Below are 228753 nucleotides of genomic sequence, written 5' to 3' on the forward strand. Positions count from 1 at the left end.
GTGCTACACGCATATAGTGTTGGGGCTCTTGCTGCCTTTGCTGCGTCACATGAGCGCCAGGCACTGCTTCTTCGGCAGCTAAAAGGCGCTTTATTTGCGGTTCTCAAGAAAGATTAGCTTTGTTCATTCCTTACTTCCCCTAGGTTATGAAAGGTATAGCCCTCTGCGTTACGCCCCTTGCAATGCAATTCCTCATCGGCAGCAAACGGGCGCTTCGATGACGTTTCGACAGCCCAGAACAGTCATATATGTGGTCTTCTAAGGAGCGATGTCACCACAAGTGGGTTTCATCCTCTCACACAGAGAAGGCATTAGCAGCGCATCGAAGTATTTGAGCCTCGCCCATAAGAAGCGCTGTCGTGGTCTTGCCGTTGGTCGCTGTTTTGCCATTTTGCTAGCCAAATGTGTGGCGTTTTCAGAGCGAGTTTTCTTTCTTAAACCATGCGCTAGAGTGCGAGGCTCCTCACTCTCAAACACCAGCTGGAAGGGAACCTAAGCAAGCGACAGATATTTGTATTTAACCATCCAGGTAGCATACGCATCAGGTGTGGCATTATAGGTAGGTTATTGCATACGCCCAAAGCTTTACTTGCGGCGTGTTGCTTATTTAAGATAAATGTAAAATCTGAAAAGAATCTGTGATTGACTTTTTCAGTCATACTGTTTAGCATCGTCCGACCTAGGAAGCTTTCTCACATGGGCCAGTCAGGTCAGAACGCATAAGCATTTAACGCTTTACTGGTTCAGACAGAGATCATGGGCTACTTCAAATACAAAAAGCATGATATTCTGCACTTAGTTTGTATCGTGTTCGCGCTCCTATAGGAAGCCTTTAAAGTGGAAAAGCAGACCTGTGATGGCGAACAGCGAATGCGCGGTTCAACATGGACGCCGTAAAACTAATGTGCGTTAAAATCCTGTACGTTTCAAGAAAACCAAGGTTCTCACGATTAAAAGGGCACTTTTGGAGAGACCATTTGATAACGTTGTTAATTCGCCAAGCGGCGCATCGATGATCAGATAACGAGTACGTGAAACGCTCGGAAAGAACACGGACCATGAAAGCAGAAGTGCCGTTAGTGCCCTTTTTCTTGGGATGGGGGGGGGGGGGGGGGGGCTAAGCACTGCCTTGTTATTTGACACATCAGTGGAATAACCTAGACGTGGACATCCCGTAGTTCACGTTAAAGCCATCTCTGCTTATTACAGGTTTCAACATTTGGAATCTTAACCTTTGCTTTGTATTTAGCGCGGCATTAGCCGTTTGAGTATGTCATGTAGTTGAGTTCATGCTTGACATATGAAATAGAGAAAACAAGCGACCGTTTGCCAAAAGGTTGAAGCGTGTCTGGCGGTGGAGGTGAGTAAACTGTCCTTATCCAAGAGCTGGGTAGTTTAATACGAGAAATTAGTTATGTGCATCATTAGCTATAGACTTAAAGCCAACATACTTCATTGAAGTATTGACAATAGCATCTTTTGGCATCTCTAATAGGTGCTAAGCGCTATCATATTCCAGAGGTACGGAGACCTAGGAATGCGACTGGAAACGCAGCGCGCGACTTGACACCATCTTCTGTCACCTGCCGCTAGGGCGCTAAACTTGGTAGATATGGCGAACCAAAATCTTCACTTTCATCTTTCTTTAGCAGCAGCACAAGTTAGTTCGAAATCTATCACAAAAGCAATAAACAACGCTTCAAGTAATGCGGCACTCTTTAGAAGCTGTACAACAAGAGTATATCTAGTCCATCTAATCACAGGAGACTCGGACGATGAGAAAAAAAATTCCGGACGAATGAATTTGGGCGGATGCGGATATAGCAAGTACTCCAATGTCACGACCGCAGCTCAGCGATACAGTTTTTTTAAAAAAAGTGCACAGAAGTTCTCTCACTATGAAGGTCGACGTTAATGCAATTATCATTGACGCAATGTATCGAAACACGGTACCGCCTACGAAGAGACGCAACATGTTTGAGGCGTGTGTGCAGCTGAGCACCTCTCACACGCTGAATTCCCTCTGGACACCCTGCGCCATACAGCGGCGCCGCTGCGAAGAGCGCGTGCATGCCTCTGGTAGGAATATATATATATATATATATATATATATATATATATATATATATATAGATAGATAGATAGATAGGCAACTGGCCAATAAACCTTCATATGCTGCCTGAAGACATCAAAGCTGCCGGAGACGAGATTATCCTATGTAATGAACGAGAAGTAATGGAACCAAGGGTTTCTCTGCTTACAACCGCCATGTGGGCCGCTTTGGGCACCGAGACTCAAGTTACTTTATCCAGTAGCCTGAACACAAGCAAAGCCGCATAGCCTGGATAGCTTCAGCGAGTCGCCACAAATGGAACACCAGAGAGTTTCTAAATGACATAATCCAGCGGCGTCGATGGATGTCACGTGGATATTACGTAACCTCGTTCTTTCTGGCGCGGGTGTAGTAGCGGCATCTTCGGTAGCAATCTACGCACCAACGTGATATACCAGCACACTGAAAACGGTGATAGCCTTCTAGAAGAAGATTATCTTGACCTAGCTCGACCTAATATTTTTGGCAGGTCACTTTAAGCCCTATAGATATGTAGCTTGATTGCCAGAGGTATCTGCAAGGCAATGCAAATCCCCTCCATTGTCCGCTAGCACCACTATGTCGTCCGCATACGTCAGTCCAGGGACCCTCCGTGTCAACCTCTGCAAACGAAGTAAAAAAATCAAAACCTAATTCATTGTTCTCCAGTCGTCTTTCTATTCCCTTAACTTAAAGTGTTAACAAAAATGGAGACAAAGGCGTCGTTGCTTTAGTCTAACTCCTGAAGAGCACCAGTTTCAGTTAAAGATGCAAGAGCTTGAAAAAAAACACTGAAAATTCCGAGAAAAGACAGATTTCCTTCTCGTTAATTTTTTTACGAGGATAAAATTAAAAGCAAGCAGAGCTTGCTGGTAGTATTCTTCTGTGGCAATGCGATTCCTTTCGACTTATCTAAAAGCTTGGTCAAAAGAAGGAGTTTTGGAGTCTGCGAAGCACATGGATCCATACACGCGGTTGCCGGGACTTGAGCCCCCTCGCCTGTCGCGTACTGCAGATTCCCCCTTCTTCTGCGGCATGTGAAGGAAACTGGTCCGAGTTTGAACATGTGCACACCAAGCTACGAAACAGGCTCGCGGAGGATCGCGTGCAAAAACTTGTGCGCGGGCAATCGAACCTCAATGTCCGTAAGGCTTCGTGCGCTGCACAGCGAAGCGTTGACCAATCAAGCGGGAATGAATCGGACACAGATTGATACAAACGACGGTGCTGACGCTTTGATGTGAAATCAATACCTTATTTGACATGAAATCATGCCTAGATTTTGAACCCTGAAGCTTTGTTGCGACTTTGGGATGCAATGCCGTAACAATTATATTCTTTTCAGTGTTAGAGAAATAAATGTGTCGAGTTTTTCATAGTTATGTACAATCTTTCTATTTTTCAATTTTTCTTGTTTTTCTGAAAAAGAAATACATGAAAGAAACAAGATTTTTTCACGTCCTTCAAAATTTCATGAAATCTCACATCTCTATTTTCACTCGATAAATTATACCTATTGTGGCATAGTGGGTACTCTGAAACGCGACCGCTCCAGTTTGCATCGGCAAACTAACTGCCGAGTTATGCCTTTGTGAACGCCGAGCGAGTGGCTAAATTGAGCTTCGATTGCGTCATGCGTAATGCAACAACAGCGCCATCCATGCACGCGACATGAGTTTGATCATGGCTGCTATCATCTATGCAACGATACCAAGGTTAAGCCAATATGGGTAGTTACCAAGCCACCCCTGGGCCGAACGGAAAGACGTTTCACGTCAAAAATGTAGCGTAGTTCTCTATTCGAATGAGATTTAAGCAAGATAACTTTTATTTTATAATAATTTTTCCTAATATTTCCCTTCCTAATAACAATTGGTAGGGACCCTTTAACAACTTTGTTGGGTTCCAAAAGTGTGTACATTGTAAGTGTATACGTTATGTTAAATATACTTGCAAACTTTCAATTTATCGCTACGTTCCAAACCAAATTTATGTCTCCGACACGCGTTCCGTTGCATTTACGTTTAGTACTCACCACGCCGTTACACGCCACCGCAGAAAACCTGGAGTAGAACTCTCTTTCAAAGCTTCGATGTGAAAAAATTGGCCCGGTCTCACCTATGAGCGAAGCAATAATGATGATGCATAAACTTCAATAAACAAAAGAAAAGAACGCCAGCCGTAGTCATGGTCTCCTCTCATCCGGCTTGCTCCAGCAGGAGAGGTCCTCATTCCAGGACCCTTACGGACTTAGCTGCCTGTCGGGGCCGCCCCACCATTTGTTTCTCGTCACGCGGTTTCGAACTGGACTGACCGATATCAAGGTATAGTGTTGCGCTCGGACTTCTTAGATGCTTTTCTAAGCGTATGTGCGTGCGATATGTTGACGCGACGCAGTAAACAAGGTAACTCCTGCTGCGCAGAGGGAACAGCACCCCCCGGAAGCTACCAGGCGTCTCACAATGCTGACACGATGAGCAGCGCAGCCAGGGGCGCTGGTGGCGTCGCACCTCGACATTGCCTGAGATGAGACCAATGAGCAACAATCGGTGCTAGTCAGCGCTCAGTAAAATATTACGTAACGTTAGCCTGACGTGTATTACCCGTTTCACACACAGCAGTGCATGCGTACAGCAGATCAACGGGAACGTTAGTGTGCGCATAGTGCGCATGCGCGCCACGGCAATACGGCAGCAGAAGACAGAACGCCGCCCTGATTCCGCCACCGAGGCAATTGAGCGTGGCAGTTGAGGGGGCGTCGACTACGGTTCGTCGTATTTTGCAGCCAAACACACTCTGCGCCTCTCGAGGCCCTCTAACCCGCCGAGCGCGAGCTGCGCATCCGCGGTAAGGCTAGACGGCAGGAGAACGGTGGCGCCAAAGGTCTTCATTTCACCTCGAGCGTCCATATACATGATTGCTGTGGCAATAAAACTCGTAACCAGTTGTCACATAACATTACAAAACGCACGGTTTTCAATGAACATTTAATTTATAGGTAATTTTAAATCAACGAAGTTTTAGTTTTAAATGATGCTTGGAGAACTGGCAGTACGCTCGCGGAAAATGCGCGTGATGTATGGTAGTTCTCTATTCTGTCTTCATCGCGCCTCGAGAGTCCGTATATATGATAGCTATGGCAATAAAACTCGTAATTAGGGGTCATGTTACATTAAAAACATACGGTTTTTAAGGCACATTTAATTTTTAAGTTATCTTAAATTAACGAAGTTTTAGTTTTAAATTATGCTTGAAGAACTGGCAGTACGCTCGCGGAAAATGCGCGTGATGTTTGGTAGTTCTCTATTCTCACAATATTGTAGGTTCATCAATACCCCTCATCGAATGCCTCGCAGGTTTCTTCTCGTGAGTTCACTGGAAGGGCCGCAACAAATGCAAGATTGCGAGTGCAATAAAAGCTATTCTTAATTACATGGATCACCCTAGTTACATACAAATGCATTATTACAAATATGGCCCGTATTTATTCTTTACTTTCAACTCACACATTACGTCACTGGGCATCACATATATGTACTGCAGTGGTGGTAAAGTGACGAAAGGCAGGCACCCGCGAACTCAAGAAGAAACTCTACGGTCAGCTTGCGGTCACTACAAAGGTATAACTCGTAATTGATGATGGTGATGATTGCGTTTTATTGGCGCAAATGCATCTAAGGCCAAGCAGCGCCAGGACATGTTCCTTGATTATCAAAATTATGAGTTTAGGACTATGATTTAAAATAGAGGCTGTATAGAGTTCTACGCGTAAGATAGATCTATTCATATTAGTACATCAATTCTAAAATTATTACTAAAATAAATAGGAGGCCTTAAACGCATTGGCTACAGGAACACATGTTAAATTATTGTGGATAGTCCGTTTCACTTGCTGTACAATTCTTGCTTACGCAAGCAGTGCGAGAGCTCCGACCTACTTTTGTGCATTAGATTGTACCTCACCTGTGAGGCACAATCTGATAGTTAGGATGGAATGAGATGATTTATAGAAAGTTAACTTGTGCAAGATCATTAGGCACTCTTTTAAAGTTAAAAATGCATCCTCTGATAAGAACATCGAAGGATGAGGGGTATATGGTGTGAATAGAGTTGCCTAAAATTAGCCACTCGCTCTAGGTGAAACTCAGGGCATCGAATGAGCACATCTAGGGCGGTTAGGTTCTCACAGCAGCGTGTGCACGTCGGTGGGTCAGTTGCAGTCAAGAAATATTTGTGTGTGCCATAAGTGTGTCCTATTCTCAGTCGTACCATGGTGACTTCGGTCAGTCTATCAAGCTTCGGTGGGAAAGATTTCGTTAACTGCAGTTTAAACAGTTGCAGCTTATTTTCAACTTCCTTGTCCCATTCAGCTTTCCAATGATGACGGAGCGCCTTTCGTACCGCACGTTTCATGTCTACACCAGGTACCCAGAGTAACATTCGCCGTGCTGGTCGCATTCAAAGTTGTATTCTGCAGATAAGATTGCCCCGCTTGCCGCGATATTTTCCTTTCTTTTGCCACTCCCTGATGTGCTACTTAGCGCTCAAAAAGCGCGTCGCCGAACAAATAAACGTCATTGTTTTCCTGGCGCTGCGTGGGTCGTCTGTTCCTTGGGCCAGTCGTCCTGCCACCCTAGGCGTCTAGCCGTCGAATACGTACCCGTACAAAAAAATATTGAGAAGGCATTGAATTATCATTGGTCTATGTTGAGTTTTTCATTGAGGAATTGTGAAAATTTTGTTGGAGAATTGTTGGGCTGACTGTTGAGTGGTTTTGAATATTGGCCACTGAAATTTAATTGAAACACCATTGGGTATCTCAATGTTGAATAATTTTAAAGTTACCATTGAAATTCCATTGCGCTTAGACGGCTCGTTGTGTTCATTTTCTTGAATGGTTGTTGGGTTACCATTGATGCTGCATTGAAGTGACGTTGTGGTAGTTCTGCTGACCTGTTGTTGAGTTATTGTTGTCACAGCACTGAAAAGTACATTGTGGCCCAATTGAGATGGCATTGAGATTTCAGAAGTCGCCATTGAAATATGATTGACATTTCGTTGGGCAAGTGGATTTTATTCATATATTGAAATTGCTTTGCTATTCACACTTTCTGCCCCGGTGCCTACTCATAATTTTCACAAACACAAACAAAAGCAAAGGAGAGACTGATCAATTTGAAGTATCTTTATTTACACTAAAGATACGTGCCCATGAAACATTATTACAGTACATAAGGCACCAATACATCGAACCTGGAGACATAGGCTAGTACCTACAGCACTCTTAACAGTGTAAATATATCTGAAAAAAACTTATACATATGAATTCAATCAAAACGATCATTTTGGTCTTCACTTGCGACTTAAGTTTATGAGTAGAAGGCAAGGCGACTCAAAAGGCAGAGCTTAAGCATACCCTTTTAACAACCAACTTTGAACACATGAACACTTGAAACTGCTTGCGTGTGAATGCACATGACATCTGAATACGTTAGATTAAAATGTTTCGTACACTAACCCATCACAGGAACAGTTACGGCTGACTGTGAGAAGGCAAAATAACAGACTTGAAACAAATGACTTCACGTAAATATATACAAGCTTTAGCCCACGTCTTTCACCGCGATTAAAATTTAATGAAGTACCAAAGTAGACTTGTCTGAGCTTTTTGTCTTTCGAGATGTATATATTTTCATGCTGCCCAGTTATTTTATAAAATACCATCACTCAACTTAGTTATTAATTGATAAGACATCATTTAGAAAGTTTTCGGGCATGGTGAACACCTGAATGATGTTTCTGACGAGCCAGGTTTGCAAGAACAGTACACCATTTGATTATGTTAAATTGAGGTACAGAAGAGTTTGTTGGTGGTATTTCCTCAATTTAGTGAGCTCATTTTCAGTTAATCTTTCTGGACTTGCACAAAGCTAATTAGAGCACTTTTGGGCGCCTTTTCCCCTATACACAGCAACTAAGTGGTACCTCAGCCATGAAGAGATAAGGCAAGGCTAATACCTTGAACGATGAGAGAAAAAATAATTATTTAGCACAGAAGATTGGTAGTAACACCCGAATAACACAATTCCAAAGAGCCAAATAGATGGTCACCTGCACTTGCAGTATCAAGTACCCCAGAAATAGTCATAAAGGATGGCAAAAGGTTTCAATGACTGGACAGCCAGATTGGTGAGACAGTGAAAAACGCAAATAAATGCGTATACGAAAAACCAATGACCTCAATTGCACAAGTAAAATGTTATTAAAATGCTACCAGAATTTTACTGTATAAAATACATAAAAGTTGCATAAAAATTCGGACAAAGCAGTAACAAAGACGGAGGGAGATACAGCACCCGTGTTGAAAAAAAATTACAAGTGATATAGATGCATATTTAAGCTCAAGACAATTTTTCTGTAATTTATACAAAAAGAAAACATGCACAGACGGCATAAAAGTTTCCTGCGCCTGGAGAATGCAGCACAGTACAAAGCAGGTATGTTTAAAACGTACGAATACTTGCATACCTACAGGCATGTTATGCCTTGAATGGATGAAATTTATAAATCTTACACAAATGAAGTTACCATCACTCTTATTGGCTTTCTCAGGGGACTCCGTGAAGTTGAACTAGAAAAATGTACATCAGTGTTAAAAACAGAGAAGATAAGACCCTATAGCGTTCTTCCTGAAATAAACAGCGCAAATACTTCATGTATCAATTCTATGGACCCTTCGCCAATTCGGTGTACATTTATATTTGACAACCACCCAAACAGAGACGAGAAGGATGAATTAAGGTAGGAACCCACATGAACGCTGACTCAACTAGAAATTTATTCGTGAAGACAAAGATTTTAAACACATTGGCCAACTTCACAAAGAAAAAGCCATGGATGTGCAGCAGAAACAGCCCGGCACAACAAACAAGGACCGAAAGACATGTCCTGTAGAACAAACATGTGCGTCAAAAACAAAAAAAAAACACATGAGAACTAAAAGGTTTGTCCTGTAAGTGATATTAACGAGAAATACTGCTGCACCTCTTTCCCACTAAGGGTCACAGAAATCTTTCTTATGAATTTTTCTTCGTGATCAATAAATAATTCTTCCATAAGCCCTCTTGTGTTCTGGTCTTTGTGATGAAACAACCGTTCTTTCTGCTCTATACCTCAACATCAGACGAGTTCCAGAAGCAATATTTATTGATCACAAACGAAACAAACGCATAACCAAGTTATCTGTTGCCCTTAGTGGGAAAAACTTGCAGTTCTCAAGAGTATTTCTCGTTGGATAGTATCACTCATCGGACAAATATTTCGCTTTTTCGAAAGATTTGTCCGATAGTTCTCGTTTTTCACGCACGTTTATTCTACATAACATAGCTTTTTTATATTCTTTTTCTTGTCGCTCGTGGCTGTTTCTGCCACGCATGCACGGCTCTTTACCTTTGTCAAGTTGACCAGCGTCTTTAATAACTGTCTTCAAAAATAAATTTAGTTGAACTTACGCTCGTGTGTGCTCCTACCTATTTCGTCGTCCGTCGTCCGCCTCTGTTCGCGTTGATGTTTCCAGTACGCATGTATCACTTGGTGACGCTGGTAAACATTTTCGCAAGAAAAAGGAAATACTTCCCCGCCAAAGGTAGCCCATCCTTCACTACCAAAAGCCAGAGCAAATCGAAAGAAAGCCTTCACAGCGCCCATGCGGCAGCTAGTACACCACAGAGCAGCACAAAAAATAGTTAAAAATCCCACTTGATGGAGAGTGGCAACGCAGATGCGAGCTTGCTAGTGAATCAGCCTCATATCAACGGGTGTCTCTTGCATGACGCCAAGCTGCTCTTGATGCAGAACACTTTAGCATCTGGGCATTTGCTGCATGCGTAACCTGCGAGAAGGGAATGCGGACAGAAAATTATATTGCGCGGATTCAGAATCTGCCACACACTGCACATAACTACGCACAAAATAGAAGTACACACTATACTGGCAAGTAAAAATTTGCGACTCTTTACGAGTGCTGTCTAGAAAAGGAAGAAATGGGTTGCTACGGTAAATGTCAGCTAAGACACGCACAGCGATGTTTCACAGCGGGGATAAATATTCCCGGCTCTCTCGCAGAACCAAAGACCACGCGACAGTGCATAGCCGATACCGAGCAGATATCGAATCTTTGGGTAGAAGTGCAGCAGCAGGAATGACCTAAAGATACGCCGAGAGCGATGCGAGCGTGAGCGTGCCTGTACGAGTGAGAACATGCACCGCTTCTTTGAAGCTAGCCGCTCCGGCGTGTCTCCGATCATCCCACGCGATTTGTGTGCAGAATGTCGCGTACACGCCCTTGCGCGTTTTGCGCGGTAGCGTCTGCGCAGTGAGTACGCCTTCAACGGAAACGCGCCGCGCTAGATAAAGATGCTTACTGCGGTAGTTTTGGCGGTGATAGGCGATAAGGCGAGCCTGTCGGCGGCTGTGTTCTTTGCCGACGTCGTCACCACACCTCTGTTCATTTGCATCGCGTATCCGTGTACAGTCACCGCGCGGAAGCTGCGACTTAACGGTTGGCCGTTCTCCGCAAATCCCAAAGAGGCGAAATATATTTTGCGGTGCGCCCCATCATTAGGCGCAACCTAAATAGAGGCGCGCTTAACCGCTACGGCACAAAAGGTGATCACACTAACCGTATGGTATACGATGAACCACAACGGATTTTTAAAAAATAATTATGATGCCCTACGTGCGAAACCAACGATCTGATTATGAGGCAGGTGGTAGTTGGGGACTCCGTATTAATTTTGACTTCCTGGAAATATTCACGTGCATACAATGCACAATGCACGACCATTTTTGCATTCCGCTCCTTTGGAATGAGGCCGCTGCAGGGATCGTATCCACAACCTCGAGCCCCAAATTGCCAAGGCGGCTGCCATAGTTACGAAATGCGTAAGCGTGACTAGCAACACCGCCTTCCGGTACGAGTGTGGTACAAGCGTAGCACAGCTGCACAATTATTTGTCGCGGTTCTCCTAAGCTCGTAGTGCTGCCTAAATACCTTGAAAGGCCTCTCACGTATCGGAACGCGATAACAAGCGCTTAGACGGCCCACGTGAGCCCCTATGAAAGATGGCGTGGCCAATGTACAAAATTATTACCGCTCAGAGAAGCTGATCCTTATGTTCCAATTGTGTTCTCTCATACAAATTAAGGAAACGTCATTAGACAGGAACAAATGAAGCAATACAATTTCACGCACGTGGGGCGCCGCTGCCTCTTCGCCTACTATTGTTTCAAACGAAGTGACGGCGGCAGCGAGCGTTAGTATCGCGCGCTTTCGCTCCGGGGCATACGGTTTGCTTGAAGAAAGTGAACGGTGTGCTTAACATATCACGCTTGTCAATGTCAAAATAGAAAAAGGCTACGTTCCCAAGAAAACGAGATTACTTACCTATCTGCAGAAGTTCGGCTGCGACTGTTTCGGGGTGCCTTCTCTCCAACAGGCATCATGACCTCTGCCGCGCAACTCATCAAAGCAGCCAGGCTCGCATATCAGTCGAAGACTAGTAGCTGGGTCAGCCAACGACTTCAATGGATAAACGTCCCACTTATTGTCGTTAAAGCATTTCACTAAAATGTGCGTCGTAATGTCTGAAAAGAAAAAAATACTCACGTCAAACTTGGGCTGTCCAGAGAGCCCACGATGCGGCGGTTAGGCTCGGCCTACCAGTCCCCACGTGGAAGCGGCCCGCAGCTATGCCCTAGGTCAAAGCTTCTCAGGACCTTGTCATTAAAGTTCTTTGTCTGTCTGTCTGTTTCATCAAAAAGCACGAAGCGTGAACCACCATACAGCGGCAACCAACTGAGTCCGAAAGCCGTTCACAGCTTCACTATCGTATGGAGTTATAAAAACCTTTCAAACACAAAACAGCCGCACGGAAAAACCACTAATTAATTAGTAATAATTTTTCATCCACTAACCTTCAGAAAGTTTTGAGAACAACCTAATTTGTAGCGTAAACAATAAATACTACAACCAAAATATGCGACTACGAAACTAGCGGTAACGATGTGTACTGTTGCAAAAGTGTGCTCAAAACGAAGCTACAACGGTTGGAACCGCGCGCGCACACACACACACACACCCGAACGCTACCTTGACGTTGGTAGCGCTACCTAGAAATAAAAATTACTACTAATTTTATTATTTTAACAAAAGTAACGCTACTAGAATAGTTTATAGCACCTTTCCAGATGACGAGGTGACAAGTAAGGTATGATTAGAGTCCGTTACCTGTATTTCTTTCATTTCCCTTTGGTGTTCTTCTATTTAACTGAACATACGGGACTTGTCCTGCAGGCTGTCGAGGCGAGAGGACGTCAGTTCGGCGAGGCTCGCAAATAAATCGCATGCTTCTTGCAAGGCGAGAGTCGGGAACAGCCGCAGATACAGCGATTAGCTGCGATACTGTTGCGGCTGTTTCTGAATCAGAAGCTCTTTGAAGTCAATGGTTATAGCGGCTGCGCGCTGCGATCTCAAAGCGTGTTCGTTGTTTGATCTCTAGTACCACGGCCGTTGGATAAAAGAAAGCTATATTTACTTTCCAGACAGAGGGTGCGCCGCAGGAAATTCGAAGATCTCTCACGTGTATGTTTGCAGCGTGTGCGCCGCTTGCATCCTATGGTAACCACAGCGCGTCGGATGCTCGAAGGTAGCGTGGTCGCGTGACGGCGCCTGTCTTATCGCCGGCCGCGCTGCCGCCGTGTCTACTTTTGGGGAACTCCACATGCGCGTAGTCACCGTGCTTGCGAGTGAACTTCGCGTTCTTCTGCTCCCCGAAACGTGCTCATTTTGGATCGTACCAATTGCTATGTCATCTAGTGTATGTTAAAACGACGATGGCATTTGTACACCGGCGAAGAAATAAATCGTTATGAACTTGGGCGGTCATGAAGCTAGTCTAACGCTGCAGTTTTTACAGAGCGAAAACGGCTACGAAAGTGGGGCGGTCCCGGAGATAGGCGCTTGAAAGCGCCAGCTGTAGCGACAGCACGAGGAAGTGGCACGCTGCGCACGCGCCAAGCATTTCAGAATTTACTGTCGTTCGAACGAAGAGCAGGCGCTCGTTCGTGGCCTAATGGTTAGAACACCGGGCTCGACGGCCGACGTTCAATGCCACCCCGTCGGTCACACATTATTTTCTTTTTATGAAAACGAGGCGGAAGAAGAAACTACCTGCCGCGAAGTGACAGGAAGAGGTTGGAACGCTTCGCATGAAATTTTTGGAATGTCTTCATATGAGAGTCCTAATTATTGTATGGTCGGCTCAACTGCTCCACAACAAAAAAACTACAAAAATCAACACAAATTACCCAATAAATTGTTTATTGAGAACACTCAGCGGTAATATTGTTGTGCAAGAGTTAAGCGAACTCAATTGCTTTTGAAAATTTGTTGAAGTCCGTTGTTTCAACAATTCCCCAACAATATATCAATGGTTAATCAACAGTCATTTTTGTACGGGCGGATACCTAAGTGATAGACAGGATCGAGTAGCTTAAGCGTTGTCTTTGAAGCTTACTAGTAAACAATACACCATAGCCTATGCGTGACAGCACAAAGCGCTTAAAAAGAGATAGCAGACAATACCTATCTGTTCCCCACTACTGGTGAGATAACATCTTTAAAAGGTTCATAGTTTTAAGACATTCCAGCTTCAACTGTTTTATATGCTGCATGAAGGTTAGCTTAGTATCGAAGATTACACCCAGAAATTTTTGTTCTTTTCTATTTACCAGGCTTCTCCAATTCATAGTTATGCTAGGGTCAGGACATACCCCTCTTCGTCTGGAAAACAGCGCACAGGTAGTTTTTTTTCTGCACTGAATGTGAACCGGTTTTCGTCTGCCCATTTGGCAAGCCGATTAACACTAAGCTGTATCTGGCGTTCACATATCGACCGGTTCCAAGATTTAAAGCTGATTTGGATGTCGTCCACATGGACAGAATAGGAAACCATGGATGGTATGACAGAGCGGAGACAGTTCATTTTTAATTATAGAAAGTGTGTAACTTAACACTCCTCCCTGTGGTACACCGTTTTCTTGACCAAAAGCGCGTGACAGTACATTGCCAATTCTTACGCGGAACTTACTTTCAGATAAATGATATTGCAAAATGTTCAGCATACCACCACAAATTTCACAGGAAGACAGGTCTTGCAGAATACCGTATCGCCAGGCAGTATCATATGCCTTCTCAAGATCAAAAAATACAGATGGACAGTATTGGCTGTGTACAAATGCATCACATATATACGCCTGAAGGAGAACAAGATTATCGGTTGTAGACCTCGCTCTTCCGAAGCCAGATTGGTGAGGGTCCCATATATCATTATATTCCAAAATAAACAAGGCAACGGTTAAACATTTCTTCAAATACCTTAAGTAAACAGCTAGTGAGTGCAATTGAGCTGTAACTGTTAACTAAGGAAGCGTCTTTGCCGTGTTTCAGTATTGGCAAGACTATTGCCTCCTTCCAACATGAGGGTATGTGACCAGTTGCAAAAATCTTGTTGTAAAGACCTAAGATACAGTTTGGGGTCTCATCAGCCAGATTGTTGTTTATTTCATGTGTTATTGTGTCAGAACCTGGAGCCGAGCTGCCACACCAGCCTAGGGCTAGCTTGAGTTCATGGAATGTTAGTGGTTTGTTGTATCCTTCTGATGACAACTTGTTTGGACTCAGAGGAATATTTTCAGCTATTCTTTTATGGTGTAAGAACTTTTCGGAATAATTTTCCGAGCTTGATACCCTCTCAAAGGGCTCACCAAGAGTGTTTGCTTGATATTCTATTGTATCACCAGAGCCAGTGACGAGAGGAAAATAATTTGTACGTTGTCCTTTTAGTTTTCGTACTCAATTATATTGACACCTGAACTCGTTTATCTTTTACGGGTGAGCGCTTTTACTGTCTGAGAAATGTTATCGCTCAGCGCAGGACGCGTCTACATGTATCGGAAGTTTCTTGAATGTTATCGATGCTTCTATCCGCTGTCTGTTGTCGCCGAACCTAGTATATGCTGATTGCATGCATGCGCGACGAGAATGGCGTAGAACTTTGCGGAAGGCACGCGGGTGCCAGCGATTACTCTGCAACATTCGACGACTGATCTATAAAAGCCGACGCGCTTGACTCGCTGATCAGATTTTCGACGATCGCCGAGTGTGTTCGCCGTTTCCGTTGAGCATTGAGTGTAGCCTGTTTTTCCGGGCACAGGTTCGCCCAATAAAGTTTGCTTCGCTATTCACAGTTTTCCTGCTGTGTCCTCAACCGACACTACCACGCGATCTCTGGTGGAGGTGCTTTGCGTTCATGCACCGGACTCCCCCACACAGCCATAACCCAAGCCCGAACGCGGAAGACAACACCAACGTCGTCAAGAACCAGCGAGGTAGCCGCAGGCTGTAAGGACTGCCCCCGCAGCACGGACATTTGCCTGAGACGACCAGAAAGATCGTCGCCCAGTCAACCCCAATGGCATCCCCAGCGTCCCCCATCTTGCTGCAGCAGCCCAGGGAGCCTCCGACGTTCCGCGGTTCAACATTTGAGGATCCGGAAACCTCGCTTGAGACGTATGAGAGGGTCGCTGCATTCAACAGCTGGAATAGCGACAACAAATTTCGACATGTCTTTTTCGCATTGGAAGACGCCACCAGGACGTCGTTCGAGAACCGAGAAGCCGCCTTAACGACGTGGGACCTGTTCCGAAGCGACTTCCTACAGACATTCACAAGCGTCGTACGCTGGGAACGAGCACAAGCACTACTAGAAACCTGAGTGCAGCTGCCTAATGAGACCATCGCGATTTTTACAGAAGAAATAAGCCGTCTATTCCGCCACGCCGACCCGGAAATATCCGAGGAGAAGGAAGTCCGCCTACTGATACGTGGTGTAAAGGAGGAACTTTTCGCCGGCAAGGTACGGAGCCCACCGTAGACCGTCGACGAGTTTCTTCGCGAGGTCACCACCATCGAGAAGACACTAGAAATGCGGAACCGGCAATTCAACCCCCGCACGAACTCGACAAACTACGCCGGAGTTCAGTCACTTGCCACCGACGATCTGCGCGAGACTATCCGAGCGGTCGAGGGGGAGAGGTAAGCTGTTCCCTTCATCACAGCCTCAAGTCACTTCCATTGCCGACGCCGGGCATGAGGAGCTCCAACAACTCGGAGTAGCCCCTGAATCGCCGCAGCTTCAGCCACAAGCGATGACATACGCCGCTGCAGCCCGCCGTCACGTTCCCCCTCCGCGCCCACGGCAGGGCCCAGTGACGACACAGTTCTGTCGTCCGCCACCACCCCCGCCACCAGCACGCCAGGCCGTCATCCCACGCAGCATTCCAAGGAAGACTGACGTCTGGCGCGCCCCCGACCAACGTCCGCTTTGCTATCACTGCCGAGAACCTGGGCACATCTACCGTCGAAGCCCATACCGGGAGATGGAACTCCGAGGATTCGCCGTTAACGTGCCGGGACAACAGCTTGGAGAACGACCTCGCGATATCGCCGACTACCCTCGCCGTCACTCAGTGGAGCCCTCGACGACCGTCCCGTTCGCCATCACCTGTCGCCGAAGCGCCGACCATACTCTGGCCCAGCCCGGGGCCGCTCTGCGAGCCCATATCTGGAAAACAAAGCAGCAACCGATGGCGGTCCGGTTTTTGTTCGTCGAACTGACGAAGATCCTCCGCCGCCGACGAAGACGCCGAAGAGACTACCTCGACGAAATAACAACGACACGTCGCCGTCCCGACGAAGTCCGGAACTGAAGAATACACTAACGAAATGAAACCTGACGACGCCACGTACCAGCCACAGATCAACGCGGTGCAGCCGTGATCCGACGCCAAGACTTAACTAATGCAAGACAAAGAACCACCGACCTCGACGTACTCCGTCATGACTGGACCCACCGCCGCCCAGTTGAAGAAAGTTAAGACTGCATGGGAAGGACCTCAAATTCGGACCACTGGAGGACACCTAATCACGCCGACTGGAATCCGCACGGCAAGAATTACCGTTCATGACCGGACTTACCCTGCCACCTTCGTTATCCTCCAACAATGTTCACGCGACGTCATTCTCCGCATGGACTTCCTAAACCAACACGGCGCAGTCATCGACTTGAAGTCGAAGTCGATAAACCTGTCGGAAGATCAAGCGATACCGCGGGAGAGCTCTCGTAGCCACCGTGCCTAGAGCGTGCTCGAAAGTCAAGTCAGCATCTCGCCCCGCCCCAGCATTGTCATGTCCGTCGGCACCAAAACACCTGCCGACGTAGGAGGCATCATCGAGGGTGACCAACGCCTACTGTTAGACTGTGAAATTTGCGTCGCAAGAGAGATCGCTCGACTGCACCGAGGAAAAACGAAAGTGTTGCTGACAAACTTCAGCCAGGAGTTCACGTACATCAACAAGGGCACGACGATCGCGCACATCGAGGAACTTCTGGAAACCAGCAATGCGTTTGTCCTCTCGGATTCTGCCGCATCTACCCAGACGACCATAGTTGCCGAACCAGACTTCGTCGTCAATCCAGGTCTCACCATGAGTAAGCAGCAACAGCTCAGAAGTCTTCTCCGACGATACAAAGACTGCTTTTTGACGTCATCGAGGATTCGACAAACACCAGTTGCAAAGCATCGCATAATAACCGAAGAGTGCGCTCGACCACTCCGCCAGAGCCCTTACCGAGTTTCGACACGAGAACGTGAAGCTATTAGGCATCAAGTCGACGAAATGCTGCGCGACGACGTCATCTAGCTGTCGAAAAGTCCGTGTGCATCTCCTGTAGTCCTGGTGAAGAGAAAGGAGGGAACCCAACGTTTCTGCGTCGATTATCGTCGACTGAACAAGATCGCGAAGGACGCATACGCCATTCCACGCATAGAAGACGCATTGGATTGGCTCTGCAATGCTAAATACTTCTTGTCGATGTACCTCAAGTGTGGCTACTGGCAAATAGAAGTCGACGAGAGAGATCGTGAAAAGACGGCCTTCATCACGCCAGACGGCCTCTACGAGTTCAAGGTCATGCCATTCAGACTATGCTCGGCGCCTGCAACGTTTCAGCGCGGCATGAACATGGTGTTAGCAGGATTGAAGTGGCAGACGTGTCTTGTTTACTTAGAGGCCATCAAGTCATCAGGGCTCACTCTGAAGCCGGAAAAGTGCCGCTTCGCTTACGATGAGCTTCTGTTTCTAGGCCACGTCATCAGACAATCTGGAGTACGCCCCGACCCACAGAAGACAGCTGCCATCGCAAGGTTCCCACCGCCCACCGACAAGAAAGCAGTGCGTAGATTCCTTGGCATGTGCGCCTGCTACAGGCGCTTTGTCAAGGACTTTTCCCGCATCGCTGAGCCGCTAACACACCTAATCAAATGTGATGTCGAGTTCAAGTGGGAAACACCACAGGCCGACGCATTTCAAGAACTCAAACGACGCATGCAGTCCCTGCCGGTACTTGCATACTTCGAGGAAGACGCCGATACCGAAATCCACACTGGCGCAGTAGCCTAGGCCTCGGTGCCGTCCTAGTCCAGAGGAAAGACTGACTTGAACGGGTGATTCTTATGCTAGCCGGTCCCTGTCAAAAGCGGAAGGCAATAATTCTACGACTGAAAAGGAATGCGTCGCCATCATTTGGGCTACAGCAAAATTCCGCCCTTACCTATATGGCAGGCCATTCAAAGTCGTCAGCGATAATCACGGTTTGTTTTGGCTAGCTAACTTGAAAGACCCTTCAGGACGGCTGGCGCAGTGGAGCCTCAGACTGCAAGAATATGACGTCACGGTAATCTACAAGTCCTGACTAAAACACTCTGACGCCGACTGCCTATCACGAGCCCCCATCAATCCCCCGCCGCAAGACGACGAGGACGACGACGCCTTTCTCGGGATAATAAGCGCGGAAGCCTTAACTAAACAGCAACGAGCAGACCCGTAGCTAAAAGGCCTCGTGGAGTATTTGGAAGGGAGCACCAACGTTTTCCCTAGGGCATTTAAGCGCGGATTGTCTTCGTTCACGCTACAACCTGCTCGTGAAGAAAAAATCCTCGCAAGACCGCGCCAGCTATCTTCTTGTTCCGTCAGCGCTGCGTCCAGAAGTACTCCACGCCCTACATGGCGATCCAAACACTGGGCACCTGGATTCGCCCGGGCGCTGTCGAGGATACATGAAAGGTATTACTGGCCGCGTCTGACCGCCGACGTCGCCCGTTACGTCAAGACATGCCGAGACTGTCAGCGACGCATGAAACACCCGACAAGGCCAGCAGGATTACTACAGCCGATCGAACCTTGTTGCCGACCATTTCAGCAGATCGGGATGGATTTGTTGGGATCGTTACCGACGTCAACATCCCGAAATAATTGGATCGTCGTGGCGATCTCACCTGCTTCGCTGAAACTAAAGCTAAAGGCAGCGCAGCCGAAGTGGCGAAATTTTTCGTCGAGAACACCCTGCTGTAGCATGGTGCCCCAGAAGTTCTCATCACCGACAGAGGAACGGCCTTTACAGCAGAGCTCACCCAAGCCATTCTGCAATACAGCCAGACAAGCCACAGGAGGACAACTGTCTACGACCCGCGGACGAATGGTCTCACGGAGCGCCTGAACAAGACCCTCGCCGGCATGCTAGCAATGTACGTCGACACCGAACATATAACCTTGGATGCCGTCCTGCCGTACGTAACCTTCGCTTACAACACGGCGGTGCAAGAAACAACACAGATCACGCCGTTCAAATTGGTTTACGGCAGGAATCCAACGACTACTCTCGACACCACGCTGCCACACGTCTGCGACGAAGAGAGTCTTGACGTCGCCACCTATCTCCAGCGTGCCGAAGAAGCCCGACAGCGTGCCCACCTGCGGATCAAGAACCAGCAGAGGACCGGCAGCCGACAATACAACCTTCGACGACGCTACGACGAGTACCAACCCGGCGACCGTGTTTGGGTTTCGACCCCTATAAGCCGACGAGGACTGAGCGAGAAGCTTTTACGCCGCTATTTCCGAGCATACAAGATAATCCGACGCATTGGCGCACTCGACTATGAGGTCGTGCTAGACGGCATTTTGCAATCACAGCGGCGCCGCTCACGACCTGAAGTAGTTCATGTTGTGCGACTTTAGCCGTTCCACCAGCGCTAATGAACTTTGGGGACGTCGCATAGCTGAACTTCAGACTTTTCTTTTTTGACTGTGTCACCTTAAACTTTGTTTCTTTGTTGTTTTGTTACTTTGTTTAACAAGTGTCATTCTTTGTTTCACCTCCCGTTATGTTTGTAGCATGGGGACGATGCCTTTTGAGAGGGGGAATTGACACGTGAACTCGTTTATCTTTTACGGGTGAGCGCTTTTACTGTTTAAGACATGCTATCGCTCCGCGCAGGACGCGTCTACATGTATCGGAAGTTTCTAGAACGTTGTCGATGCTTCTATCCGCTGTCTGTTGTCGCCGAAACTTGTGTAATCTGATTGCATGCATGCGCGACGCGAATGGCCTAGAACTTTGTGGAAGGCACGCGGGTGCCAGCGATTACTCTGGAACATTCAACGACTGATCTATAAAAGCCGACGCACTTGACTTGCTGGTTCAATTTTCGACTATCGCCGACTCTTTTCGCCGTTTCAAAAAAAATTATGGGGTTTTACGTGCCAAAACCACTTTCTGATTATGAGGCACGCCGTAGTGGAGGACTCCGGAAATTTCTACAACCTGGGGTTCCTTAACGTGCACCTAAATATAAGTACACGGGTGTTTTCGCATTTCGCCCCCATCGAAATGCGGCCGCCGTGGCCGGGATTCAATCCCGCGACCTCGTGCTCAGCAGTCCAACACCACTGAGCCACTGAGCAACCACGGCGGGTATTGTTCGCCGTTTTCGTTGAGCATTGAGTGTAGCCTGTTTTTCTGGGCACAGGTTCGCCCAATAAAGTTTGTTTCGCCATTTACAGTTTTCTTGCTGTGTCCTCAAACCGTCACTATCACGTGACAATATACTTTGCTAACATCCGTGTATGAGTTTCTTGAGGATACGTAGTGTCTCCAACTTTCTTTTTTGGATATTCGGCGGTTACGGCAGCCATCCGCCTTTCACCGCTTAAAATTTATTAGATTCTCTGTTGTTGCGTAGCATGAGAATCTGCTCCATGCTTTGTTCTGACGTTTCTTTTCAATTTCACAGTCTTTGTTCCAATGTGGTATTGAATTAGTTTATCTGTGCAGGACTGAGGTATGCAGTTTTGAGCAGAACAGAGGATATGTTCAGTGATGTAGCTGGTCAGTTCCTCTACACCAGGTGGTCCACATCTTCCAGGCACCGTTTACATAGATTTCTAAATTTCGAGCAGTCTGCACTATGGAGTCTCAAATTTTTGTCGTAAACTGGTCCATCGTGCCGCTTTGTTCTTCCTAGAATTGTTGGGAAGTGATCGTTCCCACATGAACTATGAATAACCCTTCATTCCAGATATTGAAGAAGTGATGCTAACCCTATGGCTAAATCCATACATGAATACGTGTTGTGTGTAGAACTGTAAAAAGTTGGCTCTGTCTTGTTGAATAGTCAAGCTCCAGATAAAAGAAGGAACTTTTCTATTGCCCGTCCTCTCGCATCACATCTTGAATCACGCCAGAATGTGCTGTGAGCATTAAAATCTCCAACTACTATATAGGGCTAAGGAAGCTGGTCAATGGTCAATCAGCTTTTCGAATTCCGCAGTGTCAAAACGTTCATCAGAATATTATATATATATATATATATATATATATATATATATATATATATATATATATATATATATATATATATATATACATATATATCGAGCAAATAGTTATCAGGTCATTGAACAATATAGCCCGAACAACCCCTGCTTCAAATGAACTTTGGTGTGATACATGCTGGCAAACATGGTGGCAAGTGATACATGCTGGCAAACCTTTTGGGCTATGATTGCCACACCACCTGAAGAAGAATTACGATTATTTCGATCTGTACGGAAAACTATGTACTGTCTTAAGAAGTTCTTGTGTGTCGACTTTAAATGTGTTTCTTGAACACAGAACAGTCGTGGCTGATATTCCTTTAGTAGATCTTTGACATCATATAGATTGTGAAATAGGCCCCTGGAATACCGCTGAATTATTTGTGTAGCCATATCGAGGAAGATTTTTGTTGTCTGTGTTTAAGAGTACGAGGTAAAGATAGATTGTACACAATGACGGTAACCATTTAAGTTGTCGGTCCCTTTCTCAGAGGAGCTACAGGCATTTTATCCCTCCTAGCACGCTGCTGAGAGCGCTGATCTTTCGGCGTCGACGACGCCTAGATTCTTTTATTGACCTCCATAACCTCTGAGGCACTAGAGGATCGTGAACTAGGCGCTGAAACTTGCGTCCCAGGCCGTGGAGTTCGGCTTAGCTTTAGAACCTGCCGAACCGAGGTCTGCTGGCCCACTTTCAATGATGATGGAGCAGCACTTGCTGCTGCCACCAGGGGGCAGGCGGAGTGATTACCGGACCACAATCAGTGACCGCGGTAGACGCCCGAGGCATTTGTGACACTGCGCCCCGTCGCGCCACCTCGGAAAAGCTTGTGTGATCTAAGTACGAAAGACGTTTCCTTGCTTCGTGAAATGTTATATTTTCTTTGACCTTTAGTGCAATGACTTCTTTTTATTTCTTCCATTTAGGGAGCGTCTTGCAGAAGGCAGGATGGCTTCCATCACAGTTAAACCAATGTGGAGATGAGTCACAAGTGTCTGATGGATGATCATTGGAGCTGCATTTCACGCAAGTCTGCCTTCCTCGGCATGTCTGAGATCCCCGCCCATACCGCTGGCACTTCAAACACCGTCGAGAATTTGGGATGTACGGCCTCACGCGTACTTTCATGTAGCCTGCATCCAGTAAACTAGGCGCCACGCTGGTACTAAAGATTAGTACAATGTGCTTTGTTCGAAGCAGTTCATTATTCCTGCAGATTAGGATTCTCTCTACCTTGAAGACATATTGATCCTGATAACCTTCAAGCAGCTCTTCGTTACCAAGGTCCAAGAAGTCGTCTTCCGCGATTACTCCATGGCTCGTGTCCATGGTTCGATGTGCCGACACAGTGACTGCTACATCGCCAAGGCATTTCAAGTCATTCATTTTGTCATATAGAGTTTTATCATTCAATTCAAAGAGAAGGTCTCCATTGGTCATCTTCGTCGTTTTGTAGACAGGTCCTATCGTGTTTGCGAAGCATTTCGCCACCAAGAACGGGGAGAATTTACGCACGCTCGTGTTGCCTTCCCTGTGGATTACATGATACTTAGGGAAGTGTTTTTCATTGGTTTTCAAAAAGAATTTAAGGCTTGCATCGGTGCGCACTCTTTTTAGAGGACGATCAAGGTAAAGCGGTTTACTGGAAGCCATAATATAGGAACCTTGAGTTCGGCAGCAGCGCCAGCCGCCCACCACCACGCCCAACATGGGGACGGCGCAAATCTTACGGGTAAGACAAGCCCTCGCCAAATGTACGGTGCTATATAACCCAATCTGGAGAGCCCAAGGTTGCTCACCCACACAAGGTAAACACTCGCTTCCAGGAAAGTCGGAAGTAAATAGAAGAGAGGAGAAGAGAGGAAAGATTGAAAGGGGGAGAGAAATACGCAGATTGGAGAGGGGAGCCGGAAAAGGCAACTACCGATTTCCCCCGGGTGGGACAGTCTGTGGGTGCCGTCTACGTGAAGCCGATGCCAAATAGGTGTGTTGCCTCCGCCGAGGGGCCGTAAAGGTCCTAACACCCGGCATCGACTCAACTTCCAGGCTCCCCTTTTTTCCAGACACGGCTAAGCCGCGTTAGGTTCGACGCGTAGGATCCAACCCTCGTGTGCTCGGGTACGTGGTGTCGCAGCACACCAAACGCCTGCTGACGCAGACGCCCCTGCGGGGGTATAACTCGTAACTAACGATGCGGTAAGCACAACAAGCGGTTGGCAAGACCATCAAAGAGGCTTACAATCGGCCACAATTAAAGCATCACTTATAGTTCTAGATGAGTGTATACTACCCATGGACGATCGACCCGTCTTTCTCAGCTTTCAGAGATAATCTGAGGTATCATCTTTATGCGACAGCGAAACGTTATGGAGATGCCCTGACGAAAATAAAAAAGACGAAACTTACCAAACCAACCAACACAGACGTAGGAGCACGTCGAATGCCTATTGCGACGGCTGCTCCTTGGAAATGAGCGAACGCCACAATTTGTCGTTCTGTTCACAGTAATGCATTAGAGCCTACTAGAACCGCTTTCGCTGTCGCCCTGACTTCGCTTGCATACAATATTTGGATGGCAAACTCACCACTAATAAACCACTGTCTGTTGTATACTGCGTGTGCTACACGCATACAGTCTCGTTGCTCTTGCTGCCTTTGCTGCATCGCATGATACGGCAGGCACTGCTTCTTCGGCTGCTAAAAGGCTCTTTATTTGCGGTTCTCAAGAAAGATTACCTTTGTTCATTCCTTACTTCCCCTGGAATATCAAACGTGTAGCCCTCTGCATTACGCCCCTTCCGATGCAATTGCTCATCGGCAGCAAACGGGCGCTTTGACGGCGTTTACACAGCCCAGAACCGTCATATATGCTGTCTCCTAAGGAGCGATGTCACCACAAGTGGGTTTCATCCTCTCAAACAGACAAAGCACGTGTACCGCATCGAAGTGTTTGGGCCTAGCCCATAGGAAGCGAATGTTGTGGTCTCGCGATTGGACGCAGTATTGCCATTTTGCTAGACAAATGTGCGGCGAAAAATGTAAAATCTCGAAAGAATCTGCGATTGACTTTTTCACCCCTACTGGTTAGCATCGTCTGACACAGGAAGCTTTCTCACATGGGCCAGTCAGGGCAGAACGCACAAGCGCCCTTGCATTTACCGCTTTGTTGGTTCAGATAGAGTTCGTGGGCTACTTCAGATGCAAAAAGCATGATGTACTGCACTTCGTTTGTATAGCATTCGTGGTCCTATGTGAAGCCTTTCAAGTGGAAAAGCAGACCTGTGATGGCGAACAGCGAATGCGCTGTTCAACATGGACGCCGTAAAACTAATGTGCGTTAAGATCCTGTACGTTTCAAGAAAACCAAGGCTCTCTCGATTAAATGGGCACTTTTGGGAAGAACATTTGACAGCGTTGTTAACTCGCCTAGTGGCGCATCGATGAGCAGACAACGAGATCGCAAAAGGTCGGCAAGAATACGGACCGTGACGGCAGAAATGCCGCTAGTGCACTTTTTTTGGGGGGGGAGGGGAGAGGGGGCTAGGCACTGCCTTATTATTCGACACATCAGTGGAATAACCTAGACGTGAACAACCGTAGATCACGTTAAAGACATCTCTGCTTATTACAGGTGTCAACACTTCGGAGTTAACCTTTATTTTGCATAGCGTATGGCATTAGCCGTTTCAGTATGTCATGTAGTTGATTTCATGCTTGACCTATCAAATAGACAAAACAAGCGACCGTCTGCAAGAAGTGCAAGCGCTCCTGGCGGTATAGGTGTGTGAACAGCCCTTATCCAAAAGCTGAGAGCTGGGTAGTCTTTCAAAGCGAGAAATTAGTTATGTGCATCATCAGCTATGTACAACGTCAGCTTAGTGCCCACAGATTTCTGGGAAGTATTGAAAATAGCAGTTTTTGACATATCTAATTGATCGTAAACGCTATCATATTCCAGAGGTACGCAGACCTAGGAATGCGACTGGAAACGCAGCATGCGACTTGACACCACCTTTTGTCACGTGCCGCTCGGGCGCTAAACTTCGCAGATTTGGTGAACTAAAACCTTCCCTTTTATATTTTTTCAGCAACGACACATGCTAGTTCGAAATCTATCGTGAAAGCAATAAACAATGGCTCAAGTAATGCGTCAATTTTTAGCAGCAGTATAAGAAGAGTATATCTAGTTCAAATAATCACAGGGGACTCGGACGAGGAGAAAAAGAATTCCGGACGAATTAATTTGGGCCGATGTGGAATATCGCAGGTACTCCAAAGTCACGACCGCAGCTTAGTGATACAGTTTAAAAAAAATTTGCGCAGAGCTCATCTCACTATGAAGGTCGACTTAAATGCGATTATCATTGAAGCAATGTACCGAAACACCGTATAGCCCCGCAGAGACGCATCATGTTTGCGGCGTGTGTGTAGCCGGGCACCTCTCACACGCTGAATTCCCTCTGGACAAGCTGCCCCATACAGTGGCGGCGCCGCGAAATGTGAGTGTGAACATGAAGAAAGGGAACTGAGGGGCCCATTTTTGGTAACTCCCAATTATATGACAACGACCCCAAGTAAGGCAAAGCAGCGGATTCCCTGTTTTCTCTTTTGTTATTTGAAATCTAGAAATGAACACCAAAGAGAATTGAACGAAAGAACAACTGGCCGCAGGTGAAATACGAACTCACGCCTTCGCATTACGCGTACGATGCCCTCCTGAACTGAACTTCTGCAGCACCGTTTTCCCGTCCACATTCCTAGGTACCTGTGTCTGTGTACTAGATTTAACCCTGAGAGTTTTAGCCAGCGCCACCACTCATAGCCTTCGCGGCGGATGTTGGACATTCTTTCTGCCGCGAAGCGTTAGGTGATACGTGAATTCGGAATGAGGCAACTGGCCGGCAAACCTTCATATGCTGCCTGAAGACGTCAAAGCTGTCGAAGACGAGACCCTCGCTATGTAATGAGAGAGAAGTAAGGGAACCAACGGTTTCTCTGCTGACAACCGCCATGTGGACCGCTTTGGGCGCCGAGACTCAAGTTACGGCATTTCGTGGCTACTTCTGCCACCGCAGCACGAAGAATTGCTAGGCCTAGGCGTGTTCCGCGGAAGCTAAGCCTAACACCGTCGCACCGGCCGCCGCCTGCCGTACTCCTCCGCAGCGGCCGCTCGTCGACTCCGAGATGGAGGCGTCTGCTCGGACAACAATGATCGTGGACAGTCAAATGAGCGTTCAAGTTCAAGGAAAAGAGATATTACCCGAGGAATACCACAACAACGCCGCATGGACGCTCGGAACGTATGTCGAGGCTGCCCCAGTGGACCCCCGCCAGGCCGACGGGCCGGCCAGACGGGCCGGCCAGAGTCAAACAAGCCCGAAATTGAAATTCGACAAGAACGTCAGAGCCTCGGTCATCAAGGCAGCACGCATGCCAGCCATGCCACTGTAAGAAAGCAAGATAGCCGTCAGACCCAGAGCGGGACTGGACATCGTCAAGACCGGCACCACAACCGTCGCTGCGGCCATACTCGCCACGGCCAAGATCACGAGCGAGGAAAGCACCGCGGACACGATTTGCACCAACACGCAACAGAAGATCATGGTTCATGAGATCATGGATCGATAGGAAATCTCTATTCAAAGCAGACGCTACGAGGCCAGCGCATATCGCACAGCACCTCAGGACACCATAAAGGGTGCCATCAGAAGCAACCCCATCGACGCGAGCGCCGACGAGCTAGATAGGAACATCGTCAACGAGAGGAACCCACTAGCAGTGGGCGCCAAGAGGATTAGCAGCATGATCACCGCCATCGTGGTGTTCTAGGGGCCTAAGGTACCGAACTTCGTCCGATACGGAGTCGCCCTGATACCGTGCCGCCTCTACAGGAAACAGATCGGTGTTTGCCAGCAGTGCGGCTGAGTGAGACACCGCAAGGACGTGTGCTCGACCCCACAATCAAGACGTGCCTGGCCTGAGGACTCGCGAACCCTGAAGGACACCATCGCTGTACCCCGAAATGTAATTTGTGCGGAGACGAACACCCGACCGGAAACCGAACCTGCAAGGCGAAATACAAGATCCCCTACGTAGCGCGCAAGCGACAATGGGAGCGCCGAGGGGCCGAACGCCAGCTGCTGTCGGAGAGCGATTTCCCGCCACTCGAGAAGCCGCCAGCTGCGCGAAAGTTAACGACACCATCGGAGAACCGCGCGCCTAAATCCAGAGACAGCAGCTGCTGTAGAGAAGCCTCAGCAGGAAAAGGTCACCATCACGTGAGCGACTGAGCTGGGTCGACACAGCGAAAGGGAACAATTTAAGGAACGCGCAGAAAATCACTGAAGCCACGAACAAAGATGATATGAACAAAGTGTGAGAAGCCAATGAGACCCTAAGACAAGAGAACGCGGCGTTGCGAACCAACAACAACAACCTCACGAGAGAGATCGCTGAAATCCGCCAGTTGATGCTATGCAACAACGAGTCTCTACAGAGACCCACGCCAAGCACAAGCACAAGCAAGACCGAGGAAACAACCACGAACACCCAGGAGACAGCCGCAGAGGGACCGGCACCGAAGAAGCGAACCGTCGAGGTCTCGCGCAAGCAGACAGAAAACATCGACAACTTCGAAGGCAAATTCGAAGCGAGATTCACCAAACTCGAACCGCTAAAGACGGCGAACATCGCATCAGTGACAGCAATGAAACAAACAATGGAGACCTACCAAGCCGAGAAGATGAACAGATTCGCCTACATAGAAAGGACCCTACAGCCGATAGTGAGCCGCCCGACGTTTGCACCCCCTTTTCGCTCAACATCCACCCAACCAGGTAACCCCGTACATGCCAATGCAATCATGGCCGCCAACGCAACACCAGCAGCAGCAGGTGCAACAGCGGCGCAGTGGAACTGTCGCGGCCTCGGAAGGAAGAAGGCAGTAATCCAACAGCACATCGCACATGCCGTGCGCAAGCCGGATGTTGTACTATTACAAGAAGCACTAACGAGGCACTGTCCCACCCCGGCTACAGTGTGCACAAGGGCCCGCCCAACGGGAGAGGCCTGTGCACCATGGTTAGGAAGGGACTCACGTTCATCGAACACGAGCTTCAAAGCTATATAAAGATCGAGCACACACTCACCAAAATCATCTCTGGCAAGAAGAGAAAAGAAAGCACATTTCTGCTCAACCTCTACAGCAACCCATCGCAGAGGAAACAAACATTCAAGACACTACTGCGCGTGCGGCAACTTCAACGCCATGAACCCTGCCTGAGGCTACAAGTACACAGCAAAGGGCCGCGACCTGTACCAAGACGCCATAGAACTCGACTTCACCCTCATCACGGACCCGGCGCATCCGACGAGAATCGTAACTCCCTGTCCTGGGACACCACACCGGACCTCACGTTCGTCAAGAACGACGTCGGGGGCGCGATAACCTGGAGAAACACGGGGACCGACCTCGGCAGCGACCACACCATCATAGAAATCGGCATACTGGAACACAACGACACCAGCATCAAAACACACCGATGGATAGACTGGGATGCTTTCCAAGACGCCAGAAGCCAGAAGAGAGACAGTGACGACGAGAGCGAAGACATCGACTTGTGGACGGCCGAAATCACCAAGAGCGTATGCGACGCGACCAAAGAAATTGAAACGGACGCGGAGATCGACAACGTAGACAGCCGGCTAGCGCATCTCTTCGATCGCTGACTCAATCGCTGGAAGAAAAAACGGCTCAACCGCAGACTCAGAACGAAGGTGGCGGAGCTCAACCGACCCATCGAGGAGCACTGCCGCGCGCTCTGCACGTAACAGTGGAACGAGAACTGCAACGCGGCAGACGGGCAGATGCACAGTGGGAAGACGTGGAACCTGCTGCGGCACCTGCTCGACAAAACCAAGACCAAGTCGCACCAAAGGGACAGACTCGCCAAGTTCATACATCAGGTGGTCTCAGTACACTGCCGATGAAGTCACCAGGTGCATTAACGATAAGCAGCTGCCGACTACGCCCACCAAACAACACTCGCCGTACGGCGGCCTACTAAACGCGAAGATCGATTGTGACATCGACGTCGAGGAGGTCCGCTCGGCCCTGCCAGACCTCAACAGCCGGTCGGCAGCCGGCCCGGACCTCGTCACGAACAAGGCGTTCAAGAACCTCGACGATGGCTCGATTGAGAACCTCGCAAAATACTTCCACAAGTGCTGAAGAGCGGGCGCCCTGCCAAACCAGTGGAAAACAGCCCAAGACCATTCTGATCCCTACGCCGGGGAAGCCGCCGGTCACACACAATCTCCGGCCCCTCTCGCTCACGTCCTGCGTGGGCAAGGGGCTGGAGCTCGTCCTGCTCAACAGGTGGCAAGACTACCTGGAACGAGAAGGGCTGTACCCGGCCACGGTGATCGGCTTCAGACAGCACCTAAGCACGCAGGACGCGATGCTGCAGCTCAAATACCAAATTATCGACGATGGCGGCAGCGCCCGCGACAAGGAAATCCTGGGGCTGGTCCTGCAGAGCTCCTTCGATAAGGTGAAACACTCGGCAATTATGTACCAAGTCTCCAAGCTCAACATGGGCGAAAGATCCCACAACTACATCGTTCTCCTCATGGACAGGACCACCGAGCTACGAGCAGGCGACCTACAGACGCAAGAAGATCGGGAGCACCAGCACACCGCAGGGATCGGTCATTTTGCCGATTCTGTTCTACCTGGTAATGATCGGAGTAGCCGAGGAGCTCGCGGACATCGAAGACATGAGGCTCAACATCTGCGCGGACGATATCACGCTGTGGGTAACCGGCGGCAGCGACGCCCACATCGAGGGCGCGCTGCAAGCCGCCCTCGATGCGATAGAAGACCAGCTGGAAAGCACCGGGTTGAGATGTTCACCAAGGAAGTCTTAGCGTCTCATTCCCACCTACCAACCACAGCAGATGCAAGACCAGACAACACGAATGCGGCAACGTGATCCCCGAGGTCGGCAAAATCAGGATCCCAGGCATGGTCATCGGAAAGCACGGAAGAAACGGCGAAACCAACGCCCGTCTCACGGCAAAGCGGCCAACGCGATTCGACTCCTCAAACGAGTCACTTCCCCGAAGGCTGGCATGACAGAGGACAGCCTAATTAGGCTCGTCCAATCCTTCATCATCAGCCACGTCGTGTACGTTGCAGCCAACCAGAGACGGCTGCAACGCGAACGCAGCAAAATCAACGTAATCATTAGAAGAGCGTATAAGACGGCGCTGGGCCTGTTCGAGTCCACGAGCGCGACCCGCTTCTTAGAACTCGAGGTACAAAACACGCTTGAAGAAACAGCCGAAATGTAACGGACCTCTCAACGGGAGCGGCTGTCCACGACCAAAGCGGGCCGGAAGATACTGGGCGACCTGGAAATAGGACTCTCAAACGAGGCGGAGATGAAGCTCCCCGTCCCCGAAGAGGTCCGACGCCAGACCAGAATTGACGCCATACCCAAGAACATGAATCCAGAGTTCAACAAGGGAAGAAGACCGGCGAGGGCCAAGACTCTCATCGATCTGCATGCCAACTGCTAGCACGCGCGGTACGTGAACGCGGCCGAACACCAACGGAACGCCTTCGCAGCGGTCGTCATAGAGGCGTCATTCGGTGCCACGAGGACGGCAGCGAGCATGAGATGCGCTGGAGAGGAACAAGCGGAGGAGGTGGCCATCGCCCGGGCAATCGCCGCGATGCGACATGGTGCTGAGTGTCTCGAAACAGGTGGTGCGAAACTTCGCCAAAGGCCAAATCTGCAGGGAGGCCGAGCACGTACTGCGAGCAGCCAAACTGCAAGGCAGAAAAGTAAGAATCGAGTGGTTTCCGGCGCACGGGGGCGACGCGTAGGAACGCATTGAGTAACACAATGAGACAGCACACGCAGTGGCGCGAGCACAAACCAACCACGCCCCGACGACAGACCGTCCGACGTGGTTCGGAGCCAAAGACCGCATGACGGACTACAACGATATCACAAAGGCCTACCGCCTGGCTCTCAGGACTCTCCCACCCCAGCACCCAGGCTGAGTCGAACGGAGGCGGTACTACTGAGACAGCTCCAGACCGGATCGCTACCGAGCCCGGCACTGATGCAGCGCATGTACCCCGGGACATACCGGACCGATAAGTGCAGGGTCTGCCGGAGGGAGACAGCATATTACACGCACATCTTGTGGGACTGTATCAAACATCCAGAGGAAGCACGATCAAGAACGATCCCGCCGCGGCTCGAGGCAGCTGCGAAGAGCTACGACCAAGACCAACAGCTCTGGGCAGTCCAGCAGGTCATCGGGGCGCTCGAAAGGCAAGAACCCAGCGAGCCGGCAACGGCGAGCAGAGACCCGCGCCGAGAAACGCCAACATCGTAGCTAACGTAGGCCCTCGCCGAGGCGCGCGAGCACCCAACTGCAGGCACAAATAAAGTTTGCTGCAATCCAATCCAATCACCTGCCCCACCGGGCCACCTCGGTTCGGATTTGATCCAGTGCCGGTTTGTACCGCCCGGTATTTGACAATCGTACAAGCCCCTTCGGATATAAATCCACATGTATATCGGCGGAGATACCGACCGACCCAGCAGCAAGCAGACACGCCAAACCTGGGAGGAGAGGCAAAGAAAACGTCGCTCTACGTTCTCCTAAAGCGCACAAGCAAATACGACATTTCCAGTGGGCACATATCTTGTCGAGATCTGTGTTTAGAAAATATTCATCTCAACAAAAGACGACACGAGCACTGAGCCACAATGACGGCAAAATTTCACTAAGGCGATAACACATAGGAAGGGCGAAGCATTGTATACACAGCACGTTTTCAAAGAAGTGTCCGAGTCTACACTAAAATATAACCACATAGACCCACGTAAACGCACTTTTACACATAACCTGATTGTCACATTATACAAAATGATGTTAAATATGGATTAATTAACCACAAATCTTTAAGCTGCTACACGTGTTTATGCCACGGTATATATCTTGCGTGTTTTTCACAATACACAAGTGTTGCTAGTCTGCGCTCCTCCGTGTTTTCGATTAGTCCCTGTTCCTTTGTGTCATTTTTCCTTCAGTATGAATATATACAGTGTACACAATGGTTATGTAGAATGATGATTTGACAGGAGCGCTTTACATAATGTTTAGTGATGCTATGAGATCTGTATATACAAAAATGAGCATATATACGAGAGCACGTATACACAGCACTCACGGGCCCCTACATCTTATGTATACATTCAATGCATGCCTTTGATGGACTGGCTATAAGAATCAGGCTGGTCGAAAATTAAGCCATACGCGTCCATCAGCCACCGACAGGAAACGGCATGACCACTGTCGAAGGAACTCTTCTTCCCCGAGCATATACAACTTCACTGAAGGAAACAATCGTAGCTCACATAGAGATTCTCCAGAAGAGGAAACAAAGCTCGGCTGCTATGTCCCGCACCAACTGCCTCGCACCGGTTACTCCATAGACAAGCGACCCCACAGCAATTAAACGTCTCGTTAAGTGGTCACGTGAGCAGCGACGAGATGTACTACAACGCTTAACTCCAAGGCCAAGGAAACCAGGATGCGCGACCCTCCAAAATAGCTTAGCAACGATTGATTGCAACAGCACATGCTTGTTGGATTTTTGAAGGAGGCAATTAGGACACAGCGAAGATGGGACTATGCCCCACCGCTCTAGTCATTCACGCGTTGGGAGCACTTGCCCCTCTAGACGCCACAGGAAGTCGCGTAGGTGGCCAGGCAGAAATGACGCCGTTATCGCATCCCACGACGCATCATTGGAACGTGCGCGGAGCACTGGGCGAACTAGAGGAAGCAGTGAGGCTGGAATAGTATATACAACACGGTTTTCGGGAACGTCTACATCAGGGCATGCCTTTCGTATGTGGCAATAAAATGTCACGGCCATAGAGTAAAATGCAGCTGCGTTTAACACTTGTGGTCCGCGATCTAAGTACAGGCCTGGTAGCATGTAACGAATGTTTGTGCCACGGAAACAGCAGGTGAGTTCACGCGCTGGACACTGATTACGCTGTAACAAGCCGGGCGAAAATCGCAGAACCAGCAGCCGGGAGCGGACAAACACGGATGGGAACGCGAACCCAGCGCGAGAGCGTGGTTTCCCAAGCACCGCACCCCGCAGGGGCGTCTGCGTAAGCAGGCGTTTGGTCTGTTGCGACACCACGTACCCGAGCACACGAGGGTTGGACCCTCCCGCGTGTAGCCGTGCGCGGCTTAGCCGTGTCTGGGGAAAAGGGGATCCTGGGGGTTGAGCCGATGCTGGGTGTTTGGACCTTTAAGGCCCCCCGGCGGAGGCAACACACCTCTTCGGCCTCGGCTTCACATAGACGGCACCTCCAGACTGACCCACCTGGAGGACATCGGCAGTCGCCTTTTCCTGTCTCTCCCTCCTCGAATCTTCGTCTCTATCTCTCACTTTTTGACCTTTCTTGTCTCCTTCTCTCTTCTTTTTTACTTCCTTTCTCCTGGCGGCAAGGGTTAACCCTGTGTGGCTATCTAACCTTGGGTACACCATATTCGGTTATAGTGACGGCGTACTACTGGCGTCGTGCAGACTTGTAAGCAAGCTCTGCCGCGTCCACTCGTTGGGCTCCGTGGTGGGCGGTCGGCGCTGTTGCCGAATGTATACATTTTTCATGGAAACTTCTTTCCCCTCCCTTGCAGATCGCCCTCAGAAACGAGGGCGCACCGAAGATGTCTTGAAGTTTTTTGGACGCCAAACACAGAATTTCCCCCGCTTCCACGTTATTCATTCCGAGAAGCCAAACAAAGCAGTGCGAAACATTTCACCATTCCTTGTTTCAAAGTCCCTGACTGATGTTTTTGGTCCAGGATACAAGGTGTCGAGGATGGCAAGCGGCGACCTCCTCTTGGAGCTCCGCGATGTAAAACAATATGAAAAACTACCGCAACTAGTGTCATTTGAAGAGACCCCCATAACAGTGACCCCGCACCGTACAATGAACACCACCCGTGGTGTTGTGTCAGATGATGATCTGCTTGAGCTGACTGAAGCGGAACTCCTGGAGGGCTTCAGTGAGCAAAATGTTATCAATGTTCGAAGAATAAAGATTATACGAGATGGTAAAGAGATTGAGACGAAGCAGCTAATAATTACTTTTGGATCAAGTATCCTGCCCGAGTCAATCGAGGCCGGGTACATCAAGCTCCGTGTGAGGCCGTACGTGCCCAACCCACTCCGTTGTTTCAAATGCCAGCGCTTTGGCCACAGCTCGCAGAGCTGCCGAGGCCGCCAAACTTGTGCTAAATGTAGTGCCCACGAACACACATCTGAAGCTTGTGAGAATGCTCTCCACTGTGTAAACTGTGATGGGGAGCACGCCGCGTACTCGCGGTCGTGCCCATCCTGGAAAAAAGAAAAGGAAATTGTAACAATTAAAGTAAAGGAAAATATAAGTTTCAAGGAGGCACGGAGGCGGGTATCATACCTGCCCAAGAAAACCTTTGCCGATGTGGCGCGTCAGGGGGCAGCGTCACGACGGCCTCCGACGGCTGTCCGACCCACAAACAGTGACTCGGCAGCTACGCCATCTGCCCCCGCGGCGGTTGCAGCTAGCGCTGCTCCGCCAACCCAGCAGACGGGGCCATCGACCCCGAAGGTGGGCGCAGCCGAGGCTGCCCCAACCTCCGAGGCCCCTTTCAGGGCTGCAACGGCCGGCGCAGCCAAATCCCCCAAGGAACCCCATCGACCTCCGGGCTGGTGGGCTCAGGGGTCTTGCCATCCAAGGCGGGACCTTCGCTGGTAACTTCCCGCTCGCAAGAGCACGTGTCCGGCGCCTCACAAGAGGCAATGGACACTTCACCCATCCTCAAGGCGCACCAAGCGACTAAGGAGCGTCGACACTCGCTCGAACGCTCCAGAAAGAGCAAAACCCCGATTACAGGGCCTCGAAAGGGCTCTGTAGTCTAAGGCACAACTTCCGTTTCTGTACACACAGCACTAATCCACTTTAAATATGGATACACAAATTACTCAATGGAACGTTAAGGGTCTTCTTAGAAACCTTGATGATGTGCAGGAACTCATCCAAAAACACAATCCAAAAGTGCTGTGTCTACAGGAAACTCACTTAAAACCACAACACACAAACTTCCTCCGACCGTATGTTAAGGTCCGTAAAGATCGCGATGATGCTGTCGTATCATCAGGTGGTGTTGCCATTTTTATTCATAAAAGTATTTCCTGTCAGCGTTTACAGCTACAAACGCCCCTTGAAGCAGTGGCGATTCGAGCTGTTCTTCTAAATAAACTCGTCACCATTTGCTCGCTTTACGTACCCCCACACTACAAATTAAACAAACATGAATTTCAGTCCTTTATAGATGAATTGCCTGAACCTTACCTTGTTCTTGGCGACTTCAATGTGCACAGTTACCTATGGGGCGACTCTCGTATAGATGCGCGAGGTCGCCTTGTTCAACAGTTCCTCTTCTCTTCTGGTGCGTGCCTTCTGAATAAGAAGGAAGCCACATATTACTGTCTTGCAAACAAAACCTTCTCTTCAATTGATCTCAGCATAGTTTCCCCGTCCATTCTGCCCGAACTCGAATGGACAGTTACAAACAATCCTTACGGGAGCGACTACTTCCCGATACTAATAAAAAGATCTAAAGAAAACGAATATCCTCCACAAGCTCCTAGGTGGAACATAGACACAGCTGACTGGGAGAAATTTCGAACTCTCACCAGCATCTCATGGGCTGACATATCTTGTTTAGAAATTGATGCTGCGGTGGAGTATCTTACAACATTTATAATAGATGCCGCGTCAAAATGCATATCCGAAGTAAGTGGTTTGGCATGCAAACCACGTGTACCGTGGTGGAACAGCGAATGTAGGATCGCTCGTAAGAATCAGAACAAGGCGTGGGGGTTGCTACGTGCTTCTCCCACTGCAGAAAATCTTATCAACTTTAAAAAAAGTAAAGTCCCAAAGCAGGCCAAAAGAGAAAGTTGGCACAAGTTTCTATCGAGTATTAACTCGTTCAGAGATGAGGCCAAAGCCTGGAACAGGGTTAATAGGATTACAGGGCGGCAGACATACTCACTCCCTCTGGTAAACACAGAGGGTGATACACTACAAGACCAGGCAGACTCACTTGGGGAGCATTTTGAGAACGTGTCAAGTCCAACAAATTATACACAATCCTTTCTCAAATACAAAGAAACAGAAGAACGTAAGCCATTAACAAGAAAAGGTCGAGAGAATGAGCCTTACAACCGTCCCTTTAGCATTGCCGAGCTAAGAGCTGCCTTGATCACATGCAAGAGCTCTGCACCAGGACCTGACAGAATTATGTACGACATAATTAAGAACGTACACACTGATACACAACTGACTTTACTTGCACTTTTTAACACTATTTGGGCTGCTGGATATCTTCCACTTGCGTGGAGAGAAGCGATTGTGATTCCCATTCTGAAGCAAGGTAAAGATCCTTCGTTGGCGTCAAGTTACCGCCCGATAGCCCTCACAAATTGCATTTGTAAGCTGTTTGAGAAAATGATTAATCGGCGACTCATACATTTCCTGGAATTAAACCAAATGCTTGATCCCTTTCAGTGTGGCTTCAGGGAAGGGCGGTCCACAATTGATCACCTTGTGCGCATTGAGGGAAACATTCGCGACGCCTTTCTACATAAGCAATATTTCCTATCCGTGTTCCTCGATATGGAGAAGGCGTACGACACAACGTGGCGCTACGGAATCTTGAGAGACTTGTCGGGAATGGGCATCCGTGGCAATATGCTCACCCTAATAGAAAGTTATTTGTCCAACCGTCCTTCCGAGTAAAAGTCGGTAATGCACTGTCACGTCCTTTTACGCAGGAAACTGGTGTACCGCAGGGAGGTGTGCTCAGCTGCACTCTTTTTATTGTTAAGATGAACACACTACGTGCTTCACTGCCACCGGCCATTTTTTATTCCGTATACGTCGACGATATACAAATAGGCTTTAAATCCTGCAACCTCGCAGTATGCGAGAGACAGGTACAGCAGGGCCTGAACAAGGTTTCCAAGTGGGCTGACGAAAACGGATTTAAGATCAACCCCCACAAAAGCTCTTGTGTTCTTTTTACTAGAAAGAGAGGCCTGGTTCCAGATCCTTGTGTTCAACTGTGTGGACATCAAATACCCATAAACAAAGAACACAAATTTTTAGGTATTATACTAGACTCCAAGCTTACTTTTATACAGCACATTAAATATCTTAAAGAAAAATGTCTAAGGACAATGAACTTACTTAAAATTCTATCCCACTCAACATGGGGTAGCGACAGGAAGTGTCTCATGAATGTTTATAAGAGCCTAATTCGATCACGATTGGACTATGGTGCCGTCGTATATAACTCTGCCGCTCCGAGCGCACTAAAGATCCTAGATCCTATCCACCATCTAGGTATCCGCTTAGCCACTGGTGCTTTCAGAACAAGCCCGATTGAAAGCTTATACGCGGAATCAAATGAATGGTCGCTCCATCTACAGAGAACTTACATCAGCCTTACATATTTCCTAAAGATACACTCCAATCATCAACATCCATGTTTTAACACTGTTAACGATATGACCTGCTCTACACTATTCCATAATCGTCCTTCTGTAAGAAAGCCTTTCTCGCTTCGAGTGAAGGAGCTTAGTGATGACATACATGTCCCACTCCTCGAGCTTCGCCTAATGCATCCAACCAAGGTGTTACCGCCTTGGGAGTGGCAGGTCATAGAATGTGACATATCCTTTTTAGAAATAACAAAACACGCACCAGAGATCGAAATACGAACTCATTTCCTAGAACTCCAGCACAAGCACTCCTGCGCAGAGTTCTACACAGACGCTTCGAAGTCTAATGCCGGGGTGTCGTATGCTGCCGTCGGCCCATCCTTCTCAGAATCGGATGTACTACACCCGGAAACAAGTATATTTACGGCCGAGGCCTGCGCATTACTGTCTGCCATGAAGCATATAAGAAAATCAAGACTCCAAAAGTCAGCGATATACACAGACTCCCTAAGTGTCGTGAAGGGCCTGATGTCACTTTATACACACAAAAATCCAGTACTTAATGAACTATATTCCGTCTTGTGTAAAGCGTACAGATCTAACCAGCATATCATTATATGCTGGGTGCCTGGCCATAGGAGCATCGAGGGTAACGTTCTGGCGGACGAGATGGCCACGTCAATCGCATCGCAAGCTGTTAACCCTACCCCTGCGGTGCCTGTCACAGATCTGAGACCTTTCTTGCGAAGGAGATTGCGAGACCACTGGCAACGCATGTGGGACGCGGAAACGGATAATAAGCTCCACCTGATAAAACCACTTACTTAAATTGAGGACGACGCAACGAGCTATGGAAAGAAGAATGATAGGTGTAACGTTAAGGGATAAGAAAAGAGCAGATTGGGTGAGGGAACAAACGCGCGTTAATGACATCTTAGTTGAAATCAAGAAAAAGAAATGGGCATGGGCAGGACATGTAATGAGGAGGGAAGATAACCGATGGTCATTAAGGGTTACGGACTGGATTCCGAGGGAAGGGAAGCATAGCAGGGGGCGACAGAAAGTTAGGTGGGCAGATGAGATTAGGAAGTTTGGAGGGTCAACATGGCCACAATTAGTACATGACCGGGGTAGTTGGAGAAGTATGGGAGAGGCCTTTGCCCTGCAGTGGGCGTAATCAGGCTGATGATGATGATGATGATGATGATGATGATGATGATGATAAAACCACAGTTAGGATTCTGGCCCTCTACTGCAAAATCACGCCGAACAGATGTCCTATTCTGTCGTCTCAGAATAGGACACACGTTTGGCACCCATAATTTTCTACTCACCGGAAGTGAGCCTCCAACCTGTGGTAGATGCGGGCAGAGGCTGACCGTACTCCACGTCCTCCTGGAGTGTCGGGAAGCCGAATCTGAGAGAAAGAGACATTTTTCATTAGCATACCGACAGCACACTCCTCTTCATCCTGCAATGCTCCTTGGTCCAGAACCGCTTTTTAATACAGACACAGTGCTACGTTATATTAGAGATGTGGTCTTACATGTTATTAGTCCCATGAATTCGTAGCGCCTCCTCTCTCGAGAGGATGCCACTGCGATAGCTGTTTTGAATAGCACATGCCTCCAGGCCCTTGTGTTTCAAGGGCTCTAGGGAGGCAGTAGTGCTCTGGCATTTCTCATAATCTGATATATTTTACCTATCGTTTCATTCTTTTTATATGCATCTAGATGTTCATAGTACAAGTCATACGTCATCGCCATAATTTTATTACACAGATTTTACGCGCTTTAGAGCGTATATTTTAAGGCCCCTTTACAGCCACGACACACCAATTTCATAGTAATCATATTTACACCGCACACCCACTACCCCAGGCATGGCGCTCTTTGGCCATTCCTGGCCCTTGCGCCATGAAACCCCATACATCATCATCATCAAGCACCGCACCACAGACCAGTTCCGTATTGCATGACCAGAAGAAGAAGAAGAAGGAGGAGGAGGAGGAGGAGGAAATAACGAGAGAAGGCAGGGTTGTGAACCAGGAATGCGTCTAGTTGGTTACCCTACTCTGGGGGACGGAAAAGCGAAAATAGAAAGAAGAGAGAGAGGGGGAGTGGAGGAATGCCGCGGTGAAGTCGCACACGAACGCAGAGGGCCTGAGCAAGTTAAAGGCGTTCGCATAAGTCAGTCGCCCACAATACAAAAGCAACCAAGAAGGAACTGCGATGGACCTAGTAACCTGTAATGGTGACTGTACATGACAAGCGTCCCACGCGGCCACAATATACAGACTGTGCTAAATACCTTCTTTCTAATAGGGGTAAGCCATACCCTTGAAGAACTTGAACATCTTACATCTTCAAGAAACTAGAGCCACACAGAGTCTGATATGCCATGATAGCTGTAATCGAGGCCTAAAATACGAGGCGAATCGCTCTTTTCAAGACGGAAAAGGAGACAGGTGTGTCTGTGGTGAATCAATGAACAGATAACGACATTTTGAAAAATTTCGCGCAGCACTTGAAATATTTCCGTATATACTAAAAATTCAAAGACTACGGGATACGCTATCTTCATGCCTGAGATATAATATGATGTCATCCGGTGAACCTTCACAACACCGCTACCAGGCAATGGGAGACTGCGCACGTAAGGGTCTCTCAGTAGTGAGCGCGAAAATGGCTCAAGGCTGAGCACAAAGAGTACTGGGATAGAGGGCACCCTTGAGGAACACCACGAGTAACAGGAGATGGTGCACTTTAACGACCATCAAGTAACAATGTACTTCGGATATTCGTATAGGCTGTCCTAATAGTTTTAACAAAACTTGACGAAAGCCCGAACGAGGTGAGCATATCAAATATGTAGCTATGTTCAAGGCCATCGAATGCCTTTTCTTGATCTAGAGAAACTAAGAGACCACGTGGTGACCTGGTCAGCGTGTATGTCGTTATGTCACGCTCAACGAACGAGAGACTGTATCTCTCTGCCAGGGATTGAGCTTTCCTGATGGTGTCCTATTAAGGAAAGCATCAGGCTTTTCAAGCGTCGGGCGAGAACAGCTGTGAAGGTTTTGTAGTCAACGTTGAGAAGCGTGATTGGCCTCCATTCTTCGGGATGAATTGATGATAGATCGTGCTTAGGTATCAGCACAATACGAACGTCGCGAAATCTAGACGGGAATTCAAGGTTCTCAAAGCAGCGGCTGATAACACACATGAAAGTGGCACCAATAGCTTCCCAGAATGTTAGATAAAACTCAACGGGCAATCATCCGGCTCCTGGGGCCGACCCCTGCTTCATGGAAGATAATGCCATTTCCATCTTATCAGCTGACGGTCGTGGACAAAGGCGGTCAGCCACCTCAGGTGGAAGCTGAGGCAGCCACTAAGTATTGTACGAGATCCTTGAGCACCACGATTCATTTGCATAGTCGTACGCACCATGTTTTCAAAATGTGTTACAAAGAGCAAATGGAAGGCGACATAACAGGAAGTTCTCCTGTGACCGCAGAACCGAATGTATTCGTCTGTCTAAAAAGCGAGTTTCTTGCAAATTGCAGAACTTCAGTATGCGTACACGGATTACGCCTGCATCGCCGAGGAGCAGCTGGCAAAGGCGACACTGCTATGACGCATTGGGAATGCCTCCGTAGCTCACGCTGCCACGACCGCATCAGCGGAGTCAGTTGAATGACCCGAAGGGAAATACGGAGCTTCGTGGCAGTATCCGCCAGTAAGATCTGTCACTTCCAACATCTTAATGAGGAGCATTGTTGGGTTCAATGCATGGCATTCTTCGTACGATGAGCCGGGAAGAATGCTCGACTTCTGACCGGCTATACAGTGTGAGTCAGAGCAGCTCTGTTCAGCGCAGTAAAACAAGTTACGACATAGAACCTTCACAACTAATGTCGGCTCATGGGTATCTCCAAAGCAAGCAGAACTCTCATAATAGCGAATTATATTCAACAGCTTCTTTCAATTTCCTAAATACCTGAGATTTAGGCTACCCCATTCATGAGCCACTGGGCAAGTGCCAATTTTTTGCTAATCTTCCAAAATGAATACATGTCATTGTGACAGAAGTGGTAGAAAATAATTAAATATATTCATATATACATGCGGCAAACACAGCTCATCGTCATTCTTTTCTCATAAGCATTCTATCTTGCCCGAGTACTCATAACATCACAGCGTCGACGTCTCATGCTGTCGTCTGCGTGATTTGGTGCTGGCGCTTCGGCTTAGCTTGTAAATTGTGTACCGCGTATACATAAACGTCATTTGAGGCTGAAGTTGTGTCCTCCGTGGCTAAAGACCATAATGTTTCTACGCTGGAGCACAAAAATTGTGCAGATGCCATCGATGGTGATTGCCAATATAAGCAAATAGCCTGAACGAATGAACATTCTTTTTTCTGTGTTTCTAGGGGCACACGCATCGAGTGACACTCTTGTTTCTTGTGCAGAATTTCCGGTTCATCTCGTGAGACAGATAAATTACAAAAAATAGAAAAATAATACAGTACAAAATTCGTGGGTTTCATTATAGAGATGATATCAGAGCATACGTTTAGTTACAAGTTGAGTTACTAAAGTGTCTGAAATAATAAGAAATAATTAGAAATCACTGTTTACCGCACACCAAAGCACAGAATCGTAGACTTCGTAAACCCGCCACGTGAGCACGACTTTGGCGATATTCCTGGAAACCCAGAAGGAGAAAGTGGAAGTAATGACGTCGATAATGACGTCACAGAAAAAAATGACATGACATTTAACCATCTAATTAATGGAAACCAGTTTCCTCCGAGTTCTGTTCGTGCGTTGCGTTCGCCTAAAGTTAACCTAAACCACACCAGGGCCGAGGTGTGAGTGCTACTCATACTCGCTAATTTACTTCTGCTCCCGCTTTCCTCAACGTTCGTGCGACGCTTTCCCGAGGTTTCAACGCTATATTTGTCTACAACGGCATTGTAAAGACACAAGGACTTTGTTGACACGTTTTTGGGTGCCGTGAGTGTTTATTTGCACGGTCTTTCAACGACTCTACCATCGTCGCTCGACTCGCCAGCCCACGCGCGTGCACACTCCAACGTGGCACACACTCGCTAACGCGGCCCCGCAGCTGGCCCGGCGCTCTCTTCCACGCCGTCGCCGCCGCTTCCCCTGCATTTTCTCGCTAAACAATGGAATATCAAGTGTCGGGGGAGGAAATTGCACCTGAGGAAATCATAACAGATTAATTAAGGCTGGCAAACCACCGCGTCTTGCCGAGCAGTTTCTCAAAATGTACGCGCTAACCGCACTCCGACATATGGTGCGCTGAAACGCAGAGAGAATAAGCCTTACAGTAGAGAAAATGTTGAAAACAATATCATTCAAATGAGCAGAACGACGCAACTGCGAAAAGACGATATCCGCATTATTATCAGACCCAGAGAAGGACGCCATTGCCACCTCGGCCGGTATCAGCCCGGCAGAACAACACTCGGACACGCTTTTCCCTAACAACAAACAGAGCATCTTAATGGCAAGCACGCTGTAATGAGGAAACGCGAACCGCTACGTACAGGTAAAACGAATGTGCATCGGTAAGAAGATCTTCGAGGTTAGTGCCTCGAAAGCGGCACCGCAATCTGCGTGTAAAGGCGTCATGCGTGGGATCCCCGTGTAAGACTTTTTCACGGACATTGATGTAAAGGTTGTCAACAACAGAAATTCACTAGCCCTTGCCGCCAAGCGCATCAGCAGTACCGCCGTGGCTTTCGACGGACATCGCGTGCCCAATTTCGTACGATATGGGTCGGTGCTGGTGCAATGCACGCTGTACCGCAGGCAGACAAATATCCGCTACGCGTGCGGTCTGCTCGGCCATCACGCGGAGGTTGGCCCCAACCCTGGGGACGCTACCTGCCGAGGCTGCGGTACACCGAACCCCGATAGGGAGCATCATTGCAATCCAGAGTGTAAGCTATGCGGCGGAGCCCATCTCACTGCCGACAAGGCATGTCAAGAGCCCTACCCCATTCCCTATGCAGTGCGACGACGACGATGGGAGCGAGTATGTTCGACGCGAGGCGACGACGATCAAGTCCAGCCCCGGCGCCGACGACCATGAATTCAAGCAACTTCCGAGAGCTAGCTGATCCGTTGGCAGACGATCCCGGTCCTGGTCCAGGGGCCTTTCCGGGGGCCGATCCAAGCGCGCATCGAGATCCTAGAGCGGTCCTCGGCCCCGTTCCCACAGTGCGCCACGCAGGGCGCCCACGGGATCTGCACCGCGGGGCCATTCCAGGTTCCGTTCGGGCTCCCGCCTAGGGTCCCACTCCGGCTCCCAACGATCGCTGAGCTCGCGGGCCCCACCACTTGCATGCAACTCCAATAAGAATAAGCGAGGCACCCTTACTTAGGCGGACACGTACCGTCCGGGGAAGAGCAAACGCTAGATCACAGGTAGGGTCGGGTTCACTCCCAGAGCACGGCATACACATCACATCTGAGATAGCATTCCCAAAAACGCAAAAACGCGATGATGAAAGAAAAGATACACAGACTCACAGCCGCCATCGCTAAACTGAAATGTGACAGGAGCGCACGCGCCGCTACAACTGCCGCCACCAATGCTGCCAATACAGTCGCCCCGTCGATGCCGCAACCCGTAGGCGCCGGTAACAACGATGGCGAGAGATCACGCTGGTCGCGGGCGACCAGCGTGATCTAAAGCACGAATCAGACGATATTAAAAGCACGCTCTCGGCAATTAAGGAGAGCATCCGCTTCCTCGCCGAAACATGGCCCTCGTGCAGTCCACCTTCGGGGCCCACGGCAATCGGCTGGGCCAAGTAGAACACTATCTCGAACACGTCATCACTCCCACCACCGACAAGAGTAAGCCAATCTCGCAACGCACACCCACGCCCAGTCCACCCTCTCACGCGGCCCTCTTCCACCCGCCGGGTGCCCGGGCCCCCCCACATGATTTAATATGGCCAGGCCAAATGACGCATTTCGCATCTTGTAGTGGAATTGCAGGAGCTTCGCTTTGAAGAAAGCTTTGCCCCATCATCCTGTTACAAGAAACTGTAATATCCGCTGTCATGTTCTCTGGATACCAGTGGTTGCCCGGACCCTCGGGAGGACGCACTACCGCCACGCTGGTCTCTAACAAGATCTCCTGCCTTGCGCACGACCTAGGCAGGCCCGAAATCGAATACGTCATCGTAGCGATTCTCCCAGGCAACGTGTCTCGACTAAGCGTGTACATCCTCAACGTGTACAGTAATCCCCGCAACCACGGACAACGGTTCAAACGCCTGTTCCAGAAAGCCATCCGCCTTGCCGGCTCCAGGCTACTAGTCATCGCAGGCGACTCTAACACTACTCATCATTCCTGGCGCTACGCGTACGGTAGCGAGCTCTGGCAGAACGAGAACGACATGGACCTTTTCCTCATTACGGACAAGGCTTTTCCCACCCGCACCGGTACGTCCACGCAAAGAGCCACCACCCCGCATATCTCCTTTGTCAAGAAAATCGCTGACGCCCACTGGTCTAACCTTGCGGTAGATCTCAGTAGCAACCACTGCATACTGGCCGTACACTTCCCAACCGTCGGCAGGCAAACCAAGTTGTACACGCGGGTCGATCAAGACCTCTTTCGTAAGACTCACGCAAAACGACTCCCTCCCGACGACGCCCCGAACCTCGGGACGTGGACAGCTCAGCTCAGAGCCGACGTCGCTAAGGCCACCACAACCATCAGTACGGACCTGCCCACCGAGAAGAGGGACAGTCGCCTCGCCCGCCTGCTTGAGGCCGAACAGTCCCTCCTGGCCCACTGGAAAGGCCAGCGCCTCAATCGTAGGCTCCGCAAACGCATATCCGATTTAAACAAGAGCTTAGCGGATCCCTGTCACCGCCTTTCCAAACAGCAGTGGGCAAGATCTGTAACTCGATCGACGGGTAGGTCCGTAACGGCAAGACGTGCAACCTCCTTAAGCACCTGCTCGACGACACCAACATCCGTAGAAAAAGCGCCATTCGCTCGCGAAGATACTGCATAAACCCAAACGAACCGCACCACCGGAAGACGTCTCCAAGACCCTCAAACAGGAATATCTCCCATTTCCCACGGGTTCGTTGACTCCTCATCTCGAATACACCAGTCCCAACAGCACCCTCGTCAACGCCGACTTTTTCGCCAAAGAAGTACGCCGGGCTCTCCACAAACTCAACGGCCGCTTCGGCCCCCGTCCCGACGGCATCACCAACAAGCTCCTGCGCAACCTGGATGACCCCTCCGTCATTCATCTCACCGACACCATCAACGAAGTGTGGAAGAAAGGCAAGCTACCGGAAGCCTGGAAACTCACCCGCGCGATGTTCATCCCCAAACCGGGCAAGGCGCCTAGCCTAGATCACCTCCGCCCCATCTCGCTCACGTCGTGCGTGGGTAAAGTGGCCGAACACGTCGTCCTCAGAAGGATCGGTTGATACCTCGAGGACCACGAATGCCTCCCGCAGCACATTATCGGCTTCCGACCGGGAGGGAACACTCGGGACACCTGTGCCATACTCGGCCTCGATTTGGAAAAGGCATTTGATAACATCGCGCACTCGTCCATCCTGAAGGCAATCACAGATAATATATAATGATAATATGAAAGAGTGGCAGCGAGCGAATACATTTGTGAAGCATTCCGAGGTCTTTCCAGATGTGTTTAATGTCAAGCACTATTACTAAAGCCCGTCAAGTAGTCGAAGCAGCGACAGCAGAGGGAGTGTCAGTGCGGGACCAAGAAATAATTGTAAATGAAACCGCCGAACTACAAAGCTGGTTTTATAATATTTAATGTAAGCTGTTACGTCTCAAAACAGCGAAGGCCATTACTTGGGTGATTTCCACGAGGCAGGCGCTTTCGTCAGCACCCTTTCCTGACGTCGACGCCACCCTGGCGCCGGCTGTTGAGGTCAACTAAGAAGCTCCCATCGAAACGACAACGACCACCGAGTTCTGTTGACACGCTAACCATCGTGAAGGCCAAGTTTCTCACATAGCTGCAAGCTCACCGTCATGCAAAGCCTGCTAATTGGTGCAATGGGCCAACGTCTTCCGTAGGGACGGCGTCGGCGCCAGGTTCCCAGATTATCACGGGGTTACCTCGCATGCGGGGACGATCACGAAACACTGCAAGCGGAGTCCGGAGTAATGGTGCGACGTCATGGGTGGGATTTTTTGAACAATTCGACGATTTTGATTGGTCGAGACAGGACACACTCATCAGATTCCCTAGTGTGGTCACCTAGGGAAACGACTGCTTTAAAAGCGGAAGGCCTTGGTGCAGTGAATGTGTCCTGACGCCTGCTGGCATTTGTGTCCTGACGTGTCCTGATGTTGTACTCAGACATTTAAGGGTCTCCAACATGGACTGGGCTTCGATATCTGGAGCCAATGTAAACGATGTAAATTAAGCCATTTGTTTTTCGCTACTGCTCACGGACGTACTCAGCCTTGTGCGTCGAGGATTCCTTGCCTAAACACTACACCGAGTCGCCACAAAGCAGAGATCGTCACTTTAAGAAAGCCACCGCGATGCGTAAAATTTCAGAAATGAGGCCTTCGTGTTTGACCAGAGGACGATTGCCGCTGTAAAAGGTGCGACCAAGTGCCTTTCTTCGACGTCTGTTGGCGGGTCCAAGCAGGGAAGGCATCTGGCGGCACTCTGCAGTAGAAGCAAATAGGTGTGTGCGAATATTGGACTTGAAAGAGCGTAGGTTAGGGCGTGTTGGTATTCCATAACTGAGGTTTTTTAGCGCACGAAAAGGGACGAAAGACAGTGGCAAGACGCGGACACAGCGCTTTGTCCGCGTCTTGTCACTGTCTTTCGTCCCTTTTCGTGCGCTAAAAAACCTCAGATATGAATAGATGACGCTTTGGGATAAGAAATCGAATATCGCTTGGACGGCGAAAACTTTACTGCATATGACAAATGAAAACTTTGTGATCCCATCCGAGCACCTGGGGCACAACAAATGCAGTCTCAGAAAAATATATTTACTTGCAATGAAGCAATGAAGTGTTGTTCCCGAGTGAGGCTTCGCTTTTGCGGACCTAGTACAGGTAGAACGCCCTAAACCAGTTGCAGCTTGCTCGAAGACACAAATGCACCTTGAATTTGAAGAAGTAGCCAAACGTGTGTGCAGTACCTTGCATCTGTTCTTGGATGAGTGAATTCATGCCAGTGCTTTACAAAATCGTATACTGTCTCGGGCCACAGCAGGAGTGATCTGCTTCAATGGTGAAATTGTGCTTCAATGGTGAAACCTCCAAAGTTCACTGTAGTGTCTGTTATTCTGCGTCCTCTTAGTCGCTGTACAATGCCACGTCTGATACTTTTTTCTTTCATTTGGAGACACTGTTTATTGACAGTGTCTCGTTTATTTCCTCATCTGCAAGAAACCTGCTGCTACTCTTTCTTCTTTCCTAATGCACAACAAAGGTGACTATATGGTATAGAATATTGTCTATCTGATTCGGCCGTCAACTACGCACTGTACGCAAATTTGCATATGTTTAAAGTGTCCAACGCTACACATCAACAGGGCTGCAGGATCAAAAATGAAGCTGAAACTAAGTTGTGATATCTTTGTCTTTGCCACAGTGTATTAAAACCCAAAAAGTCGGCACGACTGGGCGTTAAACTGAAACTAAAATCTTGTAAGATTTATCCGGCTAGGGTGAATCAAAACATGAAAATTTACTAATAGATAAGGCTGTGTCACTCATGGAAAGCAAGACGACATTCGCGCTGGAACAGACGTGGCAGTCGACATACACACGCGTGTGCGTGCTTTTGTGTGGGCGCTTGAGTGCGCGTGCGCGAGTTAACAACAAAGACCCTTAACTAACCAAAAATGATTACGAAAGCGTTCGGTGTTCACCTCGATTGGCTTTCAGTGTTCTTCGATTCGAAGACAATTAGCTTTCACAAATTACAATTCGCACTTTCAAGAAATGAAGTCAAACCGAGAGAAAGCAACCATGCAAGACTTGCAATAAAAACAGCGCTAAACAACAGGACGAGTGAAGGGACACGGACAACAGCGCTGACTAACAACCGAAGTGTCTTTATTTTTTCAATCAGCATATATATACTCCACCGCTATCCGAAACCACAGAATCAACAGAATTGGGCATGGGCAGGGGAGAATTGCAAATAATGCGATATGAAGGCAATCTCCTTCGGAAGGAGAGAAATAGAGGGAAGGCTTATACATGCTTCTCTGCTAACATGAATGTGGAAAGCTTCGGTAATGAGACGTGCGCGGTCATCGCGCTATTTTGACAGGTAGGTAACATCTTTGAAAGACGGCTTGCAGCCGCATTCATTGCAATGCAGTGATAACTGACTATCTTTAGCTCGTTTTTGAACTTTCTTTGACCGCTCGAGCATGCGGTCATTCATGCACCGCCCCGTTTGGCAGATATAAACACGCTTGCATGAAAGGGGAATCTTGTACACCACACAGTCACAACAGTCATCAACAAACCTCTCTCTGTGCTGTTTTTACACTTTCTTTGTTGTTGTCGGTTACCCGATTGACTTGATGGCACAGGTTACCTAACTTATTTCTGGCAGTGAACAGCAACCTGACGCCTGCCGTGTTGACAACCTTATCGAAATTATGCGCAACCTGGTGCACACATGGGATAACCGCAACCATTTGCCGTGTGCGATTCTCAGATTGAGCAGCTGCCGACTGCTTTCCTTTAAGGCTTGTTGCGAGGCTTTCAGCGATGCTGGTCAAAAGCGGTACCGGGAAACCTGCGAGCTTTAGCCTGGCCACTTGTTTTTCGAAGCTTGCATCCACTTGGTGGTCACAAGACCTGATGAAGGCCGCCGTCATGCAAGATCTTGCAATACCGTGCTTCACAATCTTTGAGTGCGCGGAGGAAATGGGGAGAAGGTTCTTATGAGACCGAGGAGCGTAACCCCAACATACATGATTACTTGAGAATGATAGCTCCAAGTCTAAGAAACGGAGCTTGTTGTCTGACGGATGCTCCGTGGTTAACTTAAAGGGACCTAGAACTATGCGGAACCGGTCAAATATTATAGCAGCAGCACGCTGCGTGTCAGTAGTGTTAGTATTCTAAAAAATTAATTGGTCATCCACGTATCGCATCCCTTTTACAGTGCTTGTCTGGCTGAGCTTAGTTGCAAGATTGAGGCTAATAAAATGTCACTAAGAACAGGGGCTATACATGAATCGATGCACACACCTTTCTTCTGTATAAAAACCTTATCCTCCATGGAAACGAAAGTGGAAAGCATGTAAAACCTTAAAAGCTCTAAAAACTTGTCGACAGTGATACCAGATACATTCGGAAACCTAAGAACACCATATTTGTCATTGCAATGGCCGACTTCAATGCATACATCTTCTTGAGGCAAAGAGTAATATAAGTCCATGATGTCCACGGAAAAGGCTCGGACAGCCTTAGGACATTCCTCAAGGAGAAAGGTGGAGACAGTACCTGGCGTCATTATGAGGAAGGGGTCGTCGATGTCGAGGAAGCACAAAACCTCCTGCAGGAACAATCCCACTTGTCGTTGCGAGGTTCCGCGCTCAGAAACAATGGCCCGAAACGGGCACAGTTCCTTGTGTGTCTTGGCGCCGAAAAACACAGAGAGACTGGTTCCATTGCAGACCTTTATGGAGGAGGCCAGCTTGGAGAGTCCGGCTTTTTCGCAACGCTGAACAGCCCTTGTTTTTACCTTCGCAGGAGCCACTCCACGCACTTCCTTGAAGTTGCCTAGAATGGCTGAATCTGCTTTGCTTTTGTACAAGCCTCCAGGCATCACGACAAAACCACCTTCTTTGTCCGATAGGAGCACCTTGAGCCCCGCATCCCGAAGGACAGTCACTGCTGCGTGGAGCCGAACTGTGTTGCCTTTTTTTAACCTGCTGGGGCAGGCAGTCAACACCTTCTCTGACGCATCTGTCAGCTTCATCTGTTCTTGCTCTACCAGCAGCTGTCCTGACGAGGCTGAGCAGTTCCGTCTTGTTCAGAGCAGGATGCTCACAAAATTTAGGACCAAGCTTGAGAAGATCAGCAACATTGTTCGGGATTGAGGCATCCCCGAATGTCGCTACCTCTTGGCATTGCCCCGGATTCCTACGTCCTCTTCTAGGTAGTCGAACCACCAAGTTTGCCCACAGGAAGTAGGCTGTGTGAGACGCCATTCGCAAATCTTGAAGAAAGTTCTTCTGAGCACTGTGGAAATGCAGCTCGTTCTGGTTCACAACCTGCAAGCAGTCGGTGTAGAAGCGTACCTGTCGAAATGCTTCCGAGCGCAAAATTCGGCACGTTCTGTTTATGTGGCCCTCCGAAAGCATGTCCCCCGAACAACACGGCGACTTTCGGCGATAGGTAAGAATGCTTGAATGAGTAAGTGTAGAGGCGTGTGTAGCGTAAGTGTAGTTGCCCAATTCTGTTGATTCTGTGGTTTGAGATAGTGGCAGAGTATGTATATGCTGAATGAAAGAATAAAGACACTTTGGTTGTTAGTCAGCGCTGTGGTATTTATCCCTTCACTCGTCCTGGTGTTTAGCGCTGTTTTTATTGCTCGTAATCATGAATCAACCAGCCCAAATGCATACTCTTGTGCCGTACTCTTATGCAAGACGTGTAAATCTTGTTCTGCCACCGATTTCCTATCTTTTTTCCTATACATATGTTTGCTTTCTTCAAGTCATTAATGATAGCGTAGATATTGAAATACCATAGAAGCGAATGCAGCAATGCTTGTGCTGCATTTCGCTTCAACAAGTCTCCGAAACATGATTACACTATCTCCAACACTAGGCATGCGACAACACAGCGCACACGAAGTCACCACCGTCTCGCCTCGCCTAAGTTTTGCACCCGCCCGTAGACTAACTCATAGGTAGCGCGCGAGGAGCCGCACTCAGCCGCGCCATGCTCCTCGACGGCCCGGCTAGATGCGGAGACGCGCACACACCTGCGCCTCTTCCCCTCCGCCCTCTTTAGCGCGCGCTTGATCACGTTACCATGCGCTCACCTTCCCTGTGACTTCTTTACGCATTGGGCGAGCGGGAAATCGGCTCGCATCAAACCGCCAACTTTCTCGACTCCCCATTCACACGCTTTTCATCGCGATAGAATCTTGTCGCACTTGAACTTTATGCGGGACCTCACGCCGACGCCGAAAATTCTCCTGGAGTTTCCCTATCATTATAATATACGAGGAGATGGAGTCCTTAAGGTGACAGGAAACTTTCTTATTCGTAACATTATCTGGATACCAAGCCACGCAGGGATCAGGGGCAACGAAGGGGCAGACTGCCTAGCTCGAGGGATGACCAGCCGAGCAGGAACGTCAACCGCCCCAGAGGGGCCACAGATCAACTGCGGGAACAGCTATTCAGAGCTATTAAACCTCTATAAGGGGCTAAGATATCAATATCCCCCACCACATTAACACCCACCGCATCAACAAAGGAGGAGGCCACAGGATGGCGGAGACTGCAAGCGGGCTCCTTCCAAAACTTACACATACTAAGTAGGATGTTCACCACGCAGTATACCGCAACCTGTCCGTGGTGTGGAGCTAAACCAACATTATACCACATTACATGGGAGTGTACAAGAAACCAGGCATTCCACAAACACAAAACACCAAGTGCGGAGCAATGGGAGAGCTGGCTCGCCAGCCGCGAGCTAGAGGCTGAAAGAGCTCTAATAGCGCACGCGTGCGAGGCGCCCACGAAACACGCAAGCAGCTATTTGATGTCTAAAAGATGTCTTGAACGGCTAATTCAAAAGCCTAGTAGCTGTCTTGATCAAGGCATTTTGTAGCCGTGGACGTCTAGAAGTACTTCAGTAAGCCCTGCTAACGTTACGCTAAAAGTTGGCTAATGGACAGCTTGACAAGAACAACCAAAGACTTTTATTAGACATTCCCTCAAATTTTTGCGGCAGCTGTTACAGTAACACGACGTTTGCCCACAGTTACAATTTATTTTAAACGAGGCATGGACATCAGAAAAAAAGTTTATATTGTCGGATAGAGTGATGCAGAGGTAGTTTTTCCAGATGTGAACCATGGGAATAGTGTAGTACAGCCCCATTGGTCAATTTGTGCTTTTTAATTAGACCAATCAATTGAATGCCGCCTGTCAGAATTATTTTGCAAATAAAACAAGATCTGTATTGTATGCTGATATAATTCCAATGTTCACTCATTGACCTAAACAAGAACATCTCTGCGTGAAACACGTGATTATTAACAAAACTTCGCCCTGCTGGGTCTCCACCAAATTGAAATAGTTTCTAGCAAAGAAAAATGTCAGTGATGCTGCAGTTCAGGCAAAAATTACATCCTGGTTTCAGGTACAGGGGGCACAATAGCCACTGTGCTACAATGAGTTAAGAAATGAAGGATAGTACACATCTGGAAAAACACTCTGCAAACCACTCTAACTAGCCATATAAATATATTTTTTCTGATGTCCATGCTTCATTTAAAAGTAAATTGCAACTTACTTTCTGGGTGCCTCTTGTAAGGTAACTCCACATGCTCGCACAGCATCACGCAGAAATAATGGCCAGTTCTTCGGCATACCATCCATTAGTGAATTCCTTGTACGTTGCATGTTACCAGAACTGTAAGATAAATCACAATATGCTGTTATTTTTTTTTTCATAAACTGTACGATGAGCTTTTCATGCATAAAAGGTGATTGCAAGCGAAAATGCAGCAAGACATCAACTTCACACCATGTCACATACTCATACTTTATTACCTAATAAATTAGAAAAGATGCAGAAAGTGTAATTAACAAGAGTGACAAATAGCAGCAAAGGTGATCATGGATAAATCTCGAAGATGATTGCCGCCGCTGCCAGAGTAGGCCAGCCTTCGTAGGAGAGCACTGGCTGCCCACAAAAGCTTGCTGTCACAGGCCACACGTGACGGTTCTTGTAGACACAGGCAAGCAATACCTGCACAGAATAGGAAAAAAAGGGTAAGGGAGGAAATGGGAATGGTGAAATTGGAACTTCAATTAGCAATATGTACTAAGTAAGAAGTTTGGCTCACATTAAAAATAAATTTAAGCACTCCTTTCTCTTAAATTACGGGTATCTTAAGGTATGTATGCGATGATGTTTAAAATGACTAGTATATTTCCTATCATAAGAAGCCAACAAACACTGACACCAAGGACAACATAGGGGAAATTACTTGTGCTTAATAAATTAAATAAACGATAAATTAATGGAAATTAAAGTGGATGAAAGAACACCTTGCCGCAGGTGGGAACCGAACCCACAACCTTCGCATTTCGCGTGCTATGCTCTACCAATTGAGCTACAGCGGCGTCGTTTTCCCATCCACTTTCTTGGGTATTTATGCGTCCTAGCAGAACCCTGGGAGTGTTAGCCAGCGCCACAACTGAGAGACCTTGTTCCTGGCATATAGTCATTAAGTTGCATAGCAGAGTCAAAGTCAGCCTTTAAATTATTGTAAGGTATTTTGTGGCTAAAAAGCCACTTATCAACCTGTCAAACAAGTCTGAGAAGCTTCCTGCAAAATATAATCAGTTTAAAACAGTAATTCACTGTGCAGGTGAATGATGTACTAACTTAATTAAAAAGTTATATAGCGTTTTATATTGTTAAACTAAAAGCAAGTTTGGGGCATTTTGCGCTGCCTAGCTGTTGCCTTTCTTTCAAACTTAAACATGACACAGTACAGAGTAAGCAGGTAGCATGCAAAGGAGGACTGGTGATAAAGTAGTGTTCCAAAGCAACACTCCTTGCTGGATCAATCACTTTTGTTGATATATTTTCATGTGACCCTAATTGGCTTAGGGCAATACCTCACACAAATGACGCAACACCTTGGATGATGCGTCATACAAAATTGAAAGTATCTCATGATGTAATCAAGCAATAACATTGCCCACTGACTTGGAAGTGTTAACATGCTGTTTGCGTGAGAAAGTGCAAAGCAATTCGTATAGGTGGCAAATTCATCAGTGCATCTATAGCCTCAGGTAATTCTGAGCATCTATGTTGACTTGCAACTGAGAAGCCACTGTACACAAAAAGGTGTATTCAAGTAATGGTCCATGCTAAATAATTGCCCACCTAGTGAAAAGGCAAATGTGGCAGGCTAATGGGCCAGGGCAAATAGATTGCTAAATTCTGATAACACTTCCAATGATATTATTGAAATAGGTGATAAAATACAGGACAGGTAAAATTGCAGTTATGACAAAATTTTAAAAGCACCTCCGCAAACTGCTGGAACCCTAAGCATCATGCCTGTTCTACACGCACATATGTTGCAGCGCAATCTATATCTCAGACGCTGGCGCCTCCACAGATCATTTTGTGATCTCCTCACAACAAGGTTAAAAAACAGTCTGGCACAAGCTACTTGATGCGATTCATTTCGCAAGCGCCAGCCAAGTGCTGATGGCGGTAGAGCGAAGTTGAAGTTTGTCCTTGTATGGAAGCCTCGGCCCATGTTTTATCAATTCTAGCAGCAAAGCACACCTTTTACAGCACACATAAATCTTAAATTAGACTGCTTGCTGATGCTGTACAGTAAGTTCCTGTAAAGAAACTAAATCACACAGAAAACATTTAGAATACCAAACTAATCAAATACTGGCTTGAATACATTTGTGCATTAGGGAAGCAAGGTGTAATGTACACTGTTGTAGAAAATTTTTACTCATGTATGGAATACTTGTATGGCACAGCAGAGTTAATTTGTGAGTTCTTACATAGCAATGACTACCTACAGGTAAATGTTGTAAGGCTTAGGGAAACTAATTATTAGCAGAACTGTGTATGTACACTGGCACTGAGAAATTGGTTATAATAGTGGCAGCTTATAATGTACCAGTGCAAAAAAAATGCCCGTTTGTGAGACACCAACTAGCTATTCTACCACGAAGCGCTCCCTGGCCTTAACCCATATAAAAAGCACTGGGAGGACCAGAGAGGGTACAGTACATTGGCTTACACTGATCATGATGAGGTCCCGTCATCCAGCTAGCGCCAAGGTACAAGAAGGATGTCCAGCCGTCTATTGAGTGAAAGGAACAAAATAAGATAGCATCAAGTCAGTTGAAAGGCAGATTTGCAATTACAGATAGGGTGACCCAGTCACAGTCATTCATTAATAAATGCCAAGCTGTCGTGATTTCACTCCCACATGAAGCACCTACTAGGTTAAAGGTTTTGCTGCTTATGTAGAACAAAACACAAGTGAAATTTGTACATCAGCAGACGATTTAATTTGGAATTGTATAGATGAAGTAAACATTGCAGTTATATTTTTTGTTTTGCTATAAAGTGGGAACGCTACAAACTGCATACTGACACACACGCGCGCACACGTAAGAACAAAAGGACACAAAATAGGGCGAGTTCAGTCTGGTTCAGCATTACAGCCAGCGCGTCGTCTTCGAATGCACTCCTTTCGGTTGGTTCGTGCTACTTTAACAACAAAGGCTAACAAGCAGGGCAAAGTTCTGACTGGTGTTGCGGAAGTCGTGGAGCGCGGTAGTGCTGAACGGCTGAACACAAGCAGAACCCTCGTACAAAAGTAAAAATGAAAACTCGCAGGGCAGAAGAGCCCATATATCAAGAATTGTCGCGGGTAACACCTAAATATATTCACATTGTTGACGAAAAACGAAGTGCAATGTATTTTACTTACCGGAAAAAGTGTTATCCGAACGTGCGACGTACAAAGACGCACCGAGACACGAAGGCGGCGAACGCAGATCCCGCCATTGTGGTAGTAAGCCGTCGGCGAAAACACGCAATACAGCCGATGTCACGAAGCACTGATGCAAAACACACGGCAAACAGCATCAGCACAGCTAAATGACTCCAGTTAATATCCAGTATAAATGTACAGAACGGCTTAGAATGACGCACAACTGGATAACGAACCCACGACCGAGACATAGCGGGCGGCAGTGGCTGTTTTTTCAAACTTCCTGCCTCCCAGTGTTTCCAGCACAGAATGAGATGTCCGACAAATTTGGACTATGCCGCCGAAGTAATCGCAGCGCGGTGGCTCTGTGACGCCGCTGTGAAACACCGGCGTTTCGCTCCTGCTGCTGTCAGTATACCTGCTGCGCGAGCATAGAATGGTTTCCAGGCGTCGTGTGCGCGCCCCGTATGGGAAACAATAACACGCCCTTGATTGTTGAAGTTCTGGTGTGAAATTATTTAATATTAAAGCCAATTAACTTATGTTGCTTCGAACGAGTTCGATTTGTCTGTGGCATCTTTTATTCGCTAACGCCGACGGTAACTGCACTTTTAACACGTCGTTTGGCATTTTATGCACTTTTAGACAAAAATATCTAGAAGAGTTCTTGAGTTAGACATTCTGAATGCGTTTACCAAAACAGACTCTAGTGACACCAGTAGTGGGTTTTGCTGCAGATAGAATATATACTAGCATATTCCAAGTGCTGAGGTTATGTTTAGAAGAAATTCTATTTTCAGTCTTATCATAGACCAAGACGTCTATAGCCGTTTGTAGCCGTTTCAAGAAGTTTTTAAGAGGTTCTGTGTTTCGTGGGCGGCCCGGCTCAGTGGAGCCCTCGACTAGGGGCCCATCCATGGCTGAAGAGGACCCAAGCTTCAAGAATGAAGACTTCGGCCTCGACTCGCTAAAACCTTAAAAGAGTCAATAAAGTTTTCCATTCCATTCCATTATTCTTGTAATGCAGCAACTTTCGTCGTTTTCGGCAATATTCGTTTCCGTAAGCACTACCACGCTTGAATTAAAAGCCATATGAATCCTAGGTATTGTAAGCACTATTAACGTACTTCGTCGTTTTCATTTGTACATAGCCATCATCATCTTCCCTGTTCTTCTACTTCTTCGCGCGTGAGCTGGGGGCGTTGCCTTTTTTGGAATAAACAGCGCTGGACAACTTGATCAGTCTCGGTATTATAAAGTGGTGGAGGTACGTCAAGATCCCGACGTCCTCTCGCGTTCCCGTCCTCCCTGGAGCTCCGTTCCGGTCGCCGCGTGCACCCAGCTACCCCTACAACAATTGACACTTCCAACCCCGGCCCTTCCGGCGCCGCTAACCCTACGACACAGACGATCCCGCCTGCGGCGCCCTCTTGGACTGTGACGAGCCCTCAGCGCGATCCCCCTGTCTTTGCGGGACTCCGCGGTGATGACGTAGACGATTGGATCGACCACTACGACAACGTGAGTTCTTGCAACAAGTGGAACGACACCCAGAAATTGAGGCACGTCGCCTTCTACTTGACCGGTGTTGCAAAGACGTGGTATTTCAACCACGAATCCGACATCACGGATTGGTCCACGTTTACCTCGAAGCTGCGGCAAATCTTCAATTTCTCGTCTGGCCGTGCAGAAGTCGCCAAACAGAAGCTGGGAACGCGCCGCCAACTTCCCCAAGAGTCTTACACCTCATACATAGAGGATGTCTTGGCTCTGGGCCGCCGTGCGAATCCTAACATGACGGAAGCCGAACGCGTTCGCCACATCTTAAAAGGCATTGGGCCTGTCGCGTTCAACGCCTTAATCGTGCAAAATCCGGCTTCTGTCCAAGGCATCACTTCAACGTGTCAACGCCTCGACGAGCTGCAGTCTATTCGTCTTCCACATGACAGCAGCGATCCTCAGGTTCGCCATTCTCCAGATCTACGTGCTCTTATCCACACCATCATCCGCGAAGAGCTTCAACTACAAGACCTAAGGCGTCCACCTGCTGCCTGCGCCCCAACCCCCACCTTCGACTTGCGCGAGGTCGTAAAGCAGAAGTTGACAGCGATGACTACACCCACGACGCATATTGCTCCGGTAGCGCGCTCCACATCTACCTACGCGGATGTTGTTTCGCTACCCACCCCTACTGTGACTTCCGTGCCTACTGGCGTTTCCTATGACCATTTGGCTTTGATGGGAACCAGAGCACTTGCTGCGCCATCGTACCCTCAGTGGCGTCCACCTCGTCCGGTTTGTTTTTACTGTGGTATACGCGGCCTCTGGCTCTGGTGGCTGTGGTATCTCGCTTCTGCCGCCGGCGCCAGCAGGATGAAAGGCGAGGCTATGCTGAGCACGAAAGAGACCGCACTCGCCGATCAGACGACTACTATCCCGGACCGTACTCGTTCCCGCAACAGCGTTCTCCGTCTCTGTGTTTCTGGCTGAGGTTTCTGGGTGAGGTTTGCCACAGGTGTAACACTCTTTCGTCTTCGTTCGACAATATATGGGCAATGAAAGGCGCTTACTCTACACTCGCCTTACACTATAGGCGTGGTTCCCAATGTGGTCCAGAATCTACTTTAAGACCCACACCTCACTGCGAGTAGCAGCTAACCAGTTGTCGTATCAAAATGAAAAGAACGAGACCCTTTGCCAAGATGAAAGCCCCAGTGATCTGGCTGCTGGATTTGTGCCGCCTTGCAACGGCGCGACGAAAGGCACGTTGTGCGTCGACTCGACTCAGCTGAATAAATACGTAATACGCAATCGACTTGTGGTTAGTTCTGGAGGCCATCAGAGAAGTAGTATTTTTCAAGCTTCATGCGAGCTAAAATTCCACCACGTGAAGTTTCAAACAGGCTTACATAAGCTGACTCCACTTGCAACTTCGTGCGGCCAAGCGGCCGTGGTGGTGTACTGGTATTGTCATCGCGCTGCTACGCCGAGGGCGCGGGATCAAATCCCGACCCCGGCGGCCCGCTCGGCGGCCGCATCTCGTTGGGGGCGAAATGTAAAAAAAACGTCCACGCACTGTGTGCACGTTAAAAAGCTTGCGGTGGTCAAAATTGTGCCGGAGTCCCGCTACTGCGGGGTGCCTCATAATCAAATCGTTGTTGTGGCACGTCGAACACAACTACTCCAATAGTACGGCCGTTGCTGCTTTGAACGACTGCTGGTTGTCATGGCCTCGTCCTCAAAACACTTCGAGACAAATGAGCGATAATTGATTGTTTGATTGAAAACTTTATTATTCCACCAAGTTGGTGTGCCCACCTCTTAACCTACACGCAGGTAGGTGGGGAGGACCAAGCAGTCCCCGCGCGTTGAGGACGGCGAGTCTTCACGGCCTCAATGCGCGGGGACTGCTCGTCGTCTTCAGCCTCGCTCTGGACCAAGGTCTCCCAGGCTTCTCTACTGTCAATGTTTTCCCTGGCCCTTCGGGAGCCAGCACACTCCCATATAACATGGCCTGCGTACCTTTCTTCTTACAATTTTTGCAGAGAGCGTCGTTATAATCCCTCGTCTAAGTAGATGCAATACGGTGATGTATAATTGTTTCCCTGGAGGCACCGCCAAAGCGAGCCGATGCGGAGGCGTAAAGATTCTTCTGTCGGCTTTTTAATGATCCACAATTTCGCTGTAAGTGATCATGTTATCTTTGATCGCTGTAACTGGCTGCTCTACAATTGCCCGGTGGTAGAGTGCTCGGGCGAGCTCATGAGTGGCTTCGTTACCTGGGACTTCTTGGCCCGGAACCCAAATAAATATTATGTCCATCCTAGGAAGGATTTTGACCAGAAGTTTGAGGGCCTCTTCGGAGATTCTCCCTGTGCTAAAATTTCGGATAGGTATTTTGCTATTGCATAATATTTTCCCGCTTTTGTACCTGCACAAGCCAGCGCTACTGCAATCTCCTCGGCCGTACAGGCGTCCCTCGTGCACGTGGAGCACGCGCTATCTTAACGCACTCATCGCCATCAACCACCGTCCATACTGCAGCCCCATCTCTGCCGCAAGCGGCATCCACGTACGCTACTTTATGCGGCGGTGTGTTTTAAGTTTATTTACTAGAGCTTTAGCCCTGTGATCTCTACTCTCTTTGTTGTAGATAGGATGCATGTCTTTAGGTAGGCAGGGGGGCCGATTCGCAAGCGTTTTCGCATGTCCAACGTCCTACTTGCCTGTCGGGGCACCCCTGTCGCATTGGAATCCTACCCATACCATGATTCTTCTGCCTGTTTTGGACTGACCTAATCTTTCCAACTGAGACACTCGTACTGCCTCAGTGAGCTCAACTAGCGCGTTGTGAACACCCATTTTGAGAAGGAGGTCTGTCGAGGTCGAGTCTGGTAGCCATAGGGCTCTTAACGCTCTTCCTAGTGATCGCATCTATTTTCTCTTCTTCTTCTTGTTTAAACACAAGATATCGTGTGGCATACGCTATTTGGTTGGTAATAAAGGCTTGCATGAACCTGAGGAGGCTGTTCTCTTTGAGGCCCCTGCCTTTGGATGCAACTCTCGTAACGATCCCCGTGAGCTGTGCTACGTATCCTTCTAACTTCTTTATTGTCGTGAGGTTGTATCAATTTCTCTGGATATACATGCCCAGATATCTGATTTCCTCCACCTTGCAAACATCATTCCCGTCTACAAAAACATTGAAGGGTCTGATACTCCCAGCGTGTTCCCTTTAATGTTTTGACTCAATGATTAATAGCTCCGATTTCTGTAGCGAGCACGCCAAGCCTCTGTTGGTCGCATACTCTTCCACCATATTCTCCACTGTCTGTAGTTTAAGTTCGATGGCTGCATCACTCCCACTGTTAACCCAGATGTTAATATCATCCGCGTACATGCTAAATTTTATCGAATTAATCTTATTGAGTACCGTCGGGAGATCCCTCATCGGTATGTTGAAAAGGAAGGGTGATAGCACTGACCCTTGCGAGGTCCCCTTGCTCCCAAGTGTGATGGGAGGGGACCTTACATCAAGGAATTTTATATTCGCCTCTCTCTGTGACAGAAACTCTTTGACGTATGCATACGCCCTATGTCCCACACCTAGCTCTTGGAGGCCTGCCAAGGTAGCCTTGTGGCTAACGTTGTCAAATGCCTTGCTGAGGTCGTGCCTAGGATCGCCCTGGTGTCAGTTGAGTCGCATCGGTCTAGGATAATATGCTTACGTCTGAGAATGATATCTTGTGTACTGAGCCCTGGCCTGAATCCAACCATTTCACGCGGCCAGAGATCGTTCTCCTCCATGCACTTGGTCAGTCTCCTTTGAACAACATGCTCCATCAATTTCCCTACACACGAGGTGAGGAGATTGGTCGCATGTTGCTCAAGCCGGGTACTTTGCCTGGCTTTGGAATAAAGACTACATCCGCCGGTTTCCATGTATTTGGGAGTTCTGCTTTCTCTCACACCTGGTTCATGTATTTGCTTAGTGCGGTGATGGGCTCATCATCTAGAATCCTGAGAGCTGTGTTCGATAGTCTTACTCCAATGCCAGAAGGGACGTAAGCACGCCGTGCTCAGCCTTCGGTATGGTCGCAGTGTGGCCTGCGACCGCTGCACCGGGCAGACTGATGCATGCGTCAGCGGTTTCTGATATCATGTGATCGCCGTTATCGGTTGTCATAATGTCAACTAGAATTATGCTTCGGGGCCGATGTAGCAGACCAGTTGGGGCACATTTTCAAACGGTCATTTCATAGCTGAACGTAACCTATTATTTTTATTTTGCTTTCCATAAATCAAGGCATCATAGCCTTTAGGTGCAAAATAAAGGTGCGGCACTTCCTACGCACATGTGAGGTTTCGTTACTACCGAAGCTTTCTTTGATGTTTACTGAAATTGTTGTTGTTGCTGTCGTCGTTCTCGTCGTCGTTGTTGTTGTTGTCGTCGTTGTTGTTGTTGTTGTTGTTGTCGTCGTTGTTGTTGTTGTTGTTGTTTGCCCCCAATTTATGGCTCCTGCACACCAGGGGGCAATTGCCCAACGTTTGCAATGGATACACTACTTAAATATTGGTCGGTATTACGTATAGTTAAATAACAATAATACCATATTAAGACATGATCATGAGAGTCTCTTGATGAAGCCGCAAGATATTAAAATAAAAAAATGTTACAAAGAAGAAAAGCTTGAAGCTCTAGGTTACAAGCTTCTGCAAAGCTTGAAACCTAGAACACCTCAAGAAGGTGGCGGTCAACCGAAGACCAGACCGGCGGTTCTCCCCTATATTCATAGGGTCTCCCACAACCTAAAGAATGTAGCCAATCGCTACGGTGTGCCGGTGGTATTTTCTGCCCCGCGCAAGTTGGCCTCTTTGTGCCCCCGGATTGTCTCCGACGAGGAATGCGTGCGAGACTGCACGAAACGTCACGCCACCCAGTTTGTCAGGTGTTCGGTCGGGGCTGTGTATGAAATTCCCCTGACATGTGGAAAAGTTTACATTGGCCAGACGGGCCGTTGTATAAATGAACGACTAAGGGAACATAAGCTTTCTATGGTTAACGAAAAAGGGTCAAATTTGCCCTTACATTGCGGCGCATGCCCTTTGGCTACGCCTGATAAAGCATGCCAGCCTTTGCTGGCTAGAACCAAAATCTTAAGGCGCAGTCGTAACCAGGTAGCACGTGAACTCGCAGAGGCTTTTTACATTGATAAGTCAGGTGATGAATACGTAAGCGATTCTAGTATCAATTTGTATAAGAAAGAGAAAACGTTCTTGGCATGTGCGCTTAGGCAATGATTGAATAAGAATCTAGGTATACATATATTTATGTTCTTTTTGAATAAAATCAGTCGCGAGTTTGCGCCCGTCCATGTCCTTACTCGTCCGTGTCTTTTTTAGCGCAATTCCCTTCTTTAAGTATGTACGACCGACTCGCCCAACAACGTGCTCTCTCAAGAAAAGGGGGTTCGGCATGTTAGCCTCCCTGCAGCAATCGCGTACTCGGGGACAGTTTGACATACCTCATTTCTGGCACTACCAAGGAGCCTGCTCGAAAAAGGTAAATTGTCAAATACTGAGAGGCTAAGGCCACTAATTGTTAGGGATTCATCGAAGTGTCTCTATTTTCGGGACTATTTCTTCCGCAGAGGGGCAAATAGCCCAATGATTGTACATCTCCTCATGTAGCACGAATTTTCGACGGTGCGGTATATTTCAAGGTTTTATTAAGCTTACCATGTTTAATTGCGCTATTATGCACACTAAAAGTATATTCATGCCTCCTATTTTCTCATCTATCTATATCTCAGCGCTCCTCGCTCAACGCACGCTACACTCCCCATCGTGCTCACTTATCGTCCTGCACTGGCCTGCTGTTCCTGTTTCTGACTTTTTCTTCACTTCTGTGCATCCGTATATACTATTTTTTTCTGTTGCCGACTTCCCTTATCTGCAGTACAGTGCTTTCCCTCTATGCACGTTCTGGTCCCATTTTGTTTCCTTTTACTTCTTTCTCTAAATTGGCTGACGTCGATTCGTTGTTTTCCTCTGCAGCCGACTTCAATTTTCTGTTGCCGATTTCACGTCTTCTTGTTCTGCCTATTTATTTCAGCACCTACCCAGAGGCACACACTCATTCTTGGGTATTGGTCAACGATGTTCAACGGCCCAGTGCCACACGCCCATTTGCACATGCGCATTGGCACATACGCATTTGCACATGCATTGGCACATACAAACTGGCCCAAGTTGTATAATCGGAAAACACCGCTGGGGCTAGCACCCGCAATGCAGAGGCAGAAGGCAAAGAAAGTTCGGCTTCAAAAAACGGCTAACAAATATTTTGTGCCAGTATTATATCTTTTGCCAGAGAGGGACCGGCTTGGCAAGAATGATTTGGCAGCTTATATTTCTTACCTTTCCTATATTGCTTACCTTTCCCTACTTAAACTTATGAACCATCGTGTTTTGAAATAAATGATTTATTCGTACATTCACAAATGTAATACGAGCCATTGCACTCTCCGCTTCTGAACATAGTCTGAGTCATACATTTTCAAAAGACGTCAGGATATTTTTTATACAGGCGTCCACGGGGCAATAGCACGGAGCAATAGCAGACATACATCTTCTGATGACCTACAGTGGAAAAAGCAATACAAACTAGCCTCATCGTAGAACATAGATACTAGTTTTGTCGTGACGCACACAGGTCATGGGCTGTTGGAGAATATGGACAGTCAATGTGTTATTCCTGTTCGTTCTTACTTTGTGCAGATGCGACGAGGATCAAACACCAGATCCGTGCCTTTATCTCCAGACGCCGTAAGTTATTATAGTGCTTAGGAGTTCTTACGCTAAAGGTACATAACGCTGCACGTAACCTGTGAATGCATGACGGTCATTGGCTTTAAGGATCGTAAAAAAGATCTTGAAAGATACTTTCTTGAAACGAGCAAACACGTTTGAATGCCTGCGATGCTTACCATTCTAATTCCTTCAAAAGGACCTAATATTAAAGGAGGTATAGAGGGCAATGTATAGTTTTTCCGTTCCCCTTCAACTCATCGTTTCTTCGCAGTTTACGTGGCTTCCATAGTAGAGCATATAGTGGCCCGGCAGCTCAGTAGAATGGCACACGGGGCGTGCCTTTCTGTCGAGCACCTTGTTGTTGTTGTCGTTCTGAGTGATTGTTGCGCTTACCCCCAAAGCTTAATTGGCCATGAATTTGGTGTTTAAGGTGTCAGTGGTAGTGCCCTGCCAACCCTTTTTTTTTAAGCGAAGCTTTCATTGCGGCTTCCCTCCTCATCCTACTGCTGCTGCTAGGTTGTTGTTTTTGAGCGCGGCAGAGAGGATAGGTGCCGTGAGAAACTCCTTTGGACCTTTGGAGCTCCGTAGGCGTCGTCACGATATCCTCTCTATGGCTGTAATGATCAGTGAGCTCTCCCGAAAAAGCACTGCAGCAGCTGCAACGTTTTCTTTTGTACAAACTTGCCATAGACATGAGGGGACGTGCATAAAATGGTAGAGAGGATTGAAGATTGGGCGTGTCGGTATAGCATACAAAAAGGAGCATTGGGCAGCAGTTTGACGGGACACACAGCAGAGCGCCCTGCCATGTGTTTCTCTTCTGTGTATGACGTCAAAATGTTGCGCAATCCCACTTCTAGTAGAGAGGAGGTAAAGCGAGGAGGCGGGTACAAGGGACGCAGTAACAGCCTTGCCAATCCTCGCTGGTGGCAGCCTGCATACATGGGAGTAGCGCGGGAGAGGGAAAAGGTGACGTATCAAAGCAAGGAAACGCTAGTTATTTCACATGGCAGCCACCTGCGAATGAACTGCATAAATTCATATTTAACGTAAGGCACGGTACGTTTCTGCTATTTCTGATAAACAAACTCCGTGCCAATTTGTCAAGCGGACAGCAGACGCAGGCCGTATTAAAGCCCCGCAGCGTCCAGAGGACACTTTCGAAGAGGCCGCCCATCAAATGAACATTTCTGTACCCGCCACGGTAGCATTGTGGCTATGGCGTTGCTCGGGGTCGCGGGTTGAACTGCGACCAAGATAGCGGCATTTCAACAGGGGCGAAATGCGACGACAGTCGTGTACGTAGATTTAGGTGCACGTTAAATAACTCCGCGTGGTCAAATTTATTCCCCTACCTTGTGTCGCATAATCACATTGAGGGTGTTGCACGTAAAGCCCATTTTTTGAATATTGATTAATGCTTCTGACACGATGCGATGCACTGCTAGAGGTAATGATAGTGCTAACCTTGTGGCAGGCTATGAACAATGGTGCAAAACAACGCCTCAAGCAAATACGTCCTGCTGTATGCTCCGTGTACTACGAAGACAAACAATAGCGGCGTACGCAAGCTAACCTTAATTAAACATCAACACACCACTCTCGTATTGCACAAAACGCTAAAGAATTTAAATATTCGCCGTAAACATCACCGCCAATTGTCGTTGAGTGGCCAGGAGCGATACGCCTGCTCAGCATCCGTTCCATCAAATGAATTTCATTTCGACTTATTTTTTTGCAATGGCATCAGCCCCTGTTGTGCAGTTGCGTACGAATGGAGGTTTCACCAGGCTTCCGAACCCACAAGCTGTCCATAACAAACCTAATGACATGCTCAACCAATTCCAGAACGTCAGTTACGTTGAAGAATTCGGACTGGGAGGTATAGGGTGCATTCGCCGGGCCAGACCTTTCTTGAAGTCTTACTGAAATGCACATCATTCGCTTCCATTCCGAGGAGTGCTTCTGTCCCACCTCACCTAGCGTGCAACTAGGTTCTCCTAAGGGGCGTAGACCCCCGTTTAAGTCCTGCTGAAACGCTAGACTCACGCTCAAGAAGTGCAAATACTAGCAGTAATCGACCACCGCCACCGCTACCAAACACATGTCATTGCAGTTAAAGACAGGGCCTATGGGTACCGTGGTGGTACAGAACGCAACACTTCGGTCCTAGATATTAATTCCTCTCAAGCAATCGCCTCTGATGGGACAAAGACACTGACTAAAACTATGGATGAATTATCATCCAGCCTGTCTAACGTTTGAAGTAAATCGTTTGCAGCGAAATTATACAAATACTGCAGGCCACTACAGCATCGCTGCAGTCGTGAGTAACTTGTATCACTACTGAAATGGCTAGCGACGTGGTACAGAACAGGAAATGTGCCAGTCTTCTTTTTTCCGATACTTAACCCAGTGCCCAACTAAATATCTTACCATCTTCATTAAATCCCTCAGGTAGAGTAATAAACACCTTGGTGTGATTTATGACGCACATCTGTGCAGCAGACCCCTGCAGCAGCCGCCAGGCACTCACTGTCGGTCCCTGCGTGGCAGACGCCCGTTGCGCTCTGACGCGCGTGCTACAGGACCTTCAATAAAGTTTACTCAATCAATTGGCTCCCACAGTTGGATTATGTGATAGGAAAAGGTACTCACGCATTTTGCATTTTGCGCATTTTGCGTACGAAGCGGATTGAGAAGAGATAAACTCCTGATGATATATCGCAGGTACGTCTGTCCTGTATTAAGATTTGATTGCGTACTGCTCTCTGGAGCTCCAACATACAAGTCTCGCCCCCTGAGCCTCTTATAACACAAATCATTGCGTTTGTGCCTATGATTTCCTAAATTAGTTACAAAGAGTGTTCTTTATCTGGAATCGCGAGTTCCTTGTCTTCCCAACAGATTCCGCCTTTTGACAGTGTGAATGTTCTTGAGAGTTTATGAATCACCATTAAGACATTCTGCAACGGCCTTTGTTCCCAAGCTCGGGTTTTTCTTTTGATGTGGATCAGCTGTTATCACATAATCCGAAAATTACATTCGAGTAACATTTACTTCACCACTTGGCCGTGCTGAGCTGCGATGTACTTCCGACTCCCGACAGCTCTGTTACTATTGCAATGATTTAGATTAGACATTTTTCTAATAATGCAAAATTTCTTCCTCATTTTATTTTAGATGGTCTATTACGAGCCCATTTGCACAGCATGCAGTCTAAATAACATAGCAATTGCCTCAGATGCTTCACAATGTGAAGAAAAGTCCGGTATAGGTACCTCACTGAATCTAATCGACTAGCATGCTAAACTAATCACTCCCCCTTTTCCATCAACCCCCCAATAGTTCTGCCGCGATAGCAACTATATGGACACTCCATGCGCATTTCTGCCGTCGCCGTCGCTGTGAGGTACTGTATAAAGTCCAACGGCGATAATATCGTCGCCGCGCGCCGTATGCTGCATGTGCGAGTAAAAGCGTACGAAGGTGAACCGGCGAACAAATCTCCATCTCGCATGCCCAAGCGAGGAAGGCGGGGCGGAAGCGCGCCTTCTTCTGTCGCGCGCCAGGTACGGGGATGAAGCGAGCGAGAGGGGCGTTCTTCTCTGGCGGCTGCAGGTTACGGCATGATTGTGCTGGAAGCGATCTGCGACGTGGCCAGAGCGCGCGCCCGCGCGGGCCTCATCTTCAAAGCCATCGGCGCTGTTCGCAGAGTGCCGGTAGCTTCTTATGCGCTGTGCGTTCGACGTTTCGTTTCCGGTGTAGCGAAAAATGCACGAAGGTCAGTTCGCTCGCTGCTCCTGCAGCAATTACTCACTACAGAATTTTGACAGCGAGACTCCGTGGTTATTGAGCGAGATGTGTTCATGTTTACCTGTGCGCGCGTGACACCATGCTTGTTAATTTGGCTAGTCAGCGAATGTTTATATGTTTACATGGCCGCTAAAGCTGCTATCATTACTTCGTATAGCTATCTACTAATTTGCAATTGCAATGGGTGCTTCGCCTTTCAGGTGAAACTGCTACTATTCTATGCATAACATGCTTTTTGCTCATGTTGTCAGCGGCCTTCATGTGACCTTGAGCCAAAAGCCAGAGCCATTATCCAGGCATTCAAACGAAAACATCCGGGCAAGTTGACAAAGTAATTTATGCACCCGTAGGCACGCTTACAACTGTGGCATGAACGTAAAGTACAATATAAGGTATAGCTCATGTATTACATCATACTTGATATAAACAAAACAGATCAGCAAATGAAATAGTAAATGGCATCTGCTTGACACTGGTTTCGCCACACACAGCAACAACAATAAAACATCATTAAAGCGTCCATGCAAAAGCAATACTGTCAGCCTCAAATTCATGAATGAGACCCGGGGCATATACAAATACAAAGTCTCAACTCAGGCAAGCAGAATTTGAGCATCATTCTGGCTGTATGAAGACCCTGCCTTTGGACACAGTTATCGCCTAGACCAGCGGCGAAGAAGTTTGGCTTCACCGAGTTTGAACAACTGTTCTTCAAGATTACCCCATACTATCGGCCGTAGTTTGCGCATTCTGGGGTACGTTGCTCTATTTGACTGCCGAGATAGTTCTGCAATGTTGCGGAAGCACCACAAAGCGTAGCTAGCGCTGTGGTAGACGAGACTCGCAAACCGATCTCGGCGCTGCGGTGGCCGCACGATGGATATTTCAAACGTCCTTGCAACTAGCTTCCAGAAGGTGCGTGCTACAAAACACACTCCTTTACTACACGCGTGTTGGTATCAGTTTGTGCGCAATTTATGCATTTATCATTCGCTACCATATGCCAGCGTTCAAGCCTGCCTCTTGCAGGTAGAATGCCCTACTGATAGTGCCAATGAAAATCCTCCACTTGAGCGGGCAAATCAGGTGAAAGCACAGCTGTCCTAGATTTAGTAGTAGCTGCCCATGGAGGTACAGCTGTCTACCACAATATTCCACAAAGTCTTGAATCTGCTGTCACACGCCACTTTGTAATTCTTAGTTGTACAAGCTAGCTTTGCAAGCGCGCATCCGTCACATTGTGCGGTGCTGGCGTTAGCGCTTTCGGAAGCAAGTTGCCTGTACACTCTGGCATAAGCGTACAACGGTAATGGCCCAGCCCTGGGTACTCATCATCATCAACTTGATCCCATGTACTCTTAGTGCACAGCGGCCTACCAAATGTAACTATGCACGGCAAGCTCCCGCCTTCGCTGGATTTCGGCAGACGCAAAAACTGCTGTGCTTAGTATTGCGACTTGTTTAGCCAGAACCATGGGAAAGTGAGCCAGTTTACTACGCGTACTGTTGGTGACGGCGGGAGAGATATATCCCTGCAGCAAACCAAAGTTTACAGGCCAATACGTTCTTAATAAAGAAAGCCCTTTCTGCCAGCGGTAGTGGAGGCGCAGTCACTGCTTCGGACTGTTCTTTAATGGAGATGACAATGTCTCGCCACGTGGGTGGTGAAACAGCACTTGTAGGTAATTTCATGCCTAGTATTTGCATATGCTCGAACTGTTTAATGTCTCCTGTTAATGTTATCGCACCACGACCTCAATTTAACGCTTCACATTTCCTTATATTTATTCTGGCCCCTAACATTGAAGCATATTTATTATAAACACGAAGTACCTCTACAAGATTGTCCCCATCCCGTAAGAACAAAGTGATGCCATCCGCATACGCTGATACTTTTATGCACCCTGTTCCTGGCATAGGAAGACCTCTTACGAGCGGGTTCTCGCTAAAACGCCTTAACAACGGGTCAGTCGCAATAACAAACAATGTAGGTTCCCGAATACAACGTCCGTAGAATATCTACAAACTCTTCAGGGAAGTTATGCCACCGTAAAACCTCAAATGAGTACTGGTGTTCTAAGCGGTCCAACGCTTTGGCTTCGTCTAAGCTTACCAGTAGTTCTGAAGCATCATGCGCTGTTGTGTATTTTGTGATATCACGTGTTGAGTTGAGAGACAAAAATATACTCGGACCAGACACGGAGCATGTTTGATGTACACTCACAATGTTCGGCAATAATATCTTCATGCGATTTACAAGAAGGGTTTTCAATATCTTATAGTCTGTGTTGAGCAGCGTTCTAGACCTCCAGGATGAGGGTTCAGCAAAGTTGGAGTCGGGCTTTGGCAAGAACATTACGCGGCCCCGACTAAACGATTTAGTAATACGTTCCCGTGCAAGAATTCCGTTCAAGAGTGATACTGAAGTAGTGCTTACTTCTTTCCAGCAAGACCGGTAAAATTCGAGTGGTAGGCCATCTGTACATAGATCGTATAACATCAAAAACTTCTTGCAGATTTATTGGAGGCAATAAATTCTTGCTTTCTGTATCTTCCACTTAAAGCAGGTTATCGCAAAAATCCAGAATTTCTTTACCTAAGAGTTGTGCATTATAAATCTTTTCCGATGAGAATACCGTCTGAGAACCAGTTCCAAGAATTATTTCAAGGTCTCGCTTTGCACCGGTCTCTGTGCCGTCTTCTATTATAACTTTTTCAATAACAGAGCTGCCATTTTGCTTCCTGCTGGGCGCACGAGCCAGCCGCAGTACTTAAAGAACAAAAATTGACCTGTTCGTCATCCACGCCTTTGCAGAAGAGCAAGAGTACCAGCTCATAAGTCTAAGGTATCATTCACACTGGTGGTCTAGGTACTCGCGCATTAACTGTGTCTGGGCCCCACCGTCTTGTGCTATTGTTATCCTCCTCGGGCGGCAACCACCATGGGGAGCGAAGTAGTACCAACGCGCTCACTTAGCGCTCTAGATTTTCATGATTTTTCACTGGTTTTTCGCATGAAAACGCCAGGAAAACTTAACCATCAGCTTCACGAAGTTCCTAGGAAAAACTGGACTCCACGCGAATGGATCTACGACAGCTTGGACGGACAAGAGGATTCCAGACAGCTCGCCACGACGTGAACGTTACAGCAACGCCAACGTGGTGATCCGACGGCAGCTTCACCGACGCCGGGGATTCCCTCGTCGGAGGTGAGCCTAGCCACGGTTCTCGACGTTACAACCAAGCAAGAATTCCGCCACCTCCAACGGGATTGAAGTTGCTAACCACTCTCACTCCCGTGAGGAAGAGAACGCTAGCCGGCAGGCAGTGAAATCCGCCAAACAACGTAAACAAGAGGCATCGGAGCGGAAGCACGGCCAACGCAGGGTCCCAAAACCGATTTCATACGAGCCCATCAACATAAAAAAAATTGCCTATACTACCGCCATTGCCGAAGGAAGCTTACAAAATCGTCATTCGCCCGAACCAGGGCCTCCCTCTAAGGGATGTTCTCACTCCCACGCTTGCACAGCAATCATAGAGGCATGTCAAGCTAGCTCCGAAGATGACCAATTCATCCTTAGAATTAATCCAGGATCGAACGTAGCCATCCTATCGACCAAACACGAGGAATTTGCGGATAAAGCACGCCACCTACGCACGCTCGTACTGAACGGCAGGGCCCACACCGTCCACGCCTACGCTGCAAACGGAGACGACACTCTCATGGCACACCTCCGAGTGAGAACACAAGGGGTAGAGGTCATCACTGCCCGAATGATCGGCACAAATAAATGTGCTGCCATCACCTTCTTCAATCCCACGCTACATCGAACAGTTTAATATTATGGAGCGCAGCTTCGTTGCTACCCATTCAGACCCACATTTCAAATTTTCTAGGTCTGCCGAGAAAAGCGACACCACATGGACGTCTACTCGCCTCCGGATAGCCCATATTTGCTGGCTGTGTGGACTAACAGATCCAACAGACGCACACGCTTGCGCTGTTAGTTGCGCCTCGCGCGGGAAGGCCCATCCCACAGGGGTCTCAACTTGCAAAAAGAGACTTAAGCCACTGAAACCTAGAGAGCCACAAATTGAAGCCAACCACGCCCATAAGATCCCCCGTGACAACAAGAACCACTCACAGAGGACGAAGAACATCCGCTTGTTCTCCTCTGAAGATGAAGAAGAAGCCTGCAAGTCGGGCAACCACAAGCGCCGCTCCCGGCTACGCTCGCAGTCCCCGGGCGGATGACGCCGAACGCCACGAAGGAAAATGGCGCAAACACCAACCCAGCAGAAGAACCACAACAGCTATTCGCCAGCAGGAGGCGGCAAGGGCACCGGCAGGAACCATGTACACACCCAACAGACACGATCAGAGGAGGTAGTGGCTCCCAAAGCTGCATATACTGCACCCATCACACACAACGCAGACTAACTTAAACAACGCCTAGACAGGTATGAGAGAAAAATGGCCTGGCTCGAAAACCAGCTGGCCCAACTTATGGGAACCTCACGGCGTACTGTAAAAGCTACACAACAGTAAATAAGGAGCCCAAACGAAAAGCCACAAGAGGGCGGGCACACTCAACTACAACCTACACCACCTCGAGATCCTGTATTTCACACAGGGATATAACAACCAGAATCAAACCTCACGTGCAACAGCAACTAATGCCACAACAAATACAGCAGCAAACTAAAATACAAATCCAACAGTTCTTGGTAGAATTTCACGAAATAAACCATACGTTCATAAAACCCTCAACAAAGAACCGATGCGTAGGCGTAAGCATAGTAAACAGCGATCGCGGGAGTCCGATGACAAAAGGACCTCGGACGCTGACAGCACAACCACGACCTTGCATCATGGCAAATACTCGACCGCGAAGAAAAGAGAATCTCACAATATGGTCCTGGAACTGTCGCTCCTTGCGCTACAAACAGTCTACACTCAGACTATACATACAGGCGGCCTGATTACTCCAGACATAATCTGCCTGGAAGAAGTAGGAGCTAGGCCCAAGGCGATTACGGGCTACAGACTGCATGTAGAGCGAAACCACCCGAAGGTAGCTACACTCGTCCGGAAGGAATTGGCAGCGACACTTACAGTGGCACCACACGGATACACTCCACACCACATCGTCACGATATGGCCAGCCAAGAAGGGACGACCGAAGCATGTAATATGCCACCAATATAGTCGCCCACAAGACCGGAAAGTGGAGTTTGGGCGCATATTCCAACACCTCAACACCATGCTTCAACCATGCGACCGCTTCACAGGCTATTTCAACGCATGGCACACGGCAGGGGGTATGCCAGACAGGGCCAAAGGTGCGAGACACCTGGAGGCGATACAGCGATATGACTGCGTACTACATACATAATACCCCTTTCTTCTCGTTTATTACACAACGAGGGTCTCGAATCCGGCAACATTGATGCCTTCAGGTAGCACGTGCTGGTTTACTGACTGGTTGACTGCACCCAAAAAGATCACGTTCTCGTGACACCTGCGGCAGAAAGGGTGTTCCACATCTGCCGCCAAGGTTTGTGAGCGGTGGCGCTGGCTAACACTCCCAAGGTTCTCCAAGGAAACATAAATACACAAGAAAGGGTATGAGAAAACGGCCGCGCGGTAGCTCCATTGGTAGAGCATCGCACGCGTATTGCGAAGGTTGTGGGATCGTTCCCTACCTGCGGTAAGTTGCTTATTCATCAACTTTCATTTCCATTAATTTATCGTTTCCTTATTGCATTTATTAAGCACAAGTAATTTCCCCTATGTTGTCCTTGCCTTCTTATGGTATGCTCGAATATTGGCTACATGAAGACCCCTTTGCAGTGAGCCATTCCAGGATACTGTCCTGTACCCCACAAGTGACCAGGTGGCCCCCAGTAAACTAACTTCGATGAAGGAGAGAACGCGAGTGTGTTTGCCCGAACCATGCAGCAAACTGGAAGCATATTCTGGCTTCATTGCCGTTGATGAAGAAAGCGACAGTTCATATCTGTTCTTCTTGCACATCCTTGCTGAGGTAAGTTTTACTTTTTCACAGTGTAAGGCGAAGTTTTCTGTCTCTAACTCGCCAAGGTTTGGCGTGTGTCTCGGTCGGTCGCTGGGTTTTGCACCTCGATGGTTCAGTGCTCGCACGACAGAGAACACGCGGCACATCAGGAGGGCGCGGTTAAGTGCAGTGCCCTCAATTTCCAGTAACTTTACACTGGCTGCGCCACTATTAGAAGCGCAGGCGTTGCCTGTTGTGCAGCCCAACCTAGCACTACGCGTGCGTTTCTGCTTGTTCATTCGCGTGAGCTCGCGTTTGATGTTGTCAACAGCCGTAAGCCGGATTTCAGCATCCATGTGTGCGCGTACATGTATGTACATGTACAGGCGCCGACAAAAGTGGTGTACTCCATGCAGATTTCTACTGCAGCGGTGTCGCTCGGCATTTTGGTGAGCTGAAGCACGAAACATTGACACGAGTCAAGCGACATGCTTGCAGATAATCAAGGGCACCCATTGGCTGTCTCGATCCCAGATGCTGCCTGTAGATGGCGTTGCGATGCAGTTTGCCGTTGCTCGGGCTCCCGCTGCGTGGAGTATACCACTTTTTTCGTCATCTGTACGTACATGTATACACGTACGTGTGCAGGGGCTCCAACAAGGACAACGGGGTGAAATTGCGGCGAATCGGCCACGTTTTGGATGTGCAAGGGCAATGCGAGAAGCAGCACTCTATCATAAAGTTACGTCCGACATAAGAATGTCCACATGCAAGTACAGGCTCTCACGATAAGGGTCTTTAATTAACATTTCCATCTACTGGAAGGTGAAGTCATTGAAAAAATTTTTTTTTCTGAGGGTGGGAGGGGCTGGGAGACGGGGCTAATTGAATTCGCGATATTATAGTATAAGCCAATTTCTATGCGGACATGCACGAGCGAACTAGCGCACAGCTGTCTTTAACCGTTTGCTGTCATGTTCATGTGCGTGTGCACGGTACGTCAATGAGAAAAACATTCCGCGCAAGTAACGGAACCTTCGCGAGTCTCATTTGTTGCATACGTGGCACAAGTAACTTTCTTACGTATTCTTACTTTTTTTAATAAATTCAAAATTCACATCAGATTAGATTTTGCAAAACTGGTAATGATAGTCATGTTGAGCCTATAAATATGGCAAAATCCTAAGCGTTCCCAGCGAATCCTAAGCTTTCTGGTGCATCCAAGAAAGTGGTGCAACACTTACATGAAGGAAACATCTTCCTCATGCCTCAGAATTATGTGCTCATATACTGATACACCGTGAGGCACAACATTTTGTTCGGCTTCCGATAAAGGGAACGCAACGGTACTACTTGACCAAGGCGACTACGACCGGAAAATGTTGGTCCTGTTGAAACACAAGGAAACTTACGCTCCTTTGTCTTACGTCCCCACAAGTAGGGTACAAAGGAAACTATGAGAACGTCTCGTCATCTTTTTAAGTACGTACCTCCGGACAAAAAGAAGTTGTGCTACCACTTGCTCTGCACCACCGGCTCAGCCCCGGAATTTACGGTCTTCCCAAGGTCCACAAGTTCGGCGTCCCCTTGCCACCCATAGTGGACTTTACCACGTCTCCGCTGCAGAACCTATCAGGATATTTGCACAGAGTACTGAGCCCCTTACCTGTCAAATCTGGGACACACGTGGTGAATTCCTCGAGCTTTGTTCAAAAGCTCCGCAACTTGCAATTGGACGTTGAGGATGTTATGGTGTCATTCGAGGTCAGAGCCTTCTTCACAAGTACGCCTGTCGATCTGGTGGTTAGCACATGCGAAGAACCTTTAAAAAACGCCCATGCTCTCGACAAACGCACGACCTTTGACGTTAAGGACCTCTGCACGTTGCTGAAATTTTGCCTCAGCTACACGTATTTTTCCTACCGATCCAGGATATACAAGCAGATAGATCGCAACCATATGGGCACGTCCATATCTGTAATTACCGCTAACCTGGTCATGGAGGCCCTCGACGCCAGAGCTCTCGCCAGTTTTCAACCAAGACCCATGGTGCTTTACTGCAACGTGGACGACTGTTTCTGCGTCTTGCGATGAGAAGACGTCCACAGGCTTCTACATGAGCTCGACGCAGTGCACCCAAAGCTGCAGTTTACTGTGGAAATCAAAAAAGACGACTGCCTGCCGTTCCTTGACGTCCTTGTCCTTCGGAAAGGCCGCGAGCTGTCCTTCATCGTATACCTCAAGCCTACGCACACAGGTCGGCACCTTGATTTCAATGTCATACATCCCGTGGATCACAAATCCGTGGCTTCGTCACTGTTGACGCGTGCTACGCAGATTTGCACTGAGAAAGACCACCTGCAATCCGAGCTCAATATGGTACGGCGGGAACTTTCATGAAATGGCTACCCCGGCCATTTTGTGGCAAGAACATAAAAGATGGTTCTCAGGCAGTGACAGCTAATGGGAAGAATTCCGTATGTTCGCAAGATAAGCGAAGCTTTGTCCCGCGTGTATGCGAAGTATAATCTGCGCATTGGCCAAGAGCCGAGCTCCAAGCTACAGAACATACTTTTAATCGTTAAGGACAGCCTACCCGACATAAACTTCCCTGGGGTTGTCTACTGGATCCCTTGCGGCGGTTGCAGCCAGTTCTATATCGGCGAAACTGGCAAGTTCACACGGCGACTTAAGGAGCACCAGCGTGGCGTCAGAAATGAAGATATCGCTTTTAGTGCGCTTGCTGAGCATGTGCATACGTCCGGGCATCACATTGATGAAGAAAACGCTGCAATTTTAGCCAAAGAACGCAATCTGACAGCGCGGCTTCTTCTTGAGTCATGCTTCAGCCACTCGACAACCGGGACCATGAGCCGAGCAGCAGGAAGCATGCCAATCATCTACTATCAGTCATTACGTCACAAACTTAGCCTTTAATATGCCCTACTTGTCTTGTGCGCATTGTGAACAAGGACACCGTACAGGTTCCGAAATGCCTTTTTTGTTGTTTGACTTGGTCAGTGACTAAACCTTTTTCACTTCAATGCCTAAAAAGACGAATTTTCGTCGAAACCTTCACAATATGTGGTATAGCCTTTCAATCTGAAAACATAGTCACAAGTGCACCGTGTCTCTGTTAGCATTATTGCAGAAAATTGTAAAGAGAATCTGGCAAAGAATTCTTCTAAACACAGTATTTTGTTTTCCACTGACCTAGTATTGAGGTGAATACATTTGTGAGAAGCCGTCGAGAACTTTGACACTGCTTGGTTGATGCAATTAGACAAATAATAGCGAGTGTGATCCATCGTGCTTTTTTTGAACACAAAAGAATACACTTAGCATCAGTTATAGTCTACCAAGGCCATCTTTACTTCGAATAACTGTGGTGACTGTTCCACTGGACTTTCTAGGGAGAATGTTTCCATTTTTTCCAAACGAAGTCATAGCCTTTTGCTTTTGCTTTCTCTTTCGCAGCTCCAAGAAGTTCGCTGTTGTAACGAGTTAAATTTCCCTGGATGAAAACGTTCCGTTCGTTGTTCTTGAGCGCGTCCTTTTTCTGCAGCCATGTGTCTTTTATCTGTTGGCTGGCAAACCTGGTAATTCCGGGAAAATTATCTTGCCTCGCTGACAGGCGGTGAGCAGATACAGCGTCAGGATCAGTCAACCGAGGAACTCGAAGCCTGCTAGCAACCTTATCTAGTGACGATAATAGGTTCTCACCAGCAACAACAGGAATACGATGTACTTCCAGATTAAGCCACCGGCTCCGAAATTCTAGGTCATTTATATGTTGCCGAAGGTCCTGTTGTACTGTGGTGTCGACCATGCCCTTTTCCTGTAGCTGTCACGCACGTCCCAGGAGCCTTTATTTCAATGTCTTGTTAAACTCGTCATACTTTACCGACATAAACTGGAGTGATCTTACAGCGAAACTGTATACCTCAACCGACCAAGCAAATTTTGGCATCGTTCTGAGCAAAAAAACTCCCCATACGTGGGCCGATCCTTGGAGACAGTGCAATGTCGGGCCGATCCGCGACGGAGGTGAATCAGGCGTTAAGCACTCCCCATGCGGGGACCGATCCCGAAGACAGTATAATGCCGGGCCGACCCGCGGCGGAGATGCAGTTTGCCATTAAAGGGCTCACATACACAGCTTCGCTGTTCATCCTTCACAGTGTATAAGGGCAGTGAGTTTTTTTTTCCATATCACTGATTTTTCCCACTTGGGCATGCAGGCTTTCGAGCATTTGATTTATGGCCGCGAGAACGTCGGTTTCAGCTTCGCTGTGAGTGGCGCGTACTCGAGTGTTTCTGCATGTTGGGGTTCTCCAGGCCATTTTGGCACTTTTTCCTTTCGTTTTAAATGGTTTCTCAGCTACACCAGCACACCTGCCAAAGTGGTTTATCACGTACACCAGCGCAGCTGCCATAGTGGTATTCGAAAGAGCATTCGGAGCATTGCACCAACCCTTCGCCTTTACGAACGGGCAACTGAGCAGAAAAACAACAATGGGACATAGCTGACACTCACAATGTGAGCACAAAAAAGGCAAACTTTAACAGCAAGAGCAAACAGGACTACAGGGCTACACTATTGCAGCGGCAGCAACAACGTTGTAGGTAGATTCTTAACACAATAGTAAGCAGTTATTTGAACACCAACCTGCAACAAACAGGATTCGATGATTAGTAGGTGGTTCCACGAGCTGCCACCGCTGCCAAATGACCGCCAAGGAGCGAAACACCCACTTATAACGGCTCCCGAAGCGTGCTAGGTGCGCATGCGCTTGGCAAAGATCATGGAAACGGCGAAGCGAGATGATCAGCGCATCGGGGCCTCCGGCGTGGCACTTTGCAACGCTTCCCGCCGCTACGGAACGATGTCAAAAGGCACGTACCATGGCTTGCATCAGCAGTGCATGGAAGCTGTAACAAGCAGAATTCCACGATTAGTAGGTGTTTCCACGATCTGCCACCGCTGCCAAAATGACTTAGGACATGACCTGACTTAGGAACCCCAATAAGATGAAAATTTTGGCGAGTTGGTGAAACTGCATTTTATAAAGAGAGTGCAATCCGATACACAAAAAAAATAAAGAAAGCCCTAACTCGAAACAATGTTTTATTTATACACAGAAAAGTGCCATATATACTCCCACAAGGTCCAACCAAGCTGCATGAACGAAAGCACTTGTCTTCGCCATGATGATTCCTACATCTTGATTTCTCGTTATAGAAAGGGTACTGATGTGTGCTTTTATTTATGCATGTTGATTTGATTTTTGTGTGTTTAGGTATACTACATTGTTTTTTTTTATTAATGAAGCTTTGTAGCGAGGCAGCGCTTGCCCCGAGGCCTTCTTTGTATTTAAGGCGAAAGCCTTCCTAGGAAGTTTGTGTCAGCAGACCTGACCGCCGGAGTGTCCGCCGAAGCTTCATCACACCATAGGAAGACAGATTAAAGACAGATTAAAGAATAAAGAATGATTGACAGTGACAGTGAATGATTACGTTATAATAGATATTAGTAGAGGTTAATAATTACTAATAATGAGTACTAAAACTTGTAATGACTACTAATGATTCCGAAATGACCCATCTGTCTAACGATAGTTTGTAATGACCCTAATTGACCAGAAACGACTAGAAATGTCTAGTAATGAATAGGAATGACTAAAATGACTGCTATTGACTTGTAATGACTACTAATGACTACGAAATGACCACTATGTCTAACGACGGCTTGTAATAACCACAATTACAAATAATTAAAAATGCTTAGTAGTGAGCAGTAGTGACTAATAATGACTGAACTGACTTTTAATGACTAGTAATGACTACGAAATTACCAATATGTCTAACGACAGCTTGTAACGAATTAATTAGAAATGGGCAAAAAGCTTCGTACTGACCAGTAATGACTAATAATGACTGAAATGACTTGCAATGACTAGTATTGACAATGAAATGCCCAACATGTCTGACGACGGCTTGTAATGACCAAAATTGATTACAAACGATTAAACATGCTTAGTAGTGAGTAGTAATGACTAAAAGAAAGAAGACAAAAAGAGGCAAAGAGAAAGAGGCGAATGATAAGAGGACGAAGTGTAGGCTTTCGCTGTTCACCTCTTAAGAAAGATCTTAAGACACCCTGTCATTTTTTTTACCACTGCCCAAGTGCGCTGCTGCAATGTGTCAGTTCTGCAGCCACATAATGAAACGAATGTTTACATGCGCCATGCTGAAGACTTCCTCACTTGAACGCCAATGTTCACTGTGGTTTGCGTTGTCGGTGACATTGAGAAACTTGTAAGTCTTCGTTCCGTCAGATTCATACGTGCTTATTAACCGCAAATGTCTGTATACCTTAACAATAGAGCACAGTGGAAGGATTTTAATGGCCCAGAAGTGTTGTTTGCGGACATCACTTTGAAATGACGCAGAAATTTCCACGTCGGCTCCCACGCCTTCTCCGTATAGAGGAATTAGGACAATAAATACTACTTGTGTATAAATGTATCCCGGATAGTTCCAATCGATGCACGCTAGATTTTCGGTTGTAGACCGGATTTCGCTAAGGCCACACTGAAATTGATCGAGTATATTATTGGATGCTAGTAAATGTGCGAGACGCCGATTGATAATTATTCAAAAGGCTTACAAGGGCAGTTCTTAAGCGCTATAGGCCCGTAACAGGTCCCCGATGAAGAATTTTTACCCTGCTTCAAAACTGGTATAACAACAGCTTATTTCCTTTTGGATAACACATACTTAGCAGCCCAGATGTTAGTGAAAAGTTTCAGTAGTGTGATTTGAGTTTGGGGGTGGAGGTGGTTTTCCATGCCATACATGATACTCCAGGTGCCGGTGCATAGCCTCTGACATGCGGTCAAGGCAGCTCTAATTTCGACAATGCTAAAAGCACGAACATAAAGTTTTGTCAGGCTGCTTTACGGTTCAGTTGCTTTCATTCTTCTATGTATCTGTATTGAAGAAAGGACTCCGAAAAGCGGATCGAGCTTGACACGGGCTCGAAGTGTTCAACGACCGCGTCTGCCTGCTCTTTCAACTTGTTTTATGCTTCATCTGCTAGGGGACGGGATGGAGTTGTGGCCATTTAAGATTTCTTAACCCATTCCACAGTTTTACCTACTGTGCATAAAAATTAACGTCTGAGAGCAACCTCTCCCAGCGATTGACAGAGTATGCCCCCATGCTTCATTTTGACTCTTTCGTTCCTGCTTGCAGTCGTCATTCCACCATGAGACTCTTCTTCCACATGAGCTACCACTTGATTGTAGAATGCATTTCTCTGCTGTGGCAGTGATAAAAGTGCTAAAATACGCTACCGCGTCGTCTACACTGAATTCGATGATAAAATCTTGTGACAAAAAATCCATTCTTTAAAAGGCTTCCAATCGGCCGAGGATAGTTACGACCAATCGACATGCGAAGGACAGTCATGTTGTGTTACTAAGTTTAATGTTACCGGAAAGTGGTCACTACGATTCTTTGGGGGTGCGAAGGCTTGCCCCCTGCCAAGTCGCTCCTGCCAGCTCCCTCACAATAGACGTGGGAGGAGCTGCTCAGAACGCCGGATCAAAAACTGCAAAAAGCCCTCATTGCCTTGGCCGAAGGGGTCGCTCCTCGTGAGGGACCATCCTAAGACTCGGGTCTGCCAGATCATAACTGAGCAGAATCTCAATAAAGTTGTTACCACCACCACCCACTACATTGACTTTCGACTACATTCTAAATCATGAAAAAGACAAGCACAGTCAATCGACAGACTTCTTGATGAATATAAATAATGATGTATATTGTAACAGGTTGGCACCTTCTTTTTGAAGAAACATGCACCGGTGTTTACATGGACGTTTTCTATGACTCGATCTCTCGCGCCGAATCGCGAGCCTCACTGCATCGTGTTGTGAGCGTTAAGATCAGCCACAAATAGGTAGGGTCCCGGAAACTGATCAATGAGGAGGCAGAAGTCTGTTTCTGCGAGACGATAATTAGGGCCCATATATATATGAAGAACGAAGTCACAAACTTATTGAAAGGAATTGCTCGAAGGGATAAGACCTAGATGGCCGTTTGAAGGTCGACATGTCGACAAGCTACAAACTGGTCTGCAACTATTTCTACACCGCCAGACGATGCATTAGGACCACGGTCTTTCCGAAAGACTGTGTATTGACGAAGAAAGTTTATGTGTCAAGGTTTCGGACGTCACTCTTAAACACACAGGAACATTGTACTCTGTTTTTTGCAGGATTTCTTTACCCTAATCGAGATTGTGGAGAATATCCGACATTCCCATGTATTATTCGTGTATCCAAAGCAAAGCAGTATTGTGCGGTGTCTTTAGCAGAAGATTATGTTAGCCTACAGAACCCTTTCCGGGCCCCGTGATGCGTCGTGTATCTTATTTTGGCGCCCTCCAGGCAGCTGGGCTGATCCGCCGGCATCTGGGAAGTGCATGTACTTGAACTATCCATCGCCTACGCCTAAGCGTTATATGACCGCTCGCGATGTATGCTCGCGGGTGTGTCGGACTTCTCTACATGATCAGAGGTCCTATATATACTAAATACTGCGGGCCCGAAGGCCTGTTGACTCATCCTGCCGCGTGGCGGAAAAGCGCTAGCTGCTTCCGCTGAGGGGGCAGGTGGTGCTACCGCCGGTTGCCTGTGTGGTGCGAACGGTCGCTGAGAGTCATTGTGGCACTGCTCATACCATGCCACTTTCGCGAATGAAGGCCTCTGTATAAATGAAAGGCGCGTCTGCTCTTCTTCAAATGAAATGTTTTTTTTTTTTGTCTTGAGGGTGATAGCCTTTTTTTTTCCTTCTTCTATGAAGCGCAGGGGCAAAAATATGCGGTGTGTTCGCCATCACGGTTGCACAGTCAGGTGTGTCATTGTACTTGCCGGCGGCGCGGTCATACGACGCTCACTTAGCACAGGTGGCACGACCTCAGAAGCTCTGACAGCCGGGAACGAGAATTTGGCATTTGAAACCGTGTCGCGAATTTAGTACGTGCGGTCTGACATTGCACAACCTTTTTCGTTGTGTCCAGGGAGTGTGCTGGCACAAAATCTGAGAACGAGGTGTTTTGCCGGAATTTCCTTGTGGTCTCATTCAATCTTAAATCGCTGCACATTATTGACGCGTTTCTTCTATCCCTCAAGAAACCAAGTTTAGCAGGTTTTCTTCTGAAGCTACACATCGTGCACTACTGAGGGAATGAGGAGACGATTAAGAAATAGGGTGGTTACCTAATAAAACTAGGTATGTCCGTTTGTCATGCTGGATTTTGTCGCAAGCTTCTAGCAGAAAGTCGCAACTAACCATTTTCGTAACTTTGTATCCAGGGCCCAGAGTATCGTCGAGGTGATTCGCGACAACAAAAGGTGATAGCCTACTTACAGCCTTTTGGGGGGTTTCTGTATGAATCAGGTGGGCAATTCTTTTTATTCTTGATGAGAATATACAAAGAATCATCAGCGCACCCTCTCCTCAAAACGGAGTTATCAGGCAGCTTCGGGATTCAGCTTGAAGCAATAAAATTAATATCATTTCGGCATCTGTGCAGCCGCGAACCACGCACCCCAACAAGAGGAATGGACTCGGTTCGCCATACATAAAGCCTGTCAGCGCAAGCAGTACTCGTCCACTATAATATCAAACGATATAGCTATAGGTTGCTTATTTCACACAAAGTTAATCCTCGCTGCTACGAAGATGAGAACTCATACAAAAGTGCGTTGAAAACAGGAAAGGTTGAAAGTTATAAACAAAGATGGGAGGGGGGGGGGGGGGGTGCGAGAGCTTGAAGGTACAGGAAAAGACGACCGCCAATTTCCCTCGGATGGGACAAGCCAGGGGTGCCGGCTACGTGAAGCCGAGGCCAAATGTGTGGGTTGCCTTCTTCGAGGGGCCTGAAAGGTCCGAACACTCAGCATCGGCTGAACCCCTAGGAACCCCTTTTCTCAGGACACGGCTATGCCACAGACAGTTAAGCGCGTAAAGGTCCGACCCCATGTGCTCGGGTGGGTGCTGTTGCAACACACCAAACGACTGCTGACGCAAACACCCTGCACAAAAAGTTAGCATTGAATCCTTCTTGGTTCGCAGAGGTATTCGATAACGGTCATACAGACGTTCCTGTGGCTAAAATCCAATACGAAAGCTTTGAAGGGCAGAATATTTTGTGTGCTGAGCGTGGGGCGTACAGCAACGGAATAGTGAAGAAAAAAGATGTCGCCAACGTACTTAAAGAACTCTGTTAAGGAGAATTGAAAAAAATGAGAGTACGGTGTGTCGTTACACTGCTGTAATGCTAATCGCATCGATGTTGACATTCGCCGTGATGTCAGTTCTACCGATAGTTTCGCAGGTAAAGCTTCCTTTTGCTTCCTCCTTGTGGTTTGAGGCTTCTCCTAAATAGGCTTTTCGCCGATTACACTTGGCTGTGTAACACTTAGCTGATTACACTTAGCTGACCGTTGCGACAGTCTAATGGCGCCAATGTAATTAACGGGGCCGATACCAGAAGTTCGGTTATAAATGGTTACCCGATCCCGGAATATGTGTATATTACATTCGCGTGATTAATGTGATTCCGGTACCGAAGTCTCCGCTATAGTAGGTGCCCGTAGGTGGAACAGCTCAGATAAGGCTGAGCATACAATTGACAGCATTCTGAATATTCATCAGATTTGCACTTGCGTCAGGGTTCCGATCGAAGCTCATCACGAGTCTTGCCGATGGTCAAGCACTCGCAATGCTGCCACTCAGTACAGAACAGGAGCTACTGGCTCCTTAGCGCGAAGGTGTACAGCAAAAACATCTGCAATCATATTTGAACGTTTGTAGTTCCCTGCGCGTAGCTGGAACTAAAATACACTTGCACGCATTATATGATCCTTTGCTTGGCATTTCATTAAAACGTTCAAACAAAAGTTTGCTTAACGTATTTTCCAACAGTGCGTTGGATCTGCAATATTTCTTTCACTAATTTATCAGTAAGTACGCTATCGTAGCCATTTCTACTAAGAACAAAGTTCGTTCTCCTGAAGGTAATGAAAATTATAAGGACATATAGTGAAAACATATAATTAAGAATATTTTAATGTAAAATATTTTGGCTGTCAAGCCAGTGGAGCACCGTTCTCGCTTTATTTGCCTTAGCGAAGGGTGTCTGGCACAATGCTAAATTACTTCGTAAAATTTTGGTTAGTCGCATTGCAAGAAAACTAGTACGCACCATATGCATATGCGCATTTTGTTTTTCATGCTTCGGTTCTGTCCGAGACAATCATAAGGCGTGAAAAAGTGAGCAAAGCCAGCTTGTTTAGGAATTCGGGTGTGACGCATCCGGCCAGAGGATCAAAGCTGATTATCATTAGGCCATTGACCATGCTTTCTTCCTAGCCGAATGCTTCATTTCTTTCTCCTTTCCCTGGATACTTTTCTTGCGCTTATTCCGCTGCTACACAATCAACGATTGCGTGAACAGAATCCATGACATTATCGTTTTTGTACCAGCACGTTCCTTTTACACCAAACATCCATAGCTTAGCCGCGCTGGTACACCTGACTTTCCCTAATAAGAGTCAAGACCAAAAAGCATTCCACAGAATCTGTGCACGTCTAAAGAAGCTCAAATCTCTGTTGGTCAGGGGACGTAAACGCTATAAACCAGGTGACCGAATATAGTATGTATAACTCAACCTGTAATAATCATATGTGACACACCATATAAAACATTTTCTATATATCTTTTTGAAACCTTATTTACCACTGCATCGCATGAAGCAACAAGCCATATTGGCTAGACAAGATATCTTTCCGTCTCTCACTTGCAGGACAAGCCTCGAGACAAACCTCTGCTCCTGTGGATTCAAGGTGGTCCGTGGAAATCTGTGTTATTCAGCCAGTTCCTCGAAAATGGCCCGCTTGGGATTGACGCCGACGGGAACCTCTTCTATAGAAAACATTCTTTGATAAATTATTTCAATGTTCTTTACCTTGACGCACCTGTGGGCTCCGGATACAGCTTCGACGAAAAGGAAAACTACCCTAGCACGATTGAAGCAGTAGCTGACCATATCGCGCGATTTATTAAGCGCTTTCTCCGAGTATTCCCCGAATACCTCTACAGAAATTTTTACATCGCAGGAGAATCATACGCAGGTAATATTCCCAACAGCAAATACTGTTCGGATCTGAAGTCATTACAATTTACTGAACTCCGTTAGCATGCTCCTAAGGTTAGTGTAAACCTGACTACGCACTACGACGAATAGAAAAGATTATTTGAATCTCCGAGGCAGCTTCTGCGTACTGACTTTTTCAAGTAATTTTAAATCACAACGACTGCACTTGCATGACCTATATGCTTTACCAGTTGAACATAGAGTAGCTGCAATGCTTAAGCAAGCGGCAAAAGTGATGGAGCAAGACATGAGATGTGCGAAAGGGCAGGCTAGTTGAGAGTCCGCACGTGTGTTCACTGTGTTTATATTTATTGCAATAGCACATGTATGGACACACGAGGCTCCTTTTTGCCATCGTCGTTACTGGCGGTGTCACTGTGATGTTCCGTATAATTTCCAAGTGCGGTAACACCGTGGCCACGCGCCGTATGCTGCAGAGGGTGAGACGAGGATGGTGGCTTCAAATCACGCGCCCAACGGAAGACGGCGGGAAGGAAGCACGCCGTCTTCTACCACGGGCAAGGCACCGGGAGAGGGCGTTCTACTTCGGCGGTGGCTCCATTTATGATAACTCGAAGGGAAGCTCATTACTTTTCGAAGCGAGATCGGGATGCCTTAGAACACGCAGCTATAAAGCGAGATATAAGAAGGAAGAAGAAGCATGTGCTTGCTGCGGTAAAGCTAGGGAAACGACGGAGCATATTTTATTAGAATGTGAAGACGTCTACCCAGTGGTCGATTTAGGCACCACTAGCCTCCTTGAAGCCCTTGGGTTCAGCGGGAGCAGTGGTAAAGCAAACAGGTCCGCAATAGACATTAGTAAGAGGCGATTGGAGGATTGGTGGAAGAAAAGTAGGGAAACGACAAAAGACGGAGACGTACAAAAGCACAATTCGCAATAGGGGATCAGAAAGTTTGGACGCGGTAGTTCATAGTGTTTTCTTTTTCTTTTTTCATTGGTTAACCTAGGTAGGATATTAGGCAGCATAGTAGCAAGAGCTTGGTGGCGCAACCCACCGCCCCGTTCCAAAGGGGACGCTCATAACATCCATTCCATCCATCCGGCTAAAACCCTTCAATATTTAAAAGTTGCGCCAACCACTTCCCTCCTCCTCCGTGCCATTCCCCCGCTCGTGCGACCTCGACAGTGGCGCCGCCTATGTCGACTATGCCTTAGCAGACGACGGCTAACGCGCTACTGGAGTAAATCCGCGAAAAGCTTGATACGAGCCGTGCCGAGCAGTTCTTGAGGCGAGATTTTGCTTCGTCAGTAAGTACCTGGCATATATAACGCCGTGTTTCAATTGCGCAAAAGAATAGAGAAAAGGATCATTATTTACGGTGTAAAGCGTCTGCACGTTGATATTTCGTATTGCTGAAGCGCGACGCATGCACTCGGTTTGGTAAAACACGCGCATAATCACCAGCGTTTCAAATTTTGATGGCGTGAAAGTATGTGAAGGTCGTTTCGTATGTGTATTTACGTACCCCCAGGATACTTCTGTTCGGCCGCCGCGTGAAAAATGTCAGCTGTCTGGGGCCAGCAATGCCTAGAAACTGGGTTGCTTCTGCTCTGCGTCTTTTACAGATGTGTGTAGCTGACGCACGGGTTCTGGCGGCCATGATCAGTTTTCATACGTAGACGGAATTGATAATGTGAACAACCTGCCGGTAGATTTCGCAGCACATAAAATCGCTTTTCATTTATTACAGTGCAAGGGGTTACAATTTGATAGCAAGAATTAACTTGATGGAAAAACTGGACAGAGCGTCCTGAAATAACTATCCCCCGCACGCACGCATTAGTACCAGTAGCACTGTTGCTGAAGTGCTAATTTTATATCTGTATACTGCGTGCGTCCGTATTCTTTTACGTTGCGAGTTTTCGCAGGGAAACTGTGTTTCTGTTACTCGAACACTGCGGACACAGAAAAACATTTAATTCTTGGGTTGTAAGTGCGAGAACCATGACCTGATTTTAAGGCACGCCGTAGTGAGGGACTCCGGTATAATTTTGACCACCAGGGGCTTTTTCACGGGCCCCGAATGCACGGGACATGGGGCGTTTTTTTTATTTTCGCCCCCATTGAAATGCGGCCGCCGCGGCCGCAGTTTGCTCCCGTGACCTCGTGCTTACCAGCGCCACATCGTAGCCGTTAAGCCACCGCGGCGGGTATAGAGACAGAGAGATCAATAGGCTTGTAGGACCAAACAGTCCTCAATTCGTTCGAATAAATGTGCTTATCAATCTTGCAAACAAGCAAAGTATATAGCAGAAATACACACAGTCCACTGAGATGTCAGACTGGCACAAGCAATGACACCCGAAGGAAAAAGAAGAATAAATTATTAAAGCGAATTGCAACAGATGCACTAATTCTTGTCGAGCTACCACGATGCAAACTTACATAACTGCTCCACGCGCAGCTTCCACGGCAAATACGTCCGCCCTCCATAATCAAAAACCACCAAATTATTTGTCTCAAGAAATAGAAGGTAGCGCAAAGTGTATGTGTCGCAGGCCATACCCATTTACTTAATCGCACAAATAAAAATGTTAAGGTTAAGTTGGGAAAATGTTAATCTTTATCAGGGGACCTGTGGCCTTTCGCGGTCCTTCTCTGCTACGCCCTCGTTCGATCCACTTGGGCTTACTTTCGTCGCACTGGGCCGACAACAGTGGTCTGAGCGCGCTGGAAATAAAAAAATATAGAAAAGCGCACGCGTGCTTCCATGAAACATGGATTTGCCAATGGAGGAGCGGAGCAGGCTGGGCAACACCCTCTAGAGAACTTAAGGCTTTCTGGTTGTACTCTCTCCCCTTGAGCTACGTCAGGCAAAAGAGGCCCACATAGAAGTTCCGTGCAGCGTGATACCGAGCTACGAACGGCGCACCAGTGTTTAAAATGAGACGCGGAAGACCAAGTGGGCGACGACGGCGACAATTAGATTCGTTCCGGCAACCCTGCCGCTCTTTGGATAGCTTCGGGGTTAGAAAAGTCCTGGCATACTGCGACATGCTTCCGAGCGCACTTTTTTTTTCTGGACGTGAACCGTGCATGTAGTCTCTGCCCTTGTGCCGCGATTGCGGTTGTGTGTCCGGCAAGCTGTCATTGCCGCCGAATGTGGATTACGTTCATGCCAGGATATGCCTTACAATTACAAATCGGGGCCGAAAAATCATGCGTTCATGTTTCCGCAAGATGAATGACGGAGTATTGGGTGCCAATGCTAAGGCAAAGAAGAGAAAAGCTGAAATTATGCGGAATAAGCAGCTGTTTCTTTGTAAATAGTTGCACGAATATTTTCTGTCTCCATTGCTAAACACATTTGAGGTGTTGTAAATATGTAGACTTCGGTACTGTATGTAATAATGCCTCGAAAGCGAAATTATTCGTTTAGAGCCCAATCTAGACTGGAATAAATTAATGTGTCCCGAATGTGAAGACGGACACTCCAGTGAAGTTGTCATGAGATATGGGTTATGGTGCAGTGCTAACATTTTATTGAAGAACTATTGTGGTCCCATGAACGGCAAACCCTTTGACGCCAACGATAAATCAAGGCAAAGAAGCTACTCTGAAGAAGAGCACAGCACTGTGACTTTTCAATATAAGCCATGCTCCCTGTCATCATATACCCGAAATTTGTCCTCACTCCTAAGGTTGAACCATTTCATTTTTATGGACGCCCTTTTTAATAATGCAACGCGTAAATAGTTTTGCATAAATAAAATAATCTTGGAACACCCTCCGGTCTCTGCGGGCCATCCGCTCAACTGTGCCTATGCCTCTGATTAACGTTGCCCATAAGGGCACGATCCCTTCATTCAACCCGTATCCCCGAGCACGTCGCCAGGCTCGTCTCCGTGACCTCACTCGCCGAGCGCTCAGGCCTTCTCTTGTCCAGGAGGTGTTGGGCTTGTAATGAGGCGGCGAGCAGGAAACACCAGGGAGAGCGGGATCGCAGAAACATGTAAGAATGACGCTACTTTTGGAAGATTGGGGGCCTTCAGCGGCGGCTGCGTATGGAGCGGCTGAGCTTGGCTGCGCAGGCCTTATCTTGAAAGCGATCTGAAATATGTACAGAGTCTACGTGCGCCGAGGACTCATAGCTTCACGTGCGCCATGTTCTTGGTGCTTGGTTCGCATTGAAGCGAGAGGCAAGGCGAAAGTCTATTCGCCCGTTGATGCTGCCGCTCTTCCTCCCGCCAGCATTTTCAGAGCGAGTGTCGGCGCTCATCGAGTGAGACGTGTTAATCTTTCTCTGTGCGCGCGTGATACCATGCTTGTTTATTTAGTTAGCAAGCAAACATTTACGAGTTTATATCGCCGATAAACTACTATCCTTACTTCGTGCAGCTGTCTACTAATTTGCTATCCCAATCGATGCTTAGTATTTCGGGCGAAACTGCGACTTTTTTTATCTTCGCTTATTCGTGGCGCCTTCACACCTAAAGTACTGACATGAGAAAATGGCGCTGTTGTAATTTAGCTGTATGACGAAGACTTCCGCTGCATTATTGAAGGAAGTCACAGCGCATACCATCACGCCGTAAAAAAAAGACATTGAGTGGTGAAAAGTTTTTCTCCGTATCAGTCGGTTTCGACTGTTTTGTCTACAGGCAATTGTTTGTGTCGATGGCTTGTAATGAAACGCAAATGACCATGTATGTGACTTCCACGCAACAAAGATATAGACCCTGCAAGCTGCCTTACTTACGTGCAAACATTTTCTACAGTTGTTAACTGCGAAAGTATTACAACGTACTGCTCGATTAGGCAACATATTCCTACAGTAAGAGGAGCGGAGGAAAACGTTAAGTCTACTCTTTTTATAAGGCCTCATGCTAAGTCACTTGCGTGCGATAAGTATTTGTAGCCCAGTACTCTTTCTCCTTTATTTCATATGTCGAAATATCGCAGGCTTAAATAGTTTAAGATTGTTTCTGTGAAAACTAGTCCTTCGTGATTTAAAGATGACTGCCACATGCGATGACAATCCCTACCCAAAATTCCCATATTAATATTTTTATTTTCGTTCTTTCCTTCTACGTTCTTTATTGCAGCTAGGCCAGCTGTTGGAATCGCTCACGAAATGTTAAAGAAACCTCAACAGTTTAAACTGAAGTTGAAGGGAGTGATGCTGGGCGTTCCGTTCCTGTTCTCGCTGTTGGACCTCATCGACTCCTCCGACTATCTTTACCAGTCACGGCTCCTTGACGATTCCAGTCGAAAAATATTTGCAAGTTGGTTTCAGATAATAGACTCTCATGTCAGGAGAAAAGATTATTCAAGTGCCCTTGATACGCTGGACAAATTAGTGCTCAATGTGCCTCGTTCTGGTGTGACAACCATATATCAACTTTTAACTGGCTTTCAGAACCATGGGAGCATCGCAAAGTCGCAACAGCAAGCGGAAGTGGGAAAATATAGCACTTATGCTAACAGCACACACTTTAAAAGAATAATTCACGTTGGTTCTACAAGGACGCTGGATGCCCAAAGATCAAAGCTGGAAGATAATCTAGCTAAAGGTGACTTTTTTGTAGAGATAACATCGAAGGTGCAGTTCATCCTCGAAAAAACAGACGTGCTTTTCTACACGGCACAGCTTGACGCAGTCTTTCCCGAAGCTAACATTGAGCGGTGCTTCAAGAGACTCCGTTGGCGTGGCTCAGAATTATTTATGACTGCCGAACGCAAGCTCTGGTATAAAGACGATCAAAGAAGCAATACACTGTTTGGCTACGAAAGAATAATAGGAACCCTACTGTACAGCACAGTTATTCTAGGAGGCCACGACGTCTCCCTGGATAGGTCGGAAGCCGTGAATGATCTGTACCGCCGTTTTCTGTACCTTCAAAAAACAAATCAGCTGAAATGGAAGTGATTGGCAAACGTTCCCATTAAGCTGCTAGCCTTAATTATTTGGCTTTCACAAACGCTTCACTGATACCTTGACGCCCACTCTCATCGAGAATTTCTCTTTGGGCTATCGTTGAAATGGCTAATGACATTTTTTTTGCATCGTGATGTTGGTGCTCGCCAACGGTCTTTTGGTATTGTTGCGAATGTAAAATTTGTAGTTTTTAGTATTGGAGCAGTATATGAAGATATACCTGTATATCGAACAGTGACCACAGCCGAGATTCATTAGGTTAAAATGCTTCACGAAGGATAACAACAGTGGTGATACGTCGTCTTCGGGCACTAGAAAAGGTTGTTCACTTTCTAGCTAACATTTAGTCATGGACGAAGCTGCTTGTGGAAGATGTCTCAGCGACAAAAATTAAGCAGGAGGTACTGCAGGTGGTGTTCAGTTCTATCATTTAGGGACTTGCGACTCCATGTACGCGGGAGAAATTTTCCTTCACTCACAGTCATTCGGTTTGCCTAACATCAAAGTAACCACTCCTGATTCACGGCAATATAAAGCGAATAAAGCTCGGAAAACATCTCAAACAACCTGAAACAGCTGGAACGACCTTCAACACTATGTTACTGCCATCAGTTGTGCAATGTTGCTAATAAATGCGATCATTACACAGTTTTCCCGGTAAACTTATGCGGTCACAGTATAGTAGCACGTTTTCATTTTAATGTTCAATACTTTATTGGCTGCTTTTCTTTTTCATTTCTGGGGGAGGGAAGGCCTCAGTGGGTCGCAGCTGTTCTCACTTTACTACTGTATTGGTATTTAAATCTACTTGCTGACATCTACAGGCTGGGCATTGGTGTGCTTGTGTTGTATTAAATGTATCAGTAATGCCATGTATTAGCCATGTACTTATTATAGGCTTCCGAAATGAGGTTGTAAATGGATAAAGTGCAACAAAAAAAAAGTCAAGCATGCTACAAAATGTGAAGCCTCAATTTTGCACCTATTCACGCTCAATATGCACGAATAAATTTAATGGTGGATATAAAATTCTTTAATAAAGCTTCACTTCCGCTTACTCTGTGTCTGCATCACCCAACACTGTACATTCTATGAAAGCGCCAAGTTCAACTGAACACACCTAAGCGCATTACCCCATTACCAAGGCAACGACCTCGCTGAGTATTCTCTCATACGTTGTATTGTGAAGCAGTGATTAAACAAGGAGGACTACAGCAAGAGCGCTACCTACCAACAAATTGGAACTGAATTCAACCGTTCATAACGACTTGCCCAAAGCAACAATGTTGCAGATCACAGTCACACATGCTGCTGAACACTAATGAAAACACCTCTTCGTTCAGAAATTACATTTCCTTCAATTTTAGTAGCACCACTGTGGCGTCGTTAGCTACGTACTTGCCAGATTTCTGACTCCCTTTCACACGGGTGAGCAGAAGGACGGTTCCACCTTTTTATTTACACTGAGAATTAAAACTCTTTCTAGTTCTACGTTCTTTTTTCTTATTTCGTCGTATGACACAGCGGAAAATATTGGTTGTCTCACATAACACCCTCTACAGAGGCAGAACAGCTACGGTTTCTTTAAATTGCAAGGCTTCTCGAAAGTGCTCACCACAGCAAACGGATCACAATAAAGTATTAAGCAGCCCTAGAAACGATACGGCAATATTATTTCCAGTCTGACACTTTCTGACTCCCTGGTGAAAGTGGTAAACATCAAGTCTTCCAAAATTACTTTTTGCCAGTTTCATTTTCCATGAGTTCCATGCCATTTGGCATAGTGGGCAATCAAGACAGTAAGTTAAAAAGATGCCGACTACCAAGAAAAATGAAATGAAGGCGTTCTTAACGTAATTTTTACTTATTGTGATGATTCATCCCGAGCAGACATGCCTCCGTCAGAAGGTGGATTTCAGTAGGCAATCAATCAGAGAATAAACTTGCTGCCATGTCACATGTTTAAAATACTGACGAAGCGCTTCAGGCCCACCTGTCCATCTTTTTGGCAATAAAATTTTCTCTCTGTCTGACACATGTTGCCCTCTTGTTGTAAGATGTGACCTGTCGCCTCCCTATGGGTCCTGCAATACAAATTGTACTGGGCGACTTGGTTTAATAGCAGGTTAAGTCATTTATATTGCACAGTATTGACAGGCTTGATTGCACCTGCGTAAACGTTCGGATCTACTCAAACTACATGCGCCTTTACATAGTTTGCTCGTTGAACTGGCTCATATGCCCTACATCTTTCAACAGAGATTTAAACATCATGTTAGTCAAAAAACATTTGCTAGTAAGCTTCAGATAATAGAGTCTCGTGTCGGGAGAAGAGAATATTCAGGTGCTCTTGATAAGCTGGACAAACTGGTACTCAATGTGCCTCCTCCCGGTGTTACAATCATATATCAACTTTTAAGTGGCTTTCAGAATCGTGGGAGCACCGCGAAGCCACAGAAACAACTGGAAATAGAAAAATGCTGGAGAAGGGAAGTTTTTGTGCGAGACTGTGCCGCTTAGCACAGTCTCCCCGCTTATCTAGCATATTACAATCTGCTAGATATTCTTCGTAGTTGTTGAAATAATTCCGATGGAGGTCCTTTCTCAGCGGAAAAATTATTCGAACCACAGGAGTTGTTCCGGCAAATGTCAACCTCTTTTTCGGCTCTGGTAACTTTTAAAACGCTGCAAAAATTCCTCGTGGACAGTCAGCTGATTACAATTTTAACTGTAAAATATAGTAATGCGCCTCTTTGTTTCCAAATTCTTATAACTTGCACATGCTCCTGTTGTTTCTTTACAATATTAATCTGCTCGCGACAGTGTAGGAAATAGCGTTGTTTTACACAGTGCAAGAATGGCCGTAGTAAAAGCACAGGGGAAATACAGAGCTATGTACTTTTTTAAGCTATTCATTTGCTGCGAGAAACACCACTATGAACTATTGCCAGCTCATCCAAGATTACACCAGTGAGGGATGGCTCCCTTATGTGCAATCCCGGATGACAAGCTAGTGCAATGAATGTGATGCATTGTCTGTTTTTCTTCGAAATATTCAAATTTATTTTCGTAATCTTTGGTTATCTTGTTCATTCTTTTCTCTTGTGTGATGTAGAATCTCTGGCTCTTTAGGTTGCCAAACTTCCGGTCTTTGACTGATAACAAATAAAGTCAGGAAAAATGTATTCAGCTTAATTGCTCTGAGACTTCTTAAAGTACTTGCGGAAAGCTGCTCACAATTCAACGGTGTTTCTTAACGCCAAAGGAGGCCTTTGAAGAACCTGTGCTTGCTTTTCGTCTCCGAAACAAGATGAACCAGCCGGCACGGATCTACCTACAGTTCAGAAAACACCGAGCGCAACTTGCGTTTCCCTGATTTGGCCATCGTCTAGGCCTGTGTGGAATTTCTCATTACTTTTTAGCTTCTCTGTGGCTTGCAAATTCCCATTGCATGTTGTTTCACCAATTTCACATTTCACCATTACAAGCTCTACATCAATCTGAGATCTTGGCGACTACGCAAGGACCGCGAGCTCAGATAACCTTGACCGAAATCGGTTACCATTCTTCGCGACATTTGAGTGCAACGTCCGCAAAATTTGGGTGCTCTGGTTTGGTACACTATAGAGTCCGCAATACTTATTCTTCAGTGAAGCTACCACTGGCTGAATAGACACTTTGTTTATGTCGCCTTGAATCACATGAACTCGCATAGCAAGTAAGAAACACCACGGAACTCGGTTTGGGGGATCTGGCAACAAGGTGGCGATAGAAGGAAACAAATGCATAAAAATAAAGAAATGCAAATGGCAGAAGCAATAACGAAAGAAGTAATACGTTCTAGCTACTCCGCTTGCATGAAAAAAACAGGGTGCCCATCGTGGGCTAAAGCGACCAAACTTATATAATGATCCGTCATGAGTGATTCACATAGTTGGAGTACCTAACCTAAAGTAAATACTATGAGTTTGATAATACCAAAAATATCGCAGCTATTACATAATAGAGCTATTTCCGGAAGATAATACAGTAGTTCGGAAATTTGCACATAGAACTGGTCATAAAGTTAACAAGTACTGTCGAGTAAGTCAAAAATCGCAGAGGAAGCGTTCCTGCGGCTGAGGGCTGACGCGGAGACTGCGAAGTGAAAATAAAGAACCGATAAATCTAATAAGCAGTATATTTGCTGCACCGCTGTTCCCACTATCTTTAATTAACGAACATGAGTAGGAGTCTAACCAGTGGTAGCGTAGAAATGAGTGTTCAATTCTGTTTTGGTTCAGATACACATCCATATCGGTTTCTTTTTTTTCTTAATATGTAACGGGCCTTCATGACTCACCCGAGTTGTGTGGTTGGTATTCCAAGGTTAAATGCATGAACTCAATATGATGAATAGGTCAAGAATCACGTAGTGGGAGACAACGTCACACGTTAGCTTGTTACAAGCTCTTCGTGTTGCTCTTTTTGAAGACCCTTAGTGGTACGCCTATTCGTTGGTGTTCTGCGATGGCATCCCTCGACATTCCGTTGTCTCCCAGTATGCACGTTACTAATGACGACAGAGGCTTACTTCCCGATTTGAGCGTCATGCAATGCGTTTTAAGAACAATGAACCACAATATTCAGCACGCATACCCATAAGTTATTAAGATGCACTCATTCCTGTAGGCTAATAAAGCGCGCAAAAAAAGTTTTACGCCCCAAGTTGATGCAAATGTCACATCAATGGAAACTTGTGCATGTTCTAATATATTCAAAGCACAGTTCAATGCATTCAACACTTCATTCCCACACATTTCTGACGTCTGTGAGGCATTTCCAAAAACCAGTCCCGTAGATACCGACCAGCAGTTGTCATCTTGGCATTTTTTTCCGTGTATTACAACATCTTTCCGTAGTTTTCCAATACACAACACTTACTAGGAGGAAGCTCCCGTTCTTGTGGTGAAATACTTGCGCTATAAAAACCCCTAGTTTTGAAAACAGCCGCCTTTCAGCATCCCTTCAACAGAACACAGGTCTGGCATAGTTGGTGTCTTTGCCCTTGGTGCCAAAAGCTGCGGCACTCTTGTTCGTATCATTTCTGACGCAGCTGGTGGCTTCTTCCATTCTGTGTACATACTCGAATACCACTGGTCGGGCATACGCACTGGAGCCACCACAGCAGAACGGCACAGTTCGTCCGTTAGTGAGAAATTCATCGAAGCCATTTGTTAGATGTTCCGTGGCGTGTGCCCTCCGAGGAGTGCGCTAAAACTTTGATTTTTCTTGCTGCTGTCAGCTTTAGCCTCCGAGTCACTTTCTGTGCCTGTTCCTGATATTTATTTCGTTAATAGTCCCGCAAATTCCTTAGTTCCGTTGGTAAACCAGAATCTCCGACATGAACGTTTAGCAGCATTACCGTTGACGTCTCCCGTAACGAGCAAGATGGAGTTGTTGGTGCTTGGACGGTCTTGACAAATATGGTTTCTGAAGCGATCAGTCGATGCCCAAGTTCGTCTCACACTGCTTGTCATTGCAGGCCTCAGATCCGGTGAGGATGCCGATTTCTTTGGCGTTGATAACTTTGTCTGTATCCTCCGCTTACTTGAGGTTCCTGTCTTCACAATCGCTTTGTTATACTGATGGCATCTTCGTTGATAGTAATGGCATCATTTCTCTCGGAATCATATCAATTTTCAGTACTTGTATGATTATTACACTACATTCTCTTTTATTCATCCACTTAATTGTCCAAGCACCATTTTTCGCTTTTCATATCACTCGACCACCTAGTTTTGTGACAGGCTCTCGTATACATTATTTCTGCCTTCCAATGTCCCGTAAGAGGCTACAATAATATGCGTCGTTTTGTCCATCTGTCCAAGCAACTGACGGCTGGAGAAAAATACACGCTTCACTGTTTATTAATTCGCAGCCTGCTGTTTCTTCATCGGTCACGTTGTTTGAACCTAGGATGGCTTAAGTGTTTTGGGAAAGTTGAGTTAATGGTCGTTTCTTTCTGCCCATAGAAGTTGCCTCTCTGCCCTTTAATGACTTGCATGATATGTTTGCCTTGCAGACATTGGCGTCGTGACGAGGTCGCATAAATCGAAAACTCCTGGTATCTTCTTTTAACTTAAACTTTTCTTTTTTATAAAGCAGCGTTGTGAGACAGGTCTATGAAAAATGTTGTTTGTTTTCAAAATATGGGACATTTTCTAGCTGTGTTCTGAAAAGCCGATGCAGTTGGGAGATATCGTTATTCTACTTGCTCCTCCTGTTTGGCAGTACGTAACCTTTTTTCTGCACGTTACTTGCACCTAAATATATCGCTTTCTTTTTCTTTCCGATTACGATCGACGTACAACTCTGCAGGTAATACTCTCTTCAGGGTGGGCAGCAGCATGGAAGCGTACGACTCGCTCCTAATAGCTAAACACTGAAGCCCTTGAACATGCTCTGGTATCTTCTGGTGCAGGTTTTTCAAACTTGCTACGCCATGGCGAGACATTACTGGCTCTAGATTGGTCAGCTCTGTCATGTGCATTTCTGTTGACACTTCTTCAGTGCGGTAATTATCTTTAAGGATGTCGATCACTTGCTTGCAATTCGATTTGAAAACTGCAGTTGTTTGACACATGAAGCTGTCTTTACAGTTTGTGGTATATTAAACGGCATTTTGTCTTCAGGCATATCTAATCCTTGATGTATTCCTGCGCTGAACTGATGCCAAAATCTTTGCTACTTCATTTTATCGCCATCAAACTTGATCAGTTCGAGCTTAGGCAGTTTTATCATGTCGATTTGAGATTACCGTGTTGTTTCAGTTATGACTGTTGTTTACGAGTCAATGAGCATGTCCCACAACCGATATACTCATTGATTTCGTGAAGCGTTGATGGAATTTGCATATCTGTTCAATAACCTTTTCAAACACTCAATCAGCCTTCCTTGGCGTTAATATAATTTCTATTTCTTCCTTTGTAGCTTTTAGAGTTGGAAATAGTTCCTTAATCAGGCTTCATATCATTGACAGCACTCGCGGTTCCTGATTTGTTTTTTTTTTTAGCCTGTCAATATATTCGTTACCTGCGTTCGCTGTACCTTCCGCTTCTTTACCGAATCGTCCTTGTTCGTATTAGAACGAACGAAGTCACTGGTTTCTCTCTGACGCTTGCTCTTTTGTTCATGCAAGACCAGATCTCATTGCGGTGGCTTTCGTGCTTCTCTCGGCCTTCCCGGTGTGGTTCGAAAACCCAGAAGAGAAGCTGACCAGGTGGGACCAATCCAAGGAAAAATTAACAGAGTTGTTTGGCAAACCAGCCAGCCCCAAGATTGCCGCAAAGCATGAACTGGCTTCCCATGCCCAATCGCGAACGGAGTCCTATGTTTCGCATATCGAGGTCGTGCTGGCGCTTTGTCGTAAAGCCGATCACTACACTACATGAGAGAAATGGAGAAGGTAAGGCATGTGCTATAGCGAATTGCTGACGACGCCTTTAACCTGCTCATGTGCAAAAGCTGCTCTACAGTTGATGCTATCATCAAAGAGTGATGACAATACGAGCAGGCCGAAAGGGGACGCGTTCTGCAACCATTCGCCAGACTTCCCAATACTGCCGCAACGTCGACGTGTAAAGATCAACCCGCACAGCAGCACGCGTCGCCATCAGAGGACGTGGTGCGATCGTTCGACGTGAACTGGATGCGATGGCGCCCGAAGCTTTCTGTTCGCGTAGCCCTGATGCTACCCCTTTGTCAATTCCCCTCGTACAAGTCATCGTTCGACAGGAACTTCAAAACATTAGCCTACATTCTGACTGTGCTGTCGCCAACCCCAGAGCCCAATGAACGCCCTTCTACTATTTTCGCTCCACCCCGACGCTTCTCTCCGCGTTATCGCAACGCGAGTGAGTGGAGAACCGCGGACGACCAGCCGATATGTTTCACCTGTCACCGCATTGGTCATGTAGCCAGATACTGTCGCAAGTAGTGGCCCTCAAGAGGTCACACGCCGACTAACCTGGGGGACCACCTGGGGGACCACCAAACATGGGGACCGACCTCGGGAGCGACCACACCATCGTGGACGTCGGCATACTGGAACACAACGACACCAGCATCAAACCGCACAGATGGATAGACTGGGATGCCTTCCAAGACGCCAGAAGCCAGAAGAGAGACAGTGACGACGAGAGCGAAGACATCGACATGTGGACGGCCGAAATCACCAAGAGCGTACGCGACGCGACCAAAGAAATTGAAACGGACGCGGAGTTTGACAACGTAGACAGCCGGCTGGTGCATCTCATCAATCGCTCACTCAATCACTGGAAGAAAAAACGGCTCAACCACACACTCAGAAAGAAGGTGGCGGAGCTCAACCGAGCCGTCGAGGAGCACTAACGCGCGCTCTGCATGCAACAGTGGGACGAGATCTGCAAAGCGGCAGACGGGCAGATGCACAGTGGGAAGACGTGGAAACTGCTGCGGCACCTGCTCGACAAAACCAAGACCAAGTCGCACCAAAGGGACAGACTCGCCAAGCTCATACATCGAGTGGTCTCGGTACACTGGGCCGACGAAGTCCCCAGGCGCATTGACGACAAATAGCTGCCGACTACACCCACCGAACAACAGTCGCCTTACGGCAGCCTACCCAACGCGAAGTTCGATTGTGACATCGACGTCGAGGAGGTTCGCGCGGCCCTGCACGACCTCAACAGCCGGTCGGTAGCCGGCCAGGACCTCGTCACGAAAAAGGCGTTCAAGAACCTCGGCGATGGCTCGATTGGAAACCTCGCAAAATACTTCCACAAGTGCTGGAGAGCGGGCGTGCTGCCAAACCAGTGGAAAACAGCCGAAGACCATTCTGTCTCCAAACCGGGGAAGCCGCCGGTCACGGACAACCTCCGGCCCCTCTCTCTCACGTCCTGCGTGGGCAAGGTGTTAGATCTCATCCTGCTCAACAGGTGGCAAGACTACCTGCGACGAGAAGGGCTGTACCCGGCCATGGTGATCGGCTTCAGACAGCACCTAAGCACGCAAGACACGGTGCTGCAGCTCAAATACCAAATCATCGACGGTGCCGGCAGCGCCCGCGACAACAAGGGGCTGGACCTGCAGAGCGCCTTTGCTAAGGTGAAACACTCGGCTGTTCTGTCCCAAGTCTCCAAGGTCAACATGGACGAAAAATTCTACAACTACATCAAGGACTTCCTCATGGACAGGACCACCGAGCTACGAGCAGGCGACCTACAGATGCAAGATAAAAAGCTCGGGAGTACCAGCACACCACAGGGATCTGTGATTTCGCCGATTGTGTTCAACATGGTAACGATCGGAGTGGCCGAGAAGCTCGCGGACATCGAAGACATGGGGCCCACCATCTGCGCGGGCGATATCACGCTATGGGTAACCGGCGGTAGCGACGCCCACCTCGAGGGCGCGCTGCCAGCCACCGTCGACGCGATAGAAGACCAGCTGGAAGGCACCGCACTGAGATGTTCGCCGCGTAAATCGGGGCTTCTCATACTCCCACCTACCAACAATGGCAGAGGCAAGACCAGACAACGCGAATACGAACAAATCAGAATCGTAACCAAATCCGGCAACGTGATCCCCGAGGTCGGCACAATGAAAATCCCAAGCATGATCATCGAAAAGCACGGAAGAAAAGGCGAAACCATCACCCGTCTTACGGCAAAGCGGCCAACGCGATTTGACTCCTCAAACGAGTCACTTCCCGGACGGATGGCATGAGAGAAAAGAGCCTAAATAGGCTCTTCCAATCCTTCAACATCAGTCACGTCGCGTACGTTGCCTCCTACCACAGACGGCTGCAACACAAACGCTGACAAATCAACGTAATCATCAGAAGACCGTACAAGGTGGCGCTGGGCCAGTTCGAGTCCACGAGCATGACCCACTCCTTACCACTCGGGACACACAACACGCTGGAAGAAAAAGAAGAAGCGCAACGAACCTCTCAACTGGAGCGGCTGTCCATGACCAAAGCCGCGAGGGAAATACTGGACGACCTCGGAATAGGACGCTCGAACGAGGCAGAGATGAAGCTCCCCGTCCCGGAAGAGGTCCCACGTCAGACAATGATCGACCACATACCCAAGAACATGAATCCCGAGTTCAACAAGGGAAGAAGAGCGGCGAGGGCCAAGGCTCTCATCGACCTGCACGCCAACGACGAGCGCGCGCGGTACGCGGATGCGGTCGAATACGAACGGAACGCCTTCGCAGCGGTTGTCATAGAGGCGTCCACCGGCGTCACGAGGACGGCAGCGAGCGCGCGAAGCGCCGGAGCGGAACAAGTGGAGGAGGTGGCCATCGCCCTGGCTATCGCCGACGCAGAATGCCACACGGTGCTGAGTGACTCAAGACAGGCAATACGAAACTTGGCCAACGGCCAAATCTGTAGGGAGGCCGAGCACGTACTGCGAACAGCCAAACTGCAAGGCAGAAAAGTAAGAGTCAAGTGGTGCCCGGCACACGCGGGGGACGCGTTGGAACGCAATGAGACGGCACACCCAGCGGCGCGAGCGCAAACCAACCGCACCCGGCGACAGACCGTCCGACGTGGTTGGGAGCCAAGGACCGCATGACGGACTACAACGACATCACGAAGCCGTACGGCCTAGCTCGCAGCACTCTCCCACCCCCGCACCCGAGGCTGAGTTGAGCGGAGGCGGTACTACTCAGACAGCTCCAGACCGGATCGCTACCGATCCGCGAACTGATGCATCGCATGTACCCCGAGACATACCCGACCGGTAAGTGCAGGGTCTGCCGGAGGGAGACGGTATATTACACGCACATCTTGTGGGACTGTACCAAACATCCAGAGGAAGCAAGCTGCGAAGAGCTACGACCAAGACCAACAGCTCTGGGCCGTCCAGCAGGTCCTCGGGCCGCTCGTAAGGCAACGACCCAGCGAGCCGGCAACGGCGAGCAGAGACCAGCGCCGAGTAACGGCAACCTCGTAGATGACATTGGCCCTCGTCGGGGCACGCGGGCGCCCAACTGCAGGCACAAATAAAGTTTGCTGCAATCCAATCCAATCACCTGCCCCACCGGGCCACCTCGGATCGCAGTTGATCCGGTGCCGGTCTGTACCATGCCCGGCATTTGACAATCGTGCAAGACAAGCCCCTTCGTATATAAATCGACAAATATATCGGCGGAGATACCAACCGACCCAGAAGCCAGCAGCCACGCCAAACCTGGGAGGGTAGGCAAAGAAAACATCGATGTACGACGTCCTAAAGCGCACAAGCAAATACGACATTTCTCGTGAGCACATACCTAGGTGAGATCTGTGTTTAGAAAAAGTTTATTTCAACAAAAGACGACACGAGCACTGAGTCACAATGACGGCACAATTTCACTAAGGCGATAACACATATAAGTGTGAAACATTGTATACACGGCACGTTTTCAAAGAAGTGTCCGAGCCCACACGAACATATAACCACACAGGCCCACGGAAACGCACATTTACATATAACGTGATTAGGAAATTATATAAAATGATGCTGAATATTGATTATTTAACCACTAATCTTTAAGTTGCGACACGTGTTTATGCCAGGGTATATATCTTGCATATTTTTCACAATAAACAAGTGCTGCTAGTCTGCGCTCGTCCGTGTTTTCTATCAAGTCCCTGTTTCTTTGTGTTATTCGTTCTTGAGTATGAATATATACAGTGCACACAATGGTTATTACAAAGATGATTTGACAGGTGCACCTTACATAATTTTGTAGTGATGCTATGAGATGTGTATATACAAAAATGAGCATGTATACAAGAGTACGTATACACAGCACTCACGGGCACCTACATACTATGTACACATTCAATGAATGCCTTTGATGGACTGGCTATAAGAAATAGGCTGGTCGAAAATTAAGCCATGCGCGTCCATCAGCCACCGACAGGAAACGGCATGAGTACTGTCGAAGGAACTCTTCTTCCCCGAGGATATACAATTCCACTGACGGAAATGACCGTAACTCACGATAGAGCCTCTCCAGAAGAGGAAACAGAGCGCGGCTACCATGTCCCGCGGCGACTGCCTCGCATCGGTTACGCCATAGACAAACGACCCCATAGCAATTAAAAGTCGCGCGAAGTGGTCACGTGAGCAGTGACGAGATGTAATAAAGCGCTTAACTCGAAGGCCACGGAAACCAGCATGCACGACCCTCAGACATAACTTAGGAACGACTGAATGCAGCAGCACATGCTTGTTGGATTTTTGAAGGAGGCAATTAGAACACCACAAAAATTGGACTATGCCACACCGCTCTAGTCTGTCACGCGTTGGGAGCACTTGCCACCCTAGACGCCACGGGAAGTCGTGTAGGCGGCCAGGCACAAATGACGCCGTTATCGTATCTCGCGACACATCATTGGAACGTGCGCGGAGCACTGGGGGAAATAGAGGAAGCAGTGAGGCGGGCATAGTATCTACAACACGGTTCTCTAGAACTTCTACATCAGGACATGCTTGTCGTATGCGGCGATAAAATGCCATGGCCGTAGAGTAAAATGCAAGTTCGTTTAACACTTGTGGTCTGCTATTTAAGTGCAGGCCTGGTAGCATGTAACGAATGTTTGTGGAACGGAAACAGCAGGCGAGTTCACTTGCGGGACACTGACCACGCTGTAACATGCGGGGCGAAAATCGCAGAGCAAGCAACCGGCAGGGGGCAGACACGGCTAAGAACGCGAACCCAGTGCGAGAGCGTGGTTGCCCAAGTACCGCGCGACAGACCAGTTCCGTATTGCACGACCAGAAGAGGGAGGAGGAAGAGGAAATAAAGATAGGAGGCAGTGTTGTGAACCAGGAATGCATCTGATTGGCTACCCTAGTCGGGGGGACGGGAGAGCGGGAATAGAAAGAGATAGGGAGATGGGGGGAAGTGAAGGAAAGCCGCGGTGAGCTCGCGCACGAACGCGGAGGCCCTGAGCGAGTCAAAGCCGTTCACATAAGCCAGTCGCCCACAAGACAAAAGGAACCAAGAAGGTACTACAATGACCTAGTAACCCGTAATGGTGATTGTACAACATGGCAAACGTACCACACGCGGCCACAAGAAAAAAGCCTGCGCTAAGTACCTTCTTTCGAATATGGGTAAGTCATACCCTTGAACATCTTGAACATCTTACATCTTCAAGAATTGAGAGCCACACAGAGTCTGATATGTCATGATAGGTAGTAATTGAGGCTTGAAATACGAAGAGAATCGCTCTTTTCAAGACGGAAAAGGAGAATTAGGCGTGTCTGTGGTAAACCAATGAACTGATAACGACATTTTGAAAAATTTCGCGCAGCACTTGAAATATTTCCGCACTCAGTAAAAATTCGAAGGCTACGGGATCAGCTATCTTCATGACTGGGATACAATGTCATGTCATCGGAGAAGGCTGTCACCTTCACAACACTGCTACCAGGCAGTGGGAGACTGTGCACGTAAGGGTCTCTCAGTACTGAGTGGAGAAATGGCTCAAGGCTGAGCACAAAGAGTACTGGGGACCGAGGGCACCCTTGACGAGCACCACGAGTAAGGGGAAATGGTGCATTTTAACGACCATCAAGTAACAATGTACAGTGCTCACGGAATGAAATGGGACACGGAACATTTAGTAGAGCCATACATGTGTGCAAAGTACGCGAGAGCACCATGTCATGTCGCTAGGAATTTGGTCACCAAAGGTGACGAGGACTCTGATGTAAGTGTACGCGCCGGAATTACGTCGATGTGACACGAACTGTAGCCGGTTGAAAAGAAAGTACGCGCATTACTTAGCCCTAAATTGACGCGTTTCATTCCGTGAGCACTGTACTTCGTATATTTCAATAGGCAGTCCTTACAGGTTCAAGAAAAGTTGACGAAAGTCCGAATGAGGTCAGCACATTAAATATGTAGCTATGTTCAAGGCGATTGAATGCCTTTTCTTGATCTAGTGAAACTAAGAGACCACGTGCTAACCTGGTGAGCATGTATATAGTTATGTCACGCTTAACGAACGAGAGACTGTGTATCTCTCTGCCAGGGATTGAGCCTTCCTGATGGTGTCCTATTAAGGAAAGCACCAGGCTTCCCAAGCTTCAGGTGAGAACAGCTGTGAAGGTTTTGTAGTCGACGTTGAGAAGCGTGATTGACCTCTATTCTTCGGTATGAACCACTGATAGATCGTGTTTAGGTATCAGCACAATGCGATCGTCGCGAAATCTAGACGGGAATTCAAAGTTCTCAAAACGGCGGCTGAAAACAGACACGAAAGTGGCACCAATATCTTCCCCGAATGTTAGAAAAAACTCAACGGATAATCCGTCCTGCTCTGCGGCCGACACATGCTTCATGGAAGATAATGCCACCTTCATTTTATCAGCTGGCGGTCGTGGACAAAGGTGGCCAGTGACCTCAGGTGGAACCTGAGGCAGTCCACTAAGCATTGTACTAGATCCTTGAGTACCATGATCTATTTGCATAGTCGTACGCGCCATGTTTTCAAAATGTGTTACAAAGAGCGAATAATCACGCGCGAAAGGCGACATAAGAGGAAGTTCTTTTGTGGCCGCAGAAACGAATGTATTCCCCTGCCAAAAAACGAGTTTCTTGCAAAGGGCAGAACTTCAGGGTGTGCACACGAATTACGTCTGCATCACCTAGGAGCAGCAGGCAAAGGCGACACTGCTATGACTCATTGAAAACGCCTCTGTAGCTGACGATGCCACGACCGCATCAGCGGAGTCAGTTGATTGACCCGAAGGGCAACACGGAGCTTCGTGGCAGTATACGTCAGTGAGAGCTGTCACATCGAACATTTTAATGAGGAGCATGGTTGGGTTCAATGCATGGCATTCTTGATACGATGATGCGGGTAGAATGCCCAAACTCTGACCGACTATATAGTGAGAGTCAGAGCGACTCTGTTCTGTGCAGTAAAACAAGTTACGACATAAAACCTTCACAACTAATGTCGCCTCATGGTTATTTCCAAAGGAAACAGAACTCTCATAATAGCGCTATATATTCGATAGCTTCTTTCAATTTCCTAAATGCCTTAGATTTAGGCTACCCCGTTCTTGAGCCACTGTGTATTTGCCAATTTTTGGCTAATCTTCTAAAATGGGTACGTGTCATTCTGACACAGGTGGTAGAAAATAATTAAATATATTCATATATATATGCGACAAACACAGCTCGTCGCCATTCTTTCCTTATTTCACTTCATTTATTATACCCTCAAGACCATAAGGTATTACAGAGGGGAGTCGGGTAAAAAAAAATTACAAAACAAAGAAAACAAAGAAGGCAGCAAGTGACGTAGTCATAGACATGTGAAACCCGAAGCGATGGTGTCGATTATGGCGGTACGAAATTGTGCGTGGTCTTCAATAGTAATCAACACGCCGGAAGGTGGTTCCATTCTTGACACGTCCTAGGGAGAAAAGAGTCATGACAAGCTCTAGTGCGACACTGAAAAACTCCAACTTTGTGATGATGATCAATGCGAGGAGAAATGTAGGTTGGGGATGAAATAAGACTATCGCGCAGATATGAATTATGGAAGTATATTTTATGAAACAGAGCCAGGCGACAGCGTTTGCGACGAGCAGAAAGCGGTGGAAGTTGGAGGATGTTTTTCATAGAAGTTACGCTAGCCGTGCGGTTATAATTGCTTAAGATGAAACGTGAGTCTTTATTTTGAACACGTTCGAGAGGCTGGGTTAGTGTCTATGCATATGGGTCCCAAATTGATGAAGCGTATTCCATTTTACTCCTAATTAGCGTCTTGTGTAAAATTAACTTTAATGATGACGGAGCGGAAGAGAAGTTTCGACGGATATAACCTAACATGCGATTACTTTAATTGATAACGCTTTCGATGTGTAAAGACCAGGAAAGAGTAGAGGTTAAATGGACACCTAGGTATTTGTAAGATTTAACTGCCTCCATGGCAGTATTATTAAGGTAATTGGTCGGAAGAGGAAGTTCACGGCGGGTTACACGCATGGTTTTGCACTAGATGGGTTTAGTTTTATCAACCACAAGTCGCACCAGTTAGAGACAGCGTTAATGTCGTTTTGCAGAATGTTAGTATCAGCGGAGTCAGATGTTTCACGAAGAGTAACGCAATCGTCGCAAAGAGGTAAATGTTAGAAGAAATGTCATTGGGTAAGTCGTTCATATAAATTAAAGAAAGGAGAGGGCGTAACACTGATCCTTGAGGAACGCCAGATTCAACAGGGCTAAATGTAGAGAAGTGGTTATTAAATGCAACGAACTGGGATCGATTAAGACGAAAGTGCTCTAGTCATGGAAACAGATTAGGGTCAAGATTTAGTTTACTAAGCTTAAAAATGAGTAGTTTGTGACATACCTTGTCGAAAGCCTTTTCAAAGTCGAAGAAAACGCAGTCTGCGCATGAACCTTTATCAAGAATAAGATGAAGATCGTGAGTGAACGAAAGCAGTTGTGTTTCTCAGGACAAACTTCTGCGGAAACCGTGCTGTGCGCGTGTGAAGAATGAGTTATGGTCTAAGTGCTTAACTAAATGAGAGAACAAGATATGTTCGAGTACTTTACAAGGAATGCTAGTGAGCGAAATGGGGCAGTAGTCATGAGGTGAGCATTGGTTGCCGGACTTGTTAAGTGGAACCATTTTCCCAATTTTCCAGTCTGCAGGAAGCTGATGGGTGTCCTAAGATAGATGGAATATTTTTTGAAAGTAATAAAGCTGAGTAAACATAAGTGTTTTTCAACATCATTGCGCTAACCAGGTCTGGGCCAGGGCTTGACGACACGTTTAGATTTTTGATTACATTTTCTACCCCAAGTGGCTCGATCATAATAAAATCCATTGCCGGGTAATTGCAGCTATCTAGGGTGGGAAACACAGGATCGGGACGTAGAACGAAATTACTGCAGAATACGGAGTGCAGCATTCGGGGACATTCAGCGTCGGGTATTTTTGATCCACTAGAATCAGCTAAGGTTATTGTATCATCTTTGGAAGGATTTATGATGCGCCAAAACATTTTCGGTTCTTCTGTAAGTATTGTAGGCAAAGTTTGTTCTTGAAACATACTTTTAGCGAGTTTTTTAGCTGCTATGTAAGCTTCGTTGGCGTCCTTGTAAGCGTTCCACTTAGATGCCAAGCGACTTTTCTTTTTGCGATGTGGAGAGGCGCTTTTCGATTGCAAAGCCTCTTTAGGTGGGAACTGAACCAAGGCGCCTTAGAATTTGATGATGTTATAAGCGACGGAATAAACTTTTCAGTTAGTTCATGTACTTTGTTTCTGAATATGATCCAGTTATTGTCTACCGTGCGATCATTGAAGTTACGTAATAAGAGGTCAAGGAAGTTAGATATTTCCAAGTTTATATCATTAAAGTCTGCCTTGTCGTAGTCATATATTAACTTTTTTTCACACCCGGCTTTAATGGAGGAGACGTAAAGTTAAAGAAAGTACTAGATGGTCGCTTACACCAGATATACATGAAACATTCGTAATAAGGTCAGGATGAGAGCATAATATCAAGTCTAAGATATTGGCAGTATCCTTTAAAATTCTTGCTGGTACAGATACTAGTTGAGTTAAAGAAAATAAAGAACAAAGATCAAGAAATTCATTACACTTTGAAGAATATGGATAACAAGCAGGTGGATCAGGGTTCCGAATTATATTCGGGAAGTTAAAGTCCCCCATTAATGTAACGGGTGCTTTTGGATGCAGCACAAAAAGTGTGTTTAGTGCGTCATGAAGTTCGGCAGTTAAAGAAGACGGGTAAGAGGGGGGGGGGGGGGCGGTAACAAACAGCGAAAATAAATTTTCGATGGCCTAGGTCAACGCAGGCGCACACTATTTCTAGGTTGGTGTGAAAGGTAACGTAATGACAAGGCAAAGATTTCGAAATGGCAAGCAGTGCACCTCCGCCGTGGCCAACCATGCGATCACAACGGAAGATATGAAAGCGGGATACGTCAAAAATTTCACAGTCGTACACCTGAGGATGCAACCACGTTTCAGTGAGAGCGATAATACTGGCACCGCAGTTGTCGACGAGAGAGTTAAGTGCTTCGCGCTTGTTTCTCACACTTCTTACGTTAGCAAGAAGCACTGGGACATGTGTTGCTGAAGCAACGCCACTACCCCTCGCGTGATCCTACGTAGCAAAGGGACTGCCTGAACTGACAGCTGTGGTTGCGCCATCATGGAGTGCGTGCCTGATTTGCTTGACGCTGTCATTCGTTGGGACGTACAGGAAGGATTGCCTACCAATAAAAAGCTTATTAAATCTTATCTGAAACGGGGGAGAATTGGGCTGGCGCTTGCCAAATTCGATAAGCTTTTTCCTTGCGTGCCTTGTAGCAGGCGACAAGCCCTCAGAAACAGAAACGTTGTTAGCTTTCAGCTTGCTGCGCGAGGAAAGTATGGTTTGTTTGACCTTAGAGTTCGTTAATTTCATTATGACGGGGCGGCACTTCCCGTCTGAAAAGGCTCCGATACGATGCGCAGGTTCAACCGAGTTCGGTGGCAGGTCATATTCCATCGCAGACGACAAGGCAGCGATTGTTTTCTTTTCGGTTTGCTGCCATGATTCACGGGAGTCAGGTATGCCATAAAAAATTTGGTTGTTACACCTTGTCCTGTCGTCCTGATCATCTAGACGCGCTATAAGAGTGACCTGCTGTTTTTCCAAGCTTTCCGCTGACTGTTGCACTTTGACCAAATCACTAGAGACATTGTGAAGCGTTTCGGGATTGTTTTTTTTTTTTTTTCGAGTGATTCCAGGCAGCGGTAAATGTCAGTTAGCTTGCTTTCAATGGCTTGGTGTCTTGTTTTGACGTCCTTCACGTCCTTTTTTAACTCAGCCTGGCCTTCGGCAAGCTCACCTGTTTTTTTTTTTTGTCTTTTAGCATTTGTAAGACACAACTAATTTCATCGGACTGAAGCTCATTAACACTATTAGAAGCAACGGCATCTTGGCTCGATAAGCATCCTATCTTGCCCGAGTACTCATCACATCACAGAGTCGACATCTCATGCTGTCCTCTGCGTGATTTGGTGCTTGCGCTTCGGCTTAACTTGTAAAGGGTGTACCGCGTATCGATAAACGTTATTTGAGGCTGAAGTTGTGTCCTCCCTGGTTAACGACCATAATGTTTCTACGCCGGAGGACAAAAAATGTGCAGATGTCATCGGCGGTGATTGCCAATGTAAGCAAATAGCCTTAACGAACGAACGTTCTTTTGTCTGTGTTTTTAGGGGCACAAGCATCGAGTAACACTCTTGTTTCTTGTGCAGAACTTCTGGTTCACCTCGTAAGACAGATAAATTACAAAAAATAGGAAAATAATACAGTACAAAATTTGTGGGTTTCGTTATAGAGATGATATCAGAGCATAAGTTTAGTTGCAAGTTGAGTGACTAAGTTTGCCTGGAATAATCAGAAATAATTAGAAATCACTAATTAACGCACACCAAAGCACAGAATCGTAGACTTCATAAACCCGCCACGTGAGCACGACTTTGGCGAAATTCCTGGAAACCCAGAAGAAGAAAGCGGAAGTAATGATGTCGATGATTATGTGAAGATGGCATGATATTGAACCAGCTAATTAATGGAAAACAGTTGCCTTCGAGTTCTGTTCGTGCGTTGCGTTCGCCTAAAGTTAGCCGAAACCACACCAGCACCGATGTGTGAGTGCCGCTCAAACTCGCTCATTCACTTCAGCTCCCTCGTTACGCAACGTTCTTGTGACGCTTTCCCAAGGTTTCAACACTATATTTGTGTACAACGGCATCGTAAGGACACATGGACTCTGTGGACACGTTTTTGGAAGCAGTGAGTGTTTAATCGCACGTTTTTTCCACGACTCTACCATCCTCGCTCGACTCGCCAGCCCTAGCGAGTGCACACTCCGACGTGGAACGCACTCGCTAGTGCGGCCCCGCAGCTGGCCCGGTGCTCTCTTCCACGCCGTCGCCGCCACTTCGGCTGCATTTTCTCGCTAAACAATGGAATATCAAGTGTCGGGGGAGGAGATTGCCCTGGAGGAAATCATAACAGATTAATTAAGGCCGGCATACCGCCGCGTCTTGCCGAGCAGTTTCTCAAAATGTACGCGCTAACCCCACTCCGACATGTGGTGCGCTGAAACGCAGAGAGAATAAGTCTCACGGTAGAGAAAATGTTGCAAACAATATCATCCGAGTGATCAGAATGCCGCAACTGCCAAAAGACGATATTCGCATCATTATCAGACCCACAGAAGGACTTAATATCGCCAAGGTAGGCACAGCGTTCGTCACCGACGCCATTGCCACCTCGCCGGTATCAGCCCGGCAGAACAACACTCGGACACGCTTTGCCCTAACAACAAACAGAACATCTTAATGGCAAGCACGCTGTAATGAGGAAACGCGAGCCGCTACGTAGGGGTAAAACAGGTCTGCATTGGTAAGAAAATCTTCAAGTTTAGTGCCTAGGAAGCGGCACCGCAATCTGCGTGTAAAGGCGTCATACGTGGGATCCCCATGTAAGACTTTTTCACGGACATTGATGCAAAGATCGTCAACAACAGAAATTCACTAGCCCTGGCCGCCAAGCGCATCGGCAGTACCACCGTGGCTTTCGACGGACATCGCGTGCCCAATTTCGTACGATATGGGTCGGTGCTGGTGCAATGCACGCGGTACCGCAGGCAGATAAATATCCGCTACGTCTGCGGTCTGCTCGGCCATCACGCGGAGGTTGGCCCCAACCCTGGGGACGCTACCTGCCGAGGCTGCGGTACACCGAACCCCGATAGGGAGCATCAGTGCAAACCAGAGTGTAAGCTATGCGGCGGAGTCCATCTCACTGCCGACAAGGCATGTCAAGAGCCCTACCCCATTCCCTATGCAGTGCGACGACGACGATGAGAGCAAGCATGTTCGACGCGAGGCGACGACGATCAAGTCCAGCGCCGGCGCCGACGACCATGAATTCAAGCAACTTCCGAGAGCTAGCCGATCCGTTGGCAGACGATCCCGGTCCTGGTCCAGGGGCCTTTCCGGGGGCCGATCCAAGCGCGCATCGAGATCCTAGAGCGGTCCTCGGCCCCGTTCCCACAGTGCGCCACGCAGGGCGCCCACGGGATCTGCACCGCGGGGCCATTCCAGGTTCCGTTCGGGCTCGCGCCCCGGGTCCCACTGCGGCTCCCAACGATCGCTGAGCTCGCGGGCCCCACCACCTGCATGCAACTCCAATAAGAATAAGCGAGGCACCCTTACTTAGGCGGACACGTACCGTCCGGGGAAGAGCAAACGCTAGATCACAGGTAAGGTCCGGCACGAATTAGACGATATTAAAAGCACGCTCTCGGTGATTAAGGAGAGCATCCGCTTCCTCGCCGAAACATGGCCCTCGTGCAGTCCACCTTCGGGGCCCACGGCAATCGGCTGGGCCAAGTAGAACACTATCTCGAACACGTCGTCACTTCCACCACCGACAAGAGTAAGCCAATCTCGCAACGCACACCCACACGCAGTCCACCCTCTCACGCGGCCCTCTTCCACCCGCCGGGTGCCCGGGCCCCCCCACATGATTTAATATGGCCAGGCCAAATGACGCATTTCGCATCTTGCAGTGGAATTGCAGGAGCTTCGCTTTGAAGAAAGCTTTGCCCCATCATTCTGTTACAAGAAACTGTAATATCCGCTGCCATGTTCTCTGGATACCAGTGGTTGCCCGGACCCTCGGGAGGACGCAGTAGCGCCACGCTGGTCTCTAACAAGATCTCCTGCCTTGCGCACGACCTAGGCAGGCCCGAAATCGAATACGTCATCGTAGCGATTCTCCCAGGCAACGTGTCTCGACGAAGCGTGTACATCCTCAACGTGTACAGTAACCCCTACAACCACGGACAACGGTTCAAACGCCTGTTCCAGAAAGCCTTCCGCCTTGCCGGCTCCAGGCTACTAGTCATCGCAGGCGACTCTAACACTACTCATCGTTCCTGGGGCTACGCGTACGGTAGCGAGCTCTGGCAGAACGAGAACGACATGGACCTTTTCCTCATTACGGACAAGGCTTTCCCCACCCGAACCGGTACGTCCACGCAAATAGCCACCACCCCGGATATCTCCTTTGTCAAGAAAATCGCCGACGCCCACTGGTCTAACCTTGCGGTAGATCTCAGTAGCAACCACTGCATACTGGCCGTACACTTCCCAACCATCGGCAGGCAAACCAAGTTGTACACGCGGGTCGATCAAGACCTCTTTCGTAAGACTCACGCAGAACGACTCTCTCCCGACGACGCCCCGAACCTCGGGACGTGGACAGCTCAGCTCAGAGCCGACGTCGCTAAGGCCACCACAACCATCAGTACGGACCTGCCCACCGAGAAGAGGGACAGTCGCCTCGCCCGCCTGCTCGAGGCCGAACAGTCCCTCCTGGCACACTGGAAATGCCAGCGCCTCAGTCGTAAGCTCCGCAAACGCATATCCGATTTAAACAAGAGCTTAGCGGATCACTGTCACCGCCTTTCCAAACAGCAGTGGGCAAGATCTGTGACTCGATCGACGGGCAGGTCCGTAACGGCAAGACGTGCAACCTCCTTAAGCACCTGCTCGACGACACCAACATCCGTACAAAAAGCGCCATTCGCTCGCGAAGATACTGCATAAACCCAAACGAACCGCACCACCGGAAGACGTCTCCAAGACCCTCAAACAGAAATATCTCCCATTTCCCACGGGTTCGTTGACTCCTCATCCCGAATACACCAGTCCCAACAGCACCCTCCTCAACGCCGACTTTTTCGCCAAAGAAGTACGCCGGGCTCTCCACAAAGTCAACGGCCGCTTCGGCCCCCGTCCCGACGGCATCACCAACAAGCTCCTGCGCAACCTGGATGACCCCTCCGTCATTCATCTCACCGACACCATCAACGAAGTGTGGAAGAAAGGCAAGCTACCGGAAGCCTGGAAACTCACCCGCGCGATTTTCATCCCCAAACCGGGCAAGGCGCCTAGCCTAGATCACCTCCGCCCCATCTCGCTCACGTCGTGCGTGGGTAAAGTGGCCGAACACGTCGTACTCAGAAGGATCGGTCGATACCTCGAGGACCACGAATGCCTCCCGCAGCACATTATCGGCTTCCGACCGGGAGGAAACACTCGGGACACCTGTGCCATACTCGGCCTCGATTTGGAAAAGGCATTTGATAACATCGCGCACTCGTCCATCCTGAAGGCAATTACAGACCTTGGGCTCGGGCGTCGCTTCTGTGACTTTGTCCGCCCCTTCCTTACCCGGCCCAAGCCCGTCCTATGCGCAGGGAAGCTTGTGTCGGAAGCAGTCGAGCTCGGACAGCAGTGCACTCCCCAGGGATCAGTCTTCTCGCCGACGCTTTTCAATCTCGTGATGATCGGGCTCTCCGAAGGACTCTCGCAGATCAACGGGCTAAAACACACCATTTATGCGGACTACATAACCATCTGGTGCTCCGCAGGGTCGGATGGCTTCATCTAAACTGCTCTGCAGGAGGCCGTCGAAACCGCCGAGTCCTACCTCGAACACGCTGGTCTCAATTGCTCCCCCACCAAGTCGGAACTGTTGCTGTACTCCCCCAAACGCTGGGGCGCCCGGTCCAGAGAGGGGAAACCCCAGGCCGAACGCAGCATCACGCTCCGAACCAGGAAAGGGCGTACCGTCCCCAAGGTGGGCTCCCTCAGGGTCCTGGGGCATGATCATCGAGTCCCGCGGAACCGACATCCAAGCGGTGCAGAAGCTCACGACTAAGACGGAGAATGTCATACGACTCGCACGCAGAGTGGCTAACTGTCACCATGGCCTCAAAGAAGACAACCTGCTACGTCTCGTACACGCGTTTGTGCTCTGCCATTTCACCTACGTGGCTGCCATGCACAACTGGCTACGCGCTGAGCGCAATAAACTCAACGCACTAATTCGAAAGGTAGTGAAACATACCCTCAGTCTTTCGATCACCACTTCCACACAGAAACTCCTCGATCTCGGCATGCACAACACGCCATTAGAAGAGCCATTATTTACTTTGTTAACAGAAACCTCGATGTGAAATTTGGCATCAATGTGAGCACTTTTGACGTGTCTAACTGTTATTCTTATGCGTACTTAGACAACTCCAGTCGAGTTTCTGCACACATTTTAGCAACAAGCGACAGGCGGCATCTCATTGAAGCAAAATTTTATCACATTGCATACATAGAGTTCCTTACATAAACTCGCAGTTTCGCCCAAAAGGCGAGGCATCGATTGCGCTAGAAAATTAGTAAACAGCCATACGAAGTAAGCATAGTAGTTTTATCGCCCGTACAAACTTGTAAACATTCGGTTAATAACTAAATTAACAAGCATGGTGTCAGTGCGCAAAGGCAAACATCAACACATCACACTCGATGACCGTGGGCGCGCTGTCAAAACGCTGGCGTGAGGAAACGCGGCAGCAGCATCGAGCGAAGTGGCCTTCTTGCTCTCTATCCCTTGAACGAAAACAGAGCGGCGAGAACACAGCACCCACAAAGGCATGTACCGTCGGCGAACCTAGACTCCGCCGCCGACGCAGATCGCTTTCAATATACGACCCGCGCGACACGCAGTTTCTGCAGGGGTACAACGCCGCCCCCCTCCCTCCTCTCCCCTCGTTGGTCTGCGCGCGACGGAACACGGCACGCTTCCTCGCGGCTTTCCTCCCTTACGCACGCGAGATTGAGCCGCGATAACCAGCTCAAATACAGCATACGGCGCGCAGCAAGACTGCTATCGCTCTTGGACTTTATACGAACATCACGGCAACGCGCAAGGCAAGAATGCACCTGGATGGTGTCCATATAATTGCTATCACAATAATAATTACAAGAAGGAACTATGGCCCTGCAACTGTTCAGCCACCGTGGGAGTGATCGCTAGTACATAGATTTGCCTGATGTTCGTGCTTCTGGATTCAGACGTCCTTGTGGCATTATTTATTGTTCTTTATCCGCCTTAATCCACCTAAATTTCAGAGCAGGCTATGCTTTTCTAAGTGCAAAAGACTGTGCAAAGCACAATGGCTACTAATTACAGCGGTTCAGCTTGTTAAGGTCGTCAAATCGAAATGCGCCAAGCGTCTCAACGCGTTGGCTTGGTCGCGAGAAATTTATAACGGCCTCTGTGCCGCTTATCAATGCATGCGCCTGGGGCGCAACGCTTTCAATATCGCGTTTCTTTGCTAGAGGCCCTGTGCCCGTACCCTGCCAGTAGAAAACTTCAAAATGTTTATTTGAACATTTAATAACACAGTGTTTCGTTGAAAATTATGAACTTGCAAAGTCACGAAGCCGTTTGAAGCCTGAAAGACAAACTTTAGACAAATCCGCGTACTACACATCACTCCCATGCTGCCTTAACCACCCCGCTCGCAGCTTCCGTAGACAATCGCGTCAGAGTTCCTTCTTGTATTTAATGTATGAAACTCTATGTTTCTATAAACATGTCCTTTAGCGGCCACCTGCAAGAATGTCCTCCAGAAGCAGCCTGAATTCAAAGCAAAGTCCGGAATAACGTGATGAACTACATCAGCTTTCTCCGATCTGACATTCTTCTGCGAGGTAAAGTAAGCTTTAACGCGCGCGATATTTCGTCTTTAAATAAATGCCATAGCAGGAAGAACACACTGCGAGACAAAAACAAAACAAAAATGAAAACACCCCGTAATACGCGCAGAAAATAAAATCTTTAAGCAGAACTTGAATATCAACGCTTACTTTCTTCAAGTAAAGCAAAATTAGGGACTAATAAAAGTAGGCAGTGAATGTCAATACGAGTAAAAGAATTAGCACTATAACTGCCAGAACGATAATCTGATTATGAGGCACGCCGTAGTGAGAGACTCCGGAATAATCCTGACCACCTAAGATTCTTCACCTTGTACCCAAATCTAGGAACACGCGTGTTCTTGCATTTCGCCCCCATCGAAACACGGTCGCCGTGCCCGGGATCAAAACCAAGACATCAAGCTTAGCAGCGCAACACCGCAGCCACTACGCTATCACGGCGTCTTGTTAATGCGAATCAATATACGCAGAAAATTAAATTACTTAAGCACAAAATCTCAAGCTAGACAAAGACGTATTTGTCTAGCTGTCTTTCTATATTGTGACATAACGTCGCAATATAGAAAGGAAAACCTATATTTAACAATGATGACATCCGGAGAAACAACATTTACTTAAAAAACAGGTCAGCAACATTGGAGCCACTAGCTTAAAATAAAAAATGCGTCGTCTCCTTGGTTGCTATTGTTCGCATAATTCAATGGTAATTTCAGACTACACACCGACATATTCATCATTCAGGCGCTATTCATGTGAATGCTCTGAATGATGGCCTCATAGGTGAAGAATATCGCGATTAAGACCCAAAGCGCATGATAATGCTCGTCTGCAGCCTTCTCCTTTTAAACGTCGTCAAAAAATAATTTGTTCCGCTTACAAGCTGCACTGTTCACAACATATCGACGCATCATCGAAATAGCGCAAGCGTCGCCAGTGAGCCCATGTGTTGTTTATTGTATTCCTCAACATCCCTGTGTATGGCTCTCAGACAGCGTCGGGTAATTATTGATCAAGTGACGCAACAACAATAGATAATACTGACAAGTGCATGCGACGGCCCCACATACGTCGACATACCAGTGTTAATTGATAATATGAAAGAGTGGCAGCGAGCGAATACATTTGTAAAGCATTCCGAGGTCTTTGCGGATGTGTTTAATGTCAAGCACTATTACTAAAGCCCGTCAAGAAGTCGAAGCAGCGACAGCAGAGGGAGTGTCAATGCCGGACCAAGAAATAATTGTAAATGAAACCGCCGAACTACAACGCCGGTTTGATAATATTTAATGTAAGCTGCTACGTCTCAAAACAGCGAAGGCCATTACTTCGGTGATTTCCACGAGGCAGGCGCTTTCGTCAGCACCCTATCCTGACGTCGACGCCACCCTGGCGCCGGCTGTTGAGGTCAACTAAGAAGCTCCCATCAAAACGACAACGACCACCGAATTCTGTCGACACGCCACCATCGTGAAGGCCAAGTTTCCCACATCGCTGCAAGCTCATCGTCCTGCAAAGCCTGTTAATTGGTGCAATGGGCCAACGTCTTCCGTGGGAACGGCCTCGGCGCCAGGTTCCCAGATTATCACGTGGTTACCTCGTATGTGGGGATGGTCACGAAACACTGGACGCGGAGTCCGGAGGAATGGTGTGACGCCATGGGTGGGGTTTTCTGAACGATTCGACGATTTTGATTGGTCGAGACAGAACCCCCTCATCAGATTCCCTAGTGTGGTCACCTAGGGAAACGACTGCTTTAAAAGCGGAAGGCCTTGGTGCAGTGAGTGTGTCCTGACGCCTGCTGGCATTTGTGTCCTGACGTATCTTGATGTTGCACTCAGATATGTAGTGAGCTCAGATATTTAAAGGTATCCTACATGTACTGGGCTTCGATACATGGAGCCAGTGTAAACGATTTAAATTAAGCCATTTGTCTTTCGCTACTACTCACGGACGTACTCCGCCTTGTGCGTCGAGGATTCCTGGCCTTAACAGTACACCGAGTCGCAACAAAGCAGAGATCGTCACTGTAAGAAAGCCACCGCTATGCGGAAACTTTCAAAATTGAGGCCTTCGTATTTTGCAAAAGGACAATTGCCGCTGTAAAAGGTGCGACCAAGTGCCTTTCTTCGACGTCTGTTGGGGGGTGCAAGGAGGGAAGGCATCTGGCGGCACTCCGCAGTAGAAGCAAACAGGTGTGTGCGAATATTGGACGCTTTCGGATAAGAAATTGAATATCGCTTGGACAGCGAAAACTGTACTGCATATGATAAATGAAAACTCTGTAATCCCATCCGAGCACGTGGGGCACAACAAATGTAGTCTCAGAAAAATATATTTACTTGCAATGAAACAATGAAGTGTTGTTCCCGAGTGAGGCTTAGCTTTTGAGGACCTAGTACAGGTAGAACCAGTAGCAGCTTGTTCAAAGACACAAATGCACCTTGAAATTGGAGAAGTAGCCAAACGTGTGTGCAATACCTTGCATCTGTTCTTGGCTGAGTGAATTCATGCCAGAGCTTTACACAGTCGTATACTGTCTCGGGCCACAGGAGTAGTAATCTGCGTCAATGGTAACACCTCACGAGTTCACTGCAGTGTCTGCTATTCTGCGTCCTCTTAGTCGCTGTAGAATTCCCCGTCTGATACTTTCTTTCTTTCATTTGGACAAAAATATTCTCGTTTAGTTCCTCATCTGCTATAAATCTGCTCCTACTCCTTCTTTCCTAATGCGCAACAAGGGTTACTCTATGGAATAGAATATTGTCTATCTGATTCGGCCGTCAACTACGCACTGTACGCAAATTTGCATATGTTTCAAGTGTCCAACGCTACACATCAACAGGGCTGCAGGATCCAACATGAAGCTGAAACTAAATTATGATAGCTTTTGTCTTTGCCACAGTGTATTAAAACCCAAAAAGTCGGCGCGACTGGGCGTTAAACTGAAACTAAAATCTTGTAAGATTTATCTGGCCAGGGTGAATCAAAACATGAAAATTTACTAATAGATAAGGATGTGTCACTCGTGGAGAGCAAAATGACATTCGCACTTGAACAGACGTGGCAATCGACATACACACGCGTGTGCATGCTTTTGTGTGAGTGCTTGAGCGCACATGCGCGAGTTAACAACAGAGACCCTTAACTAACCAAAAATTATTACGAAAGCGTTCGGTGTTCACCTCGATTGGCTTTCATTGTTATTCGATTCGAAGACAATTAGCTTTCACAAATTACAATTCACACTTTGAAGAAACGAAGTCAAATTGTGAGAAAGCAACCATGCAAGACCTGCAATAAAAACAGCGCTAAACAACAGGACGAGGGAAGGGACACGGACAACAGCGCTGACGAACAGTCAAAGTGGCTTTATTCTTTCAGTCAGCATATATATACTTCGCCGCTATCTCAAACCACACAATCAACAGAATTGGGCATGCGCAAGGTGGAATTGCAAATACTTCGATAGGAAGGCAATCCCCTTCGGAAGGAGAGACATAGAGGAAAGGCTTACACATGCTTCGCCGCTAACATGAATGTGGAAAGCTTCAGAAATAAGACGTGCGGGGTCATCGCGGTATTTTGACAGGTAGGTCACATCTTTGAAAGACGGTTTGCAGCCGCATTCATTGCAATGCAGTGATAACTGACTATCTTTAGCTCGTTTTTGAACTTTTTTTGAGTGCTCGTGCATGCAGTCATTCATGCACCGCCCCGTTCGGCCGATATAAAAACGCTTGCATGAAAGGGGAATCTTATACACCACACAGTGACAACAGTCATTTAAATTATGGGGTTTTACGTGCCAAAACCCCTTTCTGATTATGAGGCACGCCGTAGTGGAGGACTCCGGAAATTTCGACCACCTGGGGTTCTTTAACGTGCACCTAAATCTAAGTACACGGGTGTTTTCGCATTTCGCCCCCATCGAAATGCGGCCGCCGTGGCCGGGATTCGATCCCGCGACCTCGTGCTCAGCAGCCCAACACCATAGCCACTGAGCAACCACGGCGGGTGACAACAGTCATCAACAAACCTCTGTCTGTGCTGCTTTTTACAACTTTTTTTTGTTGTTCTCGGTTACCCGATTGACTCTATGGCACAGCTTGCCTAACTTATTTCTAGCAGTGAGCAGCAACCTGACGCCTGCCCTGCTGACAACCTTTTTGAGATTATGCGCAACCTGGTGCACATATGGAATAAGCGCAACCATTTGCCGTGTGCGATTCTCAGATTGAGCAGCTACTGACTGCTTTCATTTAAGGCTTGTTGCGAAGCTTTCAGCGATGCTGGTCAAAAGCATTACCGGGAAACCTGCGAGCTTCAGCCTGGTTACTTGCTTTTCGAAGCTTGCTTCCACTTGGTGGTCGCAAGACCTCATGAGGGCCGCCTTCATGCAAGATCTTGCAATACCGCGCTTGACTATCTTTGAGTGCGCAGAGCAAAAGAGGAGAAGGTTCTCATGAGACCAATGAGCGTAACCCAAACACACATGATTACTTGAGAACGATAGCTCCAAGTCTAAGAAACGAAGCTTGTTGTCTGACGGATGTTCCGGGGTCGATTCAAAGGAACCTAAAACTATGCGGGACAGGTCAAATATTATAGCAGCAGCAGGCTGCGTGTCAGTAGTGTTATTATTGTAAAACATTAAAAAATCATCCACGTATCGCATCACTTTTACAGTGCTTGTCTGCCTGAGCTTAGTTCCAAGATTGTGGTCATAGGTGGCTAATAAAATGGCACTAAGAACAGGGGCTATACATGCCCACCATACATACACACCTTTCTTCTGTATAGAAAGCTTATCCTCCATGGAAACGAAAGTAGAAAGCATGTAAAACCTTAAAAGCTCTAAACACTTGTCAGCATTGATACCACATGCATTCTGAAACCTAAGAACACCTTATTTGTCAATGCAATGGCCGACTTCAATGCATACATCTTCTTGAGGCAAAAAGTAATATACGTCCATGATGTCCACGGAAAAGGTTCGGAAAGCCGTAAGCACTACCACGCTTGATTTAAAAGCCATATGAATCCTAGGTATATAGAAGTTTCTGGCTGAGGTTTACCACAGGTGTAACACTCTTTCGTCTTCGTTCGACAATATATGGGCAATGAAAGGCGCTTACTCTACACTCGCCTTACACTATAGGCGTGGTTCACAATGCGGTCCAAAATCTACTTTAATACCCATACCTCACTGCGAGTAGCAGCTAACCAGTTGTTGTATCAAAACAAAAACAACGAGACCCTTTGCCAAGATGAAAGCCCGAGTGAGCTGGCTGCTGGATTTGTGCCGCCTTGCAACGGCGCGACGAAAGGCACGTTGTGCATCGATTCGACTCAGCTGAATAAATACGTAATACGCAATCGACTTGTGGTTAGTTCTGGAGGCCATCAGAGAAGTAGTATTTTTCAAGCTTCATGCGAGCTAACATTCAACCACGTGAAGTTTCAAACAGGCTAACATAAGCTGACTCCATTTGTAATTTCGTGCGGCCAAGCGGCCGTGGTGGTGTACTGGTATTGTCATCGCGCTGCTACGCCGAGGGCGAGGGATCAAATCCCGACCATGGCGGTCCACTCGGCGGCCGCATCTCGTTGGGGGCGAAATGTAAAAAAAACGTCCACGCACTGTGTGCACGTTAAAAAACTTGCGGTGGTCAAAATTATTCCGGAGTCCCGCTACTGCGGCGTGCCTCATAATCAAATCGTTGTTGTGGCACGTCGAACACAACTACTCCAATAGTACGGCCGTTACTGTTTTGAACGACTGCTGGTTGTCATGGCCTCGTCCTCAAAACACTTCGAGACAAATGAGCGATAATTGATTGTTTGATTGAAAGCTGTATTATTCCACCGAGTTGGTATGGCCGCCTCTTAACCTACACGCAGGTAGGTGGGGAGGACCAAGCAGTCCCCGCGCGTTGAGGACGGCCACTTTTCACGGCTTCAACGGCTAGGCGGATGGCTCGACGCTGGTCGTCTTCAGCCTCGCTCTGGAGCAAAGCCTCCAAGGCTTCTCTACTGTCAATGTTTGCCTTGGCCCCTGGGGAGCCCGCACACTCCCACATAACATGGCCTAGCGTACCTTTCTTCTTACAAATTTTGCAGAGAGCTTCGTTTTAATCCCTCGTCTAAGTAGATCCAATACGATGATGTATAGTTGTTTCCCTGGAGGCACCGCCAAATGCGAGCATCCTCCAGAGAGAGAAAGACCGATGCGGAGGCGTAAAGATTTTTCTTTCGGCTTTGTAATGATCTACAATTTCCCTGTACGTGATGATGTTATCTTTGATCGCTGTAACTGGCTGCTCTACAGTTGCCCGGTGGTAGAGTGATCGGGCGAGCTCGTGAGCGGCTCCGTTACCTGGGACTTCTTGGGCCGGAACCCAAATAAAGAGTATGTCTCTCCTAGGAGGGTTCTTGGCCACAATTTTGAGGGCCTCATCCGAGATTGTCCCTATGCTAAAACTTCGGATAGGTAATTTGCTACTGCATAATATGTCTCCCGCTTTTGTACCCGCACAAGCGAGTGCTACTGCAATCTCCTCGGCTGTACAGGCGACCCTCGTGCACGTGGAGCACGCGCTATCTTAACGCACTCGTCGCCATCAACCACCGTCGATACCACAGCCCCATCTCTGCCGCAAGCGGCATCCACGTACGCTACTTTAGGCGCCGGTGTGTTTTTAAGTTTATTCGCTAGAGCTTTAGCCCTGTGAGCTCTCCTCTCTTTTGTGTAGATAGGATGCATATTTTTAGGTACGGGGGCAATTCGGAAGCGTTTACGCACGTCCAACGGAATGTCCTTCTTGCCTGTCGGGGCACCCATGTACCATTGCATTCCTACCCATACCATGATTTTTCTGCCTGTTTTGGAGTGGCCTAATTATTCCAACCGAGACGCTCGTACTGCCTTAGTGAGCTCAACTAGCGGGTTGTGAACACCCATTTTGAGAACGAGGTCTGTCGAGGTCGAGTCTGGGAGCCCTAGGGCTCTCTTAGCGCTCTTCCTAATGATCGCATCTATTTTCTCTTCTCCTCCTTGTTTAAACACAAGATACGGTGTGGCATGCGCTGTTCGGCTGGTAATAAAGGCTTGCATGAACCTGAGGAGGCTATTCTCTTTGAGGCCCTGCTTTTGAGTGCAACTCTCGTAAAGATCCCCGTGGCCTGTGCCGCGTATACTTCTAACTTCTTCATTGTCGTGAGGTTGTATCGTTTTCTCTGGATATACATGCCCAGATATCTGATTTCCTCCACCTTGGGAACCTCATTTCCGTTTACAAAAACATTGATGGGTCTGCTGCTCCCAGCGTGTCCCCTTTGATGTTCTAACTCAACGATTAATAGCTCCGATTTCTGTGGCGAGCACGCCAAGCCTCTGCTGGTCGCATACTCTTCCACCATATTCGCTACTATCTGTAGTTTAAGTTCGATGGCTGCGTCACTCCCACTGTTAACCCAGATGTTAATATCATCCGTGTACATGTTACATTTTATCGAATTAATCTTACTGAGTACCGTCGGGAGACCCCTCATCGCTATGTTGAATAGGAAGGGTAATAGCACTGACACTTGCGAGGGCCCCTTGCTCCCAAGTGTGATGGGAGGGGACTTTACATCAAGAAATGCTATATTCGCCTCCCTCTGTGACAGAAAGTCTTTGACTTATGCATCCGCCCTATGTCCCACATCTACCTGTTCGAGGCCTGCCAATATAGCCTTGTGGCTAACGTTGTGAAATGTCTTGGTGAGGTCGCGCCTAGGATCGCCCTGGTGTCAGTTGAGTCGTATCGGTCTAGGATATTGACACGTGTACTTATCTTTATCGGGCGACCACGTTTCGCCGCCTAACAAATGTTATCGCGCAGCGCGGGACGCACCTGCATGTATCCGAAGTTTCTGGAAAGTTATCGATGCTTCTATACGCTGTCTGTTGTCGCCGAACCTTATGTTATCTGATTTCATCGTCTGACGCGAATGGTGTAGAACTTTGTGGAAGGCACATGGGTCCCAACGATTAGTCTGGAACATTCGACGACTGCTGTATAAAAGCCGACGCGCTTGACCCGCTGATCAGATTTTCGACGATCGCCGACCGTGCTCGTCGCTATCGTTGTGCTATAAGTGTAGCCTCTTTTGTGGGCACAGAGAAAAAGGGGTTGGGCATGTCAGCCTCCCTGCAGCAATCGTGTACTCGGGGACAGTTTGACATACTTCATTTCGGGCCTACCAAGGAGCCTGCCCCAAAAAGTTAAATTATGAAATACTGAGAGACTAAGGCCACTACTCGTTAGGGATTCATCGAAGTGTGTCTATTTTCTGGACTGTTTCTTCCGCAAAAGAGGGGCCAATAACCCAATGATTGTACATCTCCTCATGTGGCACGAATGTTCGATGGTGCGGTATATTTCAAGGTTTTAATTAGGCTTACCATGTTTAATTGTGCTATTCTGCACAGTATAAATATATTCGTGCCTCCTATTTTCTCATCCATCTATATCTCAGCGCTCCTCGCTCAACGCATGCTTCACTCCCCATCGTAGTCACTTATCGTCATACACTGGGCTGCTGTTCCTGTTTCTCACTTTTTCTTCACTTCTGTGTAGCCGTATATATTTTTTTCTGTTGCCGAATTCCCTTATCTGCAGTACAGTGCTTTCCCTCTATGCACGTTCTGGTCCCATTTTGTTTCCTTTTACTTCTTTCTCTAAATTGGCTGACGTCGATTCGTTGTTTTCCTCTGCAGCCGACTTCAATCTTCTGGTGCAGATTTCATGTCGTCTTCTTCTACTTATTTATTTCAGCACCTACCCAGAGGCACACACTCATTCTTGCTTATTGGTCAATGATGTTCAACGGTCCAGTGCCACACGCCCATATGCACATGCGCATTGACACATACGCATTTGCACATGCATTGGCACATACACACTGGCCCAAGTTGTATGATCGGCAACACCGCTGGGGCTAGCACCCTCAATACAGAGGCAAAAGGCAAAGAAACTTGGGCTTCAAAAAACGGTAAACAAATATTTTGTGCCGGTATTATATCTCTTGCGAGAGAAGTACCGGCATGGCAGGAATGATTTGACACCTTATTTTTTCAACCTTTCCCCACTTAAACTTATGATTCATCGTGTTTTGAAATTAATGGTTTATTCGTACATTCACAAATGTAATACGAGGCATTGCACTCTGCGCTGCTGAGCATAGTCTGAGTCATACATTTTCAAAAGACGTCAGGATTTTTTTTATACAGGCGTGAGCCTCGTCTTAACACGGGGAAATAGCAGACAGACATCTTGTGATGACCTATAGTGGAAAAAGCAATATAAGCTATCCTCATCGTAGATGAAAGATGCTAGTTTTGTAGTGACGCACACAGGTCATGGGCTGTTGGAGAGTATGGACAGTCGATGTGTTATTCCTGTTCGTTCTTACTTTGTGCAGATGCAATGAGGATCAAACACCACAGCCGTGCCTTTATCTCCAGACGCCGTAAGTTATTATAGTGCTTAGGAGTTTTTACGCTAAAGATACCTAACGCTGCACGTAACTTGTGAATGCATGACGGTTATTGGCTTGAAGAATCGTAAACAAGCTCTTGAACGATATTTTCTTGTAACGAGAAAACACGTCTGAATGGCTGCAATGCACACCATTCTAATTCCTTCAAAAGGACCTAATATGAAGGGAAGTATAGAGGGCAATGTATAGTTTCTTGGCAGCTTCTCATCGCAGCCTCTCATCGTTTCTTCGCAGCTGATGTGGCTTCCATAGTAGAGTACGTAGTGCCATGGCAGCTCAGTAGAAAGGCACACGGGGCGTGCCTTTCTGTCGAGCACCTTGTTGTTGTTATCGTTCTGAGTGACTGTTGCGCTTACCCCCAAAGCGCAATTGGCCATGAATTTGGTGTTTAAGGCGTCAGTGGGTAGTGCCCTGCCAACCCTTCTTTTTAAGCGAAGCTTTCATTGCGGCTTCCCTCCTCATCCTACTGTTGCTACTAGGTTGTTGTTGTTTTTGAGCGCGGCAGAGAGGATAGGTGACGTGAGAAACTCCTTTGGACCTTTGGAGCTCCGTAGGGTGTCGTCACGATATCCTCTCGATGGCTGTAATGATCAGTGAGCTCTCCCGAAAAACCAGTGCAACAGCTGCCACGCTTTCCTTTGTTCAAACGCGCATAAAGATGAGGGGACGTACATAAAATGGTAGAGAAGATTGAAGATTGGGCGTGTCGGTACAGCATACAAAAAGGGGGATTGGGCAGCAGTTTGACGGGACACGCAGCAGAGCGCCCTGCCATGTGTTTCTCTTCTGTGTCGTCATCATCATCATCATCATCAGCCTGGTTATGTCAACTGCAGGGCAAAGGCCTCTCCCATACTTCTCCAACTACCCCGGTCATGTACTAATTGTGGCCATGTTGTCCCTGCAAACTTCTTAATCTCATCCGCCAACCTAACTTTCTGCCGCCCTCTACTACGCTTTCCTTCCCTTGGAATCCATTCCGTAACTCTTAATGACCATCGGTTATCTTCCCTCCTCATTACGTGTCCTGCCCATGCCCATTTCTTTTTCTTGATTTCAACTAAGATATCATTAACTCGCGTTTGTTCCCTCACCCAATCTGCTCTTTTCTTATCCCTTAACGTTACACCTATCATTCTTCTTTCCATAGCTCGTTGCGTCGTCCTCACTTTAAGTAGAACCCTTTTCGGAAGCCTCCAGGTTTCTGCCCCGTACGTGAGTACTTGCATGACACAGCTGTTATAAACTTTTCTCTTGAGGGATAATGGCAACCTGCTGTTCATGATCTGAGAATGCCTGCCAAAGGCACCCCAGCCCATTCAAATTCTTGTGATTGTTTCAGTCTCATGATCCGGATCCGCAGTCACTACCTGTCCTAAGTAGATGTATTCCCTTACAACATCCAGTGCCTCACTACCTATTGTAAACTGCCCTTCCGAGACTGTTAAACATTACTTTAGTTTTCTGCAGATTAATTTTTAGACCCACCCTTCGGCTTTGCCTCTCCAGGTCAGTGAGCATGCATTGCAGTTGGTCCCCTGAGTTACTAAGCAAGGCAATATCATCAGCGAATCGCAAGTTACTAAGGTATTCTCCATTAACTCTTATCCTCAATTCTTCCCAATCCAGGTCTCTGAATACCTCCTGCAAACACGCTGTGAATAGCATCGGAGAGATCGTATCTCCCTGCCTGACGCCTTTCTTTATTGGGATTTTGTTGCTTTCTTTCAGTATTTTTACATACGGCTCGTCTACACCCTGATTCCGCAATGCCTCCATGACTGCTGAGGTTTCGACTGAATAAAACACTTTCTCGTAATCAATGAAAGCTATATATAAAGGTTGGTTATATTCCGCACATTTTTCTATCACCTGATTGATAGTGTGAATATGGTCTATTGTTGAGTAGCCTTTACGGAATCCTGCCTGGTCCTTTGGTTGACGGAAGTCTAAGGTGTTCCTGATTCTATTTGCAATTACCTTAGTAAATACTTTGTAGGTAACGGACAGTAAACTGATCGGTCTATAATTTTTCAAGTCTTTAGCGTCCCCTTTCTGATAGATTAGGATTATGTTAGCGTTTTTCCAAGATTCCGGTACGCTCGAAGTCCTGAGGCATTGCGTATACAGGGTGGCCAGTTTCTCTAGAACAATTTGCCCACCATCCTTCAACAAATCTGCTGTTACCTGATCCTCCCCAGCTGCCTTCCCCCTTTGCATAGCTCCCAAGGCTTTCTTTACTTCTTCCGGTGTTACCTGTGGGATTTCGAATTCCTCTAGACTATTCTCTCTTCTATGATCGTCGTGGGTGCCACTGGTACTGTATAAATCTCTATAGAACTCCTCAGCCACTTGAACTATCTCATCCATATTAGTAATGATATTGCCGGCTTTGTCTCTTAACGCATACATCTGATTCTTGCCAATACCTAGTTTCTTCTTCACTGCTTTTAGGCTCCCTCCGTTCCTGAGAGCATGTTCAATTCTATCCATGTTACACTTCCTTATGTCAGCTGTCTTACGCTTGTTGATTAACTTCGAAAGTTGTGCCAGTTCTATTCTAGCTGTAGGGTTAGAGGCTTTCATACATTGGCGTTTCTTGATCAGATCTTTCGTCTCCTGCGATAGCTTACTGGTATCCTGTCTAACGGAGTTACCACCGACTTCTATTGCACACTCCTTAATGATGCCCACAAGATTGTCGTTCATTGCTTCAGCACTAAGGTCCTCTTCCTGAGTCAAAGCCGAATACCTGTTCTGTAGCTTGATCTGGAATTCCTCTATTTTCCCTCTTACCACTAACTCATTGATCGACTTCTTATGTACCAGTTGCTTCCGTTCCCTCCTCAGGTCTAGGCTAATTCGAGTTCTTACCATCCTATAGTCACTGCAGCGCACCTTGCTGAGCACGTCCACATCTTGTATGATGCCAGGGTTAGTGCAGAGTATGAAGTTTATTTCATTTCTAGTCTCACCATTCGGGCTCCTCCACGTCCATTTTCGCCTATCTCGTTTGCGGAAGAAGGTATTCATTATCCGCATATTATTCTGTTCCGCAAACTCTACTAATAACTCTCCCCTGCTATTCCTAGTGCCTATGCCATATTCCCCCACTGCCTTGTCTCCAGCCTGCTTCTTGCCTACCTTGGCATTGAAGTCGCCCATCAGTATACTGTATTTTTTTGTTTTGACTTTACCCATCGCTGATTCCACGTCTTCATAGAAGCTTTCGACTTCCTGGTCATCATGACTGGATGTAGGGGCGTAGACCTGTATAACCTTCATTTTGTACCTCCTATTAAGTTTCACAACAAGACCTGCCACCCTCTCGTTAATGCTATAGAATTCCTGTATGTTACCAGCTATGTTCTTATTAATCAGGAATCCGACTCCTAGTTCTCGTCTCTCCGCTAAGCCCCGGTAGCACAGGACGTGCCCGCTTTTTAGCACTGTATATGTTTCTTTTGGCCTCCTAACTTCACTGAGCCCTATTATATCCCATTTACTGCCCTCTAATTCCTCCAATAGCACTGCTAGACTCGCCTCACTAGATAACGCTCTAGCGTTAAACGTTGCCAGGTTCATATTCCAATGGCGGCCTGTCCGGAGTATCTTCTGTGTATGAGTCTGTCTTCTGTGTATGAGGTCAAAATGTTGCGCAATCCCACTTCTGGTAGAGAGGAGGCGGGTACAAGAGACGCAATAACAGCCTTGCCACTCCTCGCTCGTCGCAGCCTGCATACATGGGAGTAGCGCGAGAGAGGGAAAAGGTGACGTATCAAAGCAAGGAAGCGCTGGTTATTAGACATGGCAGACTGCCAATGAACTGCATAAATTCCTATTTAACGTAAGGTACGGTACGTTTCTGCTATTTCTAATAAACAAACTCCGTGCCAATTTGTCAAGCGGACAGCAGACGCAGGCCGTATTAAAGCCCCGCAGCGTCCAGACGCCACTTTCAAAGAGGCCGCCCATCAAATGAACATTTCTGTACACGCCGCGGTAGCACTGTGGCTATGTCGTTGATCGGGGTCGCGGGTTGAACCGCGACCACGGTAGCGGAATTTTAACAGGGGCGAAATGCGACGACAGTCGTTTACGTAGGTTTAGATGCACGTTAAATAACTACACGTGGTCAAATTTAATCCGGAGACCCCCACTTCCGCGTGTCTCATAATCACATTGAGGGTTTGGTACGTAAAGACATTTTTTTAATAAAGTTTAATGCTTTTAACACGATGCGATGCACTGCTAGAGGTAATGATAGTGCTAACATTCTCGCAGGCTATGAACAATGGCGCAAAACAACGCCTCAAGCAAATACGTCCCGCTGTGTGATCCGCGTACAACGACGACAAACAATAGCGGTGTACGCAAGCTAACCTTTAGCATCGACTTACCACTCTCGTATTGCACAAAACGCTGAAGAACTTCGATATTCGCCGTAAACATCGCTGCCAGTTGTCGTTAACTGGCCAGGAGCGATCCACCTCGTCAGCGTCCATTACATCAAATGAATTGTCTTTCGACTTAATTTTTCGCAATAGCGTCAGCACCTGTTGCGCTGGTGCCTACGAATGGAGGTTTCATCCGGCTCATGAACCCATAAGCTGTCCAGAACAAACCTAATGGCATGCTCAACCACTTCCAGAACGTCAGTTACGTTCAATAATTCGGACTAGACAGTATTGTATACCCTCCATTCTGGAGCCAAAGTACCCCCGCGCTGGGGGCCGCCGACGATGTGGCAATGGAAACTCCCCCACCTAAAACGGCACTGCTGAGGTCGCTGTGGCAGAAGCACTGGGCACTTGACACCCCTCAAACTGCGTGCGAATTACTGGCGGGCGCGTTGTACGAACAGAGACCGGTGGTGCGGTGGTGCCTTTCAGGTTTGGAGCGGGTCACTTGCAGGCGCGGGGTGCAAGAAAGCCTGTTTGGCACAGTGTATTGTGACTTTCCCTTTCTCTCTACTCTCTCCTCTTTCTCGTACCTTCTAGTCAAAAGTAAATAAGTCTTCTTGATGCGCTGGAAGCGAACGGACGTCCGTCATTTTTCCATAAGTTAAAAGTTCTCCGTCTCGTATTCCACAACATTTTGGTGCCAAAACCTGGGAATAGAGAGAGAGAGAATAGAGTAGAGAGAGGTGTACGCAGCCTCACTTCTTTAGGCGTGAGTGTCGGCACTTATGGAGTTTTGTTACTGACAGTAATAAAGCAAGCGGTGCCTGCCGACCTCCGTCTGGAATACCAACAAAAAACGAGGCAACTAAATAGGGAAGTGAGGTGGAGGTGCTCCTGCGTTTCTTGAGAAAAGAGGTTGCGACGCGAGAGATCATACAGCGGACCGAAGCACCGAGAGACAACAGTGCCGAATTGGTAAAGGAAAGGCGAAACAGCAACATTAAAGCGGCGAACATGCCTACTACAGCGGCACTGCACACACGATCAAGAACAGCACAGGATGTCTATATTGTAATTCGAACGGCCGTGAGACCGGCAACTGTAACGCAGAGAGATGTCTGTGGCGGATAAGAGAGAAGTACTGAAGCGTGACAATCGGTGTTTCCGATGCACAAGGGGGCACGCGGCAAGAGAATGCCGTAAAGCTAACTGGCTCAGGTGTGTGCATGGCAACGGCAGACACTTAACGACAATGTGCGACCCTGACTTTAGAAGACACCGCAACACTCGTGAAGGGGATGGATCTTCGTCACCGGTGATTTAGCAAGCTACGGTGTTGCGGTCCTCATTAGGCACGGGAGATAACTTGATGTGCACTGGAGAGCAGCAGTTTCTCCTACAGACAGCGCGAGCTTGGACAGAGGGTCCACATGAACGTACACTTGTCTACTACCTTGTCTCCTGTCTTTTGTATCATCGATGGCGGCAGTCAGCGAACCTTCATCCATCGCAACCTATCCGGAAAGCTGCAGTTAAAGGTGCTTGGGAAAAAGGAGTTTAAAATATTCGACTTTGGTGACCAATCAGCCATAACACGCACAAAAAAAGCGTCATGTGGAGCTGTGGTTCAGAAGCCAGTACGACGAAAAAGTGGTGCGAGTGGAAGCGCTGGAAGTTCCTTGCATCTGTGCAGATATCTTGGCTACTCCATCAAATTGTGTTCTACTTCAACTTTCAAGTCGCACACGCCTCGCAGGGCGGCGAAATTGAAAATATTGACCTTTTCATAGGCGCTGATCATTACTGGGAAATTGTCACGGGATTCACTAAGCGTCTCAGCTCCAAATTGAAGGCAGTGGAAACTGTATTCGGTAGCGGAATACAGTGGAAACTGTATTGCGACTACCCTGAGTCGAGGGCCAGGTCGGCACAAGGAAGTCAACAAGAGTGTGCTCCTCGGCTGCTGGCGTGATGCAGATAGGAGTGAGTGAACAAATAGACAAGGAAATATCAGCACAGCTAAAGTCTTTCTGGGAGCTCGAACACATCGGTATCAAGGAACATGAGCTAATTCGTCACCAGGACGCGGTCCTTCAGCACTATAACGAAACCGTCAACTTTGAGAATGGCCGCTATAAGGTGTCGTTTCCTTGGAATTCAATGGTTTATGAGCTTGGCGACAACTACGAGTGCGCAGCAAGGCGTCTTAAAGCACAGTTGAGGCGCCTCTTGAAAGGAAATTCGTTGATTAGGGAGTACGACGCCTGCATAAGAGACTACATAGAAAAGGTCTATGCAGAGCCAGCCAAGCAAGGATTACGGCACGTCGGAAGGTCCGGTGTACTACATGCCACATAAAGCAGTTGTTCGTCAGGAAAGCCAGACGACAGAACAGAAGGTAGTATTCGACCCATCATCAAGTGCCGAAAATCGTCTTTCACTGAACAATCTTTTGGAAAGTGACCCAAACCTAAACCCAGAGCTCACTGATCTGGTGATCAATTTCCCCACTTACAACATTGCCATCGTTGCGGATATTGAAAAGGCCTTTCTCCAAATATCCCTATCAGAGGGTAATCAGAACGCTGTGCAGTTCCCCGGGTACGCTATGACGCCAAAGAAAGGGAAGAACTTCCAGCAGTGGTGACCTATCGGATGACTTGCGTGCCGTTCGGTGTCACATCGAGCCTATTTCTCTTGGCTGCAACGTTGCAACATCTTGAAAGCCTGTCGGAACAGTATGCTGAGACTGCGGCTATCCTGCGCAAGCATATTTACGTGGACAACCTTGTAACTGGGGTTGACAGCCTTATTATATGCAAATGCAACGTTCCAGAAGTTGCGAGAGTTAGGAATTGGTTGGGACAATCCCTTGCCTGCAACATTGCAGCCTGAGTGCGACTACTCGTGTACGGAGCTTCCATGCATTGAAGGAGTGTCTATTCCTAGACTGATAGCGGCAGACATTAGAAACGATGATACGGAGAAAGTGGTGCATATTATCTGTGACGCAAGCCCGAAGGCCTATGGTGCTATCACATACATTGTGACCACGTCTTCGTGCGGACTAATAGATGTAAGCATGGCCAAATCAAGAGTGGCCCCTTTGAAACGCCTCTCGCTACCCTGATTGGAGCTGATGGCAGCCCTTGTTGGCACGCGACTATGCCACTACGTTACCAAGGCCTTGGATCTGAAGAACGTTGCTACCATCGTCTGGACTGACTCTAAGGTAGCTATGTACTGGATCAAGGGAAACGCTGCCAGATGGAAACCCTTCGTAGCAAATCGAGTCTCAGAGTTACAAGCGCTGACAGATCCCAAGGATTGGAAACACTGCCCAGGTTCAGACAACCACGCTGACCTAATCACCCGCAGCATTCTTCCGTCAGCACTGCAGGAAAGCGAATTGTGGTGGAGAAGGCCCCGTTGGCTTCCGGAAGATGACACGCATTGGCCAACGATAAGTGAGCCGAGCTCGAAGGTCGGGGAGTGCCAAATAGAAGAGCGAAAGGTGACGGTGATGCCCATAGTATGATCGTTATCCATGGCAATTCTCAATGTTGAGAATTATAGTTCCTTCAGCAGAGTCGTGAGAGTAACCGCGTGGGTCCGCCGCTTTGTTAACCACTGCCACAACAAAGAAAGAAAGACCATCGGCCCCTTGCGAGCTGAAGTAATCGGCGCCGAAAGATACTAGTTGGCTAAAGCTCAAGGAGATGCGTTCAGTGACATTTCAAACCTGAAAAATCGAGCACCGCTGAACAAGAGCTCTCCTGTTTTGCCTTTCAACCCGTACATCGACAAAGAGGGCCTCATGCGTGTTGCCAAACGCTTGCAATTCAGTGATAACAACGAAACGACTAAGCATCCCATCGTTCTCCCTGGTAATCACCCCCTCACGTCACTGCTCATACGGAAGGAACAAAGTGCCTCGTCTGTCACAAACAAAATTGCCCTCCAGCTACGGAATCAGTAACACCACTTCCAGCTGACAGAGTGACAAAAGGAAACCCGTTCGACATCGTTGGCATCGATTTTGCAGGGCCCTTGATTTTTCAACAGTCACGCGGCAGCAAAAAATGCTACATCGCTATTTTCACCTGTGCTCTGACACGTGCCGTCCACCTTGAGCTCGTCAACGACCTGTCGGCTACAGCCTTCCTCTTGGCCTTTACACGCTTTGTGGCACTCCATGAACTCTGCTGGACGGTGTATTCGGACAACGTGCTCACATTCAAGCGTGCAGCCAAGGATCTAAAGGCCATGTTCATGCTGTTGCAAGTTGAGGAATTGCAGTCATACTTGGCCGGAAACCAGATCAGATGGAAGTTTATTGTTGAACGGGCAGCTTGGTGGGGCGGATTCTGAGAGCCGATGGTGCGATCTGTGAAAGTAGCTTTGCGAAAGGTGTTAGGTCGGAGCAGCTTGAGTTTGGAAGAACTGACCACCGTTCTTTATGAGGTGGAGGCCGTGATCAACTCACGCGCTTTGAACTTCATATATGACAATGCTCAAGAGCGAGAACCACTGTCCCCGGTGCATTTCCTTGTCGGAAGAAAGTTGACGACCCTTCCTCCACACCTGCTGCACGACGAAATTCCTGACGTTGGCATGCATCTCTCACGACGCTGGAATTACCGCACTGCCATGGCCCATGGCTTCTGGAGACAGTGGCAGAAATAGTACTTATTGGAGCTCAGATTGGCGCACATGTGCCGACCAACGACATCGAGTGATCTGAAGAGAGACGCATTGGTGCATCTGGGAGAAGACCGCTTGAAACGCCGCATATGGAAGACCGCCAGAATTAAGGAAACATTTAAGGGTAGAGACGGCAGGGTGCGGTCCAGCAAATTGGTATTGAGTGGGGAAACAGCGGTGAAGCGACCGATAGAGCTGCTCTATCCCTTAGAGATTGTGGAGCAAAGAGCTCAATAATACTTAGCTCATCCGAGGGAGGTTCTTGTATATCCTCCATTCTGGAGCCAAAGCACCCCCGCGCTAGGGGCCACCGACGATGTGGCGAGGAGGACTCCCCCACCTGAAACGGCACTGCTAAGGCCGCTGTGGCAGAAGCGCTGGACACTTGACACCCATCAAACTGCGTGCAAATTACTGGCGGGCGCGTTGTACGAACAGCGACCGGTGGTGCGGTGGTGCCTTTCAGGTTTGGAGCAAGTCACTTGCAGGCGCGGGGTGCAAGAAAGCCTGTTTGGCACAGTGTATTGTGACTTTCCCTTTCTCTCTACTCTCTCCCTTTCTCGTACCTTCTAGTCAAAAATAAATGAGTCTTGTTGATGCGCTCGAAACGAACGGACGTCTGTCATTTTTCCTGAAGTTTAAAGTTCTCCGTGTCTTATTCCACAAAAGGTATAGCGTGCATTCGCCGGACCAGACCTTTGTTAAGGTCTTACTGAAATAGACATCATTCGCTTTAATTCTGAGGAGTGATTTTACCCGGCGCACCTCACGTGCAACAAGATTCTACTGGCGGGCGTAGACCCCCGTTTAAGTCCTGCTGAAACGCTATACCCACCCTCAAGAAGTGCAAAAACTAGAAACAGTCGACCGCCGCGACCGCTCCTGAAGAGATGTTGTTGCAGTTAAAGACAGGGCCTTTGGGTACCGTGGTGTTACAGAGCGCAACACTTCAGTCCTAGATATTAATTTCTCTCAAGCAATCAACTCTGCTGTGAAAAAGACAGTGACTAAAACTATAAATGAATTATTATTCGGCCTGTCTAACGTTTGAAGCAAATCGTTTGCAGTGAGATTATCTAAATACAGCAGGCCACTATGAAATCGCTGCAGTCTTCATTACCTTGTATCACTACTGAAGTGGCTAGCGACGTGGTAGAGAACAGGAAATGTGCCATTCTCATTTTTTTCCGATACATAACCCAGGGCCAATCTCATTGTCTTACCATCTTGATGAAATACCTCAGGTAGAGTCTTAAATAACTTGGTGTGATTTGTGACGCATATATGTCCAGCAGGCCCGCCCAGCACCCGCCAGGTACTCCCTGTCGGTCCCTGCGTGGGAGACGCCCGTTGCGCTCTAACGCGCGTGCTACAGGACCTTCAATAAAGTTTACTCAATCAACTGGCTTCCACACATAGATTCATCATCATCATCAGCCTGGTTATGCCCACTGCAGGGCAAAGGCCTCTCCCATACTTCTCCAACTACCCCGGTCATGTACTAATTGTGGCCATGTTGTCCCTGCAAACTTCTTAATCTCGTCTGCCCACCTAACTTTCTGCCGCCCTCTGCTACGCTTCCCTTCCATTGGAATCCATTCCGTAACTCTTAATGACCATCGGTTATCTTCCCTCCTCATTACGTGTCCTGCCCATGCCCATTTCTTTTTCTTGATTTCAACTAAGATATCATTTACTCGCGTTTGTTCCCTCACCCAATCTGCTCTTTTCTTATCCCTTAACGTTACACCTATCATTCTTCTTTCCATAGCTCGTTGCGTCGTCCTCAATTTAAGTAGAACCCTTTTCGTAAGCCTCCATGTTTCTCCCCCGTACGTGAGTACTGGTAAGACACAGCTGTTATAAACTTAGATTCACACATAGACTATGTGATAGGAAAAGGTACCCGCACTATTCGCATTTTGTGTATGCCGAGCAATCGACAGATATGATTGAGAAGAGATACACTCTTCTTGTAAAAGAGGTCCCATTGCAGTCTTTGACTTCGGGACCTCCTTCTGTATATTAACGTCTTGTAATATTTCTAATCACCTCAATAAAAACAGATTCTGATTCCTGATGATATATCGCGGGTACGTTCGTCCTGTATTGGGATTCGATTGCGTACTGCTCTCCGGCGCTCCAACCTACAAGTCTTGCCCCCTGAGCCTCTTATAATACGAAGCATTGCGTTTGTGCGTAGGGTTTCCTAAATTAGTTCCAAATGCTGTTCTTTATCTGGAATCGCGAGTTTGTCTTCCCAGCAGGTTCCGTCTTTTGACAGTGCAATTGTCCCTGAGAGTTTATGAATCACCTTTAAGACATTCTCCAACCGTCTTTGTTTCCAAGCTCGGGTTTTTGTTTTGATGTGGATTGGCTGCGATCGCATAATCCGAAAATCACATTCGAATAACATTTACATCACCACTTTGGCGTGCGCAGCTGCAATGTACTTCCGGCTCCCGACAGCTCTGTTACTATTGCGATGGATTTAGATTGCTAATTTTTCTAATAATGCAAAATTACTTCCTCATCGTATTTTAGACGGTCTATTACGAGATAATTTGCCGAGCATGCAGTCCAAATAACATAGCAATTGCCCCAGATGCTTCACAATGTGAACAAAAGTCCGGTATAGGTACCTCACTGAATCTTATCCATTACCAAGCTAAGCTAATCATTCCCCCTTTCCTATCAACCCCTCAATAGTTTTATTGCGATAGCAATTATGGACATTGGCGCATTTCTGTCGTCGCCGTCACCGTGAGGTACCGTAAAAGTCCAACGGCGATAAAATCCTCGCCGTGCGCCGTATGCTGCATGTGTTAGTGAAAGCATACGAGGGCGAACCGGTGAACAAACTCAATCTCGCGTGCCCAAGCAAGGAAAGCGGAGCGGAAGCGCGCCCTCTTCTGTCGAATGCGAGGCACGGTGATGAGGCGAGCGAGAGGGGCGTTCTTTCCTGGCGGCTGCAGCTTACGATGGGGCCATGCTCGCGCCGTACATTGAAAGCGACCTGCGACGTGGCCAAAGTGCGCGTCCGCGGGGGCCTCATCTTCAAAGCTATCTGCGATGCTCGCACAGTGCGCGTAATGCCGGTAGCTTCGTATGCGCTGTGCTTTCGACATTTCGTTTGCGTTGAAGCGAGAGATGCACGATGGTCAATTCGCTCGCTGCTCCTGCAACGATTCCTCACTCTAGCATTTTGACAGGGAGTCTCTGCGGTCATCAAGCGCGATGTGTTCATGGTTACCTGTGCGCGCATGACACCGTGCTTGTTAATTTAGTTAGTAAGCGAATGTTTACAAGATTACACGGCCGATAAAGCTACTATCATTACTACGTATAGCTATCTACTAATTTGCTATTGCAATCCGTGCTTCGCCTTTCGGGCGAAACTGCTACTTTTTAAGCATGACATGGTTTTACTGCCGTTGTCAGCGACCTTCAAGTGACCTTGAGCCTAAAGCAAGAGCCCTTATCCGGGAAAGTTGCGAAAACAAAACGAGATCATCCGGGTAACCAGTCAAAACTTATTAATGTGGTCTCTGGCCCCCAACCATTTGTGCAGGACCACAGTACATACGCTAGTTACTGCCCGAACAAGTTACGAAAAATATTGCTTCCGAGTTATTCCTAACGTTTATTCACGATATCACTCAAGCTGTAACTTCTAGCACGCTAAAGCTTTATTTGTCATTGCCAATAGTGACGTTCAAAAGGCACATACAGGGCACCATACACTTGATTGCCATCTTTTGGCGCTTAGATAAGGTCGCCTGTTCAACGCCAGCGGTCCATGAGTTCCGCGGCTCGAGAGATGGCGCCACGCTGCATGACCAAGCCGGCAGTGTGCGGCTCACCGCGGATGGCTGTTTATCCGAGAAGACACTTGCAATGGAGGTTCGGTTCAAAATGGGTTCGTGCATTGTGGTGTGGTGGAGTGCAGTGTGCCTTTGCGAACATGAACTATACCTGTTTTAGGATTGTGGCTAGTTCCATCTCCAACCAATCTGCTTTGCCGGTAGCCATTTCACCTCGGCGGCCGCATTTCGATGGCGGCGAAATGCGAAAACACCCGTGTACTTAGATTTAGGTGCACGTTAAAGAACCCCAGGTGGTCAAAATTTCCGGAGTCCTCCACTACGGCGTGCCTCATAATCAGGAAGTGGTTTTGGCACGTAAAACCCCATAATTTATATATATGTAGCCATTTCATGCTTACATATACTCTCGATTACGGGAGAGCCATAACTTTTTCCTTCTTTTGTGGTTTTGTTGCGATTTCTGTCGATGTACTTTACGTTCTTTCTCGCGCATATTTTTTTTTTATTTCTAAGTTCCCACTACCAAATTGTTACTTCATTTGTCTTCGCCTAATTTAACCACCAGATTCATGGTCCATCACCATTGTAGGTATGCGCCACGACCCACTCAGGTCAACGAAAACAACAAAACTTCGACATTGACACCTTACAAAGCTGCCCGCAAAGACAAAGAAGCGCTGACGAGACTGGGTGGGACTCGTTAACAACCACTGCGTTGCCGTTTCCATGACAATATGGGAGGATGTACGCGCATACGCAAGCCTTTTCTGGAGAGTAACGTAAGGTCCAAAAGGATTTCCAATTCGTTGGCTTCTGCCGTCCATCGTGCAGGCTCTAACGTCGTCATCTCTGACCCTGCATATTGTGTTGAAAAAGAAATAACGGGCCTTAAAAGCCACTGTAAAGGTCAAGCTAAGTATTCTGTGATTATCCTGCTGTCTGCAGCGGAATAACGTTTGATTCAAAATGTTCACAGTGGCATTCTCACAGCAGCACGGTTTAGCAATCGTGGCCAATTTCTTACTGTGCTAAAGTGTTCAGCTGCGCGTTTAATTCAAAAACTACAGACAGTAAGTGAAAATGCTCAAAAAACCTGTGCAAAGCGTCTAGAGGGGACATTTGAGCCGAACTTCTATCTTTCCATGTTGATTTTACACATTCTCTAAAGGAGAAGTTATGTTCTGCTTGTCACTACGAAAGGATAATTTATATAAGCGCACTCATTTTTCTAGCTTTGACTGAATAATTTGCTGATATGTGGTAAAGCAAAACAAGCCCAATGTGATGTATCACGCAGGCCTTTTGTAACAACCAGATATATTTCTCTTAATTTTTTACGAACTACGATCGAGTATAAGTTTGTTCAATATGCATTCCCTGTCTCGTTCAGGGTACTCCTGGATGACACCGTACTATTAGCGACGAGCGAGCGTGTGTTACCCGAAAAACTCAAGGCGATGAAACAGACCAGCCGGGTGTGCTTGCCGGCGCCCTGCGAGAAGCTGGAAGCCTACTCTGGCTTTATTCCGGTTGACAACGAAAGTGATTCCTCGTACCTGTTCTTCTTGCACATCAAGTCACAGGCAAGAATTTTCTGCGTTTACGGATTGTTTTAACATTTACATGCTGAAATAATGTTCAACCAATTAAGTCCACGAAGTATACCTGGGTGGCGGTAAAACACAAAAAGAGCGGTGCACCATGCATGGGGGTTTTCCTAAAGCCTCATATAAGGCTCGCACATTGGACGTGACATGCATGGCAACATGGCAACATACTTTGCGACAAAGGCAGTTATTCTTTATGTGCAGAATGAATCAAAATGGTTCTATATGACAGAGAAGTGCTTATACACATGCTCAGTGTTGTAGTGATTATAATCAGGAAACGTTCATTCTTTCCTGCCGGCATAAAGGTCAACTGCAATGAAATTTCACTTGGGCCGTAATTTCATAACCTATAATTGAAATTGGCTACAAATGCACAGCACATACAATCAAAGCAACCTTGGCCAGACCGCAGGACTGGCAATTGTCTCATTTTTTCTTGTTAGCAACCTTTCAGTCGCGCCTAAGCAGACGATGTGTGCACCTGGCACACAAGGTTTCGAATAGTTTTACGTTATAGCGCCCCTGATGTTTCTCCACCGGCTATAGGCAAAAGCCTCGGCTGCGCACAGCGCCGATCATGCACGTGCATTTTCTCTCGTTGAGGCTATTATTGCGTCTGCTCGCACGGCTTACGTAAGAGTGTCAGCGTACGTGTATATGCTGAAAAAGCTTGTGCTTCTTCATACGCATAACAGCACAACAAAAAATTTAATCGTAAAGAAAAAAAAACAGCCACAGACCTTCAATTTCGAGAACCCTTCAACTCATGATTGCTTTTCATTTCTGCCGCTTTCGGAGCATTTATTTGCACTTGTACCGAGTGTGCAAGACCTCATTTTCTTGCATTCGTCCTATGTGCAGAGCAAGCCGCAAAAAAAGCCGCTCCTTCTATGGACACAGGGTGGCCCATGGAAATCTTCCTTATACAGCCAGTTCCTTGAAAATGGACCCCTGGGCATTAACGCCATGGGGGATCTGTACCATAGAGACCACAGTCTGATAAAGGATTTCAATGTAATATACCTCGACCAGCCTGTTGGATCGGGATACAGCTTTGACGACCACGGCCGATACCCCGCGACGCTTGATGAAGCATCTGAGCAAGTCTTGACGTTCCTCAAGCGCTTTCTGAGAATCTTCTCGGAGTACAACCATGCGGAATTCTATATTGCGGGAGAGTCTTATGGAGGTAATACTTTTTTCTGAAGCACCGAATGCCAAAGTTGTATAATACCGGCATACACGGTGCGCCTTCTAAGGTTACGTTTCTGCGATGAGAAAATGACGATTTCACCGCGAGAGTCCGAAAAGAAGCGTAAAAATGAAGGATACCCTGTTAAAAAAAATGTTTACCTATATCTTGTCGAGAAGAATTTGTCGTCTGTGTTTTTTGAATTTCCTTTCTTGCTCGAAATCTGTAAGCTCGCTATATTTGCCTGTCAAGAATGATGTCACGCTGATAACGCGCATGCCGTCTATGACATGGAAGTACCGGGCGCGCAGCGTTATAGAAAACAAAAGCACGCTTGGTATATGGCGATTATTGTTCGGGAACAAGATAAGCCCCAAACGGTTGAATTCCTGAATTGATTTTGAATCCTGTGGTTTTCCGTGCCAAAATCACGATATTATCATAATGCACGCCGTAGTAGAGGACACCGGATTTATTTAGACCACCTGGGGCTCTTTAAGGTGCACCCAATGTACGGCTCACGGGCGTTCTTTGCAATTCGTCCCCCATCGACATACTGCCGTCGTGGCCGGGATTTGTCGCGGCCTAATTTTACCGACTTTTTTTTTAGATTTTGCGGGTAGTGACGGTAAAGTTCCTACACCATCTCACCGTGAAGTTATCGAATTAGACAGTGTCTGTGTAAATACTTGGCTGCGATCATCGCTAAAGAAGCAAAACGTCGCATTCTAAAGATTCTGGAGACTTAGCTTAGTAAATTTGCTTCTTGCATCAAAACAGCCCGAACGCGAGAAAATGCTTTGAAATCCGTGACGTGGTACTGACGTCGTACTGGTCCTAAGGTTCCGACGAGAAATTGGGGGGGGGGGGGGTGCGAGTTTTGTCTTAATATTTTTTAACTGTCAATTTCATCAACCATCAATGTAATCAACCAAATTCAGGAAAATACGTTTGGAAGCAAAACTTTAGCAATATAAATTGAATTAGTGCTACCGTTCAATGTCTCTTTAGAAAGTGCTCCATAGCGTCTTTTACCGCCCAACATAGCGCCCAACCGAGCGGCCCGGGTGCCCGCGCGCGCACGGTTGGGCCGTTGTATCTGAAAGTCATCTGCGACGGGTACAGAGTCCGCGCAGATACGGCGTAGTTCGAGTTGATGTGCGAGGTTGCACGAAGGTCAATTCACTGGCTGCTGCTGCCGCGTTTCCCCATTGCAGCGTTTTGACTTCGAGTTTCCGCAGTCATCGAATGATGTTTTCATGTTGGCTCGGGCGCGCGTGACACAGCTCTTGTTAATTTATTAGTATGCCTGCTTGCAAGCTCATACGGCCGATAAAAATACTATCCGTACTTCGTATAGCTGTCCACTAATTTACTGCCACAATCGATTCTTCGCTTTTCGTGCGAAACTGCGACTTTTTTGACCGCGCCGCTGATTAAGTGAACCGATTGGTTGTGCTAGTCGTTTATGCACACATTTGCGTCATCGCCGCTCGCAGGGCGCCGCGAGCTGGCCGACCGGCAAACTAATTTCTACGACAAAACTTTCTCTACAACTGGGTATCAGAATAGTTTCCTACCTGCAGCCTAATACCTCAAATGAACTTCTGAGACACAGCTGTATAAGTTCGCCTTTTAGATGTCTTTGTCCTATCTGCGTCGCCGCGCCTTTTCTTTCCTCCTTTGTCCTCGTTTTTCCAGATATTTTACTTCTCTCTATCGTCTCTTTCAGCAAGGTCAGCAGCTGGAGTGGCCTACAAGGTTCTCAAGAAAACTAAGCAAATCAACCTGAAACTCAGAGGCATAATGCTGGGCGTAGGATTCGTGTTCCCACTGCTCGACATCATCGACTCCACGGACTACCTTTATTACTCCGGGCTGCTAAATGATTTCGGCCGCACAACACTTGCTGGCTGGTTCAACATGATACGCGCCCTCGTCGATAAAAGGGACTACTCAAAGGCTGCCCAAGACCTCAGCCAAACTGTTTTGAACATGGCGCCTGCCGGCACTGAGACGGTATTTCAAAGTCTAACCGGGTTCCAACACCACGGAAGCATAGCAAGACCGCAGGAACCGGAAGAAGCTAAACAGTACATGACCTATGCGAATAGCCCAAAATTCAAGAAGATAATTCACGTTAACGTTTCCCGGATCCTCGACAGTGCCAGGCCACAGCTCACGAAGCAACTAGCTTCAGGAGATTTCTTCGTAGACATTAAAAGGAAACTAGAGTACCTGCTCAACAGTACGCGCACCCTCTTCTACACGGCTCAATACGACGCCGTTTTTCCCGAATTGAATATTGAAGAGTGCTTCAAGAAACTGCGATGGCGTGGTTCTGAGCAGTTTAGCAAGGTCATGCGAAAGAAGTGGTACAGAGGAGGAGATCGCTCCCTTCCTCTCCTTGGTTACGAGCGCGTGGTTGGGACACTTCAGTATACTAACATACTTTGGGGAGGTCATGAAATCTCGTTGGACAGGTCGCTCCCTGTAAGCGAACTGTACAGTCGCTTTCTGAAACTTGGGAGGGAAAACAAACTGAAGTGGAAAGATGAGCCATCGTGACGCATAACTTAAACATACTTTGCACTAAGTTCTGGGCCACAATACTTTTTGGAGGTGGTTAGGGGTCAACCATTACCAACATTCACAAAGGCTAACACGCCTTCACTCTCAGCTCACTGACATATAAGAAGCAATAAAATGATTGAATGCGAAGTGCACTGAAAGAATTTGGCTGTGTATTTTAAGCTTTCATTGCAGTTCCTCTACCTAGAACACACGTCCTTGGCACGGTTCCATGAATAATAGGAAGCAAAACAGTCTGTCTCCACATTTTCGCACGAATGTCTTAGGGCCAAACAATGAAACCTTCCTTACCTCAGTAAGTAAGCCTTCATTGCGGTGAGGCTGCCTTATGTCACTCTGAAAAAATTAAAAATTAAATTGTGGGGCTTTACGTGCCAAAACCACTTTCTGATTATGAGGCACGCCGTAGTGGAGGACTCCGGAAATTTCGACCACCTGGGGTTCTTTAACGTGCACCTAAATCTAAGTACATGGGTGCTTTCGCACTTCGCCCTCATCGAAATGCGGCCGCCGTGGCCGGGATTCGATCCCACGACCTCGTGCTCAGCAGCCTAACACCATAGCCATTGAGCAACCACGGCGGGTGTGTCACTCTGAAAGGCTCCTAATTGAGGGGCCCTCAGTGAAGGCTCCCTTGGTGCTTCCTCAGCGTAAGGCAGCTCCGAGGGTCTTACCTCAGTAAGGAAGCCTTCATTCTGGTGAGGCCACCTTATGCCACTCTGAATGCTTCCTTACTGAGGGGCCCTCAGTGAAGGTTGCCTTGGTGCTTCCTCAGCGTAAGGTATGTCCGAAGCTACCTTCATGCGTCCTTACGCCGCTCCTGACCCTGAACGAGCGCTTCACCTCACTGCTTAGCCACGTGACGTTCGCTTGCGCACGCGCGCTGTCGCCAACCTGCGACGAAGCGCGAGCACCATGTGAGCGCGGGACGTCTTGGCAGGCATGTTCATATCAGAGAGAGAGAGAGTGTGTGATTGTAAAGAGGAAGAGGCGCTCGTATCAGCCGCACGTTCAGCATGAGTGGCGTTCCTAGGCGTTGATAGGCGGTGCATGACACCGGCGTGCCAGCGTTGCTGGTGGCCATCAGGTTTTGCGCTATAATGTTGAACTTTTTTACTTTAGTAAACAAAACGAGACGAAAGAGCGCATGCGTCTCTATATTAGCATTTCAATTTAATAATTATGCGACGACACAACATCTTTTTATTAAATAGTGGTGTTCGCGTAGAGTTTTTAAGAAATCCTCTCGGACCCAGGCATGCGACAACCGTTCCTTACGTGAGGACGGGCCAAGGGAGCTTTCAGAGTACGCTTGCTTCCTCCATCGGTCCATCGCTGTAAGGAGGCCTCACGTAAGGTTAGGAAGCTGTCGCTACCTTCATGCGTCCTTACGCTGTTCCTGGCCCTGAACGAGGCGTGCGTCTATTTGTGGTACAAAAATCCCTCACGTGACCTAATCCTAGGTGCCTAGGGACAGCATCGTTTAGGAATTTTTGAGAAGGCGCGATGCTGGCGCCGAGCCGCCGAGCGGAGCCGTGGCGTGCTCGTCCTCGGCGTGATCGTTCTCTGGACCGCGCGTTCATGGCGCGTTGTTCAACATTGCTCATGTGATTGTGCGTGCGTTGCTTGTGTGTTGGTTGTAGGTTCTGTGTTACTTGGCGGAAAGCCGTGAGTAGCGGCGGTGCGGCAGTGCGGATTTGGCCTCGGTGAGCTCTGGCAGTACAGAATCTGCGTTGTGTGACCCGTGCTTTCTTGAGAATCCGGTGGTGGTGGCAATTGAAACATCTAAGTGGCCTAGCGCCTCGGCAGCAAAGTTCTGCGAACCGCGATGTGGCGTCGCCATGTCCGACTTTGCTTAACGGACATCGATGGATGTGCTGCCCGCAGCAAGTCATGTAAATGCAACTGCGTCGACCGCCCACTGTTCAGCGCTGAATGTGTGTTTGGTGTGCTGTGCTTGAAACGAGTGGTGCAGCCGTGCAGCGGAGGAGCAGAGTGGCTTAGGGGCTCCGTTTGCGCGTTCACAGACATGTGCTCTCGTCTTGGTCTCATTAGCGGCTGTCGCGGGATTGTGGTGTGCTAGCTCCTTGCCTAGTATGAAGTTTACGACGCTAACACACAGCATGTTCACGTTTTTCCGCGCTATATATCATTTGCATTACGGCCGAGTTGAAAACGAGACGTATGTCTGTCTTAATTGCGTTTTGTGTGTTGTAAATTGCTTTCTATTGTGGAAGTTCTGGGAGTCTTATTACGCAAGGAGTGTGAACGTGAACATAAACACATATGTGTGTCTGAAATATTGAATTACCCGTAATACCTTTTACGACTGATAAGTGGGCTACACGGCCTGTGTGAATCAGCTACCGTATGTTGCGACGCTCTTCCGTGTGGTAGACTGGTGCATGGTGCGCGCTTATTTCTGTACTGTTGTAAAAACCATTTGTTTATTCACTCAGTACAAATGTACGGCTTCTTCGCCGCAGTACATTTTAGTTAGGCGGTGAAGCATACTAAAAGTGGCAGGGGGTCGTTATCAGCCAGCATAGTATGTCCACTTAGGCGACCTGAGAGGCGGCGGGTGCGCGAGTGTATAATTAAAGAACTCTTATTATGTCCAGTGACAGTGGCCCCTTTTCACTTTTAGTATGCTTCACCGCAGTACATTGCTTAGGCTTCACCGCGAAATATTAGTTTTTTGCGAGAAAGATAATGGTAAAAAGCCTGATTATGCAACGTCTCTTTTGTAGCTTGCTACACCGCAATACAGGGGTGTGAATAAGCATCGTGCAGTAAAGCATACTAAGAGTGGAAAGGGCACATGGGTTTACACTGTGCTCATTATTTTCAATTGTGATATAATTTGCAAGTGCATCTGTGCTCGTGGTAAGCTTCATTGACAATTCTTTGTACATTACAAATTCATATTGCAGGGAAGCTTACTAAAGCTCATTCGCCATTATAGTACATGTTATTCACCTTCAATGCAGGAACACAATGCGGATTCTTGCCCCTGCTTTTGGTTGGACTGCACATGCTCTTTGAGAATTGATTCATTTCATTGATTCATTCTTTGATTAAACGCGAGACCTAGCAATGGGTAGCCCGAATATAGATTTGAGAAAACCAAAACTAATTCAGCAGTAAGTAGCTAAAGGGTTGTTTTGGTGTAGACCAGTGGCCAAGTCCGGATATGAAAGAGAAGGAAGAAAAGCAGAGTCTTTCCACTTCAACACTGGGAGGCACAACTCCTACAAATAATTACGACTCTTACTTATTTGACCTTTTTAGGGAGATTCCCGACTTGCATTGGCAAGTGTTTACTTCAACAAACACTGCATTAAGCAAGCTTCCCGCGCATATTTCACCAGCTACTGCATCATTGTTTCACACTATGAGTGAAACTGCAATTTTCCTTATGCCACAACTTGCCCAATATTGTGTTTTGCAGTAGGATGTTAGCAGTGCTATTAAGGCACTTAAATACTCATGAATAGTAGTAGAGAGAAAAAAAAATAAAGGTAAGAAAGCAGTGGCTTTTTGTGCGTAGACTATGCATACACCTGGTGCTCTTATGGTCGTTTTTGCCCTATCCACTAAACCATTCTAAACAAGAAAAGTTTATACACAATTATTTTATACACAGACCACAACTAAACCACAGGTATCGTTGGTAAGCAAAGTATATTTATTATCGGTGACATTTTCTGCAGCCCTGCTATTGGGCTTTCCTTCCTTCCTTTTCAGCTGTGCAGGTTCATTAAGAAGTCATGAGACAGTTTGACAATTTTAATCGTTGAAAGACAGCAAAACCTTTTTCGGGTTGTTTTTTCTTGTTTTCAGACTCTGCACATTGCATTTTAAGGCGTGTTTTCTGTGTTTGTTGTTTTTTCTTTATGGGTAGGGCATGTCAACATTTTTTACACCATGTCAAGTATGTGGTGCCATAGATTGTTCTTAGATGGAGTTTTGTCCTTTCATTCTGTACAATATGATGTCGGTTTTTTGTGTCCAAGGCTGTTTTACATTTGAGTGTGATTGTAGCATTTTGCTGTTTTGCCTCTGTCACCCAAGCTTGAAAGATTGCTACCCACTGCTGGTGGCATGACACATGTGACATTTGCAATATATGGCCACCTTAAATATAATCAATAGAAGTTAATTCAAGAATAGTGCCTTTGCATGGTGGTGCAGCCATAAATTGTGGCTATAAGGTACCTGCGGTGCAGGTAGCACTGCTTGTGCAGAATGAAGTGCAACTCTACCACTTTCAAACATCACTGTTATCTGCATTTGTATAGCTCCAGTTCTTGTGAACAACACACACCTGGTGGAAGAGTAGCTTGCACCTGCAGTTGGGGCCAATGAATAGCCAAATTTCTGCCTGTTTTCATGTTATTAGCATGTTAGTAAAGGCAGTCGTTTTTATAGTGACCTGTTTGCCCAGTGTAGAAGCTGCTGCAGGGTGTCAGGATCTTGTACACATCTTCAGCTTTGCAGGGGACACAGCATCTGGCCCATAGTTTGTCACAGGCCATGTCTTTGGGGCAAGTTGAGTTGACCCACTTGCACAGGGAGAACCAAGCTTGTTGGATATGATGTAAACCGCCTGTACACTCAGTGCCCTTCTTTCATATAGTGTGACATATGCGGTTATAGCGACCCTTGTTTTATGCACTTCTTGTCCGGCAGCAGTCTTTTGCATTTGAAACACTCGGCATAGCTTTCAGCAAATTGGACAGGAATAACACTGAAAAACCAGCAGATGTTAATCATTGCACTTATCATGCGAAGCTTCGTACAGTATGATGAGGGCGTAAATAAATGAGGGTGTTCCTCAAGGCCTTGTAGCATATGTCACGAGTTTTGAGCAACATGATGTATAGCACTTTTTTGATCGCATGCTATAGGTTTAGCAGGTGTGGCCATGGTTGAAGTGCAGTGCAAGGTCAAGCACCCTGGTAAAGGAGACTCTGAGAAAACTAGTGGGAAGCCTGTTGAACATATGGTTGACCCACTTCCTGGCTCCATCAGGCAAAGTATGATAAAGAGAAGGAAGTCATCAACACATCAGAAGGTTTTTACATATAAACAGTGTGCTAAGGTCATAACATGCCAACAAGTCTTAGTGCGCAGGCTCTGCGCGACCAACTACATATGCCTTCTGTTCGGACATTGCTTATTGCATTGCTTATTGTAACTAACCAGGATGGAGTGGACAAAAAAAGAACAGCAGCTCCATTAATTTGGTTTCACTGGTATCAACAGTGTTTTGTAAGTGTACATTGCCATGCTCCCCAATGCCTTCTTGGGTGACATCAGCAAGGACCAGCTTGAGGCAAGGGGTAATAGACGTCTTTACAAGCTAAAAATGCATGCATAGAGAGCACATTGTGTCCAAAAAGTAGGCACTCCACAGGGGCACTGGAGAAGGAACAGATTATTAACAGTGGGCAAAGACAAGCTACTAAACACCCAACACTCTTGCCATGTAATGACATCTGAAACAATCCCTCTTAAAAAGGAAATCATCTTTGTGTATCCGTAAAGAGGGCAGATGGGCAAAGCCCCTTCAGTAATGCTGCCAGCTTCAAAAGCCCACTTTGCACGTCCTGAATACTTCCTTCTTACGACTTTGCTGGGTGCAAGCATTCTACTGTCCAAAAGCTGTCATTGAGAGCACTGTTGATTTGGTGGCAATACAATTCAGAAGCAATTGCAACAAACCTCCCTTCCTAGTCGGCCTGGATGCTCACGGTGCTTATGAAGCAGCACCACGAGGCAAGCGAGGTGAACGGATGCGTCCAAGCCCTTGTTCCTTTATCGCACTGTTCTGTTAGTAACAACCATGAGACTTGAACCAACAAGCTCAAGTTCGGCACTCGCGTGGTTACTGCGGAGGATCCATAAAAAGCACAAAAACAGAAAACTCAAGGGAACGGATAAAGCACCATTTAACACTTAGTATTGCTGCAGCCCACCCCCTTCTATTATTTTGTCTGGTCGCGCTACATCATTTTACTATAGATAGGCATCAACTTAAATGATGTCCCCAATCAGTGTCCAATTTTTATATATACACTACGTGCTGGTTCAAAGAGGCTTGAGACACTGCAATGGAAGCTTTAAGTAGAAAAGGCGCCTGGAAGAAAAAAAAAAGTTGTGCTGCAACCATCTCGGCAACATCTTGTCCCCTTAATAAAAATTGTGCTTCCATATCAACTTGAGCCCCCCAGTTTACAGTGAAGTACCAGTGCACTTATGAACAACTAATCAATTCTCAAAGAGCATGTGCAGTCGAGCCGAATCATGGGCATGAAACCACATTGTGCTCCTCCATTGAAGGTGAATAATGTTACAAAATGGTGAATGTGCTTTAGTAAGCTTCCCTGCAATATGAATTTGTAATGTACGAAGGATTGTCAATGAAGCTTACCACGAGCACAGATGCACTTGCAAATTATGTCAAAATTGAAAATAATGAGCACAGTGTAAACCTATGTGCCCTTTCCACTCTTGGTATGCTTTACTGCACGATGCTTATTTACACCCCTGTATTGCGGTGTAGCAAGCTACAAAAGAAACGTTGCATAATCGGGCTCTTTACGATTATCTTTCTCGCAAAAGACTAATATTTCGCGGTGAAGCCTACTAAAAGTGAAAAGGGGCCACTGCCACTGGACATAATAAGAGTTCTTTAATTATACACTCGCGCACCCACCGCCTCTCAGGTCGCCTAAGTGGACATACTATGCTGGCTGATAGTGGCCCCCTCCCACTTTTAGTATACTTCAGCGCCTAACTAAAATGTACTGCGGCGAAGAAGCCGTACATTTGTATTGAGTGAATAAACAAATGGTTTTTACAACAGTACAGAAATAAGCGCGCACCCTGCACCAGTCTACCACACGGAAGAGCGTCGCAACATGCGGTAGCTGATTCACACAGGCCGTGTAGCCCACTTTTCAGTCGTAAAAGGTATTATGGGTAATTCAAAATTTCACACACATGTGTTTATGTTTACGTTCGCACTCATTGCGTGATAAGACTCCCAGAACTTCCACAATAGAAAGTAATTTACAACACACAAAACGCAAAGAACACAGACAAGTCTCGTTTTCAACTCGGCCGTCATGCAAATGACATATAGCGCGGAACAACGTGAACATGCTGTGTGTTAGCGTCGTAAACTTCATACTAGGCAAGGAGCTAGCACACCACAATCCCGCGACAGCCGCTAATGAGACCAAGACGGGAGCACATGTCTGTGAACGCGCAAACGGAGCCCCTAAGCCACTCTGCTCCTCCGCTGCACGGCTGCACCACTCGCTTCAAGCACAGCACACCAAACACACATTCAGCGCTGAACAGTGGGCGGTCGACGCAGTTGCATTTACATGACTTGCAGCGAGCAGCACAGCACATCCCTCGATGTCCGTTAAGCAAAGTCGGACACGGCGACGCCACATCGCGGTTCGCAGAACCTGGCTGCCGAGGCGCTAGGCCACTTCGATATTTCAATTGTCACCACCGCCGGGTCCTCAAGAAAGGACGGGTCACACAACGCAGATTCTGTACTGCCAGAGCTCACCGAGGCCAAAGACGCACTGCTGCACCGCCACTACTCACGGCTTTCCGCCAAGTAACACAGAACCTACAACCAACACACAAGCAACGCACGTACAATCACATGAGCAATTTTGTACAACGCGCGGTCGAGAGAACGGTCATGCCGAGGTCGAACACGCCAAGGCGTCGCTCAGCGCCAGCATCGCGCCTTCTCAAAAATCCCTAAACGATGCTGTCCCTAGGCACCTAGGATCAGGTCACGTGAGGGATTTTTGTACGACAAATAGACGCACGCCTGAACGAGCGCTTCACCTCACTGCTTGGTCACGTGATGTTTGCTTGCGCATGCGCGCTATCGCGCGCCTGCGGTGTAGCGCGAGCGTGGTGGCAAGCGTGATCGTCAGCGCCTTGGGCTGATTCAACGCAGTTAAGGAAGAAATGGCGTCGTGGCCAGTGGACAGTGCGGCTGACTTCGTGGAATTTGTGAAGCGTGGCTGTGAGTTCGTGTTCGGAGAAGTGTACCGGCATTCACCCGCAATGAGGTCACTTCGCTACGCGGTAAACCCCATGGAAGCGTACAGTGAAGAAGAGTTTGCCTTCAGGTTCCGCTTCACCAAGGCGTCCGTGTTGGCTATCATGTCCGATTTGCAATTGAAAGGCAACACGGACCAAAGGGGAGCGCCGTTTCCACCGCTGCTGAAGCTTTTCATAACGCTTCGTTTTTATGGCACTGGTGCCATTCAGGTCGTCGTGGGCGACCTGGTGCACGTTTCCCAGCAGTATGTGTCCCGTTGTGTGCGGGAAATTACGCAAGCCATATGCGTACGCGTGTTTCCGAAATATGTGCGGCTCCCCAAGGCAGCTGAAGCGCAGGGTGTTATGGCCCGATTCTACGAAATTGGCCGGTTTCCCGGTATCACCGGGTGTATTGACCACGTGGTATTGACTGTACGCACATCCCCATCGTCAGACCTGGGGGTGAGAACGCCGAGGTGTTCCGCAACCGCAAGGGATTCTTCTCAATTAACGTGCAAGTAAGCTTACGTATTTGTTTGTATTCTCTGATTACCGCTTTATCGTGTGAATTTACTGTCGCATTAGTAGCTGCTAGCTGTCATGTCTGCTCACCTTTGCATCTTCAGTACAGCGAAGTGCAGTCGTCCGCAGGATTGTCTAACTCGTGCGCCGACCCCTCGCACAATGAAGGCGAAAATTTCAAAGACAGTAGCTTGTATATGCACTGTTTGCACTTGAGTAAAGACGCGTAGCCATACAGATTTTTCTGGCATTAGCGCGCACGTGTAATTCAGCGCGTAGCGAAGATGTCACTTTATTTGGCGTGCAGTACACCTAAGTGCTTTGAAAAAATGTGCCGTTGCGTTTCATATGGAACGATGGCCGCATTTTTGTGGCACATATAGCGGCGAACTTTGAAGCGCCACTGTGTGGTGCTAATTGCTATCACTAGTGAAACATGGCGTCTCACAAAATTTGCTGCATTTGCGATCACCATTCTTGTATTTACGGAATATTTTGGATTGGAATAATTCACATTGAACACATTAGTGTGTTAATCAGTGATCCCACACCTGTATGTTTATGCATCAAAAAGTGCCACCAAATATGGTGCACTGATGTGAACTATAGGGAGAATACATATTATGTATCATGTTGGTTGATCAGAAAGGATGCATGCAAGCTGTGCATGTTCACGCATGGTTGTTCTTGTCAGACGTGACTATTTTAAATATATGCACACATCTTTGTTGACAGGCTGTTACTGGCCCAGAGCTGCAATTTTATGACCTTGTAGCAAGTTGGCCTGGATCCGTGCATGAAAGCAGAATATTCGCCAACAGCAGAGTCATGGCGCTGTATGAGCCCTGGCGTTCCCCTTGTGACCAGGGATACGCCTGTACCGCTGAGGGATCCGCGCACTGGTCCAGAAAAGAGGTAATGGCACATGCAACTTGGTATGACCAGTTATCATACACGCTCTCTTCATGTTTGGTGCTATTGAACTTTGCTTAAATCTTGAGTGTTATGTAAAGAAACAGAGAATGCAAGCGTACTATTTCATTTGGAGTGACAGAGATACTTGTACATTGAGCACGTAACTTACAAAAGCGGAGCAGGCAAACAAATGGGAAGATAAACCACTGAAATTTTGTGGCTCCTCATGTACAAGCTCCCACATGCCTTACTCCAGTCTCTGAACAGTTTTACTGTCCACACTGCCACACTGGCCATTTACTGTTTGGTCCGTTATCTCGAAGGGATTATAGGCTTCACAGTGTCTGAATGGTAATCCCATAGGGAGCTAGCGAGTAAAGTTGAAAGATTAAAAAAATGTAGATTACTACCTGCCTGCTAAACAAAATAACTAAATTGTTCGCATTCACTGTGACGCAGTGAAGTATGGCTGTAACTGGGCCTGCTAGACGAGAAACAGCGTGGAACGAGCATTTGGCATATGGAAGATGCACTTCGCTTGCCTGACGGTAAAGCTGCTGACAAAGACTGACCAGTCTGCAGTCATTATTACAGCTTGTGCAGCACTGCACAACATTGCCTGTATGTTGCGAGACCCTTGTCCACGTCCTGATGTGGAACACCTCGACATGAGTCTGCCTGACAGTACTACCCAAGAGGATCCATACACGCTTCTGGGCACACAAGCACGCAGCTGCTACATCCGTCGGTGCTTTTCCTCTGGGCACAGGAACGATGAAGTGGACTTGATTTAAACGTGCAGCTACTCAGTGTCTATTGTGAGCAGTGTAGGTTAGGTGCTTGGAAAAGCTATGTTCCAGTTACCATTGAGAGTGTTTGCTAGCTGCTGGACAAATATGTTCAAGTCACACGCAGAGTGCCAGTTGAGGCTGGCTGACCTCGCACTGAGTAAAACGCTGTGTGCAGTCAGCAAAACATTGCTATTTGTAAACATGACATGTTGTAGTTTAAAAAAACAACATTTCAGAGCGACCGTTCCTTCTGAAAATGACATAATTTATTTAAACTTGAATACAACAGGTGCATATGCACAATGACTAGTTGTTACCTGTGAAACGAAACCAGCAAGAACCTGAGAATTCTTGCTATCAATTGCAGCATAATGTTTTGAAAACCTTAGCTACGTTTGCTTGCCTTTGCACTTCAACAAGTTACTATTACAAATATCCTTTAATCACAGCATCCGCCTGCAGCTGTTTTTTCAGGAGCTCCTGCTTTAGTTTTTGCACCTTTTCTTTTTCTTTCAAAATACTAACTTTCATTTTATGCAGCACATTTCGTTTTTTCCTTTCATCGTCGTGCTGCTCCTTGAGGTGGCTAGTTTTCGCCTCGTGTTCTTCTACAATGCATCTCACTCTTTCGTTGTGTTCAATCGCTTTTTTTTCTTGCTTTTAATGGCATCGAGACGAACCTCAAGTTCAGCCTGAAGTGTCTCCTGCAAGAGACCTAGCCTACCTCCACGGACATGCCGCATACTTGGCTCATCTGCACGTTGACTGTTGTGTGTGTTTGTGCGAAGTCCAGGCTCGTGTATAGAAGGATTGTCTTCATCACCCATGCATGATGTACAAGAGCTGTGCACCATTGACTGCAGTGCTGCTCTGTCACTTGAGCTGAGTTCGAACGTTCGTTCTGCGAAGAAGTGGTTTCATCCATTTTAACGACTTGCGTAAATTGTGAGGAAGTAGTTCATGAAATAAAGTACAACTGAACTTGTTAAATGCTTTCAGATTCTCTGTCATGGAATTTATGCAGTTACAAATGATAACACGCCAGTACCAGTATGCCTCTCAACAGTTCCAGGTATACAGATTTTTTTTTGCTGCACAAAACTTTTTTGGCCTTTGCCTATGGCAGATAGCACGATTATAACCCTTCCTCTAAATCAGTCAAGACAATGGCCATTCCTTCGAGAAATCAAAGTGGTTCATTTACCAGGTAACATAGTTACACTAATTACCATTTTATTTAATTGCTTTATGCCACACAATTCAGCCTACGAATCATTTGCGCGATCATTTGAATTGCATGAATCATTTGAATTCTCTGGACTGCGCCACTTTCAAGACAATTTTCAATGTGTCAGATGAAATGTACTCTTATTGCAGCTACTGTTTTAAGAAACCACTCTTGCATGCATTGAAGCACAAAAGTGCCGTTAATACCAATGCATTTCGACGGACATTTTGAATATATCTTAGAACGCTTGCTGTACAGAGAATTCGTTCTAAGTGTGTACGTCATGCAAATTCAGTGGCTATAATTTGTACGTTGAAATGCAAAGTAATTGATTAATAAGCTAATTAGCACAATTACGTTACTTGTTGAACTTTCCATTTCTTGCAGAAGTAATGGCCGCTGCATTGAGCAATGTCTATCAAAGATTATAATTTCATTATCTGCCACAGGGAATTTCTTAAAGAAATTTTCTGCACCTAAACAAGCTTGTAGAAACAGTGTGTCCCAGCTAACTTTACCTAGAGTTTTAAAATATGCAAATGCCACATAGCTGGACATAACCAAGGTAATGTATACTGACTCTTGGAGATACTCCAATTATTTTATTTAACCTAATTAGGTAATTAGTCTGAAATAAGTCATCATCCAACTTCCCAAATCTTATAATTACATCACAAATGTCAATGAGAAAATTGTAGAGCGATGTGAAAAACTCCCGATACAGCTTTCTGTTGCTCAATACGTGCTACATAGAAGTAGTTTTCCGATTGTGAAGGAAGCCCGCAAATGCATGAGAAATTGTCGCGCGAGTGGCCGCTCGAGGCAGTTTGCGTGTATTTGCAGGCTTCTTTCACGCTCGGAAAAACACTACTATGTAGCACGTATTGGGGAACAGAAAGCTGTATCGCAGGTTTTTCATACTGATTTACAATTTTCTCACTGCCACTTTTCATGTAACTATAACATTTCACAAGTTGAAAATTAATTAGAGGTAATTATGTCATTACCTAGATTAAAAAAACTATCACGGCATCTCCTAGCGACGACAAATAACATTACCTTGGTTCTGTCCAGCTATATAGCATTCGCATATTTTTAAACTGGCCAAGGTTAGCTGGGACACCCAGTAGGTGACTTGGGTGCATGCAGAACGCGAGCAACATATTTGTATATGAAAGCGATGAAACCGATCCCCCAGAATAGAGATGGGTTCGTTTAAGATAAAAGGAAAGAAGGTTGGCCACTCTGCACTGTAAAAAGGAGGAGAGAAAAAAGGGTTTTATGGGGTGACCATGTGGACAGAAAAGAGATGGCAATATATGCAACCACATCACGAAAACGGCTACTCAAAATCGTGAGTGGAGATGTGTGCTGCGGAAGAAGCGCTAACGATGCCTGGAGAGCTTTCCACCTCTGGCCACGCTGCCAGTACCAGGTCTTCCGAGAGGGACCTGCTCTCGCAAGTCTACGCACCTTCATCACTGTCGGCCGGTCCGCTGTCATGCAACATCCCGTTCAGGATCTCCGAAGCACTTTGCGTTGATGGAGCATCTAGCGGGTGGTCGCTGTCAAAGGGGTTTGGTACTCGCGCGGTCAGGTGTGGTACGACTGCTTCAACTTGCGGAAGCCGATCGTCCATAGGCTGTGGTGGCGCGCCGCCTCCTGTAAATATTGTTAGATACGGGACCTTTTCCTGAGCCTCCTTCGAGTTCACCAGACCACATCGAATCGCGTCACAGCTAATTAAGGAGCGCAGAAGCACATCTACCACGTTTCTGAGGCGCGGCACGTGCAAACAAGTTGGCGTCCCCCACCTCGTGCGCCGCATGTGGAGCTGTTGTCCCACTACTTGACTCTTCCCGAAAGTGTAGCGGGAGCCTGGCACGGTTCCAGGTAACGTGGGTCCCGAGCCAAGCTGCTTTGCAGCTCTGAAAGGTCGCCCGAAAACAGCCTGTCTCCCCCATCCGCCTATTGTGACGGTGCTTGCAAGCCGCGAGGCAACGACGGCCGTAATGCACCGTGAAGCCCTGGGAGCAATCCCCCTCGTCCGCCTTTGTGACGGTAGTTGCAAACCGGGAAGGCAATACCGCAGACAAATAATCCCTCGGACAACTGGAGCCCAAGGAGTGACCCTCTGAGCCGAATGTGACGTACACTCGCACGGGCGCCTACCATTGGCCGAAAATGACGCCACCTGAGGTGGCTTGCCGATTGGCCGAACGTGACGTGACTTCGAGACACTGAAGGGGTTAAAATCCAGAGACCGGGAGCAGCAAGGGAGCATTCCTTCATTCATCTCTTTCGAGCTTCTTGCCACGGGACGCAGCGTCCGAGTTGCTGCCGGCCCGTAATGACTTTACGACTGTTAATTTATTTGTACTCTCACTGTAAATAATGTAAATAAACCTCCAGTTTTCTTCCCAATGTCCTCCTCAACCTCGGCCAACTCCCGCACCCAACGGCAAGGTCCAAAAGCTGAGGGACAGCAATTGGGATGGTCCTCCAGATCCAATAATATGCAATACATATTGTACCGGTGCCTCTTTACGAAGCAGGGAAACATACCTGTAGTCATGACGTCACAATTTTGTTTCGCTTTCTCGCGCTTCCACCTGTGCTTCATATTATCCCATAGCTTCTTGAGCTGTTTGACGTCCCGGGCACGCACAAAGGGCCTACTGTTGTATTCTGCGCACAGTTTTTCCATGCCTTGACCATCGCGCTTAAGGACACGGCGTCCGTGCACTTGTTCTCAGTGATGTCCTTGTATTGTTGATGAGGTCCTGCAGAAGGTCGTTCTCTTCTTCTGTGAAGTATGTCTTGCCAGGCATGTTGATTTCGTTCGCGCGTTCTGTACGAATAGCTTTGCTAGCATTGCACGGCGCCGGCGTGCCAATGTTATTAGAACGCATCAAGTTTTGCTCTAGAATGGGGTACTTTTTCACGTATAGTAAAATAAACTATACGAACGTGTCCCCGCGTCTCTATATTAGCACTTCAATTAAGAACTTGCGTAACGATACTTCTTTTTATTCAATAATGGTGTTCGCGTAAAGCTTTTATGTGATACTCTCGAACCCAGGCGTGCGGCAACCGTTCCTCACGTGAGGACGGGCGAAGGCAGCTTTCAGAGTATGCTTGGTTCCTCCATTGGTCCTTCACTGTAAGGAGGCCTCACGTAAGGTTAGGAAGCGGTCTAAGGAAAGGAGCGTTTCATTGTTTGGGCCTTAAAAGCGCAACAATTATGACCAAACTTGCCCTTCCCTTTGCGCGGGCCGCATCGAATGCGTACGGACAAACATACCATGAACGCGCATTGAACTTTTTGTTGGCACACTCGAGGCGCGAAATTCCCATTATCCGGCTGTCCCGAGATGTGAGGCGCATCCTCGACCTAGCCCTCCTAGTCTGCTTGCCGAGTGTTAGAGGTCACATGTATAACTAAAAAATCACGGTGATTAGACGTGAACGTCTGACTCGTTCGTCATCTGGCAGAAACTAAGAAAGCCCGTACCCGTAGCCGCTGCTCGTGCTCGGCGCATGTTCTTTATTTTCATGCAACGTGGTTGCGGGAGCAAGGCAGAGGGATCCAAAAGGCTGATGGTCGCATGCGCGCAGTCTTTGGTGCGCGCCCAGTGTTGCGGGTCATGTGATCTCAGCTTTAGAGACGCGGTATGGTTAAAAGTGTGGAGGGAGTGGCAGGAAGAAGTTCGTTTTGAAAGGACAAGCACGCGAACTCTCCGTGGCGCTTGGGACGCTTATTACGAACGCGTCATTACGGCAAGTGCTCGCGGTCAATCAGTGAACTGTGTTCGTGAGTGCCTATGAACGCATATCACCATTCTTGTTTTGTTAATAAGGAAATATTTACTGCAATTTATATTGTCCACAAACTACAAACATCTTTCGCGTAATTTTGTAATACTTTGTCATCGGCTTTCCTGCGAAACAGCAATTTTCACTTTTCACGTCGGCACCTAGGCGGAAGGGATCGCCAATTCGGCGCGGTCCAAAAAGTCGCAGGCCTGCGCTGCTCCTCCAGCATAAGCTGGAAGAGCAGTTCCATAGGAGCTCCATTTTCTGCACCACGCACTACGGGGTCCTTGCGTCATGTTCACGAGAAGAATCTGAACTGTCCGCCCTGCTTAGACGACAAGCTGCAGCTTGCACTGTGGTTTGTCCTGCTCTCTGCGCAGCTGTCTGCTGAGCCCGATGATGCCTGGTTGCAGCGCCGCGCATAGCTCTACGATTCATTACTTCATGAGTGGTTAGTACCTTGTGAGGAGGCGCCATAACGTCTACCGAAGAGTAAACACGCGTGCCCAGACTAAGTGTCGCACATGGCACATCCCTTGACCCGTGACACGGTACGTTGCTTTACGTTTCTGAACACTTCAACTGGAACCATACTTAAAAGGAAGAGGTCTGGACACCGACCAAAAATGGTTTAAAAGGGTTATTTACGTTTCGGCTCCCCCACGGGAGCCTTGTTCACAATGAAAGAAGCGGCAGAGCTGGCACCCTTTTTATGTGCGTCTCAAAACATGATTAAGGCACCTGGCATACATGGGCGGCAGATTGCCTTCGTTGCGATTAAGAGTGTGCGCCGTGGTTTGGATGATTAGGGACTCAAGATAAAGACGCGAAGAATGATTTCGCTCCTTGGCAATCACACGAGATTTCTCCCAGTTAATCTTATGTGATGTGGCTGCGCAGTGTTCGGCCAAGGCATTTGATGCAACGTGTCGTTTCTGGACGTCATTCATGTGTTGCTTAAGTCTTGTTTTGAAGTTGCCGGTTTCACCTACGTAGACGTACCGACAATCCGCACACGGAATGACATACACCACGCCTGGGAACTTGTCCTTTTCCAAAGGGTCTTTCACATGCACGAGCTCGTGTCTAAGTTTCCGGGAGGGCACGTGCGCAGCATGCACGTCATATGACCGCAGGACGCGTGCAAGAGTCTCGCTTATGCCGGGGACATACGGAATCGAAGCCCGTCTTTTAGGGGGTCCAGACTGCGTGGGTGCTGTGCGAGCCAGCTGGCGCCCTACTGAGTCAATGACGTACTCAGGGTATCCACAAGCCATTAATTCCCTCCGCACAAGTGCATTGTCCGCCATGTGGTCTTCGGCTGTTGTGCACACGTTTTTTGCACACGTACGACTTCATTGAAAAGGTTAAAGGGACAAGCGTCCACCCCGATGAAGTCTTAGTTTCTTTTGACGTGGTCTCACTGTTTACAAGCGTACCAATAGACATGGCCGTGGAAGTTTGCGTCGCCGCCCTTGACGAAGACCCGACGTTGCCTGACAGATCCCCCATCGATGTGCCTGACCTAGGTAGGCTACTAAAATTTTGCCTATCAAATACGTATTTCACGTTCCAGAAGAAATTTTATCGCCAAGTACACGGAGCAGCAATGGGTGCGTCGATTTCGGTCACAGTAGCCAACCTAACAATGGAGGCTATCGAAGCTCAAGCGTTGTCGTCGTTTACACCGGCACCTAAAGTCTTCCTCAGATATGTCGACGACTGTTTCAGCATTTTGCAAAGGAAGAACCTTGACCCTTTCACGGCTCACCTAAACAATATACAAGCAGCAATCAAGTTCACCGTTGAAGTGGAATCTGAAGGGCAACTGCCGTTTCTGGACACCCTTGTGCAGCGAGATGGGCCAAACCTGTTATTCAAGGTGTTTAGGAAGCACACTCACACGGGCCGCTACCTAAACTACAGATCGGTGCACCCTGCTTCGCAAAAGAGGTCTGTTGTCGGCTCTCTTCTTCGTCGGGCAAAAAAACGTGTGCACAACAGCCGAAGACCACATGGCGGACAATGCACTTGTGCGGAGGGAATTAATGGCTTGTGGATACCCTGAGTACGTCATTGACTCAGTAGGGCGCCAGCTGGCTCGCACAGCACCCACGCAGTCTGGACCCCCTAAAAGACGGGCTTCGATTCCGTATGTCCCCGGCATAAGCGAGACTCTTGCACGCGTCCTGCGGTCATATGACGTGCAGGCTGCGCACGTGCCCTCCCGGAAACTTAGACACGAGCTCGTGCATGTGAAAGACCCTTTGGAAAAGGACAAGTTCCCAGGCGTGGTGTATGTCATTCCGTGTGCGGATTGTCGGTACGTCTACGTAGGTGAAACCGGCAACTTCAAAACAAGACTTAAGCAACACATGAATGACGTCCAGAAACGACACGTTGCATCAAATGCCTTGGCCGAACACTGCGCAGCCACATCACATAAGATTAACTGGGAGAAATCTCGTGTGATTGCCAAGGAGCGAAATCATTCTTCGCGTCTTTATCTTGAGTCCCTAATCATCCAAACCACGGCGCACACTCTTAATCGCAACGAAGGCAATCTGCCGCCCATGTATGCCAGGTGCCTTAATCATGTTTTGAGACGCACATAAAAAGGGTGCCAGCTCTGCCGCTTCTTTCATTGTGAACAAGGCTCCCGTGGGGGAGCCGAAACGTAAATAACCCTTTTAAACCATTTTTGGTCGGTGTCCAGACCTCTTCCTTTTAAGTATGCATCATCCCGACCAGACGGGCTTCCGTCATACTCTCAACTTCAACTGGAACCATGATTTGTTCATTTATTGGACTAACTGTTGTTTCGCCATTTTTTGATTGCATGTTTGTCATGGTTTCATGATTTCTCTTTTCGGCAAGAAGGACAAAAGAGATTGTTGGTTTGCAAGCTACCCAGGCCAAGCCATGAGTATCTCAAAGGTTACCATAACGAAAACAAGTCCTCCTGAACTACGTGCCTCATCATGAAATGATTGCGTATGCCAGAGAAGGGTGTGAGCCTTATCAGGGATGCAGCAGTCTCCAGTTTTGTATCGTACCGAGTGAGATTGAAGGCATCAAACACACTATGTATGCTGACGATATAACTATATGGTGCACAGGAGGCAATGACGGTCAGGATGAGGGAGCCTTACAGGAGGCTATAGACGCTATCGAAACCTATCTCGAACCCACCGGTCTCAGATGCTCCCCCTTGAAGTCGGAACTTTTGCTGTATAATCCCAAGAAACACGATCCAAGGCCCAAGGGGTGGACATCGTTAGAAGACAGAGACATTAACCTATTTTCAAGAAATGGTTGCCGTATACCCAGAGTCGATTCAATCAAGGTCTTTGGCATAATAGTTGAGTCAGGGGGTACAAATGGCAAGACTATACGCAAGCTAATTGCTAAAACTGAAAGTGTCGTTCGTTTAGTTCGGAGGGTATCAAATCGGCATCATGGACTCAAGGAGGATAACCTCATTCGACTAGTGCATGCCTTCGTTCTGTGCCACTTTAGATACGTGGCAGCCATGCATGGATGGAAACGGGCAGAGCGGGATAAATTGAATGCACAGCTTAGGAAGATTACCAAGCGGGTTCAAGGGTTACCCGTATACACTTGTACAGAGCGCTTAATACAGCTTGGCATCCATAACACTCTTGAAGAGATTGCAGAGGCCCAGGAGCGCGCCCAGCTAACGCCCCTCACAACAACGAAGGCACAGAGAGATCCGTCTTGCAGGAACTCGGATATCACCCCGATAGAGTAGCGGAGGAGTTCTCTGACGTTCCTCCGTCGATTCGTGAGAACACTACGGTCGCGCGAATACCCAGGAACATGCACCCCGATCATAATCGCGGTAGAAGGAGGGACAAGACGGCCAACCTCCTTAGGCAAATACACAGTGATCAGCGACAGGTCAGCTTTGTGGATGCCGCTCCTTGTTAGGGACGTCGGGCGTTCTCCATCGTCAGTGTTGATGGTCGGCAAGGAATCACCAATGCTGCCTCGGTTCGGACGAGGGACTCCGAAATAGCTTAACAAATGGCTACTGCACTAGCCCTGCTGGATAGCCTACGGGATATCATCTGTAGTGATTCAAGATCTGCAGTCAGAGCATTTGAAAAAATGCACGGTATCCAAACAGGCCCTCAGACTTATTGGGGGCAAAGCAATCACGCACCACTTCATTTATTGGTTTCCCGCACATCAGGGTCAGATAAAGGGTGCTCCTCCGAACCTCAACGAGTCGGCTCACAGGGCTGCGCGCGAACTTGCCCACGGCGCTACCCTCGACCAATCGGAAGCCGACTCCCCAGAGAACAGGGACACGCCCTCCACCTACAACGAGATTACTAAACACTACTATTTCAGCCGTAGAACCTACTTTCTTCCCCATCCGCGCCTCAATAGAGCTCAAGCATTAACGCTCCGTCTACTACAAACAAATACCTATCCCAATCCGTCGCTCTTAGACAAAATCTATCCGGATACTTACACCAATGCTACCTGCCACAATTGTGGAGAAATAGCCACGTTAGACCACATGCTCTGGCGGTGTGCCCGGTCACGCTCTATCATCGCTAACAGCTCGGCCAGATGGGAGGCGGTTCTCCGCAGCCCTCTTCTGGCTGACCAACTCTGGGCTGTCCAGCCGGCGCACGATGCGGCTGAGAGGCTTGGCCTTCCGGTTCCCACGTGGGAGCGGCCCGCTTCGTGAAGACGCACGATCTGCCGAACTTCATTAAAGTTTTACAATACCATACCATACCGAGCGAGAATGCAAAAATTTGACATACAAGCTCACTTGCTTTGAAGGGGCGTTTTATCACAATCGGAGAAGTAACATGTTGAGTCCCAACTCGTTTCTTTCCTAGTCATTATAGCCATGTGACCAGAACAGAGACAATGTAGCAAGCTCCTACTTGCTAATGCACAAACTCTGTCATCTGCTCTTTGCAAATCAGATTGACGTGCATTACCACCAAGTATCGCATTTTCCCACATAGCGTTAATGTGTTACATGAAACTGCAAAGAATTTTAAAACGTTCAATATCGCTCAATGCAATTTTGAAGAAATGATGCTTCATGTTGACTTTAACTCTGGCAGTCACTCTTCACTTTATTATTATATCTTTTATTTAAAATACCAGGGCACGAGCGTAGCCAGGGCGGGGGGCTTATGGGACTCAGCCCCCCCCCCCCCCCCGAAATTTTTTCGTGTGGTTAAGCGCCGCCGACCAAAACAACCACCGGCGCCGGAATTCATGCTCGATTTTGTCTATAATGTCCTTTTTACGCTCAAAAAGACACTACAACTCGAACTTAGCGAAATCGGGCAGGATTTCGCGGCAACGCCAACGCACCGGGAGTTTGGATGGCCAGCGGGCTCGTCGCGGCATTTCACGAAGGCGCTGCATCTAGGGAGCGCTTCGATTTCAATTCTGAAACTTTATGGGTATAAAGTTCTCAAACTTCTGATGCGAAAGGTGCATTGACATTTCCAAAGTCGTGCTAAATATTTTCAATTCCGGAACTATGTGGGTTTAATGTTGTTGTAAACATTTGACGCTAAATGTGCATTGACTTTTCTAAAGTCGTACATCGGACCATACAAAGAGACAAGCCAAATGAACGCACTGTCAGACAAGTTCACAAAGCACGCAGTGAGGTGCGATGAGACGAAACGTTGTAGTGGTTTATTTGCGCGGTCATGTCACAGAAACAAATATCAACTTTTTTTTTCACCTGCCCCAAAGCATTCATGTCAAGACACTAAAGCCAGCAAAGGTAACTACGTTCTTATTTATTTTTCTACTTGGGCTTCTATTCGCGAGGACACATTGTGTCTCTTCTTTTTTTTTTTTTTTTCTTGCTACCCGCGGGCTGCCGAACCAGCCAAAGCACATGCGTTTTTCTTGCGCATCGACCACAGCGCGGCGCACTTCGATGCGCGTTCGTTTTTCTCTGGCCGAGTGAATTTTCGCCTGGTAGATTTTTGGACACTTTCTGGCTAGCAGACGAGAACAAGAGACAATGCATGATCGCTCGCCGCCATCACTACGGAGACTCGACGGATTGCAATGCGTTCACTTGAGCGCAACCTCTCCTGAAACTTTTGCCTCACCGGTGTAGAATACAGAACAGTGTGTGTATGGTTCTCTGTGGACCAAGCATCTCATGTTTTCTTCAATACTCCTTGGTAGCCACACTAGGTGCCCAAAGTAGGCATTCGATTGTAGCCAACATGCTTTCCTATGAGTTATTTCATTTTTGGCGCCCCGGACCAACAAAAGAGAAAAAAGACATTGTTGCGGCACAGCGAATTGTCGAATGGTGAAAGTTCGATTTTATTACTTCTTTTTAGAGGAAAGAAATGGGCCACGGGGCGTTTCAGTTGCCGGATACTCTTATTAAATTATTTCGATAGTAGTTATAGTTATATGGACACTCCACGCGCATTCCTGCCGTCGCCGTCGCCCTCATGTTTCGTATAAAGCCCAGGGGCTGTAAGATCGTGACCGCGCACCGCATGCTGTATGTGCTAATGAAAGCGTAAGGGGGGCGGGCGGGGGGGGGGGGCCTTACGCTTAGCTGACGATGGCGAGCCGACGATAGTGGCCCAGTCTTGTGTGTGCAAGAGAGAAAAGTTAGGATGAAGCTCACCACCTTCCGCCGCGCGCGATAAATCGGGGGAGGGGAGGGAGTGTGGGCTGTGATTGTGAATCTGTGGTTGCGCGAAATGCTTATTTGCCTTCTTTGACGCATCATATATACGGACTTTTTCTTAGATACGTAGATTTATCGGACACTCATACGTATATTTAGATATCTTGTTGCGAGGTTTCGTGTGTATGTGCAGGGAACTTTGCTTCCAGTGACACCTTTCTTCCCTTTATGAAGCTTCATCTTCGCATTTGTACATTCTATTTCATCTTCGCATTTCTAATGTACGAAGGCGAGTCAGATGAAAGTGAGCCAACCCACCATGCGCAATAATGGTTCGGTTTATTATCTGCGAGCGATGCACGTGTCACGGACGCATCTCTTATTTACAAAAGTGACACGCAGGTGTAAGGAACAAGGTTTTTTAATGCTCTCATACACTGGGGTGAGCATGGTTGTGTGACATAATGGACACTCCAAAAGTTGAACAGCGTGCAGTCGTGAGGTTCTTGACAGATTAAGATGTTTCCCAAAAAGTAATTAGTCGCCGTATGGCTGCCATGTACGGTAAACATTGCATTTCACTGGCCACTGTGAAGTGTTGGAGCAAACGGTTCAAAGAAGGACGTGATCGTTACAAAGACGATCCAAGACCGGGCCAAAGCCACGGCGCAATCACCCCCAACACAATTTCAAAGGCTGGTTAGACAACGGCGGATAAGCATCGATGAATTGGCCGGGCGTCTGAACATCAGTCACGCTTCCGGTCACACCATAATTCATGAATATCTCGGTTATCGGCTCTTGTGTGAGCAATGAATGCCCAACATTTTGAACTGTCGCCGGAAGAGGGAGAGGTTGGGAGCTGCTTGGACTCATCTAATCCGGCATCGCAATGAGGGTGACGACATTTTGTCTGCAATTGTGACTGGGGACGAATTATGGTGCCGCTACTACGAGCCTGAAACACGACGGCAAATTTTACAGTGGGAACATTTGAATTCCCCACCCTCCAGAAAAGCAAAGGCCGTCATTTCTTTTTTGATTGACTTTTTTTTTCGAGCGTCACGGGCCATTATTAAACGAATTTGCTAAACCTAGAGAGACTATCAATCGTTTCCGATATTCTGAAACGTCGGATTGGTTGCGTGTCGCTATCAAGAACAAACGACGAGGAAAATTGAGGAATGGAGTCATCTTGCTCCACGACAATGCCCGTCCCCACGTCGCTGATACGGTTAACACAAAACTGGCAAACTTCAAGTGGGAAACGCTACAACATCCGCCATACAGCCCAGACCTGTCGCCTTCCGATTTTCACATTTTGGAGCATTTGAAAAAACACCTCAAAGGAACCAGATTCGTGTCGGACGATGATGGGAAAGAGTCAGTTACAGACTTTTTGAAGCAGCAACCCAAGGAGTTTTATGAGACCTGAATCATGTGACTCGTTAGTCAGTGGGACAAATGTCTAAATGCTCATGGAAACTACTTGTAAATAAAGTGCCCCGTTTGTCATATATTCGCATTGGCTCACTTTCATTTGACTCGCCCTTGTATATGTTGCAGAACTCCTGCTTTTTATATGTGACCTCTGTTGCGACTATAATTTTGGAGCAATTACTCAATATACACGACCGGTGACAACTGCTCCTGTGCAATACATTCTAACAAACGAGAGCATCATTGAGATATTTCTCTCGTCGTTGCAATGCAGAAAAATGTCAACAACGTTCTTCAATGACAGAGAGAGAGAGACAGATGCAAATGATGAAAGGCAGGGAGGCTAACAAAGTTTTAATGAAATATTTGTCAACTTGTTCATTTCATGGCCTTTACAGTTTTCATATCCGCGGCACGCACTGCTTTGCTGGTTTCAAACTGATATAGTTCTGAAGTTCGTGTGATATTTGCTTTACTTATACAGAAAACATCGAAGCATTGATATGAGTTATTTCGGGCACAATTTTTTAGACATACGAGTATATTCTTTTATGAAAAAATACATGTTTTACTTGTCTTGACAGTTCGTAGCGTTCAAGAATTCGTTTGCAGCGTCTTTGGCAATGACAATGCAGTTATTATTAATAATGTTTAATGTAATTGATCCCTTGAAAAATTCTATAAGAAGGAGGCCGAGCTGCAAAGTGAGCCCCCCCCCCCCCCCCTCTGAACGAAATTTCTGGCTAAGCCACTGCCTCAGGGCTATATGGCATTGAAGAGACGGGTGGTTACAAAGAAGTAGAGTAAGACAAACAAAAAAGAGCAGTGTGTTCTGCTAACGTAGGTTATGTGGTAACGAATGATATGATAACGTATGATATTTGGTGTATTATGGCTCAAAACCCAAGTATGGCCAAAAAGCATCATGACAAATGGCTACGTTATCGATGAATTGTAGATGCCGTGGACAGTGAACTCCTTATGGTAGATCTGGCATGTCTGAAAAGGGCCTAAAACCTGTCGCTGTAGATGGAGTAAAATATATAGGTACTAAAGTAATGAGACTGACTAACTAGTGGTGTGGGCTATGACAATGCGGTTTCGTGAAAACATGATAGAATAAAACCTAACAGTGATACCAGGGCTTCAATAGAGCCCTTGAATACAAGAGCTGTTAATCGTGTGCTAAAAATTACCCTGCCAAATGATTTGCAGAGCGTCTGTTTCAGATAAATAGCCTAAGACTAATTTAAGAATAAAAAGCGGTTCATTGCTAAGAAAACATGCCGGGTGAAGAGGTACATTTTCGCGATATGCAGAAGGGAAACACCTTTTCCTCCCAGTTTCGATCTATTGCAGAGCATTGACTAAGAACGTGGACGTCTGTGAGATTGTTGCCGCACTTACAAGTCGGAGGATTCCCCCCAGATAAGAGGTAAGAGTCAGTACCGTAAGCGTGTCCTATTTTTAATCGGAAAAGGAGTACTTCCTTGTTCCATTCAGTTTTCTCACTTTTCCAGTTGCCTAGTTGTGTTTTTGTCATGTGTAGCTTATTCAATGCTTGTATAGCCCACTCTCTTTGCCAATGATTCCTCAGTTTACGGGGTATATAATCCTTGAGGTTTGTGGCAAGGAATGGGGATACTTCCATCTGTGTCACTAAAACTCACTGACAGCGTTTTCGTCAGCAGCTACGTTCTTTTATACCCCTGTGACCAGGTACCCAGCATAACACAATCACTTGGTTGCTCGTACATGCGGAGCACAACAAGCTGTATAATTCATTCAAAACAGAGTTCTTGTGTTTTCCTAGACTAATTAGGGTTATTACTGCACTTAATCACTCCGTGAAGACAACAGCATTAGCGACATTTGTGAGCTTTATGGGTTGGATAGCCTAGAGTACAGCGTATGCTTCCGCTGTAAAGATAGTGGTTTGTAGATTTATTGCCCCACATGTTGAAAATGAGGGTCCGAGAGCTGCGTAAGCAACACCAGCAGGAGAATTGGAAGCATATGTGTAAAATTCAGCACAGGAATACTTTTTAAGCTCAAGAAAATGCGACTGTATATGTGCCTCAGGTGCTCGTTTTGATATCGCTAAGAAAGAGATGTCGCACTGGGTAGTCTGCCATTCTCAGGACAGTGGAAACCGAGCAGGAGCCATTAGGACATTCTCTAAAACAGTTTGTTAATTCTGACAGTACTTCTAATCGGAGGAACAGAGGGGGCCTGGTGGCTGGGCGGTGATGGAACAGCCTGACCGTGGTCAAGTCGCGAATAATCGAATGGCACGGATGATCTACATCTGATGGTACCTTCAAGGCATAGGAGAAGCTAAAATATGTCCTTTAGAAGTGTAGAGACCGTTCATTACATTCAACGTAAAAGGTTTGTACAGGACTTGTCCGGAAGGCGACTGTAGCAAGGCGGATACCCAAGTGGTGGACAGGATCTAACATTTTCAAAGAACTAGGTGAAGCAGCATATACTATGGCTCCATAGTCAAGGCACGACCGTATAAGGCTTTTTTATAGCTTGAGAAGGCATCTTTTCTCGCTTACCATGATGTGCGTGACAGGAGCTTAAGATGTTCATCGTCTTGAGGCATTTCACTTAAAGATACTTCAGATGGGAGATAAAGGTTAGTTTATTGTCAAAGATAATACCTAAGAATTTACGTTCGGAGCTCCCAGATAGCCGTTCTACATGAAGGTCTATAACGGGGTCTGGTAGCACACCTCTCTTGTTAGTGAAAAGGAAGCACGTGCTTTTTGGGGGTTTAGTTTAAAACCGTTCTCATCCGCCCACTTAGGCAAGTTATTCAAGCCGAGCTGCACCTATAGCTCGCGGATACTTAGATTACATGATTTGTAACCTAGAGGTAACTCTGAACCATGTTCGTCAAGTTACCTCGAACTCCCATTCCAGCCAGGTCACGGACAGTTACAAAACGCCATGTTTTGGCGAATGCCTTCTCCCCCCCCCCCCCATATCTAAAAATACTTACAAGAAAAAACTGTGTACAAAAGCATAACAGATATTTGTATCGATACGGGCAAGGTAATCGAGTGTGGATCTACCTTCCCTGAAACCACACTGTAAGGGATCGAGTATTTTGTTGCTTTCAAGAAAATGTATAGGGCGCCGGTTAATCATTTTCTCAGAGTTTGCATATGCAACTTGTCAGAGCTATAGCCCCATAAATAACGGCTGAGGAAGGGTCCGTGCCCTCTTCGAGAATAATAAATACAATTGCTTCTTTCCAGGCAGATGGAATGTAGCCGGCAGAGAACATGGAGTTAAATAGCGACAGTGGTTTCAGGGTACAAATATTTTATATTTTCATATAGTATTCTGTCATTTGGTGTAGCGGACTCGTTACAAATCAGTGAAGCCTGGAACTCCACCATGTTAAATGGGCGATTGTATGCTTCATTGCCTCTGCCTTTGCGAACCAGGGGTTGTCGCTCTGCTTCACCCTGTTATGTTAGAAATGTATGCGTGTAATGGGAAGTACTGGAAGTGTGCTCGAAATGTGCTCCTAGACAATCAGCCTGGTCCTCGAGAGTGTTCCCTGGTGTGTTTACTAGTGGCAGAGGATGACTTTGCCGGCCGTTTATTTTCTGCACCTTGTTCCAGGCTTTTCATTCGTCGGTATAGGACTTAATGGTGTAGGCGCATTTTTTACAGTTTTCTCTTTTAAGACGGCGGCGTGTTCTTCTACCTTTCGACTTTATTTTCTTAAAGGGGAACAGGTTTTCTGTGGTCGGAGAGCCACGGAGGTGATTCCAAGCCTTATTTCTTTTTCTTTCGAGCTTCCCTGCATTCATCGTTCAACCAGGGAACACGGTCTTTAGAAGGATATCCATTTGTTTGTGGGATACATACCAACGCTGCATTGAGAATAAATGCTTTTAAATATGCAACTGCATCGTCGATAGTAGCCATACGAATCTCATCCCAAGTAAAACATGCCAGCTCTCTGTACCGCTGCAGGTACGTTAAGTCGACTTTCCGCTGGACCACAAGTGGGGAGCATTCGTTCCGTTTGTGTAATTTTAAGATAATCGGAAAATGATCACTTCCGTATAGATTTTAACAACCTTCCATTCGAAGTATGGCACGAGTACACTTGATGCAATGTTTAAGTCAATGTACGAAAATGTCTTGCTTGCGACGCTGTAAAAATTCGGTTCTTTCTTATTTAACAAACATGCATCTGTACAAAACAAGAAACTTTCTATCAGGCGCCCTCTGGCATCCCATCGAGAGTCGCACCACAAGGTATTGTGTGCATTCAGGTCTCCAACGACAATGTAGGACTCCGGAAGTTGTGCAACAAAACTTTCAAATTCTGTTTTGGAAAGTTGATAGCTGGGCGGGGTGTATAAAGAAGCAACGGTCAGAAGCTTACCAAAAAGTGCTACTCTGACTGCGACTGCCTCAAGGGGAATTTGCAGCTGTAAATGCTGACAGGCGACACCCTTATCAAATATTATAGCAACACCGCATGACGAGGCGAAAGCGTCGTGGTGGTCTTTGCGGTAAATGGCATACTGTCTGAGAAAGTGTGTGAAGGATTGAACTGTGTCTCTTGCACACACGGCAACCTTGGATTAAACTTGTGTAGGAGTTTCTTAATGTCATCAAGATTGTGTATTAGACCTCTCACCTTCCAGTGCATTATTTGTGCAGTCATATTGGAAGTGTTTTGGAGTGTGTGTCAAGAGAAATCAATTATGTTAGCTCACGAGACATTTCCAAGCCCCCTAATACGGGATTTTTCTTTTTTGTTGGCGTGCTCCAGTGAGCTACGCCATTCCTTCGGCGTGCAAGACACCGTAGTAGTTTTCATTACATTCATCGCCTCTCCAGAGGCGCTGGATGAGGCAAGCTTAGCGCGCACGCTCAGGGGGTTTTCGGGCCTGTCTGCACAAGCAGTGGTCCTGGGACCGGCAGGGGCCCCAGATCTGCTGGCCCTTCGTGGCAGGGGGCGGAACAGCAGTGGCTGCTCCTGCCAGGGGGGCTGGTGGCGTTACCGCCTTCGCCGCCTAGAAATACGCTTGCGCGATTTTGGGAAAGAAATGTTTAGTTTGACCTTAAGTTCAATTATTTGATTTTCTTTCTTCCGTGACGGGCACGATCGCGAAAAGGCGGGTTGGTCTCCGTCACAGTTAGCGCAGTGGATTGCATAAGAACAGTTGTCTGAGGTGTGGTCGTCAGATGCACATTTTGCACAAGTGGCACGCCCTCGGCAGCATTGAGACCTATGCCCAAAACGCTGACACTTGAAGCATTGGTGCGGATTCGTAATGTTCTGCCGTACGGGGAGCTTACAATATCCGGTCTCTATTGACTCAGGCAGTTCACTTGTTCCAAACGTGATTATTACATGCTTTGGTGGAATTTTCTTGTGGTCGTGCCTTAACTTAATCCGTTGCACCTTTCCCACGTTTTATTCTTGCGATCCATCCAACAGCTTGCTTTCACTGAGTTCAAAGAGGTCATCATCGGAAATGGCACCACACACATTGTTTATTGATCTGTGGGGGCCCACAGAGACAGGAATGTCGCCAAACACAACACGTTTTGTCACTTTGCTGTAATGACTGTTGTCACGCACTTCCACAAAATGGTCGCCGCTTCCCATCTTAGTTTCTTTGTAACCTGAGCCGATTCCTTCTGTCAGACATCTTGCGACAACAAATGGGGATATTGTACGCACTGTCTTGGTTTCATGTTGACTATGTATTATATGTTACTTGGGAAATGTTTCTTTTGGTTTCATTAGAAAGTAGAACGTGTCATCGGTGCGCCCCCTCGTCAGGGAGCAATAAGGAAGTGGGGGGGGGGAGGGGACTAGAAGCCATAAGTAGCATTACTGTATTCGGCGGGAATTCCCGCCACCCACCTTGGAGCGTAACTTAGGGACGTCACAGAATTAGAAATAATCTATTCTGCCTACGCCACCGGTACGTTCCAACTACAACGAAATTCTTATAGCCAAAGCTGGGTATAACGCACAAGGTTAACTCTCGCCACCAGAAAATTCGGAATTAGGAGAAGTGAAAAGAAGACAGGAAAGATGAAAGGGCGAGAGGGAAAGACGAAGGTTGGAGAGGAGAACAGCAAAGGGCGACTGCTGATTTCCTCTAGGTGGGTGAGTTTTTAGGTGCTATGTGAAGCAGAGGCCGAAGAGGTGTGTTGCCTCCGCCGGGGGCTTTAAACGTCCAAACACCCGGATTCGGCTCAACCAGCAAGATCCCCCTTTCCCCAGACACGGCTAAGCCGCGCACGGCTGCACGCGGGAGGGTCCAACCCTCACGTGCTCGGGTACGTGGTGCCGCAACACACAAAACACCTACTGACGCAGCCGCCGCTGCGGGGCTGGGGCTAATTACTTACTGCATCACTGTTCGCGCGGGCGTGCACGGCCTTTAATTCATACGTTCGCTCTATTTCTGCAAATCCTGACAATAGCAGGGCACGCGCGTTAGAAGCACTAGCGGAGGCTGCCTAGTCCGCAGTTTTTCACTACAACATTGTTTTAAATTTCCGCTCTATGCAGCAATGACAAACACAATATTGTCACGTGGTGGTGACGTTGAAGAACACAGTAGCAATACTGTGACGGACAAAACTAACTTTTATTGGGCGAACCAGTGCCCACAAAAACAGGCTACCCTTATAGCACAACGATAGCGGCGAACGCGGTCGGCGATCGTCGAAAATCTGATCTGCGGTTTAAGCGCGTCGGCTTTTATACAGCAGTCGTCAAATGTTTCAGACTAATTGTTGGGACCCGCGTGCCTTCCACAAAGTTATACACCATTCGCGTCAGGCGATGAAATCAGATAACACAAGGTTCGGCGACAACAGACAGCAGACAGAAGCATCGATAACTTTCCAGAAACTACGGATACATGCAGGCACGTCCCGCGCTGTGCGATAGCATTTGTCAGGCGGCGAAACGTGGTCGCCCGATAAAAATAAGTACATGTGTCAATAGCCCTCTCTTAAAAAGCATCGGCCCGATGCTACACACGAACAAAAGTAATAAAGAAAAGCACTCGTAGCAAAGAAAACAGCAAAATAAGGAGGTTCATCAGCGTCCGTAAAAGGGTTTAAGGTGCACCACGTGGACCACTTCAGATCGTGCGCGGCGCCGCTGTGAATGCGAAATGCCGTCTGGCACGACCTCATAGTCCAGCGTGCCAATACGTCGGACGACCTTGTAGGGTCCGAAATAGCGCCGCAATACTTTCTCACTCAGTCCTCGTCGGCGTATCGCGATCCATACCCAAACACGGTCGCCGGGCTGGTACTTGGCGAAGCGTCGTTGCAGAGGTTGTAGTGTCGGCTGTCGGTACGCTGCTGGTTCTTGATCCGTAGGCAGGCGAGCTGTCGAGCTTCTCCGGCGCGCTGGAGATAAGTAGCGACGTCAAGATTTTCCTCGTCAGTGACGTGCGGCAGCATGGCGTCGAACGTCGTCGTCGGGTTCCTGCCGTAAACCAGCTTAAATGGCGTGATCTGTGTTGTTTCTTGCACCGCCGTGTTGTAAGCGAATGTTACGTACGGCAGGACCGCATCCCCCGTCTTGTGCTCGACGTCGACGTACATTGCTAGCAACATTGCTAATTCTCCTCCTGTCACTTGTCTAGCTGTATTGCAGAATGGCTTGCGTGAGCTCTGCTGTAAAAGCCGTTCCTCTGTCAGTGATGAGGACTTCTGGAGCACTATGTCTCAGCAAGATGTTCTCGACGAGAAATTTCGCCACTTCGGCTGCGCTGCCTTTCGGTAGAGCTTTAGTTTCAGCGAAGCGGGTGAGATAGTCCGTCGCCACAATGGTCGACTTATTTCCGGTTGTTGACGTCGGAAAAAGTCCCTCCCGATCTGCTGGAATGGTCGGCAAGGAGGCTCGATTGGCTGTAGTAATCCCGCTGGCCTTGTTGGTGGTGTCTTGCGTCGCTGACAGTCTCGGCATGTCTTGACGTAACGGGCAACATCGGCGGTTAGGGGCGGCCAGTAATACCTCTCTTGTATCCTCGATAGCGTCCCGGAGAAACCGAGGTTCCCAGCGGTCGGATCGTCATGTAGGGCGTGCAGTACTTCTGGACGCAGCGCTGACGGAAAAACAAGAAGGTAGTTGGCGCGGACTGGTGAGTTCTTCACGAGTCGGTTGTTTTGAAACGTGAACGAAGACAATCCACGCTTAAATGCCCTAGGGACAACGTCGGTGTGCCCTTTCAAATACTCGACTAGGGCTTTTAGCTCCAGGTCTCTCGTTGCTGTTCGGCGAAGTCTTCCGTGCTTTTTATTCCAAGGAAGACGTCGTCATTCTCGTCATCTTGCGGCGGCGGGTCAATGGGGGCGCGTGATAGGCAATCGGCATCTGAGTGTTTTCGTCCGGACTTGTAGGTTACAGTGATATCGTATTCCGGTAGTCTGAGGGTCCACCGTGCCAGCCGTCCTGAAGGGTCATTTAAGTTAGCTAGCCAACACAACGCGTGATGGTCGCTGACCACTTTGAATGGCCTCCCATATAGGTAAGGGCGGAATTTCGCTGTAGCCCAAATGATGGCGAAGCATTCCTTTTCAGCCGTAGAATAATTGCCTTCCGCTTTTGACAGCGACCGGCTAGCATACGATATCACCCTTTCAAGTCCGTCTTTCCTCTGGACTAGGACGGCACCGATGCCTAGGCTACTGGCGTCAGTGTGGATTTCGGTATCGACGTTCTCGTCGAAGTTTGCAAGTACCGGCGGCGACTTCATGCGTCGTTTCAGTTCTTGAAATGCATCGGCCTGCGGCGTTTCCCACTTGAACTTGACATCACATTTGGTTAGATGCGTTAGCGGCTCCGCGATGCGTGAAAAGTCCTTGACAAAACGCCTGTAGTAGGCACACATGCCAAGAAATCTAGGCACTGCATTCTTATTGATGGGCTGTGGGAACTTTGCGATGGCAGCTGTCTTCTGCGGGTCGGGGCGGACTCTAGATTTGCTGATGACCTGGCCTAGAAACAGAAGCTCGCCGTAAGCGAAGCGGCACTTTTCCGGCTTCAGAGTAAGCCCTGATGACCTGATGGCCTCTAGTACTGTTGCAAGCCGCCTAAGGTGATCGTCGAAATTTCCGGCGATGACAACGACGTCATCCAAGTAAACGACACAGGTCTGCCACTTCAATCCTGCTAAAACCGTGTCCATCACACGCTGGAACGTTGCAGGCGCCGAGCACAGTCCAAATGGCATAACCTTGAACTCATAGAAGTCGTCTGGGGTGATGAAGGCAGCCTTTTCGCGATCTCTTTCGTCGACTTCTATTTGCCAATAGCCAGACTTGAGGTCCATCGACGAGAAGTATTTAGCGTCGCAGAGCCGATCCAATGCGTAGCCTATCCGTGGGAGGGGTTATAAGTCCTTCTTCGTGACCTTGTTCAGACGACGATAACCGACGCAGAAACGTAGGGTTCCGTCCTTTTTCTTCACAAAGACTACAGGAGATGTCCACGGGCTTTTTGACGGCTGGATGATGTCGCGCAGCATTTCGTCGACTTGGTGCCTTATAGCTTCACGTTCTCGAGTAGAAACTCGATAAGGGCTCTGGCGGAGTGGTCCAGCACACTCTTCGGTTATTATGCGATGCTTTGCGACTGGTGTTTGTCGAATCCTTGATGACGTCGAAAAGCACTCTTTGTACGTCGAAGTAGGCTTTTGCGCTGTTGTTGCTTAAGCGTGGAGAGACTTGGATTAATGTCGAAGTCTGGTTCGGAAACTACGGTCATCGGGGTAGATGCGGCAGAATCCGAGAGGACAAACGCATTGCTGGTTTCCAGAATTTCCTCGATGTATGCGATTGTCGCGCCCTTGATGTGCTTGAACTCCTGGCTGAAGTTTGTCAGCAACACTTTCGTGTTTCCTCCGTGCAGTCGAGCGATCCCTCTTGCGACCCAAATTTCGCGGTCGAGCAGTAGACGTTGGTCTCCTTCGATGACGCCTTCTACGTCAGCGGGTGTTTCGGTGCCGACCGAAATAACAATTCTGGAGCGAGGCGGAATGCTCGCTTGACCTTCGAGCGCACTCAAGGCGTGGTGACTGCGAGGGCTCTCTGGTGGTATCGCTTTATCTTCCCACAACATTATTGACTTCGACTTCAGGTCGATGATTGCGCCGTGTTGGTTCAGGAAGTCCATACCGAGAATGACGTGTCGTGAACGCCGTTGGAGGATAACGAAGGTGGCAGGGTAAGTCCGGTCATGAATGGTTATTCTTGCCGTGCAGATTCCAGTAGGCGTGATGAGGTGTCCTCCAGCAGTGCGAATTTGAGGGCCTTCCCATGCGGTCTTAACTTTCTTCAACTGGGCGGCGATGTGTGCACTCATTACGGAGTAATCAGCCCCTGTGTCCACTAAGGCGGTAACTGCGTGGCAGTCGAGAAGCACGTCGAGGTCGGTGGTTCTTTGTCTGGCGTTGCAGTTAGGTCTTGGCGTCAGATCACGGCTGCGTCGTGCTGAACTGAAGTTGGAACGTCGCGTCGTCAAGTCGTCTTTCGTCGGTGTGGTCTTGGCTTCCCGACTTCGTCGGGACGGCGGCGTGTCGTTATTATGTCGTCGAGATGGTCTCTTCGTCGTCTTCGTCGGCGGCAGAGGATCTTCGTCAGTTCGACGAACAGCAACCGCACCTCCATCGGTTGCTGCTTTTAGTTTTCCGGATATGGGCTCGCAGAGCGGCGCCGTGCTGGGCCAGTGTATGGACGGCGCTGCGGCGACAGGTAGCGGCCTGGTGACGGCGACCGGGACGGCCGTCGAGGGCTCCACTGAGTAGCGGTGAGGTAGTCGGCGATGTCACGAGGGCGTTCACCTTCCCGAGGGCGCGGTTCGTTGACGGCGAACCCTCGCATTCCCAGGTCGTAGTATGGGCATCGGCGGTACACATGGCCGGCTTCCCCGCAGTGGTGGCAGAGCGGGCGGTGGTCAGGAGCGCGCCAAAAGTCTGCCTTCTTCGGGTAGCTGCGCTGGGCGACAGGCGGGCGTGCTGGCGGCGGCGGCGGGGGTAGACGTAATTGCGGCGTTACAGGGCCCTGGCATGGTCGTGGAGGGGGACCTTGACGGCGGGCGACGGCGGCGTAAGTCATCGCTTCTGGCTGGGACTGTGATGATTGTGGTTGTACTTTGGGAACTCCGAGCGATCGCTGGACTTCTTCTTTGACAATTTCGGCGATTGAGGCCACTTGAGGTTGCGATGAAGGGAAGATTCTTTGAAGCTCCTCTCGTACGACTGCCCGGATGGTCTCGCGCAGGTCGTCGGTGGCCATTGATTCAACTCCGCCGTATCTTGTTGGCTTGGTGCGTCGGTCGAATTGCCGGTTCCGCAATTCCAGTGTCTTCTCGATGCTCGTCACCTCACGAAGAAACTCGTCGACGGCCTTCGGTGGGCTTCTTACCATTCCGGCGAAAAGTTCCTCCTTTACACCACGCATCAGTAGGCAGACTCTCTTCCCCTCGGACATTTCTGGGTCGGCGTGGCGGAACAGACGGCTCATTTCCTCAGTGAAGATCATGATCGTCTCATTCGGCAGCTGCACTCTGGTATCCACTAGAGGTTGGGCTCGCTCTTTTCGCACGACGCTTGTAAATGTTTGCAGGAAGCCGCTTCGGGAGAGGTCCCACGTCGTCAAGGTGGCTTCTCGATTCTCGAACCACGTCCTGGCGGCGTCCTCCAGTGCGAAATAGACATGCCGCAGTTTGTCGTCTCATACGTTTCCAGCCAGCTTTCCGGGTCCTCAAATGTGGAACCGCGGAACGTCGGTGGTTCCCTGGGCTGCTGCAGCACGATGGTGGACGGTGGGGCTGCCATTGGGGTTGCCTTGGTCGCAATCTTCTTGGTCTTCTCAGGTAGAAGTCCGTGCTCCGGGGGCAGCTGTTGAAGACGGCGGCTTGCTCGATGGTCCAGGACTACGTCGGTGTTCTCTTTGCGGTTCGGGCTTGGATCACGGCTTGTCGGGGGCGTCCGGTGCATGAACAAAAAGCATCTCCACCAGATGCCACGTCGTGGTGACGTTCAAGAACACAGTAGCAATACTGTGAAGCACAAAACTTTTATTGCGCGAACCTGTGCCCACAAAAACAGGCTACCCATATAGCACAACGATAGCGGCGAACACGGTCGGCGATCATCGAAAATCTGCGGGTTAAGCGCGTCGGCTTTTATACAGCAGTCGTCGAATGTTCCAGACTAATCGTTCAGACCCGCGTGTCTTCCACAAAGTTCTACACCATTCGCGTCAGGCGATGAAATCAGATAACGCAAGGTTCGGCGACAACAGACAGCGGATAAAAGCATCGATAACTTTCCAGAAACTTCGGATACATGCAGGCGCGTCCCGCGCTGTGCGATAACATTTGTCAGGCGGCGAAACGTGGTCGCCCGATAAACATAAATACACGTGTCAATATATTTAAATATGCACACAGGACAAATTCGTTATATTTTTGAAAGAGGTGGATTTAGCCAATTCAAATTTATTTCTAAAGGGATGAATACATGCCTAGAGAATACATATGGTGCTGTGTGTTCAGCTCGGTTCAAATTGCTTTGTGTGCTTTTTTTACCACGAAAATGCCTATAGACTTCAGCGACCCATCCGGCAGAGTCTTTTATCAATGACGTGGGAAATACACGCGAATGTTGTGTGTCTCAGTGTTGCTTCTCTTTCCAGTAAGCAACGCTAACGGCTCATGAAAAAAACTTTTCTAATAATTTACAACATGTATTAGGGATGGAAACATCCTCACTTTAATGCAGCGGTCATAAATTGATTGATTGATTGATTGATTGATTCTTTATTGGTTTATCACATATACATGTGATGGGAGGCGAAGGGAAAAGCCATTCAAAGATGGCTTGAGGGAGTCCTTCGCCCCCACGCTGGCAAAGACAACAGCAGAGGCACACACGTTCTGTTCACATGGTCGTACACTTTTACAAAACCATCATATTAAGCACAACATTGCCATAAACCTTGACAAAACCATAGAATTAAGCACATTAGTTACTGTCCTACGTAGGGCATCATTCGTTAACATACTTTACTTCACCTCAACACCGAATGACAGCACATTTCATAACAATGTACGCTTAGTAAGAGTGACATTGAAACAATATAATTAAATAGTAATCGTAAACAGCTCTAGTGGTCAATGTTAGGCTAGAAAAAATGTGTACAAGTCAGATAATGTTGCTTCGCGAATATCGATTTGTTTTTTATTAAAATCATTTAGTAGTCGTGGAAGTTTGTTTTGGAGCATTTGCCGACCATAGCCAGTGTGACAATATGGAACATTCCATATTTCTGTTGTTCTAGTGGCATATGATGCTTCCTTCAAATGGAGATTCACCAAACCCATGAAGATAGAATTATGACAGTCATAGTTAAGGCGATATTCACGCAACAATTTATGCTCATATGTGTCTTGTACTCTAATTATTTTAAATTTTTTAAAGAGCTCCACAGTAGAATGCCGTAATGGAACATTCTCAATTATTCTCAAAATTCTTTTTTGCATTACTAATAGCCGCGAGAAATTCGATTGTGTTGTAGTCCCCCAGACCAAATGACAATAGTTCAGATAGGAAGCGAAGAGGGCGTTACAGATTAACAATTTTATTGACTTCGGAATTAAGTAGCGGTTTCTGTTCAGAATTCCCGTTATTGCACCTAACTTTTGTAATATCGCATTGATATGCTCATCCAACTGCAGTGATTCTGAAAAATGCACACCAAGTACTTTAATAGACCTAACTAGCTCTATCTCTGAGCAGCGATAAACTAGGTTACGTACTGCTGAAACCTTCCTGCCTATAGAATGAAACATCACAGCCTTTGTTTTCTTTGTATTTATCTTTAATTGGTTATTATCTGCCCACGTGCTTAGTTCCTCTAAAATGGCATTACCTTTATGAAAACGTTCGGCATCTGATAAAGACGAAACAAATATGCTAGTGTCGTCAGCATAAATTATAAATTTACCTTCTGAAGATATATGGACTATGTCATTTATATATAAATTAAAGATCAAAGGCCCGAGAATGCTACCCTGCGGTACTCCTGAGATTATTTGCTTTCTGTCAGATACCATTTCATTCATTGACACAAACTGACGTCTTTCCGAAAGATAACTTTTCAGAAGCATCAGGGGAAGCCCACGAATGCCATAGTGACTTAATTTGTCAAATAAAATTTTATGATTTATGTAATCAAAGGCTTGCGTAAAATCAACAAAAACACCAAGAACAAATTGTTTTTGTTCAAATTTCTCCAATATATATTCTTTCTGGTCGAGAAGAGCTAGTTCTGTTGATCGATTTTTTATAAATCCGTATTGGCATTTCGTTATCACGTGCTTGTTACAGAAAGGATATAGTCGATTATAGATCATTTTCTCGAAACCTTTAGAAAACACGGGCAGTATCGACACTGGTCTATAATTCGAGACGTCTTTTTTGTCTCCTTTCTTATATAAAGCCACTACACGAGCCACTTGCATTTTGGATGGAAAAACACCGGTTGAAATACATAAGTTGTATATATATGTCAGCACAGGAGCAATTTTATTTATTACGTATTTTACTGGCCTTACTTGCAGCCCATCAGCATCGCAACTTAGGCTGTTTTTAACGCCAAGAAAACAGCGCTAACTTCATGTTCTACTGTTGCTTCCAAAAAGAATGTATTTGCATTTTGAGGATCTAGAGCTGTGTAGGATGCACGTGGCCCAGTGTCAAAATCTCGCTGCACGAAATAGTTGTTAAACACGTTGACCATACGGTCACCACTTACTGTTCCCCCACCGTACAAGACTTCTGTCATGGTTCCTTCCTGTCGCTCCGCCCTATAAGTGAATTCAACTTGTTCCATAATACATCTGTTCGTTTAGAACAGGAAGAAAATAGATGAAAGTAATACATTTCCTTTGATTTTTTAAGTTCTTTATCTAAGGCATTTCTAAACCGCTTAAATGCACTTAGGTCTACTTCTTTACGCGTACGCATAAACTTCTTAAATAAACGATCTTTTTTGTCAATCTTGTGCAAAAGCTCACGTGTCATCCATGGCTTTCCACAGCCTTTCACCCTTTCTAGTCGTTTGTAGATGAAGTGTTTTTTGTATACTGCCGAAAAACAACTCAAAAAAGTATCATAAGCCACATTGGCATCAGTAGAGTGAAAAATATTGTTCCAACACACGTTACTTATATCCAAATAGAAAGCATCCAGAGCCGTTTGCGAGACGGCTCTGGATGGGGTCCCCTTATATATATGGAGGGGGTCCCAATCAACTATCATTCACCGAGATTTTTTAAAAAAGTGCAATGCGTTACTAGAAGAAAATTTAGTACATATTGGTGACAGTACCTTGGAGTAGCGTGAGTAATGTTTTCGTTACTGAGGTTTAATTAGGTAATTGTAATTAATTACCTAACTCGAGACGTACTATCCTAATTATATAAGCGTCGATGAGGCCTTTGAAGGCACAGCCAAGGGACATCTAACTGCGGTATATTCAACGACGTACTAATTGCGCACTAAATTTTTCCGACTGGTAAATAAACCCGCGAAATATGGAGAATACCACGTGACTGCGTTCCCACCCGTATCATAAAGCAGCGCCCTCGAACAGGCTACCTCTGACTTATACAGAACTAAATAAAGGAAATAAAGAAAAACATCGTGATTGAGCTAATGGCTCATCTACCGCGCCCCGGCCAAATTAACACGCCGCATTTGGTGTTAGTCAGAAGCAAGCTGTGATAGCTGTTGCTTTAGCGTACCTAAAGTGCACGGATGTTATTTTTAAAATGCTTTTTCAGCGAAAACGGATTGACAATGTGAGTGGAAATGTTTAAAGGTGCGTTTTGATTCGTCATAGTCGCCACGTCTTTCTCTAATGAGCAGAAGGTAAACATGATCCTTGCCTTGGGATCTGCAAATGGCAGCCAGAGGAAGGTCGCATATATATATATATATATATATATATATATATATATATATATATATAGCAGTCATAAAAGTGTGGCGGTTGTTCAAACGTATCGACTATCCTAAGAAATTATGAAAACCTAAGACAAACCGGCAGCTTCAAGAAATAGCGGCGGAAGACTCCATCTAAGTCCTAGCGTACGGACGAATGTTCTAGCATTTATGGCCTCAAACCCTCATGCTAGCGTGCGGGACGTAGTCGCCTAGGGTACTAATTTCTAAGTCATCAGTTTGGAGGATTCTGAATGATGCCCTTTCACCCATACCACCTTCATCATCATCATCATCATCATCAGCCTGATTACGCCCACTGCAGGGCAAAGGCCTCTCCCATACTCCTCCAACTACCCCGGTCATGTACTAATTGTGGCCATGTTGATCCTCCAAACTTCCTAATCTCATCTGCCCACCTAACTTTCTGTCGCCCCCTGCTACGCTTCCCTTCCCTCGGAATCCAGTCGGTAACCCTTAATGACCATCGGTTATCTTCCCTCCTCATTACATGTCCTGCCCATGCCCATTTCTTTTTCTTGATTTCAACTAAGATGTCATTAACGCGCGTTTGTTCCCTCACCCAATCTGCTCTTTTCTTATCCCTTAACGTTACACCTATCATTCTTCTTTCCATAGCTCGTTGCGTCGTCCTCAATTTAAGTAGAACCCTTTTCGTAAGCCTCCAGGTTTCTGCCCCGTACGTGAGTACTGGTAAGACACAGCTGTTATACACTTTTCTCTTGAGGGATAATGGCAACCTGCTGTTCATGATCTGCGAATGCCTGCCAAACGCACCCCAGCCCATTCTTATTCTTCTGATTATTTCACTCTCATGATCTGGATCAGCAGTCACTAACTGTCCTAAGTAGATGTATTCTCTTACCACTTCCAGTGCCTCGCTACCTATCGTAAACTGCTGTTCCCTTCCAAGACTGTTAAACATTACTTTAGTTTTCTGCAGATTCATTTTTAGTCCCACCCTTCTGCTCTGCCTCTCCAGATCAGTGAGCATGCATTGCAGTTGGTCCCCTGAGTTACTAAGCAAAGCAATATCATCAGCGAAGCGCAAGTTACTAAGGTATTCTCCATTTACTCTTATCCCCAATTCTTCCCAATCCAGGTCTCTGAATACCTCCTGTAAACACGCTGTGAATAGCATTGGAGAGATCGTATCTCCCTGCCTGACGCCTTTCTTTATTGGGATTTTGTTGCTTTCTTTATGGAGGAGTACAGTGGCTGTGGAACCGCTATAGATATCTTTCAGTATTTTTACATACGGCTCGTCTACACCCTGATTCCGCAATGCCTCCGTGACTGCTGAGGTTTCGACTGAATCAAACGCTTTCTCGTAATCAATGAAAGCTATATATAATGGTTGGTTATATTCCGCACATTTCTCTATCACCTGATTGATAGTGTGAATATGATCTATTGTTGAGAAGCCTTTACGGAATCCTGCCTGGTCCTTTGGTTGACGGAAGTCTAAGGTGTTCCGGATTCTATTTGCAATTACCTTAGTAAATACTTTGTAGGCAACAGACAGTAAGCTGATCGGTCTATAATTTTTCAAGTCTTTGGCGTCGCCTTTCTTATGGATTAGGATTATGTTAGCGTTCTTCCAAGATTCCGGTACGCTCGAGGTCTTGAGGCATTGTGTATACAGGGTGGCCAGTTTTTCTAGGACAATCTGCCCACCATCCTTCAGCAAATCTGCTGTTACCTGATCCTCCCCAGCTGCCTTCCCCCTTTGCATAGCTCCCAAGGCTTTCTTTACTTCTTCCGGCGTTACTTCTGGGATATCGAATTCCTCTAGATTATTCTCTCTTCCATTATCATCGTGGGTGCCACTCGTACTGTATAAATCTCTATAGAACTCCTCAGCCACTTGAACTATATCATCCATATTAGTAATGATATTGCCGGCTTTGTCTCTTAACGCATACATCTGATTCTTGCCAATTCCTAGTTTCTTCTTCACTGCTTTTAGGCTTCCTCCGTTCCTGAGAGCTTGTTCAATTCTGTCCATGTTATGCTTCCTTATGTCAGCTGTCTTACGCTTGTTGATTAACTTCGAAAGTTCTGCCAGTTCTATTCTAGCTGTAGGGTTAGAGGCTTTCATACATTGGCGTTTCTTGATCAGATCTTTCGTCTCCTGCGATAGCTTACTGGTATCCTGTCTAACGGAGTTACCACCGACTTCTATTGCACACTCCTTAATGATGCCCACAAGATTGTCGTTCATTGCTTCAACACTAAGGTCCTCTTCGTGACTTAAAGCCGAATACCTGTTCTGTAGCTTGATCTGGAATTCCTCTATTTTCCCTCTTAGCGCTAACTCATTGATCGGCTTCTTATGTACCAGTTTCTTCCGTTCCCTCCTCAGGTCTAGGCTAATCCGAGTTCTTACCATCCTGTGGTCACTGCAGCGCACCTTACCGAGCACGTCCACATCTTGTATGATGCCAGGGTTAGCGCAGAGTATGAGATCTATTTCATTTCTAGTCTCGTCGTTCGGGCTCCTCCATGTCCACTTTCGGCTATACCGCTTGCGGAAGAAGGTATTCATTATCCGCATATTATTCTGTTCTGCAAACTCTACTAATAACTCTCCCCTGCTATTCCTAGTGCCTATGCCATATTCCCCCACTGCCTTGTCTCCAGCATGCTTCTTGCCTACCTTGGCATTGAAATCGCCCATCAGTATAGTGTATTTTGTTTTCACTCTACCCATCGCCGATTCCACGTCTTCATAGAAGCTTTCGACTTCCTGGTCATCATGACTGGATGTAGGGGCGTAGACCTGTACAACCTTCATTTTGTACCTCTTATTAAGTTTCACAACAAGACATGCCACCCTCTCGTTAATGCTATAGAATTCCTGTATGTTACCAGCTATACTCTTATTAATCAGGAATCCGACTCCTAGTTCTCGTCTCTCCGCTAAGCCCCGGTAGCACAGGACGTGCCCGCTTCTTAACACTGTATATGCTTCTTTTGGCCTCCTAACTTCACTGAGCCCTATTATATCCCATTTACTGCCCTCTAATTCTTCCAATAGCACTGCTAGACTCGCCTCACTAGATAATGTTCTTGCGTTAAACGTTGCCAGGTTCATATTCCAATGGCGGCCTGTCCGGAGCCAGGGATTCTTAGCACCCTCTGCAGCGTCGCAGGTCTGACCGCCGCCGTGGTCAGTTGCTTCGCAGCTGCTGGGGACTGAGGGCCGGGGTTTGATTGTAGTGTTCATATAGGAGGTTGTGGCCAAGTACTGCACCAGGGTGGCCAATCCTGCTCTGGTGAGGGAGTGCGTTACCGGTTCTGGTCACCGGCATCAGGCCACACTCCAGGCCTGTTTATGCAATTTTTATCAACACGCGGATTTATTACTTTTTTTTTTAATCCGGTGGAAAATTGCGCGGCACCGGGATTCGAACCACGGACCTCTTGCACGCGAGGCGGGTGTTCTACCTCTACGCCACCGCTGCACTTATCATACCACCTTAACCAGCCCCAATGCTTAGAGGATAGGGACCTGTAGAATCAGCTAGATTTCTCGAATTGGATCCTCACAAAAGCCGATGAGTCACCGGACATTTTGTGTAACGTCATTTGCACAGAAGTCAATTTTCGCAGAAACCCCTAGGAAACTTTGCATAATGCGCACTATTGGAGGGACTCCAATCTACAGTGGGTAAAGCGCAATTGGCACCAGTACCAGTGGTCGCTCAATGCGCCGTTCGGAATTTACGCCGGTGCTATAATCGGTCCCATATTCTTCGATCACACACTGACTGGACAGCGTCACGCGAGTGAAATCCTTGAAGGAGTGGTGTGTGAGTTCCTCAGCGAAGTCCCTAGGTCACGTCTCCCGCTTCTGTGGTATCAGCAAGATGGGGCACCAGCACACAGCTGAAGCCGAGCACGAAACCGACCGACCGACCGACCGACTGGATTGATTGATGGATTGATGGATTGATTGATGGAGTGATGGATTGATTGATGGATTGATGGATGGATTGATGGATTGATTGGTGGATTGATTGGTGGATTGATTGATTGGTGGATTGATTGATTGGTGGATTGATCGGTGGATTGATTGGTGATTGATTGGTGATTGATTGGTTGATTGATTGATTGATTGATTGATTGATTGATTGATTGATTGATTGATTGATTGATTGATTGATTGATTGATTGATTGATTGATGGATGGATGGATGGATGGATGGATGGATGGATGGATGGATGGATGGATGGATGGATGGATGGATGGATGGATGGATGGATGGATGATGGGATGGGATGGGATGGGATGGGATGGGATGGGATGGGATGGGATGGGATGGATGGATGGATGGATGGATGGATGAATGGATGGATGGATGCATGGATGGATGGATGGATGGATGGATGGATGGATGGATGGATGGATGGATGGATGGATGGATACTTTACTGAACTTTATTGAACGTCCGGCAAGGTTTAACGCAATCCGGGTTTCGGTCTCCCACGGTGAACGTCAAGGCCCTGCCTTGAATCCGCGTCACGGGCTTGCTTGGACGGCCCAGCTCTCTTCGCTCGATTTCTTTCTTTGGGGTTATGCGAAGATCATGCTTACATGATCGAGACGGACGTCAGATTAGTTCAAGGCAAGGATAATGGATGTCTGCCGTAGAATGTTGGCGACGGTCATCAAGAAAGCCACTGAAGATGTGATAAAGCGGACTCAGTACTGTGTAGCTGCACAAGGAGACCTATTCGAACACGTCCTCTAGGCAGCAGCTGCTGTTCGAAGGCGCTTGATAATAAAGACACAGGGAAATGTGATCTATTTTGTTTATTTTTTGTGCAGGAGTCCCGATCGCCAATTCGGCTGATTTAGAAGTGGTATATTCACTTGGTCGCTTCCCAGTCTGTTTATTTCGTTTTTATTTTTTTGACACGAACCTGTTTTTGTAGCACATGTAGACTTTTACGAAAAATAAAACGTTCACTTTAATTTGGGTTTGGTCCGAAGCAAGTTTCTGGTGCAAAATAAAACTGCACGCACACTATCTCGATGCGGTGCGAGCAATGCCAGGATTCTGGAACATTCTATGCTTATTCCATTGGTTTTCGCATTTCGTGCGTGGTTAGAGCGGCGCTTCGGTCGTGTTATCGAGGGGCCTGTCTTATCAGTGTAATCAGTCGGCCTTGAGAGACGGATAACTTGCGTGACATAGAAATCAGAGGACGGAATAGCTGCGAAGCCGCGAGACCTGCTGTTGGTGCTCCTCCCGTACCATTATCAAGGTGATGCGCTGTCTCTTCGAGTTTGCGACAGGCAATACAGTTGCTTTCAATCAGCTTATTTGAGTTATTTGATGGCGCTGCTTTATCATGCGGGTTTCTACAGGAAAAACATTGAATCACAATGGCGGAAAAGAACTAGGAAGCTTACCGGCAAGTAAGCCGCCCGTAGGGTGAGCAACAGAGCAACAAAGAACGTCGAGCGGAAAGTCAGAGAGGCTGAAATAATCTCTTGAGGAGCGGCAATGGAAAAGAAACCTGCCATGAGTAACTGCTCTAGAGGAAAAAAACGAAATCAGGAAAGAAACAATTTATGATAACTCAAAGGGAAGCTCATTATTTTCGAAGCGAGGTCAACTTGCCTTAGAACACGCACCTATATAGTGAGATAAAGGAAGGAAGAAGAAGCACGTGCTTGCTGCGGTAAAGCTATGGAAACGATGGAGTATGTTTTATTAGGATGTGAAGACGTGCGTCTGCCCAGCGGTCGATTTAGGCACCACCAACTCCCTTGAATCCGATGGCTTCAGGGAGAGCAGAAGGAAACTAAACATGTCTGCAACAGAGATTTGCAAAAGGCGATTGGAAGGTTGATGGAAAAAAAAGTAGGGAAACCACAAAAAACGGATATGTACAAAAACAAAGTTCACAATAGGGGGTCAGAAAATTTGGTTATGGGAATTCATCGTGGAATTCTTTCTTCTTTTTTTTTTCTTTTTTAACCTAGGTAGGACATTAAGCAGTAGAATAGTAAGAGCCTGGTGACGCAACCCACCGCCCAGTTCCAAAGGGTACGCTAATAACATTCATCCATCCATCCGGTGGGAGCGCACTCACATGGTATTTTTCATACTTCGTGAGGTTTCTTTGCCAGTCGGAAAATATTGTACGCAATTAGTACGTCGCTGAAAACACCCCATTTAGATGTCATTTTGGGATGCCTAGAAATGCCTAATTGACACTTTGAAGATTAGGACATTACTTATCGAGTTAGATGATTAATTGCAATTAGGATCAAATCTGAACAACGAAAGAATTACTGGCGGCTACGACCACTGTACTGGAAACAATATGCACTAGGTTTTCTTCGAGTAACGCAACTGCAGTTTTTTTTTATGCAGCAGCGCTTATACTCGTACTCACAAAAACAGAGAGAGGCTGCAGTTTCGCCGAGAAGTCGAAGCAGTATTAGTGATAGCCAAGTATGGAACAATTACACGAAGGACTATTACGCCACCAAGAGGACTCAGGCTATGAAATTGAACTGTCTCCTACTATGAGGTCTCATATATACTCACATAACGCCGACACTTCAGCACTCAATTCTGCGAGGTCAGAGGAAGTTACTCCAAGTGTAAGAAATCTACATATATGGGGTTCAAAAAGCTGATCGCCCCCTCCCCCCCCGCCTCCCGGAAAAATGAGAACACTCGGCCTATGGTGCAAAGCACGTGGGCTACTAATCGCAGCGATTGGACTTGTCGAGGTTGCCAAATCGAAATGCGTCAAGCGTGTAAACGTGCTGCCTTTGTCGCGAGAAATTCATAGCGGCCTGTATGCATGCGGCCTCAATGCATGCGCCTAGGGCGCAATGCTTTCAATATCGGGTTTCTGTGCTAGAGGTCCTGTGCCCGAACCCTGCCAGTAGAAAGCTTCAAAAGTGTTCATTCAAATATTTATTACAAATTATTTCGGTGAAAATTATGAATTTGCAAAGTCACGAAGCCGCTTGAAGCCAGAAAGACTAACTTTAGACAAATCCTTCTACTACCCATCATATCCATGCTGGCTTAACCGCCCCGCTCGCAGCTTCCGTAGACAATAGCGTCAGGGTTCCCTCTGGTAATGATTGTACGAAACTTTGTGTTTCTATGAAAACGTCCTTTAGCGACTCTCTGCAAGACTGTCCTCCGGAATAAGCTTGAATTCAAAGCAGAGTTCCCGGAATAGCGGGATAAACTACATCAGTCTTGCTACGACCTGACATTCTTCTGCGAGTCAAAGTCAGCTATGACGCGCGTGGTAGTTCGTCCTCATAAAAATGCCATAGCGCGACGAACACATTGCGAGACGAAAACAAAACAAAAATTAAAATAAGCCATCATACGCACAGAAATTAAAGCTTCAAGCAGAACTTGAATGTCAACGCTTACGTTGTTCGAGTGAAGAAATATTGGGGACTAATAAATTTAGGAAGCGAATGTTATTACGAGTTACAAAAATGTCAAAACAACAATCTTATTATGAGGCACGCCGTATTGAAGGACTCCGGAATAATCATGACATGCTAAGGTTCTTTACCGTGTACCCAAATCTAGGTACACGAGTGTTTTTGCATTTCGCCCCCGTCGAAACGCGGTCGCTGTGGCCGGGATCGAACCCACGACATCGAGCTTAGCAGTGCAACACCGTAGCCACTAAGCTACCGTGGTGACTTACTACGACTCAATACACGCAGAAAATTAAACTACTTCTCAACAAACCCTCTAGGCTAGACAAAAACGTATTTAGAAAGATAAGAAATACAGTTCGCATAAATTACAGCGCGCAAAAGAAATCGATGTTCGATTACATTTGAGTACGAAATCGAACATCGCTTAGACGGAGAAAACTTTACTGCATAGGATAAATAAACAAAAACATCGTGATCGCTTCCAAGGGCAAGGGACACAACAAATGTATTCTCAGAAAAATATCTTTACTTGCAAGGAAACAATGCACCCGCCGTGGTTGCTCAGTGGCTATGGTGTTGGGCTGCTGAGCACGAGGTCACGGGATCGAATCCCGGCCACGGCGGCCGCATTTCGATGGGGGCGAAAGGCGAAAACGCCCGTGTACTTAGATTTAGGTGCACGTTAAAGAACCCCAGGAGGTCGAAATTTCCGGAGTCCTCCACTACGGCGTGCCTCATAAACAGAAAGTGTTTTTGGCACGTAAAACCCCATAATTAAATTTTTTAAAGAAACAATGAGGTGTTGTTCTTGAGTGAGAGGCTGGCCACTTGCTGTCCTAGGACAGGTACAACTCTCTAAAGTAGTTGCAGCTTGGTCGAACACACAAATGCGCCTTGAATTCGGAGAAGTAGTCAAACGTGTATGCAGTACTTTGGCTCTGTTCTTCGGCTGGGCTGAATTCAGGCCAGTGCTTTACACAGTCGTAGACCGTCTCGGGCCACAGAACGAGTGATCTACTTCAATGGTAACGCCTTTTGAGTTCACCGCTGCGTCTGTTATTCTGCGTCCTCTTAGTCGCTGTAGGATTCCACATCTGATATTTTCTTTCTTTCATTTAGAGGAATATGTTCTCGTTTATTTCTTCATCTGTTAGAAATCTCCTGCTACTAACTTCTTCTTTCCTAATGCATAACAAAAGTGTGGGAGAAAAGCTTTTGTAAAACGGAAAAAAATGCTGTCTATTTGATTCGGCCGTCAACTACGCGCTGTACGCAAATTTGCATACGTTTCAAGTGTCCAACGCCACACATCAACAGGGCTGCAGGATAACACATGAAGCTGAAACTAAATTGCGATAGCTTTTGACATTGCCATCCTGGATTAAAACCCAAAAAGTCGACGCGACTGGGCATTAAACTGAAACTAAAATGTTGTAACCTTTATCCGGCCATGGTGAATCAAAACATAAAATTTACTAATAGTTAAGACTGTGACACTCATGCAGAGCAAGAGAACATGCACACTTGAACTGACGGGGCAGTCGACATACACACGCGTGTGCGAGCTTTTGTGTGCGTACTTGAGCGCGCAACAACAACAAATACCCTTAACTAACCAGAAATAATTACGAAAGCGTTCGGTGTTCATCTCGATTAGCTTTCAGCGTTATTGGAGTCGAAGACTATTAGCTTTGACAAGTTACAATTCGCACATCGAAGAAACGAAGTCAGACCGTCAGAAAGCAACCGCGCAAAACGTGTAAAGCTTGTTCTGGGGGGGGGGGGGGGGAGCACCGATTTATTTTCTTCTTCTTTTGCGATACATCTGTTTGCTTTCTTCTAGTCATTAATGATAGCGTAGATCCTGAAATACCATAGCAGCCAATGCAGCAATGCTCGGGCTGCATCTCGCCTAAACAAGTCTCCGAACCGTGATTACACTACCTCCAACACTAGGCACGCGAGAACACAGTGGAAACGAAGCCACCAGCCATCTCGGCTCGACTTAGCTTTGCACCCGCACGTAGGCTACGTCATAGGCAGTGTTCGAGGAGCCGCACTCAGCCGCACCATGCGCCTCGACGGCCTGGCCAGATGCTGAGACGTGCGCACACCTGTCCCTCTTCCCCTCCGCCCCCTTCACGCGCTCACCTTCCCCTGACTCCTTTGCGCAGTGGGCGAGCGGGGCGATGGCTCGCATCAAAGCACCAAACTTCTCGACTCCCCATACGCACGCTTTTCATCGCGACAGAATCTTGTCGCACTTGAACTTTATGCGGAACCTCACGCCGACGCCGAAAATTCTCCTGGAGTTTCCCTACAATTGTAAAATACGAGGAGATGGAATCCTTAATGTGACCGGAAGCTTTCTTATTCTTGTAATGCAGCAACTTTCGTCGTTTTCGGCGCTGTTCGCTTCCGTAAGCGCTACCGCGTTTGACCTAAAAGCCATATCAACCTTACGTATAGTGATTGTTCTGGGTGAGGTTCGCCAGTGGTGTAACACTCCTTCGTCTTCGTTCGACAATATATGGGCAATGGAAGGCGCATACTCTACATTCACCTTACACTATCGGCGTGGTTCCCAATGCGGTCCAGAATGCACTTTAAGACCCACATCTCACCGCGAGTAGCAGCTAAGCAGTTGTTGTATCAAAACAAAAAGAATGAGACCCTTTGCCAAGTTGAAATCAAAAGTGAGCCGTCTGCATGATTTGTGCCCACTTGCAACGGCGTGTCGAAAGGCACGTGTGCGTCGACTCAACTCAGCTGAATAAATACGTAAAACGCAATCGACTTGTGGTCAGTTCTGGAGCCCATCAGAGAAGTAGTATTTTTCAAGTTTCATGGAAGCTAACCTTCAACCACGTGAAGTTTCAAACAGGCTGCCACAAGCTAACTCCATTTGTAACTTCGTACGGCCAAGCGGCCGCGGTGGTGTAGTGGCTTTGGCACTGCGCTGCTAATCCGAGAGCGCGAGATCAAATCCCGGCCACGGTGGCCGCATCTCGATGGGGCGAAATATAAAAAAAGAGCCGTGTAACGTGCACTGGGTGCACAATAAAGAAACTGAGGTGCTCGAAATTACTCCGGGGTCCTCCACTGCGGCGTGCCTCATAATTAAATCGTGGTTGTGGCACGCAAACTCGACAACTCCATTCGTACGGCCGTTACAGCTTCGAACGATGGCTGGGTGTCATGGCCTCATCCCCGGAACACTTCCAGACGAACGAGCAATAGTCTTATTACGACGCCAGAAATGACGTTAGCACGCGGTACTCAGCCTTCAGCACGGTCGCAGTGTGGTCTGCGACCACTGCAGCTGGCAGACTGATGCATGCGTCAGCGGTTTCTAATATCATGTGATCGCCGTTATCGGTTTTCATAATGTCAAGTGGAATCCTGCTTCGAGCCCGATGTACCAGACCACCTGGCGCACTTTTTCAAACGGCCGTTTTATAGCTGAACATAACCAATGAATTTTTATTGCACTTTGAAGGAATCAAAGCCTCATAGCCTTCAGCTGCATAATAAAAGTCCGGCGGATGCCACGCACATGCGAGGTTTCATTACTACCTAAGCTTTCTTTGATGTTTACTGAAATCGTTGTTGTTGTCGTTGTTGTTGTCGTCATTGTTGTTGTTGTTTGCCCCCAATTTATGGCTCCTGCACACGAGGGGGAAATTGCCCAACGTCTCTTGATGACAGTCTCTTGATGGAACCGCAAGTGAATAAAAAAAACATGAAGTGTTACAACGAAGAAAAAGGGTTTCGGCATGTCAGCCTCCCTGCAGCAATCATATACTCGGGGACCAGGTTGACATACTTCTTTTCGGACATTACCAAGGAACCTGCCCCAAAAAGATATATTATCAAATTCTGAGAGACTAAGGCCGCGACTCGTTAGGGATTCATCTATGTTTTTTTTTCGGGACTATTTCTTCAGCAAAAGAGGGGGAAATAGCCCAATGATTCCACATCTCCTCATGTAGCACAAATGTTGGATGGTGCGGTATATTTCGAGGCTTTAATTAAGGTTACCAGGTTTAATTGCGCTATTCTGCACAGTAGAAATATCTTTACACCTCCTATTTTCTCATCTACCTATATCTCAGCGATCCTCGCTCAACGCACGCTCCACTCCCCATCGTGCTCACTTATCGTCCCTCACTGGGATGCTGTTTTTATTTCTGACTTTTTCTTCACTTTTGTGTAGCCGTATCAGGCCGAGTTCCCTTCTCTGCAGCACAGCGCTTTTCGCTCTATGCAAGTTCTTGTGCGATTTTGTTTCCTTTTACTTTTCTCCTCTGCAGCCGACTTCAATTTTCTGTTGCCGACTTCATGTCTTCTTGTTCTGCCTATTTATTCCAGCACCTACCAAGAGGCACACACTCATTCACACACATGTTCACACACATTCACACATGTTCACCGGCCCAGTGCCACACGCCCATTTGCACATGCGCATTGGCACACACGCAGTTGCACACGCATTCGCACACACACACTGGCCCAAGTTGTATAATCGGGAAGAACACTGCGGCCAGCACCCACAATGCAGAGGCAAAAGGCAAAAAAAGTTTGGCTTGAAAAAACGGCTAACAAATATTTTGCGCGAGTATTATATTTCTTGCGAGAGAGTCTGGCATGGTAAGATTGATTTGACAGCTTATTCTTTCCGACCTTTCCCCTCGTGTACTTATGAACCATCCTGTTTTGAAATAAATTGTTTATTCGCACATTCAGAAATGCAACACGAGGCATTGCACACATCGCTAAGTCATACACTTTCGAAAGAGACGTCAGGATTTTTTTGCGCAAGCGTGAGCCCCGTCTTTATGAATGAATGAATGTATGTGGTTTAGTGGCGCAAGGGCCAGATATGGCCAAAGAGCGCCAAGACAGTGTTAGTGATTTCGCGGTGGAATGATGAGTTCTGTGACGAAGATGTGACTTGGCTGTAAAGTGGCCTAAAAATAGTCGCAGTAAAGTGCGTAAAATCTACGTGCTCTAAAATTATGGCGATGACTAATGAGTACTATGAACATTAAAATCCATCGTAAAAGAATGATGCATTGTTTTAAAATATGCGAGATGTTAAATTGCTTACAGCACTACTGCCTCGCCAGAGCCCTTGAACCACAAGGGCCTAGAGGCATGTGCTATTCAAAATAATTATCGCAGCGGCATCCTCTGAAGAGAGGAAGCGCTACGAACGTGTGGGGCTAATAACATGCAACACAACATCTTTCAAAAAACCTAGGATTGCGTTGGTGTCAAAGAGTGGTTCTGGGCCAAGTAACATAACAGGGTGAGGGGGGATGTGCTGCCGGTAAGCTAAGAGAAAATGTTTTTTTCTTTCAGATTCGGCTTCCCGACACTCCAGTAGGACGTGGAGGACGGTCAGCCTCTCCCCGCATCTACCACAGGTTGGAGGCTCGTTTCCCGTGAGTAAAAAGTTATGTGTGCCAAAAGTGTGTCCTATTCTTAGCCGGCAGAGTAGGACATCTGTCCGGCGTGATTTTGTTGCAGAAGGCCAGAACCCTAATTGTGGCTTTATTACGTGCAGTTTATTATTTGTTTCCATGTCCCACGAGCGTTGCCAGTAGTTCCGCAGTTTTCTGCGCAAGTAGGGCCTCAGATCTGTGGCAGGGACTGCTGCGGTAGGATTTACAGAATACGATGCAATTGATGTGGCCATCTGGTCCGCCAGAGCATTGCCTTCGATGCCCCTATGACCCGGCACCCAGCATATGATGACATGCTGGTTACATATATACGTTTTACATAGGACGGAATAGAGTTCATTGATTACTGGGCTTTTGTGCTTAGAAAATGACATTAGGGCCTTCACAGCACTTAGTGAGTCCGTATATATAACTGATTTCTCGAGTTTTGATTTCTTTATATACTTTACAGCCGACAACAGTGCGTAGGCCTCAGCCGTAAAGATGCTTGTTTCCGGATGCAGTACATCGGATTCCGAGAAGGATGGGCCGACGGCTGCATATAGGACACCCCCTCCCGTGACTTCGATGCGTCTGTGTAGAACTCCGCGCAGGAGTGTTTGTATTGGAGTTCCCGGAAATGCATTTGTATTTCAATCTCTGAAGCGTGTTTCGTAACTTGCATGAAAGATATATCGCACTGTATGAGCTGCCACTCCCAAGGAGGTAGCAGCTTGGCTGGATGCATTAGGCGAAGTTCGAGGAGTGGGACATGCATTTCATCACTAAGCTCCCTCACTCGAAGCGAGAAAGGCTTTCTTACAGAAGGACGATTATGGAATAGTGTAGCGTATGTCATCTCGTTAACGGTATTATAACACGGATGTTGAGGATTAGAGTGGACTTTCAAAAAATATGATTGGCTGATGTATGTTCTCTGCAGATGTAGTGACCACTCATTCGATTCTGCATATAAACTTTGTATGGGACTCGTTCTGAAAGCGCCCGTGGCTAAGCGGATTCCTAGATGGTGGACCGGATCTAGCATCTTTAGCGCGCTCGGGGCGGCAGAATGGTAGATCACGGCACCATAATCTAATCGTGACCGAATCAGGCTCTTATAGAGATTCATTAGGCACGTCCTGTCACTACCCCACGTAGTTTGCGATAGAAGTTTCAAGAGGTTCATTGTTTTCAGACATTTTTCTTTAAGATATTTTATGTGTGGGATGAAAGTGAGTCTATTGTCAAGTATAACACCTAGAAATTTGTGTTCTTTGTTTACAGGTATCTGTTGTCCACACAGTTCTAAGCAAGGATCCGGAACCAGGCCTCTCTTTCTTGTATACAGAACACAAGAACTCTTGTGAGGATTGATTTTAAATCCATTTTTCTCTGCCCACTGTGACACCTTGTTCAAACCATGCTGTACCTGTCTCTCGCAGACTGTGAGGTTGCAGGATTTAAAACCTATTTGTATATCGTCTACGTAGACTGAATAGAAAATAGCTGGTGGTAAAGATGCACGAAGCGTGTTCATCTTTACGACAAAGAGCATGCAGCTGAGTACGCCACCCTGGGGTACCCCAGTTTCCTGTTTAAATGTATGCGACAGTGCAGGACCTATTTTCACTCGAAATGTACGGTTCTCTAGGTAGCTCTCTATAGTATTTAGCATATTGCCGCGGATACCTAGCGCGGAAAGATCGCGCAGGATTCCGTACCGCCAGGTTGTGTCGTACGCTTTTTCCATATCCAGAAATACAGATAAGAAGGATTGCTTGTGCACGAAGGCATCGCGAATGCTCGCTTCGATGCGCACAAGATGGTCGGTTGTAGATCGCCCTTCCCGAAAACCACATTGAAATGGGTCAAGCATTTTACTGGACTCTAGGAGATGCACGAGACGGCGATTGATCATTTTTTCAAATACCTTACAAAGGCAACTTGTCAGGGCTATCGGGCGGTAACTTGCCACTGAGGAAGGATCCTTGCCTTGTTTCAAAACCGGGATCACAATGGCTTCTTTCCATGTAGTCGGGAAGTATCCCGCAGCCCAAATCGTGTTGAAAAGTGTGACTAGTGTAACTTGGGTGTCTTTATGTAAGTTTTTGATCATTTCATACATGATTCTGTCAGATCCCGGTGCAGAGCTCTTGCATGCGCTCAAGGCAGCTCTCAACTCGGCAATGCTAAAAGGACAGTTGTATGGTTCATTCTGTTGACATTTTCTCATGAGTGGCTTACTTTCTTCTATTTGTTTATATTTCAGAAAGGATTGCGAGTAATGGTTGGCACTTGACACGCTCTCAAAGTGCTCCCCAAGTGAGTCCGCCTGATCTTGTAGGGTATCGCCTTCTGTGTTTACCAAAGGGAGTGCATGTGCTTGTCGCCCTCTTATCCTATTGACCCTGTTCCAGGCTTTCGCCTCATCTCTGAACGAGTTAATACTCGATAGGAACTTCTGCCAACTTTCTAGTCTGGCCTGTCGGCGGGTTCGCCTGCCTTCGGATTTGACTTTTTTAAAGTTGACTAGATTCTCTGCAGTGGGAGAAGCGCGTAGCAACCCCCACGCCCTGTTCTGTTTTTTACGAGCGATCCTACAATCGTCGTTCCACCATGGGACACGTCGTTTGCAGGCCAAGCCTTTTACTTCTGATATGCATTTAAATGCGACATCTATTATGAATGCTGTAAAAAACTCGACTGCAGCGTCAATTCCTAATGAAGACAGGTCAGCCCATGAGATACTAGTTAGAGATCGAAATTTCTCCCAATCAGCTGTCTCAATCTTCCACCTAGGAGCGTATGGTGGATATTCGTTTTCTTTATATGATCTTAGCAGTATAGGGAAGTGGTCGCTACCGTAAGGGTTGTCGGTAACTTCCCATTCAAGTTCAGGCAGTACAGACGGGGAGACTATACTAAGATCTATTGACGAAAAGGATCGGTTTGCAAGAGAGTAATATGTGGGTTCTTTCTTATTGATAAGGCACGCTCCAGAAGAAAAAAGGAACTGTTCAACAAGGCGACCTCGCGCATCTATACGAGAGTCGCCCCACAGGGAGCTGTGCGCATTGAAATCGCCAAGAAGAGCATAAGGTTCTGGCAATTGATCGATCAAGGAGTGAAATTCATGTTTGTTCAGTTGGTAATGCGGGGGTATGTAAAGGGAGCAAATGGTGATGAGTTTGTTTAGCAGAACAACTCGCACCGCCACTGCTTCAAGGGGCGTTCGAAGCTGTAAAGGTTGACATGCTATACTTTTATGTGTGAGAATCGCAACACCACCCGATGATGCGATGGCATCATCGCGATCTTTACGAAACGTAACATACGTACGGAGAAAGTTTGCGTGTCTGGATTTTAAATGTGTTTCCTGTAAACACAGCACTTTTGGATTATGTTTGTGGATGAGTTCTTGCAAATCATCAAGGTTTGTAAGGAGACCTCTAATGTTCCATTGAATGATTTGTGTATCCATATTCAAAATAAATTGGTGCTGTGTTTACGGAAACGGACGGGATGCCTTAGATTACAGAACCCTTTCGAGGCCCTGTAATAGGGGTTTTGTTCTTTCTGGAGCGTTCGAGGGAGCCTCGCCGCTCCTTAGGCGCTTGGTGCGCCTTGAGGATGGGTGTAGTGTCCATTGCCTCTTGTGAGGCGCCGGACACGTGCTCTTGCGAGCGGGAAGCTTTCAGAGGGAGTCCCGCCTTGGAGGGCAAGACCCCTGCGCCCACCAGCCCGGAGGTCGATGGGGCTCCCAGAGGGATTTGGCTACGCCGGCCGTTGCCAGCGCAGGAAGGAACCTCAGAAGTTGAGGCAGCCTCGGCTGCGCCCTCCTTCGGGGTCGATGGTTCCTTCTCCTCGGTTGACGGAGCAGCGCTAGCTGCAACCGTCGCGGGGGCAGATGGCGTGACTGCCGACTCACTGCTTGTGGGTCGGACAGCCGCCGGAGGCCGTTGTGACGCTGCCCCCTGGCGCGCCACTTCGGCAAAGCTTTTCTTTGGCAGGTATGCTACCCGCCTTCGTGCCTCTTTGAACGTTATATTCTCTTTTACTTTTATGGTTACAATTTCTTTTTCCTTCTTCCAGGAGGGGCACGACCGTGAGTACGCGGCGTGATCCCCATCACAGTTTACACAGTGTAGAGAGTTCTTACATTCTTCAGTTGCGTGTTCAAGGGCACTGCATTTCGCACATGTTTGGCGGCCTCGGCAGCTCTGCGAGCTGTGGCCAAAACGTTGGCATTTGAAACATCTCAAGGGATTTGGCACATACGGTCTTACACGGAGCTTGATGTACCCGGCCTCGATTGATTCGGGCAGGACACTTGAATTGAAAGTGAGAATTAGGTGCTTGGTCGCAATTTCTTTACCCTCGCGCCTTATCTTGATTCTTTTGACATTTATGACATTTTGTTCACTGAAGCCCTCCAAGAGTTCAGCCTCAGTGAGCTCCAGCAAATCATCGTCCGAGACAACGCCGCGGGTGGTATTCATCGTGCGGTGCGGGGTTACTACTACTTGGGTCTCCCCAAATGATACTAGCTGTGGCAGCTTCTCAAATTGCTTCTGGTCGCGGAGCTCCAAGAGGAGGTCACCGCTAGCCATCCTAGACACCTTATATCCTGGGCCAAAAACTTCGGTAAGAGACTTTGATACAAGGAACGGGGAGATTGTTCGTACTTGTTTAGCTGGTTTTTCTGCGTGGATGACATGGAAACGAGGAAAATTGTGGACTTGTCGTCCGAAAAACTGAAAAACTTCTTCGGTGCGCCCTCGTTTCTGAGGGCGATCAGGTAGCTTAGGAAAAGCGTGTTCCATAAGTAATGTTGGGTTTTCGGCCGCGATGCCGACCACCCACCATGGAGCCCTACAGGGGGACGTGACAGAAGTTCCTGCAAGGGAAACCCTGCCAACGCCAGCCGTACATCGCTGCTATAACCAAATACAGCATAACCAAGGCTGGCTAGCTACACAAGGTTAACCCTTGCCGCCGGGAAACTAGGAAGTGAGGAGAAGCGATGAGAAGACAGGAAAGATGAAAAAGACGAGAGAGAAAGACGAAGAGTGGAGAGGAGGACAGGAAAAGGCGACTGCCGATTTCCCCCGGGTGGGTCAGTCCGGGGGGGCCGTCTACGTGAAGCAGAGGCCAAAGAGGTGTGTTGCCTCCGCCGGGGGGCCTTAAAGGTCCGATCACCCAGCATCGGCTCAACCTCCAGGATCCCCCTTTCCCCGGACACGGCTAAGCCGCCCACGACTACACGCGGGAGGGTCCAACCCTCGTGTGCTCGGGTCCGTGGTGTCGCAACACACCAAACGCCTGCTGACGCAGACGCCCCTGCGGGGGAGCCCCGTCTTTACACGCGGAATTAGCAGACATACAGCTTCTGATAACCTTTAGCGGAAATCGCAATATAAACGTGCCTCATCGTACATCTTAGATGCTAGTTTTGACGTGACGCACACAGGACATGGGCTGTTGGAGAATATGGACAGTCGGTGTGTTATTCCTGTTCGTTCTTCCTTTGTGCAGATGCGACGGAGATCAAACACCACAGCCGTGCCTTTACCTCCAGACGCCGTAAGTTGTGATATTGCCTAGGAGTTTTTACGCTAAAGATACCTAACGTTGCACGTAAACATGTGAATGCATCACGGTTATCGGCCTTAGGAATCATAAAAAAGGTCTTGAAACGTATTTCCTTGAAACGAGCAACATGTTTCAATGGGTGTGATGCATACCATGCGAGTAGTAGATGCCGAATAATTTCTTCAAACGGGCCTAATATGAAGGGACGTATAGAGCGCAATGTATGCTTTTCCCATTACCCTTAAACTCATCGTTTCTTCGCAACTTATGTGTCTTCAATAGTAGACTAGCGCCACGACAGCTCAATAGAAAGACAAACGTGGCGTGCCTTTCTGTCGAATAGCTTGTTGTTCTCGTCGTTCTGAGTGGCTGTCAGTGGTTGTTCCCTGCCAACCGTTTTTTTTAACGAAGATTTCTTTGCCTCTTTCCTCCTCCTCCTCTTGCTGCCAGGTCGTCGTCGTCGTCATCGTTGTTGTTGTTGTTGTTGTTGTTGTTGTTGTTGTTGTTGTTGTTGTTGTTGTTGTTGTTGTTGAACGCGGCAGAGAGGATAGGTGACGTGATAAACTCGTTTGGAGCTTTCAACCAGGTCGCCACGATGTCCCCTGGAGCTCCGTAGGCTTCGTTACGATATCCTCTCGACTGCTATAATTTTCCGAGCTCCCCCGAAAAAGCACTGCAGCAGCTGCAACGTTTTCTTTGTACAAACGCACAGCAGTACAGAGGGGAGGTACATAAAATGGTTGAGAGGGCTGAAGACTGGGCATGTTGGTATAGCATAGAAAAAGGGGGATTGCGCAGCAGTTTGACGGGGCACACAGCAGAGCCCCCTGCCATGTGTTTCTCTTCTGTGTGTGACGTCAAAACGTTGCGCATTCTCACTTCTAGTAGAGAGGAAGTAAAGAGAGGAGGCGGGTACAAGACACGCAATAACAGCCTTGCCACAGGCTCGTGGCAGCCTGCATACATGGGGGTAGCACGGGAGAGGGAAAAGGCGACGTATGAAAGCAAGGAAACGCTGGCTACTAGACACATGGCAGTCAGCTGCGGACGAACTGCATAAATTTATATTTAATCTACGGTACGGCACGTTTCTGCTATTTCTGATAAACAAACTCCGTGCAAATTTGTCAAGCGGACAACAGACACAGGGCGTGCAAACGCAAAGCCGTATTAAAGCACCCCAGCGTCCAGACGACACTTTCGAAGAGGCCGCCCATCAAATGAACATTTATGTACCCGTCGCGGCAGCTTTGTGGCTAGGTCGCTGCTCGGGGTCACGGGTTCAACCGCGACCACGGTAACGGCATTTCAACAGGGGTGAAATGCGACGACAGTAGTGTACGTAGATTTAGATGCACGTTAAATAACTCCACAAGGTACAATTTAATCCGGAGACCCCTACTACCGGGTGTCTCATAATGACATCCAGGTTTTGGCTCGTAAAGCCCATTTTTCTAATAATGTTTAATGCTTCTGAGACGATGCCATGCACTGCGAGAGGTAATGGCAGTGCTGACCTTCTCGCAGGCTATGAACAATGGCGCAGAACAACGCCTCAAGCAAATACGTCCCGCTGTATGCTCCACGTACTACGAAGACAAACAATAGCTGTGTACGCAAGCTAACCTTTAGCATCAACTCACCACTCTCGTATTGCACTAAACGCTGAAGAACTTAAAGAATCACCGTAAACATCACCGCCAGTTGTCGTTGAGTGGCCAGGTGCGATCCGCACGGTCAACGTCCATTCCATCAAATGAATTGCCCTTAGATTTATTGTTTCGCAATGGCGTCAGCGCCTGTTGCGCTGGTGCCTACGAATGGAGGTTTCACCAGGCTCACGAACCCATAAGCTGTCCAGAACAAACCCAATGACATGCTCAACCCCTTCCAGAGCGTTGAATTCGTCAAGAATTCGGACTGGGAGGCATAGGGTGACCTCTCTTGAAGTCTTACTGAAATGGACATCATTCGCTTCCATTCTGAGGAGTGCTTTTATCCCGCTTCACCTCGCGTACAACAACGTTCTCCTGAGGGGCGTAGACTCTCGTTTAAGACCAGCGGCGAAGAAGCTTGGCTTTACCGAGTTTGAACAACTATTCTTCAAGATCACCCCGCACTATCACCCGTAGTTTGCGCATTCTGGTGTACATTGCTCTATTTGACTGCAGAGATGTTTTTGCAATGCTGCGGAACCACCACAAAACGTAGTTAGCGCTGTAGTAGACGAGACTCGCAAACCGATCTCAGCGCTGCGGTGGCCGCACGATGGATATTCCAAACATCCTTGCAACTAGATTCCAGAAGGTGACTCCTTTACTACATGCGTGTTGGTCTCTGTTTCTGCGCAATTTATGCATTTATAATTCGCTACCATATGATAAAGGAATGTGCGGAATATAACCTACCCTTATATATAGCTTTCATTCATTACGAGAAAGCGTTTGACTCAGTCGAAACTTCAGCAGTCATGGAGGCATTACGGAATCAGGGTGTAGACGTGCCGTATGTAAAAATACTGAAAGATATCTATAGCGGCTCCATAGCCTACGTAGTCCTCCATAAAGAAAGCAACAAAATGTCAATAAAGAAAGGCGTCAGGCAGGGAGATACGATCTCTCCAATGCTATTCACAGCGTCTTTACAGAAGATATTCGGAGACCTGGATTGGGAAGAAATGGGGATAAGAGTTAATGGAGAATACCTTAGTAACGCGATTCGCTGATGATATTGCCTTGCTTAGTAACTCAGGGGATCAATTGCAATGCATGCTCACTGACCTGGAGAGGCAGAGCAGAAGGGTGGGTTTAAAAATTAATCTGCAGAAAACTAAAGTGATGTTAAACAGTCTCGGAAGAGAACAGCACTTTACGATAGGTAGCGAGGCACTGGAAGTGGTAAGGGAATCCATCTACTTAGAACAGGTAGTGACCGCGGATCCGTATCATGAGTCTGAAATAATCAGAAGAATGGGCTGGGGTGCGTTTGGCAGGCACTCTCAGACCATAAACAGCATGTTACCATTATCCCTCAAGAAAGAAGTGTATAACAGCTGTGTCTTACCAATACTCACGCACGGGACAGAAACCTGGAGGCTTATGAAAAGCGTTCTACTTAAATTGAGCACGACGCAACGAGCTATCTAAAGAATGATGGGTGTAACGTTAAGGGATAAGAAAAGAGCAGATTGGGTGAGGGAACAAACGCGGTTTAATGACATCTTAGTTGAAATCAAGAAAAATAAATGGGCATGGGCAGGACATGTAATGAGTACGGAAGGTAACCGATGGTCATTAAGGGTTACGACCTGTATTCCAAGGGAAGGGAAGCGTAGCAGGGGGCGGCAGAAAGTTAGGTGGGCGGATGAGATTAAGAAGTTTACAGGGACAACATGGCCACAATTAGTACATGACCTGGGTAGTTGGAGAAGTATTGGAGAGGCCTTTGCCCTGCAGTGGGCGTAACCAGGCTGACGATGATGATGATGACCACATGCCAGCGCGCAAGCCTGTCTCTTGTAGGTAGAATGCCCCACTGATATTGCCATTGAAAATTCCCCACTTGAGAGGGCAAATCAGGTGAAAGCATGGCTGTCCTAGTTTGCGCAGTAGCTGTCCAGTAGCTCACACAATATTCCACTAAGTCTTACATCCAGTATCGCACGCCACTTTGTAATTCTTAATTGCACAAGTTGGCTTTGCAAGCGCACAGCCGCCGCATAGTGCGGTGCTGGCGTTACCGCTGTCGGAAGCAAATTGCCTGTACTCTGCGGCATAAGCGTTCGACAGTAATGGCCCAGCCGATGACGGAGCAGCGGCCTACCTGGGTACTCGTCATCACCAATTAGATCACATGTACTCTTAGTTCACAGCAGCCTACCAAATGTAACTATGCATGGCAAGCTCCATCCTCCGCTGGATTTCGACAGACGCAAAAAACTGCTGCACTTTCTATTGCGACTTGTTTAAGCAAAACCATGAGAAAATGAGCCGGTTTACGACGCGTAATGTTGGTGACGGCAGGAGAGCTATATCCTTGCAACAAACCAAAGTTTACTGCCCAATACGTTCTTAATAAAAAAAGCCCTTGCTGCCAGTGGTAGTGGCGGCGTAGTCACTGCTTTCGACTGTTCTTTCATGGAGCTGACAATGTCTAGCCACGTGTGAGGTGAAACACCACTTGTACAAAATTTCATGCCTAGTATTTGCATGTGTTCGGTCTGTTTAATGTCTCTTCGTAATATTTCGCAGCGTGACCTCAGTTTTATGCTTCACATTTCCTCATATTTATTTTGCTCCCTGACATTGAAGCATATTTATTATAAACACGAAATATCTCTACAAGATTGTCCCCATCTCGTAAGAACAAAGTGATGTCATCTGCATACGCTGATACTTTTATGCACCCTGTTCCCAGCATAGGAAGACCTCTTAAGAGCGGGATCTCGCTAAAACGCCCCAACAACAGGTGAATCTCACGCACAGGCAATATACGTTCCCAAATACAACGTCCGCAGACTATCTCCAAACTCTTCAGGGAAGTTAACCCCCCCCCCCCCCTCCCAGCATAATAGTACCTCAAATAAGTACTGGTGTTCTAAGCAGTCGCACGGTTCAGCTTGGTCCAAGCTTGCCAATAGTCCTGAAGCATCATGCGCTGTTGTGTATTGTGTGATATCACGTGTTAAGCTGGGAGACGAAAATATATTCCGACCAGACACGGAACATGTTTGATGAACACTGACTATTTTCGGCAATAATATCTTCATGCGATTTACAAGAAGGGTTGTCAATATCTTATAGTCTGTGTTGAGCTGCGTTATAGGCCTCCAGGATGAGGGTTCTGCAAGGTTGGAGTCTGGCTTTGGCAAGAACATTACGCGGCCCCACTTAAACGATTTATGAATACCTTCGCGTGCAAGAATTACGTTCAGGAGTGATACTAAGGCAGTGCTTACTTCTTTCCAGCAAGACCGGCCAAAATCGACTGTAAGCCATCTGGACCGGGTGTTGATCCGCTGTTCAGAGATCGTATAACATCAAGAACTTCTTGCAGATTTGTTGGAGACTATAAATTCTTGCCTTCTGTATCTTCCACCTGAGGCAGGTGATCGCGAAAATTCAAATTTTTTTTCACCTAGGAGTCGTGCATTGTAAATCTTTTCTGCTGAGAATGCGTCTGAGAAACAGTTCCAAGAAATTCTTTGGATATATCGCTTCGCACCGCTCTCTGTGCCATCTTCTGTTATAACTTCTTCAATAAAAGAGCTGCCATTTTGTCTCCTGCTGGACGCACGAGCCAGCCGCAGTACTTCAGGATCAGAAATTGACCTGTTTGTCATCCACGTCTTGGCAGAACTGCGAGAGTACCAGCTCATAAGTCTATGGTATCGTTCACGCTGGAGTCCAGGTACTCGCGCATTAACTGCGTTTGGTACCCACTGTCTTGTGCTATTCTTATCCATCTCAGGCGGCAACCGCCATGGGGCGCGAAGCAGTACGAACGCGCTCACTTCGCGCTCTGCATTTTCATGATTTTTCATTGGTTTTTCGCTTGAAAACACCCGAAAAGCTTTACCACCAGTTTCACGATGTTCCTAGGAAAACCTCGACGCCGCGCAAGTGGACCTAGTGAACGCAAAAGCAACGCCGACGCGATGAACCGACGACAGCTTCGCTAACGCAGGGGATTCCGTCGTCGGAAGTGGGCCTAGCCATGGCTATCGACGCGGCAACTGAGCAAGAGTCCCGCCACCTACAACGGGATGGGATAGCAGACGACCAAATGGACCAAGCTCACCACTGCTATGACTCAGTGAGTCAAGTTTCTAACAACTCTCACTCCCTTGAAGAAGAGAAGGCTGCCGGCAGGCAGTGAAATCCGCCAAACAACGTAAACAAGAGGCATCGGAGCGGAGGCGCCGCAACCCAGGTCCCCAAAACCAATTTCAGACGAGCACGTCAACCTATAAGAAATTGCCTACACTACCGTCATTGCCGAAGCATGGTTACAAAATTGTCATTTGCCCGAACCAGGGCCTCCCTCTGAGGAACGTTCTCACTCCCACGCTTGCTCAAGCAATCATAGAGGCATGTCAAGCTAGCTTCAAAGATGACCAATTCATCCTTAGAAGTAATCCGGCATCAAACGTAGCCATCCTATCGACCAAATATAAGGAATTTGCGGACAAAGCACGCCTCATACGCCCGCTCGTACTGAACGGCAGGGCCCACACCGTCCGCGCCTACGCTACAAACGAAAACACTCTACGAGGGTTCATTCACGGTGTACGGATGAACACCTCGACCGAAACTCTCATGGCACACCTCCGAGTGTCAACCCAAGGGGCAGAGATCATCACTGCCCGAATGATCGACACAACCAAAAGCGCAGCCATCACCTTCTTCGGTCCCACGCTACCTCGAACAGTTTAATATTACGGAGCGGAGCTCTGTTGCTACCCATTCAGATCCACAATTCAAGTTTACAAGGTCTACCGTGAAAAAAGAGACCGCGCGGACGTCTTCCCGGATCCGGACAGCCCTATTTGCTGGCTGTGTGGACTGACAGATCCAACAGATGGATACCCTTGTGCTGTTAGTTGTGCATCCTGCCAGGAGGCCTTTCCCACAGGGGACACAACTTGCAAAAAGAGACTTAAGCCACTGAAACCTAGACAGCCACAAATTGAAGCCAACTACGCCCATAAGATCCCCCGGGGCAACAACAACCACCAACAGAGGACGAAGAACATCCGCTGGTTAACCTCTGAAGAGGAAGAAGAATCCTAGAAGTCGGGCGACGACAAGCGCAGCTCACGGTCGCGCTCCCCGGGCGGACGACCCCGAACGCCAACAAGGAATAAAGCACAAACACCAACTCAACAGAAGAACCACTACAACAATTCGCCAACAGGAGGCGGCAAAGGCATCGCCGGGAACCATGTACACACCCAACAGACACCATCGGCAAAAGTAAGCTGGGTGGAGTTCGTGGCTCCCAGAGCTGCATATACTGCACCCATCACACAATACGTAGACTATTAAAGAGTAATCACAGAAAACAAACAACTTAAACAACGCCAAGACCGATACGAGAGCAAAATAGCCTGGCTCGAAAAACAGCTGGCCCAACTTATGGGAACCACACGACGTATAGTACAGGCTACACAACAGTCAATAAACAGCCCAAACGAAACGCCACAAGAGAACAGGCACACTCAACTACAACCTACACCACTTCGAGATCCTGTAGTTCATACAGGGACACAACAACCAGAGTCAAACCTCACGGTACAACAACTGCAACTAATGCAACAACACATTCATCAGCAAACTAAAATACAACTGCAACAGTTCCTGGTAGAATTTCACGAACTAAAACGATACGTTCATGAGACCCTCAACAAAGAATCGATGCGTAGATGTGAGCATAGTAAATAGCGATCGCAGCAGTCCGATGAAAAATGTATGCTAACCTCGGACGCTGAAAGCACAACCACCACCTCGCATCGTGGCAATTAGGCGACCCCAAACACAAGAGAATCTCACAATATGGTCCTGGAACTGTCGTTCCTTGCACAACAAACACGCTACACTCACTCTTGACACGCAGGCGGCGCTGATTACTCCAGACATAATCTGCCTGCAAAAATTCGGAGCTAGACCCAAGGCGATTACGGGCTACAAACTGCACGTAGAGCCACCACCCGAAGGCAGCGACACTCGTCCGGAAGGAATTGGCAGCGACACTCTCAACGACACCACACGGAGACACTCCACACCACATGGTGCAGATCTGGCCAGCCAAGAAGTGACGACCGAAGCATGTAATATGCAACCTATATAGTCGCCCACAAGACCGAAGGCGCAGTTTGGCCACATCTTCCAACATCTCAACACCATGCTTCAACCATGCGACCGCTGAATCAACACAGGGGATTTCAACGCATGACACACGACATGGGGATATGCCAAAGACAGAGGCAAAGGTAAGAGACTCTTAGAGACCATACAGCGATATGACTGCAAATTACATAGATACTACCCCCTTTCTAACGAGGGTCTCGAATACGGCAACATTGATGCCTTCAAGTAGCACGTGGGGGTTTATTCACCAGTTGCCTTCACCCAAGAAGATCACGTTCTCGTGACACCTGCGGCAGAAAGGGTGTTCCACATCCGCCGCCAAGGTTTGTGGGCGGTGGCGCTGGCTAACACTCCCAGGGTTCTACTAGGAAACATAAATACCCAAGAAAGTGGATGGTGAAACGGCGCCGTGGTAGCTCAATCGGTAGAGCATCGCACGCGTAATGCGAATGTTCTGGGATGGTTACCTACGAGCGGCAAGTTGTTTATTCGTCCACTTTTATATCCATCAATTTATTGTTTCTTTATTTCATTTATTAAGCACAAGTACATTCCTCTATGTTGTCCTTGGTGTGAGTGTTTATTGTCTTTTTATGATATGCTCGAATATTGGTTACATGAAGACCCCTTTACAGTGAGCCATTCGACGATACTGTCCTGTACCCCACAAGTGACCAGGTGGCCCCCAGTAACCTAACTTCAATGAAGCGGAGAACGCGAGTGTGTTTGCCCGAGCCATGCGACAAACTGGAAGCATATTCTGGCTTCATTCCCGTTGACGAAGAAAGCGACAGTTCATATTTGTTCTTCTTGCACATCCTTGCTAAGGTAAGTTTTTACTTTTTCACAATTGTAACGCGAAGTTTTCTTTCTATACCTCCCCAAGGTTTGGCGTGTGTCAATCAGTCACTGGGTATTCCGCCTCGATGATTCAGTGCTCACACGACAGAGAACACTCGGCACCTAAGGAGGGCGTGGTTAAATGCAGTGCCGTAGATGGTCCAGTAACTTTATACTGGCTGCGCCTCTATTAGAAGCGCCGGCATTGCCGACCGTGCAGCCCTACCTAGCACGCCGCGTGCGTTTCTGTGTGTCCATCCGCTTGAGCTCGCGTTCGTCGTCAACAGCCGTAAGAAACGCCGGATTTCAGCATCCACGTGTATACGTACATGTATACATGTACGTGTGCAGGGGCTCGAACAAGGACAAAGGGGTGAAATGGCGGCGAATCGGCCGCGCTTTGGATGTGCAAGGGCAATTCAAGAAGCCTATCAGTCTATCATAAAGATACCTCCGACATAAGAATGTCAACATGCGAGTATAGGCTGTCACGATAAGGGCATTTAAGCAACATTTGAATCTGCTTGAAGGTGAAGTCAGGGAAACGTCTTTCTTTTTTCTTTTGTGGAGGTGGCGGGGGGTGGGAAGGAGTAAGGCAATTGGATTCGCGATATTATAGTATAAGTCAGCTTATAGCGATATTATAGTATAAGTCACGCGGACATGCACAAGCGAACTAGCGCACAGCCATTTTTAACCGCTTACTGCCATGTTCATGTGCGTGGGCAGGGTACGTAAATGAGAAAACCATTCCGCGCAAGTAACGGAACCTTCCCGAGTCTCATTTGTTGCATACGTGGCACAAGTAATTTTCTTACGCATTCGTACTTCTTTGAATAACTTCAAAATTCAAAAAAGACTCTAGATTCTGCGAAACTGGTAATGCTATTCATTTTGACCCTAAAAACATGACAAATCCGAAGCGTTCGCAGCGAATCCTAAACGTTCTGTGCACCCAAGAAAGTGGTGCAACACTTACATGAAGGAAACGTCTTCCTCATGCCTCAGAATCACTTGCTCATGTGCTGATACTCCATGCGGCACGATATTGTGGTTCTGCGTGCCGATAAAAGGAACGCAACTGTGCTACCTGATAGAGGCGACTACGACCGGAAAATGCTGGTCCTGTTGGAAGAGAAGGAAGCTTACTCTCCTTTGTCTTACGACCCCACTAGTAGGCTACAAAAGAAACTGCAAGAAGTTCTGGCCAGCCTTTTCAAGTACGTACTTCCGGACAAGAAGAAGTACTACCACTTGCTCTGAACCAGCGGGTCAGGCCCCGCCATTTATGGTTTACCCAAGGTTCACAAGGTCGGCGTCCCCTTGCGGCCCATAGTGAGCTTTACCATGTCTCCGCTGCAACACCGATGAGGATGTTCTCACAAAGCACTGAGCTCCTTAGCTGGCAAATCTGGGAAATTTGTGGTGAATTCCTCGGACTTTTTTCAAAAGATCCGCAAATTGCGATTGGCCGTTGAGGACGCTATGGTGTCGTCCGACGTCGTAGCCTTGTTCACAAGTATGCCTGTCGATCTGGTCGTCGGCACATGCGAAGAAGTTTTAAAAAACGACCATGCTCTCGGCCAACCCACGTCCTTTGACGTTGAGCACCTCTGCACGTAGCTGAAATTTTGCCTCAGCAACACGTATTTTTCCTACCGCTCCAGGCTATACAAGCAGACAGACGGCACCGTTATGTGCGCGTCCATATCCGTAACTACTGCTAACCTCGTCATGGAAGCCCTCGAAGCCAGGGTTCTCACCGGTATTCAACCAAGACCCAAGGTGCTTTACAGCAGCGTGGACGACTGTTTCTGCGTCTTACAAAGAGAAGACGTCCACAGGCTTTTACATGAGCTCAACGCAGTGCACCCAAAGCTGCAGTTTACTGTGGAAATCGAAAAAGACGACTGCCTGTCGTTCCTTGACGTCCTTGTCCTTCGGAACGGTCGTGAGCTATCCTTCATCGTATACCTCAAGCCTAAGCACACAGGCCGGTACCTTGATATCAGTTCTAATCATCTCCTGGCTCACAAGAAATCGGTTGCTTTGTCACTGTTGACACGTGCTACGTGGATCTGCACTGAGAAAGACCGCCTGCAATCCGAGCTCAAGATTGTGCGGCTACCCCGACCATTTTGTACAAATGAAAAGAAAGTTTTGCAGTCAGTGACAGCTAATCCGAAGGTTTTATCCGCCATCGCAGTCATTCGGTATGTTCGCGGGATAAGCGAAGCTTTGTCCCGCGTGTTTGCGACGTGCAGCTTACGCATTGGGCACGAGGCAAACTCTAAGCTACGGAACATGCTTGTGAACGTTAAGGACCGCCTACCAGGTATCAACTTCCCTGGGGTTGTCTACCGGATTCCTTGCGGCGGTTGCAGCCAGGTCTATATTGGCGAAACTGGCAAGTTCACACGGCGACTCAAGGAGCAGCAGCGTGACGTCAGAAAGGAAGATATCGCTTTTAGTGCACTCGCTGAGCATACGCATACGTCCGGACGCCACATTGATTGGGACAACGCCGCAATTTTAGCCGAAAAATGAAATCTGACAACGCGGCTTCTTCGTGAGTAATACAGACGTGAGTAGAAATCAGGAAACATTTATAGATATAAACAGAGATGAACATTGAAGAGGCAGGAGAAGACGACCTCCGATTTCCTTAGCACGGGACAAGCCGGGGGTGCCGTCTACGTGAAGCCGAGGCCGAAGGGGTGGGCTGGCTTCTTCGAGGGGCCTTAAAGGTCAGAACACTCAGCATCGGCTTAAACCCTAGAATCTCCTTTTCTCCGGACACGGCTACGCCACACACAGTTAAACGCGTAAGGTTCCGACCCCATGTGCTTGGGTCAGTGGTGTCGCTACACAACAAACGACTGCTGACGCAAACAGCCGTCAAAAAAATTAGCATGGAATCCTTCTTGTTTCTCAGAGGTATCCGCAAATGGTCATGCAGATGTTCCTGCGGCTAAAGTCCAATACAAAAGCCTTGAAGGGGAGAATATTTTGTGTGCTGAGCGTAGGGCGTTCAGCAACGGAGAAGTGAAGAAAAAAGATGTTGCGAACAAATTTAAAGAACTCTCTTAAGCAGAATTGAAAAAAAATGACAGTATGGTGTATCGTTACGCTGCTGTAATGCTAATCGCATTGATGTTGACATTTGTCGTCATTTCAGTTCTACCCGTAGTTTCTCAGTCGAAGCATTATTTTGCTTCCTCCATGTGGTTTGAGGCTTCTCCTCAATAGGCTTTTCGCCGAGTACACATTGCTGACGATGGCGACAGTGTAATGGCGACGATGTTATTAACCAGGCACATACCAGAGGTGTCGTCATAATAGGGTTACCCGATCCCGGAATATGTGTAAACTACGGTCGCGTGGTTCATGTGATTCCCGTACGGATGTCCCCGCTATAGTGGGGGCCCGTAGGTGGAAGAGCTCAGATAAGGCTGAGCAAATAAGAGTCAGCATTCTGAATGTTCATGGCATTTGCACTCGCATCGTGGTGCCGATCAACGCTCCTTACGTGTCTTGCCGATGGGCAAGCATTCACAATGATTAAAAACTCAGCACAGAACAGGAACTAATGACCCGTTACCGGGAAGGGGTACAGAAAAATGTCTGCAATGACAGAGGAACTTTTGCAGTTTCCCTGCCGGTAGCAGAAACTAAAATGCACTTGCACGTATTATATGCTCCTCTGCTTGGCATTCATTAAAACAATCAAGCAAAAGTTTGCTTAATGTATTTTCCAACAGTGCGCTTTATCAGCCATATTTCTTTCGCTAATTTATGAGTAAGTACGCTATCGCAACCATTTCTACTATGAACAAAGTTCGTTCTCCTGAAAGCAATGAAAATTGTACGGATATTTAGTGAAAATACATAATTAAGGAAAAGTTAATGTAAAATAAGGATATTTTGGCTGTCAAGCCTGTGGAGCACAGTCTTCGATTTCTTTGCCTTAAGGGTGTCGGCCACAATGCTAACTTACCTCGTAAAATTTTGGTTGGTCACACTGCAAGAAGACTAGTACGCAGCATATGCATATGCGCATTTGTTTTTCATACTTCGGTTGTATCCGAGACAATCAGAACGCATGGAAAAGTGAGCAAAGCCTGCTTGTTTAGGAACTAGGCAAGGACGCCTCTGGCAAGAGGATCAAGGCTGATCATTATTAGGCCGTTCACCATACTTCCTAGCCGAATGCTTACATTCTTTCTCCTTTCTGTGGTTGCTGTTCTCGCGCTTATTCCGCTGTTACATAATCAACGACTACGTGAACAGAATCCATGACATTATCGTTTTTATACCAGCACGTTTCCTTTACACCAAATATCCACAATTTAGCCGGGCTGGTGCACCTGGCTTTCCTTAATAAGAGTCAAGACTAAAACGCATTCCACAGAATCTGTGCACGTCTAAACAAGATCAAATCTCTGTTGGTCACGGGACGTAAACGCTATAAACCGGGTCACTGGGTACCAGTATGCATAACTCGACCGGTTATATTCATATGTGGCTCACTATATAAAACATTTTCTATATATATTTTTGAAACCTTATATGCGACTGCATCGCATGAAGCAACAAACCAAATTGCCTAGACAAAATATCCTTCCATCTCTGACTTACAGCACAAGCCTGAAGACAAACCTCTGCTCCTATGGATTCAAGGTGGTCCATGGAAATCTGTGTTATTCAGCCAGTTCCTCGAAAATGGCCCGCTTGGGATTGACGCCGATGGGAATTTCTTCTATAGAGAACATTCCTTGATAAAATTTTTCAATGTCCTTTACCTTGACGCACCTGTGGGCTCCGGATACAGCTTCGACGAAAATGAAAACTACCCTACCACGATTGAAGAAGTAACTGACCATATCGCGCGATTTATTAAGCGCTTTCTCCGAGTATTCCCCGAATACCGCTACAGAGACATTTACATCGCAGGAGAATCATACGCAGGTAATATTCCCAACAGGATATAGCGTATGGATCTGAAGTCATTACAATTTACTGAATTCCGTTAGCATGCTCCTAAAGTTGGTGTAAACCTGACTACGCCGACAACAGAAAATATTATTTGAATATCCGAGGCAGCTTCTGCGTACTGACCTTTTCAGTTAATTTTAAGTCTCAACGACTACACTTGCATGACCTATATGCTTTAACAGTTGAACACGCAGCGGCGGCAATGCTTAAGCGGCAGAAGTGATGAAGCAAGACATGAGAAGTGCGAAAGGGCAGGCTAGTTGAGAGTCCGCAAGTGTGTTCACTGTGCTTATATTTATTGCAGTAGCAAATATATGGGCATACCAGACTCATTTTTGCCAACGTCGTTATTGTCCGTGTCGCTGTGGTGTTCCGTATAAACTCCAAGTGCGATAACACCGTGGCCGCGCACCATATGCTGCAGAGGGTGAGCCGAGGATGGCGGCTTCACATCGCGCGCGCAAAGGAGGAAGGCGGGAAGGAAGCACGCCGTCTTCTACCACGGGCAAGGCACCGAGAGAGGGCGTTCTACGTCGGCGGCCGATAGTGTTCCTGTATATGCTCCCGCAGGGAGCAGAGTTGCGCATAGGCCCGCCGCCGTGATCCAGCTCTGCAGCGAAGCCACTCCTCGCGCGCGCAGGAGCCAAATGCCGCGCGGTGTTCCGCCTTTTTCTCTGGTGGTCGCGAGCTACAAGCGCCAATTGTTCGCAGGCGCTTAGCAAAGGGCACTTGTTATTACAGGCTACGCTCGAACGAGTCATTCGTGCAGCCGGAGGGGGTGGGCTTCCAACCAACCGAAACATTGTATGTACCTATGTAAACACGCATATACAAACACACACACGAACGTACAAATATGGGGTGGGACCGCCTTCGATTCCCCAAAATAAAATACTCCCGTGGCTCGAACAGCTCCAAAGTTCGCTCGCAAACGCGCAGTACGTTGCCACAAAAAGCGGTGCAATGATTTTCAGCATGCATATGAAGTTGTCTTATCATGGTCAGAAAGCAAGAAATGTTTTAAAGAGTGTTTAAAACTTCACACGCGTAAGGTGGACACTTAGCGCATTTTGGCTGCCGAAACCAGCCGATTAATGACCGTCGCCAAGAGAGCTATCGTGCCTGCAGTTATGTCAGTGACCGTTAACAGGGCGCCATTTATCACTAACCATCGTTCACAATAGCTGCACGTTTTCGATACATGCGGTGCAGACACAGATTTAAGCGCATTTCAAATGTTGACATGTGCACATTTTAAGCAAAGCTTACTCTTATTTACTATTACTATTTAGTAGTACTTACTATTTAGTAGTGCTTACTATTTAGTAGCAGCAAATCTGCAAATAGAAAAATATTCAAGATGCAAGAGCTTCTAGCTGCTCCTCTGAACGCACGATCGACGGTCCACTGATTGCAATGGCAATGGTACTGACGGAAACGACGAGTTCGCATGAGTCGGCGATGCGCCCGTAAAGTTGGCTTCGCAGCGGCGCGGATCATTTGACGTCATTTTTCGCGCTCGGCCAATAGCGGTGCGCGCGGCGCCGGAACAGGTATGCGAGACTCTGCTCCCTGCGGGAGCATATACAGGAACACTAGCTGCGCACGGAGCGGCTGAGCTTAGCCGCGCAGGCCTTGTCTTGAAAGCGATCTGAAATGTGTACAGAGTGGTGCGCCGAGGACTCACAGCTTCATGTGCGCTGTGTTCTTGGCGCTAAGTTGGCGTTGAAGCGAGCGGCAAGACGAAAGCCTATTCGCCCGTTGCTGCTGCCGCTCTTCCTCGTGCCAGCGTTCTAGGAGCGGGTGTCGGCGCTAATCGAGTGAGATGTGTTAATCTTTCCCTGTGCGCGCGTGAGACCATGCTTGTTCATTTAGTTAGTAAGAAATGTTTAGGAGTTTATATGGCCGTTAAACCACTATCCTTACTTCGTATAGCTGTCTACTCATTTCCTATCGCAATCGATGCTTAGCATTTCGGGCGAGACTGCGACTTTTTGCTATCTTCGTTTATTCGTGGCGCCTTCTAATTGCGCTGTTCTAATTTAGGTGGATGTCGAAGATTTCTGCTGCATTATTCAAGGAAGTCACAGCGCATACCACCACGCCATAAAAAAAAAAAGACATTGAGTAGTCAAACGTTTTGCTCTGGATCAGTCGGTTTCGACTGTTTTGTCTACAGGCAAGTAGTTGATTGTGTCGATGGCTTGTAATGAAACACAAATTACCATGCGTGTGACTTCCACGTTACAAATATATAGACCCTGCTTGCTGCCTTACGTAGGTGAAAACATTTTGTAGAGTTGAAATCTGCGAAAGTATTACAACGCACAGTTCGATTAGGTAACAAATGCCTACGATAAGAGGAGCACAGTAAAACGTTGTCCACTCTTTTTATAAGCCCTTATGCAAAGTCACCTGCGTGCAAGCAGTATTTGTAGCCCAGTACTCTTTCTCCTTTATTTGATCCGTCGAAATATCGCAGGCTTAAATAGTATAGGATTGTTTCTGTAAAAACTAGTCCTTCGTGATTTCAAAATGCTTGCCACATGCGATGACAAGCCCTGCCAGAACTCCCATATAAATATATTTATTTTCGTTCTTTCCTTCTATGTTCTTTATTGCAGCTAGGCCAGCTGTTGGAATCGCTCACAAAATGTTAAAGAAACCTCGACAGTTTCCACTGAAATTGAAGGGAGTGATTCTGGGCGTTCCGTTCCTGTGCCCGCTGTTGGACCTCATTGACTCCTCCGACTACCTTTACCAGTCACGGCTCCTTGACGATTCCAGCCGAATAACATTTGCAAGTTGGTTTCAGATAATAGAGTCTCGTGTCAGTAGAAAAGAATATTTAATTGCTCTTGATACCCTGGACAGATTAGTACTCAATGTGCCTCCTTCTGGTGTGAAAACCATATATCAACTTTTAACTGGCTTTCAGAATCATGGGAACATCGCAAAGTTACAACAGCAACCGGAAGTGGGAGAATATAGCACTTATGCTAACAGCACAGTCTTTAAAAGAATCATTCACGTTGGTTCTACAAGGACGCTGGATGCCCAAAGGTCGAAGCTGGAAATTAGTCTAGCTAAAGGTGATTTATTTGTAGAGATAACAACGAAATTTAAGTACATCCTTGAAAACACAGACGTGCTTTTCTACACGGCTCAGCTTGACGCAGTCTTTCCCGAAGCTAACATTGAGCGATGCCTCAAGACACTCCGTTGGCGTGGCTCACAATCATTTAAGACGGCCGAACGGAAGCTCTGGTATAAAGACGATGACAGAAGCAGTACCCTGTTTGGCTACGAAAGAATAATAGGAACCCTACTGTACAGCTCAGTTATTGCAGGAGGCCACGACATCTCATTGGATCGGTCGGATGCCGTGAATGATCTGTACCGCCGTTTTCTGCACCTTCAAAAAACAAAACAGCTCAAATGGAAGTGAGTGGGAAACGTTCACATTGGGTTGTGAACCTCAACTATTTTGCTTACAGAAGCGCTCCGCTTATACCTTGATGCACACTCTCATCGAGAATTCCTGTTAATGCTATCGCTGAAATGGCTAATGGCATTCTTTTGTTTGCATCATGAGGTTAGTGGTCGCCAACGGTCTTCTGGTATGGTTGCGACTGTAAAATTCATAGCTTTAGTATTAGAGCAGTATATTTGGTTCACTTTCAAGCTAACACTTACTCATGGGCAAAGCTGCTTATGGAACATCTCTCAGTGACCAAAATGAAACAGGAGGTGCGGCAGGTGGAGCTCAGTTCTATCATTTATGGACTTACGACCCCGTCAAGGCGGGAGAAATTTTCCTTCAATCACAGTCATTCGGTTTGCCTAATACCAAAGTCACCACTCCTGATTCACGGCTATATAAAGCGAATAAAGCTCGGAAAATATCTGAAACAACCTTAAACAGCTGGAACGACCTTCCACACTATGTTACTGCCATCAGTTGTGCAATGTTGCTAATAAATTCCATCCTTAATACACAGTTATTTCCCCGTAAACATGTGTGCTCACAGTATACTAGCAGGTTCTCGTTTTAATGTTCAATACGTTATTGGCTGAGTTTCTTTTTTATTTCTGGGGGAGGGAAGACCTCGGTGGGGTGGGATGTGTTTTTACCCTACTACTTTATTTGTATTTAAATGTACTTGTTGACATTTACAGATTCGGCATTGGCGTGCTTGCATTGTATTAAATGTATTAGCAATGCCATGTATTAGCGAACCACTTATAATGCGCTCACGGAAAGAGGTCGTAAATGAACAAAGCAAAAGAACAATGAAATCAAAAATGCTACAAAATGTGAAGCCTCAATGTTCCACTTATTCTTTCCGCTCATTATGCATGAAGATTTGCAACGGTGGATATGAAATGCTTTCTTTAATAAAGACTTACTTCCGCGTACTCTGATTCTGAACAATCTAACACTGTGCATTCTATGAAAACGTCACGTTCAACTGAACACACCTAAGTGCATTACCCCATTGCATAAGCAACGACCTAGCTGAGTTGTCTCTCATAGATTGTATTGTGAAGCAGTGTTCAAAACAAGGAGGACTACACCAATAGCGCTACCTAGCAACAAATAGGAACTGAATTCAACTACTGATAACGACTTGTCCAAAACAATAAAGTTCCAGATCACAGTCACACGTGCTGCTGAACTCAAATAAAAACACCTCTTCATTCAGAAATTACATTTCCTTTAACTTTAGCAGCACCACTATGATGTCGCCAGCTACGCGCTTGCCAGATTTCTGACTCCCTTTCAAACGGGTGAGCAGAAGGACGGTTTCATCTGTTTACTTACACTCAGAATTAAAACGCATTCTAGTTCTATGGTTTTCTTTTTCTTATTTCGTCGCATGATCGACACAATGGAAAATATTGGTTGTCTCACATAACACCCTGTACAGAGCTGAACAGCTACGTATTCTGTAATTTGCAAGACTTGTCGAAAGTGCTCGCCACAGCAAACGGAAGACAATAAAGTATTCAGCACCCCTGGAAACGCTAAGGCAATATTATTTCGAATGTTACACTTTCTGACTCACTGACGAAAGTGGTAAACATTAAGTCTTGCAAAATTTCTTGTTGCCAGTTTCATTTTCCATGAATTTCATGCCAGTTGGTATAGAGGCCAAAGGGCATGACTTTGAACTGGTATAAACCATCACGTGTGATGAAGGCCACCTTCTCGCGGTCCATTCCATCAACTGATATCTGCCAGTAGCCGGTTCGAAGATCAGTGGACTAGAAGTATTTAGTTCCGTGCAAGCAGTCTAAGGCGTCATTAATGCGTGGTACTGGCTAGATGTATTTTCGGGTGATCTTGTTTAAATGCGATAATCGACGCAAGAACGCCAGGTACCATCTTTATTTTTTTTTTCACAAGGACGACAGACGAAGCCCAAGGGCTGGCTGATAGTTCGATGACCCCTTTGTGGAGCATTTTGTCCACTTCGTATTGCATGACTCGACGTTCAGCATGCGATACACGATAGGGACGCCGACGAATAGGATTCGTTTCTCCAGTATTGGTACGGTGGTGAACAACAAATGTTTGTCCTAAAGGCTTGTCGCCGAAATCGAAGATGTCAAGGTACGATACGAGGAGGAGACGAATGTCCATGGCTTGTGCAGAGGTGAGGTCAGGTGCAATCATCTTCGCGAAGTCATTCGTTAGGGAGCCAGAGCTCTGAGCTGCAATTGGTGCTAAGAATCCGCTGTCGTTTTTCAGACTTTCAATGTCAAATTCCGAAGTATTAGAAATGCTGGCCAAAAAGATAACGGCTCGAAGCCTTTGAAGGCACAGGCCCAAATTCAGAAGCGGGAGAACGACGCCGTTATTAGTAATCGTCACCAGCGTATGCAGAAGAGCAACGTTCCGGTTCAAAAGCACATCGATGATGGGGCGAAGGACACATTCACCGTCAGGCATCTGCGGCTGTGCGGTCAAAGCGACGTAAGTGACTGCCTCAGGTGACAGACGCGCATTTTGAAGCGAACACAAGCGCGCAGGGGCGGTGCTTGGAGCATCGGCGACTTGAGTCAGTTCCAACTGAAGAATGCCGGATGCGCAGTCGATGAGAGCGGAATAATGGGATATAAAGTGCAATCCAAGGATAACGTCGTGAGGGCAGTTGTCGATCAGAGCAAAGAGAACAAAAGTAGGGCGGCCGGCTATACTTAAACGCGCAGTACACATTCAAAGAACAACCAGCACGCCGCCGTCGGCCACACGAAGCACTCGGGCAGCTGCTGCGGTGAGGGCCTTCCTTAAACGTCTACGTAGGCTAGCAATCATCAACGATACGTGGGCTCTAGTGTCGACGAGTGCTTGGACAGGTACGCCGTCTATTTTAACGTCAATTACACTTCTACTTGTGGGCAGAGACAGAGGATTTACTGTAATAGTAGGCAATGTAGCACCGCCTACGAGGGCTCCATTTCTTAATTTTCCGAAAGGGTACGTCCAAAAACCACAGGGGATGAAAGGCGATGTGGCTGCGGCGAACAAGAAGATGGGCGACGCGTTTGCGGTGAACGAGACTGGTGTCCGCGCGGCGATGGTGAGCGACTGTACCATGTGTTCCTAGCAGAGGTGTCCGCGCTGTTAGACTCAGCGGTGGGCGAAACATTGCGGTCATTTCCATTAAAACGGCTCAGATTGGTCGGCGTGTGAGGTCTTGAGGGCCACGAGTTGCGACAGTATCTGGCGACATTACCAATGCGGTGACAGGTGAAACATATCGGCTGGTCGTCCGCTGTTCTCCTTTCAGTCGCGTTGCGATAACGCGGGGAGAAGCGTCGGGGTGAAGCGAAAATAGTAGAAGGGCGTTCGTTGGCTCTGGGCTTGGTGACAGCACAGACAGAATGTAGGCCAAAGTTTCCAAGTTCCCGTTGAACGGTGGCTTGTACGAGGTGAACTGGAAAAGGGGTAGCATCAGGGCTTCGCGAAAACAAAGCTTCGGGCGCCATCGCATCCAGTCCACGTCGAACGATTCGCACCACGTCCTCTGACGACGACGCATGCTGCTGTGCGGCTTGATCTTCACACGTCGACGTTGCGGCAGTATTGAGAAGTCTGGTGAATGGTTGCAGGATGCGTGGTCTTTTGGCCTGCTCGAATTGTCGGCACTCTTTGATGATAGCATCAACTGTAGAGAAGCTTTTTCACGTTAGCAGATTAAAGGCGTCACCATCAATTCCCTTGAGCACATGCCCTACGTCCTCCGCTTCTCACATGTCGTGATCGGCTTTACGACAAAGCGCCAGCACGTCCTCGATATAGGAAACATAGGACCCAGTGCGGGATTGTGCATGGGAAGCCAGTTCATGCTTTAAGGCAATATTACGGCCGCCTAGTTTGCCAAACAACTCTGTCAACTTTTCTTTGCATTGGTCCCAGCTGGTTAGCTCCTCTTCACGGTTTTCAAACCACACCGAGACGGCCGAGAGAAGCACGAAAGACACCGCAATGAGATCTGGTCTTGCGTGGACATAAAGCGCAAGCATAAGACACAAACCATTGACTTCGTTCGTTCTAACAAGGCGAACAAGGACGTTTTGGTAAAGGAGCGGTAGGTACAGCGAACGCAGGTAACGAATAAATTGACAGGCTAAAATAATCAGGAACCGCGAGTATCATATGAAGCCTGATTAAGGAACTATTTCCAACGCTAAAAGCTACAAAGGAAGAAATAGAAATTATATTAACGCCAAGGAAGGCTGATCGAGAATTTGAAAGGGTTATTGAACAGACATGCAGATTCCACCAACGCTTCACGATATAAATGAGTATATCGGTTGTGGAACAGGCTCATTGACTCGTAAACAACAGTCATAACTAAAACAAAAAGGTAATATCAAATCGACATGATAAAGCCGCCTAAGCTCGATCTGATCGAGTTCGGCGGCGATAAAATAAAGTAGCAAAGATTTTGGCGTCAGTTCAGCGCAGGAATACATCAAGGATCAGATATGCCTGAAAAAATTTTCCGTTTAGTATACCACAAACTGGTAAGACAGCTTCATGTGTCAAAGAACTGCAGTTTTCGAATCACATTGCAGGCAAGTGATCGACATCCTTAAAGATAATTACGGCAGTAAAGAAGTGTTAACGCAAATGCCCATGACAGAGCTGACCAATATAGAGCCAGTAAAGTCTCGCCATGACGTAGAAACTTTGAAACAGCTGGACCAGAAGATACAAGAGCATGCCCGAGGGCTTCAGTCTTTAGCTATCAGCAGAAAGTCGTACCCTTCCATGCTAGTGCCCACCCTGAAGAGAGTATTGCCTGCAGAGTTGTACGTCGATCTTAATCAGAAAGAAAAAGAAAGCGATACATTTAGGTGCAAGTAACTTGCAGAAAAAGGTTACGCACTGCCAAACGGGAGAAGGAAGTAAAATAACGTTATCTCCCGAGTACATCGGCTTTTCAGAACACGGCTAGAAAATGTACCATATTTTGATAGGAAACATCATTTTTCGTAGACCTGTTTCACAACGCTTCCTTATAAGAAGAAAAGCTTAAATTAAAAGAAGATAACAGGAGTTTTCGATTTACTCGACCTCGTCACGACGCCAAGGTTTGCAAGGCAAACATATCATGCAAGCCATGCAAGGGCAGAGAGGCAACTTCTCTGGGCAGAAAGAAACAACCATCAACTCAGCATTTCCAAAACTGAAGCCATCCGAAGTCCAAACAAAGCAACCGATGGAGAAACAGCAGGCTGCGAATTAATAAACAGTGTTACGTGTATTTTTCTCCTGCCGTCAGTTGCTCGGAAAGAAGGACAAAACGACGCATAATATTGTAGCCGCTCACTGGACACTGGAAGGCAGAAATAATTTATACGAGAGCCTGCCACAAAACTTGGTGGTCGAGTGAAATGAAAAGAGAAATGGTGCTTATATAATTCGATGTATGAAAAAAAGAGACAGTTGTGTAATAATTATACAAGCCCTGAAAATTAATACGATTCAGAGAGAAAGGATGCCGTTGCTATCTACGAAGATGCCATCAGTATTACAGCGCAATTGCGAAAACAGGAACCTGAAGTAAGCGGAGGATACAGACATGGTTCTCAAATCCAAAGAAATCGACATCCTCACCGGATCTGTGGCCTTTACTGACAAGTCGGGTGAGACGAACTAGGGAATCAATTGATCGCTTCAGAAACCATATTTGTCAAGACCGTCCAAGAACCAACAACTCCCTCTTGCTCGTTACGAAAGAAATCAACGGTAATGCTGCTAAACGTTCAATGCCGGAAATTCTGGTTTACCAACGGAACTAAGGAATTGGTGGGACATTAAAGCGAATCAAATATCGCGAACAGACACAGAAAGTTACTCGGCGGCTTGTGCTGACACCACCAAGAAAAATCAAAGTGTTAGCGCACTCCTCGGAGTGCACACGCCACAACACGTCTAACAAATGGCTTCGATGGGCTTCTCACAAACGGACGAACTGTGCCGTTCTGCTGTGGTGGCTCCAGGGCGTACGCCCCACCAGTGGTCTTCGCGTAAGTACACAGAATGAAAGAAGCCACCAGCTAGGTCAGAAATGATAAGAACAAGAGTGCCGCAGCTTTTGACACCAAGAGCAAAGAGGCCAACTAGCCCAGACTTGTGTTCTGTTGAAGGGATGCTGAAAGGAGGCTGGTTTCAAAACTAGGCGTTTCTATAGCGCAAGTATTTCAACACAAGAACTGGAGCTTTCTTCTTGTATGTGTTGTGTATTGGAAAACTACGGGAAGATATAGAAATACATGGAAAAGAGGCCAAAATGACAGCGGCTTTTAGGTATCTACGGGACTGATTTTTGCAAATGTCTCACAGACGTCAAAAATGTGCGGGAATGACGTGTTGAATACATTGAACTGAGCTGTGGCTATATTAGAACATGCACAATTTTCCA

At 47.3% G+C, this 228753-nt stretch overlaps 1 long non-coding RNA gene across 1 annotated transcript; it reads left to right on the forward strand.

Annotated features, from left to right (window-relative positions):
• The first annotated feature begins 65330 nt into the window (after positions 1-65330).
• Positions 65331-219140, forward strand: LOC126528214 (uncharacterized). The gene is made up of 3 exons (XR_011890152.1): positions 65331-65632; positions 75291-75483; positions 218458-219140. It is a non-coding gene; the product is annotated as an uncharacterized lncRNA (long non-coding RNA).
• Positions 219141-228753: the final 9613 nt, after the last annotated feature.

The sequence above is a fragment of the Dermacentor andersoni genome, chromosome 9 (genome assembly GCF_023375885.2).
Source record: "Dermacentor andersoni chromosome 9, qqDerAnde1_hic_scaffold, whole genome shotgun sequence".
In the NCBI taxonomy this organism is placed as follows: Eukaryota; Metazoa; Arthropoda; class Arachnida; order Ixodida; family Ixodidae; genus Dermacentor; species Dermacentor andersoni.